This window comes from Trichomycterus rosablanca, chromosome 13 (assembly GCF_030014385.1).
Source record: "Trichomycterus rosablanca isolate fTriRos1 chromosome 13, fTriRos1.hap1, whole genome shotgun sequence".
Classification (NCBI taxonomy): Eukaryota; Metazoa; Chordata; class Actinopteri; order Siluriformes; family Trichomycteridae; genus Trichomycterus; species Trichomycterus rosablanca.
Genome location: NC_086000.1, coordinates 13,201,619 through 13,466,210, shown reverse-complemented (window position 1 = coordinate 13,466,210; position 264,592 = coordinate 13,201,619). Strand labels below are relative to the sequence as shown.

Sequence of the window (264,592 nt, the reverse complement as noted above, 5' to 3'; positions counted from 1 at the left end):
TTTCAGAGATATTCCAGCTAGTTTCAGTAAGACAGTGCCAAGCCACACTCTGCACACACAATGCTTTGCAGTAAGTGCTTCTGCATAGTGCTGAATGCTGATGCTAGATTAGCATGTTTGCAAGATTTCTTGCCCATTAAATACATATGCATTATGAAGCATTATAAAGGAGCAGCTGAAGTGTTGTTTTGCCAGTTCAAAATCAAACGAGAAAAGAATGTTTAATTTCACAACAACAATTAGGTACTTTTAAACTTTTACTTTTTTTAAATTGTGGAGGAGGGGGTAGCCAAAGCTAATATAAAGTTATATAATGTTGGTGACAAATTTTAGAAGTTACATAATTAATAATCTGGCCCAAGGACGAACATTTAGTTACTTACAGTAATATTCTGCAGCACATTTAAGCAACATTTGTTCACTTTTAAAGTATTCCAAAATTCCAGAAGAAGCTGGAGCTCTCTCAATTATCTTCCTACCTTTTGCGTTTCTTCAACTGTTTGAAGCAGCAACATCTATTAATTAGTTGTTTTGAATTGTACGTACTTTGAATCACAATGACATTTTTATTTTTTACTTATTTAGCCACTAGGGTGGCACAGTGGCTCAGTGTGTAGCACTGTTGCCTCACAGCAAGAAGGTCCTGGGTTTGATTCCCAAGTGGAGCGGTCCGAGTTCTTTCTGTGTGGAGTTTGCATGTTCTCCCCGTATCCGTGTGGGCTCCCTCCAGGAGCTCTGGTTTCCTCCCACAGTCCAAGGACATGCAGTCAGGAAAATTGTCTGTGACTGTGTTTTATATTGAACTTGAACTGATGAATCTTGTGTAACCAGTAACTACCTGTCCTGTCATGAATGTAAACAAATTGTGTAAAACATTAAAATCCTAATAAACAAATAAATGTATAGCCACTAGTGCTACATTTTTGTAACTCTTTTGTGACCTTTGTTGCATATTCCTTCAGCTTGACACTGGTCTATCTTAAGACACAAATTTAAGATAGTAGGTTCATCTATCCTACTACGCTGAGACCTACTCTGCCTCCTTAAATTTGAAAACCAAGTCATTCTAATTGAACTGAGATTGGGGCTTGAGCTTCAGCAGCTTCTTCCACTTAGCAGTTGAGGAAATCTGGTGTGAAACCAGACACTGTCGATGGACTGCTAATCTTTCTTCCCGAGAGGAAGGCAGCAGAACACATTTTTTCAGCCACTGATAACAGTCCAGCTAGCAGACACAAGTCTAAGGGTTCTAGGACACAAAGCAGATTTACTGTCTGAAAATGTAGATGGTTTCTCAAATGCATCAAAGTGTTTTAGTGGCATCTACTTAAACATGAGTAGAGACCCTGTTGTCTGACTGTTTGTCGTTAAGATTTTATGACAATAAAATTGTTGAAAACAACAGCAATGCTAGTCACCCTTCTTGAATCCCCATATCTGTTTATTCGTAAAATAAAAATCACTTTCAAGTAATCTTACTGTAAGGGGAGCATGAGAGTTTGGTTTAAATACTGACATTACTATTGATGTACTTTTTATCCAATCGTACTATAATTTATGGCACTTGGGTAGCGCAGTGGTCTATTATGTTATGTTAAGTCTAAATAGTGCTATTGGTCGGCCAGGCTTCTAAACAGACATACTTGTCTGTGTCTGAGGGGGGATGGCCAAAAACCTGCAATATTTCCATCTTGTGTCCAGTATTTAAGGGGGAAACCGTACCAGCTGTGACTCTAATCAAGATAAAGCAACTGATGAAAATGAAATATTTTAAAGAGTTTGGATTTTAAAAAGTTTGGACATTTTGTAAAATGCAATAAAACCAACAATTTGTAATTTCTTGAACCTTTAATAAACCAAGAAAAAAGTGTAATGTTTATTATTTTTTTGGCTGAGCAACTTTTTGTAAATATACACAATTTTGTATTTTATGCCTGTGTGGTGCTGTTAACTGCGTAGTCATAGCAGTCAAGGAGAGGAGCGAGGAAAACCACTGCACAAGAGACTTATGTCCAACCAGACGTGTTTATTTATTAGTTACAGGTCCAAATTATTCAAAACTATTTACAACCATATCTACAATATATACAAGCTGGGTAAATGTTTTAACCAGGACTACTGGGATTCTTTTCCACCACAGAATCATTTATTAACAGTCCTTCTCCTTACTCTTCCACACTCAGAATGAGCTATTTTCCCCCCTGACGCACCACTGAAGAGCTGTTTAAATGCGCTCCATTTCGCGCCATCGCATTCGGGTTTAAACCATTCGCTCTTCTAGGGAGGTCTTATTAACTGTTTGGGTATACATAATCACTACATACACAATTTATTTACATTACCATCACATCGGCATCACTATTTTATTTTCGCAATAACCCGATCTCATGCATCAGTTCTTCATTGCGTTATTTAGTTCTTTCACTTTGTGCGTTCTTTCCTGCCGTGTGCGCAACTCCCCTCCTCCTCCGAAAGAGTGAGCTCTTCCTCTCTCGTAAAGGACAGCGTTACGCAATCGCACGGTTTTGCCGGGACGTCCAGGTAAGTACACCTTGCTTCTTTGATGTTCACAGTTCTTTTGTCATTGTGTTAACACGCATGCATTTTCTTTTTACTGCTCGCGAATGTTCGGCTTTTTCCCTCGGATGTGCGCATCATCTTCAGGTGAGCTGACTTCGCTTTTATAGCGTGTTTGAACATAAAAGGAAAATGCAGATGGGATGACGGCGTGATCAAGGTCGTCATCACACACCCCCCTCCTTAAGCTCGTCAGACCTCGTTCTGGCGGGACAAGAAGTCTGCAACAATGTTCTGTGTTCCTTTCCTGTACACAATTTTGAACTTGAACGGTTGCAAAGACATATACCACCGGGTAATCCTTGCATTGCTGTCTTTCATCCTTTTCAGCCACTGGAGGGCCCTGTGATCTGTCTCCAAGGTGAAGTCATTGCCAATAAGGTAATACTTCAACGTGTCCATTGCCCACTTTATTGCCAATGCCTCTTTCTCTACTGTCGAGTACCTTGTCTCTCTGGGGAACAGCTTCCGACTGATGTAGACCACTGGACGTCTGTCGTCTTCTTGGCCTTGCAGTAGTACTGCACCAAGTCCTGTCCCTGACGCATCAGTCTGCACTGTGAATGGTAACTCGAAGTTCGGGCTCTGCAATACTGGCTCCTGACATATGCAAGCCTTCAGGTCATTAAAAGCAGTTTCACACTGTTGTGTCCACTTGACCCTTTGGGGTTGGTCTTTCTTGGTTAGGTTGGTCAGAACTGCCGCTCGACTGGCGAAGTTAGGGATAAATCTTCTGTACCAGCCAACTAGACCTAGAAAGGACCTGACTCTCCTTTTAGTCGTAGGCGAAGGACAGTCTCTTATGGCTTGCACCTTGTCTAGCTGTGGTCGGATAGTTCCTCCCCCTAAGATGTAACCTAGGTAGGACACTTCAGATCTTGCAAGGTGACACTTCTTTGCATTGACCACCAAGCCTGCTTCATGAATTCTCCGAAACACTTCTCTGAGATGCTTGAGGTGGTCTTCCCAGGAGTTGCTGTAGATGACCACGTCGTCAATGTAAGCCGCAGCATACTCCTCTGTTCCTTTCAGGACTTCATCCATGAGTCGTTGGAATGTTGCCGCCGCTCCATGAAGTCCAAAGGGCATCACTGTAAACTGGAACATCCCTGATGGTACTCTAAAGGCGGTAAGGTGTTTGGCTGGTTCTGCTAGAGGTACTTGCCAGTACCCTTTGCACAGGTCAAGCGTGCTGAGGTATTCTGCCTTTCCTAGCTTCTCGATCAGCTCATCTGCTCTTGGCATAGGATAAGGGTCGAATGCTGACACTGCATTAAGTTTTGAAAAGTCAATGCAGAATCTCAGCCCACCGTCCTTTTTTGGAACTAGCACCACTGGGCTGCACCATTCGCTCTTGGATGGCTCTATGATACCAAGCTTAAACATTGTCTCCACTTCATTCTTTAACTCAGGGATGAGACGTGCTGGGATCCTGCAGGATGTCTGTCGGACCGGTTCCGCTGACTGTAGATGGATGTTGTGTGTCGTGAGGTTTGTTCTACCCGGCTCTTCACTGCACAGTCCTTTAGGCACTCGTTCTAACAGTTGTTGCTGTAGTAAAGGTGCCAGATGTTGTAGATCGAGTGTGATGTTGCTGGATCTGGATACCGGGAAGTACTGCTCCGTAGGCTCCTCCTCGTTCTCCACTGCACGCACCCATAGTTGATCTACCAGCTTGTCTGTGTTCTCTTGCCGTAGCCTCAGTAAGTTTATGTGGAAGACTTGTGTTTTCTTTCTTCTGTCTGGCATGCTCAGTTCATATGTTACTGGTCCCATCTTCCTTAGAATCTCATACGGGCCTTGCCATTTTGCTAGGAGGCTACTGTCAGAACTGGGCAAGAGAATGAGCACCTTTTGGCCTGGTGTCAAGTTTCTTCTCCGGGATGCTCTGTCGTACCACGTTTTCTGGCGCTGTTGAGCTCTCTCCATGTTTTCTCTGACCATAGATGTGAGAGTCTCTATCCTATCTCTCATCTTCAGGACATATGAGAGAATGTTCATCTGTTCCGTGGTCTTGTTCTCTTCCCAGGCTTCTCTTAACACATCAAGTGGACCTCTGACCTGTCTGCCGTACAACAATTCAAAAGGGGAAAATCCTGTGGAGGCCTGTGGTACTTCTCTATATGCAAAAAGAAGGTATGGCAACCACTGGTCCCAATCGGATCCGGTCTCAGCCACAAACTTTCGGAGCATTGCTTTTAAAGTCTGGTTAAAGCGCTCAACCATGCCATCGGTCTGAGGATGGTACGGAGTGGTCTTTATGCCCCTAATGCCTAACAATGAAAACACCTCAGTTAAAAACTTGGAGGTAAAGTTTGTTCCCTGGTCAGTGAGGACTTCTTTTGGAATTCCGACCCTTGAAAACAGCTGAATGAGGGCATTCACTATTTGTCTGGTCTTTATCTTTTTAAGTGGAAATGCCTCGGGGTACCTTGTTGCATAATCGCAAACAACCAATATATAACGATTGCCTGCCCTGCTCCTTTCTAGTGGGCCTACAATGTCCATTGCAATTCTAGTGAAATGAACCTCTACTATTGGCAGGCTTATTAATGGGGCTCTATCACCTTTTTTTGCCGGGCTTGTTAATTGGCACTCTGGGCAGGCCTTACAGTAATCTATTACATCCAGATACTGCCTGGGCCAATAGAACCTACTAGCTATTCTTGCTAGCGTTCTCTGTTGGCCTGAATGACCAGCCCATGGAATGGAGTGACCCATTTTTAAAATGGTGGCTCTTAGGCTTTTAGGTACTACTAGCTGTTCACCAGTATTTGCGTACCTGTATAATTTACTATCCTTCAACAGGAAGTATTCCCTATCTATGGCTTTGTTTATGTCGGCTTTCTTAATGACTTTATCAAAAAGCGGTTTTAGTGTTGGATCCTGTCTTTGCAACTCTGCAATATTAGTGGGGATGGCGTCAAGGTTTGTGTTATCCGGGGTTTGTAGTGTTTCTTTAATTGTTGTACCCTTAACTTTTTCCTGCCTTTTAGCTCTTTTGGTTTTTCTTTCTTTTACTGGTTGAAAAAATGGTAGGGTTTCTACAGGGATGGTTGATTGTTGCTTTGATTGCAGTCTAGTGACAGCCATTACAGTTACTGGTTCTTTAGGCTTTAACAGGTCTAAGAGTATGGGGATGTCTCTGCCTAATATGACTGGATATGGGGCTTTTTCAAGAATGCCTACTGTTACCAGGTAAGCCTGACCCTCTATTTCTAATGTTACGTCGGTAGTAGGGTATTCCTGCTCGTCACCATGTATACACCGTATTTTTATTTTTGCTTGACTACAGAGGTTTTGGTTTTTAATGCACTCCTGGCTGACTAAAGTTTGACTTGAACCAGAGTCTACTAGGGCTTTGTAGGTTTTATTTTTAATCTTAACAGGAATTACTGTATCTCTGTTTAGTTTATGTTCTGGTGCATTGTCTGTAGATCTGGGAACATAGCACAAACGTGTGTTATTACTTCCCTGTAGTAGACATTCCCTAGCCTTATGTCCTATTTGACCACAGTTAAAACATTCTAATTTTGTCCTAGTAGTATATTGTGTTGGACGTGTCTGCAGGTTTTTATTTGAATAACTGTCTTTTAATTGAGCTGGGGGTCCTGTGCTTTTGAATCTAGGGTTTTGACCACTCCCACCGTAACCACCTCCAGACCTACCGGATGGATTGGCTGTGGGACGTCCTTGGCCCAGCTGATACTCTCTGGAGACCCGTCTCGCTGAAATGTAGGCTTCTGCTAATTCTGCTGCATGACTCTCCGATGTGGGGTTGCGTTCTTGAATCCATGTTCTCAGCTCTGTGTTGATGGACTCAAGGAACTGCTCCAGGATGATGGTGTCTGAAATTTCCTCTTTTGATCTTTGTTTCGGCGTCATCCACTTGTCATACAAGTCCTTGAGTCTGGCTACTAACTCTCGGTGTTTCGCCAATAGGGATTGCCTTAGACCGAAATCTCAGTCTGTATGTTTCCTTATTGATTTCATACTTTCTCAGTATGGCTCCTTTGACTGCGGCATAGTCGTTGGCTTGTTCAAAATCCATAGCGATGTACGCTGCTCGTGCTTTTCCACTTAACAGTGGTATGAGATGGAGAACCCAGTCTTGTTGAGGCCATCTGCAGGCCTGAGCAATTCTCTCAAAAGTTGTGAGATAATGCTCGATGTCATCTTCCTCTTGCAGGGGTGACATCCTTGGACCTGTCCATGATGTGAGTGACGTCGGTAGGGGCTGCTGGAACGTAGACATATCCGGTTGTCTCTGTGGTCGCGTCCGGCTGTCTTCCGTTTCTCCGATGTGGCGTAGAATGTGCGTTTCAGATGAAGTGGACGGAGTTTGTACAGCTGCTCCTCCCTGTAGCTGTCGCTCCTGTCGTTCTTGCTGAACTACCGTTTGTAGCTTCCCAAACTGATGTTGAAGTGAGCGCCATCTTTGCTCCTGTCTTTGCATATCTTGCTCGAGACGTTCTTCCCTGGCTTGTTGTAGGGTCATGAAGTTTCGAAGCAAGCTGCCAAGTTGAGACACACTTTCTGTTTCGCCGGTGGTTGTAGCAGATGTACCAGGCTGCTCTGGACTGCTTTCATCACGCTGCGACCACTGGGCTTCTGCTGCCTCCGCTCGTCGTTTCGGTGGCATTCTGCCCTATTAAGCACCTCTTTGCAGTTTTTGTGGTTTCCTACTGGACTGGAACAAACACCGCTGCCACCATGTGTGGTGCTGTTAACTGCGTAGTCATAGCAGTCAAGGAGAGGAGCGAGGAAAACCACTGCACAAGAGACTTATGTCCAACCAGACGTGTTTATTTATTAGTTACAGGTCCAAATTATTCAAAACTATTTACAACCATATCTACAATATATACAAGCTGAGTAAATGTTTTAACCAGGACTACTGGGATTCTTTTCCACCACAGAATAATTTATTAACAGTCCTTCTCCTTACTCTTCCACACTCAGAATGAGCTATTTTCCCCCCTGACGCACCACTGAAGAGCCGTTTAAATGCACTCCATTTCGCGCCATCGCATTCGGGTTTAAACCATTCGCTCTTCTAGGGAGGTCTTATTAACTGTTTGGGTATACATAATCACTACATACACAATTTATTTACATTACCATCACATCGGCATCACTATTTTATTTTCGCAATAACCCGATCTCATGCATCAGTTCTTCATTGCGTTATTTAGTTCTTTCACTTTGTGCGTTCTTTCCTGCCGTGTGCGCAACTCCCCTCCTCCTCCGAAAGAGTGAGCTCTTCCTCTCTCGTAAAGGACAGCGTTACGCAATCGCACGGTTTTGCCGGGACGTCCAGGTAAGTACACCTTGCTTCTTTGATGTTCACAGTTCTTTTGTCATTGTGTTAACACGCATGCATTTTCTTTTTACTGCTCGCGAATGTTCGGCTTTTTCCCTCGGATGTGCGCATCATCTTCAGGTGAGCTGACTTCGCTTTTATAGCGTGTTTGAACATAAAAGGAAAATGCAGATGGGATGACGGCGTGATCAAGGACGTCATCACAGCCTGCAACACACTCAATAAAAGTTGGGACAGTACATAAAATTAACAAGTTTATATAGAATATTACGGAAACATTTTGAAACATTTCATAATATGAAGGTGAATTGGTAGCAGGTGAGGTTATCATGATTAGGTGTAAAAGGAGGATTCATCAAAGACTCAGTCCTGACCTACCAAGTTTTACATACGTTTTAAAAACATTTCTCAATACAAGAAAAAAAAAACTTATATATATTTCACCCTGAACTGTACATAATATTGTGAAAAGATTCATTTCAGTCATTGTATAGGGAGCATTGTGTGCTTGACTGGCGTGCCTGCAGTCCAAATCTGTCTCAGATTAAAAACGTTTGGCACATCATGTAGAGGACAATTAAACAAGCCCGTCAAACAAGCTGAAGTCTCCAGTGGCAATTCTGTCATGAATGCATTTGAGCAATCAGTGGTCTGGATGAGTGGATTTATCATTCCACTCATACATCCATCTTCCAGCAGGACAATACTCCAAGACCTAAACCTTATAGATATCCTGTGAATTGGTATCTATTATATAATTTAGTCTGGAGGAATGGCCTCATTGGCATGTGTTCTGTCTGATTAAGCATTATAGGAGAATACTCTTATATACTATAATATACTATACTATAATACTATATTCTTAGCAAAGGATGCCAGCACAAAGTACTGCTTTATATATGATATTTAGTTTTTTTTATTTCAATAATTTTACTTTTTTAAATTTTAAATAAAATTAAAATTAATAAAACAAATAAAAAAAATATTTAAATAAAATTAAACAAAAAGGATAAACTCTAAAAGTCTAAACAGTCTGTTATTGTATAGGGTGCCAGAAGAGCACTTTGTAACTTACTTGGAAGTAATGCTGAAAGAGGGGTCATAATGAAATTTCATGTCTGCTAATTGGACATTTTACTTGTTCCTTAGGCTGTAGTGCAAGATTGCTTTTCTTCTTGCACATGTTCACTTAAAAAACTGTTACCTCATAAAAAAAAAAAAACTTACATGGAGATTATCATCAAAGTTTGAGCTGATCAGATACACAGTGAAGATGTTAGCTGCATGGTTACAAAGCTAAATCCTGACTATTTCAAAGGTATGAAGAGATTGCTGGCAGTATCCAGGATGCATGGTACTTTAACTGTGAAGTTTAAAGTAGCCATGAGCTTAGCCACTAGATTACTTTATTAAATACTATTGCTGTTACGAACATTGAAGGCTTAGTGGTTAAGGCTTTGGACTATCAATAAAAAGCTTGTGGGTTTATATCCTACCTCTGCCTCAATTTTAATTCTACACCGATCAGGCATAACATTAGGACCACCTCCTTGTTTCTACACTCACTGTCCATTTTATCAGCTCCACTTACCATATAGAAACACTTTGTAGTTCTACAATTACTGACTGTAGTCCATCTATTTCTCTACTAATTTCTCTACTAATTTTTTAGCCTGCTTTCACCCTGTTCTTCAATGGTCAGGACCCCCACAGGACCACTACAGAGTAGGTATTATTTGGGTGGCGGATCATTCTCAGCACTGCAGTAACACTGACATGGTGGTGGTGTGTTAGTGTGTGTTGTGCTGGTATGAATGGATCAGACACAGCAGCACTGGTGGAGTTTTGAAACACCTCACTGTCACTGCTGGACTGAGAATAGTACACCAACCAAAAATATCCAGCCAACAGCGCTCCATGGGCAGCGTCCTGTGACCACTGATAAAGGTCTAGAAGATGACCAACTCAAACAGCAGCAATAGATGAGCGATTGTAGAACTACAAAGTGCTTCTATATGGTAAGTGGAGCTGATAAAATGGACAGTGAGAGTAGAAACCATGAGGTGGTTTTAATGTTATGGCTGACTGGTGTATATTATACCTGTATTTTACTGAATATGTTTTAAAATGATTTTAGATTGTATTTAGCAAAATTCTTTGGATTAAATTATAAACCAAATGTTTTTGGCTGGCAGAAATGTCCCAATGGGCCAAGTAGTTTTAGCCTAATTTTGTTTGTAGCATTAAATGATCCATTATGTAGAGAATGGTTTAGGCTAAGCTACTGTTCCCCAACAGTACAGAACAAAAAGCTCATGTAAAACTAAATGGCTTATGTTTTAAATTTATATTTTACTTTCTATTTTAAAGGTTTGGGAGATGTTTTATGTATGTACATTTTTCACGTCTTTCCTAAACTATTCTGGTAGTGCGCCACAAAAAATAAATAAGCAAATAAATGAAATAGCAACTTTCAGAAAGTCTCATACACTCTCACAAGAGAGCTCACTTTGACTGACTTTTTTTGTACAAAATCTATGAATATAATTGGTGAAGAAAGTCGCATTTTTCAAAGGAGAAAAAACTAGGTGGCATTTACTAAAGGCTTTAGCTTTTATCTCAGAAAGCACACAGGGAACATTTCTACCTCGTCGATTGCTGCTTCTGAGACTGGGAAAAGTGTGTCGTAAGAAAAGATGGAATTTTTTTGAGTTGGTATGTATGTGTGTGTTTGTGTGTGTGTTTGACAGACATCTGGTATTGTTAAAAACACATGGTTTATTCTACAGTTTAAATAACAGGGCTGCAGATAATAGGGTGACTGAGATAGAAACAGATTGAGTTGGTGAGAATTTTAAATGCAATTTGGCCTGAGAATGTGATGTGTATTGTTGTTATTTGAATTTTTTGTGTTTTAAAATAAGCTTAGATCTTTATACGGTCATTAGTTTTCAGTTTTTAGTTTCAGGGAAGCACAGCTACACAACGAGTAGTCTTTGTGCCAAACAGCTCAATCGACCTGGGTTTAATTTGGTGTTCTTGGTTTGCTTTTCTCTCTATGATCAATTGGGTTTTCTTTGGGTACTCTGATTACCTTCAAAACATGCTAATATGTGGATTAGCTACATAAAATTGCCCCTATGTATAAGGAAATAAGAATGAATAAATAGCTTTGTGATGCTCTGCAATGGACTGGTGCCTCATCAAAGATGTATTTCTGTCTAACGCCTATTTTAAATTTACTGTTGAAGGCATGCAGAGCGATGTAAGCAATAACTATTCAGCATTACTTCTCATAGGCCCATAAAGAATGTTAGTAATAAGCTTTTACATTGCTCCAGCCAATAAACAATAGCTCTCTTACTGACACCGACCCAATAAAAACAAAACCAAACTAACTTATATAAGTATATGTCACACTTACTCAAAATGTTGCAGATTTAGGTGGTATAATGTAATTTGTGGTGATAAAAACCCTCTAAAACATGTTTAAAAATGAATCCCCATGTGTCCCTTTACTACTCATGCTGGAGACCGTCAGAACTGGAGATCACAGTTTTGTTTTTCAGTTTTGTAGTTGCAATGTATTCTTTTATTAAATATAATGATCCCAGTGTAAAATAATACAAATGTGTGAGTGCATTAATGTTGGGCACCATAATATTGGTCAGCTGATAGACTGGGGTTGAGAGGAATAGAATGAGACCTTGATCATTATCCTTACAGGAATAATGATGAAGGAAATATATTAAAGAGGTCGAAGGTAACATTGTACACTAGCCTTTCCCAATGTGTGTTTAGGTACATTGGGTTGATCTGCAGTGCAGGGCAGTGGCAGCAATCATATGATGGATTCTGTAGTCTCCACCTGCTGTAGTAATCAGTCGCGGTCTGCATTACTGCAGTTGCCCGTGCCACACCTTGGAGTATTTCTGGTGTGCATGTTTGTGAATGTGTACTGTGTATGGGTCTCAGAAGGTTGCAATATTTTTTACATCAGAGCATTGATTACACCAAGTAAAGCACACTGTTTAATCAGAGGTGAAAAGTAGCACATCAACGTGACACAGTCATGGACAATTTTGTATCTCCAATCCACCTCACTTGCATGTCTTTGAACTGTGGGAGGAAACCGGAGCACCCGGAGCAAACCCACACAGACAAGGGGAGAACATGCAAATTCCACACAAAAAGGACCCGGACTGCCCCACCTGGGTATCGAACCCAGGACCTTCTTTCTGTGAGGCGACAGTGCTACCCACCGTGCTGCCCCCATTATTACCACTGATGTGGCAGGCTACCATGGTGTCATCTGCAAACTTGATAATTTTGAATTCATGCAGCAGCTCATAGCCATGGGTAAACAGGGAAAAGAGCAGCAAAATCAACACACAGCACTGCGGCCTGCCAGTGTTCAAAGTGAGGCTAAAGGACATGAGATTGTCCAAACTCACAGACTGGAGTCTTTCTGTAAGAAAGTCTAAGACCCAGTTACACATTGGTGAGCTAATTCCCAGTTCACCATTCTCGAACTGGTGAGAATGACAATGTTAAAGACAGAGGCGAGGGCCAGGTGGGTAAGGGCAGAATGAAGGGCAATGGAAATGCCATCATCAGTCAATCAGTTTGAGCAATACACAAACTGGTGCAGATCCAGTAAATGCGGTAGCACCAACTTCAGGTGGCTGAAAACAAATTGTTAAAGCACTTCATTACAATGAAGTGTAACAGGGTGAAAGTCATTCAGCAAGACGTTTTGGCATCGGTATGATGGTGGTTGTCCTCCAGCATATGGGAAAAGTAGCCTGGGCCAGTGATCAGTGCAGGTTGAAAATGTCAGTGAAGACCTGGGCTAACTGTCCAGCACATGCTCTGAGGACAAGCTTGCTTTCTGTGCAATCACTTTGCTCAAACTGAACACATGTCCGCAGTGGAGAATTTGTAGGGGCTGTCTGTATTGAGCAGTATTGAGCAGAGTGAGTGCACGGTGAACCACAAAAAAAGATTTTCTTCATTGAACTTTACCACTGCAATGCAATACAAGACAATCAAACCTTTAGACCCTGTTCTGGTAAGATACATTATTTAGAGCTCAGTCTGTCTGTGTGTGTAGACAGTATTTAGGGGGTAGTGAGCTGTGTGTTTATGTGGGAGTCCCACCTGTTTCTCTTGATCAATCTTTCTCTGGTTATTCTCCTCTTCCTTTGTCTTCCCTTTTAATCTCAGTACATCCCCACCACATGACCTCAGCCCTGCAGTATGTAAGAGATACCCAGTGGAGATAACCTAAGAGCAGGCTAAACGCAGTGGCCTGTGAGACACGAATAATGGATGAGGTAGACTCCACAAGTCTGTTTTTTTTAGATATCTGGGCATCTTTGCAAGTTCCATCCTACTACCTTAAAAAAAAAGCAATACAAAGCTAATATCAAAATGTAAACATAGACCCAAACCATTACTTATGCTGTTGAAAGTTTTACAGAAGCATTTATGCTATAATCTGGAATTTGTAAAGTTATAACTAGACAGTGCAATAAGATAATCACAGAAGAGACCATTTTGATAGTTCTATTTAAGAGGTGCCCTGATATAAAGAATCAACTAGCCAATCAGAAACTTTGCCTCAGTATTTATGATTATGTTGCTAAAATGTCAATGCTAAAAAGGCTCATTCTGTTCCCCTATCCTGAGCTTGAGAAGAGCAATAGACTGGGAAATTTCAGCTAATCTTTATTTTAACCCATTTCCATGCAACAATGGCAATAAATCAAACATGACTGCCCTCCCATCTGGTGTAGAGTGTTTCCTTTTTCATTCATTAGTAACACTCTCTGTGAAGCACATATTTTAATTCATCTTTAGCATGCCTGTAAGTCTGTAATTTGCAGTAAAATTTGAAACAAATGTTGTAAACTTAATCATTCTTATGTGGTAGCAGGGTGGTACAACATGTATCATTAGAGCAGCACAGTTCCATAGTCTGGGGTTTAATTTTGATGTTCACTTACTGTCTGTGTAAATGTGTGTCCTACTAGATTGGCTATACAGAAATTACCCATGAGTCAGTATATAAAGCAGATTTGCTAGATAATGTTTTAATTAAAAAAAAATTAGCTAGTGTTGTTTTGAACAACAGTGAAGATAGAAATGCTTTCACCTGGCTGCTGATTGTTAACGAATAAAATAATTTTAGATAAAGACACTGATGTCAGAAGAAATTAATAATGTGGATTGCATTCTATTGGACTACAGGTACACTGCATACTTTCATGTGTTGCAGGTTTTAAGTAATCCACAAAGCACAGGCTTAAAACGCATTATAAACAGAGACCCGTCAAGCACTCCCAGCAATACCTTCAAAATACAACATCCTCACCCCTTTTTGTGCTGACTTGCTACATTGTTGTAATATATTTTCCTCCCAGTTTACTAATTCTCCAGATTACAAATGTAACTCCACTGCCTTAGTACATCTGACAAAAAAAAAATAAAATCACCAAATTCCAATAAAAACTACATATAAAATTACATTCTAACAAAAATCTAAATGAAGAGACCAAGTTTGTGTAACAAAATCACAGAACATTTTTCTAGCAATGAGCTACAAGTGAGCAAGTAAAGATTTAGTGTCTTAATATAAGAAAATAATTGACTTGGCAGGTTGACGCTGGTTTGTACTGTCACGAATGGGTGGCTATGGCGAGACAGAGGGGCGTACACACACGCAGAGATGGACCAAACCTTAGATATTTATTATAAACAAAAGACAAGACACAGGAAAACTAAACTAAACACAGCTAAACAATGACAAACTGGCTAACAAGGCTAACTAAGAAAAACGCGGCTAATAAAGCTAACTAAGGCAAACATGGCAAACTTAGATAACACCAAAAACTAAACATGAACAGAAATTCAACATACCAAAACGCATGGCCGCATGGCCGCATGGCCGCATGGCCGCATGGCCGCATGGCCGCATGGCCGCATGGCCGCATGGCCGCATGGCCGCATGGCCGCATGGCCGCATGGGCCGCACAAGGAAGACAAACAAAACAGTTCACAAAGTCTGTGCTCCAGTGCACCTCTTAAATAGATGGCAGCTGGAGCCAATTAGTTCAAATGAACCAATCATGAGCTGGGGCGTGGCAGGAGACAGAGCGTGCTCATGGAGAAGGGGGGCGTGGCACACAGGAACACCAGAGCACACAGAGTGACATGTACAGTGTTCTTTGCCTCTTAAATATGAATAAATGTATTATTATTATTTTTTATTTCAGTATGTTTGTTAATATAGAGCATGAATTATACTCACTTTTGCCTCCTCATATAATAATTAATCCAGCAGAAGGTTAAGTGGTAGCTAAATAAGTATTTATAAACTTTTGTCCTAATTAAATGTTTAATGTCTAAATGATGAAGGGTATTCTTTTACCAGGTTCCTAAAGACCTAGGTTCAGACTTTGCCTTCAGTCACTCTCTGGAATCGGGTTTCCTTCCACCTTCCAAAGAACTTGGACTGACTTCTTTAAACTGACCTTAGGAGTGAGTAAGTGAATAGGTAAATGTGTGAATGCCCTGAGATGAATTGACACCCTGTACAGAATGTGTTCCTGCCTTGTACCCAGTGATTTTGGCTGGTACCAGCAGTTTCTGAGCCATTGGGTGGCACAGCAGTCTAATATCATATCAACGAGTTCTGAATAGAAAAGGCAGAATGGAGAATTTCCTCACTGTTGCTGCATCCTGTAGAGTCTGGTTATGGCATGTACAGTGGTGTAATACAGGGAGAATTGCATGGTCCTTTATTCGAGCTAAAGCTTTCTGTAAGGAATTATGTGTTAGCCTGCAGTCCTCCTCAGGACATTAGCTCTGGGTTGCTTTTGGGTTTTATACTTACTTCCATTCACTTTCTTTCTAGGTGTTGTTCTTATGTCCATGTGGGTTTTTTAGTAAAAGTGTGCTGGCCTCATGCACAAGCAAAAAAAATGGACCGGACCAAGCTTGGCATTCTGGTTTTAAGAGAAAGACAGGTTTTTCAACAGAGGCGCTGGCAAATCTGCAAGGAAGAAACAATGATATATTAAAAAACACTTGGTTGGGATATTCCGCTTGCACACCAGCACCGAGTTTTTGAACTCCCTGGTTCGAAACTCGGTGTTGCCACCGGTCGGCTGGGCGCCATCTAGCGGGCATAATTGGCAGTGCCTGCAGCAGATACTAATTGGCCACCGTATCTGCAGGGTGGGGGCCAGACTATGTGTTGGTGGGTCAGTCTTCATATGCTGTGTAAGGACCCTGATTGATGGAAGAAACACCTGTGCGGATTGCAGGGGTGAGAAGAGGAGGGCTGTGCACGTTTCGAAAGAGGCGTGTAAAGCGACGTGCTGTCCTCGGATGCAATTGGGTATCTCTCAGCAGCGGAAGACAAAATTGAGTGCGCCAAATTGGGAGGAAAATGCAAAAAAATAAAAACTTCCACCTGGAGAAAAATTGGCTTTCTGGCAGCCAAGAGGCTTTTCAAAACTCTATATAAATTAACCCCTAGATTAATTAGTAATTGGACCTTAAACGCTACACTGACCGCTAAACTGACCCATAGCATAATAATTTATACAAAACAATATAATTTAATTGTATTACATTTTAATCAACACAAAAATGTTTCCATGATCTAAATTCATTGTTTGTTTTTGAAAACACTTTAACATTTACATTTCTAACATTTAAAAAGTCTGATTAGCACTAAGAAAATGTAAGCAACTATTGTGTGTGTGTGTGTGTGTGTGTGTGTGTTTTGCCCCGACTCCTCACTGTATACAGTTGGTACAAACAACCCGTCTCTGGCTGTGCTCATTACACACAGGTATATTGCATTTCCCACACCTATTGTTGACGTTGCAATGTTTGAAAGTTGGGCAGGTCTGACACTGGGTTGGTCCTGTCTGATTCTTTCCTGTGAATGGGTTGTAGCTTATGTCACTCCAAACCCTTCCATCACAATGATCAGGGTTTACAGTTGTGGGCAGCCTTCTAGTCAACTCGTGTGGAGTGACAAGCTCCTTTGAGAGCTCATTGAGGAAGAGCCATTGTGCATTTGTGATGCCACTGTAGAATTCAGAGTGCTGAGCTGTGCAAAAGGTGAATACATTCAGGGAGCACCATGGGTCACCTCCGTGTTTGGCAGTTGCTGGTGTAGGTGCCAACCATCAGCCTTATTGTAGAATGTAAGTACTTTTGTTTTTTTTCTTTCTGCTTTTTTCATCCACCACTTGTGGTGCATTGTGCTTAGGAGCACGACAGCCTGCCTTTTCTTCCTGACATAGCTGTCCAAGGTAAGGCTGCCTCTAAATCCATACTCTGTGCTGTAAAGCTGTCTGGACTTGGAAGCCTTAATCAGAGAAGGGATGATTGGCTTGTTCTGTCCCCACAATAATGAGTCCCTTCTCCAGGAGATGCTGTGCACAAGGTACACTGGTGGAAAAGTGATGTTGTGACCAGTGTTTCTGTAACCGCTGCACAACTGCTGGACAAAGCTTTGCCTCAGATTCTTCTGAACTTTTCCTGGTTGTATTCCATGTGTAAACGATCCGATTTATCAATTTGTTGACACATGATAATAAGCCATACTCTTAATCAATAGTCAGAAAAGACAAACACAAACAAAAGAATGTGCAAGTATGTTGTTGAAATACAGCAACCAGTTGACAGATAGAGGCAAAAAAAATAAAAAATACCTGCACTTGTATAAGATTTTACTGAGTAAAATAATATTTCTAAGGGGTGACACTTCTGATACAGTCTGTGTGCTCCACAGTAAGTATATTCCTGAATGCAACAGTTGATAAAAATGACATGATTCCATGAAATTTCATTAAAATGCATGCTGTAATAATTACAGGACATCAAAAACATGTTTCCAGAGGAACACCTAAAATTGGAACAATTTTATTTAAATTTCATTTAAAAGATATTGCATAAAACTGACCTTACCATGACATTGTAGACCTGCTCTAAGAGTTAACATCAGCTAGCAAAGTCAAGAAACATAATTTTTAGTGAAAGCATTTTGTTCTAGAAAATCAGACTGCTATACATAACTAGACATGATTTACAGTGCACCTTTAAATTACTACCTGGCTGTCTTCAATTCCAGAAATATTTGTGCTGTTAATAACAGCACAAACTTGTTGAGATGATGTGCTGTCTAGAGGCTAAAGGTGCTGTTAGTCTTCAAACATAAATCTTACACACTCATAATAATCAAGCTATTGCATAGTGCCATTATTATAATTTTTTTTTAAATTGCCATGGGAAACAGATTTGTCTCATTTGAGTTTGGTGGATACATGATTGGGCCTTAGAATCGGATGCATGTTTGAGCAACTTGAACAATTTCAAAAAAGAATAAAGACCAAGAAAGACTCATGTTAACAAATCCGGCTCATATAGTCAGGCAGTGAGTGTGACTACCCTGTCTTAGGCTGCTGACATCACTTCCAGTTTGAAATAGGGTTTTCTTGTAGTGGCACCAACTGTCTTACTTGATGCTCAGTGCTTCAACATGAGTGTGTATAAGGGAACCAGCTAACACAAAGAAAAAAAAAACTTCCTGTGCCAGAACAGTTTCAGACTGGGTGACAAAACTGTGTCTACACCAAGACTAGAGTGACGCTGACACATGTCAGGAAGCCCTGTAAGAGACTTGGTGATCTGACAGCTGGATTTGAGACATAGTAAAGTTTCACATACAGTGTATCACAAAAGTGAGTACACCCCTCACATTTCTGCAAATATTTCATTATATCTTTTCATGGGACAACACTATAGACATGAAACTTGGATATAACTTAGAGTAGTCAGTGTACAGCTTGTATAGCAGTGTAGATTTACTGTCTTCTGAAAATAACTCAACACACAGCCATTAATGTCTAAATAGCTGGCAACATAAGTGAGTACACCCCACAGTGAACATGTCCAAATTGTGCCCAAATGTGTCGTTGTCCCTCCCTGGTGTCATGTGTCAAGGTCCCAGGTGTAAATGGGGAGCAGGGCTGTTAAATTTGGTGTTTTGGGTACAATTCTCTCATACTGGCCACTGGATATTCAACATGGCACCTCATGGCAAAGAACTCTCTGAGGATGTGAGAAATAGAATTGTTGCTCTCCACAAAGATGGCCTGGGCTATAAGAAGATTGCTAACACCCTGAAACTGAGCTACAGCATGGTGGCCAAGGTCATACAGCGGTTTTCCAGGACAGGTTCCACTCGGAACAGGCGTCATATCCAGAGGTTGGCTTTAAAAAATAGACACATGAGTGCTGCCAGCATTGCTGCAGAGGTTGAAGACGTGGGAGGTCAGCCTGTCAGTGCTCAGACCATACGCCGCACACTGCATCAACTCCGTCTGCATGGTCGTCATCCCAGAAGGAAGCTGACGCACAAGAAAGCCCGCAAACAGTTTGCTGAAGACAAGCAGTCCAAGAACATGGATTACTGGAATGCCCTGTGGTCTGACGAGACCAAGATAAACTTGTTTGGCTCAGATGGTGTCCAGCATGTGTGGCGGCGCCCTGGTGAGAAGTACCAAGACAACTGTATCTTGCCTACAGTCAAGCATGGTGGTGGTAGCATCATGGTCTTGGGCTGCATGAGTGTTGCTTGCACTGGGGAGCTGCAGTTCATTGAGGGGAAACATGAATCCAACATGTACTGTGACATTCTGAAACAGAGCATGATCCCCTCCCTTCGAATCCCCTCCCAAACTCATGGCAGTTTTCCAACAGGATAACGACCCCAAACACAACCTCCAAGATGACAACTGCCTTGCTGAGGAAGCTGAAGGTAAAGGTGATGGACTAAACCCAATTGAGCACCTGTGGTGCATCCTCAAGTGGAAGGTGGAGGATTTCAAGGTGTCTAACATCCACCAGCTCCGTGATGTCATCATGGAGGAGTGGAAGAGGATTCCAGTAGCAACCTGTGCAGCTCTGGTGAATTCCATGCCCAGGAGGGTTAAGGCAGTGCTGGATAATAATGGTGGTCACACAAAATATTGACACTTTGGGTACAATTTGGACATGTTCACTGTGGGGTGTACTCACTTATGTTGCCAGCCATTTAGACATTAATGGCTGTGTGTTGAGTTATTTTCAGAAGACAGTAAATCTACACTGCTATACAAGTTGTACACTGACTACTCTAAGTTATATCCAAGTTTTATTTCTATAGTGTTGTCCCATGAAAAGATATAATAAAATATTTGCAGAAATGTGAGGGGTGTACTCACTTTTGTGATACACTGTATATACTAGCTTATTAATGACTAACATGTTGTAAAGTGCTAGTTTTTGTTTTACTAAAGCCACTAGAGAAATAAATTGACAAGCCAACATTTCTAGGCTCTCAGGTTTTGTTATCTTCACTTTGGTTAACTAATAGCAACAGAGTCTGGGTCCCAAAGCTTATAATGCCTTAATTCTCAAAAAGTTGTGTAAAATGCCAATAAAACAAAAATCATTTCATTGTAAATGCATTTTACCTGTGTACCTCAGTACATAGATATCTAACTTTATCAATGTATTGCTTTATCAATGTATTGCCTTTTTTTTTTTTTTTTAACTATACACTAATTCTGAAATAAAAATTAGTAATACATTCCAGAATGATTTATGGCAGTTTAAGAACAATGGTCTTTTGAGAAATTATTAAAAGGACTATAATATCAAATTATAACAAAAGAATTAGGGAATCCAGAGAACCCTTTAGGTATGGGGTACAAAGTCAAAAACATCTACTAAATATCTGTTGACCCCTCAGACACCACTGAACAAGCATGCTTCTGTGATGGATTTTACTACATGGGTTTGCAAACATGTACAGCTACTGTATTAAGCATTATTTGTCACTGCATGCTCTAATTCAATTTGCTTTGCAATTTAATTAAAAAATGGAAAGAGTTTGGCTGAAAAGAACAAAACAGGCTGTAAAGGCGCTTGGTATATTGTGCTTGCAACTAGTGCTAAAAAGATCTGTAAATAAAGAGATAAACACTACTCCAGCAGTATGTTGCCCATGCATTTAGTTAGAGGCTTGGTCCTTTCTTAAATCTCATGGTGAGCACTAGGTGTTAGTAATCCTAGCCTAGAGTCACATTCAAAGTCTGGCAAGGCGAAAGAAAAACTTCTGGTGCCAAAGTGACAGCTGCAATAGGGACAGAAAGGAAAATAGTAGACAGACAGAGAGAGAAAGGGGTGTGGATTATTATGGGTCATGTGAGATTAGAATAAGGGACGCAATTCTTCTAGGAATGTAAATCACTTCAAACCTCATTCCTTGTCGGAGAGAGGTAAGCTTCACGTCTGGCATGTGTGCAGGCTTAGATCTCAAAACGCAGCTGTGCATTTGTACTTGAGAGTTAGAATGGTTACATCTAAAATATTTCAGTGATTTTACGTGTATCTTCATTAAAATTAAAGATTAAACCAACATAGTTAATGTTTTGATGGTGGTGGGTGAAAGTGATGCCAAACAAATCCAGTCTTTCTCACAAGTGTTCAGTTAAGTTAAGCTCATAGCATACAGTGAGGGAAAACACATATTCAAACATTTTGTTATCTGTTTTTACTATATCTCCAGTTTATATATCTATTTTAAATGTACGCACAAAATGTCTTGACTTACAAATCTTACTAATGGTCACAGAAGTATTGTCTACTTACTTCAGGTGCTTTAATCTAATAACCTTGTATACAAGCAATTTAAAATATTCACATTTTACGCCCGTCTTATGTAATTAGATCTAGGTTAAATTCTGTAGTAGTATTAGATTGTTGTTACTTTACTGGTATGTTTCTACTTGATGTTTAATGCATTATGATACTGTATAACCTAGTGGGTAGATCTTTTGGCTATCAATCAAAAAGGTCAAGAGTTCGAATCCTGGCTCTGCCATACTACCACTGTTGGGCCCTTGAGCAAGTCCCTTAACCCTCTCTGCTCCAGGGACGCTGTACAATGGATGACACTGCACTCTGACCCCAGCTTTCAAGCTAGCTGGGATATGCAAAAAAAAATTGTTGTACTGTACACGTGTATATGTATATATGACAAATGAAGGCATTCTATTTTATTCTGTTAGTCCATAAAATTATTTTTCATAGAAATTACTGTTTATTTGCTCTTTATTTTGGAAAAACAACTTGTGCAGACAGGTTAGCAATAACAGCAGCATTACTGTATTAGTAGTAGTAATAATAGTAGTAATTTTAAAAGAGGTAAGTGCATCATTTAGGTGTTTGAGAAGATTGTTTAGTTTTGCTATATACTTATTAACAAAAAATAACTTTGGTGCAAATAAACTACAGTTTTGTAGTACACTTCTGTAGTACACTTTTTGCTTAGCTAACTACACTTTCTACATGTTTTAGTATCTTACTCAGTACTGGTATTCCTTATAGATTTACAAACTTGTAGAAACACTAGCCGGTTTTGTGACTGGATCTTTTGTTATCTGTGCCCCAATAAAGAAGACTCTTATCTCACAGAGTAGCCTACGGTAGATTGTTAAATGCTAGTGCACCTGTCTGGAAGTATCTGCACTTTTTTATGTTTCTTGTCTCATTTATTAAAGTTTTCCTCTCTATAAATCAGTGTATTTGAATATTCTTAGCAATTTGGGGCAGTGGGACAGTGAAAGCTCCGCATTTAAAGTACTGGATTATGATTCAGCAGATTTGTGGTCTTGAACTGTTGTCTACTTGAACTAGAGTATGGTAATGTTTACTATGGAAGCACTTCTGTAAGTTGCTCTGGATAAGAGTCTGCTAAATGCCGAAAATGTAAAAGTAAATGCAAATGGATTACTGATAAGTAAGTCTCTGGTTTAAGCTGAGCAAGGTCCCCTCATTGTTAAACATGTTCTAAGACCACAGGCATTAAAGTAGAGCTGGTTATTCTGTGCAGCTACAGCAGCCTTTATTTTAAGTCTTACCACCAGGTTTTAAATGATCGCTGAATAGAGTCAGTTAAGCACATAAAGCTGGTCATAGACAAGTTTAATGATAAAGGACTTTGGCAGTAAGTGTGGCAAGAATTTATATTTTAAGTCTAGCTGTTTTGTTTTTAGCCCAGCTTTTAGCCTGTTTTTAGGCCAACCAACTTTAGTCCCTGCACTGACTGCCCTAAACTGCAAACCACATATTTTACGTATTTACGTATTTTAAAGGCATGCCTCCACTTAGCTCCTCATCTGAATATGATGGCGGCTAAGTCAGAAAATTTGTAAATTTAGGAGAGAATCTCTGTACTCTATCACATGAGGATCCCCTCAATTCCCTGCTGGCTACAACTCAAGCAATCAACACCAGGTTAGATGGCAGTCTACCCAAAGCAACTGCTTTGGATGTCCTGGGTCAGGATCACTGGTCTTGGCTAGGGGCTAAACCCAATGCCAGGGAGGTGTCCTGCTTCATGCTATGCTAGACTGAGCCTTGGTCTGCTGCAGGTGGGGTTTATATGTTTAAATGCAATCTGCCTGTCATCTGGTACCACAAAAAGTTAATCTAAGTAAGAGCGGAAAAACACCACTCTTACTCTAACTGATAAACAGTTATCAGTACAAAACATTGAAACATTCATCACCGTCTCACCCTGAACCGACCTGCAGCCCTCCTCCAACCACCCTTGTAGTAGGTGACTTAGACATTAAAAAAGTTAAGCATTATTTATCCATTGTTTATTCCATCTCTGGTGCAAAGGTTTCTGACATTACATAGCAGCTCATCAGTCTTAGAAACAAAACTGATTTAGTAAAGAAGATAGTAATACATGTGGTGTGCAATGATGTCAGATATCAGAACATAGAACTCTTGAAAATGGCTTTCATAAACCTGCTATGTTCCATACAAGACTTTGGTAAATGTGTTTTATCTCTGGACCAATTTCATCACTGGGAAGAGGTTCAGGTCATTTTAGACACATTTAAAACCTTCACACATGGCTATAAATACCTGCCTTTGCAAAGACTTGATTTTATTGACAATTTTAATCTCTTCTGGAACTGCCCTTCTTTTACACATCTCAAAAAGCTGGGTTCACAGATTTGACGCCATAATATATTTTATTGTTTTTAACTCTAGATTATAACTTAATACCTCTAACTTATGCTAAAAATTTTAGCAAACCAATGATTGGTAGAAGACCTAGCTTTTCATAAATTCCCATTAAAATGTTAAAAAAGCAAATAATTTTACTGGTTTTCTAAACAAAACCTGATTCACACTGAATCATCTCCATTTACTTTACACAAGAAAACTTTCCTATAAACCCTGTAACAGATCTTGAGAGTTTATTTAAAGAAAATGTCTAGGCATAATTCATTTAAACCTTTAAAGCCTAATTCAAAAGGACAACATGAATCAACGTAAAGTTCTGATTGCATATTCTGATCCAGATATTTTCATACTAACAGAGACCTGGCTTAGACACTTTATAAGTGATGATGTGAGTGAGTGAACTCTCAAAAAGTTAACAATAAGAGACGAATCATGTTCCAGGCTTACTAGCAAAGTTTCCTCATTGTTTGAAGTTAGAAATTAGGCTTGATTCATTGCCAGATGCACGGGGAGAGAGACCACTGGCTTACATTCAGACAACTGAGAAATAATTGTATCTCTGCTGTTCCCTTTAAAAACCCTCTGTTTTTAGAGTTACAAGTGATTATCAGTTAATTTCTGACCATAAGGAACTTTATCAAGCTTTGAACACACATTTTGCTCCAGCTGGTCACAATTTTGAAAATCCTGATTTAAATCTGCTATTAGATCAAAATGATATCAATTTTACTTTTACCCAGAACCCTGGTCTCTTCACACTCCAGCCCTTCTCTCCAAATATAATAGCTAAATCTCTAACCATTATTAAGAAGAAGGGCTAAACATTATTTCCTGTGTCTTATTTTGGGACACATTACCTATATTTTTTAACTCTCTGTTTCATTATGCAGAGTTCTCAGAATCTGGAAAATAGCTCATGTAATTGCATTGCATAAAGGGTGTGAGACGGGATATGTAAATAACTACAGACCAATAAAAAGATTGTAATGTCATATTTAATTACCAGTCTAGCTATAGAGAAAGACACAGCACCATCTCTGTTACTACACAGGTTTTAAATATTTTCTGTGTGGCCATAGCTGGCTCGGTGGCTAGCACTGTCGCCTCCAGGACTAGACTGGACAGAACTAGACCTGTCTGTGGTGTTTCCTACCTATATATGATATAATAATTTTAATAAATATCACTACCCTGACAGGATCCAACATCAAAATAAATAAATATGTTGGCATATGGCTGGATAATACACTCACTTCAGTAAATCAATAAATACACATATCAATAAATTGCTTGGTAAATGTCAAAAGAATCTCTGCTGAAATAATTCCTGTATTTCCATGTATGCAAGAAAAAGAATCGTCAAAGCAATCTTTCTATCTGTTGTGGACTGTGCTGGTGTAATTTACAAACATGCATCTGCCACCGGGTTCAGTCTACCACTCCAGACTGAGGTTTATTACTGGAGACCATTCAACACTCATCACTGCAGCTGGTTGGCCCTCATGGGAAACACATTTGGTTTGTTTTTATTTATAAAACACTCTCTGACCACATGCCAGCATATATTACTTCAATTATGACAATAAATAAAGGTAATTATCAGACTCACTCCTGTGGTTGGATCATCTGCTAAGTACTAAAAGAAAAAAATCTGCTTTTACTCATTTTAAACTTTTAATTTCAAACCACCTCCACTGTAACTGTTTTACTTTATTTTTATTTTATTTTATTAATGTATTTGTTTATTATTAATATCATTCTTATTTTATTTTTTTGTTTTTATTACTTGAATTAGAATTATGATTATTATTTTATTATTATTGTCGTTTTAATTAATTTAGCTTTATTTTAGTTTCTGTTTCTATTTTTTTACATTGTTATTTTGTTGGTTGTTTTAAAATCATACCTTGACCTATTTTATTTTTAACGTTGATTCCAGTAACTGATGTTGCTAGCAGGCAATGTTCCAAATCATCCCAAAGGTGTTGGTTAGTATTACAATGATAGTTCTGTGCAGGCCAGTCAAGTTAATGCACATCAAACTTTACACCAAACTAACAGCAAACCCTTATTTTTTATTAAGCTTGTCTTGTACACAGGGGTATTGTCATGTTAAATCAGAGAATAGTCTTCTCCAAAATGTTTGAAAAACACACTAGAATATCATTTCTAAAATGTGATAGCATGTCTTTACAGCCCAAACCATGAAAAAAATCTTTGATTTCTTGTCATCTGCCGAATCCATGTTTGTCCATCTGACTGCCACATGTCAGTGTGATTCAACACTGAATAGAGTGTATTTTTACTCCCCCAGTCTGGGGTGGTGTGCTTTACATGCCTCAGCCAATTGCTGTCATTGTAATTAGGAATTTAGGCTTGTGTGCAGCTGCTTATTTACAGAAACTTAATCCTGAAGCTCTGTTGTACTGGCATTGTTTTCAGACGCAGTTTCAAGCTTAATAAAGTGTTTTGTGAGTATCAGTTCTTTTACATGCTATGAGCTTTAGCCATTACATTTTGTAAAAATGTGTGAGCTGTTGTTGTTTGTAGATAATTCCATTTCACAATAACAGCTCTTACAGTTGACCAGAGCAGGTCTGCTACTGGCTGTGCCAAGTAAAAGAGCAACCAAATGCTTACGATCACTAGAATTTCACTGTAAAGAAATGTTCTCATATTATTCCTTTTGTAGACGTTGACTAGGCCACTCCAAAACCATTCAGAGGTGGCCTTGCTCTTTTGTTGGGGGCCACTGATGTGCTTTTAGCTATTGTGAGATAACCTTTATGCTTCTCTTGGTTAGTGGATTTTGCCTTGTAACTCCATCAAGCAGACTATTTTACTAACTTTCATTTTAATACTGGAATCATTAATGCTGACTGTATCTGTTACCCGAGGAGAGCTGTGCCTGCATTTTTTCAAAATTATTTATTTATTTGTTTTTTGATGAGTCATTGATATGCTATAGAGGGAATTTTAATACTTCTGGAAAGTTTTCACTTTTTAGAGAAATTGCTCTCACTGGGGTTCCCTAGAGTTCCAGAGCTTTATAAATTGCTTTAGGTTTAGCAGTTGTAAGTTTTATGCAACATTAAAGCTGCTGCTAATTTGATGTGAGATTTGTTGTATCTGGTTTCACATACGTATTTTAAGTAATCGTTTGTACTAAAGGGGGCGACACAGTGGCTCGGTGGGCAGTACTTTCACCTCACAGAAAGAAGGTCCTGGGTTCGATCCCCAGTACGGGTCTTTTCTGTGTGGAGTTTGCATGTTCTCTGCGTGGGTTTCCTCTGGGAGCTCCGGTTTCCTCCCACAGTCCAAAAACATGCAGTCAGGTTAATTGGAGACACTGAATTGCCCTATAGGTGAATGGGTGTGTGTATGTGTGTGTGTATGTGTGTCTGCCTTGCGATGGACTGGCGCCCCGTCCAGGGGGTTACTGTGTGCCTTGGACCCATTGAAAAGCTGGGATAGGCTCCAGCACCTAGCAACCCTGATTAAATAAGCGGTTAAGAAAGTGAGTGAGTAGGTTGCTCAGGTGGCGCAGCGGTAAAAAAGTACGCTAGCACACCAGAGTTGGGATTTCGAATACATCATATCGAATCTCAGCTCTGCCTTTCCGACTAGGCTGGGCGGCTGCATGAACAGCGATTGGCTGTCGTTCATAGGGGTAAAAAGTCGAACCATAGGTCCTCATAACTGGTGCAACTGCAGCCCCTGCTGGCTGACTGATGGCACTTGCACAGGGCTGAGGAATAATGCTGATGGGGGTGTGGCCCTCCGTACACAGTGCCCGTCAGTGTATGAACTCGACTCGTGCAGGTGAAAAATGCACTCTGTACTGACTGTATGTGCGAGGCATCTTCAGTCAGCAGTGAAGGGTCGAATCTGTATAGAGGACATAATCGGGGTAATTGGACACAACAAGATTAGGGAAGAAAATTAAAAAAAAATAAAAAATAAAGAAAGTGAGTGAGTGAGTGAGTGAGTTTCTCCTAAAGCCATGATCAAAGATTTAAAACAATTCATGCACTTGTCAGATTTACTGAGGTCCTTTCCAAATGTCTTTTTTCTAAAAATTCATTTTTTAGTTGATTATTTAAATAATTCAAGTCAAATTCAAATATGTAATTTTTAACTTTTAACTATTTATCTACTATTTCATTCTAAATAAGAATGTTAATTCATTTATTATTTGTTTTACCACCGGTTTATCCTGGTCAGGGTCATGGAGGGTCTGATTATTTGGGCAAAAGAAAACATCTCAGACATGTCACCAGTCCATCACAGGACAGACACACACACACACCCTTTGGATTTTCTTTGGACTTGTGAGAGGAAACAAGAGCACCAAGAGGAAACCATCACATACAGAGGGAGAAAACACAAACTCCTCATAGAAAGGACTCTGGCTGCCTTTCTTTCTGTGAGATGAAAGCGCTACCCACTGCGCCACCGAATGCTAAATGTGTTATATAATAATTTCTGAGGTTTGTTTCCTACTAAGATTTTGGAATTTTTACTTGTAATAAAACAAAATCAATACACAGTTTGTTAAATTACAACATGATTGATTAGAACGATGTTGCAAAGAATTGCTAAGTGTTATTAATCAAGATTAAGTTTAGCTGGGATAAATCATGTCTGTAATTTTCTTATTTTTTAAACCACTGACACAGTTTTTTAAAATACTCATTAAAACTCTATTAGGAACATTAAGTTGGTTATTTGATTAGAAACACATACACACAAGCTGACTAAAACCGGTGAGACGGCTGGAACCAGCAAAAGGTCTGGAGAGCCAGCTGGAACAAGTGAGAAGTCTGAAGAATCAACTGGAACAGGCAAGATGTGGATAGCCAACTGGAAGTAGTGACAGGTCTAGAGAGCTGGGTGGATCAGGCAAGACATCTGGAGCCGACGACACATCTGGAGAGCCGGCTGGAACTGGCAATGTGTCTAGAGGGCCAGCTAGAACCGACAACACATCTGAAGAGTCAGCTGGGAGCAGCAACAGGGCAGGCGGATCAGGGACAGGACTGAAGGGGCTAGCTAGAACCAGCAAAGACACTAAAAGCCCAGGCAGTGCCATAGTGATGGCCATTAGGAAGCCTGTTTTGTTGAACCCTTGTTGGATGTTGGTGGTTGGTTCTGAAAAGGTACAGGGGCCCCAAATGAAGGCAGTTCAGCAAGCAAGACAGGAGGGTCAGTAATCGAGCACTGGCAGCGAGGCAACAACCCCAGTGGTTACTGGAGGCCGGGCAACATCACCAATGGGAGAAGCAGAGATGACTACAGTAGCTCAGACACTGGATCCCAGAACCATACTTACTATTTGCATGGAATGGATGTATCAGAAAATTACAACAAAACACTGAAGTCCATGTGTAGTGTCGTGTTGGGGAACACAGCGCCAAGGAGAGGGACTAAAACCATTTCACTGTGGCCTGTCTAATCATGGTAATAGACATTTTGCCTAAACTAGTAACCAAAGAAATGATAAACCATTCACAGACATGGCTGGAAAAGAATGTGAACCCCTATGTGATAGAAAGTAAATTTACTTCTGCCCAAACTAACAATACTCAATAAATTACCCTTCAAAAGTCTGAAAAAGTATGTGAACCATTGCGTTTAATATTCCAGTTGAATATCTTCTTTCTCAGCATTTCTATTGTTATAGTTGCTGATAAAAAAATCCAGGTATTATCAAACTACTCTAAATAGCATAGCGGTGAGTCTTAAAGAAAAGTCATTTATAAATCCAACGAGCAGGCTAAATAAAAGAATCAACTTTTGTTTATATTTTTAGCCAAAGTCTTGAGGCAAATGTGATGATCATAAATGTTGACAGGCTGATATCCGTTAAAGGCGTTTTATTCTCTAAATAAAGGCATTATATCCATTAGACCACCTTCAAACATGATAAGTGTAGCAATTTAGCAAGATAAAACCCAGTACAATACTTGGGTTATTACTGGGGGCCTAATGTGTGAGCAAATGTCAATGTGTTACTCAAAAATAGCAATAAAATTACACCTAATCCACAGAGTGTGGGGTTTGTTCTATGTGACACCTCTGGGACCTTTATGTGAGAATTAGTGCAAGCCAGTAATTTGCAGTTTTCAGGCTGCATGTCTGAATGACACAAGGTCAGAACATTAATGGTACAGTCATGCTGGTAATGTCCTGTGATTTGGGAAAGGACTAAAACTTTCATTCTACAGTGATGAGCCAAAACATTAGGACCACCCGTGTAACATGCTGGCCAAACAGCTCAGACACACCAAAATATGGATTTCACAAGACATCTAAAGAAGTCCTGTGGTATCTGGTACAAAGTTATTACCAGCATGTCATTACCAGCATGTCATTTAGCTTTAGGTACGGTATGAGGTGGATCCTACTACAGTGCATCCTGCTGCCATCTCTTTTGCCATTAAACAAGGCACATGTGGCCATCCACTTTCTCTTTTGCCATTAAACAAGGCACATGTGGCCATCCACTTTACATCCACTTTGCTATTTGACTGACCTGCACATCCTTATACACAGAAGGGTTCGCTGTACTGTGGGTTGTGACATTTACCTTAACACCAGTATTAAAATGAGCCACAGTAGCCTTTCTGTCTATAATGCTACTCAGTCATGCATCATATTTAAAGCATAATTACAAATACTTTAGTTCTGTGTGTATTTCAAGACAAGACTCATATTTCAGTCAAGGATTTAATGCTTCAGGAATGTACATGAGACTCAGAGATCATTAATTTAATTAAGTCTTACAGGTGTATAATAAGGCTCAGGTACAGCAGAAATATGCATGCATATGTTGTGTTTATGGGTGTTAGTTGAGCAGGCACGACTCATAAGTGGGCACCATATACTTGATGTTGATAAAGGCATCCTCTCCACCATAACGCTCAAACACCTCTAGAGTCTCCTGGATGAGGTCACCAATGTTCTCCCGCTTCTGCTGGCCATAGTCAATACCATCGCCAGAGTTTTCTGTAACAAATAAAGAAACATTGTGTTAAAACCGGCTTTTAACAGCACTCACTTTAAAATAAACCTTATCATGTGTAGGGTTTTTTTTTTATTAACTTATTAACATTTACGTTTATGGCATTTAGGAGACGCTTTTATCCAAAGTGACTTACAATTGTGAGCATAGACAATCCTATCAATTGAGGAATAAAGGCCTTGCTTAAGACCCCAAGAATGGTAACAAGGCTGATGTTAGGGTTCAACTATCTGCCTACCGTGACTAGTTTAGTTTCTGACCACTGTCCCTATTCTATAAATATTTGACTAACTGCTAAATTCTGAATGCAACACTGGATGCAACAATGGAATACAGTCCCAACACTCTGGAAGATGTCCTGTATTGTGCTTGTAACAAAGAAAGTATGACCAACAGCCCTGAATAACTATAGACTGGTGGCTTTAAAATCTCATGTTTGTGGGTCACCACCTTCTTTGACTTTTCCAGTGCCTTTTAAACACTAAGGGATATACGACCATCTCTACTAACACTGCCATCACGAGGATTAAGGTTATTAAGGCTATTTAGGCTATTAAGGCTAGTGACACAAGCAGACTTAACATGTTTATTAAAAAGACAGGGCAGTTCTTGGAGAGCTATCTGGACTCACTGGAGCTGGTAGCTCAGAGTAGAATGCTGCATTGTAGAAGCATTGTTCTGCACATCATGGATTATGCTTCTCACCCCCTCCATGACAGCCTCATCAAACAGAGGAGCACTTTAAGCTCCCGGCTGATACATCCACCATGTAGTGAGGAGCGTTACAGAAACACACTCATACCTGCAGCTATAACACTTAATAGTGCCTTGACCACATGTTGTACCAGGCTGTAAGGACAATGACACAGCCACACACATCTTTATTTTTACTGTGTATCTATATCTATTTATCTTTCACTGCTAACAGCATCACAGCTACTAACCTGCAATCCCCAACACACACTCAAAACCATCACTTCCCCACACAACCTCCAACTCCCACTGCTAACAGCATCACTGCTTATAACCTGCAATCCCCCACATACACTCAAAACCATCACCTCCCTACACAACCTTCAACTCCCACTGCTAACAGCATCACTGCTCATAACCTGCAATCCCCAACACACACTCAAAACCATCATCTCCCTACACAACCTCCAACTCCCACTGCTAACATCACTGCTTATAACCTGCAATCCCCAACATACACTCAAAACCATCACCTCCCCACACAACCTCCAACTCCCACTGCTAACAGCATCACTGCTTATAACCTGCAATCCCCAACATACACTCAAAACCATCACCTTCCTACACAACCTCCAACTCCCACTGCTAACAGCATCACTGCTCATAACCTGCATTCCCCAACACATTGCTAACAGCATCACTGCTCATAACCTGCATTCCCCAACACATTGCAAACAGGATCACTGCTTATGACCTGCATTCCCCAACACATTGCTAACAGCATCACTGCTCATAACCTGCATTTCCCAACACATTGCTAAGATCATCACTGCTCATAACCTGCAATCCCCAACACACTGCAAACAACCTCCAACTCCCACTGCTAACAACCTCCAAACTCTGCTAACAGCATCACTGCTCATAGCCTACACCTCCCAGCACACTGCTAACAACGTCAAACTCCCACTGCTAACATCACTGCTTATAACCTGCATCCCAACAACCTTCAACAACTTCACTTTTTATAGTGTGCACCTCAGCTTCCACTTATTACAACCTCCAAACACCCAGCTCACTGCTTATAACATGCACCTACCAACCTACCCCCCTACCTACCATATACAGTGTATCACAAAAGTGAGTACACCCCTCACATTTTTGCAAATATTTCATTATATCTTTTCATGGGACAACACTATAGACATGAAACTTGGATATAACTTAGAGTAGTCAGTGTACAGCTTGTATAGCAGTGTAGATTTACTGTCTTCTGAAAATAACTCAACACACAGCCATTAATGTCTAAATAGCTGGCAACATAAGTGAGTACACCCCACAGTGAACATGTCCAAATTGTGCCCAAATGTGTCGTTGTCCCTCCCTGGTGTCATGTGTCAAGGTCCCAGGTGTGAATGGGGAGCAGGGCTGTTAAATTTGGTGTTTTGGGTACAATTCTCTCATACTGGCCACTGGATATTCAACATGGCACCTCATGGCAAAGAACTCTCTGAGGATGTGAGAAATAGAATTGTTGCTCTCCACAAAGATGGCCTGGGCTATAAGAAGATTGCTAACACCCTGAAACTGAGCTACAGCATGGTGGCCAAGGTCATACAGCGGTTTTCCAGGACAGGTTCCACTCGGAACAGGCTTCGCCAGGGTCGACCAAAGAAGTTGAGTCCACGTGTTCGGCGTCATATCAGAATCAGAATACTTTATTGATCCCCGAGGGGAAATTTCAGAGGTTGGCTTTAAATATCCAGAGGTTGGCTTTAAAAAATAGACACATGAGTGCTGCAAGCATTGCTGCAGAGGTTGAAGACGTGGGAGGTCAGCCTGTCAGTGCTCAGACCATACGCCGCATGAATCAACTCTGTCTGCATGGTCGTCATCCCAGAAGGAAGCTGACGCACAAGAAAGCCCGCAAACAGTTTGCTGAAGACAAGCAGTCCAAGAACATGGATTACTGGAATGCCCTGTGGTCTGACGAGACCAAGATAAACTTGTTTGGCTCAGATGGTGTCCAGCATGTGTGGCGGCGCCCTGGTGAGAAGTACCAAGACAACTGTATCTTGCCTACAGTCAAGCATGGTGGTGGTAGCATCATGGTCTTGGGCTGCATGAGTGTTGCTGGCACTCGGGAGCTGCAGTTCATTGAGGGAAACATGATTTCCAACATGTACTGTGACATTCTGAAACAGAGCATGATCCCCTCCCTTCGAAAACTTTGGCCTCATGGCAGTTTTCCAACAGTATAACGACCCCAAACACACCTCCAAGATGACAACTGCCAAAGGTGATGGACTAAACCCAATTGAGCACCTGTGGCGCATCCTCAAGTGGAAGGTGGAGGAGTTCAAGGTGTCTAACATCCACCAGCTCCGTGATGTCATCATGGAGGAGTGGAAGAGGATTCCAGTAGCAACCTGTGCAGCTCTGGTGAATTCCATGCCCAGGAGGGTTAAGGCAGTGCTGGATAATAATGGTGGTCACACAAAATATTGACACTTTGGGCACAATTTGGACATGTTCACTGTGGGGTGTACTCACTTATGTTGCCAGCTATTTAGACATTAATGGCTGTGTGTTGAGTTATTTTCAGAAGACAGTAAATCTACACTGCTATACAAGTTGTACACTGACTACTCTAAGTTATATCCAAGTTTCATGTCTATAGTGTTGTCCCATGAAAAGATATAATGAAATATTTGCAGAAATGTGAGGGGTGTACTCACTTTTGTGATACACTGTATATGAACATAGCGCCACTTAATTGTGTGGCAAAAGACATTCACCTACTTGCTCTAAACATTCACCTACTTGCTCTAAACATTTACCTACTTGCTCGCACCTACAGACCATTTAAAGTGATCAACATAGCTACTGTTAACATATTGCTCAGGAGAAAGGATATGAATCCAAGTAAAAACTAAAAAATGTAATAACACAGAAACCTAAGTAAATAAGATGCTTTTCTGAAGAGGGCTTCAAGCTTGGGTGATAAAAGCCAAGTTTGTAAGAAGTAGCTCAAATCTCCTTTAGATTGAGACGATCAAAGTTTGAAAGATGTATCACTGAACTCAAAAACTGATCGATTAAGTAATAGAGAACGGGGCATAATGGCTCCCTAGAAATCCAAAGGAAACTTGGCAAGAAGAAAAAGCTTGTGAACAATGCAGAGAGGGAAATTGGGATTATCTTAACCAGATACTCAATCCACCAGCAAGTTACAACCCAAATACTTTCTAGAGAAAAGGTACTTTCTACAAAATGAAACAAGTTAAAGCTATAGATAGCTTGAGAGAATGCCACAGCAGCTTAAGGTAGCTCTGGAAAATGCTGCAAAAACTAAAGGTAGCTCGGGATGATACAGCCTACCACCTTAGTCTGAAGAGAGTGAACAGACTCAGTCCTGATCTGAGTCACATATATTCTAATAAAGTGCATCCAAAACAAAACAGATAATACTAACTAATGCATGAAATTCTAAAAAAGTGTAGTTCTTCAAGCACTACACTTGTGTTAAGCTCCCTATTACAGCAATCCTTTACTTCTACCCTTATTTTTGATCCTAAGGTGTATTTCTCTTTAAAAAAGATGTTCACTGTGAGGCTAGGTGCATACTGCTACTTTTCGCAAAGTTTAAGTGGTTTACATGGTACATGGGGGCGGCACGGTGGCTAAGTGGGTAGCACTGTTGCCTCACAGCAAGAAGGTCCTGGGTTCGATCCCCAGGTGGGGCGGTCCGGGTCATTTCTGTGTGGAGTTTGCATGTTCTCCCTCCACAGTCCAAAGACATGCAAGTGAGATTTGTTAAGATTTACAAAATACAATTATGTTAATGAGTAAAAACATTGAAAACATTTTTTGTACTATAGTTAAATAAATGTCAGCAATCATAGATTTTGTTTTGGGTGCACAGTTAGAGACAAGAGCTTTTTTAATGTGTGTTAATCTTCCTCTAGTCTTTTTATCAGTGGAGACTTTCTGATCACAGGACACTGTTGGTTTTATATGTTTTGGTAGGAGCACTACTTTTATCCCAGCCTTGACAATACAGTGTTAAATTCCATTAACACTGCTACACCTGATACACTCATTTGAGAACAACACACACTACCAAGTAATTACCATGTTCATATCATTGTAGTGCTCCACCACCAAACATTATCTGGTCAGTGGGTGGTCCTATGGTTTTGTTAATAAATGGGGTATGGGGTGGTGACAATGTGCACATAGTAACAGATGTGCATATGTAATAAACTATTCCTGCACACCTATAAAGTACACTGTTGCATTATTTCACTGTACAGACTGATATAAAGCATCATAGAGCATATAGTGCTTCACCCTTAAACACACACACACACACACACACACACACACACACACACACACACACACACACACACACACACACAAAGAGTAAGTGTAATGACTTCAATAGGAACCCTCACCCTCACTCACAAGCCCAATTAGGACTGTAGAGCATGTAAAAAAGCTCTGCTCCTCTTCCTCTGTTGCTTCTTTTACCCTAATCTCTTATTTTCCTCTGTCTCTATTCACTGCTCTGCTCCTCTCCAGACTGCTCATTAGACACAAAGGATGGCAGGTAGATGAGGGGAGAACAGTTAAATAGTAATACCTAAATATTTCATCTTAGTTTATCTGCCTTTCTTCTCAGCTGTATGTACAGTAATAAGAAAAAAAATTGTAATGGTACAGAATGATCACATCTCTGTTAAATTTGTCTGTCACTTCTGATAGCTGAATTGTTGTACGTTTTGGTTAGTAGTCTAGTGCCTTTTTTCAGCTAAACATTATGTTATAGCCTGGTATTCTAAATAATTTACATTTATTTTACCAATAAATACTAGCAGTGTGTATGTATGAGCAGTTTTAGTAGCTCTAATTTGAGTGACTTTATGTTTTTGGACTTGAAAACAGGAAGAACACGCAGACTTTACACAGAAAGGACCCTGGTCGGCCAGCCAGGATAGCACTACAATAATTTAATCTAATCAAGCAAGCAACTAAATCTGGGCTGTTCATTAAGGCAATAACACCCAACATAAAGCAAAAGATGGGTTAAATTAAATCACAATGCTGCTAGCAAGCTAATTATTTCCTTCTACAGATGTTTTAAAGCAGTCATTGCTAGAAGCTTTGCAACATAGGATTACTGCTACCAATTATGTAACATTATGTGTGTATGTTTGTAGAGGATTCATGCACTAAACGTATATAAAATAACAAAAACAAAAGTGGTTCAATACTTGTTTTTAGTTCTTGCACTAAAAATATGCACATATGGAACATGGCACCTGATGTACCAGTTTTAGTACATACAGTGAAATGTATATATTATTGCATTAAGTTGGAAACAGAGACTAAGAGAGCCATACTAGAATAGCTAACAATTTTCAATGGTGCCTTAAGTACATTTAATAACCATGTATTGTAAGCTCAAAATCCATATTAGCCTTGACCTTTTCATGGACATACTCAGTAAACCCTAGACTTAAAAATGTGGTATTATGACCACCTCACTATTTTCTACTTATTCTGCATTTCTCATATTACTTAAAGGCAAATGGCTTCACAATTATGCCGACAAAAATCAATCACCTCAATAAATTCCAAAAAATAATAGAATAGAAAATAGAATCAGTCTCCAATTTATTAGGTACACCTGCCTTGTAGCTATTTTCATTGGCCAAGGTAAAAAGCAAGGTATATGTATCCAATATAGTAAACATTAAGTGGAAATGCTAGATCTACAACACTTGTACCAATGATGCACATTTGAAAAAACCTCTAAAAGTCTTAATATTATACTTAATATATATACCAAAGACTTACACACATCAACAAAAAAAGTTGTAAGACTACAAGTATTACAGTTAAGAATTCTACAGTCACAATACAAATAGCAATACCTTAACACTAACTCTAATAGAAACAACATCATGTGAGGTAATAGAAACTATCTTGGATTAAATGACTGATAAATATGACTTCCTACAATCAACATGGCTCCCATGCATTCCTGTCTCCCCAATCAATCAGGTGGAGCCATCCAGTCCTAGCCATTCGCAAGTGTGATTGGAGGTAGGCAGCAAGTACCCTAATACATGTTCACTGATCTGCCTAACAACCTTGCATGAACCTTTAGTTTGTCAGCTTGTTTAATAAAAATCACATGCTAGCACACACTCTTCCTGATTGGTGGCTGTCATGTTACAGAAGAAACTGTATGAATGGAAAAATGGAAGAAAATGTTTCGAATAAAATGTATTCATTTAACAAAAAAAAAAATCCAGCTTATGTAAAATTGAGTGCTATGCATGAAGTTACAGTAGATTCTGAAAGTTTTCAGACCCTTGTTTTATTTTTATTTATTATTTATTTTTTTCATTGGTTGTGAATTTGATTTTGAATTGATATATTTTTTATACTATTTTATGCTGATTATTATTTTTTTTATATTTTAAAATCAATGTACAAACCCCAGAAAAATTTAAACATTTTGTAAAATGCAATAAAAACAGAGATCTGTTATTTGTTAATACTGTTGAACGTTAATTACCTGACAAAAGTAGTCTTTCAATGTTCTTAAGTGGTTCAGCCAACAGTGGCCTCCTTTACTCTTCTGATTCATGGAGTGCTGCAGAGATGGTTGTCTGTGCAACAGGTTCTTACAACTCTGCACAGGACATTTCAAGCTTGTTCAGATTGACCATTGGGTTTTTTTCCTACCTCCCTGACCAAGGCTCATCTTTCTCTGATGCCCAGTTTGGCCAGACAAACTCTGGGAAAATTCAATATTATGCTGAGCTTACTCTTTTTTTTTTTTTTTTTTTATATGACTACATAAGTGTAGATAAATGGGTTAAAGTGTTTATTCAAATATTTATTCAAAATCAAATTCAGTAAAGTGTGCAAAACATTTAAATAACATCCAAATTCTTGTTTTAATAGCAGAATAAACCAGCCTTAGCATGTGACTAGCATGTCATTGTTGTACTGAAAGTATTCCAACACCTAAATAATACCCAGCCATTCCTACTGCTATAGTGGTCCCTTGACATTTATAGAAAGCGAAGTGGGTGGCTGACAAATTGCGCATAGCAGCAGTCAGTAATTTTATGTATACTGTACAAAGTCTGCCTATATAGAACAAGAACCTTATAAAAACAATTCAGGGTAGTTACAGGAAACAGTATGTGTAACCATTTTACTTCAAACCATTCCAAATGTATTTGTATACAACCTTGTAAAGCACTTTTGTTTTAAAATTACAGGGATCCATCTAAACAAAACCATTATTAGCAAGCCTAGAGCGATAGTGGTTAGGAAAACCTCCTAACCATTATGTGAAAGAAACCTTAAGAGATACCAGACTGAAATGTGATAGCCTTATGTTAGCAAAATCCAGATTATAGATTAATTCAAATATCTAACGAGATCTTGAAATTGTATAAATATTTGTAAATGTTACTAACTGTGAATGTTCACATCAAAGATGTTAACAATCTGTAAAATATAAAGCATGCCATTTGGTGTTAAAAAGCCTAGAATCCTAGAGGATACTACTGGCTGTATTTTTATTGGCAGCACTGTGTGTGTGTGTGTTGGTGTTAGTGTGTGTGTGTGTTGAGACCCCAGCCTCTAGAGGCCAGACACATTCCTCACAGCTGTTGGGAACAGATGATAGATGGGCCAGACATGAGTTCCATCACACCCCCACACTCTACACAAACCCCCCACCCCCAAACACACACAAACACAATGGTCATTCATATTAAATATTTACAATATTATTAAACGTTATTTATATTATTACATTCTAAATGCTGTTTATTATTAAATAATATTAAATGTTGGGCAAAAGATAGTTACTCACAGTTACTCACATCTTGAATGCAGCTGATATGGCTCTGAGTGATTTTGATAAGAACCATATTGGTATGGCCAGACAAGTGGATTAAAGAATCTCCGAAAAAGCAGGGTGTGCTCACAGGCAGCCATGGTGAGTGACTACCAACAACAATTCATCGCGGGACAAGCCATGAATCGCCTACAGATTGATGAGCAGCCAAGACTTATTGATGTCAAAGTACATGATAGCTATGGTGTCTGGTAGGGATCAACAGCGGGTCTACTGTGGCTCAGTTTGCAGAAAAGTTAGTAATAGCGATGAGGTGATTGTGTTACAACATAGAGTGAATCAAAATCTTCTGTGTAGGGGGCTGCATAGTCCACTATCTGTTAAAAGCACATACAATGGGGGCACAGTCATTAGAACTGCACATCAAAGTAACGGAAGAAGTTTGACTTGTCCAACAAATGCTGTTTTCTCCAAGATCATGTGGACCATCTGGGACATGCATTATTTACCAGTGGAAAAGATGGCACCTGGATGCACTGTAGGACAAGAAAAGAGCCAACTTGACCATTTTTATCTCACACTGTCACCCTGCCTCCCATGATTAAAGTACATTTTCAAAATACTTTATAAACAATACCAGAACACAATTGTTAGTAGTTGAAAATATTTAAGAATTACTGAATTATGTTGTCATGTATACATTCTGTAATGCTACCCATAAATGGTATCACAGACTGTATTAGATTATTAGGAGCCTTAAAATTTGGCTGCTTTGTAAATCAGCTACAAGTCTGACCACAAATCTAAATCTCCTCACAAGCCAACTTGGTTTTACCTTGAACCTTAATAGTGTTATTTATTGGTGGGAAACTCCATGACCTATAACACTTTGTGTAATTTACACTGATGATGTCATTAAACACGAGAATATCACAAGACAGTCGCAGAAAAAGAGAAATGTGAACTGGTATGGGCTAATGATGTTAGAATGGCACTGTAAGTAGATGATTACTGGTGTCACAGATGCCCATTCCTTAAAACCTTATATTAAGACTTACTGCTACATTTTAATAAGGTGCACATGACCAGTAGAGGAATTCTCTGTGTGTCCATCAAAATCACTCATCAACCTAATGGTTGTAGTCACTGACATGCTAATACTTCCCAGCATGTTTAAAAATGATCAGGTCATGTAGTGTAGGAACTACAAGTAAAAACTAGCAGTATTACAGTTTGCCATAAAACCTTTGGATATATTTCAAACTCATTGGGTGTGTTCGAAAAGCTAGGGAGCTCTCTGCATAGACAGCATTTTACGTCATCCTATGCACGCTCCCGAGAAGGAGGCTGTCCGAAATCCTAGATGCCTTAATATCCTCATTACTGAGGCATCTTAAAATTTCAATGTTATTTTGACCCAAGAACGAGTGAGCATCGGAAGCGTCCTTAGTGATCAAGGCAATCCCAGTATTCAGTGCGGCAGCTCTTCTCTCACAGAAAAATAAAAAAAACATGGCTGACGGGGCGGAGAAATGAACGGAGTTATTTTCAAACGTAAATAAATTATTACTGATTTTTAATTTGTATAAACTTGTACAAGTGTTTTTATTTGCAAGTTCGGGCTTGTCAGCGAATCTAACCGTTTTTGGCACACGGAGGGAGTTAGTGGACATGCTAGCGTGTTGTGCCACCCCATCCCATGGGTTTGAATGACAAAATGCTATATGCTAAATGCGAAACCCCATGGAATTGCTGTCTAAGTAGCGCGTTCAAATAACCTGACTTATTAGTCGATGACTTATTAGAATCCTCTCTACTGAGGCAGCTGCCTATGTAGGCAGTAAGACAGCAAGGCAACTCCCTAGGTTTTCGAACACACCCATTGGCTCCACTGCTGTATACAAGCTGCTGTATTTTAAATACCATGCAGTCTATTTAATAGTAGGTTAAACTAGTAGCATGCAGTTTGCGAGACAGCCTCTCTGCTCAGTATGTGCTACAAAGGAATACAGTAGGTTTCATTAAGATTCATTAGGATTAACACATTATCCTCATCAAATCCGGAGTGGGTCCAGAGCCCACCTTGAAACACTGAACATAAAGTGCAAAAATATCATGGACAGGGTGCAAATTCACCACAGAGGAACTCACTCAGTCACTCACCTAATCACCCTGGGACCATTAACACCTAATCTACAGGGTGGGCCATTTATATGGATACACCTAAATAAAATGGGAATGGTTGGTGATATTAACTTCCTGTTTGTGGCACATTAGTATATGGGAGGGGGAAAACTTTTCAAGATGGGTGGTGACCATGGCGGCCATTTTGAAGTCGGCCATTTTGGATCCAACTTTAGTTTTTTCAATGGGAAGAGGGTCATGTGACACATCAAACTTATTGAGAATTTCACAAGAAAAACAGTGGTGTGCTTGGTTTTAACGTAACATTATTCTTTCATGAGTTATTTACAAGCTTCTCTTTGTTTACAGCCATTGACATGTCGCAGAGGTTAACACGTGAGGAGCGGATAGAAATTGTGTTGATGTCTGGTGAACGCAGTACCCGGGTCATTGCAGCAGATTTCAATGCAAGACACCCTACGAGACCACCCATCTCCCATGCTACAGTTAGCAAACTGCTTGCCAAGTTTCGTGAAACTGGTTCAGTGTTGGATTTGCCAAAATGTGGACGCATGAAAACTGTCACTAATGAAGAAACATCAGTGGCTGTCCTAGCTTCATTCAGCAAGAGCCCACAGCGTAGCACTCGCCGCATGTCACTGGAGAGTGGCATCAGTCGAACATCCCTTCGGCGGATATTAGCTACTCACAAATGGCACCCTTACAAACTCCAGCTGCTGCAGCATCTCAACGAGGATGACCCAGATCGGCGCACTGAATTTGCAGAATGGGCAAAACAAAAATTGGAACAGGACCCTCAGTTTACACAGAACATTTTGTTCAGTGATGAGGCAAACTTTTATGTGAATGGTGAAGTTAACAAACAAAACCACCGCTATTGGTCTGACACTAACCCACATTGGATAGATCCCTCCAAGACTGTTGGAACACAAAAATTGATGGTATGGTGTGGTATATGGGGTACAAAGATAGTGGGGCCATTCTTCATCAATGGAAACCTCAAGGCCACTGGATATTTGAAATTGCTACATGATGATGTGTTTCCCTCTTTATGCACTGAAGCTGGCACGTTCCCTGTGTTTTTCCAGCAAGATGGTGCACCACCACATTATGGGTGTCAGGTCCGAGCATTCCTAGATGAACAGTTTCCTGGAAAGTGGATTGGTCGTCGTGGGCCAGTTGAATGGCCCCCAAGGTCTCCCGATCTGACCCCCTTAGACTTTTATCTTTGGGGTCATCTGAAGGCAATTGTCTATGCTGTGAAGATACGAGATGTGCAGCACCTGAAACTACGGATACTGGAAGCCTGTGCTAGCATTTCTTCTGCGGTGTTGCTATCAGTGTGTGAAGAGTGGGAGAAGAGGGTTGCATTGACAATCCAACACAATGGGCAGGTATCCAGGTTACAAAATGTAAGTATTATATATGGTAAGTTTTGAAGTACACATTGTGAGGTAGATCTCCACAAACTCCTACCACAAACCATTCAGGATGTGTATAAAGCATTCCAAGAAGCTTTTTTAAAGGCTGACCCTTCTTATTACATTCTTGAAATTATTATTTTGTTACCTAATTAATACTTTGGTCACACCCTGTATACCATTATATTAAGAGTGACTAGCAACTGTGGCTGCCAAGCTACTGAGTTAATTGTATGCCCTGATATTGACTGAGAATAAAGGAAGTATACAATGTTTCCTGTGTTGGCTTTTGTTGAGTCTGTAATAACCATGGACACCTGTTAGCTTGCCTGCTGTTGTCACTCTGTCTCTATTTCTCTCTCACTGCTTTCTTCCCCTCTCTGATCTTGATCAGCAGCTGCATCCCCCTGCATCCCCCACCACATTTTCACACTTTACTTTTTTATCCCGTGGTAAAGCTACAGAAAAACTGTTTGACCTTGTCAGAGGACAATACTTTGACTATGTCCATATAGCAAATGAAAAAAAGGCTTTTATAGTACTATACAGCTAAAAAGTTCACAATTGCAATAAACACCACATTATGTCTCTTTCACACTCAAAGCCCATGTGAATATGGAGTTTTGCTTTTTTAGAGCACTATTAATGACAGCTTTGGCAACTATGGGGAAGTTAACTTTATACAGGTCATTTGAATAAACTAAATTAGCCACCTTCAAGTGTGCACCCCAAAACTAAATGATGTCTTTTGAATACCACTCGTGTTCACAAACACACACAAACACACACCACACATGATAAACTCCACTGGCAATGGCCCTGTAGGGACACAGGCACTCATGTTTGAGTGTCTTATGTGTATGTTGTGTGTGTTTAATAGATCATTCTTTTATACATACACCAAAGTCTGGAATGAGATTCCATATAATATAAGAATGAGCACATCTAGTGTACATTTTAAACAAGTTTATAAACAATATCTCATGGAAAGTTATATCTGTAATCATTGATTCTAAGTTTGTAATGTAAATTGCTCCCCCCCCCCCATTTGTTTGCTTATTTGTTGTGTATTTTTACTGTATTTCATGTTTCAATGTTTTAGTCATTTTGTATGCTTTGGTGTTATGTTTGTTTCTGTGTTTTCTTCTTGTGCTTTTTGTGCTGCAGAACAGGAACCTGCTGTAAACCAGTTTTTAACTGAGTCAGGCCAGTTTAAATGTGGCATATTCTGATGTTGCTTTAAATTTTCCTGTATAAATAAATAAAGTAAAAAAAAAAAAAAAAAAAAGAACGAACAGTTTGGAATGTGACAGTACTACAGCTATAATAAAAAAGGAGACTAAGAGAGGAAAAGAGGGGTAGGAGAGAACCCCAGATGTCTTACTCAGTAGAAACAGCCTTAGTTTAGGGGATTAAACCCAAAACCAGCTGTGCCAGCTGTCACACAATACTTACAATAATATATTACTTCGCTCACAAGCGCTCTACTTTCCCTAGAGACTAAAACTCAATTTACTTTAGGTGTTTTATTATAGCTGGTCTTTTTTATTTGTTTCTGTGCACAGCATAAAGCATAAATAGAGTAGGTTATTTTAATTACTCAGATGGTGCCATTAAGCAATGAACTGTCCCTGTAGGAGTTTTTTCAAGGATGTTTTAGCTACATTCAACTGTCCCTCAATTTTTACCAGCCTCCCTGTCCTTTCCACTGAGAAGCACATCCAAAGCGTTATGCTACCACCACCATGTTTCACCAAAGAGATGGTATAAGCCAGGTCATCTGCAGTGCAACAAGTTTAATTTCCTTTACAAGACTAGACAATCATTTCATGTTGCCAGAATCTGCAAGTCGTTTCGAAACACAAAATAGGCTGTCATATAAAATTTGGTAAATTTGTCTTTTTTTCTCAACAGTGGTTTCCATCTTTGCACTTTGCCATAAAGGCCTGAGATATGGAGTGCTGGAGTAATGACTGTCCACCCAACAGGTCTGCTATTTTTGGAGCTTTTTTAGAGTGACCCTTTGTATTCTTCTAACAGCCAACTCTCAGAAGGTTCAGAGTGGTGCCAAGCTCCTGGGAACACTATAGGTCTTACTTATCATTTCATAATGGCTTGCCACAATTTGATCACAAAGATTGACAAAGAGTTTCTTGGACTTCATGGCTTAGTTTTGTCAGTGTGGTGTAAATTTGTACTTTAAAGATTAAATATTAAAGATTTCTGTTTTTACCATTGAATTAAATTTTACATTTTAGGACTAACAGAAAAAAATTACCAAAGAGAAGGGAAACATGGTAAAATAAATAATAATAATAAAAAAAACAATTAAATAATCCTTGACAGTGGGGCACTAAAGAGAGGGTGGGTTTGAATCCCGGCTCTGCCATGCAGCCACTGTCGAGCTTTTGAGCAAGGCCCTGAATCATCTTGGCTCTAGGGGCGTCGTACAATGGCTGCCCCTGCGCTCTGACTGCAACTTCAAAAGAAGCTGGGAAATGCGGAAAAACATTTGAAAGTTTTCTGATCTGTAGCAATTGGTCTGAAGCGTCTGATCTCAGCAAAACCTGATCTCACAACAAAGCAAAAATAGAGTGTCAAAATGCCCTGGAAAACTACAAGAACAAGAAGCAGACAAAGGGCTAGATCAAGGTCAAGAAATGCCAGCTACCAAGTCTACCAGCATATGTCGAACTTATTAATGTTTAAAGAAGTACTGTAAGTATATCTTCTATTTCTTCATTTTGGCAAAGAAGCAACATGAAATGTCGAGAACTCAAGAGAATTCTGGTTACCAGCTTACTCTAATCAGTAGATTCCACATTAGGCTGTATTGCAAACAAGCTAATCATCAGGTGAAACTGACTCAGCTCACAGGCACACAGAATGCTGTAAAGTGTAGTCCACAATGGACTACCCTTGCGTCAGAGGGAGGTTTGCATCTTCTTCTGCTAGCTAAGCAGGCATAGCCGGCCGAGAAGTAAGTTTGGATGACATTTTTGTTTCTTATAACCACAGAATTTAATATTATACAATATAATATAATAATGTATGCTCATATCTAAAATATGTCTTTCTTTAAAATATTTAATTATGTCTATTAGATTATCCCTCTCCTTAGCTGAATGGGGATACACTGCATTTAAAAAAGTGGAAGCAGACTAGGCTTTAGTCTCAATAAGCATAGTTCAAAGTTTTGTTTTACTGTAAATAATTTATTCTCATGTTAATGGTGTATCAACTGTCAACAATAGTTAAACTACAGATTTTTTTAGATTTTTATGTTAACAAGGTTAATAATATTAGAACAAACATCTCTCCTCAATCTGCATCTAGTATTTACAAAACAACCTAGATTGTAATCTGCCAATTTTGCCAGTTTACTATTATTTCTTTAATGGGTTTAACAGAGATTGTCCAGCACCCGAAACCTTTCTCAAGTTCTTATGATGTAGTTCCAGTAAAGTTTCTTAAAGAGATTTTATGAACTACTGACTTTCATCTACAGGCATCTCCATCTCCATCTATTAAGTTTTGGTTGTGTTCCAGATTATTTTATGACAGCTACTGCTTTTGTACCACCTATTTTTTATTCTAGTTTAGCATTTTCTCCTTTTTCTCCAATCTAGCCATATCCAATTTCCCAATTCAATATTCAATTCTTTTCACCTGCCAGAGACAGGGTCTTACAAATGGCAGCATCATGTTAAATTTGTTAAGCAGCACTATATGCTTTGAACATGACTTTGATGTTAAATGTTTTTGCAAGATCGCATTTATTGATGTAGGGCACTGCAGTCTGCATAACATTATATTTATTAATGTAGGGTGCTGCCATCTGCATCTCTGTAGTAAACAATTAATTAAATCTACTCACCTGGGCATTTTTGAGACACTGTGTAACACTACTTTCTCAAAACTGTATTAGAAGCTAAGAGACACTGCTTGTGCTGTTTAGAAGTCATGAAGGATTTGATATGCCCAAACAAGAACAGAAGGATGGTGCACTGAGAAAGCAGTTTCATGGTACATTCATGGATTAAACACACATAAAAGAAGTTTGAAAGTCACCGGTGAGAAGTGGAAGCACAGCTGCGCCAGTGTAATCTAAATGAATGACTATGAATTATTAATTTGTTTATAATAACTATGAGATGTATTATTCACATTTCTTGTGGTAACGTTTGTACTGGCTACTAAACAATCACAATCAGAGAAATGCTGCAAGGTGAAGTTCTGATGATAAGGTTTTTTTTTCTGCTCAGGATAGTGCAATGACTAAAAATAAAAAAGTATAATGCTACCAACATTTGATACACCCATTTACACTCAACGTTCATTCCAATTTGCTTCATTTCTGTAAATGAGCAAGTGTAAAGTTCAGCATCAGATATGAAAATTCAATCCAAAACACTGAATGTTTGTTACACACAGAGATAGACACTTCTCCTTAATACTTTATACTGTATATGTCATATAGTTTATGGTCTCAGTAAACTAATGTTGGTCTTAATAACTTCATATACCTACAGTGTGTTCTCCCCATGTCTGCATGGGTTTTCTCTGGGTGCTCTGGTTTCCTCCCACAGTCCAAAGACATGCAAGTGAGGTGAATTGGAAATACTACATTTTCCATGACTGTGTTTGATATAACCTTGTGAACAACCGTTTCTGTCATGACTGTAACCAAAGAGTGTAAAACATGACGTTAAAATCCTAATAAACAAACAAACATATACCTAACAAACATATATATAGAGTGCGCATTTCTCATAAACATAAAATGTTAAATGATCACTGACTTTGTTTACATACACATTATAAACAGATCAATATAAGATTAGAGCAGATCTGATTACTTAGAAGCTTATGTATAAATGTATGTAACTGTGCAACAGTAATAAAATAAAAAAGTGACCTGTATTCAATTAGGAACAGTTCTAATACCCCATGTCATGATAGATGTTGGCTTTTGAATTTTGCGATTGTAATTAGGATAGTCTCTTTTCCTTTTGGCAAATAGAACAAGACATCTAGACAATCTCCAAGAGACTAGATTCAACCATGATGATGATATTATGCTGATTTGGGGTTGCTTTGCTCATGGACAACTTGTCATAATTGACAGAATTATGAATTCTGCTCTCTATCAGAAAATCGTGAAGGAGAATGTCCGCCCTCAGTTTGTAACCTAAAGCTCAAGCACAGTTGGGTTGTGCAACAAGACAATAATCTGAAGCAAACAAGCAATAAACACAATTAAGCTTTGGGAGTGGCCAAGTCTAAGTCCTGACCTGAATTCCATTAAAATGCTGTGGCATGACCTTGAACAGTTCATCAAACCAATCCAATCCAATGTAGCTGAATGAAAAAAAAATCTGCAAAGAAGAGCAGGGCAAAATTCCTTACTACCAAGGGTGGCACAACCAGTTATTAAGCCTAGGGTAGCAATTCTCTTTTCTGATGGCTGATAAAGATTTAGAATAATAAATGCAATGATCATTTTAAAGCTGCATTTTGTTTTTGTTTATAATGTCCATCATTACTATTATATTTAACATCACTCCATTGTTGATGGACACCAAAGAACTTCTCACTGGTATGGTACCTATAAAAGCTCCAGGCTTTCCAACATTCAGAGCCTACACATTAATGAACAGCTGTGATAACTGATTGTTACTGCTGTGTCTTCTGTGCCTTTCCTCACCTCAGTGGTGCAGCAGATTCCTGCTTTTACACACACTTAGCACCGGGTCTTCCACATGCTGTGTTAAAGGTGTCTGTATAAAAGATGTCTACATTAATATTCAAACTCAACAGCTTGCACCGCAAGAACAGGTGTGTGTGTGTGTCTCATTTACAGTCATTAATGAGTGTGTGAGCATATGGCTAAGTAAAGACATGCTAATGTTATCATTTGTTTCTGCGCATGGAACCTCTTTCTCTCGCTCTCTCTTTCACTCTTTATCTCAGCCCAAACACTCAAACAGAGCTTTACATTACACATGTAAACCAGCTTAAGTTATACACGAACATCTGCCCAAAACACCTACAGTATATACACCATCATAACTTATACCCAATCACCAGCTTACATTGCACCTATATACAGCATCATAACTTATACCCAATCAGCAGTTCACACTTTACTTGACCAGTCTAAACTATAACCAAACAACTTACACTTAATAATTACACTTAATGTGTAGCTAACTCCACCTTTAATCTTCATTTAAAATCATACTCATGAGACCTATAGACTATGAAATCTGCCAACATTTTACTCCAGAATCACACTATACCCAAGGATTCTATTTCACTACATTAACTCTTTAGTCCAAGACATCTAACTACCAGTCTACATTCCCAGACACAGTCTAACGGCCATCTTACGTGTCCACAAGTCACCTAATCGCCAGTCCACAGTTTCACAGAACACTGAACCACCAGACCCAATGACACCTAATCCTTAATCCACAGCTTCACACCTGACAACATACCCTGACTTCACACAATCCACACATTAACATAACACCTAACCCAGGTCACACATGCACACACTGATATGTTCACAGCTCCACGTCAGCACCAAGTCCACGACACCTAACTACCAGTCCACACACCAGTAGGAGCCCTAATCATTCATCAATCCATTGTTCCACATAACACCTAACTACCAGTCCACAGTTCCACACCCTCTAGCTCACACATATTCTGCCTTTTTTTACAGACACACCATGTGCTACATACAACTATATTAAACATATTTGTGTGTATTTAGGAGAAAAGTTATTTTTAATAAAATGTCATTCATTGTCAACTGTCTTTTAATCTATCTGAACTGTCTTGAAATTTAGGTTACTTGATTTAAAAAGTAGTAGCAGCACCAGTTACTGACAAATTAAAATAAACTTAAGTGGTTTCACTAGCTCAGTTAGAGCTAGCTTTTTTTTACTTATTATTAGTAAACTCAGTGACCAATTTACTCTACTCTACCAGGTTAGATTTTTAGGAAGAAATATAGAGTATACAAAAAGCAAAAAACTTTCTTTATATGACAAGAAAACAATTTAGGAGGTCCATTCACACAGACTATGTATTAACCTTTTAGATACAAAGTGTGCAGTATTACCACAAAAGCAAACTTTTAAGGCAATTAACCATCTAAAGATTCAGTTCATAAAAGATTCAGTTCATAAAAGTACAGAAGCCACTGTAAAAATGAACCCAATTTGCAGGATGCTAAACAAACACTACTGTGGCTAAAATGCCATTAACAAAAATGGTAAAAATAAAAATAAAAGTGGTGGCCAAAACAATGCAACAAATAAAAGATCAGGGTTAGATCAGAAATGTGAAACAACCAAGATATCAAAAACCCAGAACAAGCTGGGAATGGCAATTAATGAGCCCACTCCCTCAACTGGCACTGCATGGATCTATATGTGGGGCCCACTCTGGAAAGGACTGTAACATGCACTTTGTGGCAGCTCACGTATCCTGTGTGGTTTTGTCATGACAGCTGAAAAGTGCTGGCATGCCTGCTGGGTTCACAGAAAAATAAAAGGTGTTCCTGCATCTGCACCGGCAGAAAACCAGACTGGATCGAGCTCAGCAACAGGGTTTCAAGAGAAAGCAGTTGCCAATAGAGAAGCTGGCAACCCTGAGATGAAGAAACCATGATAAATAGAAGCACTTTCACCTGGAGCAAATTAAAACTCAAAATGGCACAGGTGACTGTCAGGAGGAATTAATGTCCACGTTTCAGCCTGTTTTCAGAAGTTTGCTGTTCCATATACAAAACTGACCACCCAGACTGTGAAGGAAGTTGCAAAAGCCAACATATGAGGGTGCATCAGTGCCATTGTATGTGTGAAGGTACCAATGACACAGAGGAGTGCATTGGGATTTAGAGAGACATATGCTACCATCAGTACAACATATTTTTCCAAAAAGTACATGATTATTTCATCAAGACAATGCCAGGCCTCATTCGGGACACCCTGAGACAGAGTGGCTTCATAGATATAGCCTGTGCTTGACTAGCCTGCCTGCAGTCCAGATCTGTCTTCTTTTCAAAAGTAAGAATCAGACAACAACCACAGACTGTTGAGCCCTGAAGTCACGTATCAAGCAAGAATGGGCAAAAGCCTATTTTCTAACTCTGTCATGTTTTGACTTTCTTGGATTTCTTGGGTAAACGCTGGCAACCCTGTTTTTGATTATGCTGTCTCTAATTGCAATCATAGGACATTTCTGTTGTGAGAAATTGCTGAGAGAAAAAGAGAGAGTGAGAGAGGAGCGTACAATGATGTGTTTAACAAGGGAAAAGGGACATGCATTTCATTGTCTGGCACTATCAGACGCCTCATCAGTCGTACCGAGGTAAAGTGATAGTGCCTCACTAGCTACCTCATTAGGGACTGCACTAGCACAGCACCCCCTCTCTCTTTTTTCTCCCGTTCTCTTTCTCTCATCTTCCCTCGCTCGCTTGGTTAAATTGCTGCCATTAGCCATGTGCAGGTCCGTTTGTTTTCTCATTTTCTATTGGATGTGATTCTATTTGTGCGTTTTGTACAGCTATGTGTGAATGAGTGCGAGTCTGTGTTTGTGTATGGCAAGCTCATTATAGGATGGCCAAACTAGCAAGGTTAGCAAGCACCATAATACAGCTTTTTGTCATCCTTGTTTCTTGATGTTCCCCCCTCCACACACACACACATACACTCACACAGTGCAGAGAGATTAGAGTAGATTAAAGAGTACACCTCATTAGAGCGGGTTACAGTTTTACTGCTATAACTCAGCAAACACACAGCTGCTTGGCAGCTACACAATAACAGGCTTGAAACATCGAAATAGGATTTGCTGATCTGCTGCTGAGGTACTGAAAAACAAATACATACACTCAACAGTGGCAGAAACACACACCAGCAACAACAAACATGTAGCTTCATTAAAAACAGTAAAACAGCTAAAGTTAACACTAATGAAGTAAATTGTGGATTCATTTCAACTCTAACACAAAGCCAACATTAACACAGACCTAACTCTGTAATGAAGTGAAGGTTGTCTTACAGACGTCCAACAGTGACTCAATCCTGTGCTGTAAAATCGAGAGAGTCAAGTCAAGTCAAATTTATTTATATAGCGCTTTTTACAATGGACATTTTCTCAAAGCAACTTTACAGAATCCAGGACCAACAGACAAAAAACCCTATTGAGCAAGCCGAGGGCGACAGTGGCAAGGATAAACTCACTTAAAATTATAGGAAGAAACCTTGAGAGGAACCAGACTCAGCAGGGACCCATTCTCTTTGGGATAGTCAATATATAATAGTGGTTGATCATTGATATGTTTTGATTTGGACAAAGGCATAAATGAAACTGTAACTACTACTGCAGAGAATGGTTTTATGTCACATACTGTATATGACCTAATGTAACGATATCCACTCCACTAGGCTCGATATTTCCAGCTAAACCCATAATCTATCCCTCTATCCAGTTTTCCAAATTCTTAAACTCTATCCATTGCTCTTCACCATTCTCGAGTCTGTAGGTCTTTTAAAACACAGAGGGAGGTGAAAACATGCTCTGTGTATAGAATTTAGATCTGTCTCAGAGACCTCGCCAGCCACAGCAGTAAAGCAGCAGGCACAAACAATGGTACCTACATATAATAATAATAATAATAATAATAATACATTTTATTTATAACGCACTTTACATTTGAAAACAAATCTCAAAGTGCTACAGAAAAACAGTAATATAAAACATGAAATATAAAACAAATATAAACATAGCATTATGAGACATACATCATAAAATCAGTGTTAATTTAACAGTCTATATCTATATTTTATAATGTAAATTTGGCAGAGAGTCAGCCAGATGAGTCTCTAGTGCCTACTCTTCCACTCATGCATTCATTAATTACGCAGCTCCTCCTGCATCTTTTCCTCTCTCATTTACTTCCTCTCCCTCTCTGTTACTCTCACAATACTTTACTATTGTCGTCTGCTGTTCTTTTTTAGATCAACCCAATTGCCACAGAACAGAAAACATCTTGGATGACTGATTCCAGTTTTGAGATAAATTAGTAATAACTGTAAGGAAGTCACATACATTCATTTATTTAATCATGTCTACTAACTACTTCAGCCACCCTGGACCAGTCCAACACAGAGCATTAGTCCCCCACCCATCCACTTAATTACTGACGCCTGGGGCAATTCAAAGCAGCCAATTCTCAGTCTACGCTGAGGTAGAGGGAAATCAGAGTAACTGAAAGAAGCACATACAGATTTAGAAATAAAATGCCATGTTTCCCTCAAATCTAGGACCCATGTTGATGCACCACAAAAGTACTCACAATCACCTGGATACTGATCACCTGGAACAAGCTCCAGCAACCTACATAATTGACCTGTACCCATTTTGCCAATGTGCAACATTGCATGCTTGAGCTTTGCTACGGAGGTTGCTAGCTGCTGACAGGGCATTCACTGCACTCTGCATAGGGTGGGCTGTATTATTCACTTACTTTGGTTTTACTATTTCCTACAGGCCTGGGTCTAAGAACGGCGAAAGCAGATTATCATGTGTCTATGACACCTCACATACTCCAACAACAGAGACCCCACAACCCATCCTACCTCCCACATGCTTGGTTGCTTCAGTCCTCTGGGACATGGACAGAAAGATCTCGCAAGCAGCATCTAGTGACCCTGGACCAGACAAATGTCCCGCTGAGAGGATACAGCGGGGGAAATAAGTATTGAACACATCAACATTTTTCTCAGTAAATATATTTCTGATGGGACTATTGACATGAAATTTTCACCAGATGTTGTCAATCTTCCAGCCCTTCTTTTGCAACCAAGCCATGGTAGAATTGAAGGTATGATTGGGATTGTTGTCCTGTTGGAAGGTCCAATGTCTCTCCCAAGCATCAGCTTTGTCACTGACTGCATGACATTTCCACCCAAGATCTCCTGGTAGTTAACTGAATTCATGGTAACTTGCACATGATGGAGATTCCCTGTACATGAAGAAGCGAAACAGCCCCAGAACATGACTGACCCACCGCCATGCTTCACAATAGACAAGGTGATCTTTTCTGTAAACGCCTCGTTCTTCCTCTTCCAGACATATCGTTGAGTCAGAGGCCCAAAGAGTTCCAATTTTGTCTTGTGGCTCCAGAGAACAGTAACCCAAAACCTTTGTGGTTTGTCCACATGGTTTTTGGCACACTGGAGTCGACTCTTCTTGTGCTTTGGGGGGGTGCGTCTGGGAGTTCTGGCACGGAGGCCTTCATCTCACAGTGCGTACCATATTTTCTGGGCCGAAACCTTAGTACCTCCCTCTGACAAGTCCTGTCGCAGTTCTTCTGCCACGCCCAGGTAGCGTTTCCACTGTGCCTTTAGCTTTAAACTTGCCAATTATGCTTCTAATTGTGTCTCTTGGAATGTTTAATGTCTTTGCTATTTTTTTATATCCATATCCTTGCTTATGAAAAGAAATTACCTCCTCTCTTGACTTCTTTGGCCATTCTCTGGACTTCATCATGTTGCAGAGACACCATTAACTGTCTAGAAGGAGCTGAGTATCTCAGTCCTTTTAAATCTGCTTAATTGCTGCTGGTTATGGTTCTGTACACTTTGCAGGTGCTTTCAACGCCTGATTGAAAACACTTGATTGAAACCTCTGTTCTTGAGAGTGGTAATCTTTAAGGGGTTGAATAATTTTGTCAATGAGGAAATCACAAAAAGGACATTTGTTGGTATATAAAAAAAAATATTGTTGTAATTTAAGTTGCATTTGCCTATTATACAAGTCCTTATTTGATCTGATTGTAAACAAGATAAAAAAAATAAATGACGAACTTGCTAAAACACTTTACTGCAGTGGGGGTTGAATAATTTTGAACACAACTGTATAATCCCGGCACAGTACCCACTGTGGATGAATGGCTTTGTTGCAGTATCCACAGGCTTTGTTACATTCATCTAGAAAGGGCCATCCGGTGACGGAAGCAGCAGGCCGATCGACAATGCAGAGAAGCCCCATGCTACAGGCCCAGAGAGGGTGTGACTTTCCACCTCAAACCTCAATCTGGGATATCCTTCCAAATCTCTCCTTGTTATATTTGTCCATTCAAGATTCCGAGACAAGTTAACTAGATAACAAATGCTCTTTAACTGCCACCCCAATACAAAGTCTCACCATCTTTTCATGTGTCTCTTCTCAGGCCTGTAGTTCCAGGACCTCTGCATGAAGTCGTCCCTGAAGGGTTGCCACCTACTGCCTTCTAGGTGGATGGAAAATCAGTCTATGCCGTCCAGGCCCTGGTGGATTCCTACCAGAGGAGGGAATGACTTCAACATCTTGTTGACTGATAAGGTTATGGTCCAGAGGAGCATTCATAGAATTGTCAGAGAAGTCACTGTTTGTTGTGTGCATAGTTAGATCTGTACAATTAGTTAGGTCTTTTGGCTAGCTTACCCTTGTTAGCTTAGCTAGCTTACTGTTCATCTTGTTTATAGCCTGTCCCGCTGTTGGGTGCTAATCAGTGGTGGTTTTGTGTTGTATATTGTGCCATCTTTTAATCAGTTAATCAAGTGTTTTTAATCAAGTGTCAAATCAGGGGGTGGGACATTTATCTCTGGGGCAATGCAACTTATTTTTTGCATCAGCATGGAAGTTATTTTTAAATGATCACAACATAAATTGGACCTTTTTATGTGTGACCACTGCAAGATGTGACTGATTATCCAACCTGCTTGCTATGTGCTAATATCACATGCACAATTTTTATCTAATGAAACAGTAAGTTAGAATATTCAAATTAATACTCTCACACTGAAATCTTGTATCAAGTCTTTATCCTTGATCTATTCAGGTAAAAAAAACATGTTGGATAAATTGCTGTAATTTTCTGAGTGCGACCTGTGGGCTCTGACAATTAAACTTGAGAAAGCTGAGCAGTTAACTAAGCAGCCAAGCTAGCCAGCCTGTTAATTGTGTGCTAACTTTAGCTATTGTGGTATATTTTAAAACGTTTGGGTACTATTCAATAAATTAATAAAAACGATTGTGTGAATTTAGTATCTGATACTAACAATTGCACTTTTTTTTCTACCTGGAGCTGCTTTCTTTGTGGTGGATTACTGCTTGGACTTTTTCTGTTTGTCTACGAAATCTAAATCTACGTAGAATTACAGTTATAATGTTCAAACAAATGTGGTTACAAATAAAATAATTGCTAAAAACTTAATAGATTTAATGCTGGGCGACACAGTGGCTCGGTGGGTAGCACTGTCGCCTCACAGCAAGAAGGTCCTGAGTTCGATCCCCAAGTGGGATGGTCCGGGTTCTTTCTGTGTGGAGTTTGCATGTTCTCCCCATGTCTGTGTGGCTTTTCTCCGGAAGCTCTGGTTTCCTCCCCCAGTCCAAAACCATCAGGTTAATTGGAGACACTGAATTGCCCTACTGATGAATGTGTGTGTGTGTGTGTGTGTGTGTGTGTGTGTGTGTGTCTGCCCCCGTCCAAGGTGTTACTGTATGCCTTAAGCCCATTAAAAAGCTGGGATAGGCTCCAGCAGGCGCGACCCTCATTGAATAAGCGGTTAAGAAAGTGCGTGAGTGAGGTTTAATGCTTTTTATGGTTAAAACGGCCAGTTTAAAACTCTTTGAACAAGTAAGACAGCTTGTCTGGATGACATGCAAGTCTAAAAACACGCAAAACAGTTATGAAACAGCAAACATCAAATGAGACAGCAAAACCATCAAATCAATTATAATGTCATGCTAAGTAATCCCAGCTCCATGCTTGCCTCAGGCAGGACAATTCGACAGAGGCTGCATAAACAAGATTCAGTTCAAGCTTCTTACCTGTCATTTCCTAAAAGCATTCTTAAAACACGACCAAATTAATTAACATCTACATGCATGCCACGTACTGCATTTAGATAGAACAGCTGGTTCACATCTAGTAAACAGATACCTAAATGAAAAACATACTGTTTATTATGATATTAAGGTTACTGGATGAGCTGACGTCAAGTCTCTGTGCAGAGCAGTCCAGTTTTTATAGATATGAATTTGTTATTTACATAATTGTTTGTGCTGAAACAAGAGACGTATTTCCCAAACTGTTGCAGCAAAGTTGAAGGCATTGAATGATCTAGAATGCTGTTGTGTGGTGCATAAAGTACTGCAAGAATAGTTTTCCACTAACTGAACAGACACAATTACAGATATAAACTAAAGGTTTGGGTCAAGTTCTAAAACTCAGATGTAATATTTAACACTGATCACAGACAAATCATACAAACCTGCAGGTTAATGAAGATTAAATTATAACAATGGTCCAGTAATACAACTGAATCATTATGAATCAGCTCATTATGAAACAGCATGGCAAAAGTGAGAACTGAACATACCTATACACTTGCATTCAGAGGCCACAAGAGTCTGGTGTTAAAATATGCAACATTTGGGGGGAGATATAGCAATGGTTATAACAAGTAATGATGGAGGAACAATCTACCAACTTGAACTTATCGATTATAACTAACTACACTGTTTTGGTGCATTAAGCCAAAAAAATGTAATAATCTTTTCATCAGTGTTAATTTCTAGAAAATAGAAATTATTTCCCCCCCCCCCCCCCCATTTTAATCTGTTTAAATAAAAAAGTCACACAAGATGAGGATGTTGGGGATTAATGTAATTTCTCCAGAGTTTCACACAAAATAATGTAAGTAGTTCATTACTCTACAAAAAAATCTTAAATATGAAGTTGACACTGAAAAATCTTCATTTTGCTGACCTGTATATAAAAACTGCCTTTAACAAGAAACAGCCTACAGTGCATAATCGAATGTATTTCATACATCTTATGTGTGCTTCAAATATTTCATCAATTTTATTTTCCTCCCAATCTAGTTGTATCTAATTAACCATATTCTGTTGAATCTGTTCAGTATTGCATTACGCTTTCTCTCTACTGATGTTGGCTATCAGTAACTCCATACAATGGGCACATATTAATAAATTCATTCGTTTAGAATGTACACTGTTCACACACAAACAAAATGACAGGATTATATTATGTTCTGTTGTACTAACCTACGGGTGATATGCAGCTAGAACAGAACACTGAGTTTCAGGTGGAAAAATGAATGAGAAATGCTTTAAAATAAAGGTTGGATTTGATTGTCATGACTGGGAGGAGAAGCAGAAGCATACTGACATTTAAAGAGTTTGTGAATAACTGAAACCAGACTTCCCTGCCTTCACACTCATACACAACACTGAGAACGGACTGAAACTAGTTCTAATAGGCACATAGAATAGCCTCAGGTCTACCTCTCTCTCTCACCCCTTCATTCTCACTCTCTCTCTTTCTGACTTCATCATTTTCTAGAATTTAAGCATCACAAAGACCAGCTTGTGCATCACCAGAAGCATGCTTTAAAATGCAGTAAGTGGGGAACGCTTGTCTTGTTGTTAACATGATATATTTCATTTACATTTTCGACATTTAGCAGACACCTTTATCCAAAGTGACTTACATTACAGTTACAGTATACAGTCTGAGCAACTGAGGGTTAAGGGCCATGCTCAAGGGCTGCTGTGTCTGATCCACTCATACCAGCACAACACACACTAACACACCACCACCAAGTCACTGCAGTGCTGAGAATGATCCACCACCCAAATAATACCTGCTCTGTGGTGGTCCTGTGGGGGTCCTGACCATTGAAGAACAGGGTGAAAGCAGTCTAAAACAGTATATAGAGAAACTGATGGACTACAGTCAGTAATTGTAGAACTACAAAGTGCTTCTATATGGTAAGTGGAGCTGATAAAATGGACAGTGAGTGTAGAAACAAGGAGGTGGTCATAATGTTATGCCTCATTGGTGTATAATAGCACAAGGATTTATCTACAGAGGAGACTACAAAGCACATTGTATGTTGCCTTGAATAAAACATAAAAGCATAAAATTCCTTTTTATTTATACTATCACCTGGTTTAAGTGCATAAGGTTTATGGAAACTTGTACCCATATACACACACTGTCAGAACACACTAGACAGTTTGCATTTGAGAAATGTTAGTACAGTAGTGTTCAAAAAAATAGCAGTGATTTTAAAAAAAGTGAATAAAGCACAAAATCATTATAATAACTTTTATTTTCATGAATGCAAATGCACTGAAAATACTACACTTTTAATTCTAAATCAAAACATTAACAACATTTAGCCAGTTTGTGTTAATCCTTTACAGAAAGTTAAGAAAAATGAATATTAGGCTGTTCAAAAAAATAGCAGTGCCAGCATTTTTTTTTTTTTTAACTCAAAAAATGTATCTATAAACTGAAAATGTTTGAGGTTTCACTTTACTTTAAATTACTGAACTAATATTTAGTGGCATAACAATTGTTTCCGAGATCTGTGTTGCATGGAGTCCACCAACTTCTGGCACCTCTGAACAGGTATTCCAGTCCAGGATGATTAGACTACATTCCAGTTCTTCTGCAATTTTGGGTTTTGCCTCAAAAAACGCATTTCAGATATCAGCCCACAAGTTCTCTATGGGATTGAAGTCAGGGGATTGGGCTGGCCACTCTGTTACCTCAATCTTGTTTGTTTGTAACCAAGATGTTTTGGGTCATTGTCATGTTAAAACACCCATTTTAAGCACATTTCTTCTTCGACATAGGGCAACATGATCTCCTCAAGTATTCTGATATATTTAAACTGATCCATGATCCCTTGTATGTGATAAATAGACGTAACACCATGGTATGAAAAACATTCCCATATCATAGTTTTGTACCACCATGCTTTACTGGCTTCACAGTGTACTTTGGCTCGAATTCAGTGCTCGAGGGTCATCTGACATACTGTCTATGGCCACTTGACCCAAAAAGAAAAATTTTGCTTTCACCAGTCCACAAAATGTTGAGCCATTTCTCTTTGGACCAGTCAATGTGTTCTTCAGGACATGTCTTTTTCTTAACAACGGGACTTTGCAAGGAGTTCTTGCTGGTAAATTGGCTTCACTTGATCATCTTCTGTACTCACTGGGAACTTCAGATGTTTCTTGATCTTTCTGGGGGTGATCACTGGCTGAACCTTTGCCATTCTGGCTATTCTTTGATCCATTCAAACAGTAGTTCCACGCTTCCTTCTGCATCTTTCAGGTTTTGGTTGTCACTTTAAGGCATTTGAGATCATTTTAGCTGAGCAGCCTATCATTGCTGCACTTCTCTGTATGTTTTTTCCCTCTAAAATCAACTTTTTAATAAAAGTACGCTGTTCATCAGAACAATGTCTGGAACAACCCATTTTACCCAGTATTTCAGAGGGAAATGTGCTATGACCAACCTGTGCAACATTTGACACCCTCCTACCTTAAATAAGGGCCAAAATTGACACCCATTCTTCTGCAGAATGAATGACTTCACCAATTGAACTCCTCACTGCTATTATTTTGAACAACCCCCTTTCAATCAATGCTTCGATTACTCAGAATGAACCTCAGCATGTCCTAATTGTTGGGTTTGTTTTGTTTTCAATACTCTACTACACTTTCAAGTAAATTTTTTGCTATGTAGAAATAGCATTTCTACTAAAAACATTGATTTATCAAGTTAATGGTGTTGGACTGCTATTTTTTTTAACACCACTGTATTTATCAGATTTGGAGAGTACGTTGAAAAGAGTGGACAAATAAATGATGTACAAAGAATTTGTGTGAAGTGTGCAAATGTGTGAATGTTCATAAATGAGTGCAAATACCAAGGAGTTAGTCTATTAATAAGTGTGTGTGTAAGTGAGTGTACATAACTGGATGCTGCTTGTGTATAACTGTATGTGTGTGTCAGACTCTTGCAGAGACCGATCGATGCTCAGAGTTTCCTCCTGCACTGAGAGAGGGCTAATTAAGGTTCACCGGCAGCACGAAGAGTTCACCCAGCTACAACCTGCTGTGTTTGTACGCACGTGTTATAGCACCAATCAACAAATAGAACAGCAAAAGACCACATTGGGATTCACTCCTGTCAGCCCAAAACAAAAATCTGAGGCTACAGTGGCCATGAGCTCACTAAAACTCAACAGGTAGATATTGAAAAAACAATTGCATACATTTTTTTTTCTTTTTAACACAAGATGTTAACAATAACCTAAGCTCTTGAGCCATAGCTGTATGATTGTATGAACTGTAGTGCTGCCACATGGCTGACCAACATGAAAAAGCAAGTGTTCCTAATAAAGTTACTAACATTTGAAACCTTTGTAATCCAAGGCTTATGAGCAAAAATGCATAACTTGCTGTAAAGTGTGCAAAACCTGGACAATGAAGCAAATAAAAAAGTATAAAGATGTGAGTATATAAGAGTATTTCTCCTATAGGACCAGATGTTTGTTATTAAATAAACACTTATTCCTAATGATATTACCATTTTAGGGTGATAATGCCATAACAAATATTGCTAAAATTATTTAAGGATGTTTTGATAACACCAGGATAAAGTCAATGACCTTTTATAGCATTCCCCAATTTAGACATCATTAAACATTGCATATTCACCAAAATATCAATACAAACAATTTACAAGATGGATTGAGGGTGTTCTAAAAACAACACATCATGTCTCACCACTTAGGTGCCAGGTATAGCCCTTCCAGCAAGAAATGAAAATGAACACAGTTTTCAGGAGGTTTAAGCAAGGTAGAACAATACTGTGGCTAAAAAGTATATAAAAAATAAAAGCTGTGGACAAAATAACAGAAACAAACAAAGTAACAAATAAAAGAAAAAAGCACCCATAGCCAGCTGTAAAGAAAGGTCATAGAAAAGCGATAGAGCAGAAACGAACAATCAAGTTCCTAAAAAAAGAGTAAAAAGCAAACCTATAACAAGCAGGGAACAGCAACGAACAAACAATACCCAACCCCACAAACTAGCGCAGCCCACAGTCAACATGGATCCAAACATAGGGCCCGCTTTAAAAAGGGCCCCTATTGTGATGGCTGAAAAGTGCCGTGCCACAAAAATATAAAGAGTTCCAGCATTAGCAGAAAACTGTATGGAATTGAGCCCAGTATCACAATTCCAAGAAAAAGCAGGTTGCCAATAGACGGCCTGGCAACTCTGTGAAAAAGAAAGCAGTATAAATAGAAAGAATTCCACCTGAAGCAAGGCGCAAGCGACTCTATTCTGACAGATGGGATGTTAAACAGATCTTTAGATGGCTTTAATCAGGTCAGTTACACATTACAAAGTTTAATGGTGCATCTAGTAGACTATAAAAAGACTAAACAGACTCAAACAAGTCTCCTTTACCTTTGCCTCAAGTGTAACAGGACAAATAGATCTTTGGGCATTATCTGAATTTATTGAAGTCCAATGGAGAGCCAGAATAACATGTACTATTTATGTAAAAGATTTTTATATCAGGTACCCTAATATTTATTGATTGGTCTGCAGGCATATGCTCATTCTTTGTAACAGGACAGCCAAAAATTCCAAATACAAAAAAACATATTGATGTGCCTGACCCAACATAATCACGTTAAAGAGTAATTATGATAACAAGCAATAATAACAGTAATATCACATTTACATTTAGCTAACATGCTGCCCTGGCAAATGCAAGGTGTTTATGCCCTTTTTGCTCAGTGCCTTTATTTTTGTAAAATCATGTACACTGACTTTTACTGTAGCTCTTTAGATTTTTGTCAGGGTTCATTTCTGACCTCATGGATAAATTGTTGATGCGTTCTTGGTGAAATCTTGGTAGGTCGACCACTCCTGGGAAGGTTCAACACTTTCTCTGTTTGTGGATAATAGCTTTCAATGTGGTTGGCTAAAGTCCCAGAGTCTTAGCAATGACTTCGTAACCTTTTCTGGGTGCTTTGTTTTGCATCTGTATCTAAATCTCTTTGGAATGTGGCATCATGTGCTGCTTTTTGAGATTATCTAGCCTGCTTTACATTGCCAGACAGATTCTATTTAAATGGTGTTTAGATTTAACAGGTCTGGCAGTAATCATGCTTGAGTGTGGAAAGTGAAATTGATTAAGTAGCTAAAAGGGCAATTACTTTTTACATAGGGCCAGGTAAAGCTGAACAGCATTGTTTCTCTTATTTATTAAATCTAATGCTCTATTAAAAAGCATGTTGTGTTTAGCTGGGTTATCTGTTAAACATTAAAAGTAACTAAAATATCTAAAATATGAATGTGAAAATGGAAGAAATTTACTGCATGTAAAAGTTTTACCTTAACTGTATAAAATGAGAAGAAAAGAGAGATAAAGAAAGAGCTATTTTTTGTCGAATTTTTGTGCTACTATTACAGATGTAATTTATAATGTTTAGTGGTGCAGGAGAGGTGCACGCTGGGACAGATGTTATGAGGAGTGCTAGTTGTATCTTTTCTTAGTTCTCTCAGTGTGTGTGTGGCATAATTCTACCACACGTAGAGCTCAAATCCACAATAAAAAAGTAACATTGCTCACTGTGGCATTTATACCCCACTTGTGGAGAATCAGTTCTATCTCCAGCTCTCTTAATTACACAGTTCATAAAGAATCTACAAAAACAACCTTCTACTTTAAACAGCATGCAAAACTAAGTGCCTTTGAAGGTGTAAATTTAAACTATTATTAATTTAAACTATTATTAAAATCTAAGTAAATACTAGTATTAACATATTATTCAACCCTCAGTCTCAGTACTTGGTGGAACATATTTTTGCCTAATAACCTCTAATAAGTAATGGACTTTAAATCTTAAGACTAAAAAGGACACTCCAGAATTTTCCAGGACTGATTCCTTAACCAAGCTTTGGTTCAATTTTACCACAGTAGGCATAACATTCCTACATTCAAACAACATTCAAAATGCCTTGGTGTTTTCCATGTGAATCCATGAAGCCAGTCACGTGATCAAGACTACCAGTTCCAGCAACAGAAAAACATCCTCACATCATCATCAAAATTGCTGATCCATACAACCAAACAGTTCCACTTCTGATTTGTCACTCCATAGAACTGTGTTCCAGAATTTTGCAGCCCCATCCAAGTTCCTGATGGTGTACTCCAGTCAACCCTTCCTGTGCTTCTTGGTTAGAAATGGCACACATCATGAAGGTTGAAGTTTGTTGGAAGTCCTTGGTTGTTAGGTGATCTTATGGTGCCTCTGACACATTTTACACAGCCTTCATCAGGTCATCCTGTAAATTGTTTGCAGTTACAAGGGAGGTCTTCTAGGCAAAATGTTGGGCTCTCTCCCATGGCCAGGCAGGTTTTCTGGTGCATTATTAGTTTGGAACATCCAGACAATCCAGAAGGTGTCTAAAAATGTTCACAATTTTGGGAAAACTTATGATACACATTGCCTTTTTGGTGCAATATAATGATCTCATCTCTCAGCTTCTGTGACATAATAAATAATTGCTAATCTAGGTCATATGGCATGTCTTTATTTGTACACATACACAGCACAATGAAACGCTTTTTCTGCATATCTCAGAGCGCAGGGACAGCCATTTTCCAGTGCCTTTGGGGCTGAGAGGGTTAAGGGCATTGCTCAAGGCCCAACAGTGGCTGCATGGCAGAGCTGGATTTAAACCCACAACCTTCCAGTTGGTAACCCACAGCTCTACTCACTAGGCTAACACTGTCACCTAACTGTCCCCTAGCTCCTTAGTTTCCACCATGGTTGCAACACACCTTTAAAATGTAAATTTGTGGGTGGTGTTAATATAACACATCACCTCTAATGCAAATGAAGGGTTGTTAATTAGTTACCCAACATTAGGTCTTATAGGCTAGCAAAGGTTTTAAGTTCAGCAATATAATTTAAAGATTGAACAATGTCACGCAGGGGCTAAAGACGAGACAAAGGGGCAGACACACACGCAGAGATGTATACAAAACGAAGGATATTTATTATTAACAAAAGACAGGACAGAACAAATAAGGCTAAACTAAACTAAACACCGCTAACTAAGGCTAACAGACAAAACTAGGCAAACATGGCAAAACAAAGGGCTAGCATAACAAGGGCTAGCATAACAAGGGCTAGCATAACAAGGGCTAGCATAACAAGGGCTAGCATAACAAGGGCTAGCATAACAAGGGCTAGCATAACAAGGGCTAGCATAACAAGGGCTAGCATAACAAGGGCTAGCATAACAAGGGCTAGCATAACAAGGGCTAGCATAACAAGGGCTAGCATAACAAGAGCTAGAAACAAGAGCTAGAAACAAGAGCTAGAAACAAGAGCTAGAAACAAGAGCTAGAAACAAGAGCTAGAAACAAGAGCTAGAAACAAGAGCTAGAAACAAGAGCTAGAAACAAGAGCTAGAAACAGAATCCATACCGCACTAAACCAAAGTCAAATAGTTCCCAACCTCAGTCTTCCAGCCTTCCCCTTTTATTGAGGGCAGCTGGAGCTAATCAGTTCAAATGAAACAATCAGTGAAGGGGTGTGGCAGGAGACAGTGTGTGCTCACGGAGAGGGGTGTGTGGCACACAGGAGCTCATTGTCACAAATTACAACAAATTTTTCTGCTATTTAAAATACATCATTTATTAATTATCTGCTATATTATTCAACTGATAAAGACTTTATTTAAAGCAAAATCTAGCTCTGCAGAAAAGTTTACTATTTTAAATCAAATGAATTTGTTTATTAATCAAATTATGTCTTATAAAATGTGCATTTTTATTTGTTCCTTTAGTGTAAAATCATTCCGTGTGACAAATAAGCTGTAAGAGCGTCAATCAGAAACAGGCTAATAGCTAATAACTGTGTACACACTGTGGTCAACAAGATCTGTGCAGCATAGTGTTGTTTAGCTCTAACTAATGAATCAGCCCATAGTTTATAGCTTTAACTTTAGAGCTGAATGTTCGACACTTCAGCACCATGTTGCCTTCAGGCTATAGGCAGTTTCAGATCGCTGGAGCTTCAGTCTACTGATACTCAAGGCAGTCAATTCCTTGTTATTTGCACTCTTTACTAGACATAGTGTGTTAGTGTGGCAGGGTTTTCTATCAGTATACATACTACACATCTGATAGCAGGGCAGGAGTAATTCTGTCTTTGTATATTTTGTGGCTGAGGGCACAGTGCTAGCATGTCAGACTGCTAGGGTTTAACCTCTGTATTTAGATCAATGAGAGAATGCATTTGCACATGAAATGTTATAATTATATTACATTCTATAACATAATTTTATTACTTTACATTATTTTTGTTTTTAATAACTTCTTTGTGTTTAGGTACATTTCCAATGCATCAATAAAAATCTACACTAACCAAACACTTTATTAGGAATGTCTGTGTTGAATGTGCATTCCATTGTCATTTTATAAGCAACTTCTATACAAATCAACTTTGTGGGTATTCTAGAACAGACTGTACCCTATCTCCTTTTTTGTGCACTTTATCAACCCTCTGTACCCCATCCATCAATGAAAAAAGACTCACACAGGACCCTCACTGACCCTCTGTATTATTTGGGCAGTGGATTATTCTCATCACTGCAATAACACTAAGTTTTTTGTTTACATCGAGGCTGCGCATGTATAGCTGCTTACTGCAGTGTTTAAGTCTTTAACATGATACACGACAAAACCTCTTACTGCTGGTAATTCCACTGAGCGGCAAGCTTCAAATAATAAACACTACTGACAATACTTACTCACTGAGAGTTTATTCAGATGCAGTTTTGTAGGAAATGTATTTTAGTGTATACAAGAATGCTCTGGTAACGGTTGCTATTTGAAGATGTGAGAGGATAAAATAGCATGCTGGCTGATAGTATTTCTAAAATTAGAACCTGGATGTTAGCGGTAGTGGGCTAAGCAGCCATTGGAAATTACAGTGCTCTAAAATTCACTGAAATGCCAACTGCAAGCAAGTTAATCTGCTGTCAGAATGCTAAAGTGGACCACCTGCTTGGGGATCCCTCCTGCATAACACTGGCCAGCACTTACCAGATGCTGTGCTATGAGAGGGACATCCTGGAAGTGTCCATGTACTCCCTGCGTGAAGTCTACATGGAGACCCTTCACTGGCAGGTATTGTAATCTAAGCTAATGATTGCTGTTTAGCATGTAAAGGTATTGTAATCTAAGCTAATGATTGCTGTTTAGCATGTAAAGGACACAGTGTCATGTTTGATACCTTGATGTGGATTAAAATTTGTCTGTCTTTACTAAGTGGCTAAGTTGACATTTATTTCTGCAGTCGCTGTCTGTCTGATAAAAGCAGTTTATACTGTACATTGGGAAGCTAGCAGGCCTGTAAGTTAGCAAGATGATGATGATATTGACTGATTGCTAGCTGTAGTGGGCAGATAAGACAGTGAAGTCAGGTACCAGGAATACAAATAATATAACGTTAGTGAAATGCATAGTTTCAACCACACATCTTAAAAGTATGAGACTGGAAATATTTCATTTAGGATGGCATAACATTACAGACTTTCCTTTACAAAAAGCAAACGCAAGTTAACTACCTTGTGTAACGCTGACAGCCTCTGTGTGCTCTTGTGCTCCTGAGGTGCCACGCCCCCCTCTCCATGAGCACACTGTCTCCTGCCACGCCCCGTTCCTGATTGGATCTTCTGGGCTAATTAGCTCCAGCTGCTCCTAATAAAGGGAGGCAGCTTCTCGAAAGACTCTGAGAACTATTCTTCTGAACTGGGTTATGGTGTGGAATTCTGTTTTGGTCTCTGTGTTTAGCTTTGTGTTTAGCTTAGGTTACTAGCCGTGTACTTAGTTTATGTTACTAGCCGTGTGTTTAGCTTTGTGTTTAGCTTATGTTACTAGCCGTGTACTTAGTTTGTGTTACTAGCCGTGTACTTAGTTTATGTTACTAGCCGTGTGCTTAGTTTATGTTTAGTTAGCTGTGTTTAGTTTTGTTTAGCCCTGCTTTGTTGGTCTTGTCTTTTGTTGTTAATAAATATCCTTTGTTAGTTTTTACATCTCTGCGTTTGTGTCCACCCCTATTGTCTTGTCCCTAGACCCCCTCGTTACACGTTGTATAGGGTGTGAATTTAAGAGCAAAAGCATGGATACCATGGGTCCACCATGAATACTTTTTTTGCACATAGTCCTCATGTACAAAGTGCTTGCTACAAATCCTAGCATCATAGATAACTAGAGGATTCTCTTGTATCAGTGCAGTTAGCAAACGACAAAGAATGCATTGCTAAATCTAGGGGCAATGCAAAAGTAACCATCCTTGCATTGATATTTGGTTTGGCTTTTCTTATATTCTATTAAGTCAGCAACTGAAAGCTAATATTTAATGTTAGCTAACATAAGTAGGTCTACCAAGACAAACCACCTAATTATGTCACATGCTACACTAGGTCAAGATGGCACTACCCTTGTTTGAAAAAATGTAAATTAAATAGCTTATTATTTTTATTCTAATTTTACTGATTGTTAAAACTTTAAGCATTTTCAGGGTGGGAATCCATCTTATATTTTTATACTAACTATATCTAGTGTTTCCTGTCCTCTTGGATAGAGCTTAGCGTGTCTGGCTGTTACACATTATGGCTCTTTGTGGGAATACAACACTGGCAGGTGATGAGAAGCACTTGTAGATTGGACATGTGTCGGACCAGGACTTGTGGTGATCCAGCTTTCCTTGATCAGATTGGGGGTTTTACAAGTGGCCAATTCACAATCTGGATTTTAAAATAGCTGAATTGGTAGATAAAAGGCTGGGGGTGCAATTTAAGTGTCTCAGTATCTATATAAGTACACTTAGTCAAAAGGTTTGCCAGAGAATGAACCTAAACCAACATTAGAAAGACCAAAAACTGTCTACAGAAGTCTGGGACAAATTACTGAGTATTAGGGCTTCTTAATACAATATCATAAAATCTGATCATCTCACAAAGCATCATAAAATCCATTACTTCAAAAAAACATGCCCAGTGAATATGGTCTATGAAGACTCTATGATCAGTTAAATAAGGCAGTAGTCTGGCAAATAAACCAAAGTTCAAAAGTAACTGTAAAGGTGCTGTATAGATCTACAACTGAGATGGGAGACAATGTTACAGGAAAATCTTAGTCCAAACATTCTCGAAGCTTGGTTTAAAGAAAGAATGCCAGGTAAAAGCATTATTAAATATAGAACATATGGACACTGCTAACAACCTCCAACTCCCACTGCTAACAGCACCACTGCTCATAACCTGCGTCCCCCTCACACTGCTAACAACCTCCTACTCCCACTGCTAACACCATCACTGCTCTTAACCTACATCCTACCAGGACACTGCTAACAAACTCCTACTCCCACTGTTAACAGCACCACTGCTCATAACCAGCATCCCCCACACACTGCTAACAACCTCCAACTCCCACTGCTAACAACCTCCAACTCCCACTGCTAACAACCTCCAACTCCCTCTGCTAACATCATCACTGCTCATAACCTGCGTCCCCCTCACACTGCTAACAACTTCCAACTCCCACTGCTAACATCCTCACTGCTCATAATCTGCATCCTCCCAGGACACTGCTAACAAGCTCCAACTCCCACTGCTAACATCATCACTGCTCATAACCTGCGTCCCCCTCACACTGCTAACAACCTCCTACTCCCACTGCTAACATCATCACTGCTCATAACCTGCATCCACCCACACTGCTAACAACCTCCAACTCCCACTGCTAACAGCACCGCTGCTCATAACCCCCTCACACTGCTAACAACCTCCAACTCCCACTGTTAAAAGAACCACTGCTCATAACCTGCGTCCCCCTCACACTGCTAACAACCTCCTACTCCCACTGCTAACACCATCACTGCTTTTAACCTACATCCTCCCAGGACACTGCTAAATACCTCCAACTCCCACTGCTAACACCATCACTGCTCATAACCTGCGTCCCCCTCACACTGCTAACAACCTCCTTCTCCCACTGCTAACACCATCACTGCTCTTAACCTACATTCTTCAAAGACACTGCTAACAACCTCCTACTCCCACTGCTAACAGCACCACTGCTCATAACCTGCGTCCCCCTCACACTGCTAACAACCTCCTACTCCCACTGCTAACATCATCACTGCTCATAACCTGTGTCCCCCTTACACTGCTAACAACCCCCAATTTCCACTGCTAACATCATCACTGCTCATAACCTGCATCCTCTCAGAAACCAGTAACAACATTCATGTGCTGGGGGATGCAGGTTATGAGCAGTGATGTTGTTAGCAGTGGGAGGTGGAGGATGTTAGCAGTGTGAGGGGGATGCAGGTTATGAGCAGTGATGTTGTCAGCAGTGGGGGTTGACGGTTGTTAGCAGTGTGGGGGGATGCAGGTTATGAGCAGTGATGCTGTTAGAAGTGGGAGTAGGAGGTTGTTAGCAGTGTCCTGGGAGGATGCAGGTTATAAGCAGTGATGTTGTTAGCAGTGGAAGTTGGAGGTTGTGAGCAGTGTGAGGGGGATGCAGGTTATGAGCAGTGATGGTGTTAGCAGTGGGAGTTGGAGGTTGTTAGCAGTGTTCTAGGAAGATGCAGGTTATGAGCAGTGATGGTGTTAGAAGTGGGAGTAAGAGGTTGTTAGCAGTGTGGGGGGATGCAAGTTATGAGCAGTGAAGTTGTTAGCAGTGGGAGTAGGAGGTTGTTAGCAGTGTCCTGAGAGGACGCAGGTTATAAGCAGTGATGGTAGTGGTGGCAGATGGAGGTTGTTAGCAGTGTGAGGGGGATGCAGGTTATGAGCAGTGAGGATGTTAGCAGTGTGAGGGGGATGCAGGTTATGAGCAGTGATGTTGTTAGCAGTGGGAGTTGGAGGTTGTTAGCAGTGTGAGAGGGATGCAGGTTATGAGCAGTGATGTTGTTAGCAGTGGGGGTTGGAGGCTGCTAGCAGTGTGAGGGGGACGCAGGTTATGAGCAGTGATGATGTTAGCAGTGGGAGTTGGAGGCTGCTAGCAGTGTGAGGGGATGCAGGTTATGAGCAGTGATGATGTTAGCAGTGGGAGTTGGAGGTTGCTAGCAGTATGAGGGGGACACAGGTTATGAGCACTGATGATGTTAGCAGTGGGAGTTGGAGGTTGTTAGCAGTGTGAGGGGGATGCAGGTTATGAGCAGTGATGTTAGCAGTGTGAGGGTGATGCAGGTTATGAGCAGTGATGATGTTAGCAGAGAGAGTTGGAGGTTGTTAGCAGTGTGAGGGTGATGCAGGTTATGAGCAGTGATGATGTTAGCAGTGGGAATTGGAGGTTGCTAGCAGTGTGCTGGGAGGATGCAGGTTATGAGCAGTGATGTTAGCAGTGTGAGGGGGATGCAGGTTATGAGCAGTGATGTTGTTAGCAGTGTGAGGGTGATGCAGGTTATGAGCAGTGATGATGTTAGCAGTGGGAGTTGGAGGTTGCTAGCAGTGTGAGGGGGACGCAGTTTATGAGCAGTGATGATGTTAGCAGTGGGAGTTGGAGGTTGTTATCAGTGTGAGGGGGACACAGGTTATGAGCAGTGATGCTGTTAGCAGTGGGAGTTGGAGGTTGTTAGCAGTGTGAGGGGGATGCAGGTTATGAGCTGTAATGTTACCAGTGTGAAGGTGATGCAGGTTAAAAGCAGTGATGATGTTAGCAGTGGGAGTTGGAGGTTGCTAGCAGTGTGCTGGGAGGATGCAGGTTATGAGCAGTGATGATGTTAGCAGTGGGAGTTGGAGGTTGCTAGCAGTGTGCTGGGAGGATGCAGGTTATGAGCAGTGATGTTGTTAGCAGTGGGAGTAGGAGGTTGTTAGCAGTGTGAGGAAGATGCAGGTTATGAGAAGTGATGTTGTTAGCAGTTGGAGTAGGAGGTTGTTAGCAGTGTGGGGGGGATGCAGGTTATGAGCAGTGATGGTGTTAGAAGTGGGAGTAGGAGGTTGTTAGCAGTGTCCTGAGAGGATGCAGGTTATAAGCAGTGATGGTAGTGGTGGGAGATAGAGGTTGTTAGCAGAGTCCTAAAAGGATGCAGGTAATGAGCAGTGATGTTAGCAGTGGGAGTTGGAGATTGTTAGCAGTGTGAGGGGTATGCAGGTTATGAGCAGTGATGATGTGAGCAGTGGGAGTTGGAGGTTGTTAGCAGTGTGAGGGGGACGCAGGTTATGAGCAGTGATGCTGTTAGAAGTGGGAGTTGGAGGTTGTTAGCAGTGTGAGGGGGATGCAGGTTATGAGCAGTGATGTTGTTAGCAGTGGGAGTTGGAGGTTGCTAGCAGTGTGCTGGGAGGATGCAGGTTATGAGCAGTGATGTTGTTAGCAGTGGGATTTGGAAGTTGTTAGCAGTGTGAGGGGGATGCAGGTTATGAGCAGTGATGTTGTTAGCAGTGGGAGTTGGAGGTTGCTAGCAGTGTGAGGGGGACGCAGTTTATGAGCAGTGATGATGTTAGCAGTGGGAGTTGGAGGTTGTTAGCAGTGTGAGGGGGACGCAGGTTATGAGCAGTGGTGCTGTTAGCAGTGGGAGTTGGAGGTTGTTAGCAGTGTGAGGGGGACGCAGGTTATGAGCAGTGATGTTGTTAGCAGTTGGAGTTGGAGGTTGTTAGCAGTGTGAGGGGGATGCAGGTTATGAGCAGCGATGATGTTAGCAGTGGGACAACCTCCAACTCCAACTGTTAACAGCACCACTGCTCATAACCTGCGTCCCTCTCACACTGCTAACAACCTCCAACTCCCACTGCTAACATCATCACTGCTCTTAACCTACATTCTTCAAAGACACTGCTAACAAACTCCTACTCCCACTGCTAACAGCACCACTGCTCATAACCTGCATCCCCCTCACACTGCTAAGACCACCTACTCCCACTGCTAACATCATCACTGCTCATAACCTGCGTCCCCCTCACACTGCCAACAACCTCCTACTCCCACTGCTAACATCATCACTGCTCATAACCTGCGTCCCCCTCACACTGCTAACAACCTCCTACATCCACTGCTAACATCATCACTGCTCATAAGCTGCGTCCCCCTCACACTGCTAACAACCTCCAACTCCCACTGCTAACAGCATCACTGCTCATAACTTGCATCCTCTCAGAAACCAGTAACAACATTCATGTGCTGGGGAATGCAGGTTATGAGCAGTGATGTTGTCAGCAGTGGGGGTTGGAGGTTGTTAGCAGTGTGAGGGGGACGCAGGTTATGAGCAGTGATGCTGTTAGAAGTGGGAGTTGGAGGTTGTTAGCAGTGTGAGGGGGACGCAGGTTATGAGCAGTGATGCTGTTAGAAGTGGGAGTTGGAGGTTGTTAGCAGTGTGAGGGGGATGCAGGTTATGAGCAGTGATGCTGTTAGAAGTGGGAGTAGAAGGTTGTTACCAGTGTCCTGGGAGGATGCCGGTTATGAGAAGTGATGGTGTTAGCAGTGGAAGTTGGAGGTTGTTAGCAGTTTGAGGCGGATGCAGGTTATGAGCAGTGATGGTGTTAGCAGTGGAAGTTGGAGGTTGTTAGCAGTTTGAGGGGGATGCAGGTTATGAGCAGTGATGGTGTTAGCAGTGGGAGTTGGAGGTTGTTAGCAGTGTCCTGACAGGATGCAGGTTATAAGCAGTGATGGTAGTGGTGGCAGATGGAGGTTGTTAGCAGTGTGAGAGGGATGCAGGTTATGAGCAGTGATGTTGTTAGCAGTGGGAGTTGGAGGCTGCTAGCAGTGTGAGGGGGACGCAGGTTATGAGCAGTGATGATGTTAGCAGTGGGAGTTGGAGGTTGTTAGCAGTATGAGGGGGATGCAGGTTATGAGCAGTGATGATGTTAGCAGTGGGAGTTGGAGGTTGTTAGCAGTGTGAGGGGGACGCAGGTTATGAGCAGTGATGCTGTTAGAAGTGGGAGTTGGAGATTGTTAGCAGTGTAAGGGGGATGCAGGTTATGAGCAGTGATGTTAGCAGTGGGAGTTGGATGTTGTTAGCAGTGTGAGGGGGACACAAGTTATGAGCACTGATGATGTTAGCAGTGGGAGTTGGAGGTTGTTAGCAGTGTGAGGGGGATGCAGGTTATGAGCAGTGATGTTAGCAGTGTGAGGGTGATGCAGGTTATGAGCAGTGATGATGTTAGCAGAGAGAGTTGGAGGTTGTTAGCAGTGTGAGGGTGATGCAGGTTATGTGCAGTGATGATGTTAGCAGTGGGAGTTGGAGGTTGCTAGCAGTGTGCTGGGAGGATGCAGGTTATGAGCAGTGATGTTGTTAGCAGTGGGATTTGGAAGTTGTTAGCAGTGTGAGGGGGATGCAGGTTATGAGCAGTGATGTTGTTAGCAGTGGGATTTGGAGGTTGCTAGCAGTGTGAGGGGGACGCAGTTTATGAGCAGTGATGATGTTAGCAGTGGGAGTTGGAAGTTGTTAGCAGTGTGAGGGGGACGCAGGTTATGAGCAGTGATGCTGTTAGCAGTGGCAGGTGGAGGTTGTTAGCAGTGTGAGGGGGATGCAGGTTATGAGCAGTAATGTTACCAGTGTGAAGGTGATGCAGGTTAAAAGCAGTAATGATGTTAGCAGTGGGAGTTGGAGGTTGCTAGCAGTGTGCTGGGAGGATGCAGGTTATGAGCAGTGATGTTGTTAGCAGTGGGAGTAGGAGGTTGTTAGCAGTGTGAGGAAGATGCAGGTTATGAGAAGTGATGTTGTTAGCAGTTGGAGTAGGAGGTTGTTAGCAGTGTGGGGGGATGCAAGTTATGAGCAGTGATGTTGTTGGCAGTGTTAGTAGGAGGTTGTTAGCAGTGTCCTGAGAGGATGCAGGTTATAAGCCGTGATGGTAGTGGTGGGAGTTGGAGATTGTTAGCAGTGTGAGGGGGATGCAGGTTATGAGCAGTGATGCTGTTAGAAGTGGGAGTAGGAGGTTGTTAGCAGTGTCTTGGGAGGATGCAGGTTATGAGCAGTGATGTTTTTAGCAGTGGGAGTTGGAAGTTGTTAGCAAGGTGAGGGGGATGCAGGTAATGAGCAGTGGGAGTAGGAGGTTGTTAGCAGTGTCCTTAGAGGATGCAGGTTATAAGCAGTGATGGTAGTGGTGGGTGATGGAGGTGGTTATCAGTGTGAGGGGGATGCAGGTTATGAGCAATGATGATGTTAGCAGTGGGAGTTGGAGGTTGTTAGCAGTGTGAAGGGGATGCAGGTTATGAGCAATGATGATGTTAGCAGTGGGAGTTGGAGGTTGTTAGCAGTGTGAAGGGGATGCAGGTTATGAGCAGTGATGTTGTTAGCAGTGAGAGTTGGAGGTTGTTACCAGTGTGAGGGAGATGCAGGTTATGAGCAGTGATGATGTTAGCAGTGGGAGGTGAAGGTTGTTAGCAGTGTGAGGGGGATGCAGGTTATGAGCAGTGATGTTAGCAGTGGGAGTTGAAGTTTGTTAGCAGTGTGAGGGGGATGCAGGTTATGAGCAGTGATGTTAGCAGTGTGAGGGTGATGCAGGTTATGAGCAGTGGTGCTGTTAGCAGTGGGAGTTGGAGGTTGTTAGCAGTGTGAGGGGGACGCAGGTTATGAGCAGTGATGCTGTTAGCAGTGGAAGTTGGAGGTTGTTAGCAGTGTGAGGGGGATGCAGGTTATGAGCAGTGATGCTGTTAGAAGTGGGAGTTGGAGGTTGTTAGCAGTGTGAGGGGGATGCAGGTTATGAGCAGTGATGATGTTAGCAGTGGGAGTTGGAGGTTGTTAGCAGTGTGAGGGGGATGCAGGTTATGAGCAGTGATGATGTTAGCAGTGGGAGTTGGAGGTTGTTAGCAGTGTGGGGGGATGCAGGTTATGAGCAGTGATGTTGTTTGCAGTGGGAGTTGGAGGTTGTTAGCAGTGTGGGGGGGATGCAGGTTATGAGCAGTGATGCTGTTAGAAGTGGGAGTAGGAGGTTGTTAGCAGTGTCTTGGGAGGATGCAGGTTATGAGCAGTGATGTTTTTAGCAGTGGGAGTTGGAAGTTGTTAGCAAGGTAGGGGGATGCAGGTAATGAGCAGTGGGAGTAGGAGGTTGTTAGCAGTGTCCTTAGAGGATGCAGGTTATAAGCAGTGATGGTAGTGGTGGGTGATGGAGGTTGTTATCAGTGTGAGGGGGATGCAGGTTATGAGCAATGATGATGTTAGCAGTGGGAGTTGGAGGTTGTTAGCAGTGTGAAGGGGATGCAGGTTATGAGCAGTGATGTTGTTAGCAGTGAGAGTTGGAGGTTGTTACCAGTGTGAGGGAGATGCAGGTTATGAGCAGTGATGATGTTAGCAGTGGGAGGTGAAGGTTGTTAGCAGTGTGAGGGGGATGCAGGTTATGAGCAGTGATGTTAGCAGTGGGAGTTGAAGGTTGTTAGCAGTGTGAGGGGGATGCAGGTTATGAGCAGTGATGTTAGCAGTGTGAGGGTGATGTAGGTTATGAGCAGTGGTGCTGTTAGCAGTGGGAGTTGGAGGTTGTTAGCAGTGTGAGGGGGACGCAGGTTATGAGCAGTGATGCTGTTAGCAGTGGAAGTTGGAGGTTGTTAGCAGTGTGAGGGGGATGCAGGTTATGAGCAGTGATGTTTTTAGCAGTGGGAGTTGGAGGTTGTTAGCAGTGTGAGGGGGATGCATGTTATGAGCAGTGATGTTAGCAGTGTGAGGGTGATGCAGGTTATGAGCAGTGATAATGTTAGCAGTGGGAGTTGGAGGTTGTTAGCAGTGTGAGGGGGATGCAGGTTATGAGCAGTGGTGCTGTTAGCAGTGGGAGTTGGAGGTCGTTAGCAGTGTGAGAGGGACGCAGGTTATGAGCAGTGATGTTAGCAGTGGGAGTTGGAGGTTGTTAGCAGTGTGAGGGGGATGCAGGTTATGAGCAGTGATGTTGTTAGCAGTGTGAGGGTGATGCAGGTTATGAGCAGTGATGATGTTAGCAGTGGGAGTTGGAGGTTGCTAGCAGTGTGAGGGTGATGCAGGTTATGAGCAGTGATGTTAGCAGTGTGAGGGTGATGCAGGTTATGAGCAGTGATGATGTTAGCAGTGCACTGAAAAAAATGATTTAAGGCTGTTGTTGATTTTACTCATGTTTCTTTCATTAAAGTTAATTAAAAGATTCGTGTTCGTGCGTAAAACCTGAGTCAATTAAGTTGAGTTAATGAAATACAGCTGAATCACCGATTTACTTGATAAATTCATTTTCGGTCAATGCAATATTTCTGAGTTATCTCAACATGCGTCCACTTTCTTCATCCGGGACATTCGAGGCTGTCTGAACTTATTCACTTCATCAGCGCCATTTTCCTCTTCAAAAATCAATCCGGTGAGTATTTAGTTTGATCATTTTGTTACATTTTGAGCTGTAATAGCTGTTTTATTAGAAATATTTTGTTTCATGTGATGTCTGTCTTTTTGGTAAGTGATGTAATTTTCGTATGAGTAACAGCATTAACGTTTTTAAAACTGTTTGGACTTAGTATTCGATTTAAAACTTTAATTAAAACTATTTCAGTCGCGTATTAGGTCCTGTTGTAACATCGTGTAATTTAAATTTAAACCGTAGGTCCAGTTATAACTGAAAAAGGGAAGGTCTTTGAATTTACAATAATAAAACGCGTATATGCAACAATTAGATAATATTCCGTTTGGTGAACATGCTTTAATCACGTAGACTACATATTATGGTGAATACTAAATGTAGAAATTTCTTTCATGTCGGTTTAAATAATTAAATTGAAAAGTGAAATCAATTTAATTGCGTTTGGACACAACCGGAACGAAATATATTTAAAGACGCCGGTCAGTGTCATTCTGCACTCCGGAGCAGAAAGTGGCGATATTGCACAAATTAACTGGATTTCAACTTTCGTCAAATAAAAAGTCATTTACCGCCAAAACTGTGAAGGATTCGGTGGCGACACGTTGTCATCAACACTAATCGAAAAAGTAAGTCAAATTAATTTATGTTCGTGTTCAAGTAGACATTTCCACTAGTATAACCAACATTAACATTCGCTGGTTAGTTTAACATTAACGTTTCTTAGATAAGAAAGGTGCTTCAGTGTAGGCCTACTCGCAGCTGAACCGTCAATCAGCATTATAAAGAAAAATCAGATATTTTATAAACGGATGTATGGTAATATTGTGGCTCTGTACTTCATGCATCGTTTTTAGGATTGAGGGTGATCCGTTGCTTACAAGAATATTACACAATTATCCTAAGTTAATACATTCAGTCTAAGTTTTGTTTAAAACTTGCCGTTATGTCCAACACTGTGAGCTATTACAGAAAATACTTTATTAAATCTGTTGCATCTTCACTTGTTTGTGGTCTTTTAATTAACTGATGGCATGTACTGAGTTTACCTTATTGATTGAATTATATTTTTTCTTAGGTTCCTCATTCTTTTCGCAACGCACACGCACTACAGGGTATTGTTCTGGTAAGTGCTGTCTTTGTCTTGCTGCTAAATCCATAAAGCTCTGTTTTGTGAGGCTTTAAGATCCACCCATAAGTTAAATATATATTTGCACATTGCCATTCCAAACAAGACTTTAACCAACACCTGCAACCAATAATAATAATAAAAACTCATTTAGTTGTATTTAATCTAGTTAGTGTTAATTTTTAAGGACAGTTGATGTGGAGATTACAGCAGATTTCCATTATGTATTGAAGTGCAGTAATTTCGTGTATATTTTTATATATTTTGTGTATCAGTTTCACATTGGAGGTTTTTGCATATTGGAGGTTTATGTTCCTACTCATTATTTTGGTGTTTGTTACAGGGTTTAGTGGTGGGAATGTGGCGTTGCAAGGGGTGCACAGAAACTGTTTCAAGTAGGTCCAAGCTTTTGCATCACTATAAGTTAAAGCATCCACATTTTGGACGTAGTTCTCGCTTTCCGTGCACATACCTGGACTGTCCATGCACATTTAAGACGTGGAATGCCCTTATAGTCCACCACAGTAAAATCCACTCCACAGCTGTCAGTCGCAAAGAGGATGCAATATTCAGTTGTCACCTTTGTCCATGTGATGGCCTAGCATCGGAGAGGGATTATTTTGCTCATATAAATTCACATCTTAAACGAAATGAGACGGTCATTTGTATGTTTTTAGGATGTGGCTTTAAAACAAATATTTATTGTACATTTAAATCGCACAAAAATCGAAAACATTGCCATCACTCATTGGGGGATTTTAAACCTGGTGTAGTTATATCTCAGATATCATCTGTAAATGAATTGGAGGCAAATCTTCAGGAGTGTGTGGAGCAGTCAGATACTGTCATCCCTTCGACTAGTCAGACTGATACAGAGGACTTGCAGAAGATCATAGAGCAAAGGTTTGCAGCTGCTTTGCTGAAATTGGAGCATTTGGTTCATGTACCAAGCACAGCTGTTGATGTATTTTTGGGGGAACTCCATCATTTGATTTGTTCTGCACCTGTCCCATTATCTTGTGACGTTGTAAGTGACATTTTTCACCAGAGAAACCTTCCCATTGATGAACGTGTAATTAGAGAAACAGTTGATGCAGTTTGTTCTAGTAATCCTGTTCAAAAGTCCATACAAAAAGGTGGCTGTTTGAGTACCAGGTATCTGCGTAAGAAGTACTACAAGGAGAACTTTAGTGTTGTAGAGCCCATTGAATACATTCTCAATGCTAAAAATAAACACAGTTTCCAATATGTCCCAATATTAAAGTCCTTACAGCAGCTGTTATGTAGAAGGGATATCATTAATAAAGTTGTTGAGAGTCACCAAAGACTGGAGAGCACACATTTTGGAGTGTCCTGTCAGTACAAGTCCTTAGTAGATGGTTCCTTATTCAAAGACAACACTTTTCTTGCTGGAGAAAAGCCAAGGATTATTTTACATTTTTATGTTGATGACTTTGAAATTTGAAACCCCCTTGGAACCTCTCGAAAAAAGCATAAGCTTTGTGCTGTTTATTGGGTATTGGCTAACTTGCCTCCGGGTTCTCATTCCTCGTTATCATCTATCTACTTGTCTGTTTTGTGCAAAACCAATGATGTTAAAACCTATGGTTATAATAGAATCTTTGAACCTCTTCTGGAAGATCTGAAAACTCTAGAAGAGCAGGGTGTTTATGTCCCACTGCTGGGTGAGTCAGTTAAAGGTACAGTGTTTAGTGTAGTGGCTGACAACCTGGGAGCGCACAGTGTTGCAGGATTTATGCAAAGTTTTGCAGGGGAATATTATTGCAGATTTTGCACAGGAAAGAAAAGTGATATTCAGCTACACTCTGTTGCATCTGGTGCTTTTCATTTGAGAACCAAGAATCTTCATCAGACTCATGTCAAGCAAGCCCAAGATACAGGTACAGCTTGTTGTGGAGTCAAAAAGGAATGTGTCTTCACCAAAAACCTGTCTCATTTTCACGTCATTTTTGGTTATCCACCTGATCTAGCCCATGATGTTTTTGAGGGTATAATCCCAGTGGAGCTATCTCATTGCTTAACAGTGCTTATAGCAAAAAAGTTTTTCACAGTAGTGGATCTGAACAATGCCATTCTGAAGTTTCCCTACAAATGGGCTGACAAGACGAACAAACCACATGCAGTGTCACACAACTTCTCCAAGACTAAAACTGTGGGGGGAAACGCTCATGAAAACTGGAGCTTACTCCGTTTCTTACCTTTTTTGATTGGATCACTTGTACCTGAAAATGAGCCTGCGTGGCTTATTCTCATGGATTTGAAGGACATCACAGAGCTTGTTGTTGCCCCTGTGCATAGTGATGACTCTGTGGCTTTTTTAGAAAGTAAAATTATAGAGCACAGACAGAGATATCAAGAGTTGTTTCCTGACATCAATCTGCTACCAAAACACCATTTTTTGGAGCACTACCCCCAAATGATTAAGCTGTTTGGTCCAGTTGTCGGGCAGTGGACGATGCGCTTTGAGGCTAAGCATAGATTTTTTAAGCAGGTTATCAGACAGACAAGCTGCTTTAAGAATGTGCCTCTTTCACTAGCTTCAAAGCATCAGATGATGATTGCTTATTATCTGAGCTCTCCATGTCTGAGCAAGTCAGATCTTGAGGTCTCTGCTGTATCCACTCTACAAGTACACTTACTGAAAGAGGAGATAGCACAGGTCATCAGGCAAAAGTTCCCTGACACACCTGAGGTTCACCTTGCACAGTGTGTGACAACAAAGGGCATAACCTATAGAAAGGGAATGATACTGGCTCACAAAGCAGCAGGTGGCTTGCCAGAATTTAGTCAGATTGAACAAATCTGCATTTTACATGAGAGTGTATTCTACATTGTCAAAGAGCTCTGTGGTTGGTACAGAGAGCATTATAGGGCCTTTGAACTCAGCCCAGCACCCACAAGAACATTCAGTCTTGTGGCATTTTGTGAACTCCTTGATACTTATCCACTAGTTGACTACAAGATTGGATCAGCTCGCATGGTGACTTTGAAAAGGCACATTGATATAAAAGGTGAGGTAGCAAAGTAAATGTGCTGTTTACTCTATATCTCACAATTAGTTATACAGTACGTTATAATACTTATTCTAACCTACTCTATTTCATTATTCTATTCCATGGTGTATGTATAAGGACTTGTGTCGTTATAATGTCTTATTTATTAGTTATTATAATTCATTAATTTAATCAAAAATTTTACACTGATCTCTGATATGCACCAGATATGCAGTACTGACTTTTACACTGGTTTAATTTGGGCAAAAGGTGATTTGGCCAAAGATCAGCCTGAATGTAGTTAACATTTTGTATTAATATGTTTTTTTAAGGGATTTAAATATTATTTTTCTAATTGTTTTGTTCTGAATCTATTTTTTGTTTTTGTGCAGAGTAAACAGCTTTGAAGATGGGGACTCCTGTAATCCTTAAGGTTATCTTGCCTGATGGCAGCGCTCAGAGATTAACTCTCTCCCAAGGACTCCCTGCATCCATTGATGATCTTATGTTCGAAGTAAAGAAACAGTGTGGACTTGCTGGAAGGTTTAGACTTCAGTACATGGATTCCATATTTGGAAATGAGTTTTTTAACCTTATCTCAATTTCTGAAGTAGAGGACAAAGGAACGCTTAAAGTTATTGATCTGTCAGTTCCCACCACTATGCAGCAAGATTATGAAAGGTCTGCAGTTAGCAGTCCAGTCTTAAATCCCCAAGCTTTCAGTCCTTCCTCTGTGAGTGACTCTTCTTCCCTGTCAGCTGGTTCCATGGATACAGAGATACTGTCATCAAGTGACTGTTCAAGTGCACGATCTACTTGGCCTGCTGTTTTTCATGTGCCTAAATTCTCATATGATGCTGAATTAAAACTTCAGCATGCAAATTTAGGTTATGTTCAAAATGGCACTGTACTCATTCCAGATCCCAAGTTGAAATCGGACATTCTTGAAGGAATAGTGCAAGAAATTGTGCAGTATAAGGTTTATGTCTGTGATAAGGAGATGGAACAGGTAGCCCACAGTCTTATTACTAGGCATCCATGTTTAACTGAGAAGGGGTCTGTCACAGGCTGTGGTGGATGGAAGACCAGTTTAAAATATAAACTATCTAACTACCGTACAAAGCTGAGAAAACTGGGTTGTCCGGAGGTGACGGTGAATTCTTTAAAACATAAACCTGCAGGAAGGTGCAGTGCAGCCTTTGATGTCAAAAAAGCTAAGAGAGCCGAGGTGAATTTTTGCCCAGCATACCCATCAACAGAAACTGAAGAGAGTCTGGAAGCCATGCAGAAAGCTCTGCTTTTAGATGTAAAGAGGAGGGACAGCAGAGAGGTTGTAAAAGTAAAGATGGAAAAGACTTTTGCACACAGACGGCAGGAAGTTGTTCGTGATGCTCCAATGGTGGCAGCTTTTATGGCAAGGTGGCCTGCATTGTTTGAAGTCGGTGAGGTAAGCCTGAGTTTATGCTGGTTTTTTTTTTTTGGAAATGCTGTTGATAAAAGGAAGATTTTGGCTACACTGACCCTGATTGTAAATTATTTGTGTTTTATCATTTTTACATTGTCCTGGTCCACTATGTGTTTGATGGCATTTTCTCTGTTTGGCCTTTAAACCTGATATCATTTGTGCTTTTCTGTTTTCAGATTAATGCAGAGTTTAAAAGAATTACCACTGTCCCACTCCAGTCAAAGTTTTTGTCTCAGTTGGACCTCCACTCTGACAGTCTGACTCGGCTATTCCGAAAGAGAGGAGGGCAACTAGGAAGAAGGCTCAGATCAATTATTGAGCAAATGGCGAATGTAAGTGATTGACTTGTGGTCATGAGAAACCTAGGTATGTTATAAACGATTTTAAATGTGTGTTTTCTCCTATTTTTTTTTAAATTGCTAGTCTTTTGGAAGGTCTATGGGATATTGTTTGTTTGTTTATTAGGATTATAACGTCATGTTTTACACTTTGGTTGCATTCATGACAGGAACGGTAGTTATTCATTACACAAGATTCATCAGTTCACAAGGTTATATCAAACACAGTCATAGACAATTTTGTATCTCCAATTTACCTCACTTGCATGTCTTTGGACTGTGGGAGGAAACCGGAGCACCTGAAGTAAACCCATGCAAACACTGGGAGAACATGCAAACTCCACACAGAAAGGACCCGGACCGCCCCACCTGGGGATCAAACCCAGGACCTTTTTGCTATGAGGCGACAGTGCTACCTACCACTTAGCCACCTCTATGGAATATTGTAATTGCTAGGTAATTTATTGGCAAGAAGAGCGTTCTAATTGTACAGAAAGTCAGGGAGGCAATGAGTTAAATTTTTATCCCTTTCCGCACATTTTTATCTCAGTTTAAAAAATTTGTATTCTATATCTATTGTATCTTATTATTTATTCTCACATATTTCTCTGATTTCATTCTTGTCATTTTCATTTCTACATGATTTGGATCACACAATAATATATTGTTGCAGGATCCCTTTGAATTAAAGCACAATCAAGGCACTAATGATGAAAAAATTTATTTTCAGTGTGATGTACATGCAGGAAGAGAGAGTATCGTTAGGGGACTCTGCATCTACATGGGTGAAGACCCAGAAAACCTTATACGTGAATATGTGGTATGTACAAAAAAAATCACGGCTGAATTTTCTTTACCATTTCCTTTTGTTTTCCTACTTGATTAGGACATTTTGGAATATCTTTTTAACCTGGCCCTACTTTTTTTTGTCTTGTTGTTTTTGTTCTTCGTAAAAATTATTAAAATTGTTCCACTCTCGAAGCAAAAACCAGCAACATCAAAACGTCTACAATGTAATCCTAAGGGACAAGCATCTGTGTCAGAGTAAACAGCTTATTTTTTTCCCCTTTGGTGATAGTATCAATGTTATTACAACTGTCTGAAAATAAGAAAAGAATCCTTACAGACATACAGTAGACCTGTACTTGCTTACCTTAATAACTGTAAATAAAGTACAAAATCACAGTTTTACTTTGCAGTTATTCTTGTTTCAAGTGCAACACATTCAGTGTCTGGTTGATTCTTAATGTTTTTCTGTAGATCCTTGTGCTTGTCGTAAAGTTATCTTTATTCCAACTTCCATCTTATGTTGTCTATATATATATATATATTCTCATCCTGACTGCTTATATAATCAACGGGGCTTGGTTAATACCTCTTTTTTTTTTGTTTACCTATTTTTGTCTGTTGTCAAGGGCTTGACTGAAGTTGCAATCAACGAGGCAGTTGAAGACACCACTGTTGGTATTTATATTATTAAAGTACATGCTTCAAGTGAACCAGAGGACATTGGCGTTGTCCTTGAAGGCATCAAAGTTTTGCAAGATGTAGATAATGTAGCATTAGCTGTAGTTATGCTGTTTGGACTGATGTACGCTCTAAACCTCAACTATCCTGTTAACCTGCGCTACACATTTGAGGTAATCCAAAAGATTTTTATGGAACTGGATGGAGCTAAACTTTCTAATAAGGCACTTGCTCTAAAAAACAGACTTTTTCAGTAACTGAGAGACTGGGAGTCATCAAAGGTACACTATATTGCCAAAAGTATTTGCTCGCCTGCCTTCACACGAATATGAACTTGAGTTCATCCTGAAAAACTTACCATATAGAAGCACTTTGTAGTTCTACAATTACTGACTGTAGTCCATCTGTTTCTCTACATGCTGTTACCCCCTTTCATGCTGTTCTTCAATGGTCAGGACCACCACAGAGCAGGTATTATTTAGGTGGTGGATGATTCTCAGCACTGCAGTGACACTGACATGGTGGTGGTGTGTTAGTGTGTGTTGTGCTGGTATGAGTGGATCAGACACAGCAGTGCTGCTGGAGTTTTTAAACACCTCACTGTCACTGCTGGACTAAGAATAGTCCACCAACCAAAAATATCCAGCCAATAGCGCCCCGTGGGCAGCGTTCTGTGACCACTGATGAAGGTCTAGAAGATGACCAACTCAAACAGCAGCAATAGATGAGCGATCGTCTCTGACTTTACAGCTACAAGGTGGACCAACTAGGTAGGAGTGTCTAATAGAGTGGACATGGTATTTAAAAACTCCAGCAGCGCTGCTGTGTCTGATCCACTCATACCAGCACAACACACACTAGCACACCACCACCATGTCAGTGTCACTACAGTGGTGAAAATGATCCACCACCTAAATAATACCTGCTCTGTGGTGGTCCTGACCATTTAAAGAACAGCATGAAAGGGGGTAACAAAGTATGTAAAGAAACAGATGGACTACAGTCAGTAATTGTAGAACTACAAAGTGGTTCTATATGGTAAGTTTTTCAGGATGAACTCAAGTTCATATGCGTGTGAAGGCAGGCGAGCGAATACTTTTGGCAATATAGTGTACCTTTAGTGTTACCATTTACCATTTTTTTTATTGTACTGTTGAGACGACAATGTCTTTGTTCATTATAAAAACTGTTTGGCCAAAATTGTTCTTAAGGCAATTAAAAAAATTGCTGCTGGATTTGTAGGTTTGAATAGATGCTAAAGGTTATACAGGGTTTGCCTATTTATTTGTATGTGTTCTTCAGGGACATACTTTATATACAACCCCAAATCAGAAAAAATTGGGACAGCATGAAAAATGCTAATAATAATTTTAAAAAAAAGTTTCTTACTTTTACTTTGACTTTTATTTGATGTCAAACAGGGTGAACCTGAGATATTTCATCTTTGATCTGCTCAATTTCATTTCATTTATTGGGTGGCACGGTGGCTCGGTGGGTAGCACTGTCGCCTCACAGCAAGAAGGTCCTGGGTTCGATCCCCAGGTGGGGCGGTCTGGGTCCTTTCTGTGTGGAGTTTGCATGTTCTCCCTGTGTCTGCGTGGGTTTCCTCCGGGTGCTCCGGTTTCCTCCCACAGTCCAAAGACGTGTAAGTGACGTGATTTGGAGACACTAAATTGTCCAAGACTGTGTTCAGTAGAATCTTGTGAACTGATGAATCTTGTGAACTGATGAATCTTGTGAACTGATGAATCTTGTGTAATGAGTAACTACCGTTCCTGTCATGAATGTAACCAAAGTGTAAAACATGTTAGAATCTTAATAAACAAACATTCTATTTACTAATAAACATTTATTCCTGCATTTCAGGCCTGCAGCACATTCCAAAAAAAGTTGGGACAGTAGATCACTTTGTAATGTCGCTGTTCCTTTTCACCACTTAAAAGATGGTTTGGCACCAAGGAGGCCAAGTGATTCAGTGTTTCAGCTTTTTTTTGTCCAATTTTTCTGCATACACGTCTTAAAATGTGCAACAGGATGGGTCGTCTAGTACCAGTACACGTCTTCTGCAGCCATGTCTTTGTAAAGTGTGCAGCTTGTTGCTTTGTACATTGTCTTTGGCATTGTCCTTGAAGGCATCAAAGTTTTGCAAGATGTAGATAATGTAGCATTAGCTGTAGCTATGCTGTTTGGACTGATGTATGCCCTAAACCTCAGCTACCCTGTTAACCTGCACTACACATTTAAGGTAATCCAAAAGATTGTTATGGAACTGGATGGAGCTAAAATTACAGTTAAATTTTTTCCAAAAAAGAGCTGGAATGCTGTTTCATCTGGATCACAATACACATTTTCACTGTGTGATGATTTTTCCTAAATGCCTCTGAGCCCAGATAAGTCAACGGCGCTTCTGGACATGGTTAACATTAGGCTTCTTTTTTGCACAAAGTTTTAAGTGGCATTTGTGCAGTAACTCTGTATTGTAGAGCTTGACGAAGGTTTGCCAAAGTAATCCCTCACCTATGTGGTTTTGTCAGCTATTGTTGAGTGGCTGTTCTTCATAGATCACAGGCGTTCAGCTTAAGCTTGTGCTGCTGGCTTCTAAGCACCAAAATTCCTCCTGATTCCTTGAATGGTTAAATGCTATTCTGCTTTGTAGATGGAGAAATATGCAAATCCACTCCAATCTTTCTTTGAGGTTCATTGTAACATTTACATAATTTTCCCATGCATTTGTTGACAAACTGAAGATCCTCTGGCCATTTTTGCTCTTCAAAGACTCAGTCTTTCCTGGATGCTGCTTTTATACCAAACCATTATTACAATCACCTGTTTTGAATCACATCATTATTTAGTTTTTCACCTCGTTATTCGCCCTAAATTGTCCCTGTCCCAACTTCTTTTGGAATGTGTTGCAGGCCTGAAATGCAAGAATAAATGTTTATTAATAAATTATTGTTTGTTTATTAGGATATTAACGTCATGTTTTACACTTTGGTTACATTCATGACAGGAACGGTAGTTACTCATTACACAAGATTCATCAGTTCACAAGTTTACATCGAACACAGTCATGGACAATTTAGTGTCTCCAGTTCACCTCACTTGCATGTCTTTGGACTGTGGGAGGAAACCGGAGCACCCGGAGGAAACCCACACAGACACGGGAAGAACATTTAAACTCCACACAGAAAGGATACGAACCGCCCCACCTGGGGATCGACCTTAGGACCTTCTTGCTGTGAGGCGACAGTGCTACCCACTTAGCCACCGTGCCTCCCAAATGAAATAAAGTTGAGCAGATAAAATATGAAATATTTCAGGTTCATTAGTTATCTTGTCTAACATCAAATAAAAGTCAAAGTAAATGTAAGAAACTCTGTTTTTACTTTATTTGCATTTTCCACACTGTCCCAACTTCATCTGATTTGGGGTTGTATATGCAGACTTGCATACACCGATCAGCCATAACATTAAAACCACCTCCTTGTTTCTACACTCACTGTCTATTTTATCAGCTCCACTTACCATATAGAAGCACTTTGTAGTTCTACAATTACTGATTCTAGTCCATCTCTTACTTTGCATGCTTTGTTACCCCCTTTCATGCTGTCCTTCAACGGTCAGGACCCCCACAGGACCACCACAGAGCAGGTATTATTTGGGTGGTGGGTCATTCTCAGCACTGCAGTGACACTGACATGGTGGTGGCATGTTAGTGTGTGTTGTGCTGGTATGAGTGGATCAGACACAGCAATGCTGCTGGAGTTTTTAAACACCTCACTGTCACTGCTGGACTAAGAATAGTGCACCAACCAAAAATATCCAGCCAATAGCGCCCCATGGGCAGCGTTCTGTGACCACTGATGAAGGTCTAGAAGATGACCAACTCAGCAATAGATGAGCGATCGTCTCTGACTTTACATCTACAAGGTGGACCAACTAGGTAGGAGTGTGTAATAGAGTGGACAGTGAGTGGACATGGTATTTAAAAACTCCAGCAGCGCTGCTGTGTCTGATCCACTAATACCAGCACAACACACACTAACACACCTCCACCATGTCAGTGTCACTGCAGTGCTGAGAATGATCCACCACCTAAATAATACCTGTTCTGTGGTGGTCCTGTGGGGGTCCTGACCATTGAAGAACAGGGTAAAAGGAGGCTAATGAAGCATGCAGAAAAACAGGTGGACTACAGTCAGTAATTGTAGAACTACAAAGTGCTTCTATATGGTAAGTGGAGCTGATAACAGTGAGCGTAGAAACAAGGAGGTGGTTTAATGTTATGGCTGATCAGTGTATAGATGTACATACATACACTTAATACTGTTAAAATATTGTTTTCAGCACTTTAAGGTTGGAGGTTATCATTGGATGTACACTTCATAGGAAGCTCTAGGTCTAATCAGACTGAAATGCATTTGATGTATGTATGTATTTAGTTATTTATTTAGTGTGAAAATGGTCAGTGCAAGTCTTTTGTTTTGTGAATACATTGCACTTTTTGCAGAATGTACTTTTTTTTTTAATTCACTATTGCATTTGTGTTTAAATACTCTGCTGCTTAAGCAGGGTTTACAGTATTAAGTATTTTTGTTTTGAAGTGAAATCTGTTGGCCAGTCTTGTTCTCTGTGAAGCTTTAAAAAACTCACTAAAGCAATTTTTGTACAGAATTCTGACTCTGTCTTTTTTGTCACACATTTTTCCATTCATGGTTTTGTATGTGCACACAATTAACATGGATGTCTGTGATGCATTTAAATGAAGCGATTTCAATATGTCCATAGTACCATAGTAAGATCTGTAGGGTTAACTTGCTTTATTAAAATTAACTTAATTTACACAAAAATTTAGCTGCCATTACAGTTAAAATCATGTACCCTTGACATTATAAAAATTGATTTAAAGTTATTTGCTTAAATTGATTAACATAACATGATTAAGTTGATTAACATTACATGATTAAATTGATTAACATAACATGATTAAATTGATTAACATTACATGATTAAATTGATTAACATTACATGATTAAATTGATTAACATAACATGATTAAATTGATTAACATTACATGATTAAATTGATTAACATTACATGATTAAATTGATTTAATATTACGCAATAAATTCATTTTACAATAATGAGAATTATTGTCTTGTATCAACATGATTCAGTTTAATAGTTCAAATGTAAATTACATATTTTACCTTGACAAGGAAAAATTATGTCAGTTGGCCACAATCTTATCATGTGGGACCGATGTACACATTAAAATCGAGTAAATTCAATGGATTTTTTTTTTCAGTGTGGGAGTTGGAGGTTGTTAGCAGTGTGAGGGGGATGCAGGTTATGAGCAGTGATGATGTTAGCAGTGGGAGTTGGAGGTTGTTAGCAGTGTGAGGGGGATGCAGGTTATGAGCAGTGATGATGTTAGCAGTGGGAGTTGGAGGTTGTTAGCAGTGTGGGGGGATGCAGGTTATGAGCAGTGATGTTGTTTGCAGTGGGAGTTGGAGGTTGTTAGCAGTGTGGGGGGATGCAGGTTATGAGCAGTGATGCTGTTAGAAGTGGGAGTAGGAGGTTGTTAGCAGTGTCTTGGGAGGATGCAGGTTATGAGCAGTGATGTTTTTAGCAGTGGGAGTTGGAAGTTGTTAGCAAGGTAGGGGGATGCAGGTAATGAGCAGTGGGAGTAGGAGGTTGTTAGCAGTGTCCTTAGAGGATGCAGGTTATAAGCAGTGATGGTAGTGGTGGGTGATGGAGGTTGTTATCAGTGTGAGGGGGATGCAGGTTATGAGCAATGATGATGTTAGCAGTGGGAGTTGGAGGTTGTTAGCAGTGTGAAGGGGATGCAGGTTATGAGCAGTGATGTTGTTAGCAGTGAGAGTTGGAGGTTGTTACCAGTGTGAGGGAGATGCAGGTTATGAGCAGTGATGATGTTAGCAGTGGGAGGTGAAGGTTGTTAGCAGTGTGAGGGGGATGCAGGTTATGAGCAGTGATGTTAGCAGTGGGAGTTGAAGGTTGTTAGCAGTGTGAGGGGGATGCAGGTTATGAGCAGTGATGTTAGCAGTGTGAGGGTGATGCAGGTTATGAGCAGTGGTGCTGTTAGCAGTGGGAGTTGGAGGTTGTTAGCAGTGTGAGGGGGACGCAGGTTATGAGCAGTGATGCTGTTAGCAGTGGAAGTTGGAGGTTGTTAGCAGTGTGAGGGGGATGCAGGTTATGAGCAGTGATGTTTTTAGCAGTGGGAGTTGGAGGTTGTTAGCAGTGTGAGGGGGATGCATGTTATGAGCAGTGATGTTAGCAGTGTGAGGGTGATGCAGGTTATGAGCAGTGATAATGTTAGCAGTTTTGAGTTGGAGGTTGTTAGCAGTGTGAGGGGGATGCAGGTTATGAGCAGTGGTGCTGTTAGCAGTGGGAGTTGGAGGTTGTTAGCAGTGTGGGGGGATGCAGGTTATGAGCAGTGATGCTGTTAGAAGTGGGAGTAGGAGGTTGTTAGCAGTGTCTTGGGAGGATGCAGGTTATGAGCAGTGATGTTTTTAGCAGTGGGAGTTGGAAGTTGTTAGCAAGGTAGGGGGATGCAGGTAATGAGCAGTGGGAGTAGGAGGTTGTTAGCAGTGTCCTTAGAGGATGCAGGTTATAAGCAGTGATGGTAGTGGTGGGTGATGGAGGTTGCTTTCAGTGTGAGGGTGATGCAGGTTATGAGCAGTGGTGCTGTTAGCAGTGGGAGTTGAAGGTTGTTAGCAGTGTGAGGGGGATGCAGGTTATGAGCAGTGATGATGTTAGCAGTGGGAGTTGGAGGTTGTTAGCAGTGTGAGGAGGATGCAGGTTATGAGCAGTGATGATGTTAGCAGTGGGAGTTGGAGGTTGTTAGCAGTGTGAGGGGGATGCAGGTTATGAGCAGTGGTGCTGTTAGCAGTGGGAGTTGGAAGTTGTTAGCAGTGTAAGGGGGATGCAGGTTATGAGCTGTGATGTTAGCATTGGGAGTAGGAGGTTGTTAGCAGTGTGATGGGGATGCAGGTTATGAGCAGTGATGTTAGCAGTGTGAGGGGGATGCAGGTTATGAGCAGTGATGTTCTTAGCAGTTGGAGTTGGAGGTTGTTATCAGTGTGAGGGGGATGCAGGTTATGAGCAGTGATATTAGCAGTGTGAGGGTGATGCAGGTTATGAGCAGTGGTGCTGTTAGCAGTGGGAGTTGGAAGTTGTTAGCAGTGTAAGGGGGATGCAGGTTATGAGCTGTGATGTTAGCATTGGGAGTAGGAGGTTGTTAGCAGTGTGATGGGGATGCAGGTTATGAGCAGTGATGTTAGCAGTGTGAGGGGGATGCAGGTTATGAGCAGTGATGTTGTTAGCAGTTGGAGGTTGTTAGCAGTGTGAGGGGGATGCAGGTTATGAGCAGTGATATTAGCAGTGTGAGGGTGATGCAGGTTATGAGCAGTGGTGCTGTTAGCAGTGGGAGTTTGAAGTTGTTAGCAGTGTGAGGGGGATGCAGGTTATGAGCAGTGATGATGTTAGCAGTGGGAGTTGGAGGTTGTTAGCAGTGTGAGGGGGATGCAGGTTATGAGCAGTGATGTTTTTAGCAGTGGGAGTTGGAGGTTGTTAGCAGTGTGAGGGGGATGCAGGTTATGAGCAGTGGTGCTGTTAGCAGTGGGAGTTGGAGGTTGTTAGCAGTGTGAGGGGGAGGTTGTTAGCAGTGTGAGGGGGACGCAGGTTATGAGCAGTGGTGCTTTTAGCAGTGGGAGTTGAAGGTTGTTAGCAGTGTGAGGGGGACGCAGGTTATGAGCAGTGATGATGTTAGCAGTGGGAGTTGGAGGTTGTTAGCAGTGTGAGGGGGATGCAGGTTATGAGCAGTGATGTTAGCAGTTGGATTTGGAGGTTGTTAGCAGTGTGAGGGGGATGCAGGTTATGAGCAGTGATATTAGCAGTGTGAGGGTGATGCAGGTTATGAGCAGTGGTGCTGTTAGCAGTGGGAGTTGTAGGTTGTTAGCAGTGTGAGGGGGATGCAGGTTATGAGCAGTGATGTTGTTAGCAGTGTGAGGGTGATGCAGGTTATGAGCAGTGATAATGTTACCAGTGGGAGTTTGAGGTTGTTAGCAGTGTGAGGGGGATGCAGGTTATGAGCAGTGGTGCTGTTAGCAGTGGGAGCTGGAGGTTGCTAGCAATGTGAGGGGGACGCAGGTTATGAGCAGTGGTGCTGTTAGCAGTGGGAGTTGAAGGTTGTTAGTAGTGTGAGGGGGACGCAGGTTATGAGCAGTGATGTTGTTAGCAGTGGGAGTTGGAGGTTGTTAGCAGTGTCCTGGGAGGATGCCGGTTATGAGCAGTGATGGTGTTAGCAGTGGAAGTTGGAGATTGTTAGCAGTGTGAGGGGGATGCAGGTTATGAGCAGTGATGGTGTTAGCAGTGGGAGTTGGAGGTTGTTAGCAGTGTCCTGACAGGATGCAGGTTATAAGCAGTGATGGTAGTGGTGGCAGATGGAGGTTGTTAGCAGTGTGAGAGGGATGCAGGTTATGAGCAGTGATGATGTTAGCAGTGGGAGTTGGAGGTTGTTAGCAGTGTGAGAGGGACGCAGGTTATGAGCAGTGATGATGTTAGCAGTGGGAGTTGGAGGTTGTTAGCAGTGTGAGGGGGATGCAGGTTATGAGCAGTGCTGATGTTAGCAGTGGGAGTTGAAGGTTTTTAGCAGTGTGAGGGGGATGCAGGTTATGAGCAGTGATGATGTTAGCAGTGGGAGTTGGAGGTTGTTAGCAGTGTGAGGGGGATGCAGGTTATGAGCAGTGATTTTAGCAGTGTGAGTGTGATGCAGGTTATGAGCAGTGGTGCTGTTAGCAGTGGGAGTTGGAGGTTGTTAGCAGTGTGAGGGGGACGCAGGTTATGAGCAGTGGTGCTGTTAGCAGTGGGAGTTGGAGGTTGTTAGCAGTGTGAGGGGGATGCAGGTTATGAGCAGTGGTGCTGTTAGCAGTGGGAGTTGGAGGTTGTTAGCAGTGTGAGGGGGATGCAGGTTATGAGCAGTGATAATGTTAGCAGTGGGAGTTGGAGGTTGTTAGCAGTGTGAGGGGGATGCAGGTTATGAGCAGTGATGTTTTTAGCAGTGGGAGTTGGCGGTTGTTAGCAGTGTGAGGGGGATGCAGGTTATGAGCAGTGATGTTAGCAGTGTGAGGGTGATGCAGGTTATGAGCAGTGATAATGTTAGCAGTGGGAGTTGGAGGTTGTTAGCAGTGTGAGGGGGATGCAGGTTATGAGCAGTGATATTAGCAGTGTGAGGGTGATGCAGGTTATGAGCAGTGATGATGTTAGCAGTGGGAGTTGGAGGTTGTTAGCGGTGTGAGGGGGATGCAGGTTATGAGCAGTGATGATGTTAGCATTGGGAGTTGGAGGTTGTTAGCAGTGTGAGGGGGATGCAGGTTATGAGCAGTGCTGATGTTAGCAGTGGGAGTTGAAGGTTGTTAGCAGTGTGAGGGGGATGCAGGTTATGAGCAGTGATGTTGTTAGCAGTGGGAGTTGGAGGTTGTTAGCAGTGTAAGGGGGATGCAGGTTATGAGCAGTGATTTTAGCAGTGTGAGTGTGATGCAGGGTATGAGCAGTGGTGCTGTTAGCAGTGGGAGTTGGAGGTTGTTAGCAGTGTGAGGGGGACGCAGGTTATGAGCAGTGGTGCTGTTAGCAGTGGGAGTTGGAGGTTGTTAGCAGTGTGAGGGGGACGCAGGTTATGAGCAGTGATGCTGTTAGCAGTGGGAGTTTGAGGTTGTTAGCAGTGTGAGGGGGATGCAGGTTATGAGCAGTGATGATGTTAGCAGTGGGAGTTGGATGTTGTTAGCAGTGTGAGGGGGATGCAGGTTATGAGCAGTGATGTTTTTAGCAGTGGGAGTTGGAGGTTGTTAGCAGTGTGAGGGGGATGCAGGTTATGAGCAGTGATGTTAGCAGTGTGAGGGTGATGCAGGTTATGAGCAGTGATGATGTTAGCAGTGGGAGTTGGAGGTTGTTAGCAGTGTGAGGGTGATGCAGGTTATGAGCAGTGATGATGTTAGCAGTGGGAGTTGGAGGTTGTGAGCAGTGTGCTGGGAGGATGCAGGTTATGAGCAGTGATGCTAGTGGTGGGAGTTGGAGGTTGTTAGCAGTGTCCTGGGAGGATGCAGGTTATGAGCAGTGATGATGTTAGCAGAGAGAGTTGGAGGTTGTTAGCAGTGTGAGGGGGATGCAGGTTATGAGCAGTGATTTCAGCAGTGTGAGGGGGATGCAGGTTATGAGCAGTGATGTTGTTATCAGTGGGAGTAGGAGTTTGTTAGCAGTGTGAGATGGATTCAGGTTATGAGCAGTGATGATGTTAGCAGAGGGAGTTGGAGGTTGTTAGCAGTGTGAGAGGGATTCAGGTTATGAGCAGTGATGTTGTTAGCAGTGGGAGTTGGAGGTTGTTAGCAGTGTCCTGGGAGGATGCAGGTTATGAGCAGTGATGTTGTTAGCAGTGGGAGTCGGAGGTTGTTAGCAGTGTGAGGGGGATTCAGGTTATGAGCAGTGATGTTGTTAGCAGTGGGAGTAGGAGGTTGTTAGCAGTGTCTTGGGAGGATGCAGGTTATGAGCAGTCATGTTATGCCTAGTTCACACTACACGATTTTTGCCCTGATTTTTGCTCGCCGACTGGTCGGCGCTAGATTTGCTGGCTCGGGAGCAACTCGGCATTTTCTCGGCGATCGAAACTCGGCTGTCAATCGCTATATGTGAACTACTTAACAACTCGATCCGAGCAACTTGATGAGTGCTAGAGAGATTTCTAGCTTGACAAATATCTATATCTGAGTTGCCCGACTGGCAATGAGTGCTATGTCGAACAGCCAATGAGAACGCAAGATACAAGTGTTAGGGGAAACGTAGGGGAGAAGTTGTAAAAAGGTGGGACAGGGGCATAATATAGTTTATATTAGAATACATCGGCACACAAGTTTTACAGTATTTCTGACCTCATCGTTCTCTACAAAACATAACATTGCATTGCAAAAAATATTTATTAACCTCCAACTCACTATAGAACAATCCCAGCCAAATCCACTCAGATTCATTTATTCATTCATTTTTTGATGTGGTATCATTAAACCCCTCGTCAGTTTGTTTTCTCGTTTTTGTTTTCGTGACAAAACGTAGTTTGGAAGACCAGAGAAGCTCGCCAGTTGGTGATGGATCGTGTAGTGTGAAACCCCCTATCGCCGATCAGTTGTGTAGTGTGAAAGCCACACCGACTTGAAAGACTCCTGATTACAAGAGATCCAGTTGTGTAGTGTGAACTGTACAGTGTCCTGGCGACTTGGAAAGTCGTGTAGTGTGAACTTGACATTAGTGGTGGGAGGTTAAAAACCTTGAAAACCTGCTGTGAGTGGAGGGCATGATGGATTCAATTAAGTATCGGAAAATCCTAGAAGAAAACATCATGCCTTCCGTGAGGAATCTGAAGCTTCCAACAGGACAATGATCCCAGACATATCTCAATGTCCACCAAAGATTGGTTTCAGAAGAAGTCACAGTTTTCAAACTTGACCCCCATAGAAAATATTTGTTGGGATTTGAAGGAGGAGGTTGCAGCACACAAACACAGGAACATTAGTGAACTGGAGGCCATTGCCCATGAGGAAAAAGCTAAGATTTTGCAGGAACTCTGTCAGAAACTGGTGTCTGGCTAAGCATCACATCTGCAGCAGATCATAACATCAAAAGGTGCTCTACTAGGTACTAAAGACGCTTGTCATGAAAAGGTTGAATAACTCTGCAGTAGTCATAAAAGTGGCATTTTGTGTCAAATTTGGAGAAACTACTTGTTATAATAGTTGAGCTATTTTAATTGTTTTTTTATTGGTTTATTTCAGAAACTAATAAACCTAATTTACAATACTTTTGATTGAAACTGTAAAATAACCTTAGGTAATATGGTATACCACACCATGTTGGTGAATAATAGAGATAATCTGTGATTCGGTATTGGGTCATATGCTATTTAATTACCAAAATGTTCTTTATATTTCTTATAGGCACACAGAATTTTAATTCAGGGCAGCATAACATTGCGGTTGCATTAATTAACTTTTTGGCTCTGGGCCCTTAAGCAAAGGCTCTAATTTAATCCTCTTTGTTCAAGGGACACTATATAATGACTTACACTGTGCTTTGACCACAACTTCAAAACAAGTCGGAATATGAAGAGAGAAGAATTTTATATGACATTAGTAGATCAGCAGTTAAGGTATTTGACCAGTAATGGAATGACTAGATGCCACTGTTAAGCCTTTGAGCAAGGTCTTTAGCCTTTAATTGCTTTGATTTGCTTTGGTCACAGTTGTATGTTGCTTTGATGTCTACTAAATAAGCTAAAGTTTGTACACTTACTGTGTATACACACAAGCAAACACAAATGGGTTAAGATACAGATACAGATAAGTTGTGAAGAGAGGTGGACTTAATGTCTTTTAGTTCATAGACTAACACACTACTGTGAATGTGCCAGCTATCCTCTTTGGGTATTTTTAATAATAGTTAATTTTCCTGCCAGTTTGGAGAAGACAGCAGATTTTGCTAAAATAGTGTTCTGCAGTACCCTTAAATTATTCACAATGATTAGTCTGTCTCCTCTCTCCTTCTGGCTCATTCTATTTGGTGCAGGTGATTGATGAGATTGATGTGATATTTATTTGGATCATGTTTCTTATCCATTGGGCCCATGGTGACATCAATCATGCCCGTCTCGTTCTCAGCTATTTTCGAGTTGCCTTTTACTGCGGAGCAGCTTCCAATTTACAAGCCACTGCAAATCAAACACCAGCACCGGCCCCTTTGCTGTCCAGTACAATAGCACTTTAGCACACTAGCATACTGTCTTGAATTTGCTTTAGTGTGCTTATGCTGTTGATATATGCAGAAACAATGTTCCTACCATTTTACTCATGGCTGCAGTGGATACAAAAAAAAACAACATTGCAGACTAAGGCAGTTTTCTGTTTGCACATTACAATATGGCACAGCATAGCTACTTATCTACATTGAACCCTCAGATGTGCCTGATTTGAGTACCTGAGTCAATGTTATATTATAAGATTAGAATATGCAGGTTAAGGGATTTCAAATACTGATAGTAGGTATAAGTAATCCACTGCTTTTTATGTAGCCCCTTTATCATGACACAAACATAAAAAACATGTGTTAGTTCCTTAAGTACTTATTCTTTTAGGTAAATACTTGGTGGAACCACTTTGTTCCTTTACAACTGCCATTAAAATTAAAAGTCTCTTCAATCAGCTCTGAATTCCTGGATGCTAACACCCCTAGAAATCTGGGATTTCTGTTTAACCTATCCTGAGAAGGCACTGAGTACAGAGTTTAGACATTAATTTTATTAGACTACTTAAATTTTTAAAAACAAAACAGCCCTGTCAACATCTTTAAAATGTGTTATGCAATAACACAAAACAGAAACGTTCAGGAAAAACACAAAAGAAACATTTTTTTCTGCTGTTGTCCTTAAAGTGGACGTTCCTGCAGTGTGTTGGGATGTGCAGGTAATGAGCAGTGAGTTTAGAGGTTGTGAGCAATGTGAGCTAAGGGTCATTAGCTTATTGTCCGACTGCGGGCTATAAGCAATAAGGCTGTTAGCAAAGGGAGTTGGATGTTGTTGGCAGTGTATAGTTAGGTGCAGGAAATGTGCAGTGATTGGGGTGTTTGGGGGTTGTGAGCAGACGGAGCTGAGGGTTGTTAGTGTGTTGGGAGGTGCAGGTTATACACACTGTATGAGTTCATAGTGAAAGGGATTTTTTGATATTTAAAAATAAAAAGGAAATTACAGGAATAATGCTAATTATTTAACTGTTGGGATTAGTGATACCACTGTAAGAGCATCTGTAAGGGACAATTGAAAACTTTCACTCTTCATTTCATAGATTTGGCTAAAAGAGGGTAAAATCAGCCACAAAAAACCATCAAGTGATAAATAAAGATATACAGTACTTAAAATACAGTACTTTTTTTCAGGTGAAGAAAAAATAAGTATACATTAATCATCATACATAAAAATTATACTGCATGTCAAAGAAAGTAACTACTCCTAACTGCATATTTGTAAAGTAATTCCCTTTTAAAATGCTTGTTTGATTTTATGTGAAACCTCAAGACAAAACCAGAAAATATAAAATATATATATATAAATACACATATACTGTACAAATCCAATTAAAATCATATAGGACTTAATCTTATTTTACACACGTAAGTAAATGTATCTGGTCTTTAACACAACTTAAACAGCGGGAACATAAACCCCCTGTGAAACTGATGGACAAAAAGATTTTTATGTGTGATGGATAACTCTGTTAATTTGGAGTTGGCCCTTCTATAAGATTATATAAGATACAACTCTGGAAATACTTTTAACATGTTTTTCATTAAGCAACAACACTAGTGCATTTGGACAGGTGAGCTTTTTCTTGTTAGATTGCAAAGTAGCCTACACAGTTACATAATAAAAAAATCCAAAATCTGTGTATTCATCCAACAGTCATAGTTCATTTGTGATTAGTAAATCTTATCTGAAAATGGTCTGCCATTGTAACACTATTCTAGCACCCCAAAAAGCTATGTTGTGGGTTGGGAACAAACCAGTTTGATGCTGTGTACATGACTCGCATCAACAAGCCAACCCAGATTAATCTTTTAGACATCCATTAAATTTATCATAGTTTAAATTCTTTGAGGGCATATATAACAGTCCAGAATCAACTTTTTCAGAATATGTGTGCAGCACAAAGGGAAAGTGCTTTTGAATGCTTTACACAGTCTGTTATGACTGTGTACAGGTGCACCAACATCTGTGACCATCAAAATATGTGACCTCAGTGGGCACTTTTTGTGATTTCTATTTGTATGCACGAGCATTTTAAGCATATTACGAGGATAATATTATGCATATTATTATAATTATCAGGTTATAAAGCTGCATTATTTCTTTTTATTGTATTTCTTGTAAAGACCATATTGCAACCAGGTTTTTGTGTCTTCTGTGGACCACTGATGACTCAATACTGCTGTTCTTGCTGCGGTACTTTTGCTTTTAGCTGTAAATGGTGGAAAGGCGGGTAAACAACATTTCTAAGGTGACAATAGGACTCCACTGCCCTTCGGCTGTTTGCATCACAGGTTTGTTTGTTCCAGACCAGCAAGATTATGGGGTCAGAACAACACCAACTCTTTAGATCGAGAACCTGTGATTTTGTGGTGAAAAAACACTGAACCATTTGGCATGTTGGCTCTAGGAACTGCACCATGCTAATGGAAAATTGTCTTTGAGTGGCACAGCCAAAGCCCAAACATATACCCAATCAAACATCTGTAAAGCGACCTGAAGATAGCAGTTTATATACGTTCACCATCCAATCTGACCAAGCTTGAAAGGATCTGCAATGAAGAAGGGGATAAACTGACTAAATCTACAACATTGCAGGTGTGAAAAGCTTGTAGAGATGTATCGAAGATGTGCAGCTGTAATCGCAAGCAAATGGGCTTTTAACTATTGAATAAATGGTCTGGAATACTTTCAAGAATAAGATATTTCAGCTTTTAATTTTAAGTAATTTGTGGTTAATAATATACACATTACAAGTAACACATTACAACTTTTTTTTTTTTTTACTTTGGGACACCCTGTGGTAAAACTGCCATGCCAACTGCCTTACATTTATATTCCTCTGGTTGTAGTTACACAGCAGCAAGAAAACAAGTGGCAGCAACAATATTTCAGACAATTAAAAATTTCAAAGATAGAATCTGGCTGAGGAAGTAAATGATGTGACAGTCGGACTACAGCTGTGTGTGTGTGTGTTACTAGGGGATGAGGGATTGGTTGCCTCTGGGATTCTGACATATTGGTCCCCACTCCCCGTTGCCCTCAGTTTAGCCTTCACAGGGAAAGCTTTCAGAGACAGACAGAGCTAATTTACCATTTCTCTCTCTCTTTCTTTCACACACTCTCTTTCTCTCTTTTTTTTCACTTGTTTTTGCATACTTGCGCTTATTTTCTTGCTGTTGTCATTGTCTCTTCCTCTGGCTCACAGTCCCTCTCCTTTTACAGTGACTTATTGTTTCAGTGTTAGCGTGTACTTAATAATTACAGTAAAGTAATTAATGTGGAATTTTAATAAGCTTATTAGGTCAAAAGCAGCTTTCTTCTCTAGGGCTCTAACACTACAAATTAGCAAGCGTACACTACAATAAGCTATTGTGCATACTGATGGTGTTGCCTGATTCACTGGAAACAACCTATGCAAATAAACACATTATTTTCTTGCACAACAAGGATAAGTGAGCTAATGTTAAGTGTGTTTATAAACTGTCCTTTATACAGTGATATGTAAAGAGTAATGTGTAGTGCCTGCGACTGTGTAAAAAATAAAAAACTTGCAATGTAAACCCACCAAATGCTGATGCATTAGATCCCACAATCCTTCACAGTCTCGTCCATGCATCCCTACTTTGCCCACATTACATCCAGCAAATCCTACAAATCCCTTTACAATTACAATATAATAATATACCACCATTACAATATAAAAAAGCCAAGTCTGTGTGTCTATTCATATCCCAAAAGACATGGTTAAACTGAGACTGGGTTTTTATCTGGAAATCAAAAAGCAGTGCTACACTGGGGGCTGTGAACATGATTATTATTGATGACTTGTTCGAGATCGTTGTTAGCAAGATAAGCTAACTTGGTACATTAAATCACATGATTAGCTGTTTACTGCAAGTGTGCTGTACACAGATTGTTAATTTGACATAAAATGCTAACATTATGGTTAGTTGCATGGTATTTAATGAATAAGTATGTTAAGATTAAATGTATTTAGTCTGGTGTCATATAGCCTCTGTAAACATTCTGTGCTTGAGGCTGGGTGAATGTCTCTACTTTCTTTAAGAGTTCACACCAAACTGACTTTCCATTCATACTATTTTAATGCTATAGCTTTATTATATGTGGCCAAAGTCCAAGGAAACATAACTGATCCTGCTCCTTGGGTTTCCCTTACTAAATATAGTTAGTACAGTTTCACTAGCCTTTCATCTGTGTCTACTAGGTGTCTTATAGGGTAGTCTTTTCTTTCCTTTAGGTGTGTTAAGCTGCCAGATGATGTACAGCAGATTAAATAAGATGAAGCAGTGACAGGCTTCATGTGTTAGCTCTTTACTCCTTCAGGCTGAAAACTGTCGAATGAAAGAATTATAACACATTTTCTACAATTAATGATTCCAGTTACACTGTATGGCCAGAAATATGTACATACCCAACCTTAAGCTTGTTTGGCATCCAATTTAAAAATAATGGTCAGTCATTAATATGCAGTTGCCCCCTGTTCCCCTCCATCCTTCATAATAGACATTAATAAAGAGTTGGTCCTCACAGCCTATATTCCTCTGGTAGATCTTTTTACACAATTTCCACACAAAGTTTATCTGTGGAAAACAAAAAAGAGCCTTACCTGAACTGTTGCCGCATAGTTGGAAGTATATAATTTATTTTATATGATAAAATATGCTGACCAACTGTTTTATATTAAAAAGGTTTATCCTAGGATGAACTTGGTCTTTACTAGTTCTAATATTTACAAAAGATATGTATTAAAACTGTTGGTTGATATTTGTACTAACTTTACAGTTTTCTAACAACTGGAATGATAACAACTGGCAGTTTTCTAACAATTGGCATGATCATTTTATAGAAGTTTGTTATTATTGAAAAAAAATTCAAAATTCATGTGTGGTAGATAATAAAATAATAGTAGCTAATAAAACAATCCATGAACCAATGAATGTGCTCGGTGAGTGTACATAGACCAGCACACCTCTGTGTAAACTCAAATGGATGCAAGTTCAATTTAAAGCTATTGATAAATTAAGCATTTTAGGCATGAGATCACACAGTTAAACACCTTCTGACTGGTCCTTATTTACTGGAGAGCATGACAGAACTACTATCATCACCAATAACCAGTCAAACTTGACTCTTCCATTCAAATCATGGATCAGAAGTTCCTTCCACTTTTAACTGTCAGAAAGCATCAAGAGAGATTAAAGGCTTTTGACACTAAACACAATCATGGTAGTTTCAAAGACACAGTAGCAGAAAATCTAAATACTGTCACTAATGAAGAGCCACATGAGAAATAAGTGTAATCAATTATTTAAAGGCTTCATTTAAGTGAGGGAAAATTGAGAAGCACTGTGTGAGCTCTAATGGCAGCGCACAGGACTGCATTAAAGTGAGTGTGTGTGCTAACAGACGGAAGGTCAGTGCAGTGCAGGGGAGCTTCATTAACCTCCTAGCACCTTTCCACCCCACTGATAAAGTCACTTCTAACACCACACATACACAATTACACATTCACAAAACCATGAGTCAAGAACAGCAAGCCACACTGGCTCTTTCTTCTGCACTTTCTCCTAAATCACTCCGTCTTCTTTTAATTGATTGCTCTCTCACTCTCAATCCGTTTAATCAGTCTATCATACATCACTCTATTAATCAGGCAGGCATAGTTTTAAATTTGAAACAATCATGTGTCTGTAAAGAGTCGACAGTTTTTAGTTACACCTACCAAGTACTTCTGTTGCATTCTTATGCTCATACCATACCAGGGCACTAATTTCAGTAACAACAAAAGCCAGTTTTGCTTTAGTTACACTGACTTTTAAAGGTGTATGTTTTTTTTTTTTCTGTTTTATTTGTAAAAAAAAATGCCATAACTTAGTTTTGGTATTACTTTTAGTCTAACAGTGAAAGGGATAGTGATAGTGGATACATGGCAAGCATTTAAAAATGTTATTTAAATCACAACTGTTTACCGTTGTTTTATTACACTTCTAAGATATTAGGCCTATAGCCTGTACTCATAAACAACAGAATGTTAAATTGAAGGAAAATTACCATACCTCATGCATTATACATACAAAACTGAAGATTTTTCTACAGTACTATTGTTTTTGTTTTAGTAATGCTTTTATCCAAAGCGACTTACATTTGTGACAGAAAACAATTAGAGCAATGTGGATTTACCCTTATTTACGTTGTCATATTTTTTCATGCACCTAGCCTCCTCTATTACATAATCCTTGTCAGTTACTAAGGAATGCTTTGGCTAAATAATATTTTTGATTTCTAGTCAGGCTGTGACTGAAAAACTTCAACAACACGCACTATGACAGTCATTACAATGTCAGTCTTACTACAGTGATGTGCACTGCATGATTCACAACCAAAACACATGTATCTGGTCATGTGTATCTGGAGGTTTATGGTGGTGCCCTTACACTAATGGACAGGGTAAAAAAAATAAAAAGAGTACATGTACTAAGGTAAATACTTACTGTATAAATAACCAATGAGTGTAGGTACTTACAGTGAAGTACATAAATATAATTAAATAAAAGAAATACCTTATACATTTTAATGTTTAAATTAGTTAATATATGGTAAACCAGTGACCAAGTGTTTTATAACTCCCAACTCTTTAGACTAATTATGAACATTTCTTGACTTATAAAAGAATTGAATCATTAAAAGTGCAATTAGTTTTAATACAATAATTGACTTTTCTCATTGAACACAAATGCCTACACAAGCTAAATACTGATTAGAAAAAAAGAAAACACACTTCATATTTATGTTTTTATGTATACATGAATATCACTCAGTGCAACTTACAGACAGACCTCAAGATGAAGAAAAAAATAATAAATATGTAGAAAACAAAATGTGGATAGCAAGAGAAAAATATCTGAATTTAGTGGTGTAAAATCACAGGCTAAAGAGACTAAAGAGAAGAGAAGAGAATAAAAGTCTTACTTTCTTGAATTTCTGACAAGTGGGTGAGTCAGGTCGTGGCATACACCAGGAGAATGGAACTAGTGTAAATGTTGACCTTTACAATAAGGAAATATGTGTGAAAGTGCCGTTGACGTGAATGCGTACACTGAGATTTTAGACTGGCATATGCTGCAATCAAGATGTTCATGCTTTTTTCTGGGAACTCAGCTGGTGTTGCAGCACTTTTCACCATCACGACTGAACCGCCCTGGATGGCTGAGTCGCCTCCAGAAGTGGCATGGTGGCCTTTTCCTGATTAGTATTAATTAGAATCCTCAGTTCCCAAATTATTTAAAAGTGTAATTAATAGGAAAAGTGATGTAACAAAGTGGAAAACATGACTCTGTCACAATTTAATGCAGGCACTAAATTTTACATTTCCTTATATTACAAAAAATTATAAAGTACTGTATTTTACAACATGTCCCAACTTTTCGGGAAATAGGGTTTTGCAAATACTAGTTTGTATATTAAGAAAAAGAAAAAAAAAAAACCAGAGCAGGTATTATTTAGGTGGTGGATCATTCTCAGCACTGCAGTGACACTGACATGGTGGTGGTGTGTTAGTGTGTGTTGTGCTGGTATGAGTGGATCAGACACAGCAGCGCTGCTGGAGGTTTTAAATACCGTGTCCACTCACTGTCCACTCTATTAGACACTCCTACCTAGTTGGTCCACCTTGTAGATGTAAAGTCAGAGATGATCGCTCATTTATTGCTGCTGTTTGGTCATTCTCTAGACCTTCACCAGTGGTCACAGGCTGCTGCCCACTGGGCGCTGTTGGCTGGATATTTTTGGTTGGTGGACTATTCTCAGTCCAGCAGTGACAGTGAGGTGTTTAAAAACTCCATCAGCATTGACCAGCACAACACACACTAACACACCACCACCATGCCAGTGTCTCTGCTGTGCTGAGAATGATCCTACACCCAAATAATACCTACTCTGTAGTGGTCCTGTGGGGGTCCTGACCATTGAAACACAGGGTGAAAGCAGGCTAAAAAGGTATGTAGAGAAATAAATGGACTACAGTCAGTAATTGTAGAACTTTTTTACTTTTTTAATGTGATATACAGTAGTGTGATAATATGCTGGGGTGGCATGATGGCAATACAGGAAGAATTCGACATGTCTGGGTGAGTTTTCTTTTGAGTACTCCAGGTTTCTCCTACAAGAAAAATAAAACTGTCCACGGGTGATCTGCTCTAACCCATTCGATTGTTTCTGTACAGTTAATTCTCTGTGTTTCCCTCTACATGACCAGATTGTTTTCTTTTCTCGAAGGACAGCTGGGTTTTTTTTCTCTCTCTTTCTTTATTGACAGTTTTTGTGTCTCCCTCAGTATGATCAGATTTGTTTGTCTCTTCCTTGCTATACCAGCTTGTTACCTCTTCTCTTTTTATCAAGTTTCTTTGATACTTTCTCTCTCTCACGCTATGTGGCTAGTTACAGGAAAAGATAAAACTACAGTACCTTTAAAGATATTCTTCTCCCAGAAATAAATATACATCAGTATTCATTCATTGGGCAGTAATATATTCTCAAACCAGCACTCGGGTAGCAGTGGTCTATTATGCTAACCCACCACTGATGAGACCCAGGCATCTACATAGACATGTTTTAAACATAAAAATTTGTCACATTGGTAAAAAGTGAAGGAATCATGTTTGGCTATAAATTGATTCACCATGGCGCACCAATTTGTGCCAAACTTTGTAAGAGAATAATCGTTCAGTTTAAAAAGAACAATTATTAATGCAAGATTGCAAATAATTAGATCCTACACAAGATACCATACATAATATTGTGTATAAAACAAGGTTGAGAACCACTGTTGAATGTGAGTGATCTTGTGTGTGTGCACTACTGTACATTAGAAACTGTCATGATATTGTGATAAGTATAGCCACATGGGCTTGGGAGTACGTTGGAAAACCATTGTCATTTTACACAGCCACCACTGCATTATGAAATGCAACCTGAAACTCTGTTATGCAAAAATAAATGCAGAAAACGCCGGCAAGTTTACTGAGTCCAAGTTCATCCAAGATGAATGGAAAAAAGTGGAAATATGTGCTGCGGTCAGATGAGTCCAAATTGGATCTCTGGTTTTCAGGAAAAAACTGACCTTTAGTTCTCTGTGCCAAATTTTAAAATGACCATTCAGAATCCTGTCATCTTGGTATGGGGTTGCATCAGTGCCCATGGCATGGGTGACTTAATACAATATGTTTAAAGGAATCATTGATGAGGGAGGTGTATATTGGGACTTTTGAGAGTCATATGCTGCCATCTAAAGATGTCTATGGTTATTTTAATAAAACAATCAAATGCCTCATTCTGCATCAGTGTGGCTTTGTAGATGTGGAGTGTGTGTGCTTCACTGGCTTTCCTGCAGTCCAGATTGGTATTCTCCTATTAAAAATGGAGACATCATAAAGAATCAGACAATGGCGAACATGGACTATTGGCAAGCTGAAGTCTTGGGAGATGAAGGCCTCGGGGTAACAGCTCTAATTTGAGCTTTCCGCTTTATTCACAAAGGAAATAGACTGAATAAATCTTACTTTCACAACTGAATAAATCTTAAAAAGAGCAGCTCTAGTGTGTCTGAACTTCTCTAGGAGCTCAGCGGACACAGAGACGGCAACACACACACTGAGACCTGTGAACAGCATGCTAAACACAGACTTTTTAAGTGTGTGTGTGTGTGTGTGTGTGTGTTTAAATGTGTGCATGAGTGTGTCCAGGTTTGTCTGCCTAAGGAAACCATGGTGCACTTTAATTGGTGCTTAATGAACGAGCTGATTAATTAACTCTAATGTATGTGATGAGGTGCAGAGTGACCAAAACAGTGAACAAAAATAAATTCCTTTATAGCCCCCAGTCATGAATTTTTATGAATATCAAATTCACTTCATTAAACCCTCGTCCTCACTGTATATGTCTCTCTCTTCCTCACTTTATATGTCTCTCTCTTCCTCATTCTATATGTCTCTCTTTCTCTCTCTTCTTCACTCTATATGTCCCTCATTCTTCCTCACTCTATATGTCCCATCTGTCTCTTCCTAACTCTATATGTCCCTCATTCTTCCTCACTCTATATGTCCCCTCTGTCTCTTCCTCACTCTATATATCTCTCATTCTTCCTCACTTTATATGTCCCCTCTGTCTCTTCCTCACTCTATATGTCCCTCATTCTTCCTCACTCTATATCTCTCTCATTCTACCTCACTCTATATGTCCCCTCTGTCTCTTCCTCACTCTATATGTCCCTCATTCTTCCTCACTCTATATCTCTCTCATTCTACCTCACTCTATATGTCCCCTCTGTCTCTTCCTCACTCTATATATCTCTCATTCTTCCTCACTCTATATCTCTCTCATTCTACCTCACTCTATATGTCCCCTCTGTCTCTTCCTCACTCTATATGTCCCTCATTCTTCCTCACTCTATATCTCTCTCATTCTACCTCACTCTATATGTCCCCTCTGTCTCTTCCTCACTCTATATATCTCTCATTCTTCCTCACTTTATATGTCCCCTCTGTCTCTTCCTCACTCTATATGTCCCTCATTCTTCCTCACTCTATATCTCTCTCATTCTACCTCACTCTATATGTCCCCTCTGTCTCTTCCTCACTCTATATGTCCCTCATTCTTCCTCACTCTATATCTCTCTCATTCTACCTCACTCTATATGTCCCCTCTGTCTCTTCCTCACTCTATATGTCCCTCATTCTTCCTCACTCTATATGTCCCCACTGTCTCTTCCTCACGCTATATGTCTCTCTGTCTCTTTCCTCACTCTGTATGTCTCTCTGTCTCTCCCTCACTCTATATGTCTCTCTGTCTCTCTCTTCCTCACTCTATATGTCCCTCTCTCTTTATCACTCCATTTATCTCTCATTCTACCTCACTCTATATGTCCCCTCGGTCTCTTCCTCACTCTATATGTCCTTCATTCTTCTTTACTCTATATGTCTCTCTCTTCCTCACTCTATATGTCTCTCTGTCTCTCTCTTCCTCACTCTATATGTCCCTCATTCTTCCTCACTCTATGTGTCCCTCATTCTTCCTCACTCTATATGTACCATCTGTCTCTTCCTCACTCTATATATCTCTCATTCTTCCTCACTCTATATGTCCCCTCTGTCTCTTCCTCACTCTATATATCTCTCATTCTACCTTACTCTATATGTCCCCTCTGTCTCTTCCTCACTCTATATGTCCCTCATTCTTCCTCACTCTATATGTCCCCTCTGTCTCTTCCTCACTCTGTATGTCTCTCTGTCTCTCCCTCACTCTATCTGTCTCTCTGTCTCTCCCTCACTATATATGTCTCTCTGTCTCTCTCTTCCTCACTCTATATGTCCCTCTCTCTTTATCACTCTATATGCCCATCATTGCTCTTCACTCTATGTCCCTCTCCCTTTATCACTCTATATGTCCTCCTCTATTCCTCAGTCTATAAGCCCCTCATTCTTCCTTACTCTATACATCCCTCTCTCTTCCTCACTCTATATGTCCCTCTCTCTTCCTTACTCTATACATCCCTCTCTCTTCCTCACTTTGTCACTTTGTCTTTTTCTTACTCTATATGTCGCTTTCTCTTCCTTACTCTATATGTGCCTTTGTCTTTTTCTTACTCTATTTATCCCTCTCTCTTCCTCACACTATATGTCCCTCAATCTTCCTTGCTCAATATGTCCTTCCCTCTCACTTTAACATTCTACATACTCCCCTCTTTTCTTTACTCTAAATGTCCCACTCTCTTTCTCACTTTTACTCTGCTTTTATATGCTTTCTCACTCTTTTAACCATCCTCTCTACTGGAAGCTATCTTAGCTAACTGGTATCCCACTCTACCTAGCTTCCTTCCTTTTTATCTTCTTTCCAGCTCACTGTACTCATCTAACTTTCACTCTACTCATCATCACTGCCTCACTTCACCTGTCTCTCTATCTGTCTCACTTTATCTGTCTCTCTTGCCCCCTTATGTGCCTGTCTGTCTCTCTTCTTCACTCTTCTGGGCAGTAGTAGCTCAGCGGAATTACTGGACTAGTAATCAGATGGTTGTCTGTACAAGCCCCAACACCACCACCAAGTTGCCCTGTTGGGCCTCTGAGCAAGACCCTTAACCCTCAATTGCTCGAACTGTCATAGCCGCTTTGGTAAAAGGGTCTGTTAAATGCTGCAAATGTAAATGTCTTCTTTCTCTCTATCTATTAGCACCTGTCTCTCTCTACCTCGCTCTACTTGTCTCTCTACTTCATAACTTTCTCTTAACTTTACTTTACCTTCTTCTTTCTCCACCTGTCTTCCTCTCCACCTCACCCCACCTATTTTCCTCTCATCACTCTCACCACAAAAGTCTGTCTTTCTCTATCGAGGAGGGGTCCACTTATCTTTTTAGCTGACTGTATCTCACTATACATGTTTTTCTTTTTCCACTTGACTGTTTCTGTCTTGTCTTCTACTTTTTTTTTTTACTCTTTTTACTTTTTTTCCACCACACCCTGAACCCTCTCTCTTAAAGTCACTGTCTCCCTTTTCACTGTCATCTACCTGTCTCTCTCTACCTTACATTAAATCTCTTTCTCAGATGTTTGATGGGGTTCAATTATGTGCTTTGGCTGAGCCATACAAGAACATTCAGAGATTTGCCTCAAAATATAGTGTCGTTTTGGCTATATGCTTTGGAGAACTGCCATGTGAAAAGGTGCATTCATTCATCCCTCATTTTTTACCAATTTGCCTGTCACTGATGCTGAATTTTCCTGTCCCTGCCACTGAGGGATGGTATTAGCCAGGTGATGTGCAGTGCATGCTTATTGCTGTGTTGTGCAAAGTGGTAAATCTTTGTTTTATCAGCTCATAAATTATTTTTTCTATATGCTGCTTTGTCCTGCAAGTGGGCTGTCATATGCCTTTTACTCAGAAGTGGCTTGTGTTGTGCTCAATGCCATAAAGTCCTCATTTATAGATTGCTCCAGAGATGGGTGGCCATCAAGCAGGAGAGAGTTGGGAAAGAGGACGATGGCTCTAACATGTTCCAAAGTAGTTGGGAAAAGGACATGTTTACTACTGTGTTACTTTATCTTTCCTGTTATGAATGTTGTGTGTGTGTGTGTGTGTGTTTAAATGTGGGCTCAGGTGGAGGACTGTATTGCTAAAGATCTAAAGATCTAGCATAGTGCAGAGAGACACGTACAGACATACACAATCAGACACGTCTAACAAAATGTTCCATTTAACTCTGTCCGACCTCCAAATACACACCTGCGTTACACTGTAAAATGGAAATTGGAATGACACTTCTAAACTCTGAAGTGTTGGAGAATGAAAAGCCACCTGGCTGTTTAAGTGTGTGTGTGTGTGTGTGTGTATGTGTGTGTGTGTGTGTGTGTGTGAGTGAGTGTGTGTGTCACAGAGAGCGATTGTGCCAGTCAGCAGAGCAGGGGTGGATGGCTCTGTCACTGTTGACCGATGAGTACCGCAGAAGCAATGCAGCTATCCTTTTTGAGTGAGATAGAAACAGAGAGACAGAAAGTAAGGACAAGGGACATAAGAAAACAGGAAGTGAGAGAAAGGGGAGATAGAGAAGAAAGGGGGAAGGGAATGCAGAAGGGGATAAATAGAATGAAGGTGACAAAAGAGAAAATACGAGACATTATGTACAGCATGTTCCTGGCATTAGCGTGAATACATGTATGGAACAGAAGTCCGGTTTACATGTGTACCCTTGGTAATTACTGGTAACTTTTACTGGTAGTGACTTTGTATCTATTACATACGTATCTTCATAGTCATGACTTAATGACTACAGACCCATTGCTTTTAACATCTGTGGTCATGAAATCCTTCGAACGACTGGTTATGACACATCTGAAGAACATCACTGGCCCCCTGCTGGACCCTCTGCAGTTTGCCTACCGGGCAAACAGGTCGGTGGATGATGCAGTCAACATGGGATCGCACTACATCTTAGAACATCTGGGCAGCCCACGGACTTATGTAAGAATCCTTTTTGTGGATTTTACCTCAGCGTTTAACACCATCATACCAGAACTCCTCCACCTCAAACTGTCTCAGCTCAGAGTGTCCTCCGCCATCTATCAGTGGATCACCAGCTTTCTGACAGACAGGTGAGGCTGGGAGATATCACATCTACCATAAGAACAGTCAGCACTGGTGCACCACAGGGCTGTGTCCTCTCTCCACTGCTATTCTCTCTCTACTCTAATGACTGTACCTCTACAGACCCAACAGTGAAACTTCTAAAGTTTGCAGATGACACTACGATCATTGGACTAATCCAGGATGGAGATGAGTCTGCATATCGGCAGGAGATTGATTGGCTGGTGCTCTGGTGCAGTCAGAACAACCTAGAGCTGAACATACTAAAGACTGTAGAGATGACAGTGGATTTTAAAAGAAAACCTTCGGCACTGCTCCCCATCACCATATTCAACAGCACTGTGTCTACCGTGGAGACCTTCAGGTTCTTGGGGAACTACTATTTCCAATGACCTAAAGTGGGAGGCCGACACCAACTCCATCCTCAAAAAGGCCCAGCAAAGGATGTACTTTCTGCGTCAACTAAAGAAACACGGTCTGCCACAGGAGCTGTTGAAATAGTTCTACACCGCAGTCATTGAATCTGTCCTGTGCACATCCATCACAGTGTGGTTCGGTTCAGCCACAAAACAGGACAGATGCAGATTGCAAAGAGTGGTGGATAGAGCGGCAAAAATCATCGGTGCTCCTTTGCCCACCCTCCAGGACTTATACAAAACAAGGATCAGAAACCGGGCAGAAAAAATTATCACAGACTTCTCACACCCTGGTCACGAACTTTTTACCCTCCTACCCTCTGGCAGGCACTACAGAGCCCTGCACACAAAATCAAACAGACACTCTAACAGTTTTTTTCCAAATGCCATCAAACTAAAATCAAACATTAATAACTAAAACTGAACTGCTGTTTACTGTTGTTGTTTACATGCCACACTGCACTTTTTACATGCTGTATAATACTGTAACTGCATCTTACCTTACTTTACTATTTATCTTATGTTATTTTTATATTTTCTGTACATATGCAAATTCTGCTGAACATGTAAATTTGTACATTGTCTACATATAGTCTTGTCTGTATATTGTATTGTTTGTAAATTGTAGAGAGCTAACAACAGCCGGAAACAAATTCCTTTGAATTTGAATCAGCGAATAAAGCTGATTCCTTTTACACTCAACAGTATCAGCTTCCAATTACACATACAGTGGTGTTCAAAAAAATAGCAATCCAACACCATTAACCTGATAAATCACTGTTTTTAGTAGAAATGCTATTTCTATATAGCAAAAAATGTACTTGAAAGTGTAGTAGAGTAATGAAAACAAAACAAATCCAACAATTAGGACATGCATGCCCCTCATTCTGAGTAATCGAAGCATTAATTGAAAGGGGGTTGTTCAAAATAATAGCAGTAAGGAGTTTAATTGGTGAATTCATTAATTCTGCAGAAGAATGGGTGTAAATTTTGGCCTTTATTTAAGGTAGGAGGGTGGCAAATGTTGCACAGGTTGGTCATAGCACATTTTCTTTTGAATACTGGGTAAAATAGGTTGTTCCAGACATTGTTCTGATGAACAGCGTACTTTGATTAAAAAGTTGATTGTAGAGGGAAAAAACATACAGAGAAGTGCAGCGAATTATAGGCTGCTCAGCTAAAATGATCTCAAATGCCTTGAAGTGACAACCAAAACCTGAAAGACGCAAAAGGAAGAGTGGAACAACTGTTCGAAAGGATCAAAGAATAGCCAAAATGGCAAATACTCAGCCAATGATCACCTCCGGAAAGATCAAGGAACATCTGAAGTTACCAGTGAGTACAGAAGATGATTAAGTGAAGACAATTTACCAGCAAGAATTCCTTGCAAAGTTCCGTTGTTAAGAAAAAGACGTGTCCTGAATGGGTTAACATTTGCCAAGGAACACATTGACTGGTCCAAAAAGAAATGGCTCAATATTTTGTGGACTGGTGAAAGCAAAATTGTTCTTTTTGGGTCTAGTGGCCATAGACAGTATGTCAGACAACCCCTGAGCGCTGAATTCAAGCCAAAGTACACTGTGAAGACAGTAAAGCATGATGGTACAAAATGATGATATGGGGATGTTTCTCATACCATGGTGTTACACCTATTTATCACATACGAGGGATCATGGACCAATTTAAATATATCAGAATACTTGAGGAGATCATGTTGCTCTATGTTGAAGAAGAAATGTCCTTAAAATGGATGTTTCAACATGACAATGACCCAAAACATCTTGGTTACAGACAAACAAGATTGAGGTAATAGAGTGGCCAGCCCAATCCCCTGACTTCAATCCCATAGAGAACTTGTGGGCTGATATCTGAAGTGAGTTTTTTTGAGGCAAAACCCAAAATTGCAGAAGAACTGTGGAATGTAGTCTAATCATCCTGGACTGGAATACCTGTTCAGAGGTGCCAGAAGTTGTTCGACTCCATTCAACACAGATCTCGGAAATAATTGTTATGCCATTATATATTAGTTCAGTAATTTAAAGTAAAGTAAAACCTCAAACATTTTTTTCAGTTTATAGATAATAGATTTTTTTAAACTGCTATTTTTTTGAACAGCCTAATATTAATTTTTCTTAACTTTCTATAAAGTATTAACACAAACTAAATTTTGCTAAATTTTGTTAATGTTTTGATTTAGAATTGAAAGTCTAGTATTTTCAGTGCATTTGCATTTATGGAAATAAAAGTTATTATAATGATTTTGTGCTTTATTTGCTTTTTTAAAATCACTGCTATTTTACACCACTGTAAAATAAAAATCTGCACAGTGGAACTATGAACAAACCTTATCTCATGTCTTCTTCTAACCACTGCATTCAGGTTCACAGCAGCATAGAACAAATTACACATACAAAAGAACTGGAATATACAGGGGTTGGACAAAATAACTGAAACACCTGGTTTTAGACCACAATAATTTATTAGTATGGTGTAGGGCCTCCTTTTGCGGCCAATACAGCATCAATTCATCTTGGAAATGACATATACAAGTCCTGCACAGTGGTCAGAGGGATTTTAAGCCATTCTTCTTGCAGGATAGTGGCCAGGTCACTACGTGATGCTGGTGGAGGAAAACGTTTCCTGACTCGCTTCTCCAAAACACCCCAAAGTGGCTCAATAATATTTAGATCTGGTGACTGTGCAGGCCATGGGAGATGTTCAACTTCACTTTCATGTTCATCAAACCAATCTTTCACCAGTCTTGCTGTGTGTATTGGTGCATTGTCATTCTGATACACGGCACCGCCATTGGATGCACATGGTCCTCCAGAATGGTTCGGTAGTCCTTGGCAGTGACGCGCCCATCTAGCACAAGTATTGGGCCAAGGGAATGCCATGATATGGCAGCCCAAACCATCACTGATCCACCCCCATGCTTCACTCTGGGCATGCAACAGTCTGGGTGGTACGCTTCTTTGGGGCTTCTCCACACCGTAACTCTCCCGGATGTGGGGAAAACAGTAAAGGTGGACTCATCAGAGAACAATACATGTTTCACATTGTCCACAGCCCAAGATTTGCGCTCCTTGCACCATTGAAACCGACGTTTGGCATTGGCACGAGTGACCAAAGGTTTGGCTATAGCAGCCCGGCCGTGTATATTGACCCTGTGGAGCTCCCGACGGACAGTTCTGGTGGAAACAGGAGAGTTGAGGTGCACATTTAATTCTGCCGTGATTTGAGCAGCCATGGTTTTATGTTTTTTGGATACAATCCGGGTTAGCACCCGAACATCCCTTTCAGACAGCTTCCTCTTGTGTCCACAGTTAATCCTGTTGGATGTGGTTTGTCCTTCTTGGTGGTATGCTGACATTACCCTGGATACCGTGGCTCTTGATACATCACAAAGACTTGCTGTCTTGGTCACAGATGCGCCAGCAAGACGTGCACCAACAATTTGTCCTCTTTTGAACTCTGGTATGTCACCCATAATGTTGTGTGCATTGCAATATTTTGAGCAAAACTGTGCTCTTACCCTGCTAATTGAACCTTCACACTCTGCTCTTACTGGTGCAATGTGCAATTAATGAAGATTGGCCACCAGACTGGTCCAATTTAGCCATGAAACCTCCCACACTAAAATGACAGGTGTTTCAGTTTTTTTGTCCAACCCCTGTATATTTCAGAACTTAAATTTGATTATTAGCTGCATTGTCTACATACTTCTGCATTGTCTACATACTTCTGCACTTCTCACTCCAGTAAAGTACTAAATGTACGGCAGTTAAACATCTCATCTTCCCATACCGTCTGATGGATCATGCACCAGTGAGCAAACCACATTAAAATAAATGCTGGTTACAATAAAGGGCTAGTCAACTTTAAAATGGGACTTTTGGCCACGTTTTGGAAGAGAGAAAAGAGACAACATACATAGCATTTATTATAATCCAAGGCTGTGCCCATGAATTAAACATTTGGGAAGGGGGGGTTCCTGCCATTCGAAAATTTTCCTGCCATATCAACAACTGATGATAACATTGACGGATCCTAACATTATGCAAAGCTAGTGAGGTGAAAATGTTTATTCATCATTTTACATCAGTATGTTGAGGGGACATTTTGAGCATATTTAAATATGTATATAGTCATTATGGCTTTGTAATGTGGCCTTTATATCTTAAAATAGTCATTTATGTTTTTGTAAAATAAATAAATAAATAATAAATAAATAGACACATAAACTGCACTACCTTAAATTTGCAGAGGATTAGGAACTAATCTACTAAATTATAAACACATGTACTTAATTATTGTGGCTAGTTTTCAATACAAAAAAAAATATATGCAATTTTTACCTTGTAAACAAAACAACAATGTATAGGGCACTAGGGTAAAGCATACGGTAAAGTATGTTAGCCCACTGCTGCTTCAATCATAGTCAAAAACAGCCTAGCCATTGGGAAGTGCACTTTTCAGTGTGCTCTCAGTGCCAATCTTTTGCCCAGATAGACTAGGAGAGTTGTGTCAGAAAGGACAACCAGCAAAAAAAAAAAAATAATAATAAGATGGTTATGAAACTGTGCCAATTTTGCGATTAATAATTAAAAGCCAACTTACCCACTGTTTTTCAAGTTGTTAATAATGCTTTATTTAGCATAAATTTTTAACTTTAGGGAGATGGGATGGTGCACTGGTACATTACACTGATAGCTAGGGTTCAAATCCCCAGCGGTGCTATGGGTTGATAGGGTGTTTACATACAGACATGATTGGGTAGGTCTGAGGGAGGGTGGCTGACACCCTGAAATGGATTAGCATCCTGTCTGGCGTGTGTTACTGCAATTTCTGGCAAACAGGACCCATCGTGACCCTGACCACAATAAAGCAGTTGTAAAACATGAAAATAAATGAATGAACTAACTTCATGAAGATTTTTAATACTTTTTGCTCTTGTAGCGAATGGTAGATTTTAATTATGTTGATTCACACAGAATGTATATTACTGAGACTGTCTCTACACCTCATTTAATAACATATAAGCCTGACTGCCCTGTCCTTAAATATCTCAGAGTTACATATTGTCCATCTTGTCATGTAAAATTACTGAACAGAATGAGAAGAAAAATTGTCTGCATATTTAAAGTATTATGTATGAAGTGAATGAAAGTGCTACCAGTAGCCCAGTAATACGTTTATAATGAGGAATCACTTCAGTGAATCTGCAGTGAGCATTTCAGTGGACAGCAAATTTTTTATGAACGTCGTGCTTCTGAAATAAAAGTAGCCAGATTTTAATAATTTGGAGGTGCTGAAAACAAATACATAGATTTGGACTTAATACATAGATTTAATACAACGTTCATTGGAGTATCTTCAAAACAAGAGTCAATACATTTTCATGGTCACATCTGTGTTTAGCATGTTAAAATTGTTAAGAATTGCACCTTGTTAACTCCGACGCAGTTACATACAGTAGTTAGAGGCTGATGCATTTGAAAGGATTCTACCTATTAAATACAAGCAATTAAATGTAAATGACATGAAGCCGTATCATTTAAATAGGTTTTAAGTGTTAATGGGGTTAACAACTGATTAATTGAGTAAGGCCCTGCTATTCCATCCCTGGTGTATAGCATTAACACCACTATAAATTAATAAAGCTACACTATAAATTACTCCTCTGGACAGAGGCAGAACTATAAGCCTTCAGAAAAAGCCTGTGCTCACTTTTGCCCTAATTCACTACAAAGATGTTTTCTCAAAGATGTTACAAGATCTTGTGTTAGCATATACACACATAACAACGTGACACTTGAAGTACGCTACATTCATTGTGACTCCCTCAGTCAGCTAAATTCTGTGTGAATATATCACACAAAGCAATCTCTTTCTCCCACACTCACAGAGGGACGACCCGAGGTCGAGGTGTTACACGAGTTACACGGACACCTCCCTGAATTATTTATCTGACAAGCCAACTGAGTCAGCGACACAGCCATTGATCCCTAAATCAGACTTTCATTCTCGTTTCTCTCTGTCTTGTTTTTTCCCTTCACATCCTATCTCTTATTTCCACCCCAACCACATACACTGACACAGCATGACCCTCGTCTGTAGTGAAAGGTTATAGTCACATTGGGTTTTTGTGTTAGCAGTGGGATGGAGACAGGGAAGTAAAAGCCAGATGATGCGCTGACCTACTCTTAGGGTCGAGGATTCAATACTTATTCTTTTGTATATTGCAGATGTTTAGACTTTTAGATAAAAAGCTGTAGCAATAACAACACAGAAGACCATGCTAGGTGGGTCAATAAATGTTTTACATACATAGAATAATAAAATAACTGCAAGCAATTAAACTTTGTCTATAAATTGATTGACATAGTTAATTGCTCCTTAGTAAGATCAAGTTCACATTAGTTCTTGCTGGTGGGCAAAAAATACAAATAGGCACAGATGTGATGAACAGTTTATTGGCTTCCTACATGTCCACCACTGACTTGATCTACTGTTTAAATGTAATAATTTAACAAAAAAACTATTTATAACACTATTTAATACCCTGTGTGTGGTTTAGGATGCCGTGTCACACGAGGGCTTTTCCACATATTCTCAGTTTGAAAGAAATCCATGCACCTGATTAACCTGCTGAGCTCACTTCATTGAATTTCTTTAAATCTGAATCACCATTTTGAGCATTTATATGTGTATTGTGATTACAGCCTTGTTATCCAACCTTCTTATCTTAGTCATTTATGTTTTTGTAAAATAATAAATAAGTAGATAAAGAAAAATAAATAAACACATAAACTGCACAACTTTACATCTCTTGGGGCCAGGGAAGTACTCAACTGATTTAAAACAACAGGTGCTTAATTATTGTGGCTAGTTAAAAAAAAAATATATATATGCAATTTTTACCTTGTAAACAAAAAGGCAATGTATGGGGTGCTAGGGTGGCACAATGGTAAAGTATGCTAGCCCACTACTGCTGAGATGTGGGGATCCAAGGTTCGAATCATAGTGGCACTATTGACCACAGACATAATTGGCTAATGTGGGGAAGAGGGGAATACATTTTCTTAAAACATTACCTATGTAAAACTAAACTAACACAAGAAATCTGATATTAACTATTAACACCTCAATAATTGTGGGGAAAAAAACTCACTGTACTGTCATAATGTGACATGCTAATTAGTACCCTGTACAACACATGGAGAAAACTACTTCAGAATCCAAAAAAAGCAGTAAGATTTTTTACAGAATGAAAAACAAAACCAGATACAAATTTTTGCCAGATACTAATTTTATGTTCTAAATGTACTAGTCCACCAACTGCTGAGATCTGAGTTTAGATTTTCTCATCTGTACCTCTTTCTGGCAAAGCAATAGGGAGTGGTTGGCAACTGCACATGGTGTGGGGAAGGGGGTGTGATAGGTAAGGCCCTTCTTAATTAGGAGAGATACAACTGGGTAAATATAATCAAAATAAAAGTAGTATTCAGTACTGTAAATGCTGCCCACCTGCAGAGCTAGTGAATATGGGTAAATATTTGTAGGTGGAACCTGAAGTTCAGAATGTGTGCATACATATTCCATATATTCATATAGTTGTTTCCAAAAAGACAGTTGGTAAAATGCAATAACACAAGAATCGCTGATTTGTTCATTATCTTGAACCTCTAATTAACTGACAAAATTGCAAGAAAATAGTTTAGGAATTAAGGACACTAATGGTTGTAGTTTTGCAAGTGGAATTTTTGTCCATGTTTGCCTGATACAGGACTTCAGCTGCTAGAGAGTCCATGGTCGCCATTGTCTGATTTTCCGCTTCATGATGGACCATACATTTTAATAGGGTCTCTCTCTTAAATTCACATTTTCATTTTCGGCATTTAGCAGATGCTTTTATCCAAAGCAACTTACAGTACTGTGACAGTATATTGTCTGAGCAAATGAGGGTTAAGGGCCATGCTCAAGGGCCCAACAGCTGCAACCTGGCAGTGGTGCGGCTTGAACTGGCAACCTTCTGGGGTTGATTACCTCGACATCAACACCAGCAAGACAAAAGAGCTGGTGGTGGACTTTCGAAGGACTAAACCACATCCACTGAAACCGGTGAGCATCCAGGGACGGAATATCGAGATCATTAACTCTTATAGGTACCTGGGTGTTCGCCTTAACAATAAACTGGACTGGTCGGACAATACACAGGCCTTGTACAAGAAGGGCCAAAGCAGACTCTATTTGTTGAGGAGGCTCCGTTCTTTTGGAATTCAGGGGGCCCTTTTCAACTCTTTTTATGACTCGGTGGTGGCATCAGCCATTTTCTATGATGTTATCTGCTGGGGTAGCAGCATGACAACAGCAGACAGGAAGAAACTGGACAAACTGATCAGAACGGCGGGTTCTGTCCTGGGCTGCACCCTGGACTCAGTGGAGGCAGTGGGGGAGAGAAGGATGATGGCCAAGCTTTCATCCTTAATGGAGAACACCGATCACGCACTGCATGAGACTGTGGCAGCACTGGGCAGCTCCTTTAGCGACAGGTGGTACGCACGCTGAGACGCTAGCCTAGTTGTTTGTTTGTAGCCTTTAGCTAAATAACTTTTTATATACGTATGTTTTAAACATATAATTTATACGTTAATCTTCCGTGTGTTGTTGATTTAGTTTTATTTTGTTTATCGTAAAAAAGCGCTTGTGTTTACTAACGTAAATTCGTGCTGTGTTGGAAACTAGGAAACTTCTGCTACCGGCATCCGAACGAAGCCGGTTTTGTTTGTTTTTGTACTTCAGCGCATAAACATCATAATTATCCAGAATTAAAACCGTTTTCGGTCCGCACGAAGCGCGTTTGTGTTTGGTTGTGTTCTGTATTTCAGCTCTTAAAACACCTCTGTTTTGTGGGGAGTTATAACCGTTTCTGTTCGTAGGAAGCGCGTTTATTTGTTTTGTACACCAGTGCATAACACCGTTTTCCTTTAGAATTACAGCCGCTTTTGTCCGAACGAAGCGCATTTGTGTTGCTTTGGTTGGTGGTTTTTGTATTCCAGCTCATCATCGCCTGTTTCATCCGGAATTAAAGCCGTTCTTCTGTGACTACCAGCAGAAGCGCCGGTGAATCCAACATAAACATCATCTCCAACTCATCTTGTAAAGCTAAGTACATTTCTTTGTTACTATGGCCCCAGCAGGAGCATTATATCCATGTTCTGAGTGTAATATGTTCAGTTATTCCTTCTCCGTGTTTAGTGATAACTTTACATGTGATAAGTGTAGATTAGTGGTTAGTCTAACGGAGAAGATCTCAGTGTTAGAAGGGCGCATTCGGGCGTTAGAACAGACTACTACTAGTGAGGGCTTAGATTCAGCTGTAGCAGTCCCGAATGCCAGCAGTTCAGGTACAGAACCCCAGACTCCGGCATTAGAGCCCTCACAGCGGGGCGACTGGGTGACGTCTCGGCGACATAGTCGTAGGGAAAAGCACCGACCATCTCAGTTGCACGTGTCCAACAGGTTTTCCCCACTCAGTGAGCCACCCGCTGAGCAGCCTGTTAATGTAAGTGCTCTGGTTATAGGAGATTCTCAGCTCCGACACGTGCGTATTGCAACCCCCATAGAGACACCAGCAACCATAGTCACTTGTATTCCGGGGGCCAGGGCGCCTGACATCAGAGCAAACCTGAAAGTGCTGGCTAATGCTAATCGTAGATTTTCGAAGATTGTTATCCACGTCGGCACTAATGATGTTCGTTTACGGCAGTCTGAGGTTACTAAGAGTAATGTTAAAGAGGTGTGTGAGTTAGCTAGGTCGATGTCTGAGGCAGTAGTGTGCTCTGGCCCCTTACCGATTCGACCCAGTGGCGAAACCTACAGCAGGTTGTTGTCGCTGAACCGCTGGATGTCTAAATGGTGCTCAGAAAACTGCATCGATTTTGTAGATAACTGGTCCACCTTTGAGGGAAGGCCTGGTCTTTTGAAGCGGGATGGTGTCCACCCCACGTGGGAGGGTGCTGCTCGCATTTCTTGCAGCATAGGTGACAGGCTTTACCACCGCGTTAGTGTAGCGGCAGATAGTGTTAAATGACTATCCAGAGCCAAGACCAGGCAGCAGACTAACAGGCCTAACCGACTGTCTGCGAGTCGCCATCGGACGTCACCCGGAATCCTTAGGTCACAAACCATTGAGACTGTGTCTGTTTACCGTGGCAGGTGTAAGCCAAAACAAAATCAAAAAGTATGTCATAATAACTTAATTAAAATTAATCTAAATGAGCATCATGAAAACCCTAGTAAAGTTAAACTAAAGTTAGGACTTCTAAACATCAGGTCACTTGCATGCAAAACAGTAATTGTAAATGAAATAATTACAGATAATTGTCTTAGTGCCCTGTGTTTAACCGAGACCTGGGCTAGACCTGATGAGTATCTAGGTTTAAATGAAGCATCTCCTCCGGGTTACAGTTATGAACATAAGCCACGTCTTAGCGGTCGTGGTGGAGGAATAGCCGCAATTTATGATAAAGACATAGGTCTTACTGTAAAATCAACTCCCATAACAAACTCGTTTGAAGTTCTTATCTCTGACATAACCAATAAATGTTCATCTGATAAAAATAGTATGTTTAAACTGGTTACTGTTTATCGACCCCCTGGTCCTTACTCAGAATTTCTTAACGAATTTGCCGATTTTCTTTCTAAATTAGTCTTATCAACTAAGAAAGCTCTAATTGTTGGTGACTTTAATATTCATTATGAGGATAAGTGTAATCCACTCAAAATTGCGTTTGATTCTATTTTAGAATCCTTAGGCATCACCCAAAATGTAACAGGACCCACTCACCGCTGTAAACATACCTTAGATTTAATACTTACTTATGGTATAAACATAGACAACCTGGAAATTATACCACAGAATGACTTAATCTCTGATCACTCCCTACTAATATATGAAGTGTCCCTGTCCAATAATATACAGCAACCAAATCGTTTTAAATGTAAGCGCACTATTACATCTGCAACTGCAGCAGCGTTCATAAACTGCCTACCAGAATTACCAAATATATCAGCATCAGAACCTAAAGAACTAGATCAGGCAACTCAAAACCTAGAGACCGTACTGCGCACAACCTTAGATAACGTAGCCCCACTCAAAACTAAACTGATTAGGGAGAAAAAACTTGCTCCATGGTACAATGACCACACATGCGCACTTAAACAAGCAGCACGGAAATTAGAACGTAAGTGGCGTCACACTACACTGGAGGTGTATAAGATTGCTTGGAAAGATGCTCTAACTGAGTATAAACATGCACTTATAAAAGCTAAATCTGTATATTATTCATCCCTAATAGAGAAAAATAAAAACAATCCTAGATTCCTTTTTGAGACAGTGTCCAAATTAACTAAAAACATCAATGAAACTGAATCTAATATACCGCCTGACTGTACCAGTGATGATTTTTTAAAATTCTTTAATGACAAGATAGAAAAAATACGACTTCAGAGTCAGAGTGTGTCACTTGCCAATGTTAAGTATGGACTCACTCCGAGCAGCATTGGTGATAATAGTAACGAGTTAATCCAACTAAATTCCTTTAATCCAATCTCCCAAAATGAACTAACTGTGTTGATTAAATCATCGAAGTCATCATCGTGTATACTCGATCCTGTTCCAACTCGTTTACTTAAAGATTTACTCCCAGCTATTGTAGAGCCCCTGCTCTACACTTTTCTTAAAAAGACATTTTTTTTACATATTCTTACTTTTCTACTTTTTAATATATGTGTAAATATGTGTAAACACTTTGTATTGTTTTTATTTTTATATTCTTGAAAGTTGTTGTAACACTGCAAATTCCCCCCCCATGGGATAATAAAAGGCTATCTTATCTTATGATTATTGAAACCACTAGGCTGCCCTAAATCCCAGTATATGCCCAATATAATGATTGTTAGGTAAATAGGCATTGACATGCTCACTTTGGGGGGTTGTCTTAATGTTTTTGCTCACTAGTGTGGTAGTTTGAGTGATGATGTGCACAGTGTCTCTCACTGTCATTTAAGGTCACAACTGCACTGTGAATTCAGTGTGTGATTGCTGTGTTCCTGTGTGAACTGAGGCCAGAGTGAATGCTACACCATGACATGAAATTTCCTGATGAATCAATTACAGCCTGCTGTAATCTCTCTGAAAGCAGAATTAATTATGAGCACTAATGAATTACCCCATTATGACAATTACAATAGCTTTCAATTGCTTGGAGAGAGAGCGGGAGGGGAAGAGAAACACAGACAGGAAGGTCAAGTGGTTCGACTACGAGAAGCAAAATGGAAATATGAAGAGCAAAATGGAATTAGAGTCAAAGAGGATTAAGACATCATGCCCCAAAAGCCTACCATATTTACATATTTGTCCCAGATAACTACCAAACACGCAGTAAGAAGTCTGAAACCTTTTTTACATAGTGTATGTAATGTTGGAAGAAACTGTTGTGTTATTAACTGCCTCGCCAGCCGTTCCCATAAGACCAGACAAGAGAAACAGTCATTTGGTTTTAAAGCAATTTGAGTGATGAATTAAAAACTAAAAACCTCAAGACAACTGAGTGTCTAATTAATTTACAGTGCCTTGCAAAAGTATTCAGCCCCCTTGAACTTTTCAACCTTTTGCCACATTTCAGGCTTCAAACATAACGATATGAAATTGTAATTTTTTGTGAAGAATCAACAACAAGTGGGACACAATCGTGAAGTGGAACGAAATTTATTGGATATTTTAAACTTTTTTTAGAAATAAAAAACTAAAAAGTGGGGCGTGCAATATTATTCAGCCCCTTTACTTTCAGTGCAGCAAACTCACTCCAGAAGTTCAGTGAGGATCTCTGAATGATCCAATGTTGACCTAAATGACTGATTATGATAAATAGAATCCACCTGTGTGTAATCAAGTCTCCGTATAAATGCACCTGCTCTGTGACAGTCTCAGAGTTCTGTTTAAAGCGCAGAGAGCATCATGAAGACCAAGGAACACACCAGGCAGGTCCGAGATACTGTTGTGGAGAAGTTTAAAGCCGGATTTGGATACAAAAAGATTTCCCAAGCTTTAAACATCTCAAGGAGCACTGTGCAAGCGATCATATTGGAATGGAAGGAGTATCAGACCACTGCAAATCTACCAAGACCCGGCCGTCCCTCTAAACTTTCAGCTCAAACAAGGAGAAGACTGATCAGAGATGCAGCCAAGAGGCCCATGATCACTCTGAATGAACTGCAGAGATCTACAGCTGAGGTGGGAGACTCTGTCCATAGGACACAATCAGTCGTACACTGCACAAATCTGGCCTTTATGGAAGAGTGGCAAGAAGAAAGCCATTTCTCAAAGATATCTATAAAAAGTCACCTGGGAGACACACCAAACATGTGGAAGAAGGTGCTCTGGTCAGATGAAACCAAAATCGAACTTTTTGGCCACAATGCAAAACGTTATGTTTGGCGTAAAAGCAACACAGCTCATCACCCTGAACACACCATCCCCACTGTCAAACATGGTGGTGGCAGCATCATGGTTTGGGCCTGCTTTTCTTCAGCAGGGACAGGGAAGATGGTTAAAATTGATGGGAAGATGGATGGAGCCAAATACAGGACCATTCTGGAAGAAAACCTGTTGCAGTCTGCAAAAGACCTGAGACTGGGACGGAGATTTATCTTCCAACAAGACAATGATCCAAAACATAAAGCAAAATCTACAATGGAATGGTTCACAAATAAACGTATCCAGGTGTTAGAATGGCCAAGTCAAAGTCCAGACCTGAATCCCATCGAGAATCTGTGGAAAGAGCTGAAAACTGCTGTTCACAAACGCTCTCCATCCAACCTCACTGAGCTCGAGCTGTTTTGCAAGGAAGAATGGGCAAAAATTTCTGTCTCTCGATGTGCAAAACTGATAGAGACATACCCCAAGCGACTTGCAGCTGTAATCGCAGCAAAAGGTGGCGCTACAAAGTATTAACGCAAGGGGGCTGAATAATATTGCACGCCCCACTTTTCAGTTTTTTATTTCTAAAAAAAGTTTAAAATATCCAATAAATTTCGTTCCACTTCACGATTGTGTCCCACTTGTTGTTGATTCTTCACAAAAAATTAAAATTTCATATTGTTATGTTTGAAGCCTGAAATGTGGCAAAAGGTTGAAAAGTTCAAGGGGGCTGAATACTTTTGCAAGGCACTGTAAATACATAATGTGGGCACTCTGATGGAGCAGTGGTTCACTAGTTCAAATCTTAGCTGTGCTATCAACAAGCCAGGCACCTATACAAACATGGTTGGCTGTATCTGTAGGAGAGGGTGTGGGGCATCTGTGTAAGTTTGATATTTAAACTGAAGGTGCTACTCAGCTGGAAACTAAGAAATGCCTGCTCACAAGGTATAAGCACACATCAATCCTAACCAAGTCCAAGTAAAACAAATAAGTGCTGGCTATAGAGCATGTGTGTGTGTGGTTGTGTGTGTGTGTGTGTGTGTGTGTGTGTGTGTGTGTGTGTGTGTGTGTGTGAGAAAGAGACAGAAAGAATGAGGGCTTAATGTACAAAGGCGAAAAAATGCGACAAACTGCTGTTTTGAGTGGCCACCATTTGCGCTTAAAATGTGCACTGGAACTGAAGGACCAATCTGCCTAAAGCAAAGGCATGAAAATCCATAATACATCATCATGTTACATGGCAAAAACATGGTCAATAGATGGCAGGAAAAAGAGGGACCTGACCTGACAACCACTTCCAGCAACACCTGTTGTGGTTGTTAACAACTGGAAGAAATTATGCATTAAACTTCCTGCCAGTAATTGGACAAACAATAATAAATCAAATAGAATATGTATTAGGGAATGTGTGTGTGTGTGTGTGTGTGTGTGTGTGTGTGTGTGTGTGTGTGTGTGTGTGTGTGTGTGTGTGTGTGTGTGTGTGTGCGTGTGCGTGCTTGTGAGTTTTCATCACTGTTGGCAACATTCCTTCCACATAGATAAGCCAGTGATAGCTCAGTGGTTAAGGTACTGGACTAGTAAACAGAAGGTTGCCGGTTCAAGCCCCGCCACCACCAAGTTGCCACTGTTGGGTCCCTGAGCAAGGCCCTTAACCCTCAATTGCTCATTGTGTAAGTCGCTTTGGATAAAAGCGTCTGCTAAATGCTGAAAATGTAAATGTAAATGTAAATGTAGATAAGGAAGGTTGTATTAGGTGCCTCTTACCTTAGCTGATTGAGATCAATGAAAAGGGGACAGCACAAAAACAGGAAAGCACACACACACACACATACAACACTGTACCCGTGAGCCATGTGCAGTATGTGTATGCAGATGAATGTCCCCTGATAGATGAGACCCAGCAGACTACATGTTTGTGTGTGAGGCTCATTACTATAGTTAACTAAATCTAAAAGTAAATTTTATTTAACTAAATATTAAATACTACAATTAGATCAAACTTAATTCATGCACAGTGGGCTACCAAAAGTCAGACTAGTAAAAAAGCTTCTGTTTTACCTTTATCTTTAATACATACACAGATCAGCCATAACATTAAAACCATCTCCTTGTTTCTACACTCACCATCCATTTTATCAGCTCCACTTACCATATAGAAGCACTTTGTAGTTCTACAAGTTACTGACTGTAGTCCATCTGTCTCTCTACATACTTTTTTAACCTCCTTTTACTCTGTTCTTCAATGGTCAGGACCCTCACAGGACCACTACAGAGCAGGTATTATTTGGGTGGTGGGTCATTCTCAGCACAGCAGTTACACTAACATGATGGTGGTGTGTTAGTGTGTGTTGTGTTAAGCAGCGCAGGGTAGCAGCCTGTGACCACTGATGAAGGTCTAGAAGATGACCAACTCAAACAGCAGCAATAGATGAGCGATCGTCTCTGACTTTACATCTACAAGGTGGACCAACCAGGTAGGAGTGTCTAAAAGAGTGGACAGTGAGTGGACACGGTATTTAAAAACTCCAGCAGCGCTGCTGTGTCTTATCCACTCATACAAGCACAACACACAATAACACACCACCACCATGTCATTGTCACTGCAGTGCTGAGAATGACCCACCACTCAAATAATACCTGCCCTGTGGTGGTCCTGTGGGGGGGTCCTGACCACTGAAGAACAGAAAAAAGCAGGTTAAAAAAGTATATAGAGAAACAGATGGACTACAGTCAGTAATTGTAGAACTACAAAGTGCTTCTGTATGATAAGTGGAGCTGATAACATGGACAGTGAGTGTAGAAACAAGGAGATTGTTTTAATGTTATGGCTGATCAGTGTATGTATTCAATTAAAAGAAAGAATATAATTAGTGTAACAATTTGAGTGAAAAACTGAATCATTAGAAGAATTTTTCTGAATTTAGAGTATTTGGCACTACTCAACAGAAAGTAAGCATATTTGTAAAATTGACAAATTTATTTGTACAAAAGGTCAGATTTCCTTACATCATGTCCTTTTCACTGAAGTGCATGCTAATGCAACAACCTGACACTAAATTTCAGTAGATAGTTAAAATTAATACATTTGCAGCCATTATTTACATAATTTAAATCTGAATGCGCTGTAGGTTTTAGTAGAAAGTATAACGAGGTCTGTAGTAGCTGGTGAACGTGCCCCGGGTTCCCAGCGAAACAGATCTTACAGAGCTCAGAAAACAAGGCCTTAAGTGGTAGGTGGCTCATTAGGGCTGATCACCCGCAGCTGTGGGGCTGGCTATTTAAGCCAGCTCCGTGCAGCAGCGGGTGTCGCACCTTTTGTTTGTTTTCGCTCTCTGGTGGCAGCTCATCCACGCTCATTTTTGTAGCCTTAGGTGGTATCCCCTGGTGGCATAAGGCCATCCGGGTGTGTAGACCGTAAGGTCGAGGTAGTCAGTGTTCCTCTCTCCTCTCTTAGAAATAGCGTGGTGCGACGCCGTGCAGTCCTCGTACTGCTGTTTGTTTGACTCTATTAGCATTTAGCATTAGCGGTTGCATGTACGCCGTGATACGGCGCTGGTTCAGTGCTCCGCTGTATTGCACTTATTGAAACTATTCACTGGATTCCACAACCGCTGGGTGGCGACTCCGTAAGGCACTCGGTTGGAGCGCCAGCAACCCCGGTTCGAATCCGCATGTTTGAGCTTGCCTAACTGAACTTACTTGTTTTTCTCTTTTTCAGATCGGGGTGTTTCAGCTACTGCGACCGTAAGCTGATCGCTCGCTGATCGATACCTACGTTAGCCGACCGCTGCGCTGGGGCTAGTCGTCGCCGGAGGTTTTCTCCCGCACCTGCTCACCGTAGCGCTTTCAGCGCTAACGCGCCTTTCGTTACCCGCGCCAGATTGGCGTGGTGTTAACGCTCCCGGCTCTCGCCTTAGAGACCGGGGTTCGCGTCCGCTCTTTTCCTTTTTTTTTCCCTTTTGGCATTTTTGGGTTCGCTGCTTCAGCGGCTTCCGTCGGAGGTTCCGATCGGTTTTTTGGTTTGCCTTTTTATTTTCTGTTTACTTTTCTGTTTGTTATTAATAAACAATTTATAATTAAAAATTTATCTCTGCGTGTGAGTCCTCCCTTCTTCCCACGTGACAGAAAGGTGCGACCAGTTATGGACTCAGCAGAGCCCCAACCACTCGCGGACGTCTTACGCCACCAAGGAGTGGCGTTGGGCAGGCATGAGGTGGCCCTCAATGAGCTGGCTCAACGGGTAGCTGTACTTACCCGGCATCCGCCCACCCCTAATCCCGTAACCCACTCTGGGGAGTCTGGAGTCCGCGACACCCCCACCCCACTGAGCGTTCAAAAGTCGCCTACATCGTCTCCTTGCTTTCCGGGAAAGCTTTAGAATGGGCTACTGCTCTCTGGGAGCAAAACGCCCCCGAATGCTCCTCCGAAAGTGCGTTCAAGGAGGCCCTCAAGGAGACTTTCTTTCACCCTTCGGGGGGCCGTGAGGCAGGTCCACGCCTGCTCGAGCTCACCCAAGGCAGTCGATCGGTGGCCGACTTTGTTGTTGAGTTCCGAACGCTAGCTGCAGAGTGTGGTTGGGGCGAGGGGGTGCTTACCGCCATTTTTCATCGTGGTCTCGCAGGTAAGATTAAGGACGAGCTAGCCACTAGGGACCCACCTACTACTCTTAAGGCTTTTTACACGCTGGCGATATCCGTTGACACTCGCCTTCGCCAGCGTGCGCGAGAACGGAGTACCTGTCCTCCGTTCGTTCGCGCACAAGCCACTCCCACTGCCTCTCCACCCGAACCGGAGCCCGAACCCATGCAACTCGGGTTGTCGAGACCCGAAGCCCGCCCAACATCGGGCTCATCTTCCCGGACCAGACAGCCGTTAAACAACTAGGCCGCTCTCGTGCCAGGGAGACGAGAGAGGGCCCTATTAACATCCCTACTCAGGGCCTGTTCCTATCGGCCCGGTTGTCTTGGGGTTCAGGGTGCACAAACCTTAGGGCTTGTGTAGATTCGGGGGCGGTGGAGAGCTTTATAGACATCAATCTGGTACGCAGGCTGGGGATAGAGGTCCAACCGCTAACCAAGCCGGTCTCGGTCCATGCGGTGGATGGTCGAGCCGTAGCGGGCAGCCCGGTGACCCATCGGACGCAACCCTTGACGTTGCGTCTAGATGACCACAAGGAACGGATCACCTTTCTAGTGACTCACGTTCCTCACCTCCAGGTGGTCTTGGGTCACTCATGGCTGCAAAGACACAACCCCCAGATCGACTGGGCCACCGGCTCGATCTTCATCTGGGGAACATGGTGCCGGGATTCGTGCTTGCTGCTAGCTGACACGAATCCCGACCCGCCAGTACCCAAAATGGAGATTCCGGAGTTGGCTACAGTTCCTCCTGTGTACCACGATTTACGGGAGGTTTTTAGCAAGTCCCGGGCGCAGGACTTGCCCCCCCACAGACCGTTCGATTGCGCCATTAATTTGTTGCCTGGCACTACTCCCCCTAGGGGGCGCCTTTTCTCGCTCTCTGGTCCAGAGAAGGTCGCTATGGAGGAGTATGTGCGCGAGGCCCTTAAACAGGGGTTCATCCGTCCTTCATCCTCCCCAGCTGGGGCAGGGTTCTTTTTTGTGAGCAAGAAGGATGGCACCCTGCGCCCCTGTGTCGACTACCGCGGTCTTAATGCCATAACGATCAAGGATCGGTACCCGCTGCCGCTGATGGCCACGGCTTTCGAAGCCCTTCAGCGAGCGTCTATTTTTACAAAGCTCGACTTACGCAGCGCGTACAATTTGATCCGGATCCGGCAGGGGGATGAATGGAAGACTGCGTTCATTACGCCCACTGGCCACTATGAGTATCTAGTGATGCCATTTGGGTTAATGAATGCCCCCGCAGTCTTCCAGAGATTTATCAATGAGGTCTTGCGGGAGACTCTTGGTAAATTCGTCTATGTATACTTAGACGACATTCTTATCTTTAGTCGGTCCATCGACGAGCACATAGGGCATGTCCGACGAGTTCTCCAGCTCTTGCTCGACAACCATTTGTTTGTCAAGCTGGAGAAGTCTGTCTTTCACTCCCCCACAGTCTCGTTCTTGGGGTTTGTGGTTTCCAAGGGCACCCTGCGCATGGACACGGCTAAAGTATCTGCTGTGGAGAAGTGGCCAACTCCGAGTTCTTTACGCCAACTGCAAAGGTTTTTGGGCTTTGCTAACTTTTTTCGGCGTTTTATTAAGAACTTCAGCTCTGTCGCTGCTCCGTTAACGGCCCTTACAGGGAAGGGCTCTTTCAAGTGGTCGGTGCAGGCCCAACAAGCCTTCGATAGACTGAAATCTCTCTTGACCACTGCACCTGTTTTGCAGTTGCCAGACCCAGAGGAACCCTTCGTTGTCGAAGTAGATGCCTCTGAGGTCGGGGTCGGGGCGGTTCTGTCCCAGAGAGTGGGGCCAGGGAAGAAGCTGCGTCCGTGTGCCTTCTTCTCGCACCGCCTGACTCCAGCCGAGCGGAATTACCCGGTTGGAGACAGGGAACTCTTGGCCATTAAATTGGCATTAGAGGAGTGGCGACACTGGCTCGAGGGGGCCAAACATCCTTTTCTTGTCTGGACGGATCACAAGAATCTGTCGTTCATCCAGCAAGTAAAGAGGATGAACTCTCGTCAGGCCCGGTGGTCCCTATTTTTCGGAAGGTTCCACTTCACACTGTCGTACAGACCGGGATCCAAAAACGTTAAGCCGGATGCCCTGTCTAGACAGTGGGAACCGACTAGGTCGGAGACCGGACCTGATCCCGTGATCCCCTCGACCCAGATAGCGGCCCCAATCACATGGGGCATATCAAAGGTCATTCGGGATGCCCAACGGGCTGAACCCGACCCCGGTGGGGGACCTCCTGACAGACTGTACGTACCTTCATCCGTACGGCGTCAGGTCTTCGAGTGGGCTCATGCTTCCCCGTTTGCGGCGCACCCAGGCGTGACTAAGTCCCTGGTTGTGTTGTGCCGAAGATTTTGGTGGCCGGGGATGGAGAATGAGGTACGCGACTTTGTCCGTGCCTGCTCTGTGTGTGCTCTGAACAAGAGCCCCAGAGAACGCCCGAGGGGCCTTCTTCATCCGTTGCCAATACCTGCTAGACCGTGGTCCCACATCTCCCTGGACTTCGTGACAGGCTTGCCAAAGTCCAGAGGGTTCACGGCGGTATTGGTAATTGTCGACCGGTTTACCAAGTCTTGCCTCTTTATTCCGCTGCCCAAGCTACCATCCGCCATGGGCACTGCGCAGATCATTCTGAATCATGTGGTGAGAGCACATGGGGTCCCGTCAGACATTGTGTCTGATCGGGGTCCACAGTTTGTGAGCCAGTGCTGGCGGGCCTTTTGCCAACTTATGGGCGCTAAGGCCAGCTTATCCTCCGGTTACCACCCGGAGTCGAATGGGCAGTCGGAGAGGCTTATCCAGGATCTGAGCAAGATGCTCAGGTGCCTGACGGCAGGGAATCCGACCACGTGGTCGGATAAGTTGATGTGGGCAGAGTTTGCTCACAACACCCTGCATCATTCGGCGATTGGCATGTCACCGTTTGAAGCTCAGTTCGGGTACCCTCCGCCGCTCTTTCCTGAGCAGGAGCAGCAGGTAGCGGTCCCGTCTGTACAGCTTCATGTCCGTCGCTGCCGCGCCGCCTGGCGCAAAGCTAGGCAGGCACTTGTGGCCACCCAGCGCTCTGTGAAGCGCAAAGCTGACCGCAGGCGGCAGCCGGCTCTTACCTTCCGGCCAGGCCAACGGGTACTTGTTTCAACGAGGGATCTCCCCGTTCGAGGTGTCCCACATAAGCTGGCACCCAAGTACATTGGCCCGTTCAAGGTGGTAAGGCGGATTAACCCGGTGACATATAGGTTGGAGCTTCCTCCCCGCATGAAAGTGCATCCAACCTTCCATGTCTCCCATCTCCGACCATTTATGTGCGGGGGAGTTTTACCCCCTCCCCAACCTCCCGCCCCTCGTATCATCCAGGGTGCCCCTGCCTTCACTGTCCATCAGTTGCTTGATAGCAGGAAGGTTCAGGGTAGCACCCAATACCTGGTGGATTGGGAAGGTTACGGCCCTGAGGAATGGGTACCGGCTCGCCAGATCCTGGACCCTGAACTGATCCGCGAGTTCCGACGGAACCGAGCTGCGGGTCTTGGGACCTCAGGAGCTGTCCCTAGAGGAGGGGGTTCTATAACGAGGTCTGTAGTAGCTGGTGAACGTGCCCCGGGTTCCCAGCGAAACAGATGTTACAGAGCTCAGAAAACAAGGCCTTAAGTGGTAGGTGGCTCATTAGGGCTGATCACCCGCAGCTGTGGGGCTGGCTATTTAAGCCAGCTCCGTGCAGCAGCGGGTGTCGCACTTTTTGTTTGTTTTCGCTCTCTGGTGGCAGCTCGTCCACGCTCATTTTTGTAGCCTTAGGTGGTATCCCCTGGTGGCATAAGGCCATCCGGGTGTGTAGACCGTAAGGTCGAGGTAGTCAGTGTTCCTTTCTCCTCTCTTAGAAATAGCATGGTGCGACGCCGTGCAGTCCTCGTACTGCTGTTTGTTTGACTCTATTAGCATTTAGCATTAGCGGTTGCATGCACGCCGTGATACGGCGCTGGTTCAGTGCTCCGCTGTATTGCACTTATTGAAACTATTCATTGGATTCCACAACCGCTGGGTGGCGACTCCGTAAGGCACTCGGTTGGAGCGCCAGCAACCCCGGTTCGAATCCGCATGTTTGAGCTTGCCTAACTGAACTTACTTGTTTTTCTCTTTTTCAGATCGGCCTGCTTCAGCTACTGCGACCGTAAGCTGATCGCTCGCTGATCGATACCTACGTTAGCCGACCGCTGCGCTGGGGCTAGTCGTCGCCGGAGGTTTTCTCCCGCACCTGCTCACCGTAGCGCTTTCAGCGCTAACGCGCCTTTCGTTACCCGCGCCAGATTGGCGTGGTGTTAACGCTCCCGGCTCTCGCCTTAGAGACCGGGGTTCGCGTCCGCTCTTTTCCTTTTTTTTTCCCTTTTGTCATTTTTGGGTTCGCTGCTTCAGCGGCTTCCGTCGGAGGTTCCGATCGGTTTTTTGGTTTGCCTTTTTATTTTCTCTGTTTACTTTTCTGTTTGTTATTAATAAACAATTTATAATTTAAAATTTATCTCTGCGTGTGAGTCCTCCCTTCTTCCCACGTGACAGAATGCTTCATACTGATTAGCAGTGACAGTGGGAAATATGGCTGAGAATGCTGCTAAGCAATGACGGTCTTTCATAGCAGTAAACTATGGCTAAACTTAAAGTTTCTGACAGGGCAGTGCATGGCATTCTAAAATGCAAAAAACGATCAGGCAGACACATTTGGAGGAGGAAAATACAAAGCTTTGCTTACTAAGAGACAGAACAGCTACGTTCGCACAAATACAGAAAAGCTAAATAGTAGTTGTAGTTGTTTTAAAGGACAAGTAGCAGTCTTTAACCACTTCTCAGGAGGGTACACAAAGAAGGTACACAAGGCAACCACTTCTCAGGAGGGTACACAAGGGTACACAAGGAGGGTACACAAGGCAAAGGCTCGGCTAAGTCATGCAAATATTTCACAGCAGATCATTGGGAAAAAATCTATTTATTGATTAATAATATATTGTTTAAGATTCATCACAGTAACTGAAGAGTTTATGTAGGGGTTATTAAGAAGAAAAGACAGAGTGCTCTGCTGGAGCTGAGCACCTGCACAGAATCAACTACACCCTGACAAATGAGAAGTAGAACTTTATTCTATACCTGAGATATTCAGTGGTGTTAGGCTTGCATATTTTACTGCTGAGCCACCTGAGTGCCAAAACAGTGTATTACATTTAAGAAACATATATGGCCAAACACTATCAGGTACACCTATCTGATTTGTACATTTATTCTTTATTTGAAAAGCTACACTCACCATACAGATGCACTTACTCTGTCTCCCTCCTGTACCCCATTTATTAATCAAAAGTGTCCCCCATAGGACCCCCACTGACTCAATGTTATTTGGGTGGTGGGCCATTCTTAGCACTGCAATGACACTAACATAGTATTAACATGGTGTTGTGTTGTAGTTGCTACACTATTATGAGTGTAACAGGCACCGCAGCTAGTGTTGTTGAGATTTTTAAACACCTTACGCCAAGTTCACACTACACGAATTACCGGCTCAGATCGAGTTGTTAAGTAGTTCACACATAGCGATTGAGAGCCGAGTTTCGATCGCCGAGTTGGTCCCGAGCCAGCAAATCTAGCGCAGACCAGTCGGCGAGCAAAAATCAGGGCAATAATCGTGTAGTGTAAACTAGACATTACTGTTAATGCTGGGAGGGAATTAAAGCTCCAACCAAAAAATATAAAACCAACAGCATCCTGTAATCAAAAAGTTTCCACTGACGAAAGACTAGAGGAAGATTAACATTGTGCATAAAAAAAGTAAATAGCTCTCGTCTCTAACTGTGCACTACAACCAGTGCTAACGGGGTGTGTTCCCAATAAAGACACCAGTAAGTTTGAAATGTAATTAGCTGTTTAGTGTCTTGCAGTGCTGATAATAGTCTACCACCTCAATATCATCTGGTCAGTGTGTGTGTGTATAAATTTACATGGCTGTGAAAATGTGATTGTGTATGGTGTTATTTACAGCACTGTTGCATGCAGATCCTTTTTATAAAAGCTGTTGCTGCATTAAATTACAAATTACATTTATCACAGCATAAGAACAAAGACTTGTAAATTCTATTACACACACACACACACGCACACACACATACTGGGGGAAGGAGTTTCAGCTAATATTGTTTATGCATTGTTCTGCTTTCAACTAATACTAATGTAAAAGGACGACCAAAACTGTGAGTAAACAAAAGCTAAATGAGAATTGTGTGTGCACTTACGATTTCATGTCTGCCTTTCATGCATTTATTTGAATTTTTGTGCAATTTCAAAAGTAATAAAACTTTAACCAAAATACACACTTTTAATACATGCCTGTTTAGACTTTTCCTAAGTCTGCTGTACTTTTGTGTGCTGTGCTAAGTTATATGGTAAGCTGTCATTGTGTTATGTTGTACTGTTGTATTGTATTATATGCTTTACCCATGTTAAGCCGTAATATGCTAGTTGTGCTGGATGAGTCTTGTTTGCTTTGCTGGAATTATACCATACTGTGTTGTATAGTGTATTAAGCGTTATTGTGCTGGGTCTTATCATATGATTTGCTAGTGCTGTGATTGTAAGGTGTGATATGTTATCTGTAGTTGTGTAGTGTGTTATGCTGTGTTGTACTTACTGTTCACGTTCTTGAAGATGTTGAGGATGGGGAGAATCTGTCTGTAGTATGGCACCAGAGCTACTCCTACCATCTCACCTGACACCACAAGGTGCTGCAAGACCTTCAGCGTGGTACAGATCACCTGCCTGTTCCTGGTGTTCAGAGCATCTAAACAAGATATAGAGAGGACATTGGTTATAGTCCTAATTTTAGTACTGTTCTAGTATTAACCCATATATTTACTATAGCCTTCATAGTTGTGTACACCTAAATCACTGTGATCTGAGACTAATATTAAGGAAGGTAAGAGATAATCCAGAGAAGCCACCAGTCATTCATGAAGAGTTGCTGTGCAATCTAAAAACAGCTAGAACAACACTTACAGACTTATCAAAAGGGATCCTTGTTACTAGGAAAACTGAAGATTTTTACCTAAACCAAATAGAATGAGCCAAAATTTATTCAAAACACTATATAAAGCAAATTGTTCCTTAATGTAGACAAATGTGGAATGGAAAAATGTGTCTGAATTCTTAATAGTGCCTAAAAATAATTTTACTGTATAATTGCATTTTATAAATTATATTATATTATAAAAGTAACAAATGGTGTCATTAAATTGTTAATTTTGTTTTTCATTTCATTTAATTTTCATCAACTGCTTTATCCTGGTCAGGGTCTCGACGGAAACACTGGAAGCAAGGCAAAAATACCCTGGACAGGGTGCCAATCCATTGCAGAGCTTCGGCTATCCCACCCTCAGACACACCCAACACATCTGGCTGGCTGATAGAAATGCTGAGATGCAAACCTGGATCTCTGCATTGGTGAGCTAGTATAATACACCGCTGTGCCACCCGAGCGCCTTGCAAAACTGTGTCACACGAAAATAATGCAGTTAAATCATTTCACATAATCTGTTAACACTTTTATTAGTCCTGACCAAACTCGGTTAATTTAATCCTCCATCTCATTATTCTGATGAGGGTCATAGTGTTGCATGTTTAAACTAAAGCAAAAATAAATACATTTAAAAAGTGTGCCACTATGTTGACTCACACCCAGTGGAACTGTTTTTTTTTTTTTTTTTAAGTCTTAAGAGAAGAACTTTCTGACAAGGAGGGAAGGATTGAATGTTGGCATAGAAAAACCAAAGTAACCTTGAAAAAAAACAGTAAGCCAAAGGATGCTATTAAGGTCTGATTCATAACTTGGAGTCTAGTGCCAGCTTTCCAACAGCTGGATTGATGGGCAGTTGGCAAAAATAAGTCCGTGGTTTCATACATGCGTTATCCTATTACTGATTTACTTAACGCAAATGCATGAGATGTGATAGGTCACAAGTGATTTACCATGCCAGACTGCCTTACATTAAATCCAGAGTTAAACTCCTAATGTTAGCATGACACAAGAAGCTAAAGTACTGGTGGGTCACATTAACACATTTTTCATTAGATTGTAGATAAGTAGATACAGAATGCCCAATCAACTTCTGTTTTAATTTAAATGGTACAAACACTAGGTGATAGACATCATCATTAAGGTGCTTTATATAAAGCTTCAAATAAATCAGTTGAAAATTGCTTCATTAGGAAGTTTGTTGAACAGAATCAAACTTATGTCAATAGCAGAAAACAGGAGATTATAGAGGAGAGAAGAGAAGTTGGAAAATGTGTGTGTGTGTGTGTGGGGGGGGGGGGGGGGGGGCAAAGGGTTCAGTTTATTATCATAGAAAGGCTGCAGCTCATAACACCTACCATTTTATTATCAGTTTGCATAAAGATCTTAATAAATTTAACATAGAGCAATAATGTTCCAAATGTGTTTAAAATTTTAATAATGATATAATTTCTTTAAAAATAGACTTTGTGTGAGTATGTGCATGTGTGGCTTGCTATTCTCAGGTGGAGAGATAACCCTTGCTCACAGAAATCAGTGTGAGCATGCATTAGCATTTCAGGACCCTCCATTTAGCCCTGCCTGATAAGAGTAATCCTCTCTATATTAAAGCAAACCTGCGCGCACACACACACACACACACACACACACACACACACACATACACACACACGCACACACACACACACACACACACACACACACACACTTTCTCATTTCTAAATAAATTCCTGCATCAAACTGGTGCAGTAATGTGCCTGTGTGTAATCTAGGCAAGATGAAAGTAAAGAACAGAACATTAGTAGTGCTTTTTTATACTCCACTTTAAATTATCCTTTTGTTTTACTAGAAAACATTTAATTTTTATCAACCGCTTTTTCCTGGTCAATGTCAAGTGGTTTTGGCCAAAACCCCAAGTTTGCTGTAGCATTAACATTAAATACAACCCAATAAATAATACTACACTTTTTTATGAATTATAACTTTTTTGTTGAAAAACAAAACAAAAATGGCTATGCTATCAGTTTGTACAAATCATATAACTCATAGCAAAAAAGGATGGGCTTTTTTTTTGTAGGCCTGCTTCCTTTCTTTTGAGCGTTTGTTTCTTACGAATCATATACAGTTTGTTCCCACCACTTTTGCTTTTTGACTGATGAGTGGTCTAGACCCAGATTTTTCCAAGACTGCCTTAAATGGTTTGGTTTATTGTTTACTATTAACAAACTAATGACAAAATTTAATTGAATTTAATTTAAATAAAACTGAATCAATGTACTGTATATACTGTGTTTAGGTTCTGGACACCTAGTGTCTTCGTATCCATGATAAGTATCATATTTTTATATGTGAAGTGGTATAATAAGTGTGGGGTGTGGGTCCTGATGTATGGTCACCTAATAATAAAAATTATAACAATGAAGTGCCAATAAAAATGGCCATAAAACCTCATTACCTTATAAATGCATCAATGTAATTAATGTCTTAATTTGACATTTACTTCTCCAATTAAGTAAAGCATGCAAAGCTTGGCAATTATCTATAAATCATTTGACTGAAATATGTGTGGTGGGGCAAGATAACACTTACTACAACTGCTGTTTCACATTTCTTAAATGGATTCAAACAAAAAGCTTAAAAAGTTCAAGAAGCCCTGATATGGTTATTATGTTCATTACAATTTCTCATAGTAAAATACAACCCCAAATGAGAAAAAGTTGGGACAGTATGGAAAATGAAAAAAAACACACACAAAAAAACAATGTTCCTTACATTTACTTTGACTTTTATTTGATTTCAGATAGAATTAACCTGAGATAATTCATGTTTTATCTGCTCAACTTAATTTCATTTGTTAATAAACATCCATTACTGCATTTCATGCCTGCAACACATTCCAAAAAGTTGGGACGAGGGAAATTTAGGGCTAGTAATGAGGTGAAAAAACTAAATAATGATGTGATTCCAAACAGGTGATGTTGACAGGTGATTGTAATCATGGTTTGGTACAGAAGCAGCATCCAGGAAAGGCTGAATCTTTGATGAGCAAAGATGATCAGAGGATCTCCAGTTTGTCAACAAATGTGTGAGAAATATATTGAAATGTTTAAAAACAATGTACCTCAGAGAAAGATTGGAAGGAATTTGCATATTTCTTCCTCTACAGTGCATAATATCATTAAACCATTTAAGGAATCAGGAGGAATTTCAGTGCGTCAAGGCCAAAGGCGCAAGCTTAAGTTGACCCCTCAGATGGCACTGCATCAAGAACCGCCACACAACAATAGCTGATATAACCACATGGGCAAGGGATTACTTTGGCAAACCTTTGTCAGGCTCTACAATATGGAGTTACATGCACAAATGCTACTTACAACTTTACTGTGCAAAAAAGAAGCCTTATGTCCAGAAGCGGCGTCGACTTCTCTGGGCTCTGAGGCATCTAGGATAGACCATCACACAGTGGAAACGTGTATTGTGGTCAGATGAATCAACATTCCAGGTCTTTTTTTGTAAATAATGGACTCCGTGTGCTTTGGACCAAAGACAAAAAGGACCATCCAGACTGTTATCAGCAACAAGTCCAAAAGCCCGGGTCTGTCATGGTATGGGGCTGTGTCAGTGCCCTTGGCAAAGGGCATTTACCCTTCAGTGATGGCAGCATGAATGCATTTAAGTCGTCATCTTTTCCAGGGACGTCCATGCATTTGTCAACAAAACAATGCAAAACCACATGCTGCACACATTACAAAGGCATGGCTGTGGAAGAAGAGGGTACAGGTACTGGACTAACCTGCCTGCAGTCCTGACCTGTCCCCAATAGAGAATTTTAAAATGAAAAATGCGACAACAACGACCCCGTACTGTTGCACATCTTAAGACGTGTTTGCAGGAAGAATGGAACAAAATAAAAGCTGAAACACTAAATCGCTTGGTATCCTCGGTGCCAAAACGTCTTTTAAGTGTGGTGAAAAGGAATGGCAACATTACAAAGTGGTAAATGCTTTACTGTCCCAACTTTTTTTGGAATGTGTTGCAGCCCTGATATGCAGGAATGGATGTTTATTAATAAATGAAATGAAGTTGACCAGGCACAGCATGAAATATCTCAGGTTCATCCTGTCTGCAATCACATAAAAAGAAACCCAGAAAAAAAAATATTAATATTAGGCAGGACTACACAGCCCTGTGTACAGGAGTACTGTGACACATTCACCTCATTACCAGTATTAAAATTATCAGCAATTTGAATCCCAGCAGCCCTTCCTTGGTCTGTGCCAACTGTCATAGCCTTCATGTCCTCTGGCATCAATTACTCCTAGCTTCCAATACTCCCTGTTGGTGATTCATGGATGCTCACCATGGTTGCCAGTGAGAACCCCTCACTGTTACAGAGATAGTTTAATCCAATTGTCTGGTCACAATGATTTGGCCCTTATCAAAGTCACTCAGGTCTCAATGCTGCCCAAATCTGCTTCATTCAATGTGTACTACAGGTAACATGTAATGTATCCTGACATGCACAACTGTTACAAAATAAGCCTATTTGAACATTTTCGGGGGGAATTCATAATGCTGTGAATCATAAGTGTATACACACAGTAATGAATCTACACATCTGTATATCCTAAAATGTGTGTTTCTTTATACACTTGGTAGAATGATGTGGGCTATGTGCACACATGAGGACACAAAATAATAAAAGTTTAATAAGTTAGTCTTTACTACAGTCCTCCACTCTAAAAAATAACTTGCTGTCAACCATATTATTGAGGTCATGTTAGACTAATAAGGTCATGTTCTATTTCTTTCTTCTTATCAATCACAGTAAACTCATTAATGTTAGGATGATGACAAATCCAGAGTGCTAGACACACACACACAGCCCTAATCCACCAAATAAGAAACAAGTATACTACATAGTCTGACATATAACCAGAAAAACTGAAAAGGATTACGATGTAATTTTATTTAAAAATAAATTTTAATGTGCTAGCACTCTACCATAAAACCCAGGTTCTAGTCTATGTGGTGTCACCAGTCCGGTGCATGGTCAGCAGTGAAAATAAGGGTCTGGCATTTAAAAACAATATATTGGTATAAGGGTTCCAAGAAAGAATTCCACACATCACCACCAGCCTTAACTGATGACATAATGAAGATGTATTCCACAAATTTAGATCCTACCAATTCCATGACACTACAAAAATCACGACACAATTTACCAACTATCCAGATCCGGTGGTGCCCACTGTAGCCTTAGATCCCTGTTCTTGTCTAATAGAAATGCCATCTGATTGTAGTCCATGTGCCTCAAACTTTAACATTTTACATCCATAAGATCATTTTGACCTATATAACTGCCTCTCACTGGATGTTTTGTTCCCCACAATGTTGTGTAAACACTAGATATGTTCTGGGTGTAAATCTTAGAAAAGCAGATACTTAAACCATCTCATTTTGCACTAATAAGAATGTCAATGTCACTTGTGAAAAAGTATAAAGGCACCTGACTATGAACTTGTTGGACATTCCATTCCAAATCAGTGGCCACTGATATAAAGTTGACCCATTTTCTTTTTACAGTTCCAACAGCCTGTGTCTGTGGAAATTTATGACCATTCAGTAAAAAGCATTTGTTAGGTCTGGCACTGATTTTGGATGAGAAGGCCTCTCAATTAACTCTCAGTCAAAGTTGCAATTAACCTTAAAGGTGTTTAGTGGTGTTAATATCAGGGCGCTAATGCTAGAACATAAAAGGCATTTCCCCAAATTAGTGTTACAAACTTAGAAGCTTATAATTTGTTTGACTGAATTGATTTTATAGGCATGTTAGCAATGAGTGTGGCAAAAACACCAAAATAATCAGTAGAGATGTCCAAATACTTTTGACCAAATAATATTTTTTTGTCAAAAATTTTGTACCTAACACTCTAAATATTGCTAACTAAATACAGCATAACAATAAGTATTCAGTGTTTGCTGTACTGGTCAGTGCTGGTTGATGTGTTGATATATACAGGCACTTGACAGTCACCCTGTCATTAATGTGCTTATATTAAGCTTGCTGGCAGTTGTGCATAAACCTGTAGTTCGGCCACCCCTAACCAAAGCTTACAAAGAGAAGCGTGGATGGCTGGTAAACGGCCACCCTGTTCCTACAAGACTGCAAAGTCAGCAAGGAGGTGGAGGAGTGATGATTTGGGCCGGAATATTGGGAAGTGACGTGGTAGGTCCCTTTAGGGTCTAGTCAAAATGACCTCTGAACGATATGTGAATTTCCTTACTAAGCATTTTTTGCCATGTTTAAAAAGATTTGCAATGCTGCAAAAAACACCATTGACTCCTTAGTTGCTATGGGCAAAAATCATGGTTTGGCCACCATCATCTCATGACCCCAATCCTATTGAGAACCTGTGGAGAATGCTTAAAAGGAAGATCTACGAGAGTGGCCATCAGTATACCTCAAAACAGCAGCTCTGGGAGGCAATACTGGCACCCACACATGAAATACAAGCAGAAACTATACACAGACTTCAATGGATAAGAGAATTGTTAAACTAATTTTGAAGAAGACCTCATTTATGAATAATTAACTTAATCTGGAAATATACATTTTTTTATTTAAGTTGTGTTTATTTTTTGGAAACTACATGACTATCATTATGGCCCATTTAATGTTCTGCAAATGTTCTGCATAATAATGTGGGACTTCCACTTGTAATAACACCCACATTTTAATATAACTGTTGGGGCTAAAAAAAATCCTTGCACACACTGCCTGTTTAGAAAAAAAAATGGCATGTGAATTATCATTTGGAACATGGTGTATACAACACTGCTAATTTATTTCACTCCCGCTAATGTTATTATTATAATTTATCATATTTTTTTCCCAAGCCAATAAGTTGAATAAAAGAATACTGAAGAAGTTAATCTGCTGATTTGATTAAAAGGATTTGAAGCATCATAGCAGTGTATTTGCTCTCGGCAGTGCCTGTCAGGGCTGAATTCAGTACACCCGCTCCATTAAGACTGCATATTCAATATGACTTACTCACAGCACCTTGACTCAAACGCAAACAATAAAATTCTAATTAGCAAAACACAGCACATCATTTTCCCCAGGTGTGACATTTAGCCCACTGGATTGTTCAATAATTCATCTCTCAGGTGGAGGGATAGAGCAGAGCGGAGAAAGGAGAAAGCGAGAGGAGGAAAGAGAGTGGTGAGAAGAGAACAATCTATCAGGGCACGCATCCGGCTGCAAATCTCTCGGAATAAAGTAATCATTAATTCATGTGTCAGCGTGCCGCATATTGAACTCTAAAAGCAAGTGACCTTGGACACCACCGTTTTCTCTAAATGCCAGAGCTGGGTGACATTTAGAGGGTTTTAGTAACTGCTCTAAGTCAAATTCTTGAAAGAAATACATCTGCATTAGTCAACTTGCTAAAAAATGTGTGCCGGACTTCTAACAGACCGAAAATGCTTTTTAAACCAAAGCTGGGCACTGATATTACTTTTGTGTGTACAACGTTATAAACATTATTATATCAATAAATGTATAAAAGAAAATGATATTTCTTAGATGGACAAACAGTCCCCTCTAACCTTGTCTTTCCTAACTGTTACACTATTACTGATATGAGCAATAGCCCAGATTTAGTAAGCAAATATTAACACGTAAGCAGCACTGAATATATAACAGCAAAAGAATAAACAACATAGAGAAAACAGCATGTATTTACTTACACAAAAGTGTTTATTACAATAACATATATTTTATATCAGATACAGTGGATATAAAAAGTCCACACATCCCTCAATCATTAAGACAAAAAAAATTAACAATAAAAATAATGTGGTTGCATAGGTGTAATGTGGCACTTGCTGAAGTAATTCAACAGCTGACCCATGTTAAGAGTCAAGCGTTGTCATTTTTGGCAGGTAGAGAGGGGCACAGAGGCACAGATAATTAATGTGCCAGTCTCTCTTCAGCCTTGTGAGTGTTAATTTGCTCCAGGTGGAAGTTCTTCTGTATCACGGTTTAACCCTCAGTTTTACCAGCTCCTTGCTCAATCTGCTCAGGTCTAACGCTGGTGTGTGTTGCCAGCATTCTTTAGCTTTCTGGGAATTTGCCCCAGTGTTGCAGCCTTTTGGTGTCACTTTAAACCCCCATGGAAGAGCAGATTGCCCCAGTTGTGGCATAAGATCCCTTTTCCGTAGTGGACCACCCTCGTAAATCCACTTCATGGCAGGGCGCGACAGTTGGTCCAGTAGGGGTTCCGCTTATGCATGGCCAAATCTGTATGTTATGAGGGTTCCCTAACTTTTCCTTTTCTAACTTTTCTGGCTTGTTGCAGACGACCAGAGCAGCCTGTTTTTGTGTCATTCATTTGTTACTTCGTTTCTATTACTTTGTGATTATCCCCTTTTTTGTTAGTTGTTTTTAGACAAGGTTTTTAGCCATTTATACCAGAGTTCTTTTTCATTTTTGCAGGTGTGTGTCTAGCCCCATAACACATAAGTGTACACACCCTCTTATAATAAGAAATGTAGCTGTGTTCAGAATTAACCAATCATATTCAAATGCATGTAAAATACTCAGTGACACCTACCATCAATTTAAGAGACTTGAAATTAATAATAAAGTTCAGTTGTTCTGGTAGGATTTTCCTGACATTTACCTAGTGGCATCTTACGATAAAGGCATAGTCTGCAAAGAGCTTTTTTTGTTGAAAGGTATCAGTCAGGATAAGGGTACAAAAAATTAAAAGGCATTACATATACCATGGAACATACCACGGACATTTCCAAGAACTGGATGTTCATCCAAAATTGATAAAAAGACTGGTCCAGGAGGCTGTCAGGAGGCCTACATATGCATTATAGGAACTGCAGGAATTTCTGCCAAGTACTGGTTGTTACCACATGTGACAACAATCTTTTGGTATCTTCAAATGTCTTTGATGTGGGATAGATTGGCAAGACGGAAGCTATGACCTGAAGAGTCATCTCGCAATCTGTCAGATTTGGAGCGCTTTTGCAAAGAAGAGTGGACAAAGACTGCCAAGTTAAGATGTTCCATGCTGATAGACTTCTACCCAAAAAACACTGAATTAGTAAAAATACAGATAAAGAAACCGATAAAGAAAAGTATTTTTCAGTTTCAGGGTTGTTATGCAAAATATCTTCCTGAAGTCACGTTCTGTAGACACGGTAACAGCACAAATAAGAGAAGTCTGTAAGGGCATGAAGGGCACAGCAAAAAAAATCATGCAGGACCAATCACAAAGCACAAACATATTAAAAAACAGACTTTATCAATTCAATTGGTAGTTAGATGGTAAAACATAACTACAACCCCAAATCAGAAAACAGTTGGGACAGTATGGAAAATGCAAATAAAATAAAAATGCAGTGTTCCTTACATTTACTTTGACTTTTATTTTATTGCAAAAAGTTTCAACCCAAGATAATTCATGTTTTATCTGCTCAACTTCATTTAATTTGTTAATATACCTCCATTCCTGCATTTCAGGCCTGCAACACATTCCAAAAAAAGTTGGGACGAGGGAAATTTAGGGCTAGTAATGAGGTAAAAAAAAAAAAAAAACTAAAAAAATCATGTGATTCCAAACAGGTGATGTCAACAAGTGATTGTAATCATGGTTTGGTACAGAAGCAGCATCCAGGAAAGGCTGAGACTGATGAGCAAAGATGATCAGAGGATCTCCAGTTAGTCAACACGTGAGAAAATGATTGAAATGTTTAAAAACAATGTACCTCAAAGAAAGAAATGCCTTTGAAGGAACTTTACTGTGCAAAAAAGAAGCCTTATGTTAACCATGTCCAAAAGTGGCATCGACTTCTCTGGGCTCTGAGGCATCTAGGATGGACCATCACACAGTGGAAACGTGTATTGTGGTCAGATGAATCAGCATTCCAGGTCTTTTTTTGGAAAAAATGGACTCCGTGTTCTCCGGACCAAATACGACAAGGACCATCCAGACTGTTATCAGCAACAAGTCCAAAAGCCAGGGTCTGTCATGGTATGGGGCTGTGTCAGTGCCCTTGGCAAAGGTAATATACACTTCTGTGATGGCAGCATTAAAGCAGAAAAGTACATTGAGATCTTAGAGCAACATATGCTGCCTTCAAGATGCCATCTTTTCCAGGGACGTCCATGCATTTTTCAACAAGACAAAGGCATGGCTGCGGAAGAAGAGAGTACGGGTACTGGCCTGGCCTGCCTGCAGTCCTGATCTGTTTCCAATGGAGAATGTGTGGAGAATTTTGAAGCGAACAATGCAACAACGACGACCCCGTAATGTTGCACATCTTAAGACGTGTTTGCAGGAAGAATGGAACAAAATAAAAGCTGAAACACTAAATCACTTGGTATCCTCAGGGCCAAAAAGTCCTTTAAGTGTGTTGAAAAGGAATGGCAACATTACAAAGTGGTAAATGCTCTACTGTCCCAACTTTTTTTGGAATGTGTTGCAGGCCTGAAATGCAGGAATGGATGTTTATTAATAAATGAAATGAAGACGAGCAGATAAAACATGAAATATCTTAAAAATTCATCCTGTCTGCAATGAAATAAAAGTCAAAGTAAATGTAAGAAAGGTTGTATATACAGATAAACAGAAAGGAAGTCTGAATTTGCTGTCTAAAGTGGACATTAAGCATGGTAAAACCTAAATAATTTTTTTAGAGACGGCTAGAATAGAGGGTCCTTCATGCAAAGTAAAGAAAACTGTTTATTTAGCTAAACTGAAAGATACAATCTTCTGTAAATGCTATTAGTAAAAAAAAAAGTGAAGAATCTTGTCAAAAAGAACAATACAAGTCAATCAGTGGCACTCTGTAACCTCTGACACAAAACTGTATTAAACTAAATACTCTGAACAAATCATTTTGTGCTCTTGACTTCAATTATACACCTAGAGTCCAAAAGCTTTTTGAAGTTGTTTGATGAATTTCAGGTGCAGTCCAAACATTTCCATAACTCTGACAGTGTGCTCTCTCGCTGACTTCTTTTCTCACCCAGCATATCTCCCAGCAATAATTAGTGTGGTGCTAAGACCGCTGTTGATGGGCTTTACTGCACACTCAGGCCAGAAAGTGCACAATTAATCAAGGTCCAGTAAGAAAGTACCCACTTAAAATTCCATTATCACAGCTCTGTCTGTGCGTCTGTGTTTAAGTGTGTGTGTGTGCATTTACAAGAAGCCATTGCACAGATATTGCTGCGTAGGAAAAATAAGAGGATTAAGACATTGAAGGCTGTCCATGCAGCATGTGAGAGAGAAATACTGATGCAAATTAAATGAAGAAAAAAAAAAAGTACATTAAAAACTCTGGATGTCTGGAAAAATAAAAAAAGTCTGGAAATGTTGGTGCACCAAAAATGAAACAATAAAGGAAACTGTTCTCTTGACAGGGGCGCCAAGTGTAACCCTGCATCTGAAAATATTAGACGATTAACTTAATTGTGGGAGTTCACCAGGAAACAAAGAGAACAAAGGGAACACAAAAACAAACTAATGTAATGCAATAATAAAGCTAAATTAACAAATAAAAACCAAACCAATCCACAACCCAATGTGAGACTCAATAATAGAAAGACAAGCAACCACATTATAGAGCAGTAACACTGCCCTCCACACAATAAGACAGGAGAACTCCAGGACAAAACCACTTGCAGCTACAGAACTTAAAAAGCTGACATACCAGTAGGCTCAAAATGCAGCAGCACATTTACTTCATTCACAAGGTACTTATAGTTTCTACAATTAAAAAAAAATCACAGCAGGGGAAAAAGGGTTCTCATACATGGCCCCACAACTTTGGAATAATGTCCACACCTCTGTCCGAGATTCAGACACAGTCTCAAATTTTCAAAAAAAAAGTCCAGAATGAAAGTCTTTACAGACCAAAAATGTGTGGCTCCGGTCCTGGGGTCAAGACATTCTGGTACCACCCGGAATATAGACAATGGTGCAGGGATGTTTGGCTGCTGTTGTTCTGCCTCTCTCATGTGATCACCCAGGTTTGTTGCTGATGTACTGAGAGCCATAATGGCTGTGGTACCTCCTAGCTCTCTTTTAGTTATGCTTTAATAATTAAGGTTGCTGAAGTCTTTAGCTTCTCTCTACACAACTGATATCTTGCTATAAATGATTTTAATTGACAATATCTTTTAAAGAACGCTAGTAAGGAGGCTAGCAGCAGAGCCTAATTTGAGTCTGAGGGAATGCATTTTTGTAGCAACAAATCTTTAATTAGGCACAAGAAATGCAAATGTCTCACAATTAAGATTCCAAGTTCTATAGTGCGGATAAGGTAAGGTCTTTAAATAGAGCTCACCCTAAGTTCCTTTATGCCAAATTTGTTGAATTACCTTTTTATGAACATTGTTTTGTGCACAGAGGCCCAGTAATGCTGGAACCAAAGATAAAAGTATATAATGTATATCATTTATTTCACTCCTTCTAGCAATTAATCTAAAACATGTTAATAATTAAGAAGTGTCCACATACTTTTGACCAAATGATAGACACAAAAACATTCGCAACTCACAATGAAGAAAGTTGATGAAAAAGAGTAGAGCAGAACTGAGAACAGGTCGTTACAATATGATAGACTGCACCAGCAATCTCGACAGCTCTGTTTTCAGAAAAAAAGGAAAGACAGGTAACCTTCAGAACAAGCCTTCAGTGCACGAGCCTTCAGCACCCCAACCACAGCAATTGATGCAGCTCATACATAACATTGATTTATGGTCAGGGTCCAGAAAGAAACAGTTATGCTGGCATTACATGCCAATGAAAAAAAATGGTTTAAAAGAAGAACAGGTTTGCCAACATGTCACGAATGGGTGGCTTAGGCGAGACAAAGGGGGCGGACACACACGCAGAGATGTATAACTTAAACCAAGATTTATTATTAACAAAAGCTAATCACAAGAACTAGTAAAGAGAGCATAACATGATGAGCTAGAAACACGACTTAAGATGACTTAGCATAACTTGACTTAACATGACTTAGCATGACTTAGCATGACTCAACATGACTCAACATGACTCAACATGACTGGACCTAGCATAACTTAACATGACTTAGCATGACTTAGCATGACTTAGCATGACTTAGCATGACTTAGCATGACAACTTAGCATGACAACTTAGCATGACTAACATAACTTAGCCTAACTTAGCAAGACCTAGAAACATAACTTGGCATGACTTAACATGACTTAACATGACTTAGAAAGACCTAGAAACATGACTTAACATGACGAGAGAGACCAAACCTGAGCCACACAGAGCCAAACGTCGAAGTCCAATAGTTCCCAAAGTCTGAAGAGAAGCTGCATTCTTAAATGTCCCAGGCTTCACTTCCCAGACAGGTGCAGCTGCCAGCAATTAGCAGCAAGGGACCAATCCTGAGGCTCAGAGCTCTCCGAGTGTGCTCATGGAGAGGGGGCGTGGCACACAGGAGCACACAGGCTTTCAGTGTTACAGATGTCCCCCCCAAAGGCACGCCTCCTGGCGTGCCCAAATAAAAAAACCCAACAAGAGGCCCCGGACCCTGAGGGGCAAATTTAAAGTCATTAAGTACATCTTGAGGCAGGCATGACATAAGTGCGGTAACGCAGGCTGCCGACAGAAAACCAGCCAACAATAGTTCAGAAGCATCCTCTTCGGGAGTCAGCTGCGTGGAGCCTGGCAAAGAGGCTTCGGGAGTCAGCTGCGTGGAGCCTGGCGAAGAGGCTTCGGGAGTCAGCTGCGTGGAGCCTGGCGAAGAGGCTTCGGGAGTCAGCTGTGAGGACCCTGGAGAGGCGTCCGGAATCAGCTGCAAAAACACTGGAAAAACATCTTGAATAAGCTGCAAGGAGCCTGGAGAGGCGTCCGGAATGAGCTGCTTGAACCCTGGAGGGACGTCGTGAATCAGCTGCTTGAACCCTGGAGGGACGTCGTGAATCAGCTGCTTGAACCCTGGAGGGACATCGTGATTCGGCTGCTTGAACTCTGGAGCTACATCTTGAATCAGCTGCTTGGAACCTGAAGATTCGTCTTCAATCAGCTGCTTGGGACCTGAAGATTCGTCTTGAATCAGTTGCTTGGAACCTGAAGATTCGTCTTAAAATCAGTTGCTTGGAACCTGAAGATTCATCTTGAATCAGTTGCTTGGAACCTGAAGATTCATCTTGAATCAGTTGCTTGGAACCTGAAGATTCGTCTTGAATCAGTTGCTTGGAACCTGAAGATTCGTCTTGAATCAGTTGCTTGGGACCTGAAGAGGTTTCGTGAATCAGCTGCTTGGAACCTGGTGGCGGCAGCATCAGAGCTGAAGGAGAATTGTCTGTAGTAGACTATGGTTTGAACTCTGCAGACTGGAACATTAAGCTTGGAACTTTAACAGGAAACAAAACTGGAGAGGACTTGGAACCGTTTGACTCTGTCTGGTTGGCAGGAGGGCCCGAAAGCATAGACAGACTGTTTCTGAAACCCTGACCTGCTGAATGACACCTACGACCGACAGAGACAAACAAACAAGGAACAGGACTAGACAAACTAGAACTCATGGAACCTGACTTAGAGCCATGACTAACTTGAACAGACGGACAAGACATGACAGGCTGACCGACCTGAACCTGAATACCTGGAACTGGCGAACATGACATGGACTGAACTGGCAGGGTACGGCCATGGACTTTCTTAGACATAGACCTAGGCTGACTATGAGTCAAGGAAACAGACGGGACCAGCAGAGGACTCACCTGAACTTGAGTACCTGAAACTGGAGCCGATGAACAGGCAGAAGGACCCCTGGAGCTATTGGGATCTTTACAAGGAACATGACTAGACAAACTAGAACTTCTGGAAACTGACTTGGAAACATGACTAACTTGGACAGACGGACAAGACATGACCGGCTGACTGACCTGAACCTGAATACCTGGAACTGGCAAACAAACAGAAGGACCCCTGGAGCCCTTGGGGTCTTTACAAGGAGCAATACTTAACAAACGATCCTGACTGGCTCCTAACATGGACATGGGACGGTCACGAGCATTAATAGCGGGCACTGGCACCCGGACCACATCAGCAGTGGGCACTGGGGGAAATTTAACATCCCCAGTGGGCACTGGATGCCGGGTATAAGCTGCAGTGGGCGCTTTGCTGCATGAAAATTTTGCTCTCATGAGGCCCTCAAACACCTTAACTGAGATCAGCACAACTCCCCTGTCAGACCACAACTGCCTGGCCCACTCACGAGCGGCACCCCTTAGCCTAGACATCATAAATCGCACCTTGTCGATTTCAGCTGGCTGGGGGTCCAAAAGGTTCTGCAGGTAGAGCTGGCTCTGTAAGAGGAAGCCGTCGACAAACGGGTTGCTTCCATCATATGGAGCTGGCCTACTAAGCGGTAAGGTTTGAGGAAACCTCATGGAGTTATACTCCGGGAAGACATGAACAAAAAACATCTCGCTGAGTCCTTGTTTGGGGAACAATTCTGTCACGAATGGGTGGCTTAGGCGAGACAAAGGGGGCGGACACACACACAGAGATGTATAACTTAAACCAAGATTTATTATTAACAAAAGCTAATCACAAGAACTAGTAAAGAGAGCATAACATGATGAGCTAGAAACACGACTTAACATGACTTAGCATAACTTGACTTAACATGACTTAGCATGACTTAGCATGACTCAACATGACTCAACATGACTCAACATGACTGGACCTAGCATAACTTAACATGACTTAGCATGACTTAGCATGACTTAGCATGACTTAGCATGACTTAGCATGACAACTTAGCATGACAACTTAGCATGACTAACATAACTTAGCCTAACTTAGCAAGACCTAGAAACATAACTTGGCATGACTTAACATGACTTAACATGACTTAGAAAGACCTAGAAACATGACTTAACATGACGAGAGAGACCAAACCTGAGCCACACAGAGCCAAACGTCGAAGTCCAATAGTTCCCAAAGTCTGAAGAGAAGCTGCATTCTTAAATGTCCCAGGCTTCACTTCCCAGACAGGTGCAGCTGCCAGCAATTAGCAGCAAGGGACCAATCCTGAGGCTCAGAGCTCTCCGAGTGTGCTCATGGAGAGGGGGCGTGGCACACAGGAGCACACAGGCTTTCAGTGTTACAGATGTCCCCCCCAAAGGCACGCCTCCTGGCGTGCCCAAATAAAAAAACCCAACAAGAGGCCCCGGACCCTGAGGGGCAAATTTAAAGTCATTAAGTACATCTTGAGGCAGGCATGACATAAGTGCGGTAACGCAGGCTGCCGACAGAAAACCAGCCAACAATAGTTCAGAAGCATCCTCTTCGGGAGTCAGCTGCGTGGAGCCTGGCAAAGAGGCTTCGGGAGTCAGCTGCGTGGAGCCTGGCGAAGAGGCTTCGGGAGTCAGCTGCGTGGAGCCTGGCGAAGAGGCTTCGGGAGTCAGCTGTGAGGACCCTGGAGAGGCGTCCGGAATCAGCTGCAAAAACACTGGAAAAACATCTTGAATAAGCTGCAAGGAGCCTGGAGAGGCGTCCGGAATGAGCTGCTTGAACCCTGGAGGGACGTCGTGAATCAGCTGCTTGAACCCTGGAGGGACGTCGTGAATCAGCTGCTTGAACCCTGGAGGGACATCGTGATTCGGCTGCTTGAACTCTGGAGCTACATCTTGAATCAGCTGCTTGGAACCTGAAGATTCGTCTTCAATCAGCTGCTTGGGACCTGAAGATTCGTCTTGAATCAGTTGCTTGGAACCTGAAGATTCGTCTTAAAATCAGTTGCTTGGAACCTGAAGATTCATCTTGAATCAGTTGCTTGGAACCTGAAGATTCATCTTGAATCAGTTGCTTGGAACCTGAAGATTCGTCTTGAATCAGTTGCTTGGAACCTGAAGATTCGTCTTGAATCAGTTGCTTGGGACCTGAAGAGGTTTCGTGAATCAGCTGCTTGGAACCTGGTGGCGGCAGCATCAGAGCTGAAGGAGAATTGTCTGTAGTAGACTATGGTTTGAACTCTGCAGACTGGAACATTAAGCTTGGAACTTTAACAGGAAACAAAACTGGAGAGGACTTGGAACCGTTTGACTCTGTCTGGTTGGCAGGAGGGCCCGAAAGCATAGACAGACTGTTTCTGAAACCCTGACCTGCTGAATGACACCTACGACCGACAGAGACAAACAAACAAGGAACAGGACTAGACAAACTAGAACTCATGGAACCTGACTTAGAGCCATGACTAACTTGAACAGACGGACAAGACATGACAGGCTGACCGACCTGAACCTGAATACCTGGAACTGGCGAACATGACATGGACTGAACTGGCAGGGTACGGCCATGGACTTTCTTAGACATAGACCTAGGCTGACTATGAGTCAAGGAAACAGACGGGACCAGCAGAGGACTCACCTGAACTTGAGTACCTGAAACTGGAGCCGATGAACAGGCAGAAGGACCCCTGGAGCTATTGGGATCTTTACAAGGAACATGACTAGACAAACTAGAACTTCTGGAAACTGACTTGGAAACATGACTAACTTGGACAGACGGACAAGACATGACCGGCTGACTGACCTGAACCTGAATACCTGGAACTGGCAAACAAACAGAAGGACCCCTGGAGCCCTTGGGGTCTTTACAAGGAGCAATACTTAACAAACGATCCTGACTGGCTCCTAACATGGACATGGGACGGTCACGAGCATTAATAGCGGGCACTGGCACCCGGACCACATCAGCAGTGGGCACTGGGGGAAATTTAACATCCCCAGTGGGCACTGGATGCCGGGTATAAGCTGCAGTGGGCGCTTTGCTGCATGAAAATTTTGCTCTCATGAGGCCCTCAAACACCTTAACTGAGATCAGCACAACTCCCCTGTCAGACCACAACTGCCTGGCCCACTCACGAGCGGCACCCCTTAGCCTAGACATCATAAATCGCACCTTGTCGATTTCAGCTGGCTGGGGGTCCAAAAGGTTCTGCAGGTAGAGCTGGCTCTGTAAGAGGAAGCCGTCGACAAACGGGTTGCTTCCATCATATGGAGCTGGCCTACTAAGCGGTAAGGTTTGAGGAAACCTCATGGAGTTATACTCCGGGAAGACATGAACAAAAAACATCTCGCTGAGTCCTTGTTTGGGGAACAATTCTGTCACGAATGGGTGGCTTAGGCGAGACAAAGGGGGCGGACACACACACAGAGATGTATAACTTAAACCAAGATTTATTATTAACAAAAGCTAATCACAAGAACTAGTAAAGAGAGCATAACATGATGAGCTAGAAACACGACTTAACATGACTTAGCATAACTTGACTTAACATGACTTAGCATAACTTAGCATGACTTAACATGACTTAGCATGACTTAGCATGACTTTAACATGACTTAGCATAACTTTAACATAACTTAGCATGACTTTAACATAACTTAGCCTAACTTAGCAAGACCTAGAAACATAACTTGGCATGACTTAACATGACTTAACATGACTTAACATGACTTAGAAAGACCTAGAAACATGACTTAACATGATGAGAGAGACCAAACCTGAGCCACACAGAGCCAAACCAACATCGAAGTCCAATAGTTCCCAAAGTCTGAAGAGAAGCTGCATTCTAAAATGTCCCAGGCTTCTCTTCCCAGACGAGGTGCAGCTGCCAGCAATTAGCAGCAAGGGACCAATCCTGAGGCTCAGAGCTCTCTCTGAGTGTGCTCATGAAGAGGGGGCGTGGCACACAGGAGCACACACTCACACACAGGCTTTCAGTGTTACACAACAAAGGAGCTGGCAAGAAGAAACTGTGAGAGGTAGAAAAACTCCTACCTGGAGCAAATTAATGCTCACAGACTTAATGAGGCCTTAAATGATTGTTAATTAAGAGAAACTGACACATCAATCATCTGTACCTCTGTGCCCCCTCTGCCAGTCAAAATTACAATGCAGAAGTACACAGAAGAACGTTTAACGTGGCTCACTGAAGAACTACTTTAGCAGCTGAGCCACATCACAATTATAATAGCATAATATTGACATGATTACTGTTATATTGCATTGCTTTTATCTTTAGTGCTATATTTATTATAAAATTAATTGAAGTTTTCTTTCTTACTTTTTATAGGAATGATGAGTTGAGGGATGACTGGAAGGATTTTGGGGCCCCCGTGTTCCAGCATGTCATGCACTCCCTGCCGAGCAAAGAATTCATATGGGTGGCACGTCTCACACAGGCCATCAAAGAACAGAGGAAGGTAGTGGTGGTAGTCCAGCTTTTCTATTTCCACCTGTTAAACATATGCACAAGGAGAACTTTACAGTTACTGAATAATAAGGGTGTGATCAAAGCAGAACATCTTTTTAAAAGAGTTTAAGTGGGAAATGGGGGCTGAACAATAATATACTACTGTGTGTAATAACTGTGTAAACATCCCAGCATATCCATAACAATCCCCTAAGGTTTTATACACTACATGGTCAAAGTATGTTGACACCTGATCATGAGCTTGTTGGACATATAATTTCAAATTCATGAGCGTTAATATAGAGTTTGCCCTCCACCTACAGCTAAAGAAAAGCCTTTTCACAATATCTTGGACTGTGTATGTGGGAATATGTGCCCATTTAATCAAAAGAGCATTGGTGAGGTCAGGCACTGATGTTGGCTGACTGTTGCCAAAAGTTTGGAAACATCATTTGTTGTATATAATTGATTTTACACGCCTGCTAGCAATGGGTGTGTCAAACACTTACAATTATTATATAAAAGGTGTCCACATACTTTTGGCCCTATATGTTCACAAACTTTTGGTCCAAGGCAGAAATAGCGTTGCAGGGCTTCGTCCATACCCCCTCCTTCTTAGACATAGCAATTCATGTATAATCATAAAATAATTGTCAAGAATTAATTAATTTTCCTTTACTGTGCTAATAATTATAGAGAAAAGACTAAAAGATAAAAGAGAGGGAAAAAAGAGGAAAAAAACAGGTTTGTGCTGCAGCGACCCATGGTGAGCAATCCAGCTGGCTTTCAAAGTTCAAAAATATTGTTGGACAGTTCCACAGCAGGAATTAATACATCTTGCTGGCATATTACTTTGACTGTAGGATTGTAATATTACAGGAGCTATGATATGATACCACATGGGATCAAGTGACTTTGCCTTTCTATAGCTACACTATATGGCCAAAAGTACCAGAATTTTATCTGAATCAGTTGCTAAAAAGTACTTATAATCAAGCGTGTATGCATTATTTAGATCAAACATTGGCAGTCTACTAGGGTCAAATTTACAAACTTGATGACTTTCAACATAGTACTTGTGTAACTTTCTGCTTTGTTAGACCTGCTATAGACTGTAGCTCACAGTGAGACATGAAAACATTTAGAGGTTACAGGTCTTTATCTGCACTGTCAAGTAATGTCCAGAGTGGTGTAAATGTTACACCACTTATTTTTATTGACACCTTCATCGAAAGCAACTTAGAATTGAGATAGATTATGATAAAAGCAACTGATTAGGGGCTTGCTTAGTTGCGCTTCAGAAAAGGTGGAACTTAAACCCTCAACCTTCCGGTCAACAGTCCAGTACATTTACCATTAAACCACCCCATCACTGTAAATCACACCACTATTGTTCTTCCAACTGAAGAAAATGCATTCTGTGGAGTCATCCACAGTTATTTGGCAGCTTGTACAATGAATTACACCTGTAACTGATGTATTTAAATTTTTTAGTAGTTTGAAAGCAAATTTATATTTATATAGAATAAACACTGTTGTTGATGATGTTGTCGTAGCATGGTTACTTCCATCTACATCAATGAATGATTTACTGGATCTAATTTAGAGGTGTTAGAATTTAAAAATGAACTATTCCAATTTAAACCTACCACAAATGCATTATATTAAGATGTTTATTTATTTTATCTATTTATTTTCTGTGTATAGATGCTGACAGAAGCTGTGTTAACATTAGCTCTGGCAAGGAGGTTTTTGTTTAACTTATTACAAATACCAGGGGCAAGCAGTAGCCTAGCGGTTAAGGTACTGGACTAGTAACCAGAAGGTCGCTGGTTCAAGCCCCACCACTGCCAGGTTGCTGCTGTTGGGCCCTTGAGCTGGGCCCTTAACCCGCAATTGCTCACACTGTATACTGTAACTGTAATGTAAGTCGCTTTGGATAAAAGCGTCTGCTAAATGCCGAAAATGAAAATGTAAATGTACCAGTAAAATTATTGCTTTTTCCAGAATGTTGATTCTTGGTTGTGATATTCATTAAGCATTTTTTTTTTTACACAGGAAACCAAACGACACTTTGTTATATATTTTATAAATCGTGTTAGCTTGTGTCCCTGGTTTGAATGTGCATTAGTTATTTAAATAAACTTAAAATTACCTGGCACTAAAGTGCATTTTCATTCTCTTCTCAATGATGTGTGAATGATGTTATAATGTTATGAAGGCCAAGTGGGATTTAAAAGGTATAAGCATGTCAATAAAATTAACATGAATGATGTACCAGGCATATAAGGAGATAATCTGATCCCATCTGCCCAAAAACTAAGTATGGATGTTGTAACAAAATAACACTTAGCATTAAACCAAAATAATTCAAGTCTGGTTTCTAAAACAGTCCTATTAAAATTTTAGAGGATTGTAAAATTCCACCAGAGGCATGTTACATATGAAGAATATCCTCCCACTGCTAAGATAATTCAACAGTGCTTTATAAAACATCAGAATGTTGTTGTTGTCAAAGACATTTTATTCACAAAATTTTAACACAAATAATCCTTTACAGGAAGCTCTTGAGTGTGGACGGTAAAATGTAAATCCCTTAAAAAATTGTGTACTGGTTTTACTACATCACTGACCGTTGAACAACTGCAACTGCAACTGAAGTGACAGACCTTCCTGTGACTCTACAATCAAAATTCCCAAAACCTTATCCTTTTCTGCATCCTAACCACCACTTCATCTCAGCGATAGCAGCAAAACACAACACACACAAATTTGTTTCCTACAGTAGTGTATGCTCTATCGCACTGACAACCACACATGCCCTGCAGGAAAGCTGATTGCTTTGAGGCAATTTGCAGGCTAACCTTGACCTTTTTGCCTCAGTCAAGATCTTGGTGAGTCAGGCAGTTCAAAGACAAGAACAAAAGCAAAATTGTGCAGAGCTACCAGACTGCAATCTTCCCTATTACAAAAACAGATGCACACACACACACACACACACATCACTACCAAGGGCAGAAGCAGCTATTTCATCCCACACTTTGGGAAATGATATTGCTACTGTACCAGCTCTGCCAGCTCTCTGCTTACTACAACATAATTCACTTTTAATTAGCAAGCCTCCAAGCATCAAAGTTAAAAGCAGGAATTTTACATATACAGGGTGAGTCAAAAGTCACAGGACACTCTTTTATTTCAGAAACGAAAGCGAAAATGATATATCTGAATACCCCAGCAAGTAATGGGTGAGGTGGCCTATCTTTTAGTCTATGTCCGGAACATGGCCGCCATCTTGAAAGCCGCCGTATTGGATCAAGGGCAAGTTTTTCCAATAGGAAGGTGGTCATGTAGCATATCAAAGAAGACCAGAATTTTGATCAGAAATTGATTGCTGCAATCAGATTTGCAATACCTCTTGTGGTTGTCAAACAACAACCAAGAACGTTCCCTGTGATGCACAGCTATTTGACGTGTTTAATGTGTTTTCCCTGGTGCTAAACACAGAGCTGAAGGCGCTGGATCCAATCATTATGAACCCGCATGAGAATCTCTGGAGAAATGCTGTCACAAGCCTCCACGATGCGGTGCTGAAGGTGGTGTTTGTTGCAGATTTTCTCAGCCAGTCATCCCTTATACGGATTCTTCATACCAATATACCCTAAATGCTCAGTGCTACCTGACAATGCTACTGGAAACTGTGTTCCCATCCATTCTGACCGAAGATGGCAGTTTCCCCTGTCATTTTCAACAGGATGGGGCTCCACCACACTACGGAGCAGGTGTTCATCAGTGGCTCGATATTCAATTCCCTGGTCATTGGACTGGCCGTCGTGGTTTGTGTATGCTGAGAAAATTCGCAACAAACACCACCTTCAGCATCGCATCGTGGAGGCTTGTGACAGCATTTCTCCAGAGATTCTCATGCGGGTTCATAACGATTGGATCCAGCACCTTCAGCTCTGTGTTCAGCACCAGGGACAACACATTGACATGTCAAATAGCTGTGCATCACATGGAACGTTCTTGGTTAATGTTTGACAACCACGTTTCTGTGTTAATAACTTTTGAACCACAAGAGATATTGCAAATCTGATTACGGCAATAAATTTCTGAGAAAATTCTGATCTTCTTTGATGTGCTACATGACCACCTTCCCATTGGAAAAACTTGCCCTTGATCCAATATGGCGGCTTTCAAGATGGCGGCCATGTTCCGGACATAGCCTAAAAGATAGGCCATCTCACCCATTACTTGCTGGGGTATTCAGATATGTCATTTTCCCTTTCCTTTCTGAAATAAAAGAGTGTCCTGCGACTTTTGACACCCTGTACACAAGAAAAAAGGTGCAGGCATGGACAGGCCACAGCTAAAGACAAAGATTTGCCGCCAACAACAACAACAACAACAAATAAATATGTGAACTAATCTTTCAAAAACTTGAAAAGCTACATGACTGGACATACTAGTTGTTAAACATGATGATGGAGTGTAATTATGTGAGGAGTTTTTTCTGCCTCTGGGCTAAACTAACTGAACCACAAATTCTTCTCTCTACCAGAAAATCCTAAAGAAAAATATCTCATCATCAGTCCAAAATTCAAACCTTAAGTGCAATTGAGTTATGCAATAAGACAATGATCAAAAGCACAAGAGCATGTCCACCTTCAAATGGCTTAAAAGACACAAAAGAGAGCAAATGCCTAGCAGACTTAAAAATCCCTTTAAATTTGTTTGAAACAGGACACAAAGCAAAATATTTTTAATAGTTTTATAAATGTTCTCTGTGTTATTGTAAAAGCCAGAAAATACTGAAAATAGTAATAAAAATAATAAAACTGCACATTTTGTATAACGATCTGAAAACATACCACAATAAAGAATAAAAGAAACCAGAAAAGGAGTGAATACTGTTTCAGAGCAGGAAATATGTCACACTGTATCTCTGGAAAGAAACGAGTTCTCATATACAGGCACACACTGTCATTCTAAATATTCATAAACATAGCAGCACTGACAGAGTAATGGTCCTGTGAATATACAGAGGGAGTAAGTGTGTGTGTGTAAGTGTGTGTGTGTGTGAGAGAGAGAGAGAGAGAGAGAGAGAGAGAGAGAGAGTGTTATATGTTATGCAGTCAGCGTGGCACTTAAGTGCATCTTGTAATTTGCTGCCTATTTACGAGAGTACAAGCAGCAGTGACAGAAAGTGCATTACAGGTTAAAAAAAGATGCGTTACAAATGTCAAGTGGGATTTCAGAAAAGGACACACTGCTCTTTTTGATTAATTAAAGAATAGTCCTAATGCTTTAACTGACAGTAAGAGAGATGCAGTGGAGATAAGAGAGGCAGAGGGAAAAAGACTAACACCTTTCTAGTTCCTTACACATTTTGAAGAGGTACAAAATACACTAAATATTATGTTACAGTTGTATTCAGCTGTTTAGAAAATACTATGTACATAAGAAACCAAAAAGTACAAAAAAATTCAGTTTTATTCTAATTTACTTTAAGTTTTATTTAATTGCAGACAGTATAAACCAAGATATTTTATGTTTTATCTGGTCAACTTTATTTTAGTTGTTAATATACATTCATTCCTGCATTTCAGGCCTGCAACACATTCCAAAAAGTTAGGATGGTAAAGCATTTGCCACTTTGTAATTTTGACTTTCCCTCTCACAACACTTACAAGATGTTTTGGCACTGAGGATACCAAGCGAAGAAGTGTTTCAGGTTCTTCCTGAAAACAGATCTTAAGGTGTGCAACAGTTCAGGCTTGTCTTTTACAATTCTTCACACATTTTTAATCGCAGGCTGGCCAGTCCAGTATCCAGTACCCTGGAAAAAATTTCATTCATCAAGCAAGATAAGATAAGATAAGATAACACTTTATTGATACCGAAGGAAATTGCAGAATTTCCTTCGAAGATATGCTGCTCTAAAATCTCAGTGTACATTTCTGCGTTAATGCTGCCATCACAGAAGTGTAAATGACCTTTGCCAAGGGTAATGACACAACCCCACACCATAACAGACCCTGTCTTTTAGACTTGTTGCTCATAAAAATCCTTTTGTCTTTCGTCCGGAGCACACAGCATCCATTTTCTCCAAAAAAGATAAAAAGTACTGATTTGTTTTTACTGTGTGATGGTCCATCCCAAGCCCAGAGAAGTCGACACAGTTTCTGGACATGGTTAACATAAAGCTTCTTTTTTTGCACAGTAAAGTAGCATTTGTGAATGCAATTCTGTATTGTGGTGCTTGACAAACTTTTGCCAAAGTAATCCCTCATATAGTGGTTATATCAGCTATTAACGAATGACAGTTCTTGATAAGGTGCCAGCTAAGGGGGCAGAGATTACCGGTGTTTGCCCTTTAATCACTGAAATTCCTGCAGAATCCTTGAATTCTTTAAATTGCCCCTGTCCCAACTTTTTTTGTATGTACAGTATATTAACAAAAGAAATACAATTGACCAGATAAACATGAAATATATTGGGTTTATACTGTCTGCAATAAAATAAAAGTCAAAGCAAATGTAAAAAATGTGTTTCTAATACAGTATTTTATATATTTTAATATTGCAATATTGTAAATACACCAAACTACAGTAGAACAGCAAAATAAAAGTGCACACATTGGTTTAGAGAGAAAGAAAATGCAGAGAAGCTATTCCATACTGCAAAAGCATTCAAATGAAAATAAACATAAAGCCCTGTGGGATTAACAGCAGATAGCAAACGGTTATGACCTTTCACACATAATACTGCTGTACTGGGTCTGAGTGGCATTCCACACATTTCCATTTCCATCCATTTATTTATTTATATATTTATATCTTCCCTTACACAGAAATAGAGGGGCTCAGAATTTATAGTGGGGTGTGGTCAAAAAAGCATTTTGTTTACAGAGCAGTGTACAAACAAACTAAAGGGGATTAGGCTCCAGTTTTAGTCAAATAAAAAACTGGCATGCAGCAACAATTGAAAGTTTATTAGAGACAGTACCTGAAACATGGGACGTACTGTATTAATGTAATGATGTGACAAGCATGGACTGATCTAAGCTTACAGGGAAGGAAATCTGATTTAACAATAAAGTCTAAAGAAAGAACAGCATTAGCACAATTGTGTCAAAATTGTGACTAGAACTCTATAAATACCCGCCAAAATATCAGTGATTCTCTTAAAGCTTTATTAAACTGACAAAAGTACAAAGAAAATATTTCCAGTGTTTGCAATGATCAACTTGATTGTAATATAAACAAATTTTGAATGTCAGGAATTAAATGCCTGCAACACACTAGGACAGGTTTGGAATGGTAAAATAATAAATATTACAAAAAAAAGTTAAACCATTTTAAAACATTTCACAATAAGCAGGTGAATTGGTAACAGGTTGATTGTTAAATACATGCAAATGGGTTCTATTTCTTGCAGGTGTGTTAAGGATCACGTCTAGCTAGGTGGGTCCAGTCACTAATCAACTTAATTGTATTTTGTAAATAAAAACGCATTTAGAATATTATGCCTGCAACACACTCCAAAAATGTTGGAACAGAGGCATATTTACCCATGTGTTCCATCACCTTTGCTATTAATAAGACTTTTGAATGTTTTTGGAATAACACTGACTGCTGCAGTTTTGCAAGTTAAATTTTTGTCCATTCTTGCTTTATAAAATACTTCAACAGTCTGTGGTTGCTGTTGTCTGTTTCTCCTCTTGCACACACATTCTGTGTCTCTAAAGCCACACGTTGTAGTGCATACAGAATGAGGCCTGGCATTATCTTGCTAAAATAATCATGTACTTCCCAGGAAAAGATGTCTTCCTGATCCCAGTATAATGCCAATATATGCTCCGCACCAATGGTACCTTCACACATTTGCAAGTCACCCATGCCACTGCCTCACCATGAAAGACGCTGCCATTTGCACCTTTTATTTCTTTCTACTTTGTGTCAGCCTAATAAAGGTTTGATACAATTTACAAATCACAGAATCTTCTTTTTGCATGTTCCAACTTTTTTCAGAAATAAGGTTTGTTATGTGTACCTAAAGAGTGCTTAGTAACTGTAGCAATTAAGTTGGAATTTTTAAACAATTGTTTAACCAATAGTATTCCATATTACAAGGTTAAAGCGTACATTAGCTTTTGTCATCCTCTGCTGCTGTCCCAGAAATTTTACTCAAACGATTTTGCCTACGCACATTCCAATTTAGTTAATTATCCCACATTGTAACATTGTAAGTTAGAGACAAGCTCTCAACTAATGTAAACTGTTGCGCTGTCTCTTTAAAGTAAAAATCACAACAAGCACTCAAGGCAATGCTTAAATATTTTAAAGAGGATCCCAAGTAACAGAAAAAGACTAGAAACAGTTTACTGCACACCAACACCTTACAGTCAAGCCGGAAAGTCTGCACACCCCTTTCACCTTCTCCACGTTTTATTACGTTACAGACTCATAGGGGTTACATATCTGTACACACCCTTAGCCTAATACTTGGTTGATGCACCTTTGGCAGCAATTACAGCTTTAAGGCATCTTGGGAAAGAAGCTATGAGCTTGGCACACTTGTTTCTGGACATTTTTGCCCATTCCTCTTAGCATATCCTTTTAGCTCCTTCAGGTTGGATTCCTTTGACTTCCTTTGGCTTGGAGTTTGCTCTGATATGCACTGTTAACTGAGGGACCTTATATAGGCAGGTGTTGGCAATCCCCAATCATGTCCAATCAATTGAATTTACCACTGCTGAACTCCAATTAAATTGTGGAAACATCTCAAGCAGTATCAGTGAAAACAAAATGCACCTCAGCTCACTTTTGGGTGTCATATCAAAGGGTGTGCACGCTTGTGTACATATGATATTTTACATTACATTTTTAATAAATTAACACAAATGTCTAAAAACCTTCACTTTGGCTATTTTGTGTAGAATTTTGTGACAAAAAATGAACTCAATCTAATGAGTCTGTAATGTAATAAACGTGGAGAAGGTGAAAGGGGTGTGCAGACTCTCCGGCTTGACTGTATCCCAGCTCTAAAACGTGGTGGAGGGAGCATCATGGTTTTGGTCTGTCTTTGCCTCTTTATGCCTTTAATACATAAAGTTGAGTCAGGAAGGAACAAAGTGGAAGTCCACCATTTGTAGCTTAACAGAATTATCAGACTCAACATGATAAATAACCAAAACACATGAGTAACAACAACAGAATGAATTATAAACGTTAAAAAAAATACATTCCTATTTATTGTTGGCCAAGTCTGATCAACAGCTACAGAAAAATGATCTTACTAGAATGTCTACCAGTTACTAAACAGAAGGGTTTAATGTGTTCAGTACAGGTGCAAAAGATGCACAGAACCTGTGCGAATACATTTAGACATCTACATATATTAAATATTATCATTTAAGTGCTCTTGTCAGTCACTATCCATCAGGCCATGACACAGCTACAAACCCATAATAGACTGAGAGAAAAGAAACACTTCAGGACATGAGCATGAAGAGAGGACACATCCTGCTGCACCAACAAAGCAAAAAGAATAATAGAAATCAGAGGGACAGAATAAAAAAACCCAGAATGAACCACTGAAAGGGATAAAATAGACACACACACAAAGCACTGACATTATGAAATATGAGTTGTATTATTTCGGTGGAGTATGGAGAGGGTTAAGTTTGACATACGTGGAAGAGAGCAGATGTACTGTACAGGGTATTCTTGCTTTCTCTGCCAATGTTCATGCACAAACAAAATCACAAAAATGATTTTTTTAGTAAGTGTAGCACTCATTTGTGGTCTGGTTCAATATTCAATAGCACAGAATTTTCCTCCAAAGCAATACTGAAATTAGACATCAAGAAAACAAAAGCCAAAAGAGAACTTTGCCCAAAAGTTTAGAAGTTTTCACAGCAGCATGTTTCTGGTGTAATACAAATAACAGTTAAATATCATGGCCATAACCACACCTGATATCTGGCCTTAAAGCCTCAATGAAGATGGTTTTTAAATGGTTTACTGGGTTTGGACATCTGATTCTGATTATAATAAATACTATTTTTGCAAACGTTTTACCTCAAAAGCCACATTTAGGGCTAGTAACAAGGTAAGCAAAATAATGATGTGATTTCAGACATGATGTCAACTGGTGATTGTAATCATGCAAAGATGGCCAGAGGATCTCCAGTCTGTCAACAAATGCCTTGAAAAGTTTAAAAACAATGTACCTCAAAGAAGGATTGAAAGGGATTTGCACATTTCTCCCTCTACAGTGCATAATATCATTAAACAATTCAAGGAATCTGGAGGAATTACAGTGAGTAAAGGGCAAGGGTGCAAGCTTAAGTTGTGAACACTCTGTGATTTCTGATCCCTTAGACAGCACTGCATCAAGAGCAGTCATTCATCAATAGGTGACATAACCACATGGGCAAGGGAATACTTGGCAAACGTTTGTCAAGCACTACAATATAGACTTAAAATTTCACTGTGCAAAAAAGAAGCCTTATGTTAACCATGTCCAGACGCTATGTCAAATTCTCTGGGCTCAGAGACATTTGGGATGGACCATCACACAGTGGAAATCGGTCAATTTTTTGGAAGAAATTGATGCTGCGTGCTCTGGACATGGACTTTTCACAAAAGACAAAACACATAAAGCAGCAGAAGAATTAGCTCAAACTCTGTCTTGTGTTACACAAGGTGTGATTGAAGGTGTGTTGTCTATGTTACTACAGTTGTTAGTGTTGACTTTTTATCCTCCTGGAAGTGTAGGTGTTTTTTTTTCCTGTTGTGTGTGTATGAGGTATTTTCATGTTACAGGTGGTGTGTGTGTGTGTGTGTGTGTGTGTGTGTGTGTGTCTGTGTGTGTGTGTGTGTGGTCTTTCCATGTGACAGGACGTGCGTGTGGTCTTTTTTATGTTGCAGGAATTGAGTGTGGTCTTTAATGAGGTGTGGGTACATGTGTTTGTGTGTGGTGGGTATGTTGTGCTACAGGAGTGCGGTTGTGCTCCTTCTGTGTTAGAGGAGGTGTAAATGTGGTCAGCTTGTGTTGAAAGAGGTGTGCAGTGGACTAATTTAAAAGCTCCAGACCAAACCACAGACTCCAGTGATATCACACATGACTATCTGATCACTCTTATTTATTATTTAAATCTGACACTGAATGGATGTAGGGCACTTTATTAATGTTTAAAATTTAAACACATGGAAATTGACTGTTAATAAATAGTCCACATCACTGCCATCAGAAACAGCATCATGAATGCATAAAAAAATAAATAAAAAATAATAAACTAAAAAAAAACAAATGCAAGACCCAAGAAGTCCTCTTTTTTCCAGACATGTCCTCTTTTTGAGACCTAAAAAATGCGTCCGGCCGGGATTTTTAAATCACCAAAAATGTCCGGGATTCGGCTTTTCTAGTCTGCACTCGCTATTCTGTGTGTATGTTTTTGCGTTGGTTTGCATTGGTTTGTTTTTAGGTCTTTTTAGGAGTGCATCTGTTTTGTTAAAATAAGTCTGATTTTCACGTGCACATACTAACACAGAGGCTCTTGTCAACACCGTGATGGCACTGCATTCTGTGGAAATTGCTCAGCAAGCACTAGAAGACACATCTTACTCCTGGGTTTCTACTGATGGGAGCAAGTAATTAAAGTGAATCAAATTAAAGTTAAAAACACTCCTAATAAGTCGGCTGATACGATTGTACAATACATCAAAGAAACTAAAAAATAAAGGGATTTTTATTTATAGGTGACTACTGTTTTTTTAATTTGTTGTTATTATTGTTTAGGGCTTAACACTGAATGTGATTAATTTGTCAACTATTTGAACATCTACCCCATACACATTGCCATGGTGTCACCAACGGCATGAAATAACCCCCCCCCCACCACACACTCACTTATTCATTACTCACTCACTCACTCACTCTTATTCATTACTCATTACTCACTCACATCCAGGGGCAATTTAGAGCAGCCAGTTTACCTACTGACATGTGTTTGGGAGGGAGGAGTAAACTGAAGTTTCCTGAGGTAACTTATAAAGGAAGAATAATTGTAACCAGAGATAAAATGTTGAGTCCCTACAGAAATGCAGCACAATAAATACCTAATGGGCACCATAATTTCATGCCTTTTTAAAATGTCTTAAATTACTTTTTGTTATTTATCATGTAGCTACAGGAATGTATTTTTCTAACCTGTGTAGTTACAATTTGTATGTATGTATTTGGCAAATGTTGTATAATAAGTTTAACATTACTTTAACATTAACTTTAACATTACTTGCAAACGTATTACTGTCTTGTAACGACACAACTAACGTAATCATTAAAAAAATTAAGGTTTACCTTCTAGCGTGTGAAAAATAATCTTCTGTACGTGAATGTTAAGGATGAATACAGTTCATCTGACCTACATCCACTAGGAAGGTCTGACCACAACCTGGTTCAACTGACATCAGTTGCCTGTTGTCTTAAGACAGCCTGTAAAGAAGAAGAGGTCACCAGAGGCAGAGGACTGCAAGCCATGGATCACCAAGGACCTGAATCGTTAAACAAAAAAATGAAACATGCGTTTAATTAGAACGGCTAAAAACAAATGAGGATTGTTCAGAATGAGTGGTTCTGAAGTTGAGACTTGAGGGGGAACAAAGAAATCTACAGGAAGAAGGTGGAGGAAGAGCTTCCACAAAACAACTCAAAGGAGGTGTGGGCTGGCATGAAGAACATCTCCGGCTTTAAGGGAAAACAACAACCAGTTTGAGACAGTTTGGACAAAACCAATGAGCTGAACATGTTCTTTAACAGGTTTAGCACAAAACCCCCAATCCTGAAGTGATACCTCTCCACTCCTTTAACAGTATCACTAAACTATGCTCCATCTCTTTACTGCAGAAGGAACACTCTCATTTGGACTATAACATCTGCACAGTAAGAATTACCTCCTTTGATTTCTCAAGTGCATTCAATACCATGCAACCTCCCATGCTGGAAAAGAAGATGGATAGATTGCAGGTGCACGATTGCAAGTCCATGATCTCCTGTCTGACAGACCCCAGTATGTGCTGGTCTGAGTGTTTGGTCAGTAGAACTGGAGCACAGGGAACTGGGCCTTTCTCTTCACCCTATACAACACTGACATCCGGTCCAGATCAAATCTTTTTAGAAATTAGAAATTTTGGTATGACTGTTTTTTTCCCCTCTGTTTTAGGGTTGTAATTGGAGTCTCGCTTTTTGTCACTGTCAATGTGAATTGACTGCACATACTTTAAAAAAACAAATGGGTCTACAAGGGCCCACAATTCACACTGCACTGTCAGAACAAAAGCCTAGCAGTGGATCCTCTTGATCAAATTATGGCAGAGCATAGATCAGCTCAAGGGTATAAAACAACATCTTAGTGCTTTGAGGACCACAGTGGCCTCAATAATTTTAAAATGAAATAAGCTTGGCACAACCTTGAACCCACACAGCTTTAGCCATTCAGTCAAATTATGCAACTGGACAAGAAAAATCTTGCTTAGGAAGGTGAGACTGAACACAACGGTCACTCTAAAATAGCTTTAAAAGTCCTGTGCAGAGATGAGAGAACCTTTTAAATGAATAATCATCTCCACTCCATAAATCAGGCCTTAATGACAGAGGGGCAAGGTGGCAGCCACTTTTGAATAATCTACATATACCGATCAGGAATAACATTATGACCACATCCTTGTTTCTACACTCACTGTCCATTTTATCATCTCCACTTACCATATACAGTGTATCACAAAAGTGAGTACACCCCTCACATTTCTGCAAATATTTCATTATATCTTTTCATGGGACAACACTATAGACATGAAACTTGGATATAACTTAGAGTAGTCAGTGTACAGCTTGTATAGCAGTGTAGATTTACTGTCTTCTGAAAATAACTCAACACACAGCCATTAATGTCTAAATAGCTGGCAACATAAGTGAGTACACCCCACAGTGAACATGTCCAAATTGTGCCCAAATGTGTCGTTGTCCCTCCCTGGTGTCATGTGTCAAGGTCCCAGGTGTAAATGGGGAGCAGGGCTGTTAAATTTGGTGTTTTGGGTACAATTCTCTCATACTGGCCACTGGATATTCAACATGGCACCTCATGGCAAAGAACTCTCTGAGGATGTGAGAAATAGAATTGTTGCTCTCCACAAAGATGGCCTGGGCTATAAGAAGATTGCTAACACCCTGAAACTGAGCTACAGCATGGTGGCCAAGGTCATACAGCGGTTTTCCAGGACAGGTTCCACTCGGAACAGGCTTCGCCAGGGTCGACCAAAGAAGTTGAGTCCACGTGTTCGGCATCATATCCAGAGGTTGGCTTTAAAAAATAGACACATGAGTGCTGCCAGCATTGCTGCAGAGGTTGAAGACGTGGGAGGTCAGCCTGTCAGTGCTCAGACCATACGCCGCACACTGCATCAACTCGGTCTGCATGGTCGTCATCCCAGAAGGAAGCTGATGCACAAGAAAGCCAGCAAACAGTTTGCTGAAAACAAGCAGTCCAAGAACATGGATTACTGGAATGCCCTGTGGTCTGACGAGACCAAGATAAACTTGTTTGGCTCAGATGGTGTCCAGCATGTGTGGCGGCGCCCTGGTGAGAAGTACCAAGACAACTGTATCTTGCCTACAGTCAAGCATGGTGGTGGTAGCATCATGGTCTTGGGCTGCATGAGTGTTGCTGGCACTGGGGAGCTGCAGTTCAGTGAGGGAAACATGAATTTCAACATGTACTTGTAATGGTTCTGTGGCGTTTGTGGGACTTACCACTCTTCCCTGACGTCACAGGCCTTACAGAGCAGTACAGAGCTAGGCCTTTAATACTAGGCCAGCTCGTTAGGGTGGACGACCTGCAGCTGCGGCTCCCTTATTTAAGGGTACGCCGCCTGGCTGCAGGTGTCGCACCTTTTGTCTTGTTTGCTCCTTTTGTTTTGGGCACTGCGGTGTCCGTGGGGACTGCTGACGGCTCCCCCACGCTTCTTTTGTAGTTTTAGAGGTACCCCCGGTGGCATTAGGCCATCAGGGTGTGTAGACTGCAAGGTTGAGGTAATTAGCTTTTCTTTTACCTTCTTAGAAGTAGCGTGGTGCGATGTCGTGCAGTCCTCGTACTGTGTTTATTTTTCCCGTTAGCATTTAGCATTAGCGGGTGAAGCCAGCCCCGTGACAGAAAGGTGCGACCATTTCTGGACTCAGTGGAGGACCCCCATTCTCTCCCAATAATTTTTTTGGGGGGGCACTCCCTGGTTGCTTATAGCAACCTGGGGGAATCCCCCGGTTGCCAGTAGCAACCTGGGGGAACTGGACCGCTGGCTAGGGACCTCAGGAGAGGTCCCTTTAAGGAGGGGGTACTGTAATGGTTCTGTGGCGTTTGTGGGACTTACCACTCTTCCCTGACGTCACAGGCCTTACAGAGCAGTACAGAGCTAGGCCTTTAATACTAGGCCAGCTCGTTAGGGTGGACGACCTGCAGCTGCGGCTCCCTTATTTAAGGGTACGCCGCCTGGCTGCAGGTGTCGCACCTTTTGTCTTGTTTGCTCCTTTTGTTTTGGGCACTGCGGTGTCCGTGGGGACTGCTGACGGCTCCCCCACGCTTCTTTTGTAGTTTTAGAGGTACCCCCGGTGGCATTAGGCCATCAGGGTGTGTAGACTGCAAGGTTGAGGTAATTAGCTTTTCTTTTACCTTCTTAGAAGTAGCGTGGTGCGATGTCGTGCAGTCCTCGTACTGTGTTTATTTTTCCCGTTAGCATTTAGCATTAGCGGGTGAAGCCAGCCCCGTGACACGGCGCTGGTCCTCTCCCCGCTAATGTTTACCTAGCTAACCTAGCTGTGGTATTCGGCAGCCGGTGGGTGGCGTCTCGGTAAGACACTCGGTTGGTCTGCCAGCACCCCCGGTTCGAATCCGCACTAGGAGCTTGGGTAACTGTTTTGTTAACCGGTTTTCTTTACTCTGTTTTGTGTGCTTTAACAGATTGGCTCTAGCTGCGGCTGATGAAGGAGCCGTCTGTTACCCCGAACTGCGCCTGAGGCGATTTCGGGGCTTTGTAGCGTAAAACAAGTATTCTGGGATTCAGCAACCGCTGGGTGGCGACACCGCTAAGTGCGTGGCTGTCCTGCCAGCCGCCCCGGTTCGAATCCGCACCCTTTTGTGTGCTTTAACAGATTGGCTCTAGCTGCGGCTGATAACGGAGCCGTCTGTTACCTCGAACTGCGCCTGAGGCGATTTCGAGGCTTTGTAGCCGAAAGTAATTGTAGCGCCTTAAGCGCATGAAGTCATCTGCTTCCCCCCGCGGCAGCAGCGCGCTGGTTACGCGCCCGGCTCTCACCCGAGCGGCCGGGGTTCGCGCCCAGCGTCTTTTAGTTTTCTTCTTTTCTTTTTGTTGCTGCCTGCATTCCCCAGTGGAGGTCCATCGGGGTTCCTTATGTTTGTTTTTGAGTTCTGTCTTGTGTGTGATGTTCTGTGTTTTTCTGTTAATAAATAAAATTATTATTTAAGTTAATCTCCGCACTTGAGTCCTTTCTCTCCCACGTGACAGTACTGTGACATTCTGAAACAGAGCATGATCCCCTCCCTTCAAAAACTGGGCCTCATGGCAGTTTTCCAACAGGATAACGACCCCAAAAACAACCTCCAAGATGACAACTGCCTTGCTGAGGAAGCTGAAGGTAAAGGTGATGGACTAAACCCAATTGAGCACCTGTGGCGCATCCTCAAGTGGAAGGTGGAGGAGTTCAAGGTGTCTAACATCCACCAGCTCCGTGATGTCATCATGGAGGAGTGGAAGAGGATTCCAGTAGCAGCCTGTGCAGCTCTGGTGAATTCCATGCCCAGGAGGGTAAAGGCAGTGCTGGATAATAATGGTGGTCACACAAAATATTGACACTTTGGGCACAATTTGGACATGTTCACTGTGGGGTGTACTCACTTATGTTGCCAGCCATTTAGACATTAATGGCTGTGTGTTGAGTTATTTTCAGAAGACAGTAAATCTACACTGCTATTCAAGTTGTACACTGACTACTCTAAGTTATATCCAAGTTTCATGTCTATAGTGTTGTCCCATGAAAAGATATAATGAAATATTTGCAGAAATGTGAGGGGTGTACTCACTATTGTGATACACTGTACAAGCACTTTGTAGTTCTACAATTTCTGACTGTAGTCCATCTGTATCTCTGCATGCTTTGTTAGGCCCCTTTCATGCTGTTCTTCAATGGTCAGGACTCTCCCAGGACCACTACAGAGTAGGTATTATTTGGGTGGTGGATCATTCTCAGCACTGCAGTGACACTGACATGGTGGTGGTGTGCTGGTGTGTGTTGTGCTGGTATGAGTGGATAAGACACAGTAAGTAATTCTGATGGAGTTTTTAAACACCTCACTGTCATAGCTGGACTGAGAATAGTCCACCATCCAAAAATATCCAGCCAACAGCACCCCGTGGGGAGCGTCCTGTGACAACTAATGACGGTCTAGAAGATGACCAACTCAAACAGCAGCAATAGATGAGAGATCGTCTCTGACTTTATGTCTACAAGGTGAACCATCTAGGTAGGAGTGTCTAATAGAGTGGACATTGAGTGGACACGGTATTTAAAAACTCAAGCAGTGCTGCTGTGTCTGATCCACTTATACCAGCACAACACACACTAACACACCACCACCACGTCATTGTCACTGCAGTGCTGAGAATGATCCACCACCTAAATAATACCTGCTCTGTAGTGGTCCTGTGGGGGTCCTTACCATTGAAGAACAGGGAGAAAGCAGGCTAAAAAGTATGTAAAGAAATAGATGGACTACAGTCAGTAATAGTAGAACTACAAAGTGATTCTATATGGTAAATGGAGCTGATAAAATGGACAGTGAGTAGAAACCAGGAGGTGGTTTTAGTGTTATGGCTGACCGGTGTATAACAGCATGATTGGTGTTTGCCAAATGGCATGCCTAGATGAGCAAGCTGCTCCAGAGGCAGCCTTTTCCAGAGCAGGTCTCATGTTATGCAAACATGATGGATGCGTAACATGATGTCACCACGCATAAAAAGATGTCACCCACATGGCAGAATGTGTGTTTCTAAAATCTAATATATGCCATGTTGACTGATGCATTGATGTAGCCTCATACCATGACATATTGGATGTTGCACCTTTTTTTGCATTTGTCCCAATTTTCCTCCCAATCTAGTCGTATCCAATTACCTGATTGCATTATGCTTCCTCTCTACTGATGCTGATCTCCACTTCTGATTGAGGAGAGCAAGACTGACACACACCCCCTCTGACACATGAGCAGACATTAGCCGACTGCATCTTTTCACCTGCATGAGGTGAGTTCATATGTGAATCAGCTTAGTGTATGGATAGCCAAACCATGATCAGCATTATTCCTCGACTCTGTGCAGGCGCCATCAACCAGCCAGCAGAGGTCGTAATTGCATCAGTTATAAGGTCCATATCTGGCTTCCCACCCTGTATGAACAACAGCCAATCGTTGTTCATGTAGCCACCTAGCCCAGACGGATGGCAGAGCTGAGTTTCGAACCAAAGAGTTCGAAATGTCAGCTCTGGTGTGCTAGTGTGTTTTACTGCTGAGTTTGTGTTTTACACCTGAGTGGCAGATTTTGCACCTTTTCTTTGGTAGGTCTGGACGAAACTGAAACATGAACTGATCTAACTTTTCACATTGTTGTGTACAGTGGAAGGTGAAAGACCTGAATAATTTGCATTCTTGCATTGATAAGTCAGATAAATCAGTGGTGAGCCATGACCCAATTTGGCTTAAAAAGACCAATTCACTGGCTCAGTGTGAAAAATCATCAATCAAAACACTGTAATTGAAATATTTTGCTACTGTGAAAGCACAAACACATCTTAGCAGACAGAATGGGAAGATTAAAGACTAGAGGTGTGCAGAAGCAATGCTATACAGACAGCCTGAAAAAACAGAAGGAGAAAGGCCACAGGGAAAAAGACAGAGCCCTGTTTGAAAACTAGTGAGTTGGGAATGCCCCTAAAAACAGCCACATAAAACCCTTGTTTTTGATTGACTGCAAGGTGTGTATTAATCAATTTTAATAACACAGCTCTAAAATTCATCCATATTTTTTTTTTAAGTTGTAAATCGATGTGCCAGTTCAAATATAACCATGTTGAAGTTTTATTCTAACAAACAGCATAAAATTACATCCACAATATTGTAACAATTGCACACAGACATAATAAGAAGTAAATGCCATGGACTTTAACCTCAGCCTTATCCTATTTGAAGAGTAAAAACTTTGGGGTGGGGTGATAGTTGAAGGCAGCAAGTTGCACTGAGGAACAGTTGTAGCCTAGTGGTTAAGGCACTGGACTAGTAATCAGAAGGTTGCTGGTTCAAGCCTTACCACTGTCAGTTTGCCACTGTTAGGCCTTTGAGCAACCCTTAACCCTCAATTGCTTAGACTGTATATTGATATATTACTGTAAGTCGCTTTGGATAAAAGCGTCTGATAAAATGTCAAAAATCTAAATGTAACAAATGTAGTAACAAAAAAATGAATATGACCATGAATGAATGTAATAATCAGTAGCCTGGAAAAAAACACAAAAAACAGAAACAAAATTTTGTTTTAATAAAATAAACATAGACTTTTATACTATACTTTTATATTTTGATTGAAAGCGGTGAGGATGGGAGGAGTAGTAATTGATAGTGTCTGAGAGACTGAGAGAGAGCTTACAGTCCGTATTTAGCGCCATCTGATTTTCACCTTTTTGGACGCTCAAAGAAGCTTTAAGGGGAAGAAGATTTTCATGTGATGTTGATGTGAAAGCAGCGGTGCATCAGTGACTGATGACATTAAAAAGTTGGTATGATGCTGGGTAAAATGCATCAGAAGGTGACTGTAGAAAAGTGATGTAATTTGTTTTTGAAATTCTTAATAAATAGAGTAAAAAAAGTGTGAAGAACCCTCGTACATTTTTTTAAAGATATTAACAGCGCCTTCTGGATGGTGGTAAATAATCTGCTTTCCAGTTTGCAAACATATTTGACTTGCCTGCCATGCTACCTAATAAAATGAAACATAATTTCCTTAATGGAAATAATTAGCAAGTCTGCCTCTTCTACTTAGTGTTTGAATGCATGCATAATTCCTGTTACCCTGTGTTTACACTGGCAGGGGGTGTAATGTCAGAAGGCTGAGTTGGCAAACTATGAAAAAAACTGGAAAAAATAACTGAATCAACACAAAAAATTGACCTTTAACTTTATGCATATGAGAAGTCAGGCAATGTGTGAATAAAAATACAAGGAAATGTGTGAATAAAAATAGAAGCTGTGGAAGGCTGGATTTTTTTGTATGATTTCCACTATTAAATATTATTAGACTTTGGGAGGGTATACTTTTATTATTGCTCTGATAGGTACAAGTTGCAATTAACTTGATTGATTACACAAAAGGTGACAAAAAAGAAAAGACAAAAAAGAACACCAGGTGTTCAACTGGGTCAGATCAGTGAGCTGTGAATTTAGTAGTACACAATTTAGTATTCAGTGAAGTTTATCAGGCAGAACTGTGACACAGTGGGTGGTGATGTCACCTCACAGCAAGAAGGGCCTGGGATCCATCTCCTTGCAGGATCCTTTCTGTGTGGAGTTCACCTGTTCTCCCTGTGTTCGTGTGGGTTTCCTCCAGGTGCTCCGGATTCCTCCCACAAGTACAAAGATGCCACTTACACTGGTCAGACAGGTGATCAGTTCAAAATATTTTGTACTAAATAATTAATTGACATTGTCATGCAGTTGAAAAACAGCTGTTTTTTCTGTTTATTTTTCATTTTATTTACTATTTTTGTAACTTACACATTACCCTGATGTCTGATCATCACAATCATCTTTTACACACAACTTCCAAATGACCTAAACCTGATGTCATTGTTCCTGTTGAAATACTACACACTTACCTTTGTGACCAAAACTATATGGACATCGTAGCGGGCGCAAAACAAGAAATTCATTACTGTAAAACCTTTAACAGAACAGTTCAGTAAGTTAATTATTTTACGTCTCTATTGACTCTTAGTCTGTTCTTTTTAATCCTGTAAAGGAGAGATGGTCAAAAAAGAGCTATGGCTATATTTCTGTCTTTTATTTTTTTGTCTTGCACAATGCAAGTCCTGCTTCCAAAGATAAGGAGTGCTCTAGTCCCCAAGTGCCTTTTGGTATTGACCATGTTACAGATCATTATAATGGATCTGGTAATGCTCATCTTATCTGCTTGAACTGACATCCAAGTGCCTTTTTTCCTATGTGTTACAGTTTATAACGACAGGTCTGACATGCCAACTACTTAATTATTATTAAGACCAACTTCTACTTTTCACAACACTGTCAGCATTAAAATTTAAACTGATTTGTTCCAAATAAGCTCAAATAAAATGTGATCCCCAGGGGCGAACCATCATCACCTCTGGAAGCAACTTGCCCTTTCAGGATGGTTACTCCCTGATGCCCAAAATGTTCTTTGAAAAAAAAAAATTCAAAAATTTGCTACATCTAAGCAGGCAGAAACTGAAGATACTGGACATACAGAGCGTACAGGGGTCACTAAGGCACGGACCCCATACATTGCAAAACCAATAAGTCAGTCAGTAAAAGCTAAAGTGGCTTTTGGAAGGATCTGCCAGGTGTAAAGCATTACCACTGAGGTGCTAAGAGTGCCCTATTAAAAATATTAGCACAGACAGTCTTTAGCGGTTCTATGCCCCTTGCCAGCCATAAGTGGCAGGGCAGATGGACATTACACTGCAATCAGAGCCGACTTCTGGGTCAGTTGGGTCTGTTACAGTAGTGTATAACAAAATCTTTTCCCTATATTTGTGCATGAGGTCATTTTTAGTCCAGAATCTTGAGTATGTACACAAGACTATGCTGTGCAAAAAATCTTTACAATAAAATAGAAATAGGAATAAAATACTCATATAATAAGTATTTCTAATGATTTTAATGATTTATAGTCCTTTTTTTGCTAGTAAGTATTTTGACATTTAGGGGAATCTCTTTATTCAACGTGGCTTTATTTATACAGAATTAGTTTGTAGTGCTGTTATCAGTTGCAATTACTTGGTGTTTTATGTGATCTGCATTTGTTTTATGTCATTTAAACATTAAAAAGTAATTAAAATTTTTCTGCCTGGTGTCAGAGTGCATTTAATACCAACTTCAACCTTAAAACAGAAGGTAACATGACATGTTCAGCTAATCACATTATGCCTCTGCCAACCTTGAGAGCTGATAAGATTTACACAGTGTGTGGTCTTAATCCAAACTTGCTTCAAACAAACCCAAACCCATACTTTTAAGTGGACCAGAGCAAACCCCAGCCTCAAAAACAAGTGTACCAAACTTAGGGTCCAAACCAAAGTGCAAGTGTTAAGACATCTACATTTAAGCGTCCTTGGGATTGTGAAAGGCGCTATATAAATGTAACATATTATTATTATTATTATTATTATTATTTATTATTTATCTATAATTTGTGCTTATAATTTCCCAGTGTAGGTTGAGAAGAGTGACATTTAAACATGCCCTCTGTTTTTTTTTTCGTTTTTTTTTCTGATTATTCATTTTTCGATTTGCCTCTAGAATTTGTTCACTCATGCATACACTCTTAATTTGTCTTCTTTCTAATTCCCACTCTCTTTCCACTCTCTCCCAGTGGAAATGAAATCATGTGTTTCTTTTGCTTTTTAACAATGTGAGGGGGTGTTTGTTGAACAATAGGTCTCTTCAAGCTATTCCCTTATGTTTATATTATTTACACATCATCAAGCCCTCTGTACCATTATGGGAAATAAAAATGCATACTGCAAACAGAAGCTGGATCCTGTGAGGCCTTAAAAAGTGAGAGATGAAGGCTGTGAAAAGTTTAGCATGTGTGTATCCTTCTGTCCACATGGGTTTCTCTCTCCCTCTGTAAAACTGGGTAGGTAAATATACACTGATCAGCCATAACATTAAAACCACCTCCCTGTTTCTACACTCACTGTCCATTTTATCAGCTCCACTTTACCATATAGAAGCACCTTGTAGTTCTACAATTACTGACTGTAGTCCATCTGTTTCTCTACATACCTTTTTAGCCTGCTTTCACCCTGTTCTTCAATGATCAGGACCCCCACAAGGTAGGACAATACTGTGGCTAAAGATCCACTACCAAAAATACTTAAATACAAAATAAAAAATGGCAAAAAAATATATATATACAATTATTAAATGAAAATGAAAAGACAAAATAAAATCAGCAGCCCAAAGTTGGCTACTTGAATAGGAAGAATCACACTCCACACACGTTTTAATTGGATGTCCAACAAGCTCATGTTCAGGTGCCCAAATATTTCTGGTAATATAATGTAACTATACTCAGCACTGAATATATCATTTACATTTTAAATGTAATTGTATTATGGCAACTCTGTGGTACTTGATTTAAACACCTTCCTTATGATTAAGGAGAGATTAGTCACAAATCGCCCAACCTGGGGTTTGTATAAGCTCTGATATAATTTATAAAACATCTGTTAAAAGTCAGCTCTAATATTTTACTCTTTTCTTCTCCTCTTTTCTTGTTTTCTTTTTTATTTCTGTACTTTTCTGCTCTGTATTGCAACATAAACGTGTGGATGCTCATGCTGCCACTCAAACTGTCACTCAGGCCATGACTCAGAAGCCACGCTGCTACACTGGGTGAGTAAATCACTCTCTCCACCTGTCCATCCAACCCCATTTCATTGTCTTACTGCTCTCTATCTTCTGACCTGTCTCAGCTATTTGCCTTTATTGACAGTGTTGAAACAAAGCAAGGGTGATTAGAGGTCAGAATAGTGGACGGGTCCCTGAGGATCAGACCCATATCTAAATTCTAAGCATCTGTAATTGACAGGAATGACTGCTGCTAATCTCTTTAACGACTTTATGCATGTCATCAGGACCCTCAGTGCCGGTGGAGAGATAGAAAGTAAGAAAGACAAAAGAAAAGAGGATGAGTAAATGAGAGTCCTCAAAGGCGAGAACATTAAACACAGGAGAAAAACAATAGCTCAAATGAGAACAAGCTTTCAGTGGCAAGTAAATTAATTAATGAGCAAGCAGCTCTGATATACGACTGAAGGATTGAAGGACATCTACCCCCATTGGTGACCTTGCTCTGTCCCATCTCTCCAACTGTAATTCAAAGGAAAAATGTCCCATCAACAGCAGAGTGTCATCCACTCAGTCTTTCCTTCCTAAACACGTGTGGTTTCCTGTTTTTTTGGAATAACTATTACACCAGTGGTACTCAATATTATCTATAAAGTGTCCATATGGCTGCAGGTTTTTATACCAGCCAAGCAGGAGCTACACCTGATGTAACCAGCCAGTCATTTGAAGACCAAGACTGACAAAACTGGTGGAAGTGGATGTAGCTCATATTTGGTTTGTCTGAAAATCTGAGACTACATCAGACAACTGTGGAAAAGACTTATTTCCACTCAATTTTGCTGCTAGTATCCAAACTTAATCACAGATCTGAATGTATTATCCATTTTGGGCTACAATATTTAGGAAATTAGAAAAAAATAACAATTCTTCAATTACATGCTTTTATATTTCATAGACCCACCTTTACTACATACATGAGTCTATTTAAATATGTCTCTACCAGCTTTGCACATCTAGGTTGATATAATTGACCTATTCCTCTTTGCAAAGCCATTTACTAGGGATTCGATTAGGGATTAGACCTGGCCACTTAGACATTCACCTTCCTGTGTAGTTTTTTTTGATGGTGTGTTTAGGGTCATTTTCCTGCTGAAAGGTGAATCACTTGCCCGTACTTAGCTGTCTGGTAGATGGCTGCTTGTTTTTCCACAAGAATGTACATGTTCATGGCAGCATCCATTTTCCCATCAATCCCACCCAACACTCCAGTTTCTACTGAAAAGAAAAACAGGCCCAAAACATAATGTTGCCAACCCCATGTTTTTACAATAGTTATGAGCTACACTGATCAGCCATAACATTAAAACCACCTCCTTGTTTCTACACTCACTCTTCATTTTATCAGCTCCACCATAAAGAAGCACCTTGTAGTTCTACAATTACTGACTGTAGTCCATCTGTTTCTCTTCATACTTTTTTAGCCTGCTTTCACCTTGTTCTTCAGTGGTCAGGACCCCCACAGGACCACCACAGAGCAGGTATTATTTAGGTGGTGGATCATTCTCAGCACTGCAGTGACAATGACATGGAGGTGGTGTGTTAGTGTGTGTTGTACTGGTATAAGTGGATCAGACACAGCAGCACTGCTGGAGTTTTTAAATACCGTGTCCACTCTATTAGACACTCCTACCTAGTTGGTTCACCTTGTAGATGTAAAGTCGGAGACGATCACACATCTTTTGCTGCCGTTTGAGTTGGTCATCTTCTAGACCTTCATCAGTGGTCATAGGATGCTGCCCACAGGGCGCTGTTGGCTGGATATTTTTGGTTGGTGAGAATGACCCACCACCCAAATAACATCTATTCTGTGGTGGTCCTGTAGGGATCCTGACCATTGAAGAACAACATGAAAGGGGGCTAACAAAGCATGAAGAGAAACAGATGGACTACAGTCAGTAATTGTAGAACTACAAAGTGCTTCTATATGGTAAGTGGAGCTGAAAACACGGACAGTGTGTGTAGAAACAAGGAGGTGGTTTTAATGTTATGACTGATCTGTGTATGTTTGAACTTTGTGTTGGGTGTTTAGTCCAAACATTTAAATGAATGTCTCATTTAAACATGTAAACTTAAAAACAATTCCCAATGTGTCACTGTAAAGTTTGTTGTCACAAGTACAGACTGCCTTGTCTATGCCATAAAGCCTTTTGTTCTTGGTGTCACTGCCTCTTGGTTTCTTGATTAACATCCTCAAGCTAGCGATCAATTTGCCAAACATTAGTACCACCCTGCTATATAAAACCGCTGTGCATGTCCTGGTCAGGGATATATTGTTGGACTAATGATAGTAACTTGTAATACATGTGTTAAATGCAGCAGATATCATCACATATAAAGACCTAAGTGACTTTAATAATGGCTAAAACTGTAGGACCAGATGACCGTGTTGAAGTTTTTTTCAGAAACAGCAAGGGGTATTTAAAGGCAGCCATTGTGAGTACCCAACAAAGGTTTAAGGTGGGACAAGCCACAAATCACAGACAGTTTGTTGGGCATCTAAGACTCACTAATGCTAGTGAAAAGAGGGATATGGCATCTGGAACAGACCAACAGTAGGGCTACTGTGACTCATGTTTGACAAAACACAATGCATCAAACCTTTCTGTGAATGGAGCTGCATAGTCAAAGGTCAATCAAAGTGCTCATGCTGACTCTTTTCCATTGTTGAAAGCACTTACAATAAGCACATAGGAATCAAAGCAAAGGAAGAGGGTGGACTGGTCCAATGAATTGTGCTTTCCCTAAGATTATAAGGATGGCCAGGCACGTTTGGATCAATAATTGTGTTTTTTTTAGTGGATATAAATACAATTCTTACCCATCAATCTACACTTAATTGTCCATAAAAACTGAAAACATGTTTTAGGAATTGTATGCAAGTGTATTTCTGTTTGTTTTATTTAGCCTAGAGATGTGTTTATGTAACAAGCCCACCTGCTGCATACCTCAGTTACAGAGTCATGTCCTTCTGCCTTCCTAAATTTGGCCGGCACATGGGGCATGGAAGTGCATATAATTGACATGTCAGTTCCTCTTAACGGACAAGTCACCTGCTTTGTTGAGAATTAATTCACCCCAGGTGGGAGTGTTTCTAAATGTCATGGTTTCTCCCTCACAGACTTGCCTGCTCCTCTTTTGGCTGGGTTGTTGCAGACAGCCGGAGTAGCCTTTCATATTGTGACAACCAGTTGTGCGCTCTCCTGTCCGCTTTCTCCATTGTGGGCTACAGATATTTTGTTGTGCAGATGTTTTGTGTCTTTGATTTGTCACTTTTTTTCAGTTCTTTTGGCCACCTATTTTTATATATACGCATCTGAAATTATTTTTTATACCTTTTATGCTAAACAATTGTTGTACATACAGGGGAGGACTGGATACTGCCATTATTTTCTATTAAAGCACAGCCTCACTAAAGAGACATTGATGGACCTATCTGTCTAAACACTCATCACAGTACAATATTATCTCTCTGTAGTGTCTGTGTGTCATTGTCATTTACTGTCTATCACTGTCTTCTTTCTTTGACTATAGATTTTTGTCTGTTTACGTGTTTGTCTGCTTATGTATTTCACTGTCTGTAGCTGTCTGCCTGTGTCATTCTGTCTGTTTATGGGGCTGTCTCTTCTGTCAGGGTGTGCCATTTAGTCTGAGAGGTGCAGTGCTAAAGCAGTGCTAGTCTAGTTTTTCAGCATTATATTGCCTCCATTACTTTTTGTTAGGTAGCTGACAGAGAGTACACAGTCCGTACATCCTTATGACCAAATACACACACAAACAACATTTGCTAGCTTCATGTAGCTGGCTGTATCAGATTTCAAATCTTGCTTTCCTACAGTGCTAAAAACTGACCAGTTTTTATCCACCTAAAAGCATTAATTTAACAATACTGACGTACTCCGACTTGACACCTGCCTCAGGACAGACATAATGCTTTGCTGTACTGGCACCAAGGTGATGTCATCATCACCCTGTTCCCTGACTGTTTGAAAAGCTAAGACTTTATTTACTGACTTGTACTTAATGATTCTCTATCAATATATTATGGAGATAACCTTAATGATGGGAATCGTTATCATAAACGTTGTGGATAGTAGTCACAATAAAGATGTTTGTTTGTTTAAGAAAAAAATAACTTTAATAGCTTAACCTGCCACATTGTTTTGAAATCACTACATACGCATGTAATATATTTGATTCATGTAGACACAAAAAACTAGGCAGCTTAGATCACTAAGAAAGATGGGAAAAGGTTAACTTCACAATCCACCATACAAAATATAATATTAAAAGTAAAGTAAATTTACAGCAGACTGAGACACAATATCTATATGTCAGACCTCGACCCCAACACTGCTGGTCCCTGTATGAATGTTCTACTAAACAGCAGCTGAAGCACTGTTAGAGGTTTCATGCATAATACTGTAACTCAAAGCCACACATGGGCTAAATAAATATCCATATTAGGCAGGAAGCAGGTGAAAGCTACAGGAACCCAATAAATATTTAATTTAGCCAAGGCAGGAGGCAATGGAGGCCTCATACTTGCTCTCATAATGAGATCTAACACACCATGAGCAACCAGAGAGGTTTACTGACCATAGAGTCTCAGAAGCACTTTCTACCCAAGAGATACATGAGCTCCATATGTGCTGAGAAAATTACATAACAGTAGAAAAAGGAAAGCTTTGCAGAGTAAAGGCAAGGGGGTGTGAAAGGGTGAGCTGAGGAGTAAGGAGTGACTGGGGTGTGGCAGTGACGCACACACAAACACACACACAAATTGAGATTAAGGCAAAGGAAGTCACACATCAGTCTCCTGCCCGTCCTTTCCGCACACACACTGTCAGGCAATCAATGCACTCATTCTTCTTGATTGATACGACCCTCTTCTCTCTCTCTCTCTCTGTGTGTGTGTGTGTGTGTGTATATATATATATATATATATATATATATATATATATATACAGTATATATACAGTGTATCACAAAAGTGAGTACACCCCTCACATTTCTGCAAATATTTTATTATATCTTTTCATGGGACAACACTATAGAAATAAAACTTGGATATAAGTTAGAGTAGTCAGTGTACAACTTGTATAGCAGTGTAGATTTACTGTCTTCTGAAAATAACTCAACACACAGCCATTAATGTCTAAATGGCTGGAAACATAAGTGAGTACACCCCACAGTGAACATGTCCAAATTGTGCCCAAAGTGTCAATATTTTGTGTGACCACCATTATTATCCAGCACTGCCTTAACCCTTAACTTAAAATAAATGTTCTTTTAGTGGTAATAAAATGGATCGTATTTATTTGCAGTTATACACAAAATGATATAAATATTCACCGTCAGTTATGTAGTGTGCCGTGTTCATCCTAAACTCAATTCATCAGACTGCACACAAAGTAAAGGGGAGCTTTTTTGTCCCAAATAGTACAACATCTTATAAATAGTGTGTTAAATTATGGTCTCGATGGATCTGGTGTCACATGGAAACACTGGACACAAGCCAGGGAAACACCCTTACCATGACAGCTGCCCATTGCAGGACAACACTTACTAACATAAAGAGAGAGCAGCTAGTCTACCTTCTACAAGTTATTTGATGGTGGGATTGTTTTACACACAATAACTAAAGGCAAGAATCAAACCCACGTTCCTTAGACCCATGTTGCTGTGCAGCATCTACTTTACCAGCCAATGTGTTGCTCCACTTGTTGTAAAGTTGTAAAGTAAATTAAGATTTTATATTTGGAAGCTTTTATTCAAATGAACTCGCAATTAATGGTACATTCCAAGAAACAATGGTATTCACCAGAGCTGCACAGGTTGCTACTGGAATCCTCTTCCACTCCTCCATGATGACATCACGGAGCTGGTGGATGTTAGACACCTTGAACTCCTCCACCTTCCACTTGAGGATGCGCCACAGGTGCTCAATTGGGTTTAGTCCATCACCTTTACCTTCAGCTTCCTCAGCAAGGCAGTTGTCATCTTGGAGGTTGTGTTTGGGGTCGTTATCCTGTTGGAAAACTGCCATGAGGCCCAGTTTTCGAAGGAAGGGGATCATGCTCTGTTTCAGAATGTCACAGTACATGTTGGAATTCATGTTTCCCTCAATGAACTGCAGCTCCCCAGTGCCAGCAACACTCATGCAGCCCAAGACCATGATGCTACCACCACCATGCTTGACTGTAGGCAAGATACAGTTGTCTTGGTACTTCTCACCAGGGCGCCGCCACACATGCTGGACACCATCTGAGCCAAACAAGTTTATCTTGGTCTCGTCAGACCACAGGGCATTCCAGTAATCCATGTTCTTGGACTGCTTGTCTTCAGCAAACTGTTTGCGGGCTTTCTTGTGCGTCAGCTTCCTTCTGGGATGACGACCATGCAGACCGAGTTGATGCAGTGTGCGGCGTATGGTCTGAGCACTGACAGGCTGACCTCCCACGTCTTCAACCTCTGCAGCAATGCTGGCAGCACTCATGTGTCTATTTTTTAAAGCCAACCTCTGGATATGACGCCGAACACGTGGACTCAACTTCTTTGGTCGACCCTGGCGAAGCCTGTTCCGAGTGGAACCTGTCCTGGAAAACCGCTGTATGACCTTGGCCACCATGCTGTAGCTCAGTTTCAGGGTGTTAGCAATCTTCTTATAGCCCAGGCCATCTTTGTGGAGAGCAACAATTCTATTTCTCACATCCTCAGAGAGTTCTTTGCCATGAGGTGCCATGTTGAATATCCAGTGGCCAGTATGAGAGAATTGTACCCAAAACACCAAATTTAACAGCCCTGCTCCCCATTTACACCTGGGACCTTGACACATGACACCAGGGAGGGACAACGACACATTTGGGCACAATTTGGACATGTTCACTGTGGGGTGTACTCACTTATGTTGCCAGCTATTTAGACATTAATGGCTGTGTGTTGAGTTATTTTCAGAACACAGTACATCTACACTGCTATACAAGCTGTACACTGACTACTCTAAGTTATATCCAAGTTTCATGTCTATAGTGTTGTCCCATGAAAAGATATAATGAAATATTTGCAGAAATGTGAGGGGTGTACTCACTTTTGTGATACACTGTATATACATATTCTGAAATCGCTTTGTTAATTCAATTGACTGCTAATATACTATATTTAAAAAAGAAGCCTTTGTGAAAGTTATGGTGCATAAAATGATATATTCTTTCCAATTTTAATGTGTATTTACAGAAATGAGCCAAGCTTTGATGCCAGCCACATGATTTTCAGTGAGAAAGTTTCTGTCAGATGGAAAAAAGAAAGAGGCACTGGCAGAATTAATGAGACACTGTCTGAAAAGTGAAATGTGTGCCCCTTCGCCCGTCGGCAATGGATGGCACCTTGAGGATGGAGAGCTAACAGTGACCTGGATGACTAAAAATCCTGCCCCTGAATGACTAAAAATCCTGCCCCTGAAAGTGTGTTGCAGGTAGTTCACTGCAGTTGTAAGCAAGGCAAATGTGAGACAGGAAGATGTTCCTGTATGTCTGCAAGACTATGTTGTACCGACTTCTGTCAATGCCAAAATTGTGCAAATGTTTCAATGGAATCGGAAGAAAGAGCTACATGGGATAATGACTCTGATGATAGTGACATGGAGGAATTATAGTGATGAGTAAGAGATGCACTGTGTTACCCAGGAGATGGACTGCTTCATGACAATCTATGTGGTCAGGCACAGGGTGGCTAAGAGGGTGACTTACAAGGAGACAGGATTGGAGAGTTAGAACACCTGGTTGTTCCAGCTACATTCCAGTACTAAATGCTAGAATGAGTCATGGTGTAAAATTACCACATGTTTGAATGTTATGTATGGACTGATTTTAAGTTGTATTGCATATATTGCAGAATTCTCCATTTTTGCCATTATTCAAAACTAAAGGGGTTGAGTAACGAATCGACTAATTTCCACCATCTTGAACAAAAGTGTATTTTTTGTATTTCCTTCCTCTGAATACCCAGTCATTACTGACATTTTGATGTGTAAAACATCAGTGGTTTGCTAAATTTGGCATGTGTATGTATGTTTTTATTTAGTGCTATTTTCTGGAGATCAACCATATTTTGTTCAAATTTTCCATATTGTATGGTCTGATTCCACAACTGAGCATACTAATGCATGAGTACTTGTATTTGATTTTTAGGTACATGTATGAATGTCAGTTTGGGATTTATTTTGTGTTATTAAACTAAATATAAATAAAGTTAGAAGCAAAACCAGCAGCATATAATTTTCGTTTTTTCAATTTGACATTCATATACATTCATTGGCTGTGAAAAAAAAACTGCAGGATATTTTGTGGAGAACTTTTAACACAAAGTCTGTAACGGCATTGTCTATGCAAAAATGCATTTAAAAAGTAGTGCCCAGACGTGGGAACGAAAATCACTTTCTAGGCACTTTTTCCTAGTTCACCTTATGACCTAATAAGAGGGACAAGACAGGTAGGATGTTTTGGAGAGAAGGTTAAGGTTAAGGTTAAGAGAGGTTAAGATGATTTGGACGTGTGCAGAGAAGGGATGAGTGTTATATTGGGAGAAGGGTGCTGAGAAAGGAGCCGCCCAGCAGAGGGAGGAGAGGAACTCAGGAGCACAGGGACTCTATATAACATCCCCATAGAAGCCTGAATTCCACCCCCTAAAATCCAGCATCAATTGGAAATATTAGGGGCTGGAGAAGTCCAGTTCCAGACGATCCCTTTGACTGTATACACTGATCCCCGACACTCTATGTAATTTTTTTGTTATTAAATCCTCCAGATAATCCATTGTGCCTGGCCTCCCCTGGTTCTTGAAGGGCGAAACAATATGGACACCTATCTCCAGTTCCAGCACGGCTCCACAACCTACCCCTAAAGTCTATCATGATTTGTTGGAGGTCTTTAGAAAACAGTAAGCCTCTCAGCTACCCTCACATAGACCCTGTGTTTGTACTATTGACCTCATTCCTGTGCATTTTTTCCTAGATTTAAAGTTTACTCTTAAGAGAATACATTAAGGAGGCCCTTGGGCAGGGGGTTATGTTTGTATAAGTCGCCCACATAAGCTGGATTTTCTCTCAAAGAAGGAAGGTTAACTTTGACTGTGCATTGACTACAAAGGCCTTTCACCAGGAAGTTCCACTACCCTGTACCCTTGGTGCCAGCCACACTGTAACAACTGTGTGGGGCTAGAGCTTTCAAAAAACTCAACTAGAGGAGCGCTTATATGTATGTATGTATATATGAAAAGAACAGATTTGAGTACACAATAAATAACCAGTAAGTGTCTCCTTGGGTGAGCCAAAACATTTAATAGAATTATGCTTTAAAACCTGTAAGAAGAGTGCTCTTGGGTGAGGTCAGCACTCTTTTTAATAGACTACTGTTCTAAAACCTGTAAAAAGTGTTCTTAGATGAGGTCAGCCTTGCATACTATTTAAGATAAGAATATTCTAGAACATTTTCTTGAAGAAAAATTCCTGTGGGCAGAATGAGTACACTACAGACAGTCATGCAGTTATTAGTTGTTAGAAAAATAGTTTAACTGTGTTGGCTTTGCATGACTTTCTTTTTGCAAAGAATTGGTAAACACTCTTGGTTTGCGTGAGTGTATTATTTAGCATTAAGGTGATAAACACATTTAACAGAGTGACTCCAGTTGCTGAACTTTATCTGAATTTCAAATACTACACACAGAAAGCAGTGACATGCGCAGACAAACACGTCAAACGCATCGCATGCAGATAGCATAATGTGGAAAAACAAGTGCGTTGAGAACCGCAGCAATAAAAGGAAACAATCTTCAGCACAGTCACATTAGGCATTCAAATTCAAATCCAACCCCTGTGACTTCAGCATACCCGCTCAAACAGAATCTTACTTTCATTCGCTCTCTGTTGAAAGGCCTCATTAGTAGGCCAGGTCAGAGCTATCAGCGCTGGTTTTTGCAAGCTTCCAGAAAAATAAGGGATTTGGTGTGAGATCTAATAGCGTGAGGTGTCACAGTTGGTAATCTCAGCTATGGGAGCCACAGCTAATGGAAACCTGACCTGCAGCATGGCACAGCAAAGTATGATATGGGGAAGAAGGTATTCAGAGAAAGTTCAAGCCTAACGCTAGGTGACCTTTAAACCTGCTGGTCTTACAGCTTACACACCAGTTACCATTTAACATGATAGAATGGGGATTAAAGAATGAAGAGTTAGAAAGGTTAAAAGACAGATGCAGTCAAAGTAGACTGAGTAAAGCATAATGCACATTGAGTAGGAAGTCATCTGTTCTTATCACTAGAACACATTGTGAAATATTACACGGTAGTTGTAGTTCTATTAACTTTCTATTTGAAAATTATTAATCCAATTGTAGTGACAGGGATTTTAAAGGTATTTGTCAAGGTGTCGCTTAATAATTTTGTTCCTGAAAACTTTAGCTTTACCTTGGTGCTTGTTGGGTAAATCCACCAACCAATTGCAAAGACATTTAAATTCAAATAGCTTTTTTGGAAGGAATGTTGTGTTGCTAAACAGAAAAAGGACAAACCTAATTGTTACCAACACACAGTTCAAATGCTAGCATCTGTCTTGGAATAGGGTGTGTTAGTGCCAATGGCATGGGCAGCTTGAACATCTGTGCATGCACCATTAATGCTGACAGGTACATACACATTTTGCCACATGCTGCCATCCATACATGGGTGCTTTGCGTACATCTGACACAAATGTTCACTCTGTCCATATTAATGCATTTTGTGAAAGTTCAGTGTATTTAGCTCACACTGGCCACTGCCATTGGCTTAATATTTTTAGCATGTGCTTGGGCAAGTTTAGGCATTTCGTTATGGCTAGGATGTGAAACAAAACTGTTGTAAAATGCTCCCCAGTTGGTAAACTGTGTAAATACCTCAATTTGTGTGTTATTGTCTCTATGTTACCATGCACACAAGAAAGTAAGACTTCAAACACCTGAAATTGAGAGCAAAACAGAAATTGTGTAGCCCACAGAATTGTTATAGTGCATTTACATAAACCAACGTAATGCATCCACACAATAAGGCTGAACACAGTCATTACTACAACATCAACACATTCAGGCTACATGCATCAACAAATTCTAATACAACATTCCTTTCGCACATACAGTACATGCTTCCAAGATGCTTTCACAAAAATCCTCAGACACAACACAAACCAGTCTCAATGTAACACTTCGCCTCTGTGTGCTCTGGTGCTCCTGTGTGCCACGCCCCCTCCCCTGAGCACACTCTGTCTCCTGCCATGCCCTAGCTCAGCCTTTCTCAACCGGGGTGCCGTCAAAAATATTCTCACGTTACTGATATTATGAAATAAATTAAAAAATAAAATAATAAAATACAAAAAAGTCAACTTATTATGAAAATGTATTCCATTAGCCGCCTCAAACATCAAAATTTGTCTCACACGCCCCTTTCCTCATGCTACAACGTCAACGTGGGTTGCGTGCGTTGCCTATAGTGATGAGTCGTTCGCGCATGATCCGATTCTATTGAACGGCTCTTTAAAATTAACAAAAGGAACCAAGTCACGCCTCTGGGAGCCGCTATAATAAATATTTATATTTCTGTGCTGTTCTTATTGGCTGTAATTCAACCATTCCGCTTCCATCAGTAGAGGGAATTAATCAGTCATAATAAATAAGAGCTGTTAATTGTCGAATTTCAAATCACTTTCAGTATCGTGGAGAGAGCAAGCGACACACACACACACACACACAGACATACAGAGAGAGAGAGGTCATTACCTCATTAATGTAAATATTATAATTGTTATTGTTATTATATTGCACTGTTTTTATTAATATTTTATTATTTTTGCACATGTAACTGTTTTGTATATATTTGTTCTTTTTTATTGTTATTTTTATTATTTCTCTATAACTTGCTTTGGCAATACGAATGTCCTTATTTGTCATGCCAGTAAAGCTTCTTTTGAGTTTGAGAGCCGTAACCGAGCTACAGAGAAGCCATGCAGACAATGAGCAGTGCCAGTGGTAAAATGACAATAATTGAGAAATAAACTATAAACTTCTTTAATGATGTTAAAGGGCGGCACGGTGGCTAAGTGGGTAGCACTGTCGCCTCACAGCAAGAAGGTCCTGGGTTCGATCCCCAGGTGGGGCGGTCCAGGTCCTTTCTGTGTGGAGTTTGCATGTTCTCCCCGTGCCTGCGTGGGTTTACTCCGGGTGCTCCGGTTACCTCCCACAGTCCAAAGACATGCAAGTGAGGTGAATTGGAGACGCTAAATTGTCCATGACTGTGTTCAATATAACCTTGAGAAGTGATGAACCTTGTGTAACGATTAACTACTTTGTGTCTGTCATGAATGTAACCAAAAGAGTGTAAAACATGACGTTAAATCCTAATAAATAAATTAATTAATTAATGATGTTAAATCTGGTTGGTTCATGACACGTGTGTTTTAAAGCAGAAACAAACACATCTCTGCACAAGAGAGGATTTTTGAAATACTTAATGCAATACAACCACAGTACGTCTCTCCCTGTATTGTTTCTGTGTGTTAGCAGTACGAGGGATGCAGTTCAAGTTTTTTTATACATTTTAGACTGGGGTGACTCGAGATTTTAAATACTTTTAATGGGGTGCCGTGACTGAAAAAAGGTTGAGAAACACTGCCCTAGCTCATGATTCTATCCTCTATTTAAGAAGTGCACTGGAGCACTAGAGGGGGAACTAGTGGACTACTAAGTTAGCTTGGTTTGGCTCTGTATGGCTATATGGCCCAGGTCTCTAGTCTCTCTCTTCTGTTAAGTCACGTTAAGTCATGTTAAGTCATGTTAAGTCATGTTTCTAGCTCATCATGTTAAGCTATGTTACTAGCTATGTTACTAGCTCTTGTGTTTAGCTCTCGTTACTAGCTATGTTAATAGCTCTTGTGTTTAGCTCTCGTTACTAGCTATGTTAATAGCTCTTGTGTTTAGCTCTCGTTACTAGCTATGTTACTAGCTCCTGTGTTTAGCTCTCGTTACTAGCTATGTTACTAGCTCTTGTGTTTAGCTCTCCTTACTAGCTATGTTACTAGCTCTTGTGTTTAGCTCTCGTTACTAGCTATATTTCTAGTTCTTGTGATTAGCTTTTGTTTCTAATAAATTCTTAGCTTGTTTGCATCTCTGCGTGTGTGTCCGCCCCTTCTGTCTCGCCTTAGCCCCTGCCCATGACATAATAGTTCCCCATTTCAAATAAGGACACAGCGAGATGTATTTGGTTCATGTATTCCCAGATTTTAACTCCATGAGGTTTCCTCAAACCTTACTGCTAAGTAGGCCAGCTCCATATGATGGAAGCGACTCATTTGTCGAAGGCTTCCTTCTGCAGAGCCAGCTCTACCTGCAGAACCTTCAGGACCCCCAGCCAGCTGAAATCGACCAGGTACGGTTCATGATGTCTAGACTGAGGGGTGCCGCTCGTGAGTGGGCCAGGCAGCTGTGGTCTGACAGGGGAGCTGTGCTGAACTCGGTTAGGGTGTTTGAGGGCCTCATGAGAGCCAAATTTACTGGAGGGAACCCCTATGAATTTTGTTTAGGGAAGTTTGCTAAACCTCCCGTGCCCATTGGAGACGCTACACGCAGCAAAGCGCCCACTGCAGCTTATACCCGGCATCCAGTGCCCACTGGGGATGTTAAATTTTCCCCAGTGCCCACTGCTGATGTGGTCCGGGTGCCAGTGCCCGCTATTAATGCTCGTGACCGTCCCATGTCCATGTTAGGAGCCAGTCATGATTGTTTGTTAAGTAATGCTTCTTGTAAAGACCCCAAGGGCTCCAAGGGTCCTACTGTTTGTTTGCCAGTTCCAGGTATTCAGGTTCAGGTCAGTCAGCCTGTCATGTCTTGTCCGTCTGTCCAAGTCTGTCATGTCTCTAAGTCAGTTTCCAGGAGTTCTAGTTTGTCTAGTCATGTTCCTTGTAAAGATCCCAATGGCTCCAGGGGTCCTTCTGTCTGTTCATCGGATCCAGTTTCAGGTACTCAAGTTCAGGTGAGTCCTCTGCTGGTTCCTTCTGTTTCCTTGACTCATAGTCAGCCTAAGTCTATGTCTAAGAAAGTCCATGGCCGTACCCTGCCAGTTTAGTCCATGTCATGTTCGCCAGTTCCAGGTATTCAGGTTCTGGTCAGTCAGCCGGTCATGTCTTGTCCGTCTGTCCAAGTCAGTCATGTCTCCAAGTCAGGTTCCATGAGTTCTAGTTTGTCTAGTCCTGTTCCTTCGTCTGTCTCTGTCGGGCGTAGGTTTCAGTCAGCAGGTCAGGGTTTCAGAGATGGTCTGTCTTTACTTCCGGGCCCTCCTGCCGCCCAGGCAGAGTCAAACAGTTCCAAGTCCTCTCCAGTTTTGTTTCCTGTTAAAGTTCCAAGCTTTATGTTCCAGTCTGCAGAGTTCAAGCCACAGTCTACTATAGACAATTCTCTTTCAGCTCTGCTGCTGCCGCCACCAGGTTCCAAGCAGCTGATTCACGAAACCTCTTCAGGTTCCAAGCAGCTGATTCAAGACGAATCTTCAGGTTCCAAGCAACTGATTCAAGACGAATCTTCAGGTCCCAAGCAACTGATTCAAGATGAATCTTCAGGTTCCAAGCAACTGATTCAAGATGAATCTTCAGGTCCCAAGCAGCTGATTCAAGACGAATCTTCAAGTTCCAAGCAGCTGATTCAAGATGAATCTTCAGATTCCAAGCAACTGATTCAAGACGAATTTTCAGGTTCCAAGCAGCTGATTTACAAAGCCTCTTCAGGTTCCAAGCAGCTGATTCAAAACGAATCTTCAGGTTCCAAGCAGCTGATTCATGAAGCCTCTTCAGTTTCCAATCAGCTGACTCCCGAAGCCTCTTCGCCAGGCTCCACGCAGCTGACTCCCGAAGCCTCTTCGCCAGGCTCCACGCAGCTGACTCCCGAAGCCTCTTCGCCAGGCTCCACGCAGCTGGTTTTTGTTCCCGAGTTGGCGCCCCCCGATGGCGCTTTTGTTTCCATGTTGGCGCTCCCTGACGGCACTTCTGTTTCCGAGTTGGCACCCCCCGATGGCGCTCCTGTTTCCATGTTAGCGCTCCCTGACGGCGCTTCTGTTCCTGAGTTGGCGCCCCCCCATGGCGCTTCTGTTTCCATGTTGGCGCTCCCTGACGGCGCTTCTGTTTCCGAGTTGGTGCTCCCCGATGGCGCTTCTGTTAAGTCAGCACCCCCAGAGTTTGCTTTTGAACTCTTGTTGGCTGATTTTCTGTCGGCAGCCAGCGTTACTGCACTTATGGTCACGCCTGCCTCAAGATGTACTTAATGACTTTAAATTTGCCCCGCAGGGCCCAGGACCACCTTGTGTTTCTTGTTTTTTAGGCATTCCAGGAGGAGTGCCTTTAGGGGGGGGGGGGTTATGTAACACGTCGCCTCTGTGTGCTCTGGTGCTCCTGTGTGCCACGCCCCCTCTCCTGAGCACACTCTGTCTCCTGCCATGCCCTAGCTCATGATTGGTTCCCCAGGACTAATTGGCTCCAGCTGCCCTCTATTTAAGAGGTGCACTGGAGCACTAGAGGGGGAACTAGTGGACTACTAAGTTGGCTTGGTTTGGCTCTGTATGGCTACAGTGTATCACAAAAGTGAGTACACCCCTCACATTTCTGCAAATATTTTATTATATCTTTTTATGGGACAACACTATAGAAATAAAACTTGGATATAACTTAGAGTAGTCAGTGTACAACTTGTATAGCAGTGTAGATTTATTTTAGATTTCTTCTGAAAATAACTCAACACACAGCCATTAATGTCTAAATGGCTGGAAACATAAGTGAGTACACCCCACAGTGAACATGTCCAAATTGTGCCCAAAGTGTCAATATTTTGTGTGACCACCATTATTATCCAGCACTACCTTAACCCTCCTGGGCATGGAATTCACCAGAGCTGCACAGGTTGCTACTGGAATCCTCTTCCACTCCTCCATGATGACATCACGGAGCTGGTGGATGTTAGACACCTTGAACTCCTCCACCTTCCACTTGAGGATGCGCCACAGGTGCTCAATTGGGTTTAGTCCATCACCTTTACCTTCAGCTTCATCAGCAAGGCAGTTGTCATCTTGGAGGTTGTGTTTGGGGTCGTTATCCTGTTGGAAAACTGCCATGAGGCCCAGTTTTCGAAGGGAGGGGATCATGCTCTGTTTCAGAATGTCACAGTACATGTTGGAATTCATGTTTCCCTCAATGAACTGCAGCTCCCCAGTGCCAGCAACACTCATGCAGCCCAAGACCATGATGCTACCACCACCATGCTTGACTGTAGGCAAGATACAGTTGTCTTGGTACTTCTCACCAGGGCGCCGCCACACATGCTGGACACCATCTGAGCCAAACAAGTTTATCTTGGTCTCGTCAGACCACAGGGCATTCCAGTAATCCATGTTCTTGGACTGCTTGTCTTCAGCAAACTGTTTGCGGGCTTTCTTGTGCGTCAGCTTCCTTCTGGGATGACGACCATGCAGACCGAGTTGATGCAGTGTGCGGCGTATGGTCTGAGCACTGACAGGCTGACCTCCCACGTCTTCAACCTCTGCAGCAATGCTGGCAGCACTCATGTGTCTATTTTTTAAAGCCAACCTCTGGATATGACGCCGAACACGTGGACCCACCATGCTGTAGCTCAGTTTCAGGGTGTTAGCAATCTTCTTATAGCCCAGGCCATCTTTGTGGAGAGCAACAATTCTATTTCTCACATCCTCAGAGAGTTCTTTGCCATGAGGTGCCATGTTGAATATCCAGTGGCCAGTATGAGAGAATTGTACCCAAAACACCAAATTTAACAGCCCTGCTCCCCATTTACACCTGGGACCTTGACACATGACACCAGGGAGGGACAACGACACATTTGGGCACAATTTGGACATGTTCACTGTGGGGTGTACTCACTTATGTTGCCAGCTATTTAGACATTAATGGCTGTGTGTTGAGTTATTTTCAGAAGACAGTAAATCTACACTGCTATACAAGCTGTACACTGACTACTCTAAGTTATATCCAAGTTTCATGTCTATAGTGTTGTCCCATGAAAAGATATAATGAAATATTTGCAGAAATGTGAGGGGTGTACTCACTTTTGTGATACACTGTATATGGCCCAGGTCTCTAGTCTCTCTCTTCAGTTAAGTCATGTTAAGTCATGTTAAGTCATGTTAAGTCATGTTTCTAGCTCATCATGTTAAGCTATGTTACTAGCTCTTGTGTTTAGCTCTCGTTACTAGCTATGTTACTAGCTCTTGTGTTTAGCTCTCGTTACTAGCTATGTTAATAGCTCTTGTGTTTAGCTCTCGTTACTAGCTATGTTACTAGCTCTTGTGTTTAGCTCTTGTTACTAGCTATGTTACTAGCTCTTGTGTTTAGCTCTCGTTACTAGCTATGTTTCTAGTTCTTGTGATTAGCTTTTGTTTCTAATAAATTCTTAGTTTGTTTGCATCTCTGCGTGTGTGTCCGCCCCTTCTGTCTCGCCTTAGCCCCCGCCCGTGACACTCAAAAACACTCATCAGAAAAGATCTCAGAAATATACACATCTGCATATCTGCAGAACACAATAAGATACAAAAGTTTTCTTTTTTTAAGTTTAAAAACTAACAAATAAATAAAAACCTTATGTATTTGGATAAAGCTTATAGAGCTGCTTCTGGATATTTTATCTAAAGAAATTATGTTAAATTATTAAATGCACCCTGTAAAGCAGCCCTCATACTTTGTGTTCTTGTTTTTTTTTTTTTTCTTTATTCCATTAACTGTTTGTCAGTGCAGTTTCACAGTGCAGCTACACCGATCAGCCATAACATTAAAACCACCTCCTTGTTTCTACACTCACTGTCTATTTTATCAGCTTCACTTACATTTACATTACATTACATTTTCGGCATTTAGCAGACGCCTTTATCCAAAGCGACTTACATTACAGTTACAGTATACAGTCTGAACAATTGAGGGTTAAGGGCCTTGCTCAAGGGCCCAACAGCAGCAACCAGGCAGGGGTGGGGCTTGAACCAGCGACCTTCTGATTACTAGTCCAGTACCTTAACCACTAGGCTACGGCTTGCCCACCATGTCACTTACCATATACAATCTATTTCTCTGCATGCTTTGTTAGTCCCCTTTCATGATGGTCAGGACTTTCCCAGGACCACCACAAAGTAGATGTTTTTTGGGTGGTGGATCATTCTCAACACTGCAGTGACAATGACATGGTGGTGGTGTGTTAGTGTGTGTTGTGCTGTTATGAGTGGATCAGACACAGCAGTGCTGCTGGAGTTTTTAAACACCTCATTGTCACTGCTGGACTGAGAATAGTCCACCAACTAAAAACATCAAGCCAACAGCGTCCCGTGAGCAGCATCCTGTGACCACTGATGAAGATCTAGAAGATGACCAACTCAAACAGCAATAATAAATGAGCGATCGTCTCTGACTTTACATCTACAAGGTGGACCAACTAGGTAGGAATGTCTAATAGAGTGGACAGTGAGTGGACACGGTACTTAAAAACTCCAGCAGCGCTGCTGTGTCTGATCCACTCATACCAGCACAACACACACTAACACACCACCACCATGTCATTGTCACTGCAAAGCTGAGAATGATCCACCACCTAAATAATACCTGCTGTGTGGTGGTCCTGGGAGGGTCCTGGGAGGGTCCTGACCATTAAAGAACAGGGTGAAAGCAGGTTAAAAAAGTATGTAGAGAAACAGATGGACTACAGTCAGTAATTGTAGAACTACAAAGTGCTTCTATATGGTTGTTCTATATGTTATGGTTGATCAGTGTATAGTACTGCACTATCATAGAAAGTCACCCAATGCTGCTTTTTACATCTTACAAGCACGTATCTTTTTTTTAAATATATTTTTTGTTTCTACGCTGTATTTGCAGCTACGTAGTGATGTGTATATTTTAACATTTTTTGAGAAAATGTCAGCTGAAGAACAGAAAAAAAAAAAAAAGAAATTGACATAGAAATCAGAAATTTTACCACCATCTTAACCTATTTAGGGTCGTGGTGGTGTACTCACTTTTGTTGCCGGTGGTTTAGACATTAATGGCTGTATATTGAGTTATTTTGAGGGAGGAATAAATTTACACTGTTATATAAGCTGCACACAGACTACTTTTCATTGTGTCAAAGTGTCATTTTGTCAGTGTTGTCCCATGAAAAGATATACTTAAATATCTGCAGAAATGTGAGAGGTGTACTCACTTTTGTGATACACTGTATATATATAATATATGTATATAATAAGACCTTTTCTCGTCCAGACCGCTATTGAGAAGGACTAGACATTTATGACTCAGGTAATGTTTGTAAATCCAATTTATAACGACAGCAACACGAGTTCCTTAAGTTTTCCACAAACAGAATTTATTTTAACTTTCTTCTTACATTGACTTGTAATTGATCATTACAATTAGTGCAATATGGATCTTACAATATATATATAAAAAGGTTCACAGGTTTAGCCATAGTTGTTTGCGTTTGCGATTAGGTTCGTTTGGCCCCGGAAATGACGCGTGACGTCACACTTAACAAGCGAATTGCAGGGGTCATCAAACTACGGCCGATGCTAACAGAAAAAAACAAAAATTGGCCACCAGGAGTCTCCGTAGATTATACGACAGCGATCCAATGGGTGGCGCTCCAAGCATGGTGGGTTCGGCGAGAGGAGTGATTGTGCGTATCAATAGAGAGACGACTGACCGCAGCCACTGCACTGCGTTGCAAAGCAGTTAAATGGAATTGCATTATGAAAATCGTTGTGTCCTGTGTTGATTTCATTAAAACTAATGCTCTTAACTACATGCAGATTCAGGAATTATTGTCCTGTTTGGACGCGAACAATTTTACTTGGTATACGACCTTCGTTTGGAATACGACTCGTGTGCTAGAACTTGTACGGGTCAAAATGAGTCACGACACTACTCTTGTTTACCTCTCGCGAGACAAAGCCACGAGCGTTAACGATATGCCGTATTGCTAGGCAACATGAGGGCGAACATAACATTCGCAAACTATTACACTATTTCTTGGACGAAACACCCGCTTAATGATCAGGATTACTGTTTATATTAATCTGGACATTTCCATGTATAGTACATGACTTAAAATAGTGTTCAACCAAGTTTGTACTTTTTCTTTTCAGTGGCGTATTAATATGGAATGATGTGAGGTGGTGACAGGTGCGTTTATATCGGTGATTTTACAGCGGCTTCGAACGCGGCTCAGCCAATCAGATTTTAGGACCGGAACTATCCGTTTTATACATTATTTTATACAACCCCATCAACGTATAATATGCCAATAACAATAGGATTTTTTTTCATGGGAACGGATTAATAATTTTCCCTTTATTTCTAATGGGAAGAATTCGTTTGGTATACGTCCTGTTTGGTATAAATCCAAGGATCTGGAACAGTATACCGGTATACCGAGGTACCACTGTACCTGTGAGCAGACTTTATCGAAGTTTAAACACCTTAAATCTCCAACTAGATTCAGACTCACTCATCAACACTTATTACCTATTATGACTGGCAGTAACAAATATGGAACCTGATGCTTACTGTCTCGTCAGGCAAAAGCAGACTCACAGTTCACACTGATTTTTGGGGAAACACTGTATGAGTTGGGATAATGGAAATGATTAAAATTAATAAAATGTCTGCATTATCATTATAAAGTAAAATTATACTACAGTTATACACAGCAGACAATACATCCAGTATACATAGTAAATAGCTTTTTTTGGGGTGTGTTTACTATTTCATCTGCGGTCCGGCCCCCCGAAACACTGAAGAACAGTAATCCGGCCCTTAAGTTAAAAAGTTTGAGGACCCCTGATCTATTGGGTTTAATGCTGGGGCCATATGGCGAATGTCCGAACGCACATGTGTAAACTGGGTGCTGCATTCTGATTGGCTGAGCTGAATGTCACTCACATATCACCACTACAATATTGTAATATAATAATAACGACCTGGCGAGTGCAGCCAATTGGGGGGCAGTGCGGTGGGGGGTTGAGTTCCCCACGCCATGAGCCCCAGTGCACCTGCTAAAATTCTTGCTTTGTACGTTTTCAATAAAATACATGTTAATAAAAAATGCAAATAATTAGGACTGCATACTTGGACCCAGTCAAAGTGAAATAGCTGGTAATCGCCAGTGTCAAGTAGGCTACAGGCAATGTTTATGTAAAACATATTTTACCACATAAATTAACTCAACCTACTTTTCAAAACCTTTAACAAAGACCATATTTTAAACCTAGATTTTTTTTACATTTTATGATAAATGATTTTTGCTAGTAGTACAGTAGAGCAGAAGGTAGTGTGGGAGCCACACAGCTTCAGGGTCATGGGGACACAAGTTTAAACATGGCAAGGTTTTCCTTAGTACTTACATTTGCTTTTACCTACAAAAAATGAATGAACTAATTAATAATTCTCAGTTTACTGCCAACAGTGTTAGAACTAACGAAATGTTAGCATTCAGGTGGGTTTCTCTGAGTTACAAAGCAATAAGCACAGATTACACCAGTGCATAAGATTTCAGCTTCTGCTTATTACCAGTAAACCCAGAACCCCTAGTAAATAGCCTTTCCACAGTTTTATAGCTCACAGAGAACAATGGTACATAGCTGATAATGTTCATGAGTCGTGCCAGCCCCCGGCACCATTAAAAAGACAGAAATGAACCCAGTGATAAATAAGAGTTATGATAAGACAGCATTAGCATAAACCAGCATTTCATTGCGCTTGCATACTGAGATGCTGTGCAGGTTTATGAGCTGGAAATAAGCTAAGACAGTTTAAATCTCTGCCTTCCAGGCCATTTTGCCATTTTTGGCTAAACATCACAGCTGCTTAAGAAGACAATGCACACTCTGACTGAATTTTTTTAAATAATATTATAATTTATTAAAGGAAATATGCCAGTCAGTCTTTGATTTAGCCAAATTTAAGTGTTAGGTTAAATTTTACTAACCACACCCAGGCATGACTATTGCCAGACCTGTTTAACCTAAACATCACTTAAATAGAATCTTTCTGGCTATGTAAAGCAGGCCAAAAGATCTCCAAAAGCACCACATGATGTCACTTTTTAAAGAGATATACAACTACAGATGCAAATCATTGAAACCTATCAGTATGACAAAAATTGCATCCACAGGAGAGCTGCCAGGCACAAACCACTGCTGACCAAAAAAAGGCAATGGTTTGTCTTGCATTTGCCAATAAACCTCTTAATGATCCCCACCGTTTGGAATAATAATCTTTTGACTGATTTCTATAAGATATTTGGAATGTGGCAGCTGCTAAACGAGTTTGGCTATGAGCCACGTGAAAGAGTTGTGTGTCGATGTGTCAGTTTCTCTATTGACAATAAAGTAAGCGTTAGTTCACTTCAGATGAAAGTTTTCCTATATATCATGGCTTCTCCCTCTCAGACTTGCCAGCTCCTCTGTTGACAAACCTGCCATTTTTCTAAAACCGTGATACCTGCTTGGTCTGGTCTGGGTTTCTGTTGGCATGCGCTGCATACTATATCTTTCTAGAAACTTAGCCGGTGCTACTATGTTTTGGGCCTCATGAGGGAGCCACACTTTTCTGGCATGAACCCCACCTGTAAATCCATGTTATGCACCAGTTGATGTGCTTAGGGTGTCACTTGTGCATTGCCAGTCTTGGCTTGTTCTAAAGCAGGGGTGTCAAACTCATTTTCACCGAGGGCCACATCAGCATTATGGTGGCCCTCAAAGGGCCGATTGTAACGTATCCTGCTGTGATTGCAGTCACATTGCTGTTTTTCTTGGAGGCTGAATTCTGCATTTATATTGTTCTACTTTACCACAGAAACAGCCTCATAACACAAGAGACGCACCGGTTTTTCTTCCTGAAGCACAAACTTGTTTTCACTTTCATAAAATTTCCTCCTTATGTTTAATTTTCTTAATTATCTTCTTGTACATTTTGGGATCATGTGTAAATATGTGTAACATCATCTACTGGCGGGCTGTGTCACTTTGCAGGTCACAAAATCAGCATGCATTTTGAAAGATGCAGTTTATTTAGGATTTTACAGTGTATTTTTAAGACAATCATTCTGCCCTCACTAATAGTTTATCCCCCTTTCTCAGCTAGACAGACAGACAGACAGACAGACAGACAGCTCCCTTCAGAATACAGTCGGTTTATTTGCTTCCCAGCTGTGTGATACACTGTGTGCATCAAAATGAAGTAAAAATACAAACAATAAAAACAATAAAGAACCTAATACAGTAAAAGCACACAGCTGTAGTCAAGTGTTACATCTGGTACAATATGAGATTTAACCAAACGTAAAACAACGAGTTAAAATTGTGTGTAAAGATACTAATTGCTATAGTAACGGTAACAACAGTATTTAATTACGGTAAATTTGTAACTAAAACGCTGTGATATACTCACTAAACATTTACTAACAACTGAGAATATAAACGCCACTACTTACAGACAATGCTTGGGTATTATATTGCAATATAATTATTTGTATTTATTTATTATTGTTTACGTTACTGACTACGCTACCCCGCGTTCTTTTGCCGTAAAAGTCACATGGCTTCTTAGCGAAGGTTAAAGTTAGTTGCCATGACTACGATGTCACGTTGTCTCTTAAAGGCGCAGGAGCGCATTAAATTATAAGCGCGTCTCTGTAACGACTCGAACCATCACAACAATCATACAGTCGTTAAAGCTCTCGCGGGCCGGATCAAATGACGCGGCGGGCCAGATCTTGAGTTTGACACCCCTGTTCTAAAGGTTCCCTATCTTTTGGTTTTTCAGGGAACCGAGCTGTCGCACAAGGCTTTACCTTGCATTTTATTTGTGAGGCGCAACCCGCCCGTGTTACAATATGGAGCCCGGTACATCTGGCGTAAAGCTAACACCACATATTAACATAAAAAGACTAAACAACAGACAAACATGGTCGTCGTAGTGTGATGGTCTGGGGCTACTTTGCTTCGACAAGACCTAGATGACTTGACATAATTCTGCTCCTTATTAGAAACCTAAAGCTCAAGCACAGTTGGGTTATGCAGCAGGACAGTGATCTGAAGCACACAAGCAAGTCCTCCTCTAAATGGCTTAAGAGAAACAAAATTGACGTTTTTGAGTGGTCGAGTCAAAGACCTAACTTAAATCCCATTGAGATGCTGTGGCATGACCTTAAACAGGCTGTCCATGCGAAAACCCCACAGTGTAGCTGATTTAAAATAATTCTGCTCAAAAGAGTGGGCCAAAATGCATCCACAGGTACGTAAAAACTCATTTAAGTTATCGCAAACGTTTAATTGCAGTTGTTACTGCCAAGGGTGGCACAACCAGTTATTAGGCTTAGGGGAGCAATTGCTTTTTCTTCAATAAATGGAATGATCATAAAAAAGCTGCATTTTGTGTTTACTTATCTTAATCTTATATTAAAATTATTTGGAAGATCTGAAATGTTGACAAATTAGTACAAATATATAAAATCATGTAGGGGCAAATACATTTTCAGAGCACTGTAAATAAAACAATAGACATTAATGAGATGCAAATTATATATATATATATATATACAGTATATATATATATATATATATATATATATATACAGTATATATATATATATATACTGTATATGTATATATATATATATATATATATATATATATATATATATATATATATATATATATATATATATATATATAAAACCTCAAATCAGAAAAGGTTGGGACAGTATGGAAAATGCAAATAAAATAAAAATGTGTTCCTTACATTACTTTGACTTTAATTTGATTGCAGACAGTTTGAACCCAAGATATTTCATGTTTTATCTGCTCAACTTCATTTCATGTGTTAATATACCTCCATTTCTGCATTTCAGGCCTGCAACACATTCCAAAAAAAGTTGGGACGAGGGCAACTTGGGGCTAGTAATGAGGTAAAAAACTAAATAATGATGTGATTCCAAACAGGTGATGTCAACAGGTGATTGTAATCATGGTTTGGTACAAAAGCAGCATCGAGGAAAGGCTGAGTCTTTGATGAGCAAAGATGGCCAGAGGATCTCCAGTTTGTCAACAAATGTGTGAGAAAATGATTGAAATATTTAAAAACAATGTACCTCAAAGAAAGATTGGAAGGGATTTGCATATTTCTTCCTCTACAGTGCATAATATCATTAAATGATTCAAGGAATTGGGAGGAATTTCAGTGCGTAAAGGCCAAGAGCACAAGCCTAAGTACATTGAGATCTTAGAGCAACATATGCTGCCTCCATGCATTTTTCAACAAGACAATGCAAAACCACATGCTGCACACATTACAAAGGCATGACTACGGAAGAAGAGGGTACGGGTACTGGACTGGCCTGCCTGCAGTCCTGATCTGTCCCCAATAGAGAATGTGTGAATAATTTTGAAACGAAAAATGTGACAACGGACAAAATAAAACCTGACACACTAAATCACTTGGTATCCTCGGTGCCAAAACATCTTTTGAGTATGGTGAAAAAGAATGGCAACATTACAAAGTGATAAATTCTTTACTGTTCCAACTTTTTTGGAATGTGTTGCAGACCTTAAATGCAGGAATGGATGTTTATTAATAAATGAAATGAAGTTGACCAGACAAAATGAAATATCTCAGGTTCATCCTGTCTGCAATCAAATAAAAGTCAAAGTAAATGTAAGAAACTCTGTGTTTTACACTAAAGTATTGGGATACCCTTTCTAATTTTTGAATGAATGTGTATTCATGTTCATTCATTGTAACAGGTTTAATAAATGCCCAGCCATACAAATGCACAAATTTCCACAGACATACGTCTTGTGGGAAGCCTTGCCAGAAAAGTGGCTGTTGTTATATCTAAAAAGACCACATACTGTAGATGTTACTGTATTTTTATACCATTTGTTTTTGAAATGAGATGTCCACCAAACTCATGGTCAGGTGGCCAAATACTTTTGGCCATATAGTGTATATATAATGTGAAAATCCACATGAAGTTTTTTTTAAATCTATGGACATAAAAAGATCATTTCCAAAAAAAAATGGACAATGGAAAATGCATTGATTTGTTAAATTATTTTAAAATTGATGTTTGTATAAAAACTCAGTCTATAAAGATTATGGTGTTGTGCTGATGTTGAATCCAGTTTCAGTCTGGAACATGGAAATACAGATCTATGGAGACTGATCTATGCAAGATCTATGCAACTTGATTTTAGATACTCATTAATGGGAGAAGCTAATAGGAGCAAATACAGAAATTAAAAGAATTCTCTAGCACATTTGACCCTTTAGTGTATATTTAGATTTTTAGATGCAAAGCTCACGTGTAAACAGTGGTGCTGTTAGAGTGAGTGCAGCACAGCAGTTTGGGTCCTAAGAACCTGGTTTCACCTCTGGTCAATGTCGTGTGGCTTATTCTTTCTGTACCAGTATATGGGTAGCACATGGACACTTGTTTTCTCTCACCTATAATAGGTGGATTGGCTATTTCAAATTGGATCTGAGTGAGTGAGTGAATGAGTGGATGTAGTCCTGCACTGTTTCAGGTGGAACCAGAGCAACCATAAACTGACCAGTGGTTACTAAAAATGAATAAACTGGGTGACTTTTGGACTCAATTTAGGTTAATCAATATATTTTAAACATGCCTTCAGCTTGTAATGCTCACCTATCTTAGTGTGTCATATTATGTGTGAAATCTTTACAGCTTGTGTGTTGTCTGTCTCTTTTTAGCTCGATAAGTGAGGACTCCACATGTTCAGCACGCCACCTACCAAGCTGCGTATCACTCCAGTGAGCAGCATCTAGCATCTCTCTTCCCATTTTCCATTCATCATGTCCATGTTGTCGCCTCGTCTTCATCCCTTTCTCCCTCGTTTTGCCTATTCTTGATCAGGAAGTAAGCCATTTAGCCTCATTGGGGTAATTAAGGCAGACCATTGCAGGACTTGGAACTCTGGTGATTATTCAACCATATAAAAAAACACTTAATTAACTTTTTGAACATTTTTGTGTTTGTGCGTGTGTGTGTTTCTTAAACACAGCTGGCTTGAAACATTTGATACCTCGTCTTCCTACTTCCTAATAGTTCGTCTCTTTTACACATCACTGACTCAGTGATTGCAATGTTTAATAAGTGCAGCCTTTTCACAAAATAAAACCCTATTAACCAGTTTTTGGTGGGAGGTTTTTACTCTACTTGCATGAATCAACTGATCAAAAATCCTGGTAAATTTAAAAGCACCATTAACCGTTAAGCTTAAATGTAGTGCAACATTGAAACATCTGCCCTAGTGTCCAAGAGAGCATAAGTGGTTCAGTTCTTTAGGTTAGTGCAGGGGTCATCAAACTACGGCCCGATGCTTTCATCTGACCGGCCCCTTTAACCACAGTAGCAATACATGTTGTCTGGCCCCTGTTCATCTTTAAACTCACAGTATTATAGCGGAAAAAAAATAACAGAAAAAAACAAAAATTGGCCACCAGGAGTCTCCGTAGATTATACGGCAGCGATCCAATGGATGGCGCTCCAAGCATGGTGGGTTCGGCGAGAGGAGTGATTGTGCGTATCAATAGAGAGACGACTGACCGCAGCCACTGCACTGCGTTGCAACGCAGTTAAATGGAATTGCATTATGAAAATCGCTGTGTCCTGTGTTGATTTCATTAAAACTAATGCTCTTAACTACATGCAGATTCAGGAATTATTGTCCAATTTTACTTGGTATACGACCTTTGTTTGGAATACGACTCGCGTGCTAGAACTTGTACGGGTCAAAATGAGTCACGACACCGTGCGCTACTCTTGTTTACCTCTCGCGAGACAAAGCCACGAGCGTTAACGATATGCCGTATTGCTAGGCAACATGAGGGCGAACATAACATTCGCAAACTATTACACTATTTCTTGGACGAAACACCCGTTTAATGATCAGGATTACTGTTTATATTAATCTGGACATTTCCATGTATAGTACATGACCTAAAATAGTGTTCAACCAAGTTTGTACTTTTTCTTTTCAGTGGCGTATTAATATGGAATGATGTGAGGTGGTGACAGGTGCGCTTATATCGGTGATTTTACAGCGGCTTCGAACGCGGCTCAGCCAATCAGATTTTAGGACCGGAACTATCCGTTTTATACATTATTTTATACAACCCCATCAACGTATAATATGCCAATAACAATAGGATTTTTTTTCATGGGAACGGATTAATAATTTTCCCTTTATTTCTAATGGGAAGAATTCGTTTGGTATACGTCCTGTTTGGTATAAATCCAAGGATCTGGAACGGATTAAGGACGTATACCGAGGTACCACTGTACCTGTGAGCAGACTTTATCGAAGTTTAAACACCTTAAATCTCCAACCAGATTCAGACTCATTCATCAACACTTATTACCTATTATGACTGGCAGTAACAAATATGGAACCTGATGCTTACTGTCTCGTCAGGCAAAAGCAGACACTGATTTTTGGGGAAACACTGTATGAGTTGGGATAATGGAAATGATTAAAATAAATAAAATGTCTGCATTATCATTATGAAGTAAAATTATACTACAGTTATACACAGCAGACAATACATCCAGTATACATAGTAAATAGATTTTTTTGGGGTGTGTTTACTATTTCATCTGCGGTCCGGCCCCCCGAAACACTGAACAACAGTAATCCGGCCCTTAAGTTAAAAAGTTTGAGGACCCCTGGGTTAGTGGATGCCAGTTATCATAATTAACATTAATAATACACAACATTCATATTTAATACAGGAGCACACTTTTGTTTACAAACACATTTGTTAGTGGTGCCATGGTATCATGACATACAGCACAATATTAAGAAAATCATATTATATCATACTGAATAGGTATAAAATACCCAGAGCTAGCAGCCATGTTTGGTAGTGGCTAAATAGCATTGTTAATATTGTTTATGGGGAGAAAGTTGATTTCAGTATAATAGTTTCTGTTGGCATTATTACAATATTATACATTTATTAAAAACAAATCAATATTAATCACTTATAATTATATGTAATTAAAATACAGTATGTCAGCAAGCTAGAAAGCTCTACAGTCTCTATGCTAAGCAAAGGTATGTCATTATATGTTTAAAAACAAAAGTATTTTAAGGTCTAAACAACAAGATAATGATCCAAAAAAAAAATAGCTTATTAAACATAAGAAGGGAAAGGCATTAGCTCAACAGTTTATGAAGGCTACACTCTTGCTTCTAGCTACACACAAATGGCAATGGTTGGTAAGAGTAATAGGTGGGTTTAGCAGCAGCACTGGGTCAAGTTACCGGCTTATTGAGGTTTGAGTAAAGGTGAGACCTCACTACCTCATCTATAATTCACAGCTTTAATATACACTCCAGCAGTGGTTCACTGAAACAACACACACACAATCAAATGCACACACATGCACAAATGCATGCACAAACACACACATCAACACACACAGACTGCTACAAAAGGGTAAAAAGAGCAAAAGTCTGTGGTAGCTATTTATAAATGCACAGATTGTATCAAAATAAGTGGATGCAAAAAGTATTCTGGTTTAATTTAAGAACGCTTTATAGTGTTCTGGATTTAATGTTAAATTATTTTACTCAATTTATCTCATTCTTCGTGGCAGATCCTCTCGATGTCCATGAGATTGGATGACGAATGTATGTAAACTGCTATCTTCAGTTCTTCTATTTTAAATATATTGAGGCAACTGTGGTCCACTTAATACTGAGAACACTTTAGCTTTAAATGCTGTTTTGCCCTGATCTATGCCTTACCACAGTTGTACCACAGAGATCAGTATTTTCCTGGACTTGATTGCTTGTTTTTTGACTTGACAATGTTGTGTAAACTGTGGGCCCCTTTACACCAATGTGTGTGTCTATGTCCAATCAATTTAAACTGCAACAACTGGACTCTAAATGAGTTATGAACCCATCTAAAATAATTACAGCAAACAGGATGCATCTGACCACATTTAAGAGTGCTACAGTAAGGGTCTGAATACTTTTGTGAATAATTTCAGTTTTTAATTTGTAATTAACATTATTGGTAATTAGGTGTAGATTGATGGGTAAAAACTGCAGTTTTAGTCAAAAGTCAACACAACACAATGTGTGTGCGTGAAAAGTCAAGTTGGAATTCACTCTCTGAATATTGTAACATCCTCCCCCAAACACAACTAATTCCCTTGATAAATGCCTTTTATCTCAACACACTGGGTCACCCTGTAACCATCAAAGAAATTGTGTGTATTGATCAAATACTTATGATTCATCACTACCGAACAGTGATGACTATGTGTAATGAATTAAAATACAGTATCGTTCATTACAGCAATTGAACATTTAAGCAAATTATTGTAAACAGGATAGTTAAAAACCAATATATTATTAAATCATCTGATGTGCTGTTGGCTCAGCAACTAGCGTTGTTGCCACACAGTTTCAGGGACCCAAGTTTGATCCCAGCCTACTGTTATTTTCTGTTTTGATTCTGGCATGTTATCCTGATGTTTGTGTGGGTTTGCTCATGGGTACTATAATTTTCCTCCACCTTCCAAAAGCATGCCAGGTGGACTAGGTATTATCTAGAAATTGCCCTATTATCTAGAAATGAGAATTATTACATCTGTAATGTTGTGTTAGGTCTTTATCCGCATGGAGTCGTTTACTCCAAAGTATTTTGTTATCTCAGTTCACTCATGTAGAAACAAAGACTTCACTGTAAATTTGCTGCTTGAACTAATTTCTTAGTATTACCACAATCACAAAGTGCTGCATTCAGCTTTTCTCACCATGCCACGTGGGTACACACATGGAAAAAAGAACAATGTGCTATTTGGTTTAGCTATTTTAATGCTTGATTAGCCAAGCTGACATTTTTTCCATTCTGTATTTATAATGAATTGTTTTGTGACATTTGTGTATTGTTATAACCCTAGTATTTACAGTGTGTGTGGTGCGTATGTAATAGCATTTTCCTAAATGTGTAAAGCCATCCCGCTGCTGCATAACTACAAGGCACTTTGTACAGCGCATTAATCACAGTCAGCATTGACTGCTTTCCTGATCCAAACCCACTGACCTTCAGTTTACACAGAAGACATTAGTGCCATCTAGTTAAAGTATAGATTGGGGGGGGGGGTTCAGGGAGGAGAAAGGATGGAGCTTTCAAGGTAATGAAATTCTGCCATAATTTAAAGTAAAGACGTGTGGAGACAGGGCCAGGCCAAAGACTTAAAAAACTAGAGTCAGGACAAATTAAATTGGATTTCTTTTTTTCTGCTTTCTTTTAAATTAGGCTTAAGTGCATGTGTGGAGCACTTCATTCTTTATTTTCCCCCCTCTTACAGCGAAAGCAAGATAACAGCATTACAGCACAGAATGAATGGAATCATTTCCAAACCAATTAACCTCTGACAGAATGCATGAGAGGGGAGAATGAGAGTGCTACGAGAGAGAGAGACAGTGAGAGAGAAAGAGAGAGAAAGAGAGCGAGAGAGAATAAAATATTTCCGCAAGGTTACTGTGTAAGTGACATGGGGTCCAGATAATGATAAAGAGGACTCAGTCCTGAGGCTATAGGAAACAACAAGAAGAGAGACCCGCACACAGTAAAGCAAGATCTCTCTCTATCTCGTTCCCTGCCTCCCTACCTCCTCAGGAGTGAAGCTCACACCCCGCTCCATTTGCTTAATTAAAGGCCCCATTTACAGCTGCAGCTTGCTGGCTTTGTGCATGCCAATCAATACCAGCGTTGATTTAGAATACAATACATGCTGCCACCTAACAAAATATACACTGCATCCAACCTTTTTAGTGCATTGCCCCACAAATATTATTACACAGCACCCTAAGACAATATACACTGCACCCCCCACTCTTATTACACAGCACCCTAACACAACATACACTGCACTCCCACTCTTATTACACAGCACCCTTATACAATATACACTGCACACTACCACCCTTTTTACACAGCACCCTAACACAACATACACTGCACCCTACCACCCTTATTACACAGCACCCTAACACAATATACACTGCACCCCACTCTTATTACACAGCACCCTTATACAATATACACTGCACCCCACTCTTATTACACAGCACCCTTATACAATATACACTGCACACTACCACCCTTATTACACAGCACCCTAACACAACATACACTGCACCCTACCACCCTTATTACACAGCACCCTAACACAATATACACTGCACCCCACTCTTATTACACAGCACCCTAACACAATATACACTGCACCCCACTGTTATTACACAGCACCATTATACAATATACACTGCACCCTACCACCCTTATTACAAAGCACCCTAACACAATGTACACTGCACCCCCCCACTGTTATTACACAGCACCCTTATACAATATACACTGCACCCTACCACCCTTATTACACAGCACCCTTAAACAATATACACTGCACCCTACCTCCCTTATTACACAGCACCCTTATACAATATACACTGCATCCTACAATCCTTATTACACAGCACCCTAACACAATATACACTGCACCCCCCACTCTTATTACACATGCACCCTAACACAATATACACTGCACCCCCCACTCTTATTACACAGCACCCTTATACAATATACACTGCACCCCACTCTTATTACACAGCACCCTAACACAATACACACTGCATTCTACCATCCTTATTACACAGCACCCTAACACAATATACACTGCACCCCACTCTTATTACACAGCACCCTTATACAATACACACTGCACCCCACTCTTATTACACTGCACCCTTATACAATATACACTGCACCCTACCCTTATTACACTGCACCCTTACACAATATACACTGCACTCCTTCCCTTATTACAAAGTACACTTACATAAGATACACTGCTCCCTACCACCTTTATTACACAGCACCCTTACACAAGATACACTGCACCCTACCACCTTTATTACACAGCACCCTACCACCTTTATAAACTGCACCCTTACAGAAGATGCACTGCACCTTACCACCTTTATTACACAGAACCCTAACACAATATACATTGCACCCTACCACCCTTATTACACAGCACCCTTACACAATATACACTGCACCCCACTCTTATTACACTGCACCCTTACACAATATACACTGCACCCCCCACTCTTATTACACAGCACCCTAACACAATATACACTGCACCTCACTCTTATTACACAGCACCCTAACACAATATACACTATGTACTTTTGACATATATATGATGTATAAGCTATATATACTAAAACTGTGTGGGAGGCAGCCGTGTAGGACTTGACTTTCCTCATCACTTTCCAACACAATAATCCTAAAGTGGCTTTCTCATCATTTTATTACATAAGATCTAATGATTCAATGATTTCCTTTTTTAAATCTCCAACTGTATATTTGTTCTAAGCTCAAAGCAGACAAAGATATTATTCTAAATAACAATAAAAACTGGAATAGATTTAAAACATTTGATTGATCAGTAAAAAAAATAAACTTTATAAAGAATCAGAAAAAAAGCTAAATGTTCTGTAGGTTCTGCATGTTCTGTAGGTGTCTTAAAAATTTGGCTACCACTCAGTGTATATAGTGCATTTAGACCAGACATTTTGCATGTTACTGTGCTTTAGATTTAATTTTTTAATATATATGTTATTGTCATTTTTACCAAACAATATAGACTTAATCACTAATCACTTATAATGATATAGTGAACACAAGTTTAAAAAAAATTAAATTAAAACATATTTAGACCACTGTGACATCATTAATCTTAAAATTGAAGAAGTTTAGCACAAACTTAAACCTTCTTAGACATGGCATTCTGGCCAAATTGGGCATCTGAGCAAAATGGTTTTGAACAAGAGGTAAGAAAGAACCTTATAGTCACTCTACAAAAGCTGCAAAAGTAGAGGAAAATTTTGGGTGGACAACCAACTCTGCAGCACTCCACAAATCAGGCATTTATAGTGAAAGGACATAGCCATTGTTGTGTAAAAGGAATGTGATTGCCTGTAAATGAATTAATATAAGAAAGGGTAAGCTTAATATAATATATGTTTATAAAAGAGAAAAGTCTCAGTATCACCTCACGCTTCACTTTACACTTCACTCACAAGCGCAACCTGCCCTGTTACAGAAGGAGCCGGCCAATACATGAATCCAGCAGTGTTTTACCAAGTTAAACACTTATCAAATTAACTTTTTAAATTATGAGCTATTGCCCTATGCAAGCAGCTTTCTTCCCCTTTGTTTGCTGCATTTGTTTGTCCCCCATCTACCTGTTTAGAGTGTACCACTGCAAAAGCAGCTGGTGGGTACGATTAACAGGATAGTTCGCTTTTAACTTTAGCAAAGCATCACTGCACCGGCCGTCTACCTTACCAACTGCGTTGTTAGCAAGATGAAGACTCAGTCCCACTCTGAACTATGGGCTTTACTGTAAAGCCCTGGACTCAGTCGCAGTTAATGCTAATGAGCATTGTCAACCCTTGGGATGTGTAGTTCTTTAAAACTACAACAGGTTCTTCTACGCTTCCTGTCATGAAAACAGGTCACACAACTCAAAATAGATTGGGCTTACCTTGTACCTTGATAACAAAATCGATTTGAAGCAATTTGCTCAAGTTTTTGGTTTTAGCACTTAGATTGAAAAGTCAGCCAGAGTAAAGGATTTTGGGACTTTACAAAATAAGCAGTTGAGCTCTGCCATTTCCTTGGTCCATTCAGAATACAGAGTGACTTTTAACACCAATGTTATTGTGGCTGTTTCTCTAGGGAGTTCCCTCATACATCATTATATATATTGCTCATATTTGATTTTTTTTATATCAAATATACTAGTCAAGATCAGAGTACCAGCAAACACAGTAGTGGCTGGCATACAGTGATTAGCTGAAGTGGTCCAGGAAAAAAATATATATACTTAAAAAGGTTTATTTTATAATGTACCAAATAAATAAAGGACAGTGGTTTGCTTCACATGCCTAGCTAAAAAATACCAGCTAAAAAGGAAATCACTGCAGTGAAAGTCACTTGAAAGATTCATAGGGGCAGTGTGACATCATCTGAATGCCTGTGCACATTAACCACAAGGCCCTGCTGGAACCATTACTGCTCATTAGGCCAGACAGGACAGAAGGAGGACTTACATTAGCCGATCAATATCTTGCATTTCAACTAATAGGCTATGAGTTAAATTAATGAAGGATTTACTATTTACTATTTACTTATTCCAGCCTAGCTTTTTAGCTTTTTATTTGGCTGGCTCTGTTTGGAGCAGAGCTGGCACATTGATAAAGGTTCAGCTTATAAGGAAGGATATTGCTAACAGTTAAATTTACATTTAAAAAGAATCATGTGATTAAAATCAAAGCAAGCCAAGTGGATAATTAGGGGGGCAGTTGTATTTATTAATAGTATCAATGATATTAATATCTAATACTTTGACAATAATCCCTCCTGCTCAGGTGCTCATTTTGCTTGTCTATATTTGATATTTGCATCCTTTGTCATTGCTATTACATAACAAATATTTTGACAAGTCTAAGTCTGCAAAAGCTTTCTGCTTCCTCCTAAAACATGCCAATACAGATTTCATTCATTTATTCATTGTCTGTTTCATGGTGGGTATAATTCACTAGGCGAAATACAGGAACCACCCTGGACAGGTCACCAGTCTTATCACAGGGCAAACACGTGCACACACACACCTAGGGCAATTTTGTTAGAGAGGAAATAGATTTTGATCAATTTTTGCTGCTCTAAATTGGTTCTAGATGAGAATTAGATGAGAAGTAAATGGGTGAGTTAATTGATACCCGGGTCAAAGTTCAATCTTAACTTGCGCTCTAAACCCACCACGATCATGATTCAAATGAATCTGTGACTAAAGAGGTACTAAAGTGGCACTGTGGCTTCAAAGCAAGAAGGTCCAGGGTTCGATTACCACGTGAGACGGTTCAGGTCCTTTCTGTGTGAAGTTTGTCTGTGTGGTTTTCCTTCAGGTACTCAGGATTCCTCCAATAGTCCAAAGACGTGTGGTCAGGTTAACTGGAGCTACTAAAGTCCCAATGTATGAGTGTGTGTGAGTGTTTGCAATATGATGGACTGGCGACCTGCCCTGCGACTGCCCCTGACCTGTTTCCTGCCCTTCGTCCTTCAATAAAGCGGTGGTAAAACAGACAATAAATTAAGTAAAGAAATAAAAATAAAATAACTGATGAAATAAAATATATAAACAAATTCATAAAAAATGACTAAAGTCATAAATTATACATTTAATGAAATTAGCTATAAACAGGCCAGGTTAAACAAGTACACTGTTCAACTAGATCAGTTCTAGAGCTTTAATTTTAAATATGCTTTGGAACACCGCTCTTCTTTCTGAATTATATTCTCAGTTTAAACCATTTGAGGCTTATGGGTAATACTATAATATGGGTAATACTTTAACTTTGCTGTTAAAAGATTAAATGATATTTAATATAAAAAGAATAAAACTGAGATAATATGGCCAGACTTCCTTTTCTTGAAAAAATTTGCAACAGTAGTATGAACTTGCCAAGATCTAAAAAGATTGCAGGGTACCCAGCCATCAAAATGTTGCAGCAGTCCAATCATGTGGAAAGACATTGTACTTTTTATTGTTGTTTCTTATTTTTGAGCCACATAAGTGTTTCTGTTTTATCAGAATTCAGACAAAGAAGACTATAATTTATTCAACTTTTTAAACAATAAACATGCATAACACATGCTACAACCAGCACAATATGACAAAACGTTGCAAACAAATATCCCCAACACAAAGTTCTTAAAAAAGCTAGAAGTTAGTTTACATTTAATATCACAGGATCTTGCCTATTAACATAAATGATACATAAATTGTGGACCTTCTGGAGGAGCTACCAAACAATAATAATCCTGACCCTGACAGCCTGCTGTGGTGAGGGGGAAATGGGGTGAATCTTGCCTAAGGCGCCAAATATGCTAAGCCCTGGGAGACAATGATCAAACACAGAATGTTGGTGCTGTGCAGACCTAAACTACCTGCTGTGTCACTCTGCTGCCCCTGCCTCCTGAGGATTCCTAATAATTTTAAATGTCACAATGCAGAAGGAACTTTTATAAAACTTAAACTGTTAAAAAATGACTAAAGAGCCATGGTGTTATAGAAAAGCATAGAGATAAGCATTGCAAGACAGTAAATTCATAGTACTCATAGGTTTGTTGAAAAAGTAAAATTTAATTAAGGTAAAATTTTAAGCGTTTTGGGTGGCACATGTTTCTGTTTATTATTGCAATTCTTGATTCAGCACCAGAATTAATATGTTTTTCTGAAGCACCCCAGCACCCATTTAGCTATAATCATGTGAAAAAGTTAGGACACCCCTTGAGAACCTTTGTCTTTTTGAACATATTTAAACATATGGACATTTGAGCTTCATTTGAACAGTATTGAGAGATGGAGCTTATATCATTAAACAAATAAAACTGAAAAATTACTTTTAAACACAAGTTGTAAAATGTAATGAACAAAATGGACATTTATTGTGAGGAAAAAGTTAGGGCACTCTATGCCCTAATAGCTGGTATTTCCCCATTTGGCTGAAATAACCTCAATTAGACATTTCCTATAACCATCTACCAGTCTCTGACATCGACTAGGAGAAAGTTTTTCCCACTCCTCCATGCAAAATGTCTTCAGCTGTGTGAGGTTTGAGGGGTTTCCTGCATGCACAGCCCGTTTCAAATCACCCCACAGCATCTCAATAGGATTAAGATCCAGGCTTTGACTTGGCCATTCCAAAACTCTCCTTTTTTTTCTTCTGAACCATTCCTTGGTGGATTTACTGGAATGTTTTGGGTTGTTGTCATGTTGCATGGTCAACCTCCGCTTCAGTTTTTGGACAGATGGTCTTACATTTTCCTCAAGCACCCTCTGATACAGTGAAGAATGCATCGTGGATTCTAATGGAGAGCTTGCCAGGCCCTGCTGCTGCAAAGCAGCCCCAAACCATGACATTTCCACCTCCATGCTTTACAGTTGGTATGAGGTTCTTGTGCTCAAATGCTGTGTTTGGTTTGTGCCAAACATGTCTTCTGTTACTGTGCCCAAATAATTCAGCATTGAATTCATCTGTCCAAAGCACAGAAGTTGTTCCAGAAGTCCTGGTCTTTGTCTAGGTGTTCTCTGGCAAACTTTAGTCTTGTTAGTCTTGCCCTGATGATTTTCTTTTATGCAGACCTCCCATAAAAATCAAACTTGTGCAGTCTCTTTCTGATGGTAGATGCATGTACCTTGACATCAACTGTGGAACGAGCTACCTGTAGGTCCTGTTATGACATTGTAGGATTATTGAAGACTTCTTTACACATCTTGCGGTCTGCTCTTGGGCTAAACTTGCTAGGACGGCCGGACCTGGCCATGTTTGCAGTTGTTTTAAATGTTCACCACTTGTAAATTATTTTCAGGACAATGGAATGGCTGATTTCTAATTGTTTTGAGATCTTTTTAAATCCCTTCCCAGACTCATATGCATTTACAATCTTCTTTCTGAAGGCCTCAGAGAGCTCTTTAGATTTTACTTCAATAATCAAGAGCAAACCAAACTAATGTCTGAGGTCTAAATAAAACTCCAATGTCCTCTAATGATGGTCTAATGAATGCAGCTGATGTGGTGCACCTGATTGTAATTTTAGACATTTGAAGTAGTAATAAATGTGGGGGTGTCCTAACTTTTTCCTCACAATAAATTTCCATTTTTGTTCATTACATTTTACAACTTGTGTTTAAAAGTAATTTTTAACATTTATTTATTTATATAAGCTCCATCTCTCAGTACTGTTCATATGAAGCTCAAATGTTCATATGTTAAAATTTTGTTGTACTTTCGTCATTTAAATAAGTAAAAAAACAACCTATTGATTCTTGTTCATATTGCATTTTCAGAATTTCTCAACTTCCAACAAACTGTACTTCATTTATAAAATATTATGGAATGTAATATTTACTGGACTTTGATGGGTGTTACTCAAGATGTTATTAAAATAAGGCCAAATGATTTTTTTTATATATGATTTAATACAGAATAACCTGCTTTTAATACAGAAGTTAAAGTTAATGTAAGGAAACTTTAAAAAGTAAAACTGGATGATTGTGTGGTGGTTTTGGGATTGGAAGATGTGTGGCTAGGCTCAGGATGAGCTTTAAAAGCAGCACATCTACAGGTTTGATGTTCACCTGCAAGTTCGGAGTTTGGTAAAGGAAAAGAAAAGGTAAAACCAATTACTAATCATCAATGGTGAGCAAAGAGTACCATATACACCCACATTTATATTTCACACACATCAGACATGCATAGACCCATTACCCACCCACTCCTCCAGCCATTCCTGCAATAATTTAATCTGAAAGAGAAGATGGATGCGTGTCCCTATGGAGTGCTTACACTCTCCATTTCCTAAAGCACTTGATCAGATTAATTGATCGCCCTTAAAGTCCCCTTTACCTACCCCCTTCTTACAATCCCCAAGAGGAGGTTTGAGGCTGTGAATCATGTTTGCATTGATTTTCTTATGAAATGCTTCTATGATTTTATTCAGACAAAAGTATGTCAGGAGTAGGAGCATGGGGAAAAAACTAAACAAATATATACAGTGTGTCACAAAAGTGAGTACACCCCTCACATTTTTGCAAATATTTCATTATATCTTTTCATGGGACAACACTATAGACATAAAACTTGGATATAACTTAGAGTAGTCAGTGTCCAGCTTGTATAGCAGTGTAGATTTACTGTCTTCTGAAAATAACTCAACACACAGCCATTAATGTCTAAATAGCTGCAACATAAGTGAGTACATCCCACAGTGAACATGTCCAAATTGTGCCCAAATGTGTCGTTGTCCCTCCCTGGTGTCATGTGTCAAGGTCCCAGGTGTGAATGGGGAGCAGGGCTGTTAAATTTGGTGTTTTGGGTACAATTCTCTCATACTGGCCACTGGATATTCAACATGGCACCTCATGGCAAAGAACTCTCTGAGGATGTGAGAAATAGAATTGTTGCTCTCCACAAAGATGGCCTGGGCTATAAGAAGATTGCTAACACCCTGAAACTGAGCTACAGCATGGTGGCCAAGGTCATACAGCGGTTTTCCAGGACAGGTTCCACTCGGAACAGGCTTCGCCAGGGTCGACCAAAGAAGTTGAGTCCACGTGTTCGGCGTCATATCCAGAGGTCGGCTTTAAAAAATAGACACATGAGTGCTGCCAGCATTGCTGCAGAGGTTGAAGACGTGGGAGGTCAGCCTGTCAGTGCTCAGACCATACACCGCACACTGCATCAACTCGGTCTGCATGGTCGTCATCCCAGAAGGAAGCTGACGCACAAGAAAGCCCGCAAACAGTTTGCTGAAGACAAGCAGTCCAAGAACATGGATTACTGGAATGCCCTGTGGTCTGACGAGACCAAGATAAACTTGTTTGGCTCAGATGGTGTCCAGCATGTGTGGCGGCGCCCTGGTGAGAAGTACCAAGACAACTGTATCTTGCCTACAGTCAAGCATGGTGGTGGTAGCATCATGGTCTTGGGCTGCATGAGTGTTGCTGGCACTGGGGAGCTGCAGTTCATTGAGGGAAACATGAATTCCAACATGTACTGTGACATTCTGAAACAGAGCATGATCCCCTCCCTTCGAAAACTTGGCCTCATGGCAGTTTTCCAACAGGATAACGACCCCAAACACAACCTCCAAGATGACAACTGCCTTGCTGAGGAAGCTGAAGGTAAAGGTGATGGACTAAACCCAATTGAGCACCTGTGGCGCATCCTCAAGTGGAAGGTGGAGGAGTTCAAGGTGTCTAACATCCACCAGCTCCGTGATGTCATCATGGAGGAGTGGAAGAGGATTCCAGTAGCAACCTGTGCAGCTCTGGTGAATTCCATGCCCAGGAGGGTTAAGGCAGTGCTGGATAATAATGGTGGTCACACAAAATATTGACACTTTGGGCACAATTTGGACATGTTCACTGTGGGGTGTACTCACTTATGTTGCCAGCCATTTAGACATTAATGGCTGTGTGTTGAGATATTTTCAGAAGACAGTAAATCTACACTGCTATACAAGTTGTACACTGACTACTCTAAGTTATATCCAAGTTTCATGTCTATAGTGTTGTCCCATGAAAAGATATAATGAAATATTTGCAGAAATGTGAGGGGTGTACTCACTTTTGTGATACACTGTACAAATATATACAGCTGCTAAAGTAAAAACAAAAAAAAAGCAAAAAAAAGACTAGAACTAAAAAACTATAATTGAATAAAGAAATAATTGCAGGAGTGTGTTTAGAAAAAAGGAAGGGTGACAAAAATTAAAGCAGCAGGATATTTTGGCTGCCGTTAGCAAGAAAATTACATACAGCACCCCTGGTAACTACTATCCACAAACTATTCTGTCTCTTTGCGTCTATCCCATTCTGTTTCCAAGGCTTTGAAATAACAGCAGGGACTCCTACAGCACACTTAACCACACCTGAGCTGGCTCTTATCAGCTTTCTACATATGCTTCTCCTACCGACACACACTTGTGTTGTACACATACACACATACGCTCCTGTTGCTGCTACAGCACTCCAGCTAAGAGAGAGGTATTAGAGCTCTCAGAGCAACTAAAAATACGCTGCCTCCCACCCCTCTGGTACTCTATATTCCCCTGCTTTCTCTCCCATATCGACCTTGACATTTAAACATTCCTAGAACTTTTGCATCTACAGTATACACATATTTGCACACAGATGGACATGTGCCCTGGTTGACAAGTGGAATGTTGGTATTTACCAGAGTAAAAATATAAAAACTGTGAAAACGTTATTTTAATTAGTTGCAATTCAACACTGCGCCAATGGTTAAGGTTAGGGTTACCACCACCTACTTGTTCCACCACCACAGCCAGACACCAGCTACTTGGTCCACCAGTCAACTGGCACGCTATCAAGGAAGAATGCTAAGAAAATCAAAATGTGAGAGACAAAAAGCCACTCAGAGTTGATTCAGCCAAAGGATTCAGTGGCTTTAAAATAGCAAATAATGCATTTTAATTTCATTTTGAATTCAAGATGAGATGATTTTCCATTTCTTATATATTTTTATTCAGTAAGCTAACTTTGGTAAACTGCATGACTACTTTCTTACCACCCTGTCATGACTAAAGGGTCGTAAGTGTGGTGGATAACTTTGCCTTTTAAACAAATAAAATTATACTAAATAAAATAGACTCTGCTTTTATTATAATTATAACATTTTCTTAATGTACTGTGTTTTGTTTTATTTTGTTAAAATCTAGTTTTCTGTGTCCAACAACTGTGTTTTCAGGTCACTGTTAATTTTTTTTGGTATCTGATTGAAAGAATTAGGTGTAACATTAAACTAATGCTAATTTTTTTATTTGTGAAAGCAATATGAAAGTATAAATTCATCCTCAATGTCCATTACTTTAACATAAGGAGGGTAATTGCTCTCTTTCTGTTGCACACCCCTTGGCCATAATATTTTGATTTTATTCTCAAAGTATTTCAACTTTATTTTTTGAAATATAAAAATGGCCCTAAATCTCTGATGTAGTGTCCTCTCCTAAAGTGCTGCAAAAGCTAAGAAATAAAAAATAAGACAGTTCAGCTTTAGAAATGCAACCAACACAGAGAGGGTTATCACCTAAACAAAACAGCCTTAAAAATAACCTTATGAACTATCGCTGTATTTCACACAAGCTTTGTGTACGGTACACTGTGCACATTTTGTTATTTTGTTCTCCTGTATTCTTAAAAATAAAGAAACTCTGAAATAAATGGACAGTGAAAGCAATTGTCTTTGCTTACCTTGTATTTATTCTTTCAACAGTCATAACTATCATATTTGACTTTACTATACTCAAACCTGTGTTCCACTTAAACATGTCCATATAGAAGCAAAGCTTATACACACAGTAACAGAAAGCAAAAAAAGACTCCTAGACTTCTACAACTGTGCAAGGCCATCTATGTCACCCATTACTAATATTTTATACCACTTTTTTAAATGTAGTCAGTCAGTTACTGTGATCTTTGTGAGTCTTCGGGTTAGTTAATTTATCAATCCAATTTCACCGTACTGCACTGTCAGCCTAACTGAGTCAACACTATGAGTAAATGTGTGTGTGTTCTCGTTATGGGTCTGATTGATCCTGTAACCTTATCCTGAACTGCTGCCCTGGAGGTTACTCAATGCTAGCACAGCCATACAAACATTACTGGCCTAATCAGCCAAACACACACACACACAATGTATAATACTTCTTTCTGAGACAAGCATATTTGCAATGTGCATAACTAAATCCCACAAGCAGGAGGAGAAAAAGTAGATAGGAACACAACTCAGCATCAGCAGCACTAAAATCAGTAAGCAGAACAGCTGCATTAGATATGACAGCAACGATTTTATACAACACTTGCTTTTTGCTGCAAGCAATTTTCATAAAAGCTTGAGGATAGAGAAAAGACAGACATTATTAAAAATTTAACAAACATTGACATTGTAAGGTGTTTTTTTCTATGAACAGAAGTGACAAAGAAAAAGAGAACAAGAGGCAATAAGGTGTGTAAGAAAACAGAATATAGAGCAGAGTTCCCAAAGGAAAGTAGCTGCATGTTTACTTACAGAACGTGACATGCTCTAACACTAATGTCTCTGTCAATATTATTACATTCAGGTATACTCCATCCAATAATTTTATAATGTATTCATTTAAAAATATACTGAAGCTAAAATAACTATTTTACAGTACAGTTTAGTACTATATATGGTTTTTCATTCCAAATCTTTATCAATAAACAGTAAGGGGGACAAGTATTTAATATACATTTAGTGTATTTACGTCCTTCAAATTCGCATACGGAACATTTTATCCCAGTAGGAAATATTTAGACTATGGTCTAGAACTATGGTTACACAAACAGTAGACAATGTATTGAAATGTAATTACCTTTAGTTGTATCTATACGCAAAACTAATCTCCTAATAGACAATTTAAACAAATCAGAACAAAACACTCTGGTCAGAAAGAACAAAAATATTACTGTTCAATAATAATCTATTTATATTCAAAGAAAAAAGGAGTAATGCATATTATCCCAAAAATATCGTTATACCCCTTTACAGAGAGCTCTCGCAATAGAATTATTTGTGTGAAAATAAGACAAGGTTGAGGAAGAGGCATTGTGGCACATTGGTAGCTTGCGTGTTGCTGATGCCAGTTCTGAGCTAGTGCTTTCACCTCTCTAGAGTTAAATATTCTTTAATTTTCTTTTTTGCAAATCGATCGGTGCAAACGGGAATCCGATCATGTTTGCCCTTCTAAAGGCTTTAGTCTTGTTGTTTCTTTGTTTTTAACAGGCCTGCCAGTAAACTCACACTGTAAAATGTTTGCCTTGTTTTGATCACATGACATTTATCCCTTTAGGCTCTTTTTGTTCTGATTCTGTTCAGCCACTGCACCTAGGTCCAGACCCAGCTTGGTTGTAAGTCCTCTGTATAGTCCTTCTTCATCACCTCCTCACAAACACTTAAATTAGTTCTGATGTATCCAGTTCTAGATGTCATCAGAATTTACATAGTGTTGAGTTGGATGTTCTTAATGTAATTGCACTTGGTCCTAAAAAGCTCCAAATATTGTTATAGAGCATGTCTAAACAATCACTATCAAGAGAGAGTTGTTCAAACAGGTCCAGGACAGAGTTTATGGTCACCTCCATAAAATATATGCCACAACTGTGACTTCATTTAAAGGAGTCATAAACAACACAATACTTTAGCAAAAGCGCATTTGTTTTTAAACATGTTAGTGTGTGACACCATAGCCACTAAGGCCACTGTACAATAAAATAAACCTAAGACTGAAGTACAACAATAAGATCCTAGCAATAATAGATGGAATAATAACACCAGTTTAACTAGCCTTGATAAAATCTGAACAGAAGGTTTATTACAACACTCTTTGCCCAGTGTTTTTAGAAGGACACAATGAGTTAAATACACAGAACAACAATAAAAAGTTATTTTTACTGAAAGTATGATTAATTCATAAAAATATTACAGCTCAAGCTGATGTGATCCCATATAGAAAAGATTTATAACAAGCTAGACGGCAAATGGCCCTTTTGGAGGACATAACATAGCACAGCATAAATCTGTCTTAAGTAAAGACAATATGGTACCTTCCAGGCAATACGATTGCCTTTTGTATCATGCTCCAGCGCTATTGGGAAGTCTCCACGTTCATAGAATTTCCGAAAAGCTGTGGGTTTGGCTGGGCGCTCTTTGAAAGCTCCTGCTGCAGGAGGACCCATCACCTACACAAAAAGTAACAATTAAAAATGAATCCTTTAATTACATACATACATGTATATACAGTATAGGACTTGGGCAGGCATTGTTGATTAAGCCTAAACATTACAAGCTCATTACAATTACAAACTATACAGAATGCTTGTGTGTGAAAAAGTGTTTCTCCACTTTTGCACTGACTGGGTTTGGTCTGCAACACAGAAATTGAGACGGATGTGTTGCACTTAACCCAGGACACTGTAGAGCTGCAGGGCACAATTCTTCCTTAGTACCTGAGTAGAAGCTCCAAAGGCAATATCCACAGTCATTACTGAGTGAGATCCTATCACTGCTGAACAAGTCGACTCAGTCTGCCAGCACGCACACACACACACACACACACACACACACACACACACACACACACACACAGTGTGTTTCACACCAAAAGTGTCCAGTAGCCCAGGGCAATGCTGCAAGCTTTGCTATTGTACTTTTTTAAATACACATAGCTGTATTTAGAGGTTGTTCCCTGTTGCCAAGCCACCCGTATTGTACTGAGGTACCTGTGTTGAATTTGGTTACCCTTCTAGACCAGTGACCAGGTAAACCAAAACAGGCCATATGGGTGGAGGGTGAAACACTGCAGAATGTTGACTGGTTGAATGCAATCATCACAGAACTAAAACTGGATTAAGACAATAAAAGCACCACAATCAAACAGCAATAGATTTTATTAAAACATAGTCATGAAAAAGACAAACTTGAAACAGCGCTTCTAAAATTAAAGACCACAACAACTGCAACAAGACAAACAGAAATCATCTTGGTGTTGGTTTTACTGTTGTACCCAGTTAGCGTAGTATATTTGCTCTATTTGCTTACAACACAGATGGAGCTAGATACATTTTACAAACCTCTCACACTACTATTAGCCTAAAATGAGAAAGGCCCTGAGAGAAGACAGGGTACACATATGGGTCATTCCAACAGAAAGCTAAACTGCCCTTGCCAGTGCTCTGACTTGCTATATACAAGTCAAATAGTCAGTTTTAAAATTAGTTACTCAATAATTCATTCCTTTTGAAGGCACTTTAGAGTAGCCAATAAACTAGATCTGCACAACAGAGGCTAAAAACCAGCACAGTGAGTCCAGAACAACCCAGAACAACTGGGAGCAAGGCAGGAATGCCCCTTGAAAAGGATGCTAACCAATTACAGATTGCACATTCACATATCACCTTTTGCATATTTTTTGAAGGTGGGAGTATATTAAAATACCAGACATGTAGAGAAGATACAAAACTCCTAACAGACAGTGACTACACAATAATTAAACACAAGCCCCTAAAAGCTCAAAGCTCTAATATAAGAATCAGAAGGTTTGACTGTGTCTCTCCTACTTGTGATTGGTATTCTCAAATTCACCAATAAGAGCTCTTTTTGGCTTTCAGATGACATTTTATTTAGTAGCATTGCCTGTTTAGTAAGCAGTTTTAGTGAGTTAGCAGTATTATGATGATCATTATGTTTAACATCTTACTGTTCTTACTAATTAGCAACATCAAATTACAATGTACTACAAACACTATTTACTATTATGCTATGTTACAATACACCTGTCAATCACTGTACTGTATTAATGTATTTGGTTTACATTTAATGATTATTTCATAAGCACTACATGGTAATGTCATGTTGTTCTGGTAGTGTTGTTGGGATTCTAAGTACTGTTTAAACTTACTGACCTCTTCATTAGGAACACATACCCTGTTAGCACTCGTAGGTGTAGAGTTAAAGACTTGAGCTGTTTTATTTCACATGCACAATGTGGGCTAATCTTCCTCCAGTCTTTTATGGGTGGACACTTTCTGATTACAGGACACTGCTGCCTTTATTTTATTTATTAATTTTTTTGATGGAGCACTATACCATCTCAGCTTGAAAAAAAAATCCCAATAACTTTTGCTGCAGTTCCAAAATCTTCACAGGTGCTTTGTTTAAGAAATGTAATAGAGTACTATCGAATTGATTAATTTATTTATTTATTAATCAGTTTGGAGAATTGTGTGCATCAAATAGTTATGAGATGTTTATTGTCCATTACTAGTTGGCATACTCTTGCAGTTAACTCTGAAAAGTAAATAAGCAAGATGTAAATTGTGAAGTCTGATCAAAAATCTTTTAATGTCTTTCTTTTCAATAAAAAATGCACAATTCCATGAGACTGAGCAAGTCTCAACCTTAGTCAATACAAAATGCTATTTTCATATTGTCACAAAGCATTGATTCACAAATAATCAACAGGTTTGTTGATTAAAAGAGAACGTGTGTTCATGTTTTATTTGATTTTCTATTGTGAGCAGGTGAACAGAATACTGGGAACGGAATCTGACATTATATTTTTTCTAACATGTGGACTAAAGAAGCTTTTAAATGGTACTATTAATGATACTCCATCATTTCCTTTTACTATAAATACATTAACAGCCATAGACATTCTCAATATTCTAAATAGCACCAGTCTATCACAGTGCATCAGACAATCATATCATTAATTTATGTCATTTTAGAAAAGACCATAAGACTTAAACAAATATTGAATATTATTGTCAACATTAATAATGGCCTACAATGCTGAACCAGTACTGAAACAGACTTGACATTTTGACATATGACATCAGAGTCCATGACACTCTATTCTGTATGTTAATTTTGTGTATAACCCATTTAACTCTGAAAGGATGTAAGTATCTGATCAATATCTTTATTGGCAAATACACATAGCTCTGATTATGGGATCTGATTAAAAATTGTGAAAACATACCTAATAAAAACTGACAAAAACACTAAACCTGGCTGTATTTAAAAATATAAAAAATCTGAATTTTGCACTTTTTTATGATTTGGGAACTGATGCTGCAAATTCTTGCAGATTCTAGACTTCCGCTGCTTAACAGTATGTGATCACTGTTGTTTGATTCTCATTTTCATGATGCACCAAAAATTTATAATACAGACAAATCTGGACTGCCAGTCAAGAACATACACTCTGTGTCTTTAAAGACACACTGTTGTAGCATGAGAAGAATAAAGCCTAGCATTATCTCGCTGAAATAACCATGGATCTCCTGGGGCATAAATACATAGAAATTATGTATGTATGGCTGGGGACAGCAATGCATTAGTGAGAGTGCCACTCCATCAGCTGGCTTCAAAAGAGTTAACAAATCCCAGATTCTTTAGTTTTTATTGCACTTACAAAATGTTCCAACTTCACGTTTACAGAGAAAAAGAACGGGTGCCAACAGAGGAGTTAGCAACACTGTGAGAAGGAAACCATAATTAAATACACATCCCTTCACCCAGAGCAAATTATCACTCAACGAGGCACAGGTGACTGCCAGTTAAAAAAAAACCCAGCATGTTTATCATCTGCGCCTCCATGCCCCCTCTGTTAGCCATAAATGGCATGGCAGATAAGCATGGTTTTATAACTTCTGTCCCCATTGCTGATCTCCAGGGCAGGTGGGCTTGTTACAAGTGCAAGGTTTAAGTGCTGTTGCTAACATTTCCGTATCAAAAATAATATCAAAATATACTTTTACCACTAATAGCTCAGCTAATGCACTTGCATACATGCTAAGATTATCTTTAAATCAAGTTATGAACAACAGGAATCTTATGCATGCGTTTGCAGTTAACAGCAAGTGTAGTCCTGCTCTTACCTCCATCACCATCATAAAAATGTCTTGTTTGCATCTAGCAGAGTTCCAGATTCTTGTACAATCAATTTTTCTATACCGCTATGTTCCTTCTCTATTTTCTTAGTGTTTGTGAGAGCTTTTGGATGCTTATTAAAGTTTGCTTTCTCTCCTAAGTCCTCAATCTCACCAGCAATCTCTCTGTCTCTTTAAAATTTATTTCCGCACAGTGATGTGGTGGAGGGCCTACAGCACCTTACCTGGTGTTAAAGCAGCAAAATCATTCAATCCCTTCCTAGCTCTCTCTCTCTCTCTCTCTCTCTCTCCATATTTTTCATATTCTATTTCCAGTTATTATGAAAATCTTCAGCCACAGTCTGTGTTTGTGTGTGTGTGTGTGTGTGTGTGTGTGTGTGTGTGTGTGCAAGGTGCGGGTGAGTCACCCCGGTTATCAGCTCAGGCTGCTCTGATAAGGTCAGGCTGTGCATCGCCACATGCAACCCAATTACCTTTCTTTATTCATAGTGCTTTTACACACAAATGTGTTTCATAAACACACACACACACACACACACATTTTTGAAAGGCAGGTCGTCTGCCCTGAGAATTCACTCTAGGCCTTCCAGTCAAAACAAAGGGAGCAGAGTACCAGCATATAAAATCACAAATCCTTACACATAACTACACTAAAGGGACACCAGCAGAAATTTAAGCCCCAAGACAGGTGAATGCATGTCTTTCTACCTCACACATCCCAGGTCAATTTCTATTTTACCATCCTTTGTTTACTTAGGGCTCTTTACTGTCCGCATCCTACTCTCTGTTGCTCTACCTACAGTGTATTCTACCTACACCCCTCACATTTCTGCAAATATTTCATTATATCTTTTCATGGGACAACACTATAGACATGAAACTTGGATATAACTTAGAGTAGTCAGTGTACAGCTTGTATAGCAGTGCAGATTTACTGTCTTCTGAAAATAACTCAACACACAGCCATTAATGTCTAAATAGCTGGCAACATAAGTGAGTACACCCCACAGTGAACATGTCCAAATTGTGCCCAAATGTGTCGTTGTCCCTCCCTGGTGTCATGTGTCAAGGTCCCAGGTGTAAATGGGGAGCAGGGCTGTTAAATTTGGTGTTTTGGGTACAATTCTCTCATACTGGCCACTGGATATTCAACATGGCACCTCATGGCAAAGAACTCTCTGAGGATGTGAGAAATAGAATTGTTGCTCTCCACAAAGATGGCCTGGGCTATAAGAAGATTGCTAACACCCTGAAACTGAGCTACAGCATGGTGGCCAAGGTCATACAGCAGTTTTCCAGGACAGGTTCAACTCGGAACAGGCTTCGCCAGGGTCGACCAAAGAAGTTGAGTCCACGTGTTCGGCGTCATATCCAGAGGTTGGCTTTAAAAAATAGACACATGAGTGCTGCCAGCATTGCTGCAGAGGTTGAAGACGTGGGAGGTCAGCCTGTCAGTGCTCAGACCATACGCCGCACACTGCATCAACTCGGTCTGCATGGTCGTCATCCCAGAAGGAAGCTGACGCACAAGAAAGCCCGCAAACAGTTTGCTGAAGACAAGCAGTCCAAGAACATGGATTACTGGAATGCCCTGTGGTCTGACGAGACCAAGATAAACTTGTTTGGCTCAGATGGTGTCCAGCATATGTGGCGGCGCCCTGGTGAGAAGTACCAAGACAACTGTATCTTGCCTACAGTCAAGCATGGTGGTGGTAGCATCATGGTCTTGGGCTGCATGAGTGTTGCTGGCACTGGGGAGCTGCGGTTCATTGAGGGAAACATGAATTCCAACATGTACTGTGACATTCTGAAACAGAGCATGATCCCCTCCCTTCGAAAACTGGGCCTCATGGCAGTTTTCCAACAGGATAACGACCCCAAACACAACCTCCAAGATGACAACTGCCTTGCTGAGGAAGCTGAAGGTAAAGGTGATGGACTAAACCCAATTGAGCACCTGTGGCGCATCCTCAAGTGGAAGGTGGAGGAGTTCAAGGTGTCTAACATCCACCAGCTCCGTGATGTCATCATGGAGGAGTGGAAGAGGATTCCAGTCTTCCAGACCACCTGTGCAGCTCTGGTGAATTCCATGCCCAGGAGGGTTAAGGCAGTGCTGGATAATAATGGTGGTCACACAAAATATTGACACTTTGGGCACAATTTGGACATGTTCACTGTGGGGTGTACTCACTTATGTTGCCAGCCATTTAGACATTAATGGCTGTGTGTTGAGTTATTTTCAGAAGACAGTAAATCTGCACTGCTATACAAGTTGTACACTATCTAAGTTATATCCAAGTTTCATGTCTATAGTGTTGTCCCATGAAAAGATATAATAAAATATTTGCAGAAATGTGAGGGGTGTACTCACTTTTGTGATACACTGTATGTGTTACTGCAATTGTCACTGTGCAAGTCTTTTACAAACACATACACCAAAACAAAACAATGTTGGGGTGCATTAATTTATCAGGCCATGAGTATTGGAAAAGGACTGCCTCAACGATGGGTCTTTAACCGTGGATCAACTCAATTTCTTAAGTTTGCCAAATGCCACATGTTAATTTAAGGTCTTGCTGTAGATGAATGGATGGCAGTGGTTATTGCAGGCCTCTGTGGTACACATCTTGAATGTAGATTTTATATAGTAGGTTCCATTATTTATGTATTTAAATAATTTTAATTCATAGCAAGGTTAAAGCTGCTTGGGGTAAAGCTGCAACTCACCTTCTTGACAGCTTTTTTTTTGACATCTACATTAAGAGTAAGTAAGGACAAGTCTTAATTTTTGCCAGCCATCTTCAGGTACATCTTCATCTTCAGCCACAGCATTTTAACTGGGTTAAGGTTTGACTTCGAGTTTTCCCAATCGAAAAATACCAACTGTCTTGCAATTAAGTCAAGTCAAGTTTATTTGTATTGCGCTGTTTACAATAAACATTGTCTCAAAGCAACTTTACAGAATCCAGGACTGACAGACCAAAAACCCCTGTTAAGCCAGCCAGGGTGATAGTGGCAAGAAAAAACTCCTTTAAATTAAAGGAAGAAACCTTGAGAGGAACCAGACTCAGCAGGGCCCCCTATTCTCTTTGAGTGGCCTGGAGAATAATTTGAATAAACAGTTTTTACACAAATCATACATACACAAAATGTGTATGTATGATGTGTATGTGATTTGGGGCATTTTCTTCTAAATAATTTCCAACTGCAATTCCCCTTCCACCACACTGGTTAAGGAGAGCTGCAGACTAGCTGCTGTAACTTCTGACAAGTGTGCAATAGCCTACTTTTTTACACTGGTTAGCAATAGATTTTTACAGTGAGCAGTACTAAATGCATTCTCCACCTTTTGTGCCTTAAACTCGACCAGACAGCAGAGATTGCAGTTGGCCAATTTTACCTACTGGGTGACCAGTCATGTCAGTGGCACCACTGAGATTTAAACTTGAGAGCTCGAGCTCTCTGTGGTAATAATCTAGTGCATTAGACCACATCAAAATCCCATTTTTAACTTTTACTCACTTGATAAATCACAACTCAGTGACACATGCAGACAGGCAGTGAATAGGACACATAAAATGGCAAAGTAAAATAATAAACTCAAATCAGTAAACTATCAAAAAGGGTAAATTTCTAGCAGTCAGTCCCATTATCAGGTACATTTTATGAGTCTCACTCATCTAGTTCTTCTTCAATGTGATATATTTCCAAATAATTTAACATTTAGTAGGACTAATGAAAGCCAGGACTTTAATGTGACTATTTAGCTAATAAGACAATGTTCACAATCCAGCTAGCATGCCTTTATTACCTTCAAATAAATATATCCCACATATGAATTTATATAGAGTATTACTTTGTTGAATTTGAGTAAACACAAATGTCATGACACATGCTTGAGCATGCTTTGTAAAAATATTATCACTTATTACGCAAAGAGAAAGCCATACATCAATGATGTGCAGAAACACTGCCAAGTTCTCTGGGCCCAAACTAATCTCAGATGGACTGAAAGAGTGGCAACATGTGCTGTGGTCAGATGTGTGTAATGCCTGTTTCCACTGCGTGGTACCCAATTGTACAGTACGTTTTTAAATCCATGATCCCACATTTAGTGGTGGTTTCCCCTTCCATATGATTCATACTTTACATAAGTTCCTGTGCTAAATTTCAGGTTGCATTACTTGATGCAGTGGTGGACTATGTTAAGAGACATCAGTTTTCTGAAGTACTTCTAGATCCAATATTTATCAGATTTATCTGAATATTTATAAATATTGCTTTGGAAAATAAGCAAGCAAGAGTTTTGGCATCTGTAAAGATCCCTTTTTCACCTTTCAGGCTCTGTGCTTTGCTCTAGAGGAGTACAGATCATTAATGAAGATAATTTTTCCAGCAGAGCAGCTGACATGTTGCAGTCTGAAACTGGAGAGGTCAGTCATAGAGGGGAACCAGGTGAAGATGGAGGTAGTTAGAATAGTTTAAAATTTGCGGAGAAGAAGTAAGCTTGTACAGTCTTAGGGCTGTTTTAGGGTGTCTAAAAAAACAGGCTTTGTTGGGCTTTCATAACGATAGAATAAATGTGTCTGTAGGTTGCCAACAAAAGAGCTGGTAGGTCTGTGAGGGAGAAATAGAAACACTCCCACCTGGAGAGAATTAATGCTCAACGAGGTAAAGAGGAAGTGACACAACAGTAATCTGTGCCTACATGCCCTATCTGTCGACCAAATGTGGTAAGGCAGAGGGACATGATTCTGTAACCAAGCCATGCCACCAATCCTACTGAGAAGAAGCCTGACAATTCTTAGATGCCTTAAAATGCTGCCTACTGATATGCTTTATTCTGAGGGACCATCCAATGCTTTCTTACCAATGTAGAAAAACCCAGCATTCAGTGCATCACAACTTTTCTCACAAAAAAGTTTAAAATATGGCAGACAGATGGGAAGCAATTAGCTGAGTTTTTTTGAAATGTAAATAAATGGTAGCAGGTTAAGTCACCTCTGCCTATTGGTTTGAATGGTCTGTTTAAATAATCTGCTTTAGAAGTTTGATATCTTATTAGAATCCTCTCTACTTAGGCAGCTGCCCAGGTTGGCAGTAAGCAGCAAGGCAGCTCACTAGGTTTTCACACAGACCCCTAATTTATTACATTCCTACAGACACGCTTCAAAATCTTAACGTATGTCAAAAACCGCTAGTCTCTGAGACTTTATGCCCAACAGTCTCTAGAGTTTACTCAGAATGGTGCAAAAATAACAAACTTAATGACTGGCAGTTCTGCAGGTGGAAACACCTGGTTGATGAAAGATGTAGGAACAGAATTGCTAAAAATTACTCTAAGCTGGCAGGAAGACCACTCTAATGTCAAGCCTTGAGGTGGATGGGATAGAGCAGAACACATCATTAAACTCCACAACTGTAATTCAAAAAAAGGAATCAAAAGCTAAAATGAGCACAGGCTCACTAAATCTGCTGAAATCTGCTGTAATTCCATTTACATTACAAAATGTTCAGTATACTTTAATGCCCTCCAGTCACCAAATGTAAATTATATAAAACAGTCCTTGGAAATCAAGGAATAAGAGCTTTACAGCATAAATGTGTATATGACAAATTTTAGCAATTATGTCATGTAATCATGTCAACATGAACCAAAATCTCAAAAAAGTGTTTCAACACACTGTGGAATTCATACCAGAAAGGACTGAGGCTGTTCTGAGACCACAGGGCTCTCTCTCCCAGTATAAGAATGGTGTTCATTATATGGTGTTAGTCTATATTTTTAAATAAAAAAAACAAATTGAATAAATACAAATACAATTTTAAATTGTACTGTAATTCTTATTTTACAGTGGATTGTGCTAACACCTTTAATATGCTAACTCATTTGCTGAGTCACACAAATAGATAGATAGATAGATAGATAGATAGATAGATAGATAGATAGATAGATAGATAGATAGATAGATAGATACAGTCATGTGAAAATGTTAGGACACCCCATGAAAACCTTTGTCTTTTTGAACATATTTAAACATATGAACATTTGAGCTTCATTTGAACAATACTGAGAGATGGAGCTTATATAACTAAACAAAATAATTTTTTTATTACTTTTAAACACAAGTTGTAAAATGTAATGAACAAAAATGGAAATTTATTGTGAGGAAAAAGTTAGGACACCCCCACATTTAATACTACTTAAAATGTCTAAAATTAGAATCCGGTGCACCACATCAGCTGCAATGATTACACCATCGTTAGAGGACATTGGAGTTTTATTTAAACCTCAGACATTAGTTTGGTTTGCCTATGATTGTTGTGAGTGAGTGGTATCACCATGGTGAGATCTAAAGAGCTCTCTGAGGCCTTCAGAAATAAGGTTGTAGATGCATATTAGTCTGGGACAGGATTTAAAAAGATCTCAAAACAATTAGAAATCAGCCATTCCACTGTCCGGAAAATCAGTTACAAGTGGAGAACATTTAAAACAACTGCCAACATGGCCAGGTCAGGCCGTCCTAGCAAGTTCAGCCCAAGAGCAGACCGCAATATGCATAAAGAAGTCTCCAATAATCCTTCAATGTCATCACAGGACCTACAGGTAGCTCTTGCCATAGTTGATAGGAAGGTGCATGCATCTATCATCAGAAAGAGACTGCACAAGTTTGATTTTCATGGGAGGTGTGCAAGGAAGAAACCCTTGCTGTCAAAAAAACATCAGGGCAAGACTAAAATTTACCAGAGAACACCTAGACAAAGACCAGAACTTCTGGAACAATGTGCTTTGGACAGATGAATCCAAAGTTGAATTATTTGGGCACAGTAACAGAAGACATCTTTGGCGCAAACCAAACACAGCATTTGAGCACAAGAACCTCATACTCAACTGTGAAGCATGGAGGTGGAAATGTCATGGTTTGGGGCTGCTTTGTAGCCTGGCAAGCTCTCCATTATATAATTTACAATGAATTCTTTACTGTATCAGAGGGTGCTTGAGGAAAATGTAAAAAACTGTCCAAAAACTGAAGCGGAAGTGGACCATGCAGCAGGACAACGACCCAAAACATTCCAGTAAATCCACCAAGGAATGGCTCAAAAGAAAGAAATTGAGACTTCTGGAATGGCCAGGTCAAAGCCCGGATCTTAATCCTATTGAGATGCTGTGGGCTGATTTAAAACGGGCTGTGCATGCAAGAAACCCCTCAAACCTCACACAGCTGAAGAAATTCTGCATGGAGGAGTGGGAAAAACTTTCCACCAGTCGATGTCAGAGACTGGTAGATGGTTATAGGAAATGTCTAATTGAGGTTATTTCAGCCAAATGGGGAAATACCAGCTATTAGGGCATAGGGTGTCCTAACTTTTTCCTCACAATACATTTCCATTTTTGTTCATTACATTTTACAATTTGAGTTTAAAAGTATTTTTTTAACATTTTTGTTGTTTAGTTATATAAGCTCCATCTCTCAGTACTGTTCAAATGAAGCTCAAATGTCCATATGTTTAAATATGTTCAAAAAGACAAAGGTTCTCATGGGGTGTCCTAACTTTTTCACATGACTGTAGATAGATAGATAGATAGATAGATAGATAGATAGATAGATAGATAGATAGATAGATAGATAGATAGATTCATCATTTTCATCAACCATTTTATCCTGGTCGGGTGGAGGTGGACCTGTTTCCACTGGACAACACTGGGCACAAAGCAGGAATACGCAGGACAGGGCGCTAATCCCCTGCAGGGCTTCAATCGTCGCCCCTAGTATCATTTGTGTAGATGCCCACCACTGTGCCAACCAAGCACCATTATACACTTATATTTATACACAAAAGTTACATTCTTCACTGAATTAAAGTATAGCCGCAACCTGTGTGTCTACTGTACAAAAGATACTTTCATACAGAATCAAGCAAAATTTTATTAGACGTCGTTTTATTGTCAAACTGTGGTCTGATGACATCTGCTGGTAAAGCGTGGAATTGCAGTCTCTAAAAGGCTGACTTGGCTGCATGCCCCGTATATTCAAAGACATAAAGCATTTCTTCCAAATGCTTAGACCAACCAGAAACCATATGTAAACTGGGGATATATAAGTAACATGCAAGATATTCTTTTTACAGTAATGTATTTATCTCTGTATTCTTTGCAAACAAATGATAATAGACCATAATCACAATATACAGTATAATAATCACATATGCTCAAAATGTCCCCTAAATATACCAATGTAAAATATAGAGACCAGGCAGAGACCAACAACAGTCATGGGCGTATTCAACAAATGATAATGTGTTTACGTTATATTTGTTACAAAACCCACGTGAAGAGTAATTAAACTGTCAATCATTGTAGTGATGCATGTATAGTGTAGTAGCCAGTAGTAGCTTTCATTTGTTGTATAGTATCCTGTGTAGCTGTACTCGCTTATGATAAATATCAGTATTAGTTTTATTTGATTAAAATACAGGTAGTTTCATTTTTTACTACACTCACTCTGAGTGATTATGAGCAAGAGGAATTGTGGTAGTGACATTTGCAAGTTTTTATTTTTTCAAAAAACAAGTCAAGAGCAGTAGGAGTACTAGTGAGACAATAAAAGTACACAGTAGTACAAGATATGTGTCAGTGTTTCTTAATATAATAATTGCCAAACAGATCAGATATGGTTAATACTCCATTCCTGAACATCGTGGTAAGAAATACCAGTTTTTACTGATAATATTTATTTCATGTTCACACTGGTGTTCAGAGAACAGAGAGAGAGAGAGAGAGTGGAAAGATGCTGACAGGGCAGTGAGAGCGGGTGACATGGAGGTGAGTGAGAAAAGGAGCAAATATTGAAAAGGAGATTAGAATATTAGACCTGACGAGAGCAGGAGAGAGGGCTAAAGAGGAGAAGATAGGTGAAGATGAGAGCAGAACAGAGCAGATGCCTCTGCTGCCCACCCAAGTGTACTCATACATAAATAAAAACAACAATTTCCTAAACCTTTGTTACAAGAGCTGCACTTGGCTTTATAAACATGCATAGATTTCTGTTTATATGATTATGGTTATGGTTGTACTTTTTATCCCTTATAAAAAAAATGAAAAATAAATAAATAAAAAGTTAATTTTCAAATATTTCAGAACAGCAGGCCTTGTAGTACAAAGATGAACAGTTGTTTAAACATGGCAGGTAAATTTCATTTAATGGAAAGAATGCATGCACCCTGATAACCAGCTTGTCTCCCTTTACACAAATTTAAACAGCCCTCATGCGTTTAAATGAGGAACAAGGGAGAAAGAATGTGGGGCAATGAAATCCAAGTTGCAAACAAAGTGTCTTAAAGTTTGTCTCTATTTATTTATTTTTAGTTTTCTAGTTATTTATTCTACGAGCATTTCAGTTAACAAATTAACGTTCTTCAGACATTCCTGTTCTTCACAAATTTGATCTATAGATGAGCTGATTGAGGGATGTTGAAAGAGAAGAGAGTACAGTATTAGTTGCAGAGTTGAGTGGAAGGGTAGCAAGCATGTCAGTGTTAGGTAGTGAAGTTAGGATGGTGGAGATCAGCAGGGAGAGAGATAAAGAGTGAAGATTGGGGCGTGTTGTAAGGGTGAAAGTGTGGTTGGAGGTAGGAAGAGTTGGGAGACAGAGAGAGAAGGACACAAAGTGATGGTCAGAGAGGTGGAGTGGGGTGACAGTGAGGTCCAGAACAGAAGCTGGACGGCATGAAATAGATTGTAAATACAAACCATTAAGAATAAATTGGTTAGTGAATGTGTTCCTTTTTTTGCTAATAAAGTTCTCTTTAAGAGTGCTGGCTTACATAATTTACAGAGGATTATTTCTGATCAATATTTGCTTTTCATGAAGTCCTTTATTTGTAAACCTGCTTTAAGAGGTCATGCAGAAAATGTCAGGTCAGCTTTGTGGCAGGCACCTTTTTATAGATTTGTGAGGACGCAGAGAGACAGTGGCCACCATGAGAATATTGGCATGGGGAAACAAGATGTCTGTCAAGACTATTGATCCGCTCTTTGCCATGTTTCCTCCTGATGTTTGCACAAGCTTGCATTTAGGCTGAAGGGAAAGGAGTGTGTAATCCCAGCTTTATACAGGCCTGCTTAAAAGTAAAAAAGACATTTATAAATTCTGCATTGTATCATATACTTACTAGAAGTGACCTACATCTTTACACTCATTGCAACCACTCACTTCACTCATTGCTAAAGGATTTTTAAAGATATGCAGTAGGTACAATAATGAATTTGCTTGCTGAACCTTGGTGGCTCTTCTTTTTTTTGTCTAGTTTTTAGAAAAGCCACATTGATATTGCCATTGATTTACTAGTATGTTAAACTGTTGCTTTTTTACTATATTTTTGATCTTTAAAAAAATTTTGAGATGGTCTTGCATGTTTTACTATTTTTATATTTGGAGGTACTAGCAGTTTTCTTGATTCAGTGGTTATTTCTATCCTGATCCAGTTATCCTGATCCAGAAGTTATCCTTATCCAGATCCAGTTTGGAGATACACAACAAATAAGTGATACATGTCCCATGTATGATGTACAGACTTTTCTATAGTATACTGAGAAGGTTCACTGTATGTTTGCATACTGAATTTTTTTTTTTTCCTTTTGGGGTTTTCATAATTGATGGAAAAGTGTTTTCCGTGGCAAGGGATCATTCCTCTATCTGTATTCTGTTTTACGGTGCGTTTCGTGTCGCATCTTGTGACAACATGTCATGTTTGGGTTGTTAAGCTGCCTTTGATTCAAGTTGCGTTCACACCTGTAATTAATTGCACCAAAATTCATTTAGAAACAGACCAAGTTCGCCCAGGTGGTGCAGTGGGATATTCCACTTGCACACCAGCACTGAGTTTCTGAACTCCGCGGCTCGAAACTCGGTGTTGCCACCAGTCGGCTGGGCGGCATTTAGCGGGCATAATTGGCAGTGCCTGCAGCAGATACTAATTGGCCACCATATCTGCAGGGTGGGGGCCGGACTATGTGTGGGTGGTTGGGTCTTCATAAGCTGTGTAAGGACCCTGATTGGCGGAAGAGTCGCCTGTGCAGAATGCATGGGCGAGAAGAGGAGGGCTGTGCACGTGTCAAAAGAGGCCTTTACAGTGTACAGTACAAATAGTAAAGGGTGCAAGGCCAACTCTAAGTCCTTGGCATTACTGTTTTTACAAGGCACAGTTTTCTAAAGAAGTAACTGCTTATGAAACTGTAAGGATCCTCTCTGGATGCGGGTCACTAAGGAAAATCTGTATAAGTAGTCAAAGGTTTGTACAAACTGTTAGTCACATTTAAAGTGCTAATGGCAATAAAATGATGGTTTTAACTCACATCACACACTGCACTTTAAAACAAGTAGAATGTAGCTAGAAAAAAACATATGTAAGGCACAAAAGGTTTCCATTATTTTGTTACATTCCTGCACATTCATATATACACTTTTCTATATAAACGTTTTGGTCCTTTTTAGTCAGTTCTAAGAGTATGCAAACTTGTGCACTTTTTTATGGGTTGCTCCAAAATTTGTCTTTGTGACGGACAGACACAGCAGAATGTGCATACAGTAGACCCTTGACTTACGAATTTAATTGGTTCCAAAGGGCTGTTCTTAAGTCAAAATGTTCATTCGTTAAACCTATTTTGCCCATAAGAAATAATGTTAATAGAATTAATCTGTGCCAGACCTCCCAAACCACCCCCTTACCTAACCTTTTCAATGTCTTAAATTGTCTTTTTTGTTATAAATACAAGTATATTTTCCCTTAAACCTTAAATTACAGAATAGACATTACTGTAATAAACAACAATAAACAACAATACACAGTAGTACTGCACATAAAACACACACATCACATTTTAGTACAGTACGTGTGCTGTACCATACACCATAATAAATTTCCTTCTTTTTATATAAAATGCATCTACTAGAAACATCAATAACTCTCATATTTGTCTATTATTTCCTTTTTTATTTCAATAGTATTGTATTTTGTAGGTGTAATTGCACGAAAGAAAGACTACTTTGCTGAGCCAAATTCCTTTTTCTCTCTTACTCACTGTTCACTCTGTCTGATACACAGTGGCAGCTACTGGCAGGAGTAATTATACAACAACAAATAGTGATTTTTTTTTTTTTTTTCATTTTTTCACCACTACACTTCCTCTGCACCTTCTTTTGGGCCATTTTAATATTGAATTTTATAAAATATAAAGAAAACACCAGAAAAACACCATCTGCTGTCCTAAAGTTCGCTCACTGTATATATATAGAGAGAGACGGTTGGAGTCAACTTGTTCGTGACGTCACGTGTTTTGCGAATTCGTAATCCGAAATTAGTTTGAACGTTAAGTTGAAAAAGATCGTTCGTAACCCGAAATGTTTGTATGGTAAACCGTTCGTAACTCAAGGGTCCACTGTATAATCATAACAGTATTGAGACACTTACACATTATACCTACAGGAGCTTTTATGACATGAAATTCTAAATCCATAAGCATTAATATGGGGTTAGTTCCCCCTTTGAAGGTATAACAGCTTTTGCTGTTTTGGGAAGGCTTTCTACAAGATTTTAAAGTGTGTTTGTGGGAATTCATCCAGAAGAGCATTTGTGAGGTCAGACATCGATGTTGGACGAGAGGACTGACTCGCAATTTACGTTCTAGTTAATCCCCAAGGTGTTTAATGGGGTACAGGTCAGGGCTCTTTTACACCAAATTTACCCAACCATGACTTTATGGACCTGGGGCACAGTCATGCTGGAACAGAAAAGGCCCTTCCCCCAATTTTTCCTGCAAAGTTGGAAGCATACAATTGTTCAAAATGTCTTGAAATACTGAAGCATTAATATTTTCCTACACTGGAACAAAGGAACCTCTAAAAACAACCCCATAGCATTATCCAACCTCCACCAAACTTAACAGTTGGCACAATGCAGTCTGGCAGGTAATGTTTTCCTGGTATTCACCAATTCACCAGACCTATCAATCAGACTCTGCAACAGGGAATAGGTAAAGCCATTTTGTAAAACTGACTGAATCTTAAGCTTGTCTTGTTTTTTTTTAATTGCCTCACCACTCTAAAATGTTGACTTTTATAGACTCTTTAGCTTAGTGTAGGGAGAGAAGCATCAGGGTCTGCATCAGTTGGTTGGTGGATAGAGTATCTAGCTAGCTGGCAGTGGTAGCGGTTCCACCTAGTGCTCTCTTTCATTAGCTGTAGTTCGGGTCATGAGAGTGTTAATCGTCAGTTCCTTGATTCCTTTTATCTTTAAATGGTGTGCTGGGTTGCCATTTAGTAAAGGTTGTACAGTGTCCGTCTTCAATGCTCTACAGTCTGGCATCGAATTTCGCCTTAGTTGAAGCAATCAGTTTTTTCTTATGTTTGGTATTTAGCAATCAAATTTTGTTATATTACCCTTATAGCCTCCCTATTTTATTCCAATTCTGTCCAGTTTTTGCTTTTAAGCCCAGAATCAACCTAGTGGTGAGTCTTTGCCTTATATTCTCACCTAGACATTCTCACATAGACATGAAGCTGCTCGGCCATAGAACCCATGGCATGATTCTCCTAGCACACAGTTTTTGTGCTGATGTTAATGCCAGAGGAGTTTTGGAGCTCTGCAGTTATTGAGTCAGCAAAGCTATAGGGACTGCAGCAGTCTGCGACCCCGCTCTGTAACTTTACATGGTCCTAAACACTTCCACTTTTCAATGATACCATCCACACTTTATCGTGGAATATCTAGGCAGGAGGAAATTTTACAAATGGACTTTTTTAAACTGTGGCATCCTAATACATTACCACACACAAATTATATTTTTAGAACAACCCATTCTTTCACAAATGTTTGTAAAGGCAGACTGCATGGCATAATAATTTTATACACCTGTGACAATGAATGAAACACTTGCATTATCAAGAGGTGTGTCCCAATACTTTTGTCCATACAGTGTACAATCGAAGTCCAATAAACAGGCACACGTCAAAATCAGGAGAGAAATACACACAGAAACAGGACACAGGAACAAGAAAATGGATCAGGAACACAGGAAAAGAAAATGATCAGAATGAGGAAACTAGGCATGGAACGCAAAAAACACAAACCTAGAAAAAACAGTTGTATGCTGTTGAAACAGGAAAACTCAGCAAGACATAAACGAAAGACTCGCTAATAAGTCAGACAATAAGAAACAGGTAATTGCAGGTGATAGTGACAAATCAAAAACAATGGTCATAGATACAGGCATGGAAACAAAACAAGACACGTGTAGAGCAATAAAGAGGAGATTAGGGATGATGTTACAGTCAGCATCAGCAGTTGCTGTATTGGTCTCTTGTGTACAGCTGTTAAGTAACAGCACTAAAAGCCCCCTTAAGAAAAATGTGTGTTGAGAAGACAAATAAAAGAGTATATGAGAGACACGCTACACAAAGTCTGTGCTCAGTCCTATTTGTAATATAAAGGTTTCCCCGAAACACGATAACAGAGATAACTGGTGCTTTGTAGGCTTAATAATATGCTTGTCAAATTCTAATTAACAACATAGACCCACAAACTTTAAAAATAAGATAAATATAAAGTAAACATTTCAGTTACTACTTTCATTATTAACACAAAAAACAAGTAAAATCAATCATTGAATTTTACATCTGTTACAGCAGTTACAAGTAATTAATCAAGAATATGAACAGGGACATTTAGACTAAACTAAACTTTTTAAATCATTTAACACAATGTATATTTACTTTTATAAACAAAGAGTTGTTTAAAGGCGCTCAGGTGGCACAGTGGTAAAACATGCTAGCACACCAGAGCTGACCTCTCAAACTCATGAGTTCGAATCTCAGCTCTGCTTCTGCAACAATAATGCATCAGACATTAAATTCAGTCACCCTTAGAGTAAAAGTCTTTGGTGATGGTTGTTTTAATTATGTCCATTAGATTCATGCATCTAATGCAGTGAATCAGTAAACACACATTTAAGTATATTCAATAGCCATGAACCCTAAATACATTAGATAACATTAACTTTTTGTAATGCAAGTATCTAGCAATTCCTCTCTCAAGAATGTAAGCTAATAAAAGAAAAATGGCAGAGCATGCCATAAGAGCATGGGCATAGGGCAGGGCAACCCATTTATCTTTAGCTGTGTCTATTAGATTTTTTTCTCTCCAAAGAGTGATTCTCTCCATCCTCAGATTCACTTATGCTCTCTAATCACCTCAGTGATAACAGAGTTTATGACCGCACATTAAACCCTTTGCCTAAAACAGCATCATTTTTTATTTTTTTTAAAATAGAGATGTAGGGTAGATCAATGAGGGTGCCACGTTAAAGTGTTTTTACATGCTTTTACATCTACAGTGTATCACAAAAGTGAGTACACCCCTCACATTTCTGCAGATATTTAAGTATATCTTTTCATGGGACAACACTGACAAAATGACACTTTGACACAATGAAAAGTAGTCTGTGTGCAGCTTATATAACAGTGTAAATTTATTCTTCCCTCAAAATAACTCAGCCATTAATGTCTAAACCACCGGCAACAAAAGTGAGTACACCCCTTAGTGAAAGTTCCTGAAGTGTCAATATTTTGTGTGGCCACCATTATTTCCCAGAACTGCCTTAACTCTCCTGGGCATGGAGTTTACCAGAGCTTCACAGGTTGCCACTGGAATGCTTTTCCACTCCTCCATGACGACATCACGGAGCTGGCGGATATTCGAGACTTTGCGCTCCTACACCTTCTGCTTGAGGATGCCCCAAAGATGTTCTATTGGGTTTAGGTCTGGAGACATGCTTGGCCAGTCCATCACCTTTACCCTCAGCCTCTTCAATAAAGCAGTGGTCGTCTTAGAGGTGTGTTTGGGGTCATTATCATGCTGGAACACTGCCCTGCGGCCCAGTTTCCGGAGGGAGGGGATCATGCTCTGCTTCAGTATTTCACAGTACATATTGGAGTTCATGTGTCCCTCAATGAAATGTAACTCCCCAACACCTGCTGCACTCATGCAGCCCCAGACCATGGCATTCCCACCACCATGCTTGACTGTAGGCATGACACACTTATCTTTGTACTCCTCACCTGATTGCCGCCACACATGCTTGAGACCATCTGAATCAAACAAATTAATCTTGGTCTCATCAGACCATAGGACATGGTTCCAGTAATCCATGTCCTTTGTTGACATGTCTTCAGCAAACTGTTTGCGGGCTTTCTTATGTAGAGACTTCAGAAGAGGCTTCCTTCTGGGGTGACAGCCATGCAGACCAATTTGATGTAGTGTGCGGCGTATGGTCTGAGCACTGACAGGCTGACCCCCCACCTTTTCAATCTCTGCAGCAATGCTGACAGCACTCCTGCGCCTATCTTTCAAAGACAGCAGTTGGATGTGACGCTGAGCACGTGCACTCAGCTTCTTTGGACGACCAACGCGAGGTCTGTTCTGAGTGGACCCTGTTCTTTTAAAACGCTGGATGATCTTGGCCACTGTGCTGCAGCTCAGTTTCAGGGTGTTGGCAATCTTCTTGTAGCCTTGGCCATCTTCATGTAGCGCAACAATTCGTCTTTTAAGATCCTCAGAGAGTTCTTTGCCATGAGGTGCCATGTTGGAACTTTCAGTGACCAGTATGAGAGAGTGTGAGAGCTGTACTACTAAATTGAACACACCTGCTCCCTATGCACACCTGAGACCTAGTAACACTAACGAGTCACATGACATTTTGGAGGGAAAATGACAAGCAGTGCTCAATTTGGACATTTAGGAGTGTAGTCTCTTAGGGGTGTACTCACTTTTGTTGCCGGTGCTTTAGACATTAATGGCTGTATATTGAGTTACTTTGAGGGAAGAATAAATTTACACTGTTATATAAGCTGCACACAGACTACTTTTCATTGTGTCAAAGTGTCATTTTGTCAGTGTTGTCCCATGAAAAGATATACTTAAATATCTGCAGAAATGTGAGGGGTGTACTCACTTTTGTGATACACTGTATTAGTGACTGCTAATTTGTCTTCATCAGTAGGGAGATCAGCTTTGTACAGTTTGGAAGCTAATGTATCTCTGGTAGCTAATGTATCTCTGGTAATTACACCCTCGTTGGTCAAAAACACACCCCTGCAAAGTAGTATTTTGAACAAACAGTGGCAGTAAAAAGGGTCCTATTGAGGATTGTACTGACTTTCCTTATAGGATGCCCCCATTCAGTTTACAGTAATCCCTCCTCGATCGCGGGGGTTGCGTTCCAGAACCCTCCGCGAAAGGTGAAAATCCGCGAAGTAAAAACATGTGTTTAGATGGTTATTTTTATAACTAGATTCCATCGGCTTTAGCATTTAGCATCTTGTCATTAAAACCAATGGATTGAGGTAGCACAGCATGCTAACGTCAATATAACATCTCTCTTCATGTAACGATAACGGTTACATTTCCTGACAAGCCCGAACTTGCAAATAAAAACACTCGGTACAAGTTTATACAAGTTAAAAATCTGTAATATTTTATTTACGTTTGAAAAGAACTCCATTCGTTTTTCCGTACCTTCAGCCATGTTTATTTTTCTGCAAGAGAGGAGCACCTGACCCGCAATGAATTCTGGGATTGTCTTGATCACTAAGGAAGCATCGGATGCACACTCGTTTTTGAGTGAAAATAACGTTGAAACGTTAAGAAGTGAGGATTTTAAGGCATCTAGGATTTGGAACAGCCTCCTAATCGGGAGCGCGCACAGGATGACGTAAAATGCGTCTATGTAGAGAGAGAGCTAGCTTTTCAAACACACCCCTTGTCTGCAGAAATCCGTGAACCAGCGAAAAATCCACGATTTATATTTAGACATGCTTGCAAATAAAATCCGCGATAGAGTGAAGCCGCAAAAGTAGAAGTTATCGCGATATAGCGAGGGATTACTGTACCAACTTTCTGGCACTGTGCTAAAAAATGTTTTACTGACCTACTTAATTCTGTTTTGTAAATATAAACAAATTTGATGCCTTCATTGCATTGAAACAAGTTAATCATGTTACATAACATAACTTTACATGATACATGTCCATATTACATGGTAAACATGATGTTTACCATGTTTACATCACTTACCTATATTTTTTACACTTTCATTGGTTAGGAACAGAAGATACTACTTGTTAAAGTTTTGCTAATGAAATGTTTGCCCATTCTTGCTTAATACAAGACTTTAGCTGCTCAACAATCTATTGTGTGATTGCCCGCCCCCCAATTTTAGATGAGCTGGGATTTAGAGAACTCTTTGCATTTCTACATATAATTGTGCAGATTTTCTCTTTGTGTAATTTATTCTGTGTGTAAGTAAGTAAAATAAAGTATTTTTGGATACATTTCTGCAGGCTTTGCACAGCCAGAATTTGGCAGTTTATCCTATTTTCATAGCAGATCCTCCCAAGCTTTATCAGACTGAATAGTTAGCATCACTCTGGGCTTTGGCTAGTCCACTTAAGGGCATTGAGGAAGGTCTTGGGTTCGATCCCCAGGTGGGGCGGTTTGGGTTGTTTCTGTGTGGAGTTTGCATGTTCTCCCCATGTCTGCGTGGGTTTCCTTTGGGAGCTCCGGTTTCCTCCCACAGTCCAAAACATTCAGGTGAGTTGAATTGGAGATACTAAATTGTCCATGACAGTGTTTGATGTTAAAACTTGTGAACTGATGAATCTTGTGTAACGAGTAATTACCATTTCTGTCATGAATGTAACCAAAGTGTAAAACATGATGTTAAAATCCTAATAAACAAACAAACAAACAAAGGACGTTCAGAGGACTGCCCCAAAGCACTCTAGTGTTGTTTTTGTTTGATGCTTTGAGTCATTGGGTGTGTTTGAAAACATAGTGAGCTGCCTTGCTGTCTTACTGCCTACATAGCCAGCTGCCTAAGTAGAGAGGATTCTAATAAGTCATTGACTTATAAGGCATGTTATTCGAACGTGCTATTTAGACAGCGATTCCATCAGTTTTCGCTAACTTAGCTAACACAGTTAGCCTCATGCCATTCAAACCAATGGGATGAGGTGGCACAACATGCTAGCATTTCAACTAACAACTCCCTTCGTGTACCGAAAAAGGTTAAATTCGCTGACAAGCCTGAATTTGCAAATAAATGACACTTGTACAAGTTTATACAAACTAAAAATCAATAACAATTTATTTACGTTTGAAAATAACTCTTTCGTTTCTCAGCACCGTCCGCCATATTTTTTATTTTTCTGTGAGAAAAGTTGTGCCGCACTGAATGCTGGGATTGCCTCCATCGCTAAGGCAGCATCGGATGCTCACTCGTTCTTGAGTCAAAATAGCGTTGAAATTTGAAGATGCCTTACTAGTGAGCATATTAAGGCATCTAGGATTTCGAACAGCCTACTTCTCGGGAGCGTGCATAGGATGACGTAAAATGCTGCCTATGTAGAGAGCTCCCTAGGTTTTCGAACACACCCATTGTCATGCTGAAAAGTGAAGTCCCCAGTTTGAATACGAGTGTTTCTGGAGAGGGTTTTCTTCAAGGATGTCTCTGTATTTTATGTCTCTGTATTTGGTTGCATTTAATTGTTGACGATTAATCAACTTTCTAAAAATAATTTACCCTCATTAACCGTCACCTCACAGCAAGAAGGTCCTGGGTTCCCAGGTGGTGCAGTCAGGGTCCTTTCTGTATGGAGTTTGCATGTTTCCTTGTGTCTACGTGGGTTTCTTCCGGGTGCTCCGGTTTCCTCCCACAGTCCAAAGACATGCAGTCAGGCCGATTGGAGCTATTTAAAAATGTGTGTGTGTGTGTGAGGGTTTGCACTTTCGATGGACCTTTGACCTGCCTGGGGTGTTTCCTGCCTTTTGGCCAGTGAATTGTGTCCACTGCTACCCTGACCAGGATAATGTGGTGGTAAAACAGACAATAAATGAATGAATTAGTTAATTAATTACTTGTAAAGTAAAAGTGTAGATTGATAAAACATTGTAAAATGGCTAACACATTTATTAAAAATCAAATCCACAACACAATCAACTGTGCAAAAAGTCAAGGGGTCTAAACACAGGTGATCAAAACTAAAAAGAAAAAGTTTGTCTGACTGATTAGTTTTTTGTTACACACACAAATGAACACAACTATATTAACTTCTCAATTTATTTAGCTCCTTACGTAGATCTTTCATTTTATGGTGAGATTATGTTTAGTTATTATGTTTTATCCGTTTGTGTTTATTTTTGTGTTTCATTTGTTTTAAAATTAAACAGAACTGTTTTCAAAATCTCAAAAAGAGCACTTGATATTTTAGGTCTTTAGCAGCTTTTATAGACTTTACCTGATCACAACGCTAATAATCAGAAATAATAGTTAACACTGTAGTTTAACGTTCAGCAGCATAAAAAGTCGTTATTTAACAATACGTAGCTTACAACAACTTACCACGGAGTTTTTCATCGTTGATTTTACAGTAAATCCTTCCGTTTGTAGCTGTGGTTTAGTTCTCATGTTTGTACACATGGACTGAAGATTAAAGACAGATAAACTTTTCAGTAACTGCAGGTCAGTAGCTTTCCTTACGTTACACTCGGTCCTGCTCACCGCGTTGCTAAGGACGCGCAACTGTTTATGGGTAAGACTGGTCGCGTTACCATAGAAACAAAACGCTACCGGAAACCTGCAAATATTTATAGTAATAATAGTAATCGTTTTTCTATCGCGATATAACGCGAAGTGTTTTACTACATATTATATTAATTCATTTATGATTTATTTAATAATATGATTTTCTTTTACTAAGATTTTAATTCTAACTTGACATATTGGCACAGGAGTTTCCAGACTCAGAGACCTGGGTTTAATAATGAATTAATTCATTTAATCATTCATTGTTTGTTTTACCACAACTTTATCCTGGTCAGGGTCGTGGTGTCTGATTTATTAGGCAAAAGGTAGGAAACAACCACACAGACACACACACACACACACAAATTCACACTCACACTTAGGGAATTTTGACAGCTCCAGTTGACGTGACTGCATGTGTTTGGACTTGTGGGAAGAAACTGGAGCCCCCGTAAGAAAACGGTGTGGACATAGGAAGCACATGCACACTCCACGCAGAAAGGACACTGGCCTCCCAGCCAGGAAATCGAACCCACACCCTTTTTGCTTTGAGACATCATACTGCCATACCCTGGGTTTAATCATATTATTATTATTATTATTATTATTATTATTATTATTATTATTACTGTTGTTGTTGTACAGGCTAACAAACATATACGAAAACACATAGTGTAAATAGCAACATAGCAAACCTTTTGTTTACAATTTATTTTAAAAAGTTCTAAAAATGTGATGTTAGTGTATATGCAAACCCCATTTTCGAAAAAGTTGAAACTTTGTGTAAAATTTGTTAATTCTTTATTTGACTGACAGTAGTAGAAAGAAAGGATTTCCAATGTTTTTATTGATCAACTTTGTGTAGTTTGTAAATATGAACACATTTAAAATTTGATGCCTGCAACACACTCCAAAACAGTTGGGACAGGGAAAAAATAAGAGTAAAAAAGGTATTGAATATTCAAGTTTCAGCATTCCACAATAAGCTGATAAATTGGTGAGCGAATCATGATAAAAAAAAAGGGTTCACCAAAGATTACGTTTTTACAAGCAATGATGGGTCGTGACTTACTAATTTATGCCAAACTTCAGGAGAGAATTGTCAGTCAGTGCAAAAATTTGTGAATGCAAAATTTAAATAGTTTAGTCTTACACCATCTTCTGTTCATAATATTATGAAAGGATTCAGGGAATCTGGACGGATCCCATCCCTTTAGGGCAAAGCCATTAACCACTGTTAAATGTGTCTGACGTTTGAGCTCTCAGATGACATTACATAAGAAACTGTCATGATTTTGCCACATGGGCTTGGGAGTACTTCACTTCACTTACTTGTCACTTAACACAGTCAGTTGGTGCATCAAGAAATGCAGCCTGAAAGTCTGTTACACAAAGAGAAAGTTGTACATCTCAGATGGTCAGAAAGACAGTGGAAATGCGTGCTGTGGTCACGTTCAGCTGACGTGGTCTGGGGGTGCATCAGTGTCCACGTCATGGGCGAAGATACCAGTAAGGGCATTTTAGAGAGACACATGCTGCCTTTTCCCCTTGAGGTCCAGAATTATTTTAGACAATGACAGACCTCATTTTAATACGGCTTTGTAGACACAAAGTGCATGTGCTTGGCTGGCCTGCCTGCAATCCACATCTGACTTGTATTGAAAATGTATTCCCTAACAAAAGTTTGCAGTTGGTACTATGCAACTAGGTAAGTGGTAAAGTGTGATTTATCTCTCTAGAGTCGACTAAAAGATGGCTTTAAACCAGTCCAGCCAAAGCTCATGGTGATCCTGGCATGAGAGATTTTCTACTGCTTCGCAGTTAGGCTGCTGTTGCTTTAAATCCTTTACAAAATTTAGGATTGATTAAGGGAGCTCTATAATACAGGGCCACGGTAAAAGTCATTGAGCTATTCAGTACAGTTCATTCAACTGGTAACGTTTGTGTATGGAGATTGTAGGTTTTATCTTTTTAATCAGTTAGCAAAATAGGTGTGGCTAAAACAAATCACTCAAAACAAGAATTGTTCATATACTTTATAAAGCATGAATTATTCAAAACCTTTTGAGATCATCAGCACCAAAAGTTTAAAAGCAAAGGTTGCTAGTTAATGAGAGGACTTACATGCTAGAGCCATTGTCTGCTAAACGTGTGTTAGGCTCTTGTTTAAATAATTTTTGCTTTGTTTTGTTTTTCAAAATAATCATTGTTCTTTTAAACATTGCTTGTGGGATCTGTTTGGCAGCACTGTGTAGGTCTATTTCATTAGAGATGGCATTATTGGCAGGCCTCATGGTATGTGTCTATTAGTCTGGTGAGAATAAAATAGCATTTCTTTATTTCAGTTTAACAGTATGATGAGTGAACAGTATGAGTCTTTGGTCATCATGGGTACCTCTCTTTATCTGGCACCTAGTCAGTGTTATCAATTTTTGGTTCTCTGACAAATGAGCTTCTGAGCCCACCTGCACTCAGCACTAAATAAACAAAGACTAAACCTAAGGCTAAACTAGGCTATGTGCATGAGTACAGAAAGGGCCTGACATTTTGACAGTATAACTCTTCATGATGAGTAAAATCAGACAATAGTGACCATGAACTGTTGATCATCAGTCTTGTATCAATCAAGAATTGGCAAAAATTTCACCCAGGCATTACATTTTAATTTTGCTGATATACTGTTGTCAATTAAATAAAGGATTAAATGAACGGACAAATCAGATTTTCGTTTTATTGCATTTTACAGTGTCCCAACCTTTCTGGTGACAGGGATTGTAGCTTCAGCAGACAATATTGCAGATCTCAGGCAAATCACAGCATGCACAAATGCTGAGGCAGCAATTATGTGGCCTTTAGCACAGAACAATGTGTTTGGACAATATTAATAGAGACACTATTAACACACACACACACACACACACACACGCACACACACACACTCACACACACACACAGAGAAGAACAGGCAGAACAGGCTGTGGACATACTCAGTGGGATTTAGTGCATACGCCTCTGTATGTCTGCCAATTACCAGGCCCCAAACGGCCCATTAGGACAGAGTGTGAGCACTGCCCTGCTGGTGTGCCAAGCTGCAATGCCTCAGAAAAACACACACACTAATTTCCTCAGTCTCTTTTTAGGATGGAATACTGCATGACAACTATTTTGAAAAGAAGGTGACAGTTCTGTACACATTTGTACACATTTATAGACACCTGCCAACTTGTTATTAATGCTTTCGTTTTAAACACACATTAGAAATCGTTTCTATAGATTTCTATTTGTTACATAAGCTGGACGCCAGTCTTGTAGGGTCAGATTTTGATATAAATTTATCTTTGGTAAGGACAGCTTCCATTCTCTTAATGAGATCTGTGTCTGGCAAAGGCCATTGAACTTTTAAGCCAAATAAACCCAACAAATTCCTGACTTTAAATCATTATAGTGCAAGACAAGGTATTTTAAGTTAGCATGACATTTAAAATTGAAATGTCCCAAAAGCACACTGACATAGTAAGGACTGTGGCTAATTAATGCCCATAAATGTTGCATGTCCATGATGTCCATGTGTGTGAAAATCATCAGATAATATGTCAGTTAAATGTTTTATCTTTACAAGAAGATTGAGCAGTAGCAGTGCTTTTGTTAGTTTGTAATTTTGAATGAATATAATTGCCATTTTTACCCATCAATCTACACCCAATCACAAATAACGATAAAGTGTTTTAGGGTTTTTAATAAATTAATTACAAATCTAAATCCAAATTCTTTAATTTACATAATTATTCAGATAATTTGCTGTGACACTCCACACTGTGTTCAGGTGCATTCTGTTCGCTTTAATCATCCCTTGAGATGTGGCCAAAATTTACTTGTAGTAAATCATTTTAAATTGATTGGACATACCTTAAAAAAGCACACAATTGGGTGTAAAAAGGTTCCTCGGTTCAAAACTCAGCATTGCCACCGGTCGGCTGGGCACCATCTGGAGGACATAATTGGCAGTGCCTGCAGCAGATACTAACTGTCCACTGTATTTGCAGGGTGGGGACCAGAACATGTGTGGGTGGGTGGGTCTTCATACGCTATGTAAGGACCCTGATTGGCGAAAGAGACGCCTGTGCAGAATGCAGGGGCGAGAAGAGGAGGGCTGTGCATGTGTCGGAAGAGGGGTGTACAGGGACGTGCTCTCCTTGGATGCAATCGGGTATCCCTCAGCAGCGGAAGACTAATTGAGTGCACTAAATCTGGAGGAAAATGGGGGAAAAATGCATTTTAAAATAAAACAGGATTATGCCAACTTAAATATTTTTAAAACTATTTTGCGAAAACCAAAACGTGGTAGGTTGTGCCCTGTGCACTCCTCCTGCTGTGTCTTCTTGCTCCTTCTATCACTCTTTGTAGCAAGTTTATAGCCAATAGAATGTTTGGTTATAGAAGAGCTGGCAGTAGGAGGACTGTAAATTACTGAGGTTAACAGACTGCATGAGCTACATTATTTGCTTCCAACTGCCAAAATTAACCATATGTTCCTATATGTCTGTTTGGTCTTTTCACTGTGTATGTTACTTTTAACATAACTCTGCACTGTAAATGCTAGGACAATGATATAAGCAATAGTTGTGTATTATGTATGGAAATGTGTAAAATCTTAGCAAATATTAATATTCTTTATATTAATAAAGTCCATAGTTTAAGTAAACAAGAATTTGTTTTCATGCAACTACAGTCATGTGAAAAAATTAGGACACCCCATTAAATAGGCAGCTCTTTATTAAGAAATGTTCACATATCAATGTCCAATCTTGTTTTTGTTTATTTCTGGAAAAGAAAGTGATTTAATTGCAATTAAACAACAAAAATTAACATTGTTTTACTCATGAAACAAAAGATATGAACAAAAATGCATATTATAATGGAGGAAAAAGTTAGGACACCCTACCCTCTAATAACTAGTGTTGCCCCCTTTGGCTGAAATAACTTCAGTGAGATGCTTCTTGTAGCCATCTACCAATCTCTGACATCGATCTGAAGAAAGTTTGCCCCACTCCTCAACGCAGAATTCTTTCAGCTGTGAGATGTTTGAGGGGTTTCTTGCATGTACAGCCCGTTTTAAGTCACTCCACAGCATCTCAATGGGATTAAGATCCGGACTTTGACTTGGCCATTCCAGGACTCTCCACTTCTTAGTTTTCAGCCAGTCCTTGGAGGATTTACTGGTATGTTTTGGGTCATTGTCATGTTGCAGGGTCCAGTTCCGCTTCAGCTTTAATTTTTTTACAGATGGTTTCACATGTTCCTCAAGCACCCTCTGATACACAGTAGAATTCATGGTGGATTCTATGATGGTGAGCCGGCCAGGTCCTGCTGCAGCAAAGCATCCCCAAACCATGACACTTCCACCTCCATGCTTCACAGTTGGTATGAGGTTCTTTTCTTGGAATGCTGTATTTGGTTTACGCCAAACATGTCTTCTGTTCTGGTGTCCAAATAATTCAATTTTAGACTCATCTGTCCAAAGAACATTATTCCAGAAGTCATGATCTTTGTCTGCGTTCTCTCTGGCAAACTTCAGTCTGGCCTTAATGTTTTTCTTAGAGAGCAAAGGTTTCCTCCTTGCACACCTCCCATGAAAATTAAACTTGTGTAGTCTCTTTCTGATAGTTGAGTCATGCACTTTCACATTGACAGTAGCAAGAGCCTGCTGTAGGTCCTGTGATGAAATTTTAGGATTTTTCATGACTTATTTTAACATCTTACAGTCTGCTCTGGGGGTGAACTTGCTTGGACAGCCAGACCTGGGCATGGTCGCAGTTGTTTTGAATGTCCTCCACTTGTAAACAATTTTCCGGATGGTGGAATGGCTGATGTCAAATTCTTTTGAGATCTTTTAAAATCCCTTACCAGACTCATAAACAGCCACAATCTTCTTTCTGAGGGCCTCAGACAGCTCTTTGGATCTCACCATGGTGCTCACTCTCACTTCAACAGTCAGGGACACACCAAACTAATTTTCTGAGGTTTAACTAGGGCAAGCCTCATTCAAAATGCTGGGTAACGATGTTCTGATCATGTGCACCTGATGTGATACACCTGTGTGTGATCTTAACTATTTTAAGTGGGACAATATGTAGGGGTGTCCTAATTTATTCCTCACCAGAAATTGCATTCTTTTTAAATAACATTTTACAGAAAGTTGTAAAAAGGCCTTTCTTAATTTTTAATTGTTTAGTCATATCACTTGGATCTCTCAGTATTGTTAAAATTGATAACAATATTAAATATCCACATGTCCAAATATGTTAAAAAATATACAGGCTTTCATAGAGTGTTCTAATTTTTTCACATGACTGTAGATGTGCAACTGATAGCTGCCATTACCCTGCCAGTGAGCATAATAGCCTTCAATAGTATATTGCTTTACACTGCCAGTATATATTTATAGATCATTCCATTCAATGACCTTCAGACATTTAAATAAATAAAACATGCACACTTTCCAAACACATGAAAACAGCCATATATAACTATAATTATATGTTTTAAGTGATGCTTAACAAAACACTTTAAATACATTTAGTATTGATCAGTGTGTACCTCAGCTCAATAAGGACACAAAATTAATAATATAGTGTCATTAAAAATAGCTGCTTCTTTATGATTTTATCATGTCAGAAAAAAAGTGTTGGCACTCCATTTTTACATCTTGTCACTGCACTCAAAGTTTAGTTTGACTAAAGTGACTGAGTGCTACTGAGCTGAATTTGATTAAACCTGCCCTAAGATTAGCAAAACAAGAACATATTATGTTTTTTTAATAACATACCCTAAGATTTTGTTTTATACTAATATACTTTTATAAATAATTGATCAGTGAGTGCTTTCTAATGACTTAAAAGGTTTAAGCACCACAGTTAGTGGTAAAATTGTTTTGCCTCACTGTAACAGAGCATAAACCGCTGATCATGTGAATGCAGCCTCTGACTAAGTGAATGAACACAATCCAACCAGCCGTATATAAAAAAAATATTTCCTCACTTGGTTACCAAAGCTATTAACTTATGAAGATTAATTGATAATTGTTTTCAAATAAACAAGACACACCCAGTATTGATTATTGATTTGTTCAAGCTAAAGAGAACCTGTCCAGAAATGTGAAAGTTGTCCGTTCACGTCCCAAGCAGCAAACAATGCACTATAAGAAAATAGCATCCTTAAGGAAGCTGCAATGTGGAACTTTTTTTAAAGACAATAGGCAATAATAATTTAATAGTTAGAAAATACCAACAGTCAACACTGTTGTGATAGTGTGATGGTGGGAGGATATTTTGCTGCTTCAGAGACTGGGTCAATTGCTATAATGGACAGAATTATGAAATCTGCACTCAGCTGATTATCAGTATCTGATCTGTATCTTACCTGTGGCCTAGTGAATGTTCTGACTTGAAAGCCCAATAGAATTACTTGACAAGACCTTGAATAGGCAGTGGGAAACCCTCTGATGTGGCTGAATTAAAGCAGTTTAAAAAAAAAAAAAAAAAAACAGCAATTTGTAAGACAAGCAAACACTTATTAGGTTTAGGACTTTTTACCTCTTTATTTTCATGGCTGATTTTTAATGTGACCACCTGCTGTATGAACTGGCATGGCGTGTTGACAAATTACAATAAGGTGCCCATCTGCCATGCTATTATGGGCGGTGCACATGACTGACAGTGCTGATTTTTTTTAAACAGCACTTCAAGGGCAGTCTCTGTGCCTCATTAAGCATTATTTACTTTAGCCAGTTGGTGCTTTTTATATACTAGCCACATGACCCAGCTCTTCAAGGGGTCCTTTCCTCTCATGCCTGTATGTTGCATGTGTGTTGGAATGGTACATCAGATTGTGTAGGTCTTATCGGGAACCTGCCTAAACTCCTTATCTTCAAACCTGTGTGGCTGATTTGTTTGTTTGTTTTATTAGGATTTTAACATCATGTTTTACACTTTGGTTACATTCACGACAGAAGCAGTAGTTATTCGTTACACAAGATTCCTCAGTTCACGATTGTAGCAGGATGGGGTTTTGTGTTGATTTCATCTAAATTGCTCTCCAGCTGAGGATGATTTGTAGGTACCTTGAAATTGCTGGGCGGTCCTTTCCCATGCTATAAGTATGGGCATTGGTTGGCTACCTGTGGGGCACTTCCTGCTGTTTCCTCTTCCGGGGCATCTGACGTCCGTGCCGGCATGGACGAGTTTGGCTTTGTGTCTCCCGGTGAATCGCTTCTTAACGATTAAAAGCCATGTGGGCTTGTGTTTGTAGTACCGGTGCTATGTTGCGGGTTTTCTCTGCATTTCTGTTGGCGTGTTTCGCCTTCAGTCGAGTGAAAATAGTGGCTACATTACACTACTGTGACTACGGTAGCTGTTGTACCCACTGGTCTGTACTCTGATTTTCACTGCATGGAAAACTGCATTGCTGTATCCTAGTCCTTTAGCCTGAATCGTGCTGGCTCGGTTCCAGTTTCCTGATCGACTGTTTTGCCTTTATTGGTGTTCTGCTGGAACTATTGTTCTGTCTGGATTGCTGTTTTGCCTGATCGACTGTTTTGCCTGAGAGTCTGTTTTGCCTTCATTGGTGTTTTGCCTAAAGAACTGTTTTGCCTAAAGAACTGTTTTGCCTTCATTGGTGTTCTGCTGGAACTACTGTTTTGCCTAAAGAACTGTTTTGCCTGCATTGCTGTTTTGCCTAAAGAACTGTTTTGCCTAAAGAACTGTTTTGCCTGAGCGACTGTTTTGTCTGGATTGCTGTTTTGTCTAAACTGTTTGGTCGGACTTTGTCATTTTGTCTACATTACTGTTTCATCTGAGTCGTATTTTGAGTTATTGTTTTGTATAAATACATTTTGTTTATATGATTGTTTTAATTTATTTTGATTTGTGGTTTATTTTATTGGAGCATTGTGGTTTGTGTATTTTCTATTTTTGTGTTTTGTTCGTGTGGTGTAAGGGGGCTGTAAGAGACTAGAGACCCTGTGCGTACCTCATTGTGTGAGAAGCAAGAGAGATAAGTGTCCCCCCCCCCCCCCCTTCACCACCTGTTTTATAATTATTTGTTTTTCTTTTTCCTCTGCTTGGACAGGAGCTGTGGGCCAAAGCAGGAGGCAGACGGACTTTGGAGGTGGAACCCTTTTCACTTGCCCTGCAGTCTAGAGCACATTGGATGTTATTGATGTGTGCGGTGTGATCACGTGTGGTGTGTAGTGTAGGAGATTCCTTTACTTCCATATTTTCCGCTGCCGTGGTAAGCCCTCAGCCCTGTTCCTTCCTGCCGTGGTTGTCTTTATAAATTATAAATGGTCCCATAGAGTATTAAATGTGATGTGGCTAATCATTTTATACTAATTGTGTCTGTGTCTTAGAACGTGGCTTGTCATGTGGAAACTTTTGTAAACAATTGTTAATAAAATTGACACACAAGTGTCACACAAGTTTAATGTCAAACACAATCATGGACAATTTAGTATCTCCAATTCACCTCACTTGCATGTTTTTGGACTGTGGGAGGAAACCAGAGCTCCCGAAGAAAACCCACGCAGACACAATATCACTACTTGATGCAGGGTTAAATGCGGTATAAGTTGTTCAACACTCCTTCCGGCCCGCCACCCTCTCTCCCAGAGTATTCTAGTAATAAAACAGATTTTCTTATGAACTGAACGATGCCCGTCCTGTGAGATTCGCATCCACTCATTCAATACCAGGTGTAACTAAGCCGGCTATGAGCTGCTCCTTTTTGCCCAAAACTGGTAAGCCTGTTTACAGCTCTCCAGTTAAGGCCGTCTTAGGTGGGCAGTCAGCCCAAATCAAACTGCAGCATGCAATGCGCCTCCACACTGTTCTCCACCATGGGACACCAATGACAGCACTTTCTTTTCACACTGTGTTCCACTGTGGGACACCAACACAAATACAGTGTGTTCATCTGGATGGTCTTACAAAGACCTGCCTCATTGGAGACTCACTAATTAGAAATATCAGAAGATATCCCATTGTATACCGCACAGTTGGCTTTAGGTATTTTTTTTAGTAATGCTTCTCACACAAACTACCTTTATTGAGAGTTTTAATCTCATTTTTTAATTTTAATCTTTTTTTATTTTTTAAAAAGATGAAATTTACACCAGCACTCGAGTCACAAAAGTCCAAGGAGACAATATGTCAATTGCAAGGGACTCCTGAAAACCTTTCATTTTTTGAGAATATGGCACTAAATGCTATATGAGATATCTCAGTATGTTTAATAGCTGTTAATAAACCCCCACAGCTAGAATAAAATGCTTTTTAACTGATGATTTCATCAGACAGAGCAAGACACAAACTTTGCCATATTTTAATAAAATTTTTACAAAAGGTCTAGAGACAAACATTTCACTCATAACTGATGTTTTTATCCCAGAAAGAGGATGAAAGGCATCTGACACCAGCAGAAAACCAGACCAGACCGAGCCCTGCATTACAGTTTCAGTGGAAATACATACAGATGACTGTCAATTAAAAGGAGCTATCACATCAATCATCTGTGCTTCTGTGTCCCCTCTGCCAACCAAAAATGCCAATGCAGAGGGACACTAATCCAACGTGGCTTACTACCGAACTCCTTCAGCAGCTGAGCAGTGTTACAGAGTAATTTTGTTCTATTAGCATATCTTTCTTTCCAAAGTTTTTTTTTTAAATGTAATTTAGCAGCAACCTAGAAAGTGATTCTCTGTGAGTAATAAATAAAGATCTAAAAAATGTGGCCCTGTCATCATACCTGGGGATGCTTAAATTTATTATTGATAATTACAGAAACTGCTTTGCAACTCCGTTTCTACAGCTTGTCACTGCACTCAAAGTTTAGTATGACTTAGTTTGATTTTAAAGACAGAATTAAACATTTTAGGTGAAACAAAGAAAAACACTATTACATAATACTTATACTATACATTACTTACAATCATGTTGTGCTAAAAAATCATTACATATGAAACCATTTCTGTTTTCTTTTTACTGTATTGTTTATTGTTTAAGTAGGTTAACTTGTTTAATTTAAACTGAAACATGACTAAAATCCATTTTAAGCAAATCTGGTTGAAATATTTGTAATTTTAACTATAAGAGCTATTTTTTCACTTAGGAACCAACACGATTTACATGCCTAAATCCCATAGAGAAAAATTCAGCCAGGTTAAATACCTGATTTGCCATGTAAGTGTGTAGTTTTAGACCACTCTTTGATGCTCTTTATCAATCACATAGGACAACCATCCTCAGTTTGTGAGCCATATTTCATCCCTTCAGCTGAACACACTATAGAACATCAAGTCTCTTTGACCTACAGCTGTTCTGGTGTTCACTTTTATTTTATGATCTTCACACTCTGTTGGGTTTTATTAACTGTTTGGTGATACCTTGTGTTTCTTTCTTTACTACAACACTAATTAACCTGGGTGCTAATTAAAATGCAAAGATGCTGAAAAGCAAGAAAGGTTTTAAGGTTCAAGCTAGTTTACATGCTTGTTCAATTTATACATATTTTTTAAACTTCTACACTGCCTGACTGTAAATGTAACTAATGGTCAAGTTGGCAATGATTTTATTAATCTGTCAATATCAGTTATGCTTTTTATGCACATTATCGCTTAATGTGGGCATGCTCAAGATACACTCAGAAAAGTGTAACAAAAACCTCCATGTTGCTGTTTGATATGTTAATAGTGATTCTCAGTAATACACAATATGGCTAAAAGTAAGTGGACAGTCCTTCTATTAAAAAAAAACTGTCACTAAACACAAAAATCTTCATTTTTGGCTTTTGATTTGATAAAATAACTCAAAATTCTGCAGAAAACTAAACTTGAAGGCTCTGATTGATTTATAAAGTCATCTTTTAACCCTTATATCTAATCGTTTATCTGCCAGAGCCATTCCTATAGAGCCTTAAGAGACCATTCGAAGCCTGTGGAATCATTTACGCCCAACTCCATTTTGAATCCGACACAGTTAAATGGTTAAAACTGACCAGACAGAGGAATACAGCTCTGTGATTCAATTCAAAAGTATGATTCATTTGAACATTTATTTATTTTGGTGAGTTGATTAGCCTCTGAATCACTCTTATACTCTGACAACATTCTGTGAAAAGATTGGTAAGAGGTGGATTTTTTGTGTATTGCAGTGTGCTTGGAAGGCTTTTAGAAGCAGAAAGGCAAAGTGTATTATATAATGACATTATGAAATACAAATAATTCATGTTACACATTTTGTGCACATTTTGTACACTCATGGAAGTCTCCACCTGAGATCTGTACCCTGACTTGGCCCCATTGTAAATCCGGCCTGTTAAATGTTTTCATGATGTGCCAAATCAGTAGTTCTTACGAATGTGGGGACACCCTTTCTTGGAAACTGGGATAAAGCAGGAGGTCTTTTAAAGTTTAGGGATTTTCTGCATTTCAACAGAGAAATATAATGGGTGCTGTAGCACCCTACGGTGTAGTACCCTGGGACTGATTCCATCAGGACCAAGTTTTATTCCAATTCCCTCCTCACCTGGACAATATTAATAGAAATCGGCTGTATGTTTTTATAATAGAGAAATTGAGATAATGGCTCTTACTATGGTTTGGTAGAGTCATAGGGCCTTCGAAATGGCTCTGTGATCCTTTTTTCACACATTTTTCTACCTGCTAATACATTTGTGGCAAGGTGTTCCTGTAGAAATGTTAAAGTGATTTATTGGCTTTGATGGTAAGGCTAAATTAACAACAACATTTTACAGGACTCGCTGAAATGAACAATGACTTTGTGTGTGTTTAATTAGCTAAACTAGCATTCCAATTAATTTTGATGGACTGGGTGAATAAGTAACCAAAGGGGCAATTACTTTTGGCAATTACTTTTGAATTGAGGTATAAAGAATAAGACTTGCAGTCAGTCTGACTTCTACTTCTATTTCCTACCACATAGAAAATATTTTAAGCTTTTAAACGAAAAACCTGAAGGATTTGTACTGTTTCTTAATGATGACATTTTTATTTTATTTGTATCAAGTTCTATTACCAACACCACACTCCACATGTTTTAGACAAATAGATCTACATTCACCATCAGTGGCTTGAAGTGTAGTGAGATGTAAGCTGTAGCAGCAGTTTCCAGATAAAGTCAGAACATTTTGCAAAATGCAATGATAAAACAATTTGTAATTAGTTTAGTTTACTTAATTTTTAATTTAACTGACAAAAGTAGAAAGAAATAACTTAATGACAGTTTTGATTGTATTTTGCAAATATAAACACATTTTGAATTTGATGCCTGAAACACACTCAAACAGGTGGGACAGGGGTTTTATATTTATATTCTATGAATATTCTGACAGTTACATCATTCTGAAACGTTTCACAATAAGCAGATGACGTGGTAACATGTAAGGGTATCTTGATATGGTATAAAAGAGGAAAAAGAGTAAATTGACTATCTGAACTGACAGTGTAAGGGGCAAAAGCCAACATCTTTCATGGTAGGAGAATGCATCAGTGCCCACAGAATGGGTGACTTGCATGTGTGTGGAGGTATCTGCTGTGACAGGTGCAGTGTGGTTTAGCTTAAGGATGCAACAGGAGGGTTGAGATTGGGGGATGAACTGGAGGGGTGATTAGTGGTTACCCCTGTGTAGAGGTAATTAACCTATATATTTAAACTTTGTTTTGTTCCCCCTTTGTGTGCTTTATCTTATGTGGTTTGTGTGCAGGAACATGCACCAGGCTGAAAAGCTGCCAAGGCTGAAAGGACACGTGTCTGACAGGAAAGGCATTGTTAGTTAGCTCATTTATTTGTCATGATTGTTTTATATTGGCTAAAAACCAATAAAACCAGTGGTGTATAAAGTACCTGAAGTCCATACTTGAGTAAAAGTACAAATATCTTACCAGAAATTTACTTTGACAGAAGTAAAAGTCACCTTTCAGAATATTACTTGAGTAAAAGTCTAAATGTATCTGATGTTTAATGTACTTAAAAGTAGAAGTAAAAGTAAATGCTGTTAGTATAAACTGAAGCAGTCGTTTATTAAAATTGTTCTTTAAAGCCTGTAAACCTTAACCTTTTTTCTTCCTTCCATCTGAACATGATTTGTGCCAATTCATGATTATACTCAGCTGTTCACATCACCTA

General features: G+C 40.1%; 1 protein-coding gene and 1 long non-coding RNA gene across 2 annotated transcripts; one reads left to right on the top strand and one right to left on the bottom strand.

Moving 5' to 3' along the window:
* Positions 1-30,728: 30,728 nt before the first annotated feature.
* On the bottom strand, positions 30,729-250,377 carry pacrg (PARK2 co-regulated). The gene is made up of 5 exons (XM_063007556.1): positions 250,212-250,377; positions 225,908-226,042; positions 156,590-156,761; positions 137,059-137,208; positions 30,729-31,021 (listed from the first exon to the last, which is right to left on the bottom strand). The coding sequence occupies exons 1-5, from the start codon at positions 250,287-250,289 to the stop codon at positions 30,861-30,863; spliced, it is 696 nt and encodes a 231-aa protein (XP_062863626.1). The 5' UTR covers positions 250,290-250,377; the 3' UTR covers positions 30,729-30,860.
* A 228-nt stretch (positions 250,378-250,605) lies between these two features.
* On the top strand, positions 250,606-261,127 carry LOC134325842 (uncharacterized). Its single transcript, XR_010014374.1, has 3 exons — positions 250,606-250,720; positions 259,521-259,682; positions 260,838-261,127. It is a non-coding gene; the product is annotated as an uncharacterized LOC134325842 (long non-coding RNA).
* Positions 261,128-264,592: the final 3,465 nt, after the last annotated feature.

Excerpts from the sequence above, each read along its gene's own strand:
- pacrg (XM_063007556.1), bottom strand. The coding sequence starts at position 250,289 with ATGTGTACAAACATGAGAACTAAACCACAGCTACAAACGGAAGGATTT. Across the intron at positions 137,209-156,589 it reads ACTCATCATTCCTATAAAAA|ATGCTCTGAACACCAGGAAC; the intron begins GTAAGAAAGAAA and ends TATCTTGTTTAG. Across the intron at positions 31,022-137,058 it reads CATCTTCAAGAACGTGAACA|AAAACTCTGGCGATGGTATT; the intron begins GTAAGTACAACA and ends TATTTGTTACAG.